This window comes from Mobula hypostoma, chromosome 18, assembly GCF_963921235.1.
Source record: "Mobula hypostoma chromosome 18, sMobHyp1.1, whole genome shotgun sequence".
Classification (NCBI taxonomy): Eukaryota; Metazoa; Chordata; class Chondrichthyes; order Myliobatiformes; family Myliobatidae; genus Mobula; species Mobula hypostoma.
Window position 1 is genome coordinate 33,328,235 of NC_086114.1, and position 288,358 is coordinate 33,616,592.

General features: G+C 40.8%; 5 protein-coding genes across 5 annotated transcripts; 4 read left to right on the forward strand and 1 right to left on the reverse strand.

The window, feature by feature from the left end:
- The first annotated feature begins 28,124 nt into the window (after positions 1 to 28,124).
- Positions 28,125 to 37,161, forward strand: LOC134358186 (growth/differentiation factor 10-like). The gene is made up of 3 exons (XM_063070180.1): positions 28,125 to 28,603; positions 30,196 to 31,094; positions 35,292 to 37,161. The coding sequence occupies exons 1-3, from the start codon at positions 28,333 to 28,335 to the stop codon at positions 35,481 to 35,483; spliced, it is 1,362 nt and encodes a 453-aa protein (XP_062926250.1). The 5' UTR covers positions 28,125 to 28,332; the 3' UTR covers positions 35,484 to 37,161.
- A 22,270-nt stretch (positions 37,162 to 59,431) lies between these two features.
- On the forward strand, positions 59,432 to 61,954 carry LOC134358459 (bone morphogenetic protein 10-like). Its single transcript, XM_063070698.1, has 2 exons — positions 59,432 to 59,774; positions 60,642 to 61,954. The coding sequence occupies exons 1-2, from the start codon at positions 59,432 to 59,434 to the stop codon at positions 61,556 to 61,558; spliced, it is 1,260 nt and encodes a 419-aa protein (XP_062926768.1). The 3' UTR covers positions 61,559 to 61,954.
- Positions 61,955 to 89,310: 27,356 nt separating this feature from the next.
- On the forward strand, positions 89,311 to 97,263 carry rbp3 (retinol binding protein 3). The gene is made up of 4 exons (XM_063070700.1): positions 89,311 to 92,310; positions 92,416 to 92,606; positions 96,712 to 96,854; positions 96,938 to 97,263. The coding sequence occupies exons 1-4, from the start codon at positions 89,311 to 89,313 to the stop codon at positions 97,261 to 97,263; spliced, it is 3,660 nt and encodes a 1,219-aa protein (XP_062926770.1).
- Positions 97,264 to 101,946: 4,683 nt separating this feature from the next.
- znf488 (zinc finger protein 488) lies at positions 101,947 to 108,967 on the reverse strand. Its single transcript, XM_063070181.1, has 4 exons — positions 108,852 to 108,967; positions 106,153 to 106,375; positions 105,532 to 105,763; positions 101,947 to 103,537 (listed from the first exon to the last, which is right to left on the reverse strand). The coding sequence occupies exons 2-4, from the start codon at positions 106,366 to 106,368 to the stop codon at positions 102,360 to 102,362; spliced, it is 1,626 nt and encodes a 541-aa protein (XP_062926251.1). The 5' UTR covers positions 106,369 to 106,375; positions 108,852 to 108,967; the 3' UTR covers positions 101,947 to 102,359.
- A 4,156-nt stretch (positions 108,968 to 113,123) lies between these two features.
- Positions 113,124 to 226,028, forward strand: antxr1c (ANTXR cell adhesion molecule 1c). The gene is made up of 18 exons (XM_063070671.1): positions 113,124 to 113,435; positions 144,188 to 144,259; positions 144,345 to 144,416; positions 145,677 to 145,758; positions 145,951 to 145,984; positions 147,871 to 147,950; positions 148,040 to 148,108; positions 148,795 to 148,875; positions 149,055 to 149,115; positions 157,765 to 157,863; positions 165,781 to 165,850; positions 170,312 to 170,390; positions 171,819 to 171,914; positions 177,256 to 177,294; positions 182,074 to 182,169; positions 188,596 to 188,763; positions 190,513 to 190,593; positions 222,364 to 226,028. Exons 1-18 carry the CDS (start codon positions 113,284 to 113,286, stop codon positions 222,598 to 222,600), a joined length of 1,668 nt encoding a protein of 555 aa, XP_062926741.1. The 5' UTR covers positions 113,124 to 113,283; the 3' UTR covers positions 222,601 to 226,028.
- The last annotated feature ends 62,330 nt before the right edge of the window (positions 226,029 to 288,358 follow it).

Sequence of the window (288,358 nt, forward strand, 5' to 3'; positions counted from 1 at the left end):
TGAAAGATCACCACATTGTCTTCAGCTGTCTCTTTTAGAAAGCTGGGGTAGAGTTCATTTGGTCCGGGTGGCTGTACCTTCAGACCCTGCAGCTTCCCAAATTCCTTCTCCTTAGTAACAGCAACTGCACTCACCTCTGCCCCCAACACAATCAAATTTCTAGCATACTGCTAGTATCTTCCAATGTGTAGACTGATAGAAAATACTTAATAAATTTGTCCCCCATTTCTTTGTTCTCTTTTACATTACTGACTAGCTTTCCTTCATATTTCTTCTATTCTTTCCTTATGGCTTTTTAGTTGCCTTCTGTTGGTTTTTAAACGGTTTCCAATCCTCTAACTTCCCACTAACTTTGCTCTATTATATGTCTCTCTTTTGCTTTTATGCTCTCTTTGACTTCCCTTGTTGCATCATCCTCCCTCTAGAATACTTCTTCATCTTTGGGATGTATCTATCCTGCGCCTTCCGAATTCCTCCCCAGAAACTCCAGCCATTGCTGTTCCCTGCTAGTGACCCTTTCCAATCAACTTTGGCCAGCTGCCCTCTCATGCTTCTGTAATGCTGATACATCTGACTTTAAGAACATAGAACAGTACAGTTCAATTCAGTCCACTATGTTGTGTCAACCTTTTAACCTACTCTAACCCTTCCCTCCTAAGTAGCCTAGCTAAGAGTTTTTTTTTAATTGTCCCTACTGTATCCGCCTCTACCATTACCCCCCCCACACAGTTTATTTCATGCACCCACTACTTTCTGTGTAAAAAACTTACTTCTGATATCCTTCCCCCCCCCGCCAATATGTTCACCCAATCACCTTAAAAGGATGGGGGAGGAGAAGATGGTGGCACGACGCAGCGCGCGGGGTCGCTCCGAAATGATATCGTATGTGTTAACTAGGGACCGTGCACAATCCTGATTTGATGGAGATAGATGTGAGAAGTACAGAGGAACATTTAGAGAAACTTCTGAAATGCCTGCTTCACTGCCGCTGCTACTGTGCGATCGAGAATCTCCGGTGGGGAAGGCCCCAAATCCTCGGCTTTGCCTATTACCTGTTGCTGGGGCCAGGGTCAAAGTACTTGGCAGAGATGTTGCTCGGTGCTCGGTGTTGGAGGGCTGGTCGGAGGCTGGAAGTTTTCGGACAGACTCAAGAGTCAACTGTGGTTGGGTGCTTCCAGGATGCTGCATCGGCAAGTTTGCAGCGCTGGAAGCTCATGGCAGGAAGAGCTTTTTTTTCTTCCTTTACCATCTGCGTGAGATGATGGGACTTTGAGACTTCTTTTTTACCTTGCCCATTGTCAGTTCTTCATCAAATCACGGTATTGCTTTGCACAGTTGAAACTATATGTTATAATTATGTGGTTTTTGTCAGTTTTTCAGTCGGTTTGTCTTGTGTTTCTATAATATCATTCTGGAGAAACATTGTATCATTTCTTAATGCATGCATTACTAAATGACAATAAAAGAGGACTGTGTGTCCTCATAATCTAATCTAAAATAATGCCCCCTCATATTAGCCATTTCTGCCCTGGGAGTTAGTACAGAAAATTGATCTTCACTAAAATCTTGGCACAGTGGTGGGATGGTGGGATGCAGGCAAAGGTGGCAGGCAACTAGGGCAAGAGAAAAGTTTACATGGCTGCCAATTCTGCAGAGGCTAAGGCCAGGATAAGTAAGGACTTTAATGGACAGAAGGCAAATGGGTTTACAAGAAAAAATGGCTGACAATCTGGCAGCCTCGCAGAAAGTCTGCCATCGGCAAGGAGCAGAGTAGCATCCTGTACTAATTGCTTCCATTTCATGGGTCCTCATGACCTGTTGGATCCTGATACTTTCCTGATCCAAGGGTTCTTTCAAATTCAAAAATGTAGCATAAAACTTATTGCTTATGATCATTTTATTGAGTGATAACAATTAACCTGTAAGATTACGAGATCCAAGTGGCATGATACCTGCTACTAAAAACTAAGAAGTTGTAGAAAAATAGAGAAACAGCTATACAGTAATTTCTGGAAAATTCACTGAAAAATCTAAAACTACAAGCAAGCATAGGAAAGTTAAACTTCAAGAAAAATAACAATTCTATACCCCAATCCAACAGATCCTGGCCAGCAAGGAAATGATGGTCAGTTTTGCCTGCATATTTGTGGGCTTAACCACGAGGCAGTGTCTGATATCACTGTTGTAATTTCCAGCACAAACCTCTTCCCTAACAGCCACGGTGGAAGCTAAGCCTACTGCTATCACGGATGTAGAATGAAGCATGATGCACAGAGATTGCTGAGGTGCTGCCCCCTAGGGTTCCTGGAGTGTATTCACTGCAGATGCCAAGCTGGTATCTTTGCCGGCCAAGAATGATGATGCTCTTGCTGAGATGGTGGAGAATTCAGATGGAAGCCTCCACGATCATCTTCCACGGCTGCCATTTAGCATCTGCCATCTTCAGCGCCCTTCACCACACGTGTAGCACCATTGCAGTAACACTGCCCAGGAGCTTCTGCATAAGCAAAAGACACACAGAGCAGACTTAGGACGTACACAAGAGCGGTTAATCTATTTTTGTATGCAACGTGGCATGATTTTATGTGTAAAGTTGTTTTCTGATGTTTATTAAGTTATGGCTTTCATAATTGATGTTATAATTAGTGACAGGGTGTAAACAAAGTGTGAGTCTGTTAATGATGAACTGGGGTTTCTGTTCAAATTGTTGCCCTTGAATGAGTCCTTCAAGGACACTTAGACAGACAGTGATTAGGTAGGTTGATTCCAGCATTCTTCATTCGCCACATCCTCATCTTCCTCATTTCCTACCCCACAGATGCGCTCTGTTTAGCTGTGGTAGGACCGTCCCAATCCAAACCTCACCCCGAATAATTCTAATTATTCTGAACTAGCACCCACCAGCACAATTAATTTTCTCTCCCTTACAAAATCCTTTTATCACCTTAGCACCGCAATTAGATTCAAGTTCCAGTTCAAGCTTACGTTTATTGTCATTCAACTGTACAAATGTGTACCACCAAATATAGCAAAGTTCCTCCTGAAGACCAAAGTGAACCACACGGTACAGTAACTCACACACAACACGTAAGGTAACGTTAACATAATTAAGTTAACAAATAATAAAATATATTCCAGAAAACTGATAGTTAGCTTAAGATGTATTTACAAAACAAGTTAAAAAGTGAACAGTATAACACTACTGGCACTTCATAAACAATGAGACCTGGATTTTGGCGCGGCCTTGGGGAAGAAGCTGTTTCCCATCCTAACAGTCTTTGTTCTAATGCTTTGGTATCCCCCGCCTAATGGTAAAAGAGAATGTGGGATGGATGTAAGGGATCTTGTCAATGCTGAGGGTCCTGTGTAGGCAGCCCTCCTAATAAATATCTCAGATGGGTGGAACAGAGACCCTGATTATCCTGTCAGCAGTCTTTATAATCCCTTATAGGGGTCTTGCAGTCAGATGCCTTGCAATTCCCGTACTAGACGGTGATGCGGTTGGTCAGGAGACCCAGTGGTACTCCTGTAAAAATTGGTTAGAAATGTGGGGTGGGGTGTCTCAGTTCAATCTCCTTAGGAAGTGGGTCACGGCCGTGCTTTCATGACAAAAGAGGTTGTGATGAGGGACCAGTGAGATTGTCCATTATGTGCACTCCAAGAAACTTGATGCTCCTAACTCTGTCCATGGAGGAGCCGTTTATGTGCTATGAGGAGTGGTCAGCCTGCACCTTCCTAAAGTCCACAATTATCTTTTGTCTTGTCCACGTTGAGAATCAATTGTTGTGCTCGCACCATTCTACAAGTTGGCAGTGTTAGTGATGGCATTAATTTTGTAACTTATATGGACACACATACTTGCGGTCAAGAACAATCATTGCAGTTTTTAGGCTGGAAGAGTTGTGGGCAACTCCTTTCCCAATTGCACTCCTTTCACTCTGTGGAAAATTGAGAATTTGAGGCAAACATTAAGTTGGAAGCTCCTCTCAGGGTCAAATAGTCTTGTTCCATCTTAGGCAGTGAACAAGAAGTGACTAAATTAGTGGCTACAGAATCCAGTTTGTAACGAGACTGAAGACAATGAGTATGGACTTCCAGCATAAAGTTGGAAGAAACTTCTACTTATCTATTAATGAATATTGGGCAAACCAGGTGCAATGTGTGTGAACCATCCTGACACTGTTCCACATTTGCTTCACTTACTTCATGATTTTACCCATGGGATTTGACTCAGAGTTAATTGTTAATTGGTTGATTGTTGGGAGAGTGAAAAATCTTGTCTTGCACAGCATAGATACAGATCATTTTGCTATATCAATATATCAAAGTAATAGAAGGGAAAAGCAATAACAGAATGCAATATAGACACAAAATATTCTGCAGATACTGGGGTCAAAGCAACACTCACAATACGCTGGAGGAACTCAGTAGGTCGAGCAGCATCCGTGGAAATGATGAGTCGACGTTTTGGGCCGAAACCCTTCATCAGGACTGTAGAGGGAAGGGGCAGAGGCCCTATATTTATTAAGAGGCCTCTGCCCCTTCCCTCTACATTCCTGACGAAGGGATCTGGCTCGAAACGTTGACTCATCATTTCCACGGATGCTGCCCGGCCTGCTGAGTTCCTCCAGTGTGTTGTGAGTGAATACAATATATAGTTTTATGGTTATGGAGAAGGTGCAGCACAGGCAGACAAAAGGTAGCTACTAATGCAACAAAAATTTAGATATCAGCTACTGGTGAAAATCAATTTATTTCTAGATAATTACAGGCAGTATTTGAGGATAGGAGATAGCCAAGATTATATTCTAGCAAGGTCTAGAGGTAATGATGCAGAGAGACAAGGAGGATCTCCGGCTATGATGTTAGGTGTGGAGACCATGATTGAGATCTCAGCACCCTTCAAAGACAGCAATGAGGCAAGAAGGGTCTCTGCCCAAAACGTCAACTCCCAACTGCTCCTTCCCCACCGAACTCATTTCTGCATACATTGACACGGTTTTATCCCCCCTTGTTCAATCCCTTCCTACCTATGTTCGTGACACTTCTCACACTCTTAAACTTTTCGATGATTTTAAGTTCCCTCGCATCCACTGCTTTATTTTCACCATGGATGTCCAGTCCCTATATACTTCCATCCCCCATCAGGAAGGTCTCGAAGCTCTCCGCTTCTTTTTGGATTCCAGACCTAATCAGTTCCCCTCTACCACCACTCTACTCCGTCCAGCGGAATTATTCCTTGCTCTTAATAATTTCTCCTTTGGCTCCTCCCACTTCCTCCAAACTAAAGGTGTAGCTATGGGCACCCGTATGGGTCCTAGCTATGCCTGCCTTTTTGTTGGCTTTGTGGAACAATCTATGTTCCGTACCTGTTCTGGTATCTGTCCCTCACTTTTCCTTCGCTACATTGACAACTGCATTGGCGCTGCTTCCTGCACGCATGCAGAACTCGTTGACTTTACTAACTTTGCCTCCAACTTTCACTCTGCCCTCAAGTTTACCTGGTCCATTTCCGACACCTCCCTCCCCTTTCTAGATCTTTCTGTCTCTATCTCTGGAGACAGCTTATACACTGATATCTACTTTAAGCCTACTGACTCTCACAGCTATCTGGACTATTCCTCTTCTCACCCTGTCTCTTGCAAAAATGCCATCCCCTTCTCGCAATTCCTCCGTCTCCGCCGCATCTGCTCTCAGGATGAGGCTTTTCATTCCAGGACGAGGGAGATGTCTTCCTTTTTTAAAGAAAGGGGCTTCCCTTCCTCCACAATCAACTCTGCTCTCAAATGCATCTCCCCCATTTCACGCACATCTGCTCTCACTCCATCCTCCCACCACCCCACTAGGAATAGGGTTCCCCTGGTCCTCACCTACCACCCCACCAGCCTCTGGGTCCAACATATTATTCTCCGTAACTTCCACCACCTCCAACTGGATCCCACCCCTAAGCACATCTTTCCCTCCCCCCTCACCCCGCTCTGCTTTCTGCAAGGATCACTCCCTACGCAACTCCCTTTCCATTCGTCCCCTCCCCATCCCTCCCCACTGATCTCCCTCCTGGCACTTATCCTTGTAAGCGGACAAGTGCTACACATGCCCTTACACTTCCTCCCTTACCACCATTCAGGGCCCCAGACAGTCCTTCCAGGTGAGGCAACACTTCACCTGTGAGTCGGCTGGGGTGATATACTGCGTCCGGTGCTCCCGATGTGGCCTTCTATATATTGGCAAGACCCGACACAGACTGAGAGATCATTTTGCTGAACACCTACGCTCTGTCCGCCAGAGAAAGCAGGATCTCCCAGTGGCCACACATTTTAATTCCACATCCCATTCCCATTCTGACGTGTCTATCCATGGCCTCCTCTATTGTAAAGATGAAGCCACACTCAGGTTGGAGGAACAACACCTTATATTCCGTCTGGGCAGCCTCCAACCTGATGGCATTAACATTGACTTCTCTAACTTCTGCTAATGCCCCACCTCCCCCTCGTACCCCATCCGTTATTTAAATACACACATTCTTTCTCTCACTCTCCTTTTTCTCCCTCTGTCCCTCTGACTATATCCCTTGCCCATCCTCTGGGCTTCCCCCCCCCCATTTTCTTTCTCCCTGGGCCTCCTGTTCCATGATCCTCTCATATCCCTTTTGCCAATCACCTGTCCAGCTCTTGGCTCTATCCCTCCCCCTCCTGTCTTCTCCTATCTTCTCCTATCATTTTGGATCTCCCCCTCCTCCTCGCACTTTAAAATCTCTTACTAGCTCTTCCTTTAGTTAGTCCTGACGAAGGGTCTTGGCCTGAAATGTCGACTGTACCTCTTCCTAGAGATGCTGCCTGGCCTGCTGCATTCACCAGCAACCTTGATGTGTGTTACGTCAACTGTTTACTCTTTTCCATAGATACTGCCTGATATGCTGAGGTCCTCCAGCATTTTGTGTGTGTAAAGCAATGGTAGAGACTGGTGTTGTCAGTGATATCAAAAGCTAAGAAAGGAGAGGACTGCAGTCACGTCATAAAGGATTTAATTTCAGCTTGAAATAAATGTGACATATAGAAACTTGATTCGAGGGATTCAAAGATGCAGTTGTCAGGAAGGTGGACATGATTTAAAAAGGGAATAATGACTTCAAGGTCTTTAGAATGGAATGTGACATTGGAGACATGGAGGTAGCGAGGACAGAGAAGGCAAAGTGGCATTTAGGGGAGTGGTGAAATTACAGATTTGAAGAGACAGGGTCTCGATAGAGTCTCAAATTAATAATTCCAGGAGGGATAAGAAAGTTGGTGAGGTTTCAAAAAAATAAAGCGAATAATGTCACTGACAGTGGGAGCATGAAAGAAGAATACTGGAACAAAGGCCTAATAATCCCTCTCTCCTTAATGGTGTATAGTCCTTTTTTTCCATCAAAACCTTTCATTACTACTATAGTTTTTTATCATTACTGTTCAAGTCCTCATCAGTTGGCTTCATTTTTATCTTCTGTTTTTACGTGCTATGGAGCATTTACTCAGTAATGTGACATCTCCTTTTGAAGGTAAAAGCTACATTCACCTGCATTTAGTGTATTGACTTATCTGACGCCACCTTGTCTATTGTTAGTCTATTGACATGTATAATGAGTTGATACATCGCAAGGAGTAATATAGATTAGATTATGAGGACACACAGTCCTCTTTTATAGTCATTTAGTAATGCATGCATTAAGAAATGATACAATGTTCCTCCAGAATGATATCACAGAAACACAAGACAAACCAAGACTAAAAAACTGACAAAACCCATATAATTATAACATATAGTTACAACAATGCAAAGCAATACTGTAATTTGATAAAGAACAAGACCATGGGCACGGTAAAAAAAAAGTCTCAAAATCTCTTGAAAGTCCCATCATCTCACGCAGACAGTAGAAGGAAGAAAAACTCTCCCTGCCATGGACCTCCAGCGCCGCAAACTTGCCGATGCAGCACCCTGGAAGCACCTGACCACAGCCGACTCTTGAGGCCGTCCGAAAACTTCGAGCCTCCAACCAGCCCTCTGACACCAAGCACTGAGCACCATCTCTGCCGAGCGCTTCGACCCCAGCCCTGGCAACAGGCAATAGGCAAAGCCGAGGATTTGGGGCCTTCCCCTCCGGAGATTCTCGATCGTACAGTAGCAGCAGCAGTGAAGCAGGCATTTCAGAAGTTTCTCCAGATGTTTCTCCGTGCTTCTCACGTCCGTCTCCATCAAATTAGGATTGTGCACGGTACCTAGTTACCTACTTAGCTACTTATATAGCTAAGAAAAATTGGTAAACTGGAAAAATTTGAAATCAGAGCTCTCTCTATACAGTGCCTCAGTGTCAAGTTTGATTTGTTTCCACTCCAGTTTTGCGCACTCTTGTGATGGCTAATAAAATCAATAAACTACAAGATATTGAAATAGGCCATTCAGCCCGATCACCTATTCATGAGTAACACAACTGAGATGGACAATCAACATGAGCCATTATCTCCTCAATGATTCAGATTCAAGGACAACCAAAGCCATTTCCACAAAGTCCTCCAACACCACTGAGTAGGCAAAACAATGTCAGGATAGACTGCATTACCCATCCCTTCTGTGACAGTGCCTGAGATGGAATGTTTTTTTAGGAGATGGATGATATAACCCCCTCAGATAGGCTCACTGTGATGATCAGAGTCTTTTATACTGATGACGTTGGTCTGGAAGAGAACACTGGCAGTGCTTTGTCAATGCATTCAATGCTTTTGGAGGACTTTATGGAGACTGCCTTGGTTGTCCAGGACTGGAGACAGGGAAACACAGCTGCTCAGTGGCCCATGATCTTGCAGTCAGAGTTGAATTTATGATTTTTTTCCTCAGTTGGTCAAAGGCTTGTGCTGATGCACTGACAGTGATGGTGACTTTCATAATCAGCCCAACTTTATTGAGAAATGGCATCAAAGATGTTGAATGTAGGTATGGTTGCTGAGGAATCTTGTTTGTGATTGGTGCAGGTTAATGGGAGTTCAGGAAATTCAGCCCAACTCACAACAGCATCAATAAAAGAATCAGTGAAGACTTGTAGTTAAGTCTCAGAGTATGTACCTAAGCAAGTCGGGTCTATATACTGAAGTGAGTACAATTTTAGCTCACGAGAAGAGGTGATGAACAGTCTCGGATTTGTAATTTGGTTTAGCTTGGCTCCGGTGGAGCCTTGTGATAAGAGAGATACCATCTTACAGAGCGAAAGATTGCAAAGAGCATTGGTGCAGTGATAACACCCTGTTGAACATAATCTGCACTGGGTATGAGTGTGTGGTGGACCTGTTAGAATAATCAAATACATATTGTCAAGAAGCTATTGCAGAATGGTAACAAGTTTATGGGGACAGACACATTTGAGAAATTTATACTTTAAGTTTACCTCAAAGCAGCTCTTTCAATCTGAACTAACTGAAAGGTGCTCAGTTTGCCATTTTCCTTCCTGCCCCCAGATCCTTGTGTCACAGAAGTTCATCTGGTAAATCTGACATCTCACAGCAACAATGACCAGGGCTTCAATCCTGACTTCCACTGCTGTTTGCATATTCCCCCTGTAATCACCTAAGTTATTTGCTGACTCATCACCACCTTTGATTCAGCCAACAACAGTGGTGCCATCAGCAAACATAAGTATGGCATTGGAACTGTACTTGGTAACACACACATTGGTATAAAGTGAGTGGAGCAGGGGGCTAAGCACACAGCCTTGCGGTGCACCTGTGCTGATGATGATTGTGGAGGAGATGTTGTTACCAATCCATACTGAATGGGGTCTAGAAGTGAGGAAATCGAGGATCCAGTTGCACAGGGAGTTATTGAGGCCTAGGGCTTCGAGCCTAGTAATTAGATTCGAGAGGACGTGGGGAGAATAAATTGAGAATGGTGTAGGATTAATGTAAAAACAGGGTTTTCACTGTCAGTGTGGGCTCAGTGAGCCAACGAGTCTGTTTCCATGGTCACTATGACTTGATGTCTTTAGTCACCACCATTTAATTGAATTTACTACACAGATCTCTGCCTGTCTGGATAGAACCTCCTGCATTTAGAAAGTTGCTGGTTGAAAAGCTGCTCTATGTGTTTGCAAAGCTCTTGCATAGTGGGGTGGCAGCCAATCCTGAAGCACATGTAAAAGAAACTCATCTACAAGAAACGCTGTTGTAGGAAAGCAGCATCCATCATCGAGGGACCCCACCATACAGGTCATGCTCTATTCTCACTACTGCCATCCAGAAAGAGGTGTTGGAGCCTTAGGTCCCACACCACCAGTTACAGGAGCAGTTCAACCATCAGGCTCCAGAAACAACACAGATAACTTCACTCACCTCAACATTAAAGTGGTTCTACGTTCAAGGAATGCACAATTCATGTTCTCAGTATTGTTTGTTTATTTATTTACTTATTTATTCATGCATTTATGTTGCATATGCATAATTCATCTTCTTTTGCATATTCATTGTTTGTCGGTTATTTGTGTGTAGCTTATCAATGATTCTATTGCATTTCTTTGATCTACTGTGAATGCCTGCAAGAAAATTAATCTCAGAGCAGTATATGGTGATATATATGTATTTTGATCATAAATTTACTTTGAACTTTTTACCTTTGAACTTTGGACATTTAGATCCTCTATGTCCACATTCCCTACTGTATTTCTTACATTACAAAAGAAATTTAATTTAAATGCTACCAGGTTGTTTTGTTTTGTGTCACAGGAGGTTCTATATAAGTATATTAGCATATTAGTATATTAGTGGATATATATGAGGACTGTAAGAAACAAAACCAGAACTACATTGAATGGTAATTGGTAATTGGTGTAACATGTACAAAGGTACAGTGAAAAGTCAACTGTCTATTCCCTTCCATAGATGCTGCAGAGTTCCTCCAGCATTTTGTACGTGTTACTACGGTGAAGAGCTCTTGTTTGCACACCATACAGATAGATAAAAGTTCAAAGTTCAAAATAAATTTATTATCAAAGTACATATATGTCACCATATACAACCCTGAGGGTCTCTTTCTTGTGGGCATGCTCAATAAATCCAGTAACCATTATAGAATCAATGACAGACTGTAACAACTTGGGCATTCAACCAGTGTGCAAAAGATACAAAGTGTGCAAATACAAAAAGAAAGAAATAATAATAATAATAAATAACTACACAATAAATATCGAGAACATGAGATGAAGAGGCCTTCAAAGTAATTCCATAAGTTGTGGCAACAGTTCAATGATGAGGCAAGTGAAGTTGAGTGAAGTTATCCCCTTTGGTTCAGGAGCCTGATGGTTGAGAGGTAATAACTATTCCTGAACCTGGTGGAGTGAGTCCTGAGACTCCTGTATCTTCTTCCCGATGGTAGCAGCAAGAAGAGAGCATTTTCTGGGTATTGGGGGTCCCTAACAATAGATGCTACTTTCCTGCAACAGTACTCCACGTAGGTGTGCTCAGTGGTGGGGAGGCTTTACCCATGATGGACTGGGCCATATCCACTACATTTTGCAGGATTTTCCATTCATGGACACTGGTGTTTCCATACCAGGCTGTGATGCAACCAGTCAATGTACTCTCCACTGCACATTTTTAGCAGTTTGTCGAAGTTTTAGATGTCATGCCGAATCTTCGCAAAATCCTAAGGAAGTAGAGGCATTGCGATGCTTTATTCGTAATTGCACTTTCATACTGAGGCTTGGACAGGTCCTCAGAAATAGTAACACTGAGGAATTTAAAGTTGCTGACTGTCTCCAACTCTAATCCTCCAATAAGGACAGGCTCATGGACCTCAGGTTGCCCCCCTCATGAAGACAATAATTAGTTTAGCTCCTTGATCTTGTAGGCATTGAGTAAGAGATTGTTATGGCACCACTCAGCCGGATTTTCAATCGTGCCCCCCCCCCATTTGCTGATTCATCACCACCTTTGATTCATCCTGCGACAGTGGTGTCATCAGCAAACGTGAGTATGGTATTGGAATTATGCTTAGCCACAGAGTCATAAGTGTAAAGCGAATAGAGCAGGGGCTAAGCACACAGCCTGGTGGTGCACCTGTGCTGTTAGAGACGATGGAAGAGATGTTGTTGCTAATCTGAACTGACTGGGGTCTACAAGTGAGAAATTTGAGGATCCAATTGCACAAGGAGGTATTGAAACTAAGGTCTTGAAGCTTATCGATTAGTTTTGAGGAGGTGATGGTATCAAATTCTGAGCTGTAGTCAATAAAGTGCCTCCTGACATATGTACCTTTGTGACCTAGATGTTTCAGGGTTGAGTAGGGAACCAGTGAATGGCACCTGCTGTAGACCTGTTCCTTTGCTAGGCAAATTGGAGTGGATCCAAGTCACCTCTCAGGCAGGAGTTGATATGTTTCATCGCTAACTTCTCAAAACACTTTGTCACTGTAGAAGTACTGTAAGTGCTACTGGACCATAGTTATTGAGGTAGGTTATCACATTCTTCTTATGCACTACTTGAAGCAGGTGGGTACCTCAGACAAACGAAGAGAGAGGTTGAAGATCTCAGTGAACACTCCAGCCAGCACTTATCATTCCATACGTAAGTATTTCAAAGTATTACAAAAAGAAAACAATAATAGAATGCAGAATATAGTGCTACAGTTACAGAGAAAGTGTGATGCAGGGAGACAAATAAAGAGCAAGGGCCATGATGAGGTAACGTGACAGATCAAGTTTATTTTTATCATATAAGAGGTCGCTCAAGAGTCTTACATTAGCAGAACAGAAGCTACCCCTGAGTTTAGTGTGCATGCCCTCAAGCTATTTATTTATTTATTTTGAGGTATAGCATGGAATAAGTGTGTGCAGTATACAAAAGAACTTGAAGCAGAGTTATAGATTGGCACGTATGACGTTACGAGCATCACTGAATGGTGGCTAAAAGAAGATTATAGCTGGAAGCTTAATGCCCAAGGATACACACTGTATCGCAAGCAGAGGCAGATAGGCAGATGGGGGTACTGTGTTGGTAAAAAATTAAATTAAATCATAAGAAATAAATGCCACAGGATCAGAAGGTGTAGAATCATTGTGGGTCAAGCTAAGAAACTGCAAGGAATAGAAGACCCTGCTGGGTGTTAAATATGGACCTTCAAACAATGGCAAAGATGTGGTTTACAAGTTACAATGGCAGATAGAAAATGAATTTCGGAAGGGCAATGTTATGATAGTCATGGGGGATTTCAATATGCTGGCAACTGGAAAAATTAGGTTGGCTTTGGATCCCAAGAGGGGGAATTTGTAGAATGTCTATGATATTCCTTTTTAGGGCAGTTCCTGGTAGAATCCACTAGGGGATCAGCTATTTTGTACTGGGTGTTGTGCAATGAACTGAAATAGAATGGAGAGCTTAAGGTAAAGGAACCCTCAGGAGATAGTGATCATAATATGATAGAATTCACCCTGCAGTTTGAGAAGGAGAAGCTAAAGGCAGATATATCAGTGTTACAGTGGAGTAAAATGAATTACAGAGGCATAAGAGAGGAGGTGGCCAAAGTTGATGGTAAAGGAACACTAGCAGGGATGACGGCAGAGCAGCAATGGCTGGAGTTTCTGGGTGTAATTCGGAAGGTGCAGGATTCTTCCCCAAATAGGAGGAAGTATTCCAAAGACAGGATGACACAACTGTGGCTGACAAGAGAAGTCAAAGCCAACGTAAGTACCAATGAGAGGGCATATAATACAGCAAACATTAGTAGGAAGTTAGCTGATTGAGAAGCTTTTAAAAACCAATAGAAGGCAACTAAAAAGGCATAAAGAAGGAAGAGACGGTATACAAAGGTAAGCTGGTGAATAATATTAAAGGGAATACCAAAAGTTTCTTCAGATACATAAAGCATAAAAGAGAGGTGAGAGTAGATATCAGACCACTGGAAAATGATGCTGGAGAGGTAGTAATGGGGAACAAGGAAATGGCAGATAGACTGAATAAGTATTTTGCATCAGTTTAGGTCTTCACTGTGGGAGATGCTAGCAGTATCAAGGGTGTCGGGGGGCAGAAGTGAGTGGTTGCCATTACTAGGGAAAGGGCTTTTGAGAAACTGAAAGGTCTGATGGTAGATAGATCACATGGATCAGATGGTCTGCACCCCAGGGTTCTGAAGGAGATGGTTGGTGAGATTGTGGAGGCATTAGTAAAGGCCTTTCAAGAATCAATGGACTCTGGCATGGTTTCAGAGGAAATAATAAGCCAGTTAGTCTAACCTCAGTGGTTGGGAAGGTGTTGGAGTCACTTGTTAAGGATGTGCTTTTGGAGTACTTGGAGGCACATGATAAAATAGGCCTGAGTCAGCATGGTTTCCTTAAGGGAAAATTTTGCAATACAAATCTCTTTGAAGAAATAACATGCAGGATAGACAAAGGCAAATCAGTTGATGATGTGTACTTGAATTTTCAAAAGGCCTTTGACAAGGAGCCACGCATGAGGCTGTTTAATAAGTTAAGAGGCCATGGCATTACAGGAAAGATACCAGCATGGATAGAACATTGGCTGATTGGCAGGAGACAATAACTGGAAATAAATTAAGCCTTCTTTTTGGTTGGCTGCCAGTGACTAGTGGTGTTCCACATGGGTCTGTGATGGGACCGCTTCTTTTTTTCACTATATGTCAATGATTTGGATGATGGAATTGATGGCTTTGTGGCCAAGTAAGCAGACTATGAAGATAAGTGGAGGAGCAGGTCGTGTTGAGGAAGAAGACAGGATACAGAAAGACTTGAACAGATTAGGATAATAGGCAAAGAAGTGACAGTGTCAGGCAGTCTATGGTCATGCACTTTGGAGAAGAAATAAAAGTATAGACTATTTTCTAAATGGAGATAAAATTCAAAACTCTCTGGTGCAAAGGGACTTAGGAGTCCTTTTGCAGGATTCCCTAAAGGTTACTTTGCAGGTTGAGCTGGTGGTAAGGAAAGCAAATTCAATGTTGGCATTCATTTCAAGAGGTCTAGAATATAAAAGCAAGATGTAATGTTGGGGCTTTGTAAGGCACTGGTGAGTCTTCATTTGGAATATTTTGAGCAGTTTTGGGCCCCTTTTATCCAAGAAAGGATGTGCTGACATTGGAGGAAGTTCAAAGGAGGTTCACGAAAAAGATTCCGGGAATGAAAGGCTTACCATATGAGGAGTATTTGATGGCTCTGGGCCTGTACTCACTGGAATTCAGAAGAATGAGAGGAAATCTCATTGAAACCTTTCAAAAGTTGAAAGGCATTGCTAGAGTAGATTTTGAGAGGATGTTTCCTATGGTGAGGGAGTCTAAGACCAGAGGACACAGCCTCAGAATAGCGGCACACTCATTTAGAATGCAGATGAGGAGGTATTTCTTTACCTAGAGAGTGATGAATCTGTAGAATTTGTTTCCACTAGTGGCTGTGGAGCCCAGGTGATTGGGTATATTTAAGGCAGAGACCAATAGATTAGTCAAGGCATGAAGGGATACGGGAAGAAGGCAGGAGATTGGGGCGGAGAGGGAAATGGATCAGCCATGATCAGCCAAATGGCCTAATTCTGCTCCTATATCTTATGGTAATGTTGCAGGTATATAGGACCCTGGTCAGACCCCACTTGGAGTACTGTGCTCAGTTCTGGTCACCTCACTACAGGAAGGATGTGCAAACCATAGAAAGGGTGCAGAGGAGATTTACAAGGATGTTGCCTATATTGAGGAGTATGCCTTATGAGAACAGGTTGAGTGAACTCGACCTTTTCCCCTTGGACAGAGGATGAGAGGTGACCTGATAGAGGTGTACAAGATAATAAGAGGCATTGAGAGGATAGTCAGAGGCTTTTTCCCAGGGCAGAAATGGCTAGCACGAGAGTGCTTGGAAGTAGATACAGAGGAGATGTCAGGGGTAAGTTTTTTACACAGAGAGCGGTGAGTGCGTGGAATGGGCTGCCGACGATGGTGGTGGAGGCGGAATGGATAGGGTCTTTTAAGAGACTCCTGGATGAATACATGGAGCTTAGAAAAATAGAGGACTATGGGTAAGCCTAGGTAGTTATAAGGTAAGGGCATGTTCGGCACAGCTTTGTGGCTAAAGGGCCTGTATTGTGCTGTAGGTTTTCTATGTTTCTATGTTTCTTATAGAACAGGACCTTCCGGCCCGTTGAGCCACAGTGCCCAGCAGTCCCCAACAATCATTCTTCCTACAATAAAAAAGTACCTAAATGAGAGTAGCAGCTTTAGAATTCTTGCAGAGGGGAAAATAAAATGTACACTTCCAATTTAGTGCAAGCTCTTGGCTTATATCACAGCACAATACGTTCTATGTAACTTACAATGACCAACTAACCTAGCTGGTACCTCTTTGAACAGTGGGAGGAAGCCTTGCATTCCACGGGGAGGACATACGGAGACTGGTGACAAAGCACACTGGGACTGAACTCAGAACTCTAAAGCACCAGGCTATAACAGTGTTGCGCTAACTGCTACACTGCCATGGCTCGCTCTCTTGTATCTTCTGCCCAGAGGAAGGGAGGAGAAGAGAGAATAATCAGAGTGGAAAAGGTCAGTGATTATCTCGGTGGTAGTCTCAAGGCTGGTGAAAGGACAGAGTCAATTGCTGGTTGGCTGGTTTGCGTGATGGACTAGGCTGCATCCGCAGTGAAAGAATAGGAACTATTTTCACAGCTCTTCCAAGGAGCTGGCACAGGTAGAGTGGACTGAATGGTCTTCTATTCTATGCAGCCTTATGGCTCCATTGAGCTCATTCTTCCTACAATACAAAAGTACCTAAGTGAGAGCAGCAGCTTTAGAATTCTTGCAGAGGGGAAAATAAAATATACTTTCCCAATTTAGCGCAAGCTCTTGGCTTATAAAACTCACAGCACGGAACTCCATAAAGATTGAAAAGGAGGAGCTAAGAAGACCACAGAAACCTTCACGACCAGTGGAATGTTTTTTGAATACCAATGATATTCTACATGAACAGCAATTGCATAGCTCTTTATTTAAGGTACAGAAGAAATGCTGTTGATTAACCATATACAGAATGGAGGAATTATGTGACCCAGAGCTAATTTGAATTCCTTCTCTACCCACTTATTATTTCATCATCTCAGTAGCATAAAAGAATCAAAGCAATACAGCTTAATGACTTTGCTTTCCTGCTGCTCAGCAATAAAATAGAGCAAGAAATATTAGCTATCCTTGATTTATTCCTCAATTCTCCGGTAACAATGTCAAAGTATCAAGGGCCGGGAGTTTACTGCACTGGTTTAAGGCTAAGACAAGTACATTATGTGAATGGTGGTTTCAACCGAATTGTAGGAGAGAAAGCAGTAAATGGATGGTGACCTAAGCAGCCCAGCTTGTTGCTATCTCCTGCTGTTAGCTGCCTTCTTATCACAGGAGCAGCATTGTGTCGAAGTACTGCAGACAAGAAAACAAAAATAGGCGAGGTCAACACACTGCTCTCGTGGAGGTCATGTATATAAAGCTGTGAATAAAATCAAAGCATCAAACAAAAGGCGCCCTGGATAATTCCCAAAGAGAAGTTTACCAAAACTTTAATTAAGAAGCACTTTTTTCATTGAAACCAAAGGCTGCAACAGCAGACAACAGGGTCGACTCTTCTTGTTTCTTGCCTGCTGTAAAACTGAGGGAAAAAGCAAATGATAAAAAGGCCTTGCGTGTATTAATATTGAATTTAATCCCCCTCGTGTTAATTGACAACCACTGCTGGTACTGTTAATGACTTAGCTAAACCTCTGCAGTAAGCTAAACCACAGTTATACGCAGTACTACGTAAAGCTGGCATGATTTGCCATCCATCTGGGTTACATCAGTTAGTACAACAATATTCCTAAATAGCCACAAAAGCTATTTTACTTTGCCAATGCCAAAATACTTCATAAGCCACATACAATTATGACACTTATCCAATTGTAAATACCACCAGTCATTATGTGTGCTAAAGGATAAGGTCTGTAATGCAACACATACTTAAGAACATTGTATACACTGGAAGTTTACAATACTTGCCTGTATGGAATTTTAGGCTATGCAGACCACATAAGCTTGGAATCATAGTGTGTTCCACTACAAAACGCACTTAAGTAAAAGTTTCTTTAATGTAAAATGATCATCTGAGGTTTACCCAGAGTTTAGGAAATGAAAATAATCTGTAACCCACCAATTTGTAGATTTGAATTTTCAGCTAGGAAATGTATGAACATATCTGTCGTTGTCTGATTACAACTAATTTTTTTAGTCTTCAATTAAATAAATCCTGCCTAGATTCACCAATATCAAAATGTGCTGAAAATCTCATTCTTGTACTCATATCTCCCCATCCTTGTCCAATCCTGCCTACCTCCTCCACTCCAGTAACTCTCCAGTACCTGCTCTGTCCTTGCACTCTGTATATTTGCATCTTACTTCCACCTCACTAGACCTTAAGCTTTTCCAAATCAGAGAATCGTACAGCACAGAAACAGCTGCTTCCAGGCCATCATACATCAATCCCGGTTGACTGCATCAGGCCCATATCCCGCAAAAGCTTTGCTTTCCAGGTACCTGACTGAGTGCCTTCAAATATTGCAATTGTATCTGCTTCTTCCACCTCCACTGTCAGCTCATTCCAGAATCCAGACCTAATCTCCCACGTTAAAAATCCATGCCTCTTCCAAGCTTTTGCTCATTTCTCCAAATACTCATGGGGCTCAGGGCTGACTTTTCCGTATTAACATACCTATGATGGTTTATAGCTAAAGTCTCTGTGTTGTGTAAGGAACTCTAAGTAGTGCTGCTGCCTCACAGTTCCAGTGTCCTGGCTCTAGACCTGACGTTGGGGGCTGTCAATGTGAAATGTGAACGTCCTCCCTGTGACCCTGTGGGTTTTCCCTGGGTGCTCTGATTTCTTCCCACATCCTGAAGACATGCTGGTTAGTTGCCTACCTGAACGTAATCCTTGGTGCTGGCAAGTCAGCAGTAGGAGATTCAGGCTGAAGTTGTTGGACATGTGAGAAATAATATGTAACAGGAATAGAAGGGACAGAATGGGAACAATTGGAATGCTCTGACAGCTAGCACCAATTCAATGGGCTGAATGGCTTCTTTGGGCATGGAAAGATAAATAATTTCAGAATTTCTCCTGCAAATCTGCTGGGGTTGTCTGTTGTGTCCAGTGTTCCCGATATGCCTCCTCTACTTTGCTGAGACCCATCATAAATTGGGGGACCGCTTCGTCGAGCACCTCCATTCCATCCGCCACGAGGAACTTCTCAGTGGCCGAGCACTTTAATTCCCGTTCTAACATGTCGGTCCACAGCCTCCTCTTGTGCCAAGATGAGGCCACCCTCAGGATGGAGGAGCAACACCTTATATTCTGTCTGGGTAGCCTCCAACCAGATGGCATGAATATCAATTTCTCCTTCCAATAAAAAATTCCCCCCACCCCCCCCACTCCATCTATTTCCCACTCTGACCTTTTACCTCTTCTCAACTGCCTACCACTTCCCTCTATGTCCCCTCCTCCTTCCCTTTCTCCTACGGTCCGCTCTTCTCTCCTATCAGGTTCCTTCTTCTCCAGCCGTGAGCTTTCCCACCCGCCTGTCCTCACCTATCACCTTCAAGCTAGCTTCCTTCCCTCCCCACCTAATTCTTCTGGCGACTTCCCCCTTCCTGCTCAGTCCTGAAGAAAGGACTCGGCCCAAAACATCAACTGTTTATTCATTTCCATAGATGCTGCCTGACCTGCTGAGTTCCTCCAGCATTTTGTATGTGTTGCTTTGGATTTCCAGCATCTGCAGAATTTCACCTGTTTATAAATAATAGCAAAATGTATTCTCATTGTTTGTGAAGGTCAACATTTAAACTCACTGTACATCATTTACATGTGTAGGACAGGAACACGCTTAAGTTATACTGAACTGCATTTGTTTTAATGTGCTCTTTTAGCAAAATATTGAACTGATCATAGAAACATAGAAACATGGAAAACCTACAGCACAATACAGGCCCTTCGGCCCACAGAGTTGGGCCGAACATGTCCCTACCTTAGAAATTACTAGGCTTACTTATAGCCCTCTAAGCTCCATGTACCTATCTAAAAGACTCTTAAAAGACCCTATCGTATCCGCCTCCACCACCATTGCCGGCAGCCCAGTCCACGCACTCACTACTCTCTGTGTAAAAAAACTTACCCCTGACATCTCCTCTGTACCTACTCCCCAGCACTTTAAACCTGTGTCCTCTTGTGGCAACCATTTCAGCCCTGGGAAAAAGCCTCTGACTATCCACACGATCAATGCCTCTCATCATCTTATACACCTCTATCAGGTCACCTCTCATCCTCCGTCGCTCCAAGGAGAAAAGGCCGAGTTCACTCAACCTATTCAGCATGCTCCCTAATCCAGGCAACATCCTTGTAAATCTCCTCTGCACCCTTTCTATGGTTTCCACATCCTTCCTGTAGTGAGGCGACCAGAACTGAGCACAGTACTGATCATCTGCACCTTTTTGTTATAAATAACATCGATGGTGTTTTACAGGTAAGGCAGAGCTGGCCGCAGGTATGGATAACATAAACCACAATAGTCACAGGACGTGTTCCCCACCTGTCCCAGTGAGACAGTGTTAGGTTCCTTATCATATTCTCAGGTGAGCGTAATGTCCAAAAGTTTCATGACCTCAGCACCTCCCAGTGCATATAGAAATGTATTCACTTTTGTATACGCAACATGATTCAATAAAATTTCAATGAAATTTCATATCAAGCGATATGAGTTATTGCAGACTGCTGAACGAGTAAGTATTAACACTGGTTTTATTAGGGTTTTATTACTATTTATTATTTATGGTGCAACTGTAATGAAAACCAGTTTCCCCCAGGATCAATAAAGTATGACTATGACTATGACTATGACTATTAGCTGCCTCTCCTTTTCATATCAGACCCAAGAGTCCTTTCACACCTATCTGAAAGGGCAACTGGGGGTTGGCTCAATATTTCAGCTGCAAAACTCCACCTACAAAAACGCATCACTCCATTATCATCGGTGTGTCAATGTGAGCGCTATGGTCAAATTTCGGAAGTGAGATGAGGACCTGTGATGACAGAATTCTCCTGAATGACTGACCCATGTTGACATCAGTTAAGTGAAACAAATTGCAAACTGAAGCAATCATCAAGGGGAAATCAGATCTATGTTCCACAAGCCACAACCACAAAATCACCAGCTGCCGAAGAAAACACAATTTTTATCAGTATTAAATCAACAGGGTTACATTCCAACACCTTGCCTAAGACATTCAAATGCAAAACTCAAAGACCTCCCCCTATTGGCCCATCAGTGTAAGATGTACAGAAGGGAAATCACTCTGAGAAGCAGGTAACTAAGGTAACGTAATAACAGAATTATAAAGTTATTACACTATTCTTCATAGGTAAAGATAACTTGAGGGACACTAGATAAAATGGAATGCTTCTCCATAAGCAAGGATGAACAATAAATGACGCAACAATGTGGTTAGCTGAACTAGAAATTAAGCACAAGGCTCGGGGTTCTGGTAAATCTTTAAAATCCTTGAGATATGAAGAAACTTGGGTTACCTTTCAGACGGTAAATGTTTCACCAGCAATCATGTTGTATCTCAGGATAGAGAACGTCTCAAAACAGATGAGCAGCTAAATAGAATAAAAATATAAATATGATATTCCGGACTGAAGCTCCTTATGTTAGCAAACTTTCCCCAAAAGTATTTGTGAAATCATAAACTTTATTGTTGCTCAGGAGTACTTGAACTAACCACGTGCTAGGCTAATGAGAAAATTTTGGTCGAATCCTTTTTGCAAAGAGTAGTAGTTAAAAATAAACCCACCAGAAGACACTGCACCTGTTATCCTTATGGTCCGGAATGAAGGAGATGGGGAGATTTCCATCTGAAGCATTTTGCAGGTGAGTTTTTGCATTCTCTATGTTCTTTACTGATCTATTTATACTAAACTGTTATGGGTATGCTCATGAACAAGTTAAAAAGATATTTTATTCAGTGTTTATCCAGGTCAAGGATGGAACATTATTTTCATCTCCGGTACCTAGAGTGAGTATAAAGCATTCCCTGTGACAGCTGGGAATGTGTAAACAGAGCATGCCGAATAACGGTAATTTTATATTGTCTCAGCAGCTCATCTCAGCACAGGGTTAATATTAATTCTGCCTTCCCCTCCTTGGTACCTTAACTCAATGCTGATGACCTTCTATTCACACAGACTGCAGAGTTTGCCAAAAAAAAGGAGCAAGGAAAAGCATTTTTAATCATTTAATTCTCTGTATTTATTTTATCTTTCTTAAGAGAACAGCAGTATTATGTGAGGAACTAATAGCGAATTGGTTCCTCTCTCATCTGCCTGTCACCTCCTTCACCTGGATCCAAATATCATCTGCCTGTTCTTTCTCCACCTTGCTGATCCTGGCATTCTCCCCTCTTTTTTTGAGTTCTGAGGAATCATCAGCTGTCCATTTCCCTCCATAGATGTTGCCTGGCCTGTTGAATCCCTCGAGAGCTTTTAGAATGGTAAATTGGATTCATCAAGTACAAACAGTTGGATGAAACATTTGCTGTACAGATGATCAGCATTTTTTAACACCAAGCATGAAAATAGATTAAAAGACATATGATAAGGAACTTGGCCAATGAGGTTGATTGTAAGGAGTTTCACACAGGAGGGAAAAGGGGGAGAATAGCTAAATGCTTTAGGGAGACAATTCTCATGTCTAATGCTTCAGCATTTGAAGGCCTAGTACTAATAATGGAATGTACAAAATCAGAGAGGGCAAGATCATGAAAGAATCAGGAACAAGAATATTATTTAAATAGCTACATTGCTTACCCTTAAGCAAGTGTAGATTAACAAGTACAGATACAGATTCAGATTCATTTATTTATCACATGTACCTTAAAAAATGCAGTGAAATGTTTCATTTGCATAAACAACCGACACAAGCTAATGATGTGCTGTGGGCAGCCCACAAATGTCACCACGTATTCTGGCATTAACACAGCATGCCCACAATTCTCAGCAGACCAACAAAAAACACAACTAGCAACAAAACAAAAACAGCCAAGCAAGTCCCAGTCCTCGCTCCCACCGACCTACACAGTCCTCCAACCCCAGGAAAGGCTGTCTTCAGCCCCCAAGGGCATGTGAATTCTCAGACATTGGGCTTTAACATCCGCAGATGACTCACAGAAACTTGCAGACCAAGGCTTCTGCAGACTTTTATATGACCTTGAATTTGGGATGGGTGGATGATAGGACAACAGCTAGCTGTGTTTTGGATTCAGGTCCAGAGATGTGGCTCCTCATCCGATGTGGAATGCAATCATAGATGAACAGACAGCAGGAAACCAGGGGATATATGTTTACACCCTGGAGTAAGAGGATACACTTTTCACCACCTAAACAGTTGTAAGCATCTTCAATACATGCCAGCAAGTGTACTGGATACTGACCCTTTGTCTTCAAGAAGAATCTGTGTCAGAGAATATTGATGATTTTACAGATAAGCAATTTTGAAAATATGAGCAATTGGAGAAGAATCCTCCATGGTATTTTCCCTTAACTGTCCTGGGCTTTTGTCTGAGCTTTTTTATTTATCCTGGGAAATCACATTGCTCCTGGAAGGATGGAAAATGTCCACACACAATATTCCACCCAGCAGGCCAGTGGGACAAGCTATTAAGGACAAACAGATCTTTTCACACCTGTCAGTTTTGTATGTTCATATGTTCACACACCTATACCAGAGACACAAGACATCCACTGCATTCATCCTATCTTACTGAAAGGGTAGGGAGAACAGCATGAATCCTAGCTAAAGGTGCCAGGATCAATCAACTTAGCTTCCTGAAGCCTTCCAGAGCTGGTGAATACGACTAAAGTTGAGGCACATTCATCTTGATTACACGGCATTCAAAGGAAATTGGGTTAGCACTTGAAATGTCATAACCTATAAACTACAAACTTAGAGATTGGAAATGGGATTAGGTTAGATATCTCTTTACTGTCCGGTGTAGATACTTTGGGGAAAATGTGCTCCTTTTGATTTGTATAGTTCCTTAAGACTGGGATGCTTTTGTGAGTCTTGATCGATCTCTCTCTCTCTCTCTCTCTCTCTCTGTCTCTCTCTCTTTCTGTCACTCTATCTATCCATCTATCTGACTCTGTCACACTCGTCAGCTTCTAGTAACTACTGTCTAACTAATGAAACCTCAAAATTATGCCTGTGTGTTACCTAATAGCCAACCAACAATTATTCTCTGAGGGGAGAGAGGCGAACACCATTAAGCTGTTTACAAGAGATCATTATGGTGGTGAATATTAGGTCAAATGTCTATGAAAAGATCAGCAACCCAATGCCCAAAAGGTTATTACCTCTAATGATACACCAGGGAGTTATTCTCTCTCAAAAATTCTTGAGGCAGGTCTGCCTTTGGACTTGTCATTTGTGGCACCCTGCTTCAGTCTCTATCAGTGAAATATTTTATCATTTTGTTGGATTCAGATATTTACCGCAATCACAGCACATTAAGATTCGGTGTTGTAAAAGCATGTGAGTGAACACAGAACATAGAAGAGTCAAGCACAACACAGGCCCTTTGATCCACGACGTTGTGTCAACCCTTTATCTTACTCCAAGATAAATATAACCTGTCCCTCCGACATTTCCATGTGCCCATCGTCAAAATGGTGAAAGAATCCAAACCCACACAAATACTTCCTGAAGTCTAAAATAAAGCAGAAAATGTTGAGAATACCCAAAAGGTCAGACAGCAATTGCGTTAGAGAAAAGCAGAGTTTATATTTCAGGTCTATGTCTTTTTAAGACATAAATTAAAGTAAACAGTAAAATGATTCACAGAATTCCAATAGAACAAATATTTTAAGAAATATTCTCATGCCTTTACCTCCACAGCATGCACAAATCTAAGCATAAAAAAGAGTTTAATTCTCTAATGTTTTGCTACCACATCACAACCTAGTACCAACTCAGGTGTAACAGGTAACTTAATGAAAGAACTCAACGGGTCAGGCGGAAAGGAATTGTCAATGTTTCAGGCTGAAACCCTGCATTCGGTCTGAGAGTGGAGAGGTGAGATGGTCGGTATAAAGGGGAGAAGGGGAGTGGTGAGGCAGGAGTTTGAGGTGGACTGAGGAAGGGTGTTTGATAACAGGCAGATAGTGCCAGGGAGGGGACGTGATTGTGTCTTGGGTTAAAAGATAATGACAGGTGAATGATAGATGGAGGCAGACAAAGAGAGAGGAATGAAATACAGAGGAAACAATGCTGAATGGGGAGAGAGGAAACTGTGAAGGCTGGAGAGAGATAAGTAGGAACACAAACTACTATCAGTGCTCAATTCTGATAAATAAAGAAGGTGAGAATGGGAGGAGAGGTTAACCGCAGTTAGAACTAGATGGTGAGTAAGAGGGGTGGACCTATATGTGAAGTAGGTGAATAGAACCAGAAGGGGCTGGTGGCTCCTCTTCTCTTTTTTGTACTGACCATCTCACTTCCCCACTCTCAGTCCTGATGAGGGATTTCAACCACAAACAAGAGAAAATCTACAGATGCTGAAATCCAAGCAACCCACACTAACTGCTGGAGGAACTCAGCAGGCCAGGCAGCATCTAGGAAAAGAGTACAGTCAACGTTTCTGGCCGAAATCCTTCAAAACCAGCATTTTGTGTGTGTTTAAAAACACAAACACAAGAAATCTGCAGATGCTGGAAATTCAAGCAACACACACAAAATGCTGGTGATCGCAGCAGGCCAGGCAGCATCTATAGGAAGAAGTGCAGTCGACGTGTCGGCCGAGGCCCTTCGTCAGGACTAAATACTTCTTCCTATAGATGCTGCCTGGCCTGCTGCGTTCCACCAGCATTTTGTGTGTGTTGTAAGGATTTTGACCTGAAAGGCCAGCAATTCCTTTCCTCACAGAGATGCTGCAGGACCCGTTAAGTTCCTCCAGCAGATATTTATTGCTGTAGACTCCAGCACCTACAGACTGTTGTGTCACCAGTTCAGGTGTGATTTGTTCTCTGAACTTCTGACCTAAGATCTGAGATAGAACCCCGGAGGAACCTCTGGTTGGATACCTGCAGCCAGTTGCCCACCAAGCAAGGACTCAGAAATCATAAGTTACCCACTAAATCTTCAAAGTTTAAAGTAAATTTATTATCAAAGTTCTATACTGCATGTCACTATATAGTACCCTGACATTTTTTGCAGGCATTCACAGTAGAACAAAGAAGTACAATACAATCACTGAAGAGCTACGCACAAAGAATGATAACCAATGTGCAAAAGAAGACATATTGTACAAACGCAAAAATAGTTAGTTAAAGAGATAGATAGAGAGAGAGAGAGAGAGAGAGAGAGGAGAGAGATCTACAGTTAGACAGATAAATAGATCTAAATCTGAGAATAAGAGTTGTAGAGTCCTTGAAAGTGAGTCTATAAGTTATGGAATTTGTTCAGTGTTGAGGCGAGTGACATTGGTTCAGGAGCCTGATGATTCAAAACTTCAGTACCCAAAACGAACACTATTTACATTCGCATTCGCCATCCTACTGAAGACCCAAATACATAAATGGTGGATTTTATCAATTTCATGTATTTCGATTAAATGTGGAAGCTGAAATCCTACTGGAAGATTAATTCAGGTAGACAGTACCTGAACTGAGGTGATTGGTCAGCTGATGCAAGTCTACATATCAGGTAGAAATGGGTGATGGTTTCAGGATTCCACGCTTTTTGCCAATTCTTTCCGCACATCGCAAAAGTTTTGGCTTCAAAACCTTATGCCTCCGGGGAAGTGAATCTTCAAGAGCTTGGATTAAAATAGCAATTAGCCAGGGAAGCACAGATATAGCCAAGGCAAACAAAACCGTGAGCAGGAGATGTTAGATAGGCGCCAGATGTAGGAGCTGTAGGCTGAGTCCGGGCACAAAATCTGACTCGGGGATTAAGTTCTGAAATTTAAAACTATTTGGATAGATCTTTGGGGCATCTTTAACACTATTACAAGTTTGAACAGCTCATTGTATTAACGCCACAAATCCAGGGATGATAATTTTGCCCAACATGGAAATCAAAGAAATTAAAGTTGTTTTATCAACGACGTTGCTAATTTTCCATCAATTTTGCTACCAAGCCGTTGGCTACTTTGTCGGATTAGCTGTTCGAAGCCTCTTAGACCATCCTACTGTCTAAAAAACACTAAAAAAAACAATTGGATGAAACGTTATTCATCCTTGTCACGCATTGTCACGTATCTCTGGCAAAATCTATGCTCAGTATCCTGATCACCCAGAGATTAAAATATTATGGCAAAATCAAGCTAGGGAAAATGCAAGGGCCGGTGTGGTGCCTTGGTATACAAGCTGGAAGTGCTACCGATGCGAAAAGCGGAGATGTTGCGCTATCGCCGCTGTCGTAGGTTTTGACAACCGAGCAACGTTCAAGCAATTTCAGATGGAAATTTTCCTTTGCTATCTTAAAGCGAAGTTGACACCTTGATAAGAATGTACTTGTTTACGGCAAGTTGTTTCCTATACCCCTGTGCCCTCCTTGATGCCACAAAATTAAACAGATGCATTTTCGAGGAAGCTCCCTGCTTAATAACTATGTATTTTTCATAAAGCCATATTCGGCCATGTAAGTTGCAGCGATGTAAGGAAGTTTTCGTCTCCTTGATCCTTTGGGACGGCAGACTTTCTCCCCTGGAGATTTAAAGGGACCGCTCGTCTCTAAAGGCTCCATCTCACTGCGCGAGTTAAGGGGGACATCCTCTCCGGGAACCTCGCGCACCTGCCTACCCATTGGCTGCCTTAAGGAAGTCCTTACCTCTGATTGGCTTGAGGATGAATTTCGTCACCGATATCTTAACCTAAAAAAGTTTTTTGGGGGGAGAAAAGTTTCACATTTTCAGACGGCATCAAGAAGTATTGGGAGTTACAACCCCAGTGACAACGGGCGTCAAGAAGGAGATAAGAGGCTTCACCGAGAACCAGCAGGAAATTCTCTCTCTCTCTCTCTTTCTCACTCACTCTCTCGCTCTCTCTTTAACACAAACATATTCTCTCTCTCTCTCTCTCTCTCTCTCTCTTTCTCTATCTGCGACTCCTCTCAACTGACATCACAGAGCACCAGCAGTAACGTTGCAGCTTCAGTGCCCGATCCTGACCCCTTCATTCTCTCAGATACGGGAGGCGGCGTGAAAAAAACAGCAGCAACATCGCCCGAGCCTGAGCTGGAAGGAGCTGTGATCAGCACCATGGCTTGTTTCTGGCCGGAGCACGGCTTCCTGTTCCAGGTGCTCGCCTCTCTCGCCTTTGCCAGTGTCCGGGCTAGAGGTGAGGGCGCAGGAGATACTTCGCTCGGCGCCTCCAAGTTGCACCCGTCTCACCCCAGTCACATCTCGGCGCTGGGACGAGCCAGCCAGGACATGGTGGCTGTGCATATGTTGAAACTGTATGACAAGTACAACCGTGAGGGCAACCGGCCGAGGGATGGTAACACTGTCCGCAGCTTTAAAGCGACAGAGGGTAAGGAGAAATTCATCAGTGACAGCCCGTGAACTCCAGCAGGGCTGAAACTGTCCCCTAATCATTGTGGTTGCTTTGGCTTATAGACGCGAGTATAGATTAAGAGTTTGGATTAACATGAGAGATGTCCACTGTACATAGTCAAGATAAAGGGCAATTCGAGCGTTAAGTGTTGTTGATGAAAGCGGTTGAAAGGATTCGGAGATCCCAGTGAACCAATAAAGTGCAGGTTAAGGTATCTCGATGTGAGTGCGTGTGTAGATGCGAGCGTTAAATGTAGCTACTGGCACCCAGTGTGCAGGACCCAGCACAGCGCCATCTGCACGGCTCTGCAATGTCTCTCCCCCTTCTCACTGTGTTCCCTGGTTTCTCTGCACCTTACTGTCCCCCCAGAATCAATTTCAGTTTAAAATACCCCTAAAATTTCGCCGTACTTTTATCACGCGCTGCCTACCTTTGCTCATTATTTCCTGGAGGGAAAATGGTCTCGCTGTGTTTTCCTTTAATAGTGGAAGAGTGAGAGTGGAGATGTGAGGAACTGTCACCCAATAGCCCAACGCCAGGGTCTGCCCATCTGGATCGAAATAAAACCATTTCCACTGTATGAAATCTTGCTCCATCTAATACTGGGGAAAATGCTCGGATCTGTTAGGTTTCTGCAATTAGATCACAAGAAACTATCACTGCCCAATCGTTCGCCTGAGCTAGAATACAAAAGTTAATGCCCAGAGGTCTGAAAGACTCGTCAGCTAAAGCCGTGCCCTCACTAAGCTCGGAAACAATACTCCTTTCATTTAACGTATTGCAGCTCGCTTTACGAGTTCGCAGTCATTTAAATAGATTGCCCATAAAGTATTTTTTATCTCAAATATTTTGTTAAGGACCCATAAAGCAGGAATGAAAGGTGCCAAGCAAGTAAAAACACAGGAGACATAGCAGATGAAATGTGAACAATTGTTTATTGAGTGACAATGTAAATGAATGTGTTCAGATACGTACAAATGCAGATAACAGCAAGATATTTGCACAGCGATTTCGATGCAATAAAAATCCCCAAAGCGAAAATAATGGACGTAGTGTTTGAAATTCTGACTTCAATTCATACGTGTTTTAGTGTATTTGGTTTAAATCATTCCATTCCTCTGGTGCTAATTCGGTAGTCTTGGAAACTACCGTACCGTGAAAAAAAATGTTCCTTGGAACCCACCCGATGTCAAAGTAAGGTCATATTCTAAAATGTATCTGAATTATACTCTCGCCTAGTTGAATATTGTCTGATACTCGCACGCTCATATTAATATTCACAAAATTGAACATCACGTTTAAATGCCTCGCCTTCTGTATGGTATATGAGATGGAAGGTTTACCCTGTAGAATCATTTTTTAGTTAAATGTCCTGCAGAATTACTTTCAGGTTCCTTTTCAGAGTGAATCACGCCCCGTTTTTCTTAAATTGTCATTTCTCCAAGTACATAGCGTTCGCGGTATTTTGTTTCCACAATTAGATGATCTTTAGTTATGAATTAAGAAAACGCATGCAGTGTCTCCAGATATTTTGTGTGCTAACGTGATTAACGGTTTTTTTTCCGCAGAGATCATCGATCATAAAATTCTCTACCATTTCAATCTGTCCTCCATCCAAGATTCCGAGTTGATTTTGGCGGCGACTTTTCACATTTTCACGCAGAAACGTTGGAGAAACAGGCCCGTATTTTGCAAACGCTCCAAAGACTCCCCGTGCCCCTTCCTCCATCCTTACAAGGCGCACCCGGTCCACTTGACCTTCAGAAGCCGATCCCCCACCTCACCTTTCGGGAAGTTACTTGGGAACCTGAGCGTCACGCCCCACCGCCGGGGTACTTGGTGCCTGAACGACATCACTCACATTGTAAAGGAAGCTAGAAGAGCAGACGGATTAATAGTCACCGCCCAAATGGACTCTGCAGACAAAATTCCCAACCCAACCCCATCCAGCAATCTACCCTACATCTTGGTTTACGCCAACGATTTGGCCATTTCCGAGCCCAACAGTGTGGGGCTCACTTTGCAACGGTACGGGCCCTTCCCGCCCAGCGAGGAAGAGTCGACACAGTCTCCTAACGCCTCCCGGGACTCCCGAGTAAGAAGAGAAACCTACTTCTCCTCCCCCTCCCTCGAGAACAACGAGCTCCCCGAGGTAGAGTACCACCATTATAATAAGCATCATCTCTGGGGCGAAACCTACCGGCCCCTCAAACCCAAGGTGCCTCGCAAGGAGAGGAGGAGGAAGGACCCCAATCACGGCAAGCAACTTGTCAGGTCGCAAGTCTTAAGCTTTGATGAGAAGACCATGCGGAAGGCGAGGAGACGGCAGTGGAACGAGCCGAGGACTTGTTCTCGGAGGTACCTGAAAGTAGATTTTGCTGATATTGGCTGGAGCGAATGGATTATATCCCCCAAGTCATTCGACGCCTTTTATTGCGCGGGGGCCTGTGTATTCCCCATGCCCAAGGTAAGATAACTAGATCCCGGTTGAGTTATGTGCGAAATTTTCGGGGGGTTGCAGGCAGTCTGGTTCTAATTAACTTCTGCTTAACCAGCCTGAGTTCTTCATAACCTCGAAAAGGTTAATTCAAGGGTCTCATCCACACAACCCTCACTGTTCTTTTCTTTAGGTCGTCATAATGACCCAGTGATTTTACTGTGCCAAGTAACACAGAACGAGTGGATAACCTCCGTACACACATTTCTGCACTTTTAAAGTTATTTTGACATGTATTTAAGGTGAAATGCTAAGGAAATTACGTACTTCTTTAAAAGATCGCGCCATGCCTAATGAGATGCGGACTCCGAACAGTCTAAGAAAAACACTTAAGTCTTTATATTATACTCTCAGCTCCCTTTTCTACCTTTGAGCTCCAATTTTAAGAAATATCTATGGAGACTTCCCACTGTAAATTATGGAGGAAAGTCCATGTATAATCTAAATTAACGTTTCATTACACGGAAACAGCTGAAAATACATTTTCCGCACTTTCATATTCGTTAGGGAATGCACTGAGGAGGAGTCGCTATTTGAGTGAATCATTTAAAGGAAAACTATAATTTTCATTTTCTTCCATATACAGCCATGACGATGCACATGTAGGTCTGTGTACCAGTAATTCTAGGACAATATAATTTAACAGCCTGTCTCTTGGTTAGTACAGGAATCTGCTGGGATTCTGTCACAAAGGTTAGGTAGATATGGTCCCTTTTTAGATGATTCAGTTTCCTGGATGGTTGATGTCAGAGTGTGCTCTCTCCAGGTAACAAAAGAGCTCATGCCAGCTCCATAAAGAGTATCCCTGAGATCAGAGGACTCTTTGGAGAATTAACTGGAAGACAACAAGGGAGGTTGTACCACTGTCTATGGAGAATAATGCCCAGTAAGGCCCACCTCTCCACAGGATGCGCAGTGGGCTCCCTGGATCACTAAAGGCTATTGAAGACATTGCGAAGAAAATCAGGAAGAATGTTTCCGATAAACTGTGTGTTTCAGAGTCCTCTTGAGGGTTGTTCGTTACTCAATATCGTGGGCAGAGTAGTACGATGGAACCAAGATGCCATTTGTAGTGAACTGTCACTATTTGGTCCCTGTACTGAAACAGAACAGCAAAGGAAGTCAAGGAAGTCCATGCCTGCTTTCCTCCTTTATCCACCACAGTACACATGTTGCATTAGAAGCCACCTTGTAATTATTACTTCTGCTACAACTTGATACAGGGATGTCCTGTGCTGTTCGGGTGTTCGAGAGAAGTCTGCCCCTAATTAATCCAAGTAAATGAATATTTCAGTGACTTCACACCATCGTAACATTTTGTTGGTGGGTCTTGGACGCTGCAAAGAAAAGGCAGCTGTAAATAATTAAGGAAAAGCAATTAGTAAATAATTGTACTCAGCATGGACAATGTGGCATGCTGATGAAAACTATAATTAACAACACTTGTGCCAGGTTGAGAATATAAAACCCACTGTAGCAGGGCTCATTCTGAACATCGTGTAGAACATACATAATTAAGAGTGGGCCATACTGCAGTAGGGGTAATGCTAGTAACCTCCCACCACCTCGCACTATCCATTAATGGTGCATATATATGTAAACAAGGATCAACTTTATTCACATACATTTGCATGTACTGTATTAGGAATTTGCTGTGGTGTGTTGGTGGACATGCAACAAAAACAACAACATTCAACAATTATGAAGAATAAACAATGATATAAAAATAATGTTAGAGCTAGGGATATGGAATAAAATGTGCATAAATACATAAATAGCAGCATGTAATGTACTTACAATGTAAACAGCATTATAAAAATTGTTTTAAAGGGTTTGCAGTGCAGTGATTGAGGTAATAGATAGAGGGGTGGGAGGGGAGCTGACGAGAATCAGATTAACTGACTGGGGTAAGGAACTTTTAAGATGATGTGAAGTTTTTGTTTTAATCGTCCGACTGCATTTTCTAGAAGGGAGCTTTTGGAAAAGGCAGTGAGAAGTGTAATTTGTGCATGCTTGACAGCCCCTCCAGAAGCAGTCAAATTTACATTTGTGTATGTGGTCCTTCTTACAAGAGTAGGTGAGACAAGAACCAAGCTTGAATTTGTCTTATACCATTTACAGTAGTATTTAAGCTACCCTGGGAGAAGGCAAGAGAATGGGGTTGAGAGGGAAAATAAATCGGGCATGATTAAATGGTGGAGCAGACGTAATTGGCTGAATAGCCTAATTCTGTTCATATGTCAATGTTATGGTTAAAGGCATATAATATTTATGAACTCTTATTTAGTGACAATTGGGAATATGGTACAAAAAACAGAGAACAGTAATAATGTCTGTCATTAGAAAGTACAATAACTTATTCAGTGTTTGCAGAAATACTCTTTACAAGAAACCTCCAGGTTCTTAAGGTGATTTAACACCTTACCTGTGATGAAGCTTTGGTGTTATACAAACTCCCAACACGAAGGCTGAAAAGCTCTTAGTGAGAAAGTTCTTTCTAAGGAGGAAACCTGCCATCCTTGCCCAAATTGGTCTAACAGTAACTATGGCCTCAGAACAATAAGGGTGGCTCGTAACAACCCTCTATTGTGACCAGGCAAGCAACTTCTCAAACCACTCCAAATAAACAGAGATTTAAGAAGGCAGTTGGTTCACTACCAACTTCTTAACACAACAGGGGATAAGCAATGAACACCTACATTACCAGTGGAGCTACGTCCAAAGGGACAATTTTCTACAAATATCAGAATCAGGTTTATTATCACCGGCATGTGACATGAAATTTGTTAACTTAGCAGCAGCAGTTCAATGCAATACATAATCTAGCAGAGAGAGAAAAAATAATAATGATAAATAAACAAGTAAATCAACTATGTATATTGAATAGATTAAAATAGGTCAAGAAGCTATTCCTGAATCGCTGAGAGTGTGACTTAAGTATTTGCAAGCAAAGTTTAGCAGCCAGCAAAATGCAGAGGAATAGCACCATAGGTATTATAAAAATAATAGACAAAGGATTTAATTTAAGGCCTGATGAAAGAGTCGAAGGATGTAGTCTTCTTGCTGCAGACAAAACTCTTTTATTTTGCGAAGCTGCAAATTAAATATTGAGGCCGCCCATTGCCTTGATTGGACACGGTTGTCTACATTGTTTCATGGGAATGAACACAGATGCATAACAAACACAGAATTACAAAGGAAGAATAAGGCTAGTCAATGTATATATCAATCAAATTATATAAAATAAAACTCACATAATAATGTAAAAGTATTTTCATCATCCATAATTGCTTCAGTGGAAATGTGAAAATGCATTGTCTTAAAAACTGCCCTCGTTAAAGAATGCAAGGATCTTAGTCATTTTGTGACAAACATATTCTTTCTTTTTTATTCAGATGTAAATATGCATAAGGCATATTTAGTTCCTGAGAACATTAAATGTTTTAGTACTTGAGGTTTCTTTTTTCTTTCAAAATGTTTTACAGGTATATCAGAAAACAAAATTAGCATTGTCCTTCCCTCAGCATGACTATAATAGGGTAAAATATAATTTCATACAAAATATTCCATAATTTCTGAAAGCAATAATTGCCCTCAATAAGAATATAATTTATTTTTACACCTGTCCATTGCTGGTTAGCTGTTGATGTACCTTCCTTCTGTCATCATTGTGATGTAATGATGTACATTAATTTATTAATGCCTTCTTTAACCAAAAGACCTAATCTAGTTTTAATAACTAAACAGTGCAGGGAACAAAGATTATGAGTTATAGGCTTTCATGAGTGAAATTTGTAAATTGAATACCTCAGTCACATTGCCCAGAACTGATTTCTGGAAAAATTCTAAAATAAACTTTAGTATTAGTCATTTTATTTTATGTCTGTACAATAACTCAGATTTAAATGGTTAAATGTGTGGTTTCAGTAACTCTTAGGAGGCACATCCCAGTTATAACTGTTTATTGAACATACTGGGATGCATAGAATTAGTCAAAATGCAATATTCTGAACATTTCTGTCTAGCACTGATTAATAAGATTAATTCTATCTGGGCAGTCTGTTGCAAAAGAGGATTATGAATGTGAATCCACAAACTTGAAACATAAATCAGTCTAGCTACTATGAACGGGGACTTTGAGTAATTGATGAATTTATTTTGTCACAGGTGGTTCGCCCGTCCAATCATGCAACGATCCAGAGCATTGTCAAGGCTGTTGGGATTATCCCTGGAATTCCGGAGCCCTGCTGTGTACCCGACAAAATGAACGCTTTGAGCGTTCTCTTCTTTGATGAGAACAAAAATGTGGTGTTAAAGGTGTACCCTAATATGTCAGTGGAGACCTGTGCCTGCAGATAGAAGCACAAAGATATAGAACATGAACTGCTAAATACAGCATGCTGTATTGCTACATCATGAATAAAAGCTGCATTGTGTCTCTTTCAAATTAAGAACTTGATACCAGTTCTGTCCCCTTTCCGCCTGCAAAGATCAACATGCTGTTTTATGGTGTTGAGTAGCGAAGTGTATTTGGGGTTAACACCAAATGTCAATATGTATAGAACACAGAAAACCCATGTATTCTGTTTACAGCACACAAATGCATCTATCATCAGATAAAGCAGTATTTGCTATTCCACAATATTCCTTTAATCTGAAAGTAACAGGACAGATTGAGGTACCTAAGATCTTTTGTGCTCTTATATGTAAATTAATAATAATACCAGCAATGGCAGTCTATTTAAGTGTAGATTATACTATATTCCTGATCTTGGTGTGTTGTGTGTCAGTTCAAATCTTTATTCGTCTTTTCACTTATTTAATATTTGTATTCCTGGTAGCAAAAAAATGTTTGTGCTTTTTTTTTAAAGAGAGAAAGCAGTTAAATAATTGTAGGGCAGCTGCCAGAAGCATGTTGCTTTTTAATCTTAAATCCCAGCAATTAAAGCATTGACATAATTTTTTGAAAAGAGAAAGGCTATTGATTTTATGATAATCAAAAAATGTGATTAGCTGCCAACTTTTTGTAAATTGTAAAGAGAACCTTAATTGCAAAATAGATCTTTTTAAATTAACCTATATCTGATATATTACAGGCAATGTAAAATTAATTAAGCCCTGAAATATGTTACTAATTTTAATATCCACAAAATAAAAACTAATGAAACATTTGAGGGAAAATGCTGAAAATTTATTTAGACAATCTTCTATGAAGGTATTAAATTTTATACATTTTGTCTGGATTTGTTAACATTCTAACTTCAATGACAAATACAAAAATGCTTTCTGGCCATATGTGATATTCAAAGGTAAAATATTCACAAATGTGTTTTCAGTAATGCATAAGTATGTGCCCAGTGCCCAGAGCTTGCATTTAATAATCTGCAGTGTATGTTCAAAGTACTTGAGAAATTAAAGGTGAAATTGATATGAAATTGCATTTTGTCAGGATGTTATTCAACAAAGCTATTCAGTATCCTGAAAATGTTGCTCCTATTAAAATCTATTTTTACTTCTAGGTATTACGTTTACCCTCAATTCTAAGATAATGTGCAGTTGGCTAGTTTTCAGGTTCTACAAATGTCTCTCTTCTGCTTAACTACAAGCATGGTTTAAGGTCAACCTGGACCATGCTTTCCTTTTAGCTACCCCTTTTATTTGGCTATGAGAGATGACTGATGGATACACCGTGGGAAGTGAGAGCTGCACAGTCTTATGCGATTTTGCTGCGTATCTTTAAAATGTATGTATTATGGTCATTGTAGCCTTGGTGGAAATACAGCATTTTTTTAGTGTTCATGATTTGCTTGCAGGCAGTCAAAATAGCTGTATTACTTCTGTCCCCTTTCCACCTGAAACCTTTAGTGCAGTTAAAGCTGCACAACAGTCCCTGAGAATGAGCAGATCTAACATTACTATTGGAAAGTCAGCAGCTATTATACAAGAGATTTTGGTGAGAATTTATTATTAAGTTTTTTATTTGGTGCTGTTACGCCATGGCAAGTGTAATGACTTCAGTACATTTGAAACATATCCCTCAAGGAGCTTCTCTGATTATTTGCCTTTGCTTGGCACATGATTTATTTTATGCATTGCTTAAGAAAACCAGAGCAATTCTGGCATTATGTTTCTTACTAATTCTGCAATAAATTTACTGAGAGTTCTATTTATATAAAGCCCTCTTGTTTTTTTATTATTTAAACTTGGACTTCATTTAATTGATCTTTTTTGGAATCTACACTCATGCTAATCTTAGAATCAAACGTACGCAGTTGAAGCCGGCACTTTCTAAGGCCGGTCATGCTGTAGTTCCTACAACTGCTACAAATTAGCTTCGGCTCTGGAATTTCATAGCTTAGAGTAGAAACTCCAATCCCTTTAACTCCTAATGTTGGAACTTTTGTCAGGAATCCAAGCTGTATCTTAAGCCACAGTGTGGCGCAGAATGGGTCAGTCTGACTCTCTACTGTCTACCTGTAGGCACCAATCACAACCTGTCCCAACTAAACAGCAACGCCGTTTCACTGTGTCAAGCCTGCAAACTTTCCTGTTTTACGTGTAGTTGGTAATTTCTAAAGGCTAAAAAGTTACACAAAATTAAATTTGAAAATTTTGCAAAGTGAGGAGGGAAGACCCGGGCAACCTACGGAAAAATGTTCTGATCACCCTAAACTTCATAACTGGATTTCAAACTATTTTGTTCAAAACTTGCAGGTTTATGACTAGCATTAGGATAGCTCAAATGTATTCTGTCTAAAGCCAGTCTTGCCTTTGGCATTAAATATATATTTTTTATTTTATTCCCTAATTCGGCTTCACTTCATCATGAGAGGCAGAGTCAGCAACCATATCAGCACCTACTGCCTGACACTAACTGCCCATTCAGGTTCTGTCCGGTGTTATGGAAACTGGATTTCAAGTGGAGCTTTCTAATCTACAGTGGCTGGAACACCAAGAACATTCTTTACCTTACAGTGAATCATTGCCAAACCCTCTTGCAACACCACCCCCCCCCACAGAGAAGGGGGAGGACACCAGAATAAAAAAGTGGGGAAGGGGAAGGAGGATAGCTAGAAAGTGATTGGTTAAACCAACTGGGTTGGAAAGATGAAGGGATTCTGATAGGAGAGTAGAGTGGATCATAGGAGAAAGGGAAAGAGGACGGGGATGCAGGAGGAGGTGATAAGCAGGTGAGAAGAGTTAAGAGGACAGAGTGGGGAATAGAAGAAGTGGAGAGCAGGAATAGAAGAAGAAGGGAGGGGAAGGAATTTTGCTTACCGGAAGGAAAAATCAATACTTATGTCATCAGGTTGGAGACTACCCAAACAGAATATGAGGCGTTGCTTCTCCACCCTGAGGGTGGCCTCATCTCCTTTTAACCCATTTCCTTACCCGCTCAAAGCCCCACACCTCCACCTTTCTTTGGCGCAATGACTCCCAAGAACGTTTGAATGCCCTCATTACTTGTTCCTCTGCTTTGGAGACTTCCATTGCCCCTACTTCATTGATTCATTCTTTTGCTCTATTTCCTCTTTGCTATTCCACTCCTTTTATTGCAGCCAGAGCCACCTTGCCCAATATTCAAATTTGAAACTAAATTTATTATCAAGATTCATTTATGTTAGCATATGCTAATTTGAGATTTATTGCTGGCATTTAAAGGAAAAAAAGAAACACAATAAAATTTTACGAAAAACTAAACATAAAAAAGACTGATAAAGCTAAAGAAGACAAACTGTGCAAATGAAAAACAACTCCAAGAACATGAGTTATAAAGAGTCCTTGAAAGTGAGTCTGTAGGTTGTAGAATCAGTTCAGAGTAGTGGGGAATGAAGTTATCCACCTTGGTAGAGCTTGACATTTGTAAGGTAATAACTGTCCCTGTATATGGTGGCGTGTGACATAAGGATATTTTACCGTCTGCCCAGTGGACGTAGCGAGAAGAAGACATGGCCTGGATGGTGGGGGTATTTGATGATGGATGCTGCTTTCTTGCAGCAGCGCTCCATGTAACTGTTGTCAACGGTGGGGAGTGCTTTGCCTGTGAGGCACTGAACCATATCCACCTCAGAATAAGGTAAGAATTTGGAAGGGATATTAGACCATAAGACATTTAAGCAGAATCAAGTCTGCTCCGCCATTCCATCATGACTGATTCATTATCCCTCTCAACCCCATTCTCTTGGCTCCTCCCTGTAACCTTTGACACCCCTACTAACCAAGAATCTATCAACCTCTGCTTTAAATATACACAATGACTTGACCTCAGCAGCCATCTGTGGCAATGAATTCCCTTTAAATTGTGGCAATATTCTCCCTTTAAAATCCTTACCTCCAATTCTCTGCTGTCTTGCAGTTGCAAAGGGTTTATTACTTAATTCCTTTATTTTTTTACGGTACTTCTTCAATCCTCGTGTTCCTCAATTTCCACAATGTTCAAGTTCAAGTTTAATTGTCATTCAACCATACATGAACTCCCATGAATACAGCCAAACAACAGCGTTCATCCAGGGTCAAGGGGCAAAACAGAGTACCAATAGTCATACACAGCACATGGCACATATAAGATAGCAAGTGCATAATTTACAACTTTGCCCCATGTTTCCATTGTCAACAGCGTAACTTAGTGGAACTTTCCATTTCCTCCACCCATACTATGTGATTTGGCTATGATAATTCCACAGTCTTTCACGGAATACTCTGGCAAGACAAGGTCAATAACAAATATGGAATAAAAAGACTCACCTTGGAGGAAAGATAGGAGAGTTGAAGAGGTTTCAAGAAGCAATTCCAGAATCTGGGTCTTGGTCACTGAAGGGTCAGCTGTAAAGTACGGGGTAGATGAAATAGGGAAGATCAAGAGGCCAAACAAGATCCAACATCATGAAGGGGTGCAGAGCCAGAGGAGATTTCAAAGTCAGTAAAGCTATTGAAGGATTTGAAAACATGAGCCACAAGCCGAGTGACAAGATGGCACAGCCACTAGAGATGCTGTCTCACAGCATCAGTGAACTGAGTTCATTCATGACCTTGGTTGTTATCTACATGGAGTTTGCATGTTCTCCCTGTGACCATGTAGGTATACCTCAGGTATCCTACTTTCTTCTCACATCCCAAAGACGTGTGTGTTGGTACATTAATTGGCCACTGCAAGTTGTGTCTGGTATATAGGTGAGTGGGAATCCTAGGGGGCAGTTAATGGAAATGTGGGGAGGATATAGAGAATATAATGGGTGAAATGAAGTTGTTCTGTGAGCCAGCATTGACTCATGGGCTAAAGTTATCTTCCTCTATTTTGTAAAGAAACAAAATATCATATCAAAGAAGGCACATCATAAAAGTGGTAATTTCAAGTTTTCTTCTTGTAACTAAAAGCTCATAACAAGTCAAAACATCAGAAGCCATTTACACAATTTCAAAAAGGAACAAGATATGCTCTGTTTTCATTTCTGAGATAGCTACAGTTTGGAAGCCAACACACTGTATTGAAATTGTTGGTTTCAAACAAGTTCTGTCTTCCCTTCGCAAGTGTTAGACCATACCGGCACTACCTGTTTACCTGTTCATTAAGCTTCAGCTTCAGAAAGCAGGGACTTACCAAAATGTTATGATGACCACCTCTGATTAGTTCAAATTAATCAAATCATATCAACTAGAATATGCAAAGTATCACTAAAATACCCAGGTAACACATCACGCACCTTCTCTCTGATTAATCAGCTCCCATTAGCCCTGCTTTTAACGTATGTTACATCAGTTTCTCCCAGTGAAGGCATTCCAGGTCCCAGCATGTGACAGATTACCTCAGTTCTTAAACACATGTTTAGCACAATTGCTCAGTTGTCACAGGGATAAATCTCTCCATCATTCCCTTGTCCATTCATTCCTCCCCACTAATCTCTCTCCTGGCACTTATCCCTGCATGTGGAAGAAGTGCTACACCTGCCCATTCATCTCCTCCATCACCCCCATACAAGGCCCCAAACAGTCCTTCCAGGTGAGGCAACACTTCACCTGCAAACCTGTTAGGTCACATATATTTTGTAGTATTGTATCCGGTGCTCCCAATGTGACCTCCTCCACATTGGTGAGACACATCATAGATTGTGGGATGGCTTTGTTGTGCTCTTTTGTTCCATCCACGAAAAAGCAGGATTGCCCAGTGCCCAAACATTTTAATTCCATTTCCCATTCCCATACCAACATGCTGTCCATGGCCTCCTTTACAGCCACTATGAGGCCTCTCCAAGGTTGGAGAAGCAAAGTCTCATCATATTCTGACACAGTAACCTCCAACCTAGTGGCACGAACATCAATTTCTCCATCTTCTGGTAATTTTCCCCCTCCCCATTCCCTCTTCTTCAATATCGAAATCTGGACCCCTCTTTTCTCCTCACCTGCCTTTCTCCTCCTGCTAGTGCCCCTCCTCCTTCCCTTTCTCCCACAGTTAACTCTCCTCATTGAGGGATCAGGGGTGGAAAGGGTGAGCAGTTGCAAATTCCTGAGTTTAAAAATCTCAGAAGGTCAAGAGCATTCTTTTCCCAACAAATTGATGCAATTACAAAGAAGGCATGACAGTGGTTATGTTTCATTAGGAGTCTGAGGAATCTTGGTATGATACCAAAGACTCACAAATTTCTACAGATGCACTGTGGCGAGTATTCTAACTGATTGTATCAACACCTGGAATGATGGGATGACTGGACAGGATTGGAAAAAGCTGCAGGAAGTTGTATACTCAACCAGCTCCATCATGGGCCTGGCCTTCCCAGCATCGAGGACATCTTTAAAAGGCAATACCTTAAAAAGACAGCATCCATCATTTAGTACCCCCATGCTGTGTTCTCATTGCTACCATCAAAGAGGAGGTACAGGAGCCTGAAGACACGTATCAACACTTTAGGGACAGCTTCTTCCCCTCCAACATCAGATTTATGAACGGACAATGAATCCACGTACACTACTTCAATATTTTTGCTCTCTTTTTGCACTACTTGTTTAATTTTAAAAATATATTTCTTATTGTTATTTATATGTTTTTTTATTATTATGTATTGCAATGTACTGCTGTCACAAAATAACAAATTTCACAACATATGACAGTGATACTAAACCTGATTCTCATTCTCCAGCCCTTTCCTTTTTCCACCTATCACCTTCTAGCTTTTGCTTATTGCCCTCCCCCCACTTTCTTATTATGGCTTCTTCCCCTTTTCCTTACGGTCCTGATAAAGAGTCTCAGCCTGAAATGTCGACTATTTATTCGTTTCCGTAGATGCTGCCTGTGTGGTGCGTGGCCAAGAGGTTAGGGCGTTGGACTAGCGATCTGCAGGTCGTGGGTTCGAGCCTCGGCCGAGGCAACATGTGTGTCCTTGAGCAAGGCACTTAATCACACAATGTTCCAGTCTACCCAGCTGAGAATGGGTACCGGCAAAAATGCTGGGGGTTAACCTTGCGATAGACTGGCGTCCTATCGAGGTGGAATCTCATACTCTCAGTCACTTCACGTCATGGAAACCGGCATAAGCACCGGCCTGATGGGCCACAAGGCTCGTGACAGACTTTAATCTTTAATAGATGCTGCCTGAGTTCCTCCAGCATTTTGGGTGAGTTGTGCCACCCATTCCCCATGATTAGTGCCTTCACAACTGTGTGTCTGCCCACATCTCTGAGTATATAAGAGCTGCAGTTCACTCTTTCCTGAGGCTTTACTGGTTTCAAATCCCTCGTCAATGAAGTCATTTCTTCACTGAGATAATTTCAGCTTTAATGGCAGTGTCAATATTGAATGAATTAATGCATAATTCTACATCCATGGAATAACAGAGAATTATTTTGCTATAGCTGAATCTGCTGAAATGCATATCATATGACAAGCAACGCAGAACCTTAAACATAGAGCTGTGAGATCCATATAAAATGCCTAATACAATGGAATAGTCATTGGGGCTAGAGGTAATAAAACGTTCTCATACCATTGACTCTCAATCAAGTAACACATTAGGATCAGAGCTGTAAATCTGTTAGGTCCGTCAGCTATGTCAGAAACATTAAACTCCACTGCTCAGTTTAGTACATTATGTGTGATGTGGAAATACTGGGAAATTTCAGCACTTTCTACAAACCTGTATTGCTTTTGCTCTGTTCCTCTGCTGTGAACAGCAGCACAAAGAAACGTCTTAGCCATGGTTTCTGATGGGAGGCTAATTTGGAAAATGTAGTCAAATATCAGATTACAAAATAAACGAGATCTCTCTAAAGACTTGCCTATCTCTCTTAACTACCTCCCAGGGATATATTACTTACTCGCTAATCACTTCCCCAAAGAGCGGCCTGAAATACTTGGCTAATTCAGCAGCATTTGGTTAATTGAGAAAGACAAAACTGATTTCCAATGGCCTCGCTCCTTATGCAGCACTGCAAATGTGTAAAGGGGCCTCCGATAAGCTTGTCACTGTTCAGGTGCCCCTCTGGCAGATAATTTCCTCTCCCAATCAATCAGATCTCAAGAACTTTCCTTTGGTAATGGATACTGAGGGAAACAATTTAATTTTCTTTAACATTCGGTTTTACATTTAGTTTGAGGATACAATGTTCATGAGAAGAAAAGTATGTTTTCCATTCAGTCCCTGAATCCACCCCTCAATCATAACAAGTCTGTGTCCTACCCCATCCTCAGAGTCCTCCATAAAATGAGTAATCTTCCTCATCCCAGATTCTGGTGATCCCTGGCAACCCAGTCAAAGTTCAAAGTTCAATGTAAATTTATTACCAAAATATGTATATTTCACTGTATACTACCTCGAGTTTTGTTTTACGCTGGTATTTGCAGTAGTAGAGGGAAATACTCGGTCAAAATTCAGGTTGCCCTTGTTATTTTTTTTACTGGTTCTGATGAAGGATCTTGGATCTGAAATATTAAATCTCTTCCTTATTCCAAAAATGCTGCCTGCTTCCAAGACTTCCTGTTCTTATTTCAGATTTCCAGCATCCGCAATTTTGATTTTTGTTGGCTAATTTTTTTCTCTGACCCATGTACCACAGGGAGGCGCTGTAGGCAGGGAGCACTTATGCTACAAGTGGGTTACCTCTCATATGCTGTAATCTTCTCCCTGCTAGCCTCAAACCTCATGTATCACAATGCATATTCTCACCTGTCTGAAGCTCCTCAGTGATAATACCAATTATAGCTTAGCTCAGTGCAAATGTACGACAGGCATATACCACAGAATGCAATGAGTTCAAACAATGGTTTTCAAAGAATTCTCTTTACATCTAGTCGCATCCATACCCATGTGGTTTAATGGAGTTGTCCAGTGCACATTAAGTGCTATAACTTGGAAGAGGGGACTGTTCTGGATCATATCAATGTCTGCCCTTGTGGATTTAGTGAAATAACCTGGTGGATGGATTAACGAATGCAGTTAAAGAAAGATATTGTGTTTCTTTGTTTGCATCACCCCTCCTCTAACACATCTCATTAATCCATCAACTATATCATTTCGCCAACTTCACTATAAACCTGACTCCAGAGGTTTTACTTTCATCCTTTTCCTTTCCCAGCTTCTCAGCAACATAAACCTACCTTTCTCTCTCTCTCTCTCTCTCTCTCTCTCTCTCTCTCTCTCTTCCCCAATTCTAGTGAAGGGTCTCCATCCTGAAATATTAACTCTGTTCCTCTCTCTACTGATCTCTCATCGATACAGATTCTGTACATAGTACCCTCTCTGGAAGGTGACGATGCTGAAGGCTCTGAGAGGGTGTTGGTGGAGGTGGAAAGGTCACCAGAGAATGTATATCTCAGAATAGACTTTGCAAAGACCATTACTGCCATTTAACATTAATGTTTACACATTGGCAGAGAAATGGGAAATATTATAACACTGCTTTCTGAGAGATAGCATCTAATTATGCATGGGGCATCTCCAGTTATGACCAAGCATGAATAATAGAATACTTTGTGAACTATTTCCTGAACTTACCACATTCCTTGTTAAACTGCTGTGGCATTTGTCTGCTGTCCATTGACACCATGCTATATTGTAACTGCTGTTAAGTTTGGTCTGTTCTAGGACAGATAGGAAATTACTACTCAGTTTTATTAGTTTGGAGATTAGCTGGGACAGATCATCCATCAACATTGTATGAGATGGATATCTTGTGAAACACTAACCTGTAGCTAGAAAGGGTTGGAGATTGATTATAGTTTTACCCAAATTCTGTTCATAACAATACAACAAAAGCAAATCAGCAACCGTTCATATTCCTAAACCAATGGAGAGCAGTTAAGATTTCATCACTGACTGAGCTTAGCAGGAGCACATGGTCAGAATCTGCATCACCCCTTTCAATTCACGTTAAACTCTCATTTGCTGCATGAAATGTAACCCATATGTGAAGCTGTCAGCTCATCATGAGGTGGATCTTATGATGAGATAAATGCTTCCAAGTGCTTCAGGGCTGCACTATGCACAAAGTAAAGCAATTTACAGACCTGTACACAACAGTTAAATTCAGGTAAGTGGAAGCTAACTCAAACCTTGAACTGAACATTGCAAACACTGTGAAACATTATTGGACGCCTTTGAACAAAATAGAGTACTGTGTCTACGGTGTCATCTAACTGAGAGATAAATCTTCCAATGATGTAAGTGTTTCCAAGTGGTTCAGAGCCCTTGGTTTACAAATATTTACAAACATTTCCTGATAAGTCTTCTTATCAGGAGAACAAACAAAAACTCCTGACACCGGAGATCTAAAATAAAAATAGAAGATGCTGGAAGCACTCAGTAGGTTAGACAATGTCTGTGCCTAGAGAGACAGATTTAATGTTTCAGCTCTCAGACCCTCCCTTGGAACTGATGAAAAGTCTCTGTTATGGAACGCTAACCTAATCCACTTAGCATGTTTATCACTGCAGTCATTTTGAGTTACTGAAACATAAGACAACCATCTGAGCCTTGGTACTTTTGAGGAAAGGTCAAAAAATGTCTGACAAAAGCAAACAATTGGAAAGGATCCTTTGGAAATCTGGGAGACGTCAGGAGTAATGGAAAGCATCTGAATTTTGAATCTATGACTGAGGAGCAAAGATAAGGCAGTGTATGTACAGGGATGATATCCAGCATCCCACTTCAGTTATCTCGTCAACTCTACCAGTGCCTTGTTGTGCTTACCTGCCACCTCGATTTCTTCTCACCAAAGGCTGGGATCATGAGAACAATTGCCATTCACCCCAAAACAAAATCCTGATCCATAGTCACTAAATCCATCCTCCTTCCTGGCAACTGCTTGAGGTGCAATCTGTCCTTCAACGCCTTAGTGTCATTGTTGACCCCAGCTTAAACCTCTAACCACAAGGAACAAATCTCTTTGTGGCCTTTCCCATTCCTCCCCATCTGTTAAATGCATTTCTGCATTTTTGCAATTCCTTCCTCTTAAGCAATCCCCTTTTTTTCAGCTGTCCACAAATAACAACCATACCCTCTGCGTCATTAGGACGGAGTCCTGGAATTTCACCCAATAAATACCCTTTTCCCCCTTTTCTTATGGCAGTCATTTAGAAGTTTCTTTAGCATGGCAGTTAGAATGATGATATTACAGCACCAGCGAGTACTTCTTTGGTTTCAGTTTCCGCCACTGCTGTCATTAAGGAGTTTGTACATTCTCCCTATGTCTGAGTGGGTTTTCTTTGGGTGCTCCAGTTTCCTCTCACATTCCAAAACTGTACAGTTAGGGTTAATGAGTTGTGGGCATTCTATGTTGGTGTCAAAAGTGTGCTGACACTTTTAGGCCGCCCAGCACAATCCTCACTGATTTGACTCAACACAAATAATGCAATTCATTGTATGTTTTGATGGTTCAAAGTACGTGTTATAAATTAATACCTCCTTATGTGTCTCAATATTCAATTTTGGATTGCTCTTTCCGGAGCATTTTACTTTATTCAATGTTCAAAGTATATGCATTATCAAAGTACATATATATCACCATTCACAAATAACTCGGAGATCCATTTTCTTGCGTGCATTCTCAGTATATCCAAGAAGCATAATAGAACCTCTGAAACAGCACACCCAACACAGCAGGCAAACAACCAATATGCAAACGACAATAAATTGTGCAAATACAAAAGGAAGAGGAAAAATTAATAATAATAAATAAATACTGAAGACATGAGAAAAATCCTTGAAAATGAGTCCATAGGTTGTAGGAACAACTCAGTAACGGGGCAAGTGAAGTTGAATGAAGTTATTCCCACTCGTTCAGGAGCCTAATGGTTGAAGGATAGTAACTGTTCCTGAACCAGTTAGTGTGAGTCCTGAGGCTCTTGTACCTTCCTCATGATGGCAGCAGCAAGACGAGAGCATGACCAGGATGGTGATAGTCCCTGATAATGGACACCGCTTTCCTGTGACACCACTCTGTGTAGGTGTGCTCAATGCAGGGGTGCGCTTTACCCGTGAACTAGGCCATATCCACTACTTTTTGTAGGATTTTGGTATTTCCATACCAGGCTGTGCTGCAACCACCTCAATATACTCTCCACCACACACCTATAGAAGTTTGTCAAAGTCTTAGATGACATGCCAAATTTTCACAAACTTCTAAGAAAACAGAGGTGTTGCTATGCTTTCTTCATTATTGCCCTTAAGTTTTAGGCCCAGGACACGTCCTCTGAAATGATAACACCAAGGAATTTGGAGTTGCTGACCCTCTCCGCCTTTGATCTCTTGATGAGAACTGGTTCATAGACCTCCGGTTTCCTCCTCCTGAACTCAATAATCAGCTCCTTGGTCTTGCTGACATTGAGCGAGAGGCTGTTGCTATGGCACCACTCAGCCAGATTTTCATTCTCCTTCCTATATGCTGATCATCAATACCTTTGATTTGATCAACAAACGTGGTGACATCAACAAACTTAAATATGGCATTGGAGCTGTGTTTAGCCACACAGTTATAAATGTAAAGTAAGTAGAGGACACAGCCTTGCAGTGCACCTGTGCTGATGGATACTGTGGAGGAGATGTTGTTGCAAATCCAAAAATACCGGGGTCTACGAGTGAGGAAGTCCAGGATCCAATTGCACGAGGAGGTATTGAGGTCAAGATCTTGAAGCTTATTGATTAGTTTTGAGGGGATAATAATATAGAATGCCAAGTTGTAGTCGATAAAGAGCACCCAGATATTCTAGGGTTGAGTGTAGAGCCAATGAAATGCCATTTGCTGTGGACCTGGTGTGCTGGTAGGCAAATTGGAGCAGATCCCAGTCACTTCTCAGGCAGGAGACAGGAAGGATGCTACAAAGGTGCATTTTTGTTTTGTAAATGGATGAGTGAGAGGAGGAACTTCATCAAAGAGTAATAATTTCTAGAAAAAAAATTCCTGTAAGATAGAGGAAATAAAGGAGGAAACATAAAGGTGATTAAGTTTTATTGATTTCACAATGAAATGAATAGGATGGACTGACTGGCTTCAATTCTTTGTGACTCAGAACATAAAACAGTATAGCACAGAACAGATCTTTCAGCCCACAATGTTATGCCGATTTATTGCAGTTCATTCACTATTTAGCTCATTCGCTCTGTTATGGAAGAACAGGTGTCCCATTTCCAGGCTGCAGAGCTCCTCTTGGATTCTGGCAACAGGAGACAGAAAGAAGAGGAAGAGACAGATCAAGCACTCTGGGAAAGTACGGTAAGAAAAAGGAGAAAAGGAAGAAAAAGCATTGACCTGCCGAGTGGCAGAAAAGGGACAAGTAGAAAGAGGAAGAGTGAATGAAAAGAAGGCAAGTGACAACCGATGAACAGACACTTAAGGGAGCAGCTGTCCATCTACAGCACTGCCATACCTAACATCTGCCGCCTACAGTCATACCTCAGCCACAGAAGGATACATCTTTGCTTAGATGACACACTTCATCCAGAGAAAGAGCACTACAGTAACATGGAAGGGAAAGTAGAAAGAAATCTAGTAGTGATTCAGATTTGGCAAATTCTATGCAGACTATGGTCTCAGATAAACCTCCCCACCTTTCAGTTTGAAACTATCCCATCAAAATGTAGAATTCTTGGCCAGAGGACATTGCAATGATCACATTTACTCTGACAGTTCTTTGTCCTTAAATATGGATGCCCATTAAATCTTTCCTGTTGCTGATTTCTGCAGAATATACTTGGGTTACTGGTTGAAACTGTATGCTACTAAAGGTGTTAATGTTGAATGGGGTTTGTCTAGAAAACCATTAATTACTCTGATAACAAAAGACCACAGATAAAATTTCATTTACATGGAGCAAAATTTGTTGGGTGTTCCTAAATCTACTAGAGTCTGGTAAACTATCCCTGACAGTGAATTCTTTGCACATATTCAGCTGTTACGTTCAAATAACAAATGGAAACATTCTTCCGTTACATGGGTTTCAGAGAGGCCAGCAGATCTGTTTCATTGGTTCACTGCGGTTGCAGATCTTGGGAGGGATTTCAGGAAACTCATTTAGGTTGGTAATTATTCTTAAGGAAAGAAAGAATCTCAGATATTTGGAAAGCCACACCAGTTCATTGCAGTCAAGATCCATTCACATTCTTACGCCAAATTGATGTGGAGCAGAAGGCCTCTCAGGTTGCAAGGTGCAAGGTGATAGTCATAAGAACAACACAGTGATGCAGCAGGCAGGACTGCTGCCTCATCACTTCAACAAGTCTTCTGCTTTTGATGCCAACCTCTGATCTGTGTGGGGTTTGCACGTTCTCCTTGTGATTACATGTGTTTCCTCAGATACTCTGGTTTCCTTCACATCTGAAAAATGTGCTGGTAGGTTACCCTCAGGGTTCGTGGGGTAGGGGTGCTCAAGAATCAGTGAGGGGTTCGTGGGAATGAGAGAAAGACAAAGTTAAAGGGAGAATGGGAAAGAGATTTATAAAAGTTGAACTTTTGTCTACAAGATAGTTTATTATCTATCTCCAAGGTCTACTGGACTCCCAGAAGCTGGGCAATTCATTCCAGATCCTGCTCATTCCCTTTTTTGCACTCTTTAAATAATCATCCAATCATTTCCTTTCTGAATTTGTTTTCATTAATCCTCCAGAACGTACAGAAAGAAATGCTTTTTTGTCACATCTGGTCCTTTTGCAATTTGACACTTGATTTACAATTATCAACCCTTAACTCTTTCACCCATGTAAATACCTTCTCCTTCTTTTACCTATTAACACTTTCCTTGATTTGTTAATGTTAAATCAGAATAAGAAAGTTGTGCTAAACTTTTGTAAATCACTAGTTATGCCCCAGTTGGAGTATTAGGACCAATTTTGGGTCTTGTGGAAGAATGTTGAGGCCCAAGGGTACACAGAAAATTCATAGAACAAATATATAAGACTTCAGGTCTTTGAAGAGAATAGAAAGTCTAGGATTCTCAAAAATGGAATCAGACTTGATCAATCTGGAAAGGGAGAAACATCGCGGGGCAACCATCTCAGATCCGTTGTGCGAATGATCAACTAGTTCAGCCTTGGGCCTTCTCAATCATTTTTTCAAACATTTCTTCTTTCCCCTTGTTAGCATAAGATGCCACAATAAGAATAAAAGTTCAGGGCTTTCTTTGGAACTGTAAGTTGAAAGCTTTTAGGTGAGGAGTCATAAAATTAGTAAATTAACTTCCGGAAATTTTAGCAGCGACCAACAGTAAGCTCAGCAACAAAAGACTTCTGGTTCATATTCAAACCAACAACAGACATCAATTAGTTTCATTTAAAACTGTAAGCTTATCTACAGCTTCCTTCAGCGTATGCCTGGAGGATCTATGTTCATTTTATGAGTATTTTATGTTCATTTTATACTGTCATACAATGAGTTCTTTCAGCATCTGATCCTGTATCATTTAAAAGTAAAGGCTCTCAGTTTGAAAGCTCTACAATAGGAAAAATCATTATGTCTATGAGTTGCTTTAATCTGATGCCATTCATACAGAGAATGTTCACATTTAAGATAAATTCCATGCTCAAATTTCAAAAAGATACTTTCTCCAGGGCCCACTGTACAACTGATTCGGTACTTTCTGACTTCAGTTAACGTTCTATCAGCTTCTCTTATCTCTTCCCCAGTGCATTAATCCACTCATCAACTATTATAGATTTTTTGATGTCACTCTACATCATTTACTGAGGGCTCAAAAGACTTCTTAGCTTCCAATTCTTCCACTCTTGAGAAAGATGAACATCAAAAGATTTTCTCCAAATAAACACACACTGTAGATTTTCGCAAATAAAACAATGCGAGGCGTTTTAAATTTAAGAAAACTTTTTCTTGAACACATTTATTGAACTCCAAAACCCGAACACAAAGCACGTTGAAAGTTCTTTCCAAAAGTACATCGTCATGTCAGACCTGTTTCTTAAAGTGAAGCCCAACTCAATGTCGCTGGTTGTGAATTATGTACATTTCCACCAATTACATTACCCTACTACACTACCCCAACAGATGTTGAAATACAGACATTTTACCACATCAAACTTATTGAAAAATGTAACACATATAATTATATATTATTTTCTGGTCTATTTTAATATTCCTGCACTAATTTAAACAAGATACTGTAGTAGTTTATAGCTAGCTCTTAAATTACATGATGAGAATTGGTGCTGAGCTTGGGACATGATCTTTGTCAGGAATCCAATATCACTCCACTGTAAGGAATAGTTACTGAAGAATGATCCAATACATTTGGAAGTAAGTGTGACCCTCAGGTTTAGCCAGCACGTGTTTGTCTAGGGGAAGACAGCCTCTGGCCCAGCCAAACTGAGAAATCTCGTTTGTGTGGATGCTGTGTGATGTGTTGCCTGGTTACAAACCTGCACCGCAAAATATCAGATAGTACACCACATGCAATTAAATGATTGAACTTCATAACTCTTAATCTGAATATAGTTAGTAAAGAAAATAAAAAGAAAACAGGCCCACTTTAAGGAAAAATTCAAAAGTGCACGTTGGAGCTCACCGATACGGCCATTCGTCCACCATCGACCTCCTCCGAGCGTCGCTGACCTTCGGACCCTCACTTCCAGTCCAATCTGTCCGGTGGTCTACCAGCTCTCTTCACACATGTTTTCCTTCTTCATCTCTCACTGACAAAAGACCACGAAAATCCCTCTTCCAGACCCACAAGAAAGAACAACACCCCTCTCATCGGCTAACATACATTCCAAAGTCCCCGTTATCTCTGGTCATAACCCAAACATTGCTGCCACAGAGAAACCATTACCTTAGCCTCAGCAGTGAAACATTACAACGTGTTACATAAGAAAGAAAAATGCAAACAAATAAGAAGACATTTTGTCAGGTAGCTGTAGAATGCAAGTATTACAAATGGGTATCAGTTTTTGTGGTAAAATTACTTCCCATTGTTACTTAATCTATTTCTTAATAATCAAAACTACACACTGATCCTTATAAATACACATGAAAACCTAACAGATAACTTTCAACTTGATTGCACAATGGAGTCAGGAGGACTGGGCTTAAATGTTCTGCCTTCTTCAGTATAGTAACTGCACCATCTATTTGTGAAATTATTTCCAGCTGCTCTCCTGTTCATCTCTGCTCCTCAGCAAGCTATTTCTTCCACACTCAAGGAGGATGTCACAGTGGAATTCTGCTACTGCTTGAAAGGAGTCAATCAAAAATCTGAGCAATGAGTTTGATGAACTTTTGGTCCAGAGGCTTAGTGGTTTGCATAACGTTGTTTCAGCACCAGCAATCATCGATTGAGATCAATTTAATCTCTGCCTGTAGGAAGTTTGGATGTTCTCCATGCGACCATGTGCTTCAGTTTCCCCAGAGGGGTAGTGAGTGGTGGTAAGGTATATTGCTGTTGAAATACTATGTTGGAGTTGGCTCTGCTTGCGGGGCTGCCTGAACAATCCTCGCTGATTTGATTTGAAGCAGATGACACATTGCACTATATGTTCTGATGTTTTGATGTACATGGGACAAATAAAGCTAATCTTAATCTTTGGTAAGGCTGTTAACGCTACTGAGTAAATGAATAAAGTTAAGGATCTCCGATTATAGAAGGACAAATAGAAGAGGCTTAGTGGTTTTTTCCTGTTGCAACGTATCTTCATTGATTTTCAGCTTTGGGTACAGTATATAGATTGAACTCAGCAATGTCTTTAAGATCCATATTAATAAAGGTTGCCACACTTTTCCTTAAATGATTTAGAATAGGAGTAAAATGGCTTCAAAATTCTTTGATGTTGTGGATCAAATTGCCATCCTGTAGAAGAAGCGGTAGATAGGATTTCTGTGTGATGTCAAGGTAGCAAAACATATTTCATTTGGTTGAAGCCTTTGTTGGCTGAAAAGAACTATAATCTACAAACCAGTGAACAGGGATGGAGGCAGCCATATTCTGAGACTGTCCTTGTAGCTGCCATTTTATGAACAGTTTGATGAATTGATTATTGCTCCGGGATAACTCAATCAGAGCAGTTGAACATGGACACAAGGAGGTTCTGCAAATGATCTGCTAAACCTGAGGCCTTAGATAGGAAACTATTTATTAAGTAAAATGACAGGTTTACAGAAGGAATAGCCTGTGATCTCATTAGCTGGGCCTGCTTGTTGGGTGACCTGGTTGGACTGATTTGAACCAGTCTGAGTTGGACAGAGCAAAAGAAATGACCTAAGGCACAAGGCTGAAGGGACAGCCATAATGCAATACTGCTTGTAGCCTTGGGCCACACAGGTGATTGTGACCTGAGCTGATAGAGGCACTTGTTAGGAAATACAGATTCTCTCTGTGCCTAACTGGTCATTATTATTGAGGAGTAATCCTTGGAACAGTTTCAATAAAGGATTATGTTTTATTTTATTTTATTTTGTTTATTCAGACATACTTCACAATAACAAGCTCTTATAGCCCAATGAGCAAGCACTGCCCAATTTATTTATTTTCATTACCTTTATTTGTCACGTGTACATCGAAACATCAAAATGTACAGTGACATGCACGACTTGGTTCAGCAGCCAACACAGTCCGAGGATGTCTTGGGGGAAGCCAGAAAGTGTCACCATACATCTGGCACCAACACAGCATGCCCAGAATTCACCAACCCTAACCCATACATCTTGGGAACGTGGGAGGAAACAGGAGTACCCAGCGGAAACTCATGCACTCACGGGGAGAATGTACAGACGGTGGCAGTAATTGAACTCAGATCGGTGCACTGTTACACTGACTGTTACATCCTTAAATAGGAACACATCTGGGATTCGAACCTGGAGCCTGTCACACCCTAATACCCCTAGAACAACAAGTTAATTCAGCCATGTGGCCAATTAGCCTACCAACCTGTATATCTTTGGAACTTAGGAGGAAATCAGAGCACAGAGGAGAAGCCCATGTGGTCACAGGGAGACCGTACAAGTTCCTTACTGGCAGTGGCAAAATTGAACCCAGGTCGCTGCCACAGTAAAAGTGTTATAGAAACATAGAAAAAAACAAAGAAAACTTACAGCACAATACAGGCCCTTCAGCCCACAATGCTGTGCTGAACATGTACTTACTTTAGAAATTACCTAAGGTTACCCATAGCCCTCTGTTTTTCTGAGCTCCATGTACCTATCCAGGAGTCTCTTAAAAGACCCTATCATATCTGCTTCCACCATTGTCGCCGGCAGCCCATTCCATGCACTCACCACTCTCTGCATAAAAAAATTATCCCTGACATTCCCTCTGTACCTGCTTCCAAGCACCTTAAAACTGTTCCCTCTCGCGTTTCATTGCAGCCCTGGGAAAAAGCCTCGGACTCTCCACATGATCAATACCTCTCATCATCTTACACACCTCTATCAGGTCACCTCTCATCCTCCGTCGCTCCAAGGAGAAAAGGCTGAGTTCACTCAACCTGTTTTCATAAGGCATGCTCCCCAATCCAGGCAACATCCTTGTAAATCTCCTCTGTACCCTTTCTATGGTTTCCGAATCCTTCCTGTAGTGAGGTGAGCAGAACAGGAGCATGCTACCATTATTAATAGTTTGCCAAGATACAAAAATAATTTAAGCAAGGCATGATGGGATGTTGGGAGAACATTGGCCCTAAACCATTATTTTCTCCACTACTGGAGCACCACGCCTACAATATGCGGCATCTACAACATACACTGCATTCATTCGTCTAGTGCACTGTTGCTCTGCAAAACTCACAAATGCATAACCCCTACTATCAAAAAGGACAAAGGCAGAAGGTGGCATGGAAGTATTGCTCCCTGAAGATTTCTCTTCAACCTGTACAGCATCCTGGCATGGAAAACTCTGGCTGTTCCTTCACAGCCTCTGCCTGTAAATCCTCAAATTCCTACCTAGCGGCACTTTAGGGGAAACTTTCTACAGAAGGACTGAAATGATTCAAGGAAGTGACTCTGGTGTTTTCTCAAAGTTATCTCAGAATGGACAGGTTGCTCCAAAAATATCCATATCAAGTCGAGTGAACTGATGTATGCACAAGTACAGTGAGGTGCGGGTTCAATGAAAAACTTACTTGCATCCATATCACAGGCATGTTGACTCAGAGTATAAATTATACAATTCTGATTGCCATGAAAACCCTATTTTGCTCAGTGATGTCATTTGTTTAAAAAATTGTTTCCCATTACAGAGTACAGACCCACCAATGTGACTGAGACTTCACAGCTCTCTGATAAAAAGGCTTGGTAAGCCATTCAGTTGAAGGTCAGTTAGGAAGAGGCAGTCATGCCAGCGATATCTTTGAACTCAGACAGAGAACATGCACCATCAGTACTGAATCGAACCATGTCCCTGTTTCTCTCTCTCTCTCACACACACACACACACACACACACACACACACACACGCACGCACACACACACACACACGCACACACACACACACACGCACACACACACTAGCATGTCTTCTATTTCCATTTGATATCTGTTGTCTCAACAGCTCGTTCTGAACTGCAGTTATAAGCAGCCCTTCATTGATTACAAGGTCTAAAACTCGGAGATTTTTATTCACTACAAGCTGACCATTTTGAACTTAAAAGAACTTAAATATTATGCTTAAGTGGTAGAACACTAGAGAGGAGAGATCTGCTGCAAAGTTTCACAATAGTGAATCAGAATCAGGTTTAATACTACCAGCGTATGTCATGAAATTTGTTAACGTAGCAGTAGTAGCACAGTGCAATACGTGATAATATAGAAAAGTAAGTAAATCAATAGGTATATTAAGTAGTTAAATTTAAAACAGTGCAAAAACAGAAATAATATTTTTTTTAAATCATGGGTTCAATGTCCATTTAGACATTCAGATGACAGAGGGGAAGAAGCTGTTCCGCAATTGTTGAGCATGGGTCTTCAGGCTTCTGCACCACCTTCCTGACTATAACATGTCCTGGGTGATCGGGTCCTTAATAATGGGTGCTGCCTTTCTGAGGCATCACTCCTTGAAGATGTCTTGGATGCTATGGAGGCTAGTACCCAAGACGGAGCTGACTAATTTTACGACTTTCTGTAGCTTCTTTTGATCTTGTGCCCCGAAGACCCTCCCCCTCGCCAGATCAGATAGTGATGCAGCCTGTCTGCAGATACAGACACAGCTGAAAACATATCATTATTCTCTCTCACTAGAAGTTTTCTGTTCTATACTTTTAGACTTTCTTTAAAACTTGGCTTCCTTGGAATTCTCTCTATATTCAGAATACAGTCCCTGGATTCAGGTAGCTAGTAAAGCAAAAAAAACCGGTTAGAATGGATTTTCAGGAACAATTTCAAAAACTTGATTTATTATAAGTATTTAAAAATTTATTGAAAAATAATAGTTTGAAGATGATACAATGAACATGCTAGATGATGTAGATCAAGGCAAGTTTTTCCATCTCTAAAAGGAAAACAAGTGAGAGGATGCAGATACAACATGTCACTCCTGGCATGTGATGTGAAATTTGTTAATTTAGCAAAAGCAGTTCAATGCAATACATAATCTAACAGAGAGAGAAAAAAACAATAATTAAATAAATAAATAATATATTTATGGACAAGACCGACAAGAGGTTAATGAGGAAACTGCAGGAACGATCAGCCATGATCTTATTGAACGCCAGAACTGACCCAAGGGGACTTATGGCCACCTCCTGTTCCTATTCCTCATCCCTTTATTGCTAGACATGTACAAAATTAGGGAGAAAGAAAAGATGTGGGTGTAGCTACAGCTCCCCTTATGAATTTCTGTACTGAATGATACGTTGCTAGTAATATCTTTACATACAGCTTCATCTGAAGCTTTTGCATGTAACTCTTTCCTGCTGCTTAAAATGTCATGGGAAAAAGAAATGCTTGCTAAGTGTTCAGAGGGACCTAAAAGTCGAATGGAGTGTACGGAGTTCGATAGTAGATTGAATTAACAATTCCAGTTGTTGTATGGTGACTGTCTGCATTCCTTTCACTAAAAAACTAATGCAGAAATGATTATGACATCTCAAGAATGTGCTTGCTTTATTCTAAATGCATTGCAAATATTGTCTTATCTGCTCTACTTAAGGGTTAAAACAAAAATTCCAGTCTGCTTTGTGATGGTAAAGAGGATTTTCAGCATATTTAAAGTAAAAGGCATGTCTGTCTATGTTCCAGGCCAAAACATTTGATATAACCATATAAAGGTTTCAGTTTTGGAAATTTCAAATTAAATTTCTACTTTCAATACCTTCTAACACAAATAACAAAGTTATTAATATAAAGCAATTTGTTTGTGGAAAGCACCATGCAAATTTTATGCTGTTATTTCTCAAATTGATATCCATAAGATACACTATTGTGTTATGAGTTAATTGCATTCTTGAGTACTTCACTTATTGCCATCAACACAAGTGTTGTTGTGCTGAAAGTTCAAGTTATTTTAGCTTTATTCAAAATTGTTTTTGTTTTGCATAAATAATTCACAGAGTACATTGATTACTAATACAATGCATATTCTGAGCCAGGGAGAGAAAGGGAGGTAATATCTTCTAGGAGTGAAATTAGGTGTGCAAAGTCTCAAAAAAGAGTTAAGAGTTGGTTCTGTCACATATAGCATGTCCTAGCTGATATGTAGTTCCGCTAAAGTCAAAGCAACTGAATAAGGCCAAACACACAATGCTGTGAAACCACCAGTTTTGCCATGCCACACACAATAAGCTGATACAACATCTTTCTACTGCTGTTTAAGTGTGCATGCTTTGGAGCAAATGGATTAATAGCTGTGCTGAATTAACACACAGAGGAATACTGTATTGAACAAGCATAACCACAAATGCCAGCAAAAATACCTAACGTTACTTTATAACAGGAGTTCCCAAACTGTGGTCTACAGACTCCTTGCTTAATGGTAATGATCCATGGCATAAAGAAAGGTTGGGAACCCCTGCTTTATAATCATCTCTACACCATTTAGTTTTTTAAAAACTAATTCAGTTTCATTACAGGTCAGTCATTTTTTAATTCTTCAGCGACAGCATATTGAAAGTAAATCCAGAATGATGCATTCTTTTCTTATTGTTACTCATTAGTACATCTGTGGAACTTTTTCTGCCCGCTACCCTTAGTGATAAAACTGTAAAGGGAAGGCAGGGCTGCCTACACTTTTCCTGTCGGTCTACTTAAGCCAGTGGTGGGAAAACACTTTTGACACAAAACAGGCGGGATGCTGAACAGGCTGTCAAAATTGTATCGGTTAACTGATAATTTGAATGAGGTTAAGACTATAATTAAATCCCTATTAGTTGGGGGCCTTTTGTTCAGCACCCAAAGCTTTGAAAACTGGTTGACTTGGCTCTTGTTTACTGAAGGACTGTTTCACAAATACTCTGCAAATGCAAGAGTAATCTGTAGTCCTGAAGGCTGCGATCTGTTGAAAGTTCTTGTGATGTTTGCAGAGAATTGGCAGCGATGTGGTGCAAGTAATTAGACACTGACCTCGAGAGCCCAGATTCTAACTGGCCGTGGTGTATATTGTACTTCCCATTAGTCCAATGTGTTGGTCAACTGTTTACAGAATCTTCATTAACTGAGATGGTTACGAAATACGGGAAACTCAAACAGGGTATCAATAACCAAGATAAGACGGTCCATCTGTGCAATGATATTGGTGGAAAGGGAGCCGCGGCAAGACAGAGCAGAACGCGCAAGCCAAGGGGAGTCAATGTATTGAAGAGCTTTCGCTTGTCTTCATTCCTCCTTCGGTGCACAGCCATATAATACCACTACAAGGATACCACAAGAACCAAAGGCCTCCGAGAAGGCGAGAAGCAATGACCTACGTTACCTGCCTCACTATCACGTTCTCCCTCACTTTCCTATTGCAAGTCACAACATGTAAGCCAATTCATGGTTGGGACCAGTCAGTCGATGAAGATGGATTAGACAATTATGGCAATGAAGTCTTTCTGGAGGACGATTCTGGGTTTGTTTTCAACGCATTTTTGGAAAGCGTAAAGGATGAGTTCTTCCGGAGTGTAAACTTGTCGGAAATCCCTTTGCAAGACCCGTTGCAAGAAGATCCACCACAGTACATGATCGATCTGTACAACAAGTTTGCCACCGACAGATCGTCCATGCCCTCTTCAAACATTGTAAGAAGCTTCCGAAATGAAGGTAAATGCATTTAACGGTCCACCCGTCAATCTTCTCCCGAGAGAGAAGCACTCGTCCTCTGACATTTCGTGCTCAGCTTTTAACAGATTTTGTTTCTGAATCGTCCTGATGAAGAAGGGTTTCGGCCCGATATATCAAGTGTTTATTCATTTCCATTGGTGGTGCCTAAACTGCAGAGCTCCTCCAGCATTTAGTATGTGTTACTCTCTGTGTCTGAAATGCGTAACCACAGCTTCACCAGGTAGTGAATAGGCAAGATAAAGGAATGGGGGCAAGTTTTTAAAATAATTACTTTGGACGAATGGTTTTGTTTCAAACTTTGCTTAAAATCCACCGCGAAATTACAAGAACGTTGCTCTTCGCCCGCTCCTTATTCCATAGAATGCCGGTACAAAGCGTGTACGTTCAATAACTTTGAATGTTTGGCTAATCTAATATTAGAACATAGAACAGTACAGCGCAGGAACAAGCCTTCGGCCCACAATATTCTGCCGAACTAATTAAGCTAATGACTCCTAATTCTCTTATGTTTGCACATAGTCCATATCCCTCCATTCTCTGCATATTCACGAAACGCTCCTATCTCCACCGCCACCACTGTCAGCACATTCCTGGAACTTATTACTGTACTCTCTATAAAATACTTGCCCTGCATATCTCCTTAGAACTTTCCCCATCTCTCTTTAAATGTGTGCCCTCTAGTATACACTTCAAACCTGGGGGAAAGACACCGGTTGTCTGCTCCGCGAATGCCTCTCACACTTTTATCTGATTTTGAGGAGCTCGGTGTTACTTTTAGATGGGGAATGTCCTTTGGATATTCCGGTGTTTCTAATTGTTCCTCTCTCTCTCTCTCTCTGTCCTCAGATACAACAACGGTGCTCGCAGTAGGGGAGCGGGGGACGAGGAGGCACATGCTAGTCTTTAACATAACTATCCCTCAGCATGAAGAGATCATCACGGCCGAGCTGAGACTGTATGCCTTCGTTGACAGAGACAGGAGGATGCATGAAGGAGTGAACAGGATAGTCCGTGTTTATGACATGGAAGAGCCAGGGGAAAACTCGAGTGTGATTTCTATGCAGCCTCCGATATCTCTACTAGTCTCCAAACAGATCGATGACAAAGCCAGCGGATGGGAAACGTTTGATGTGACAGATGCTGTCAAACGGTGGGTACAATCCAACAAAACGACCCATAAACTTGAAGTTCATATCGAGAGTGCCGAGGAGGTGGTTCCGGGGGCGGCAGTGCTACAGAACGAGCCGTTACTGGTGGTGTTCTCCGACGACCCGAGGCACGGGCAAGGGGACGAGATGAAGGAAATGCTGGTGCATGAACAGGAAGTCGCACTGGAAGAGCTGGCTGGGAAGTCGCCGGCCCGCGGCCGAAACCTAGACCTGTTCAAACCCCAGGCCAAGCTCTCGCGGGACTCCTCGTCACGAACCCGCAGGAGTTCCAAAGGGAACTACTGCAAGCGCTCTCCTCTGCATGTGGACTTCACCGAGATCGGCTGGAACTCCTGGATCATCGCCCCCAAGAGTTACGAGGCCTACGAGTGTAGAGGGATCTGCTATATTCCACTCAGCGACCACGTCACGCCCACAAACCACGCCAGGATCCAGACCTTGGTGAACCATTGGAACCCCGAGAAAGCTTCCAAGGCGTGTTGTGTCCCCACCAAGCTGGAACCCATCTCCATATTGTACAAGAACAATGCCGGCGTGACTACCTACAAGTATAAGTACGAGGGGATGGTGGTGGCGGAATGTGGCTGCAGATAGTGAGAAATGTGTGTGTACACACACACATACACAGACACCGACACATGTATACATAATGCACAGAACACATACACACCCCACATGTACGCACAATACATATACAAGCCTACTTGTATACACAGTACAACACACATAAATGCAACGCATACACACTCTACACTCCACGACGCACAGCACATACACACGCACACACACTTCATATACACTGTCCACACACGCCACACGCAAATATACGTACACCATAATACAGTACACGTACATACGCCACATCACACGCACCGCATACACACTGATTTTTGTAAATCTGTACATTTGGGATGCAAATTTATATATTTGTTTATTTAATGACGAGTTATGTACAGCTGGCCAGTATACATGGTTAAACCTTACATCTTGGGAAGCATTAGATTGTAAATACATTCACAGTACATGATTATGATCTAAATGTAATCGCTCCATGCATAATAAATGTCGCGTTTTCTCCGAAATCTACGTCCTCTTTTGAATTCGCGAATGTAAACATTAATTGTAGACGCGGCAGTTCAGACAGAACGGTCTGTCAGTCCCGCAGAGAGTGACACAGAGAAATTAAAGTTTATTCTGCCGTGGATTTTTGATGCTGCCGAGAACGTGTTAAATGACAGTAAATCGCATTGCCGGCACAGTCTTATCCGGCAACACCCCACTCTGGTGTCCACATCTGCATGGTAGACTTCACAGATAAACTCACATGCTTTCCACCAGCTAAACAGACCCGCGGGCGATCACATCCTGCGAGCGAACAAATAGTTTATCAAAAAACCCTAGAGATAAAATGGCCTTTTTGCAGTACGCGCTCACTGTTAGCAGAGAGAAGAGGTCAGAACACACCAGGACAACGAAATCTTGGGCAAGGACAGATTGCTCGTTATGTTGTGTCTTTACCCGCTGGAGGCCCCAGATTCCAAGATGTGTTTGTAAATGACACTCCGAAGAAAATACATCTCTGATTAGTTTAGCATCGGTAGATTGCCAATGCGTAAGATTTGGGTGAATACGGCAGGAGACACCATTAATCAATTTCATGTCATTTTATTAACGGGAATCAAATAGTTCCAAATGAATTGGATCAGTTAAATTCAATAAGGGGGTTAATTTTCATAGTGTCATAGAGGCATATAGCGCTGGCGCAGGTCCTTCGGCCCACCATGTCAGTGCCGACCTTGATATATATAGCAGTCCTATCTATCTGCATTTCTTTTGCGGGTAGTCTAGATTCCCCTGCCCAGTACCCGCTGACTAAACGTATAGTCCATGTTCAAAAGTCATTGCTCCAGTATGGGAAACAATGTGTATTTTCCAGCATACAGTATTATACTATTTGTATATTGTTGGTTGACGTAACTGCTTGTCAAAGCTTGGGCAGTTGTAAATCAGCCGCGCTGCAGGCACAGACTGGGGAGCCTCGGGCCACCTGCGGCGGGGTTGCACCTTGTTCTGCCACTAGTGGAAGCGCCCTTCAGGGTTCCGACTGCCCATTCTTTGCTCACGGTGGGAGTGAGGGGTTGGGGACGGTCGTGAGATTGCCCCCAAACAGCGGGAACAGGGGGGAATATTACTCCCGCACGGTGTAAGAAGGCAAAGCGCGTTTATAAAGAACCTCAAGACACTTCGACAGTCGGACAACCACTGCATGAAGTAGTCACGACGGTAAGAAACGCAGATGTTATTTGCGCGCACCACACTCCCGCATTCCTTTCCGAACATCTTCCACTCAAAGAGGGAAATTGTGCGCATCAGCGGAGATTCCCTGGCTGTCTTTCACGTGGCCTTTCAGATTTTACCTGTTCACCCGAAAGAACAGAATCATGAAGCCTCAAAATAAGGATAATATCTAACGTTTCCCAATTTCTAAGATTAATTGAAGCGGTCAGATATTAACGCCATTGATGCTGCCCTCAGCCACATCTCCTCCGCTTCCCGAACATCCGCGCTCACCCCATCTTCCCGCAGCCTTAGCAGTGATAGAGTTCCTCTTGTCCTTACCAATCCACCGCTTGAGCCGCCACATCCAACACATCATTCTCTACAACTTCCGCCGTCTCCAAAAGGGATCCTGCTTCCAAACATAACTTTACCTTCACCCCTCCGGGAATCGCTCATCCATTCGTCCCTCCTCACTAATCTCGCTCCCGGCACTTATCCCTGCAAGCGGACAAGTACTACACCTGCCCATTCACCTCTTCCATCGCCTAATTTCAGGGCCACAAACAGCCCTTCCAGGTGAGGCAACACCTCACCTGCGAATTTGCTGGGGCTGTCTATCGTGTCCGGTGCTCCTGATGCGGCCTTCTCTACATTGGTGAGACCTATCGTAAACTGGGGGACATCTTCGTCGATCACCTCCGCTCCATTCGCCACAAGCATGACTTCCCAATAGCCAAACATTTTAATTCCCATCCTGTTCCTGTTCCGACATGTAGGTCAACGGTCTCCTCTTGTGCCACGATGAGGCCACCCTTAGGGTGGAGAAGCAACGCCTTATATTCGGCTGGGTAGCTTCCAATCTGACGGCAGGAATATCGATTCCGGTAAAAAAAAATCCCTCCCCTCTCCTCTGCTATTTCCTTTTCTGGCCTCTTACCTCTCCCCACCTGCCTATCACCTCCCCCTGGATCTGCTCCGTCTTCCCTTTCTCCACGGTCCACTCTCCTCTCCTATCAGATTCTTTGCTTTACCTTTCCTAACCGCCTGACTTCACCCATCACCTTCTAGCTTTCCTCCTTCCCCTCCCCCGCTCCTTTTTATTCTGGCGTCCTCCCCTTTCCTCTCCAGTCCCTAAGAAGGGTCTCAGCCCTAAACATCGACTGGTTATTCATTTCCACAGATGATGCCTGACCTGCTGAGTTCCTGCAGCATTTTGTGTGTGTTGCTTTGGCATTAAACTGCGGTAACTTTGGCACAGTAATATGTATGGGACTTATCAATTAACAATCAACTGGCAGATTGTAAGCACCAATCAAGTCCTTGTCAAAACAATTAAGGAACTGTAAGTTTGCAAAAGTAATCAGAAGGGTAAGTTATGAACTCCAAGATTTAAAAAATGCTTCCTTAATAGTGTGCAGCAGCTCACCCTGCTATCTCCCAGATGTAATAGTGACCAAAGGACCTAGGGTAATGGATGAATTGAAGGAAATTTATATTAGGCAGGAAATGATGTTGGATAGGCTGTTGGGTCTTAAGGCTGGTGGTCTGCATCCCAGGGTACTTAAGGAGGTGGCTTTAGAAATTGTGGACGCGTTGGTAATCATTTTCCAATGTTCTATAGATTCAGGATCAGTTCCTGTGGATTGGAGGGTGGCTAATGTTGTCCCTCTCTTCAAGAAGGGAGGAAGATAGAAAACAGGGAATTATAGACCGGTTAGCCTGATGTCGGTGGTGGGAAAGATGCTGGAGTCAATTATAAAAGATGAAATTACGACACATCTGGATAGTAGTAACAAGATTGGTCTGAGTCAGCATGGATTTACGAAGGGGAAATCGTGCTTGACTAATCTTCTGGAATTTTTTGAGGATGTAACTATGAAAATGGACAAGGGAGGGCCAGTGGATATAGTGTACCTGGACTTTCAGAAAGCCTTTGATAGAGTCCCACATAGGAGATTAGTGGGCAAAATTAGGGCACATGGTATTGGGGGCAGAGTACTGACATGGATTGAAAATTGGCTGGCTGACAGAAAACAAACAGTAGCGATTAACGGGTCCCTTTCAGAATGGCAGGCGGTGACCAATGGGGTACCGCAGGGTTCAGTGCTGGGACCGCAGCTGTTTACAATATATATTAATGATTTAGATGAGGGAATTAAAAGTAACATTAGCAAATTTGCCGATGACACAAAGCTGGGTGGCAGTGTGAAATGTGAGGAGGATGTTATGAGAATGCAGGGTGACTTGGACAGGCTGGGTGAGTGGGCAAATGCATGGCAGATGCAGTTTAATGTGGATAAATGTGAGGTTATCCACTTTGGTGGTAAGAACGGGAAGGCAGATTATTATCTAAATGGAGTCAAGTTAGGAAAAGGGGAAGCACAACGAGATCTAGGTGTTCTTGTACATCAGTCATGGAAAGCAAGCATACAAGTACAGCAAGCAGTAAAGAAAGCTAATGGCATGCTGGCCTTCATAACAAGGGGAATTGAGTATAAGAGCAAAGAGGTCCTTCTGCAGCTGTACAGGGCCCTGGTGAGGCCACACCTGGAGTACTGTGTGCAGTTTTGGTCTCCAAATTTGAGGAAGGACATTCTTGCTATCGAGGGAGTGCAGCGTAGGTTCACAAGGTTAATTCCCGGGATGGTGGGACTGTCATATGTCGAAAGATTGGAGCGACTGGGCTTGTATACTCTGGAATTTAGAAGACTGAGAGGGGATCTTATTGAAACATATAAGATTATTAAGGGATTGGACATGCTGCAGGCAGGAAGCACGTTCCTGCAGATGGGTGAGTCCAGAACCAGAGGCCACAGTTTAAGAATTAGGGGTAGGCCGTTTAGAATGGAGTTGAGGAAAAACTTTTTCACCCAGAGAGTGGTGGGTATATGGAATGCTCTGCCCCAGAAGGCTGTGGAGGCCAAGTCTCTGGATGCTTTCAAAAAAGAGATGGATAGAGCTCTTAAAGATAGTGGAATCAAAGGTGATGGGGATAAGGCAGGAACTGGATTCTGACAGTGGATGATCAGCCATGACCACAGTGAATGGCAGTGCTGGCTTGAAGGGCGGAATGGCCTACTCCTGCACCTATTGTCTATTGTTTATTACAGGGGGAGAATATGCATCTGTGAGGGAGAAGGCATTGTCAATATTTCGGGTGGAAATCCTGTGTCTGGGATTCCCTTCCTCCCACAGCTGCTGCTCGACCTGCCAATTTCTTCCTACACTTTCATTGTTGCTTCAGATTCCAGCATCTGCAGCCTCACAACACTGATCATATTGCAGCATGAATGCTGGATGGTCCCAGCTGGGGATGAAAGCAGAGCCTCTAAATCCATACCCATTCCAAGAGATCTGGCCCAATGACAGTAAAACTGAGGCAGGAAAATAAAGAACTATATTCCCCACCCACTTGAGTTAAAGACAGGACAGTCACAGCAAGTAATTTAATTGTAATACTCAGCAATAAACACAAAACACTATGAAGTGTTCAACCTTGGCATTTTGAATAGATTTTATCAATGACGAAGTTCCACCCAGAAACATTTATGTCCTAATTTCTTGAATTATATTGAGTTGTTTCATTTTCTATATAGCAGGGTGAGCTGCTGCACACTATTAAGGAAGCTTTTTTAAAATCTTGGAGTTCATAACTTACCCTTCTGATTACTTCTGCAAACTTACAGTTCTTTAATTGTTTTGACAAGGACTTGATTGGTGCTTACAATCTGACTTTCAATCATTACTTACATGCAGAAAGCATAGGATTGTCAAAGTGCAAGTCCTCGTACACTCAATGATTGGTCGACCTCGTTTAAGGACTATGATTATATGTAGCCACAGGCCTCAGAGAAGGATTTTAATGGATTTTAAACAAAAGAAAATGCTTTTATGTGGATACCATCTGTGACTTCCTGGAATTATTTTTAACCCAGGTCACATATGTTAACTAGAGCACATATCAAAATTAATGGTGAACAATGGCGGATGGCTGAAAGGATTTGCACAATATATCTGCAGCATTCTTAGTAACTTACTTTACTCATTGGAGTATTAGATTTTTGCATACCATTATGCCTGAATGGTTTTGTTTTAAATAAGTTAAATGATGGTTAACTTTCTTTCAAGAAATAGAAATAAGATATTTTAAAAGTCAGTAATAGTATGCTTGTTGTATTTAACTTTCAAACATTTGAAAAGCCCAATTTTGAAACAACCAAGTGAGTGTTTAATGCATTTTAAAATAGTGGAAAAAGTGGACACCAGGCTGGATTTCATTTTCCAATCTAGTGAGGGTACCACCAGATCAAAGACTGCAGCATGATTTGTATCTACCTGGTCATGAGTGATGACCCTAATGAGCCCCCTGAAGTCCCACAGTTCACTTGAAGCTTCGTTCGTGCAGATTGGTGATCTTCCTATGGCAGCTGGGTTTCGCAGCTTGGTGGAGTTATCTGTACCAAGCTCATAGCTGGCTACAATAGAGTCATTTCAGCACCAAATGCAATCAATTCCATGAAGCTGGTATTGTGGGGGAGAGTTTATTTAATAACATTCACCCCAGCTTATGAAGTTCCTGAAATTGTGACACCAAGATGATAATTAAAGGAAATACATTAGTAGTTAGACTTCTGTGAGAAGATACCAACTCCCACCTTCAGCCAGGTGTTGAATATCCCAAGTGTGGATGAGCCAGTCAAACAGCATATGGAATCCCTCCCTGCTTTCTTATCCCGACCCACCCACACTACCTTCCTACGTTCAAAAGGTTCAAAGATTCAAAGTAGATTTATTATCAAAGTATACATATCTGAGATTTTCCTCCCACACACAGCCATGAAACAAAGAAACACCATGGAATCCATCCAAGAAAAGGTCAAACACCCAACGCGCAAAAAAAGAACAAATTGCACAAACAGCAAAAAGCAAGCGAACAACACATAGAGAATCAAACGTCAAACGAGGAGACCAGTAGTATACAGGTTCAGTTTAGTTCAGAGCCGCACCACTATCCACCACAGGCCACACAGGTGCATTATTCGCAGAAGCGCCCCAGTCCACATCGATCACCCTGATCAAACTGCCCAAAGACAGCAAAAATAGAATAACCAGAATCCAGAAATACATGTAACATGAAACTCAGAAGTCCCCCAAGTCGAGTCCACAGCCTTGCTGATCAATCCTTCCGACGTGGATCCCAAGACTACTGCACCTTACTCTTACAGCAGCTAGCAATAGGGAGAGGAATACTGGTCAAACGGCAGCAGACAGAACTGAATACCGGCCCATTTTCCACTCTCATCTCATAGACTTCAACCTTGCTCGACACCTCAATCAGAGAGAAGCAATGGAGTTGATCATGGAAGCCTCATGGGTCCAGGCCGTCTTCAGGCTTCCAGGCCTCTCGGCCGCAAACTCCTCTCAAAACCTCATTGAACTCCCTCGGAGACAGCAAAGCACCAGATCGCCCAAAAACATGTAAATCACAGGTTCCAATCAGAGCAGTAGAATCATATTTGAAAGAAGTCAGAGAAATAGAATCATGAGCTGTCTGCAGGACGTCACCATTGGTCATGCTGTTCGCTGGCGCCATCTTGCCATAGTGTTCATAGTGTATCTGGCAAAACAGTGACTCGCCTCCATTTAACCAACAAAGAAATAGAGAGAAGAGTCTCTTTGTGTTGAAGGCACTTACAGGATGACACACCCAGCATTGGTAGATATTAGTGAGCTGTAATCCCAGAGGTGTGAGTAATTATTTACTCCTTCTATGGTAGATATGGACTCTGTTGCAGAATTAGTGAGCTGTACTCTCGGACGTTTGAGTAATTATTCACTCCTTCCAGCTCATTGTGCAGAGACAAATACTGTATTTCACATCTTTCAGCAAAAGTGCAACATGCTGAGATTCAAAAAGGGCAAAGTGCTGAGTGGTGTTAGCTGGTTGGAACCTACTGGCATCTCTTCACACACCTGGAAATCTTTAGCTTCTGGCTCCTACTGAATTTTGACTATGTTCTCACATTTTAAGTATGAGACTGTGTTTGTTGCTACCAGGATGGGCTAAACACTACATTGAGTAAATATCAAGCTATTTGTGTATCTTTCATAGCAGTTTCATTTAATGCCTTCTAAAGAAATTTACACATGTCCAACAGACATCCACATTAGGGTTCCAAAGACTGAAAAACAATTATAGCACTCAATGCACACAACATTTGAATAAATAGGCCCAGTTTATTTTTGACTTACTATTTGACATTTTGAGATAGTTCTGAATTTCCTTGGAAAATGCATGGAATGTGAGTATGAAATGAAACTAATGCTTGTTCCAGCAGAATTTTAAATATCTGGAAAACTAAAAATAGCTAGATTAATGAACATAGTGCTGAAAATAAGTCCTGGATATATCCCAAAAGAGATAGCTTAAAAATCTTGGAAATTAGATCAAAGTAAAAGAAGGTTCAGAACATTTCCCTTTGATGATTTCCCCCCTTAATGAATTGGATGTTAAGTTTTGAATGTACAGTATGTACAAGCTAAAAAAAAAATCCAGTTCTGTACTCTAAATGACCTTTCCTCATGGGGAACTGCCACTATTTGACTTTGCACTCCTATGCTAATGATGGGGTAGCTACTAGATAAGGATCTGATTCATGGTTCCCATCCAATGGCAGTGCTGAAAAGTATATTTATGTGTGGATTTGGAGAAGCATAAAGCATAAAATAGTGAGGTGTTTAAACACCTTGTTGATAAGTATAGTGAAGACGAGTGCCTGAGGTACGACCTGCTGGGTAAAGTACATGGGCATCCAGTTCTGTACAATGATAGTCCAGTCTGTCAGTATCTTCGGGAGCCAGGAAAAGTAATGTGTCATTTTCAGACTGTTGAACTGTGATTTTAATCAACTTTCTGATTTTACTGAAATTGAAAGTCTTTAGAATTCCACAGAGACAAGGAGTATGGTGAGATAGTGGTGAACTTACAGGATTAGTGTTCGCAGCCCTGGGCTACCAATCTAAACATGATTTCACATCTCACTGAACTTCATTGTGTACAGTTCTGGTCACCACACCATAGGAAGGATATGTATGTGCTGGAGAAGGTTTAGACAGGATCACCAGAATGCCATTTGAAATAGAGGACTTTAGTTAGGGGCAGAGAATGGAGAAGCTCAGTTTGTTTATCCTAGAGTGAAGATGACCAGATAGATGTATATCCAAGGCATAGATATGGAACATAGACATATCTTTCTTTCTGTGGTAGAGGTATCAAAAACAGGACGGTATATGTTCAAGGTCAAAGAAAGATTTTTAAAGGGGATTTAGGAGGAAAGATATCTAAAACTCACCACCAGAAGAGGCGGTGGAGTCAGATACAATGACAATATTGAAGAGACTTCTGTGAAGGCAACCGAATAGGCAAGATGGAGAAGGAAAGGGACCTAATGTGAGCAAGTAAGATTAGTGTGGGTGGGCAAATTGGACAGCATGGATGTGATGGGCCAAAGGGTGAATTTCTGTGCAGTATGACATTACTTTCAGTAATGCTGACTGAACCCACTAGATCGAAACAAAGATTGAAACACGAAGGAAACCTTCCAGTCTGTAAGAAGCCTATGTGACTCCAGTGTGGATGACCATTAACTGGACAGTTCAGGAGGAAATTTGGGATGGCAATGTACGTTCTTCACAACTTATGTAACACTCAGTTCACACATATTGAATCTTATGTAAAAAAATGTCATTTGCCTAACTTTGGTAGAATCTCAGGTGATGACGAGAGGGCGTACAGGACTGAGATATGCCAACTAGTGGAATGGTGCCACAGCAACAATCTGGCACTCAACGTCAGTAAGATGAAAGAGTTGATTGTGAACTTCAGGAAGGGTAAGATGAAGGAACACATATCAATCCTCATAGAGGGATCAGAAATGGAGGGAGTGAGCAGTTTCAAGTTTCTGGGTGTCAAGATCTCTGAGGATCTAACCTGGTCCCAACATATTGATGTAGTCATAAAGAAGGCAAGTTGGTGATTATACTTTATTAGGAGTTTGAAGAGATTTGGCATGTCAACAAATACACTCAAAAACTTCTATAGTTGTACTGTGGAGAGCATTCTGACAGGCTGCATTACTGTCTGGTATGGAGAGGCTACTGCACAGGACCAAAAGAAGCTGCAGAAGGTTGTAAATTTAGTCAGCTCCATCTTGGGCACGAGTCTACAAAGTACCCAGGACATCTTTAGGAAGCGGTGTCTCAGAAAGGCAGCGTCCATTATTAAAGACCTTCAGCACCCAGGGCATGCCCTTTTCTCGCCATTACCATCAGGTAGGAGATACAGAAGCCTGAAGGCACACACTCAGCGATTCAGGAACAGCTTCTTCCCCTCTGCCATCTGATTCCTAAATGGGCTTTGCAGTTTTGGACACTACCTCACTTTTTTTAATATATAGTATTTCTGTTTTTGCACATTTTTTAATAATCTATTCAATATACATAATTGATTTACTTGTTTATTTATTATTATGTTTTATTTTATCATGATTATTTTTTCTCTCTCTGCTAGATTATGTATTACATTGTACAGCTGCTACTAAGTTAACAAATTTCACGTCACATGCTGGTGCTAATAAACCTGATTCTGATTCTGACTTTCATGGCTATAAGTATGTAAGCAAGAGCTACTTGTGACCACATAAGTACAGGCTGAAAGATCAAAAGGTTCATAGCAAATAAAACTTGGCTAAGCAATCGGAAGGTAGACATCCAAAGTAGAATCTGCTTCCTCGAGTGTTACACATGGTCAGTACTGTGTTATGGGTCAGAAACATGGACCCTGAAGAAGGATGACATGAAACGAATTAATGCTTTTGAAATGTGCTGCTATCGACGAATGTTGAAGATCAGCTGGGTAGAGAAAGTTTCAAAGAGAGGGTTTTGTCCGAAGTTGCTAGACCACAGATATTGCTGGAGAAGATCATGAAGTTAAAAGTTGCTTATTGTGGACACCTTACGAGGAGAGATAACATTTCGTTGGACTTCCTATATGGAATGGTGGAGGGAAAGAAAGGAAGAAAAAGGCAAAGAACAACGTGGCTGGAAAACATCAAGGATTGGGCCAAGCTGGACAAAACTAGGGATGTTGTGGACAAGTGTCGGGACAGAGCAGCATGGAGGGAAATCCTCCACTAACTGGAAATTCCAGATGTGGCCTAACGACGAAGCTATTAGGGTACTTCAATGCATATCTGCAAGGCCTTGAGAAGATGGATTCCAAAGCCACCAGTGTCATGAAAGTCAACAGATCATCTTACTACAAGTTCATCTATAAAGAGGTAAAAGGCCACTGTGCAATACTCTGGACAAGCTCAATGAAAGGTGAGCAGCCACCAGTTTCTTAAACTTAACTTCAGCAACATCGAGGCAATCAACAGTAGCTCAGCTTCCTCCTTTTCCACCTTATTTGATTAGCTAGCCAGCATTTACCACCAGTGCCATCCATTCACACAAAAAGGCAGCACTGGGAATTAAATTAGGCAGGAATTACTTATAAATTAATCCATAATTTATCATTATTATTTCTTAAAATTTAATTTAATCCATGAATTACCCTTTATTATTTTACTGTGGAACAGAGTGTACGCATGCACTGTATCAAACCTGATAGATAGGAACTTACCATAATCAAAGTATAAAATATTAACCACCGCATATGGATCCAATGAAATCTGAACTTAATGTAAAATTTGCCTGATGGAACAGTTATTGGAATGGAATTCTTATATAAGTCGGGGACTTCCTGTAAACACTGGCTCCAGCCAATAAGCAAATGAATTAAAAAAATAAAATACTGGAAGTAGCACTCATAAGAATATGAGGAAAATGCTAGACACTCTTGAAACCAGGACACACCTTTCATAATTTCATTATCAAATTTCTTGCCTGCACAGAATATATGACGGTATGATATTAAAACATAAAACAACTAAAAAAGGTCCTATTCCACCATTCCACTGGTTTAATATTGTCCAAAAGAAAAAAATGTCAAGAATGTTTTTTATTTTCGCCTTTCCAGCATGTAAGCACAATCTTTGGTTGCTATTGTTCAGTTTGGCCACCCAAGAGAAGAAGCTCTTCAAATATCCTAACTCTTCCTTGGACTTTACTAAGAGGAACATAGACCAGCAATGCTTTAAACTATCAGGCTGCCCAACTTTCTGTCAGCACATGCTTGGACATTGATAAGCCTTTCCAAGTATGAGTGGGTTTCTATTTCAAACAGCTCTTAAGGACATGGTGATGCCTTGCCATAATTTATTTTCATTAACATTTCTTTTATTGCATGTCTAGTATTATCGGGCACGACATTATAGTCTCTAGCAATTTTAATTCAAAGTTAAATCATAGTATGTACAGTATATGTCACCATATACTACTCTGAGATTCACCTTCTTGCGGGCATTCAGAGTAGTATAAAGAACAATCACTGAAAAACTACACACAAACAAAACTGACAAACAACCAATATACCAAAAAGACAAATTACTTCTGTGCAGATACAAGAAAAACAATTAATTATAATTAAAATAATAAATAAGTAAATAAATAATACTGAGAACATGAGTTGTAAAGTACTTGAAAGGGAGTCCAGAAGTTGTGGAATCACTTCAGTGTTGTTGTGAGTGAACCACGCTGGTTCACAAAACTAATTGGGAATTGGGTACACTATAAAAGTCTGGCAAGATTTTCATACATAAACTATACTTCTAAGTTTTATTACTCACTGTTAACAAGTTTCCATTAATCTCTTGCCTCCACAGCGAAATTCCTATTTTCCCTCTTTCCTCCATTGCCAAGGATGTCAGAATGAATATTCCAGGCACAGTACAAACTTAGTGTTCATGCTGAGAAACAGATCAATTGGAATTATTGCAAACCATGACATGGAACTCCAGCCCAGGAACAGTTCTACGTTCAGGCAACACTTCTTAAGGAAAGTCATCAATAGACTCTGTTACGTGCTACATCTTGGGTCATAGATATTGCAAAGAACAGTGTCAACCTGAACTTTTTTGTTACGGGGCAGTCTAAATTGATCTAAGGTTTCCCTCAGCTGCACAGAACCTATCAAACTTTACAGCCTCGTCAGAAGAATTGTTCAAGATATTTCCATTTTTCACTGAAGTACAAAACATTTTGTTTAGTTAACTCACAGGATGGGGGTATCACTAGAAAGGCCAACATTTATTGTTTGTGCCTAATTGTCCTTAACACGGTAGGTGGTGGGCTTCCGTTTTTTCCTTGGTTGTTCTTGATAAAGTACTTTCAGGCTGCTCTCAAGGAACATGTAAGTGGTAGCATTGTCATTCTTGTTGGTAAAGTTCTGGGAGTAGGAGATGCTATAAAGTGGCCTTGGTGAGGTGCCTCTGTCCATTTTGTGGAGGAGACACAGTGCAGCCCTAGTACAATGGTAGCCGTGGGAATGGATATGAAGGTGCCATTGAGATTAAATTGAGCAGTCTGTTTTGCTGTGGATAGTATTAAGTTTTTGTGGGTTATTGGAGGTGAACGCACCATAACATGGCTGTAGATGGTGGAACCATTTTGGGTACCAAAGAGGTGACTGAATCGCTGCCTGCTCGGATGTTGATAGGCCCCAGGAACAGCAATGAAGGGAGGAAACTGGGGTTGGCGATGATAATTATCTCATTGGGCACTGATGTCTTAGGGGTTTGATCAAAGAGATTTCCAGATCACCCAGAGATCTTAGATGATCTGGTTAGGGTGTGGCCAGTGAAGAGATTCCACTACCACAAAGAAGAGAAATTCTGCAGATGCTGGAAATCCAAGCAACACACAAGATGCTGCAGGAACTCAGCAGGCCAGGCAGCATTTATGGAAAAGAGTAGAGTCAATGTTTTGGGCCGAGACCCTTCAGCAGGATTTAAGCTTTCACTACCTGCACATTTCTCCATCCCTGCCTTCACTATTCTCAACCCCAACCTTCAAGGTTCTAATTAATCAGATTCACCAGGGTTCTTTGATGCCATATTCTATTAAGTCTTATCTTAATGACACCAAATGTAATTGAGCAGGTTATTGGTAAGTACCACCTGTTCACACTGTCAATGATGACATCTATCATTACACCTTTACCTGCAGGCAGACTGAAGAGTGATTATTCTTGGTTTACTGCTTTATTATTGTCAGAAGTACCAAGATACAGTGAAAACTTTGCCTTGCATACAGTTTATACAGATCAGATCATTACATAGTACATTGAGCTAGAACAAGGTAAAACAATAACAATGCTGAATAAAGTGTAAAAGCTACTGAAAGAGTGCATTGCCGGTAAGTGATAAAGTGCAAGATCACAATGAGGTAGACTGGGAGGCCAATAGTCCATCTTATTGTACAAGAGGTTCATTCAAGAGTCTGATAACAGTGGGATAGAAGCTGTCCTTGAGCATGGTGCTACGTGTTTTTAGGCTTTTGTTTCTTCTATTTTTGGGCAGGTGAGGCTCATCAGCCTTGGACAGCAGCCCGCCCAGGAGAAGGAAAATTCTGATTTTAAACCTCCACTGCTTCTCAGCCATACCCACCCATGGGAAAGGCTTTGAGAGTAAACTCCGAGGAAGAAGTCTGAAGCAGTTTGATGGTGTTTACAACTTCACTCTGGCAACCTCTGTGATGACACTGTATCAGTCCTTGCCTTTCCCTTGGACTACATCAGTGATCTGGAGAGGGGGAGCCTCCCAGGCTTCCCACCCAGGCTTGCGCCCTGGAGAGGACACAAATCCATGATCCCCTGGGATCAATAGCTGCCAATGATCTTCTATTTGATGGTGGGTGGGGGGGAGGTCTTTAATTAATTGGATTGAATTTATCCTGTCTTTTATGGACAGGCATGCCAGGGAACTTCCCACAGTGTCAAACAGAAGTTAGTGTTGTACTTGAGCAGCTTGATACCTATAGAGACAGCTCATTTTCAAGCTTAAAGATTCAGCATTGCGGTATCTTGCTGAAGCCTAAAGCCCAGGCTGTATTCAGAGGGCAGTGCTGTTGTGGTGGGAATCTAGGGGTGACGCAGGTTTAAGAGGAACACTAGGATGGGTTATCAACTGTGTATGCTTCTCCTCCATTAATCCCTGCATGTCTATTAACAAGCAAGGATAGTACTTATGAAGAAGGGAAAATTTGACCAGCAAGCTTGTAATTACAATAAGACTGTTTTAAATTGCAATCTACTGCATGAGTACCCTTTCAATGAGAAAGCCAAGTCTTGTGTGGTTTCAAGGCCCTTGCATAGTTATATCCATGGGCTTTCCTGAGATGCCAGGTGAACTGCTATTACAAGGTCTATTCTGTCATTAGAGTCAGTATAAAGCACACTATTTGAATTGGATTAAGAGTTTCCCATCTAAAATGCTGCATGTCTGATGCCTTCTTCCAGAGGAAGAACCCCAAAGAACGGTGGAATGATAATTAGAAGAACCAGAAAGTGGTGCAAAGAATGACTGACTGTAAACTAATAAATATGAAATATGTTTCAAGAGACATAACAATCAGTGAAGCGTGGTCTCTATGGAGAGGTTAGCCAACTGGGGCACTGAAAAGTCTGAAAGTTACTCAGAGACCAGATAGCCCTTCAGGTGAAACTCTCTTCCCACATACACTGCCTTTTGGCACAAGGATGGGATATGCAATGCAATGAATCTAGTTCTACCACAATCTTGAGACTACATGATGTCACCGCCTGATGGCTTCTTTCCAAAATCTCATGGGAACCATGGTAACAAACTGAGGCAGCGCTCTTGTAAATCTCTGTATCTGAGACAATTTGTGTTTGTCACTCCTCTGATCCAGTTCAATCCACAATGAAACCAGCTTCCACACATTATACTGCAAAGAGGTCCACTCCAGGCCATTTAGTCACTGAATACTTCCAGAGAAGCAAAAGGGATAGACCATGGGGGAATAAGGACTGTCAACCTGTTCGATCACTCACTGATTTGATCTATGACCCAACTCCATTCACCTACCTGATCACATCTTATTGGATTCTCCTCCAGTGCATAAACCTATTAGTTTCAGCTGTGAATATATTTTAATGACGCAACATCACAGGTGCCTGGAGTGGAGAATTCCAAAGGTCACAATTCTCTGAGAGAAGAAATTTTTCAGCGTTTCAGTCTTAAGTAGCCCCTGGTCTAAGCTCCCTCATCATGATCGGCATGAGTGTGGGTGTGCAGTGAGGAGAAGGGTGTATGCTGTGATGCCAATGGGTGTACCAGTTTCTTTCCCTGCATTGTATAAAGTTTAAAACAGTACGTGGGACCCTTAAATTACATACCTCGTTTAAGCCAAATATTTTCTTCAATGTTACAATTCCCCTTGGTTTATGAAACTTGATTGGTCAAATGTATCTTCAGATGGCTTAATGCTGCATTGAGGTAAATCTTTATCAATGAAGTTGCATACCAACTACATAATCTCCTGTCCAACTTCATCAGTGTTCACACTTCTGGTCATCATTGATACTACATATACAAATCCTATACGTAAATAGTTAACTGTAGCAATGTAGTAAAACATTTCAGTAACTATAGAGTGAGCTTCTTAAGTCTTCCAACTCTATTCCCATTTTGCCTATATAAAAAACATGACCTTAGGGAACGCCCTCAGATAAAGTGCATAAGAATGAAAGGAATCATTTAGCGGAAGGATGTTTTGCAATGCTGCTTAACAGTAATTCCATAACAAATTGTCAAGCCAACTCTTTACTAATCAATGAAAAGGAGATGGAATCACTAAGTATTGCGTCAAAAAGAATGTATTGTTTTTCATTAATGTAATATTTATTAATAAGCATGAAAGTATGTAGAAACTTTCCACGGTGGAAAATTAAACAACCTTTCAGGAATGAACTCGCGCTGACTGGTTAACTTAACAATAGAACAGTTGAATTCTGTGAAATTTTCCTTCATATAGTTATGGTAAAAATGGAGAGGTGCAGTCAAGACCCTATCCCACTGTGAATGTGCCCACAGTCAGCCTAGTGATGAACATATAGACATCTCTGGCAGGATATTAATGGTGGTGTAGCACTAAGGTCCAAGTACTGCCAAGGATTGAGTCAAAAAGGGAGAATTTCAATGTTTCTTTTAAGCTGTGCCCTTAATACTCCAGTGCCCTGAAATGATTCACCCCAATTCTGGGAAATTAATACTATTTTAACAATATACACTAATTGCCAAAGGGCAGTGGTTCCTGTTCACAGAAATGTTGAAATTTGAACAGTATGTTCGATCAAAGTTCAGTCCAGGATTATCTACTCTTGTATCCTGTTACCCATCATCTGGTTTTCATGCTGTCATTTCCTCGTCTTTCCAATCACCTGAATGCTGTGTTTGAATTCTCCCACTATCAATGCCTCTATTAGTCAAAAACCTGTAAGCTAATACTGTATTTATCAGCCATACGTTCTCCTGCTGAGGTACAGAATCAGGCCCTCAATCTACTGTATGTTCCTGAGATTGGCATTACATACTCTACTAATATAATTCTTTATTCATGACCATTTTTAATGTTGTTTTATTGCATGTTACACATCACACCACAGCAAACTCCTAATACATGTAAATGTATATGGCAAATAATGTTCACCCTTGATCCTTGAAGAAAAGTAAGTTTACGTACATGATGTTAGATACACTGAAAATGCAAGTGTACAGCATATTAAAATGTACTGTTACATGCTCAAGGAGATTTGTTTTTTTTTTGAGAATGCTGTAATGGTCTTTTGGAGGTCACCTGATGTGATTTTCCCGCTGTTGTGCGGTCACGTGAAGACATGTGCCCCCCCCCGTGACTATATAAGGGTCGACTCAAGTGACGCAGTAGAGATTTTGAGTTTGTACATTTCCAGGTAGAACGTGTTGTGCCTCCGTTTCTCTTGCGTGTTTGTTTTTGTGACGCAGTTTCATTTTTAAAACGGAAGGTGCGTTCTCTTAAAAGATTTGTATTATTGAACTGGAAATTTGTGGCTGGAAGTGCCAATTTACTCAGTTCCGACAGGTTTGAAGGGAGAGTGAAGAATTCATCGAAGTGAAGGATCGAGAGAAGTTGGCATCGGTTTGGCAGTTTAATAAATGATCGACCTTATTGAGTCTTCGTTGAAGAGAACCTGCATTGAGATAACTCTTGTAAAAGCGCAATGAGTTCATGCAAAAAGGCTCTCTCTCTAAAAGGAATTTAAGGTCAGTCGATTTAAACTGTTTATTTTCGGCATCAGGAATCCTGTGGACAGAACCGGCAGTAAAGGTGCGTCGGTGAAGAAATCGTTCTCCAGAGAAATCTCTCCCAATAGAATGTGTGAAACTGTTGGACTTTCGAAGTTATCGCTTTAAGAACTATATCTGACCGTATCGCTTTAAGGACTGTTTCCACATTTAACTCTTTAAGAGCCAGAGCCGAGTGGAGTTAATGAACGGCTGCGTACCTGTTTAACCTCCGGTTGAAGTTTTCCTTTGTTTTTTTTCCCTTATCGCTTATATGTGTTTAATAAATGTTCGGTTGTTTTTATAAATCCAGTCTCGATTGATATTCATTGTTGCCGGTTACGTAACAGTACTCAGAGCTAAACACTAAGAAAGTGGAACTAAATATATAAAGATAAACTAAGATATAATCATTTTGCTTATACCAACTAAGCAGAAGCTACTTTTCATTATAAAAACTGCTTCATCACAAGATTATGTATGACATAACCGGAAAAATTACATGGGTGTGATGTTTACTGCCTGATACCAGATCACACTGATAACACCCCTGTTATGAGATAGTTAGCAGAGAAAGGCTGCATTTAAAATAAAATACAAGAACTGAATGGTTTCTGTAATGAATAGGTACACTGAATACTTCTATTAGGTATGAACTTTATATCAGTATATTTGACCATAAGTGTTTGGAAATGTTTTTCTAATAAATGTTCCTGCAGGAATACTGGATCAAATCCAATCCCAGCAAACTCTTAGCAAACTTGGCTGATTTCTTTTCCAAAGTTTTTTTTCATCTTTCCTACTCTCTTTGTCAGTCAACATGGATGGGTCTCTTATTGCACAAGCTGAATTTTAATTTTTCCTTCAATACACAAGCTGCCAATCATTCTTTTTATTATTTTAGTTTGCTTTATTATATCCCTTAAAAAGGCAAATCCTGTCTGAGCAAAACAACAGCCTGAAACATATTAATTTAAAACTGAAGTTGGTGAATATCTTGAGTTCTCGGCCTTGGAGACTTGAGCAAGCTAGATAACTGGAGGTACTTAAGGAGGAGGTTGGTAAGTGTTTGGATGACCAAGAACAGGAGGGTTGTGAAAAACTGGCACAGAAGAAGAGTTGAGGCTTGGTGGTATCAGTGATGGTTGCATTGAATGCATTGAGTGGCTAATTCCTGTTCCTATTTACAGATCAAAGTATTCACTTTTGGTTCATTACCCAAGTAAAATGTCAACAAAACATCCAATGACAAGGTAAACCTCAGCACTCTGACATTTTTGTTCTTTCAAATGGTCCAGAAATCTGATACAGTGAAATTAGAAAATGCTAGTCAGGGACGTGGAGGGGAACAGAGACACCACTCAGGACTAGCTGGGAATGTGAAGGGGCGTCCCTCAGATCCCTGTGTATGTATGTATGTATATATGTGTGTGTGTGTGTGTGTGTGTATATATATATATATATATATATATATATAATATAGCATAAATTTTGTTTTGTTGGAGTAGGAAGAATATGCAGAATTCCCAAACCAAAGGACAATAAAGTACCCTACTGTTCCCCTCTGCCCACCCCACCTTCCTGTGCAGTTCCATGCTCCAGCTTCCCTTCCTATCAGATTCCATCATCTACAACCCTTTGTTGACTCACCTACCACCTCTCAGTGTCTGTCACCATATCCACTCTTCATCCCTCCATCTGGCCAACACCACTCCTCACCTGGAATCGCCTATCATTTGCCAGCTCTCACTCCACCTCTTTCCCCCCACACATTTATACTGGCTATCTCCCCCTCTATCATTCAGTCAAATATTTAAGGTTCTCCGTCCAAAGCAACAATTGCTCATTTGCTGCCTCACATGCTGCCTGACCCTTCGAATTCTTCAGCATTCTGTTTGTCACTTCAGATTCCAGCCTCTGCAATCCCTTGTGTAGTTATTCAGTCCAAACCACTATTATGTTCACGGAGTGTGTTGGCCATTGAATTGCTCCAAATGCCGGAGAAAAAAATGATTTATTTAGCACACGTACATTGAAAGATACAGTAAAATGTGTTGCTTATGTTAACAACCAACACATCTAAGGATGTATGAGGCCAGCCTGCAAGTGTTGCTGCACATTTTGGCACCAACATAGCATGCCCAGTTGGCTTGGCAGAGCAACGCTGTCACAATGTGCGCTAACAGATGACTGAACCCAGGTGCGGAGAAACAGCAAACTTCCACATTGAGCAAGAAGCGAGAGTGTACTCATCAAAAGTCCAACTGAACTTCAGTGGCTTGACTAAGCGACACCGCGAGACTAATCATTCTTGAAACACACACGCAAGGACACTGCAATCAGTGCTACTTAGGAGCTCGCTTTAAATACTCACAGAATGCAGAAAACCCATACCAGTTACAATTAACTTGACAAGATTAAACAGAAAGCACAAGGGCTTAATGACTCTAGATGAGACAACAATTAACAAATGCTGGTGCAAGGCCAGCAGGGCTCATGCAACACAGGACACAACAAGCAACAACAAAAATAACAGCAAAACATGCCCCTTTCCTCCCTCCTGCCCACCCACCTGCCCACAAGCATAGGTAGAATGGTATTTGTTCAAACTCTTTGCATTTGCTGTTTCATTCTCTACAATATGGAAATAGTTCAGAAATAGAAACTAAACTCAATAAGATAAATAGAGTTCAATGAACATTTGCTGGGATTATAATTATTTTTTTCCCTTCTGGATGTGCAAAATGCATTTATGGACCATTCCTGGTATAAAGCAGCCTTCCCACTTGCAGCACATTTCATTACTGGTGACCTACGCTGCCTTAGTGGAACATTAACTCAGTGCAGGGTGCAGTACCGAAAGCAGAAAATTCTGGAAACACTCAGTACTCTGATTGAGCCTGATGAAGGGCCCTAGTGCCTGAAAAGTTAATTCTGTTTATGCTTCCACAGATACTGCCCGACAAGGTGATGTTCCCAGCACATTGTGTTTTTACTTCAGACTTAAAGCAGCTGCAGTTTTTTTTTATCAGTGGTATAGAAATCCACGTTGCTTCTGAGGATAAACCTGGCAGCAGAGGCACTAGAAATATTTGAAAGAGCAAGATCAGTGTTGAACCACCCGAGCATTAGATACAAAATAGTGAATTGCTGTAATCGTTGCAGCTTATACATCATTATTTAGAGATGGCTTGCTTCGAGACTTTTTAGGTTTTGAGGCAACTGATGAGATCAATGTGGGACTTACAGATTTTATTACTGGGAAGGGAGGGGTGAACTGCAGGGTAGTTTGGGAGTTGGTCTGTTTCTTGCACCGTTTCAGAAGACCCTCCGCCCCAATGCATGAACTCCATCACCTCAACCAGTCATGGGCCAAGTCGCGGAAAGTAAGACCTGTGCACGAAGTTTTGTCGATGTCTGTTCTTCCCTTCTCTCCACCTAGTGGCCATTTCCCGAGACACAGCCTGGAACATGTTGATCGCTTCAGCCGCCTGCTGCCAGGCAGGCAACAACGTGCTCCAGACGGGAAACACCGAGAATGCCTCCAGTCGAAGTTGAAGTAGCAGTAGTTTCCAATCCTTTAACAAGAACTTTAGTGGAAAAAAAAATCAGCTACCTGAACCAGTTCTTTTTCAGCTGAATCTCGAAATGGGATCTAATCTCGCATTTTCTCGATTAACTGATCCAGTAACACGGTCTACTTTTTTAAACCAAATAAAATATAATTTTTACGTGATATAACATCCAAAGTGACTTTATGGTAGAAGGCTTTAAGCGAAGTTGCATTTGTAAAAGCATCGTTCTTTACCTCATACCTCAAATCTCCATTGTAACCGCGCAGCAGCCTAGCCGCGATACAGTTCTATCCACAATGTGGCTGCGGCTCCACCACAACATGGAGGGGGGAGGTCACGTGACTCTCCCTGCACACCAATGATCACCAAAGCGGCGCGGGCGGCAACTCAGAGGCTAGCAGCGGAGAGACGGGTTGAACGGAACAAGTTTGATCCGTTTGCCACCCACAACAGTGACTATCTGATCCGCCATGGCTGTATCTGTTGATCTCAGGTAGCACTTGCTAAGAAACTAGAAGGGGAAGAGCAAGTAGATGCATGGGAACACAGACACAACCAGGTTTCCTCCCTTATTCAGGCGATAATCTTGGTTCTTTTCAGGACCTCGAATCGATCATTTTCACCATGGACCAGTTTAGGAAAATGTCCAACCTCGACCTCCTTAAGGGCAATCGGGTGTTGGCTTTGAAGGCAAATGCTTCAGGCAAACTAAATCGGTCCACTTCAGATTAACATCACTTAACTGCTTGGTAGATTTAAATGTGCAATGCAACCCGTAGTTAACTTTAAATACCGACTTACTCTTGCCCGGGTATACCGGAGAACCGTTCTGTTTCTGGACACGGACGACCCGGCCACACCGAGAAGCTCACTCAGCAATACTTAGTGCGTTGCAGAAAGACCAATAAATATTAAAACCAAGCTCCTGTTGAAATTAAGGTGAAATTTCTTTGTGGGTGCAGGTTTGTACATGGAGCTTAGAAATATAGAGGGCTATGGGTAGCCCAGGTAATTTCTAAGGTAAGGACATGTTCGGCACAGCTTTGTGGGCCGAAGGGCCTGTATTGTGCTGTAGGTTTTCTCTGTTTCTGTGAAATTAGGAATGTGACAACAACCCCGGCTTCCTATTTAGTGCAGAAGTTGCCCATTAGTTTGGCTCAGATCAAAGAGCTGCATTCGCTAAGAGCCTCTGCAAGGAACAGCGCTTTAAAACTGTAAGATAACTGCAGGGAAGTAAAACAGCCTCGACATTGGTTATCCGTTTCCACTTTTTTCTTCCTGGGCCAAAACATTGTATTATAAAGTAAATAATGCAATTATTTTAATGGCATTGTATCTTGCGTTAATGTGGTGTTCTCTTTCTACATTAATTTAAAATGTAGATGCTGGAAGCTGCTCGCTGCTGGATGATGCAATTGATTTACGAGTACCGCTCTTCGGTTCTGTGCAAGGATAGTGCGGAGTTCCACTTGATACCGCCGCTTGAAGCCAGGCGAAGTGCCTGCCAAAGCGACGGGTCCAAGTGCTCCCGGAGTAACCCATGGAGGCTGTGTGACGGGAATGTGCAGACACAGAGATGGCAGCTGATGAAAACTGGAGCAACACACAAAGCGCTGGAGCATCTGTCTAGGGGAATGGAGAGCCTTGACTTCAAACGTCGACTCTCTATTTGCCTAAACCGCTGACGTTTCCTATAGTGGGGTTGTCTGAGACCAGAGGGTGCGTCCTCTTAGAGCCGAGTTTAGGATGAATTTCTTTAGCGAAAGGATGGTGAATCTATGGATTTCTTTACCATAAAGGGTTGTGGAGGCCAAAATAATTGGGTATATTAAAAGCGAAGATTGATAGGTTCTTGATTTGCTAGGGCGTCAAATGTTACGGAGAGAAGGCAGGAGAATGGCGTTGAGAGGGATGGAATGAAATAGCAGAGCATACTCGATGGGCCGAATAGCCTAATTCTGCTCCTATGCCCTATGATCGTATGGTGTTATGCCTTTGCGAGTTACTTCAGGACTGTGCGTGGTAATCTTGTTAATTCCAGAGATTGCGAGGGAAATGCATCGACCCTTCCTGATTAACTACCTAGAAAAATAGCGTGTATACAGGAACTGATATGTGGGCCCATTCTGCTTCTAGTCTTCTTGTGCATCTCTCGGGATGGAGGATACCTTATTTTTACTTTAACGGTCCCCAGCGTGTCTGATGGGAACAATATGAGAACGCTGGGCTCTTCCACAGACAGCAGGAGATGGCCGTCGAAGAAGTGAATAGTTAGTAAAGGGGTTAATTCCTTCCGCAGTTTATACAGAGCACTTACTCCCGATGTAAAGACCCAGTGCTCTCCAGTGCTCCTGTTCTGTATTCACCGGGGATTGTCAACGCTCAAGAGATTCTGCAGCTGTTGGGAATCTAGAGTAACACACGCACATTGCTGGAGAAACTCGGCAAGTTAGGCAGCATCTATAGAGAAGCATAAACAAATGACGTTTCGGGCCGAGACGCTTCATCGGGTCAGGGGTTAGTGAGGGTGGCGCATCGCAGGAGCGAGGGTTTGAGTTTATCCTTATCTTTTCAGTGCCCGGTGTCAAGCAAACAACCTGGCCTACCCAACTGAGCGTAGCAAAAGTCTCAATGCTGGGGGCATTAGACTGGGAAAGGTCACTAATGTCGCTTCACAGCTCAGTTCCAGTAAGTTATGTGGACATTTTGGAGACAGTATCTCCCCAGTGCCTTCAGATACCTGCTAGAGGTAGTCCAGGTCTTAGAAGCATATTGGAGGCCAGGAATTACTGTTGCCCGATAGATCACCGCAATGTTTAGCTTCGACATGTGACCTCTTCTACATCTACAGTAACCACGCCTCACATCTTTTGCCATCCAGAGTTTGTCATTTCGAGTCAAATGCCTCAATATGTCTTCCGTGTTGGCTGCTTATTACTTACATGGAAGTATCCCTTGAGTAAAAACTTTCTTCCGAATTCCTTAATGGAATTATTAGAAACATTCTTGACTTCTCTACCTTACGGAGATCTTTCATCATTTTACCTCAGCCCTCTCCAGAGATGAGTCGATTCAGATTTTCATGCCAATTATACTTTGCTTCGTGCCTCGGTCGTTCTTACTTTGTCACCAGAACTGAGCTCAGTCCGCCAAGTGTGGTCTAACCAAAGTTTATAACATGACCTTCATGAAAACATTTCCACACAAACGATTATGCCCTGTTAAGTTTGGCCGAAGTGGAGCACAGCTGTTTATATTCATTTCCATGTTACGGAAGTTGTGTTGCTTTTCTTACGGAAACAAGTTTCTGGCTGCAGCCACAATTGGGAAGTTCGAACAAAGGGAATTATATTCAAGAAGGTTCCCGCGATCATCGTTTTTGCCATCCATTCTTAAATAATACTTAGATGTTCTCTAGAAATCGCCAATAATTTTTCCCGCAAATGCAAATTTAGCTCTAGCTCGATCTTATAGACTTTAGCTAACTTAAATTTAATTCGGTAACTGCTGAATTAAAACTGCTTCCAAATATTCTCCCTGACAGAAATTCACACGAGCTGGCGGTGCCGAAATAACTCAGGTGTGTGCGCGCTGGAGAAGGGGTTGAAACGTGACGAACGGGGAGCTAAAAGGTTCCTGGCTTTGACTGACAGACAAATCATTTTGGAGAAACTTGTAAAGCAACAAGAACTGAAGTAGCTGTAGCCCAGGTGAAATCGATTAATTAAAGAACCAAAAAAAAAAGGAAAATACCAGGCGAAGCTATGTACAAATGACTAAAGTTTTTTTAGTAAGTAGTTTGTCAGGATCTAAAGCACAAAAGCGCTGCTATGGTTCTGTAACCAATTAAATTTGTAAATATGTTGTGGAATTTCTACATACGTAACCAATTCTATTCCTACATCTTATGGCCTTTAATGCACGCATAATATACAATCGTTGTATATTACATATGTTCAATTACGACTTACATTTAACTTTCTACCGGAAAAGTAGTAAGGGGATTTCTGAAGTCTCCTTGTTCCTGGTTTGAATTGAAAACTAAAGGCCCAGATCAGCAACTCCAAAATAGCGGCGCCAGCGCCATCTCGTGGTGATCCGGGAGGGATTCAGACCGGCCACAGTCAGATCACCGTTCTCAACGCAATCTCATGTCCAATAAATATATATTTATGTAACGACATATGTAACGGTGATACAATCTGAATTGATTAAATATACAAACGAAGACATGTTAACAACAGTTTTAATACAATGAGAAATGTCATGTCTTAAACCTAGTAAAGATACGGGTCGGTGTAAGATGTTTTCACTTTTGGAGTAGTTGGATTAACTAATCCGAAGAGGAATCAAATTAAAGTACTTCTACAGTGATTACCTAAGAATAATATAATATATTCATTAGACGTTCAATGAGCACGGAAAATATTGAAATTGAGATCTACTGTTGAAATCGAGTTTTTTATTTGAAAGGTTAAAACATCGTACGTTCCGTAGTACGAGACCAGTTTGATAATCTCCCTGGTATCATGTCAGCAAATTATACTTCCAATTTAACTGACTGAGGCGGCGGATTCTTTCTAGAGTGCTGATGTGACATAAATTTATGTTTTTTAATATCCTACACTGTCGATTTAAGTTGGAAGATACATATGGATTATGTAGAGGTAACATATTGGCTTTAAGTCTATTAACTTCATTTTCCAAATGTCATCCCAAAGAAAGGAGAGAGAAAATAGGGTTTCCATAAAAGATCATCTGAATCACCTATAATTCCCCTAGAGCATTTCCTTTACAGCTTGTGCTAACTTCGGATCATAGACACACATCAAAACAGCACGGGAGTTCAACCAAGATCGAGATGGTTTCCCATCTGCTCTGGAAGCTGAATACTTAGTAACGGGTACTGAGATTCGATCATCACTAGATCTAATGTTGATTGTGTTTTTTCTAAATAATTAAAAGGAATTTGAAGCTCATTGTTATCTAACAGCTATGCGGCATTTCAAATGCATTGTAGGTAGTAACACGCCATGAACAAAAGCATCTGGCCGTGTAACCGCCCACTCAGTCTTCGCCCGTTTTGGATTACGACTCAAACACGAGGAAATCTGCAGATGCTGGAAATTCAAGCTTGGATTACTCTCGCTCATTTCCTTCCAAAGCTCCGGGCGGATCTGATATTAGCAAAGAACTTACAGTGTATTCATTTATTTTTATTTCAATCCCACGCTATCTCTTTCCGTTCTGCTGCCCTTATTCACATGACTATTTTGAAATGATAAATACCATTAATGTTGATTTTGGTTACAATCATTCCATTAAAGCGAAAGTCTATTTTATTAAATCAGTTTTTTTCAAAAATTTCTATCACATTGGCTTACCAATCTTTCTCCCACTTAGAATATCAAAATATTCGGATAAATGCCCGAAAGCTAAGGTGGGAACACATTCAGTTGCCAAAGTGCAACCCGTCGCCTTCGTCATCGCACTGACCCCAAATGCAGGAAGCTAAGGTGATAAGTAGCCTCAAAATAAGCGCCTCCATTGGCTGAGACCGCTGATAAGACACGGCCATATGTTCCTCAGCGGTGTTAAAAAGTTAATCACATATTGCGTGGGGATTAGTGTCACAACAGATTCCATTTATGTGATGCAGTGGGAAACTTGGGTTTTAATGCTGTGCTTATAAAAGAAGATAGAAAACCGGAGGGGAGGAAGAAATCAATCTCTCCAAAAATAGAAAGTAGAATTGAAAGAAAATTATCGGGATAGTAGAGCATTTGATAGGCTATTTATTGATCACTAATTAGCAGCCAGATGTATTCTGATTTTTTTCTTTCCTATTCGTAAAGAAATTCTCCATGCAATATTAACTACAACCTTTGCTTAGCCGGCAATAAGCAAACTTCACTTTTGGCTATTCTGCCAGATCTACCATTCTGTGCAAATTTGAGATTCATAGCTGGAATTGGAACCACCTAACGCTGGGAAACTAAGTTTATTTATGCACGGCGCTTTTTTAATGTTATTTATAGGCAACGGTTCGGGAGTCTGCACTCTAATGAGATTATACGCTCAACAGAAATGAGTACTTTAATCTCTCTCATCCGGAGCACAGAGGTTTAAGAGACAGCTTTCATTTCAGTCCGAATTGAAGGGTGTTGCTCCAGGTCGGTTTCCCCGATGCACTGGAGCTTTGTGAAAAATGACGACAAGGACGATCATTTGCCTGGCGCTTTTGTTACTGCAGCATGTGCCCACCAGCGGGACGTTTCAATCCACGCTGATGCTGGACATGGCTAAGATCCTGCTGGATAACTATTGCTTCCCAGAGAATTTAGTTGGGATGAAAGAGGCCATCAGGCAAGTCAATCAGAGTGGCGACATATTGCGTGTGAATGATCCGCAAAGTCTTGCGGCAATGTTGACCTCTGGTGTCCAGGGGGCCTTGAGCGACCCCCGACTACTGGTCACGTACGAGCCCGGGACGTCTCTCCCTGAACCGGTCAACCTCCCTCCCCCGAGCCCTGAGATACTCATGGCCTTGGTCCAAAATTCAATCAAATTCGAAATCTTGGAAAATAGCATTGGCTACTTGAGAATTGATCATATTATCGAGGAGGACATCGTCAAAGTAGTTGGCCCGATTCTAGTGAACACGATTTGGAAATCCATGGTTAGCACCAGCGCGATGATCCTGGATCTCCGTTACAGCAGCAGCGGAAAGGTCTCCGGTATTCCTTTCATTATATCTTACTTCTGCGATGTAAACCCTGCGATACATATCGACTCTATCTATGACCGCCCGTCCAATACCACAAAGGATATATGGACCCTACCCGTTCTGTTGGGTGAAAGATACGACAAGCATAAAGACGTCCTGGTGCTTATTAGCAAGAACACCAATGGGGTAGCCGAGGACGTAGCGTACATCCTGAAGCAGTTAGACCGCGGCCTTTTGGTGGGGGAGCGGACAGCGGGAGGCTCGCTCAACGTTCAAAAGCTGCGCATTGGTTCGTCTGACTTCTTCATCACTGTTCCCCTCTCCAGGTCGGTCAGCCCCATCACCGGCCAGAGCTGGGAAGTGAACGGTGTGTTCCCCTGTGTACCGGTAAATGCAGACAGAGCCCTTGAGAAAGCCACCTCCATTCTGGCTGTAAGGAAAGAAATGCCCAATGTAATCCGGAAAGTCACCGAGCTGTTGAGAGCCCACTATTGCTTTGTAGATCAGGTACCGTCCCTGGCCCTGCAAATTGCTAAAGTTGCTCGCTCGGCTGTAACTTCAGAACAAGACCTGGCAGCAAAACTTAACTACGAGCTTCAGACCATCTCCGAAGATCCTCGTCTAATGATTAGCGTAAAGTCAGAACCTCCGGTCACCACAGAACAGAGCCCATCCGAGGTCTTACCAACAGATGCCAATTACCTCCGGCAAATTGTAGACGCTGTGTTTCAGGTGCAAATCTTACCTGGCAATACGGGGTACTTGAAATTTGATGTGTTTCCTACTGAGTCGGCATTGACGAAACTGAAGCCTTACATAGTTGAGAAAGTGTGGGGCCCAATTCAGGACACGGACAATTTAATAATAGATCTTAGGCACAACGTAGGTGGCACTTCGGCCGCTGTGCCCGTGTTGCTGTCATACTTCCAAGACCGGCACCCACCCGTTCGTCTGTACACCGTTTTCAACAGGCTGGACAACTCCACCAAAGAATACTTTACGCTTCCTGATTTGGGTGGGAACTTCTATGGATCAAAAAAGGGCGTCTACGTGCTGACCAGCCACCGCACTGCCACAGCGGCCGAGGAGCTCGCCTACCTGATGCAGTCTCTAAGCAGGGCCACCGTGATTGGGGAGATCACATCCGGTACTCTTCTTCATTCCCAATCTTTTCACATAGAAAACACCAATTTGTTTATTACTGTCCCTTTCATAAACTTTATAGATAATAATGGGGAGAGTTGGCTGGGCGGTGGAGTGGTACCCGATGCCATAGTGTTGGCAGAAGAGGCGATAGACAAGGCGAAGGATGTTCTAAAGTTCCATGCTAAAGTGTTCAAGCTAGTGGAAGACACTGGGCATCTCCTGAATGTCCACTATGCCATTCCAGAAGTGGCCGCCAAGGTCAGTTCGCTGCTCAGATCAAAATGGTTGGATGGTTTATACCGCTCTGTTGTAGACTACGAGTCATTGGCTGCCCAGTTGACCTCCGACCTGAAGGAGACCTCTGGTGACCACCACTTCCACGTCTTCTATAGCGAGAGCGCGCCTGAGGTCCTAGACGGCCACATTGGCAAAATCCCTTCCCCCGAGGAGCTCGACCACACAATTCAAGCCCTCTTCAAGGTTGAAGTGTTGCCAAAAAATATTGGGTATCTACGGTTTGATATGATGGCCGACGGAGAAATCATCGACGCTATTGTCCCACAGTTACTCGACCAAGTTTGGAACAAACTGGTCAATACAGACGTTCTGATTATTGACATGAGATACAACGTCGGTGGCTATTCAACTGCAATTCCGATTTTATGTTCTTACTTCTTTGACTCCGAACCTCTCCGTCACCTTTATACTGTGTTTACCCGCTCCTCCTCGTCCACTTTGGAAGTATGGACACTACCCGAGGTACTTGGCCAAAGATACGCCTCCAATAAGGACATTTACATCCTAACGAGTCATATCACAGGTTCTGCCGCAGAGGCGTTCACCAGAGTAATGAAAGACCAGAACAGGGCAACAGTGGTCGGGGAGCCAACCATTGGAGGCGTCCTGTCCGTATCTACCTACCAGATAGGAGACAGCAACCTTTATGTTTCGATTCCAAATCAGGTCGCTGTAAGTGCCGTGACGGGAAAGGCTTGGAGCCTCTCTGGCACTGAACCGCATATTTTGGTCCAAGCCAGCGAAGCTATGGGTGTGGCCCTTGGCATCATAGATCTTCGAGCCAAGGTCCCAGGGATTGTGCGCACGGCCGGGAAGTTGGTGGCAGATAATTATGCATTTGCTGAGACCGGTGCCAAGGTAGCGAGGCTGATCGCCGACTTGATTCAAGACGGGAAGTATGATGTCATTAATTCCGAGGTGGAGCTGGCTCAGAAGTTGTCGGAGGACCTGCAGAAACTCTCCGGAGATAAACATCTCAGGGTAGCTTATATCCCAGACGATCTGAAGGACCATATCCCCAGTGTGGTCCCCATGCCGGTAGGATAACAGAAATTTTCTAACCCGAAATCCCAGGACATTGAGAAACAATCTACTGTTTTCGGCATTTGTGTCCATTAATTCCTCCTATTCCCTTTCCCCCAGATTCCACCTCCTGAGATGTTTGAAGACTTGATTAAATTTTCCTTCCAGACGAAAGTGTTTGAGAATGGTGTCGGCTACCTCCGTTTCGACATGTTCGGCGACATTGACTTGATTACCCAAGTGTCCGATCTAATGGCAGTTCACGTATGGAATAAGATCGCGCACACGATTGCACTAATTGTGGATCTGAGGTAATGCAAAGTTTAAAGTAAATGTATTATCAGTCTACGTATATATCACCTTGAGATTCGTTTTCTTTGCACTTGGTAACATTAATTGGTCGTGTGCAGTGTTATCTTCAACTCAAACCTGAATGGTCTGGCAGTGGAAATTATGCGCAAGATGGTGCGCTCATAGAGTCAAACAATAGGGACAGTGTCCCACACATCAAAGTTGCTGGTGAACGCAGCAGGCCAGGCAGCATTTCTAGAAAGAGGTACAGTCGACGTTTCAGGCCGGGACCCTTCATCAGTAACTCTTCCTTCAGTTAGTCCTGACGAAGGGTCTCGGACTGAAACGTCGACTGTACCTCTTCCTAGAGATGCTGCCTGGCCTGCTGCGTTCACCAGCAACTTTGATGTGTGTTGCTTGAATTTCCAGCATCTGCAGAATTCCTGTTGTTTGGGACAGTGTCCCTTCCACCCACTGAAGTCGCGCTGGATATCAAACGCCCATTTGCACTATTCCTGCAAAATTCCAGTTTATTCTTCCCACATCCCCATTAACTCCCCTAACTTCTGACACTCACCTGCACACTCAGGGAAAGTTAACGTGGTCAATTAACCTACCAAACCTTATCATTGTTCACTGTCAACACTTGATGACGGTTCTATGTGGATCAGCGTTCAAATGGTTTTCAACTGTTGACTATGCAAGTTAATTCGACAACTCATGTTTCCTTCGTAGTGCAGTGTGTGTTTCAATCCCTGATCAATTTCCGGGTCTCAAAAGTATTTAAAACTAATCAAAATACTTTGCCAAACTTCAGTTTTCCGAGAGAATCTCATTAAGATGTGTAATGTAGTACGCATTAATTCAGTTAAAATTCAGTTTAACCAGTTAAAATGATCACTGAGACTAGTTAGTCTTTCAAAAGCTTCTATGCGGGAGACGAACTGAAAGTTTCCTCTGTCTTGTGTGCGTCTGTGGTGGAAGCATGTGTCTCAGGTAGACTGTCTCTTGACAGCTTTCTAAGCACTGAAAGGCCCTGTAAGTAACCAGAGTCATGTTAAGATCCAATAGCTGCAATGAGTTTTATTCCAATGCTTCCAAATGCAAGGTACACTGCTAAGCTTTCTTGGAGAGTTCCCGTACAAGAACTGATAGGGGACAAATAAGGAGAGGTCGCACCTCAACAATTGGATTTACATCCCAACCTGTGAAGATCTATATCCTGAATTGAATGGAAACCGTACCTGCTTAGTCACTTAAGCCTATCACCTCTACTGGGGCATACAGAAGCTCGCCAGAGTCCTCTATCCTGGGCCAGACTTTCAAGTTGTCCCCAGGAGTCTTCTAGGCGAAGATCCTTCCTCTCCCAGGAATAAGGACTTAGTCTTGGCGTTCTCTGTGATTTTTCACAGACTGACGTTTCTGACGCCATTCCCAACCCTTCTCCTTTCGCAGCCGGGCTTGGTACCGTCCATGGCGGAGTTGAACGGAAGCCATCTCGGGTCGTAAATGTCAGAACTGGAATTGGGACTGATTTGTTACTGTCACGTGTGCCTAGAGATCGTAGAAAGTTTGTTTTTGTTTGCCTATCGTTGAGGAAACAACTCCAACTGCGACTGACAAAAATCTATGCTCTGAATTAAAATAACAATTTTAATTCGTCTTGATATTCAGCTTCAATAATTACTGTATAAGGAAACTGAGATAATAAATATTTATTGCAATATCCGATCGAGGTGAATCAAAGTATTCCAGGGCTCCTGACTAGGTTTCGGTGTTTTTTTTTCTCAGAGTATCTTTTGTTTTCCAACTGGATGAAGGCATTCTCCGTTGGGTACCTGTGATTGAGCAGCATAAAATGGCTTTGAGACGGTCACCATCTTCCCCAAGAGATTAGGCACAATCCACCAACTACGCCTAGTTTGGCAGTTACTTGGCAATTTATCCACGTTCCCTTATGGTTGGCTAATGTAGGAAGTGGGAGATAGCAATGTCGATTTAAAAACAATGGAGGGCGCTGTTGAGGTTAGAACAGCAGCAGATCATTGAGGCAGAGGCAGATTTGCATCATTGCCATCACAGACTTAGACAAGACTGAGAAAACCCTCAGTCCGTCTCCCGCAAAGCTACAGTCGCCGAGTATGACTGCTGGCGTGCTTATACCCCACACGGCAAGTTGTTGCATTATTTATTAGCAACGTGTATCGCCCTGATTTTAGAAACTGCTGCGAGGGGTCTAAAACCTGATTCTGCGTGTAGAATCCGAACTATCAAATTCAGTTACTGAAGATAACGAATCAGGCTTGTTATAGATCTCCGGGATTTCATTTCATTTCCGATCAAGACTATGTTATCAAACGCTGGTATTTCACTTTTAATGCTTAGGAATTATCCTGATGTTGGAAAAAAGGGCAAATCCATGAATTTCCTAAAGTCATATATTACCGTTTTCCTATTACGACAATGAGTCCAAATTTTGACGAACGACATAAGCAAGCCAATTCTATACAATCAGGCCGAATCTTTGGGTTAGTGATTCACGTCATCTGCTCAAGTTTTGTTTTTTATTTAGAGATACAGACCGCAATAGGTCCTTCGAGCTGCACCGCCCAGCAACCCCCGACATGCCCCATTTTACCCTAACCTACTCACTGTACAATTTACAATGACCACTTAACCTGCCCGGTAGGTCTTTGCACTGTGGGAGGAAACCGGATGAGCCGGTGAAAACCCACGCATTCCACTGAGGCACGTACGGAGACGCTTTACAGAGGACGCCGGGATTGAACTCCCATTTCCGGTGCCCCGTACGCTACTGGGACGCTACATCTTATTTCCTTTGGGGGGGGGAGAGTATTTACTACTAATAGTGAACTGGAGCAAGTGTGCAGAATTCAACTAATTTTTCCCTAATTATCCAATAGAATAACGTAATAATTCTAATTCTTGATCCGTTAAAACATTGGGAAGGCGGGGTTGAGATAGTCGTAGCTCTTGAAAGATACCAAGTAAGTTCTGTTTTTGAACATCCACAAAATACTGGAGGAATTCTGGGTTCGGGCAGCATTTATGGAGAAGAATAAATATTCGACGTTTCGGGCCGAGATCTTCAACTGGACTAGAAAGGAAGAGAGCAGAAGCCAGTATGAGAAGATGCGGGGAGGGAGAAACGTATGAACTAGCAGGTGGTAGACGAGGGGAATGTGAGTGGGAGAAGGAAAATTGAAGTAAGAAGCGGGGCAAGATAGATGGAAGATTAAAGGGCTGAAGAAGAAGGTAGCTAACAGGAGATGTCAGTGGACCATGGAAGAAAGGGAAGATGGAGGGGAACCAGAGGAAGGTGGTGGTCAGGCGAGGAGAAGATGGGGGAGGGGGAAGAGGAACCACAATGATGAAAGAAAAGAGAGGGGAATGGGAAGAAATGGGCGGAAGTTAGAGAAATCGATGTTCATGCTATCAGGTTGTAATATGAGGTGTTGCTCCTCCAACCTGAGTTTCGCCTCGTCATTGTGGTTGAGTTAGGCCATGGACAGACATATCAGAATAGAACAGGAAGTCAAATTGAAATGGATAGCCACGGGGAGTTCCTGTCTTTCTACGGCGGATAGTGCAAAGATACTCGGCAAAACAATTTTGTTATTGAAAACCAGTTTTAAAAAAACCACCGTGAGGACAGAAGAGTGGTGGCTTGTTGATGGAGATGGAAGAGTGGGGAACTGATGTTCAGATGTACCGCCGGAACAATAAAATGCCGGAGGAACTCAACGGGTCAGACAACATCTGGATGGCTTCAGTCCAGATGAAAATTCTCGCCCCAGAACGACGACTGTCCATTTCTCTCCGTTGTTGCTGCCTGAGCCGCTAAACTCCTTCGGCGTCGTGTTCGTTGTAGTAGATTTTAATGCTCCATTGAGTGAATGGATGGGTCTTGACATTGGAGCAACACGAATGTCAAAGCCTCCTAGAACTATACTGCGGTGGTAAGTAACAGATTAGTTCTTCACACGTGTTTAAATTAATTATGGGTGTTGCCTAATTTACTCGTGTCCCCTCTGCCCCCCCCCCCACCTTAGTGTACAGTTGTTTACAAGCTTAACGAATGCAAACACGTTATGTTTGGCTTAGGAACAACATTGGAGGACCCACCTCTTCTATCCCAACCCTGTGCTCCTATTTCTTTGACGATGGGAACCCGGTGCTCCTGGATACTGTTTACAATAGACCTATTGACACAACCTACGAAATATGGACCGTTCCTTGGTCAGCAGGTAAGAATAGAAGACAGCATCTGCTTCATTGTTCATTCTCAGTCATAATCCCGCCTGATTACGGTGTTATTCATTTTGTCAAGGGGAGCGATATGGTTCTAACCGGGAGCTAATTGTCCTCACAAGCAACGTCACTTCGGGAGCAGCTGAACAATTCGCCTTCGTGATGAAAAGAGTGGGAAGAGCTCTCATCGTCGGCGAGTTGACGAGTGGCGGATGTCACCCTCCACAAACCTATCATGTAGACGACACCGACCTCTACCTGACTATGCCGACTATCAGGTCGTCCAGTCTAGGTGGAACCTCCTGGGAAGGAGCCGGAGTCGCACCTCACATCAATGTCCCCGCTGCCACAGCGCTGGAGACGGCTAAGGAGATCCTGAGAAGCCATTTGCACGGACGTACCTAATTTACTCCTCTGGAGATTCACAGTGTATAATTGTTGCTAATTGCTTCCTGAATAGAATGCCTAGAGTTGGGAGTAGAAGGAGTAAAGTCTCACCGTAGAGACTACAAGCGCGCTTTAAGTAGGAGTGTATTCTCAGGTCTCAGTTGATGTCGCTCGGAGTGAAATAACGGGTCTTCACTGCCTGTCTGGTTGTGTGACATTTTGGACATTTTTGGCACCGTTAGTTGCCCTCGTTTTGTTTGCCTTGTTTGCACTTGTCTAAGACACTTATTTTCTTGCATTTTATGTAATTGTTTTTAGATTGGTCTCTATTTACTTTTTCATAGTTTGCTCCAACGCCCATTATCTGAAATATAGGACAATGCTTCAGATAAACGGAGTAACCTTACTTCAAGGGCACTCTGCCAACCGGCTTCCAATTACGAAAAAAATAGCAGGACGTTTTCCGAAAGCAAGGCTGTGCTATGGGTGCCTCGGAAGTCACCGCTGTCTCTTTCAATACAACTTTGATCGATTTTAGACTACTGTCTGTGGTTGATTTTATTGGTTATATGGATATCAGTTATAGGTCTAAGCAACTTGCTATTTAACTCTGGAAATCTCCTTGTATACCGAGGCCTAAAGAAAATTATATTACCCATAATTTCAGGTAAGACATGAACGAGCCAAAAAAAATCGCTTTAATAACCTTAAGGGTTGAGAAAGCATTGGCACAATTGATCCCTTTGGTGGGATGTGATGGAGAACTCCCCCGGCCTGTTTAGGTATACTGTATATCACTATTTCATCTAAGGCAGGTGACCCTGAATTTGGTTTGAGAGTAAATTGAACTCTTTTGAAATGAATTCTGGCAGAAATGAACTGAAATTATATTACGTCAGGTACCAACTCAAACTCAATGTGTGTAGTCCCTGAGAAGGAAGACTGACGCTTCAAGACTTCCCTGTGGAATTAAATGAAGTGATTTGTAACTAAGGATTGCTACTTTCAGATCGTTGCACATGATTGTGCTAAAGTAAAGTGGTATTCTACAAAGAGGAGCCTAAAATAAAATCCTTAATACATATCCAAAACGATTTGTAAAAATCTCGAGTTTTATTTTGAAGGGGTGTGAGAGGAAACACTTCTAATTGTCTCGGTATATAAGTAATATCAAAACTGTTTATTTGTTTAAAAAATTGTAGAAAAAGAATAGTTTGACTAAAATGTAAGTGGCATTAATTGCACCTTCTGTATAATCACACCCTTCCTCCAATATGGTGACCGCAACTGTGCGCGGTAAAACAGAAGCCTGACCAGGGTTGGCACTGATTTACCGTAACCTCACTGCTCTTAGAATGTGGCCTGCTGGTATTTTTATCGTCCATTTGAGAAACAACTAGAAAAAAAAAGCATTATCATCTTTATATATTGTCCTACGGCAGAGAATGAAGCCTTTCTGTCTGTCAAGTCCTTGCCGGCTCTCAGTACGATATGAATCCCATTGCCCCTTTCTGACCCCACCCACACTAGCCGTAGTTAATCATCCCACCAATCAGCAGGTCTTTTGAGATGCGGGGGGGGGCGGTGGAGGGAGGGGACATGCAGTTACAGGGAAAACGTGCAAATTCCACACAAGCAACACTGGGTCAGTAAGTCCAACATTTTTGTGCCAGAACACTGCAAAGAGTACTCCGGGTAACAATCTATAGACAATAAATAACCTTACACATAAAACAATGCGGGAAACTACGTACAAGTGGACCAAAATGAATAAAATAATAATATGCATCTGAAGGTTGGCATAATTAATCCCCTCAGTAATAAATTATTAACCAAATAGTTAACACCTCCGGCCTGACTGACGGCTGACTTCTTATATGAGAAGGTGTGCATAGAACTATACAGCGCGTCTCTGACATTTGGAATTTAAGATGGGGCTTCGAGTATCCAAATAATCGTATGCTTGTGTAAATATTATTTAATTGCACTTGTCTTCTTATTTAGTGGCGAAAATTGCATTCGTTAAATCTATTTTCTCCCTTTCGAATTAAGTTTTTTTTTGTCGGAAAAATCTTTCCCGATAAACTTTTCAAACCAGTAACATTAAAGCATTCGTCAATCAGTTTGCAATATTCACAGCGGTCTTTTCTCAAGGTGGGTGTAAGTGACTTTTTAACAAATACTGTATAGAAGGAACAATACACGTTTCAAATCGGTGATCTTTGGTTTCAAGTTTTGACTGTTCAACAGTTCGGATTTCTATTTTCTATCATTTCGCAATATAGTTATAGGCTCGCTGAGACAAAAAGCAGAAGAACCGATCCCATGGCAATTGACCATATACATTAATCCTATTTACCATCATTGCGTTCGCAGCCTTCTGAGCCTTGTGACTCTCTCGCTCGTCCAGACACTTTTAAAATGTTATGAGATACTTGCCTCTGGCATCCATCCGGACGGGGTGCTCCCGAATCCAACCACCGCCCTGGTGATTTCTTCATATTCGCGTCTCCCTTATCCTCCTTCCACCTCGCATATTGATTTCCATTCTAAAAGGCGCCACTTTAAACACCGTGCGTTATTTCGTGTTAGGGGGAATAACTTCTAGCATTCGTAGGCGGGTAGCAGGATACTTTAGCTTGAAGAATCACCACTCTGCTTAAATTCTGTTCGGCCCAACTTCCACAGATCGGCGTTAGTCTCTGCTAAACCGATGGAGTTTGCTCCTCAGCCCCTAAAACGCTAACAATCTAAATCAGTTTTATTTGGGTTAGATGCCCTCAGAACACTCTCGGACACCATCTTCTCCCCAAACCACAGTAAACCTCCGTGAACTTAATACTGTAAAATATAGCGCAGAAATCGATTTGGAGCCGTACCGTTAGGTGTAGCTATTGTTGAATCCTATCGACTAAACCAATGTATGCTGTGCATCCGGAAACAGATCACTGTCCGCTCACCTTCTGCCGGCTAATAGTGACGTCCTGTACCATTTCGCATTTCACTGCTAAACAATATCGCAGTTCGCTCGCTACCAGACAGTGTCGCAATGAAGCGAATGGCTTCTTTCAACGAGGAAAGATTTCAAGCAGTTAGTACAATCTCAGAGTGAGCGTCAATTATTTGTGCGAAGTAGTTGAGCAGATAATTACGCTTACGTCGACTGTTTACCCTTTCCCATAGATGCTGCCTGACACGTTGAGTTCCACCATCATTTTGTGTATGTAACTAATTTTGGGGTGGGAAAAACTGGACATCGTCACCGTTTTGTCTTTTTGTCACTTACTAACTTTCCTAAATGCATTGACATGGGATGTGAAAAGCACCATATAAATGCAGTTTATTACCTTTTGATAGGTCCAGTTTGAATTCTGGTCTGGTTACCCAACGTTGAATTGACTCTTGGGTGTAACAATTGACATAACTTTTTTTTTCAGTCTTGACTTTTCGATTAATCTTTAATTCAAAGCTGCTGATTTGAAGCTGCGAACCCTCTGAGTCCGAAGCCACTCTCACCATTTCTAGCTAATCTATTCTGCCATTTCAGCGCTTCTAACGCTGTTTGATGGTTACCCCAGTAGACTGGAATGGAAACAAATCAGCAGTTCCTCACTAAATGGAGGAACAGGTCGGAAGGGACAAGTGGCCGTGTCCTGCCTCAAATTCGTATAGTCGTGTGTGATACAGGCTATCGACCGCTTCACATGTTCCGATGTTCAGCGGTGTGAGCTCTCGCCATTTATACTAGCTACGGGAATATAAAGCTATAATTTGATTTTTTTTCAAATAGAAATCTCTCAATACTTGTCCCTTGAACTGTGGTTCATGTAGCTACACAAAATATAGAACAGCAACATCTGTGAATGACTGAACAGCAGATCACAAGAAATCTCCTCAAACCTAGAAATAATTTCAAATTCTGGGAGAACATACTACTTCTAAAACGGTTACAGCCGTAACCTGTTAACAGAGTTAACATTCATACGGTGCTACGGGGTAAAAAAAAATCTCAGTTTAATATGGAGCTCCTTATTACTGAAATCTGGAAAATATAAAACGAGAACTAATGAATCACATTCAGACTGTCATTCTTTATCTGATACTTGAATACGTCAGATATGCAAATATCCTGGAAAAAAAACTTTAACTTAATCTGCAAAACAAAAAAGCTCACAACACCAAACGCCAATAGTTTTGCTGCTCCGCTCGCCTTTGGTATGATTGACAGATATAGAGTTGCCTTTAATTAATGCATGGACGGACTGTCTGATGGTCCTGTCACTCATGCTTATCTTAATTCAGACACATCGGTAGCGTAGCCTTTACTGTACAGAAGTACTTTGTCCTGACGCAGAGTTTCCACCCGAAACGTCAACAGTTCCTTCCCTCACAGATGCTGCTCGACCCTTGGAGTACCTTCGGCAGATTGTTTGCTGCTAGCACTTTTAACTAGCTACCCAAACATTTTGTTTTATTCACCCGTCGTGGAGTAGTGTATGAATTAGATTATTTTCAAGTCATGTATTTATGCTTTGAACGCAATCATGAATCTTTTCAAATAGATGCACATCAGTCTGGTGTAGCAATAGTTTTTTTTTAAATCTCTCCAACTTGCGCTTACATGATATGAAACTATAATTCGAGACAAAAAATGCATTGTGACAAGTTAATTGAAGTTCGGCACAGATTTTCCGCAAAATTAATTATCAAACAGAAATAATTATATAGGTTGAAGGTCGTTGTATCAACTGCAAGAATCCATGTTCGTTACTCTAAGTTTACAAAGATTCAAAAGCAGGAATTTGTTATCATGGATGGTCCATGGGGTGCACAGTTAATTCATTGCCAGATCAAACCGATTATCCTACAAGTACAACCTTTAATGTCAATGGTACCTTTACATAACTCTAATATATCTTATTGCCTAAATAGATTGCAAGTTTGTTTTTTTTATATTTAAGACTGCTTCTCCCTCCTGCTGTAATATTGCCCGTGAGACGAGCTCAATCTCTTCTGCAGTGAAAACAGTTTCTTGAGGAATTCCATCCCAGCTTCTTCTGGTCATACTGTCGGGAAACCTTTAAAATTCACTCCCTTCAGTTTTAATCCACAACTCAATTGTGAGATGTCATGTGTCGAGATAGATGATGGCGCTCTCTAAAAAACTCGTTACATATCGGGCATGTCAACTTTTCCTCTCGCCTTCTCTTGTTCAAGTAGTCGGTTGCGTACTCTTTTTTGTGGTGAGACCTCATGTGAAACACCAGGTCTGAAGTCATTCGAAAGGACGCGTTGCACTTGGCGCACCAGTTCTGAGCAGAAACCCCAAAGGACGTGTAGGACGGCGGGAGCAGCGTCAGCGAGGACGTGGATTGGAGTTGAACGCCAACCGGTTTTGGCCACATGTCAGAGGGGTATAAAAGCGGGCTGCCGGTTGCAACACTTGCGTGTAATATGTGAGAATTGCCAAGATCCGTGCTAACAGATTTTGAGTTTAGCAAATTAGTGGGACCCAGGAGATGACTGGTAGCGGTAGAATCAGATAAATCCCCGGTGACCTCAGCAGTAGCATGGCTCAGAAGCAAAGGGGTCCCTTCCCCGGTTCGTCTGCAGGGCTGACAGAATGCACTCTTCTGCTCATCTGCTCTAACACCAGACGGTAAAACTGAGGAGAAGGCGCTGCCATGGGAACTGATAACCACCTCTGTTCTTGCACCCACCTTCCTGGTCAGGTCAGGGGTTTCATCTTTAGCACTGCCCTCTAATTTTTCAGCTTTGGCTTTTTCACGCTGTCGACGAACCTCAGTAAATGCACTTGCTTTATGCTCCGATGAATCCTTCTTCAATAAATACTTATCAGAACTAAGCTTCCAAACAGAAACCGCAAGCGTCGGGAAAACACTTGGCTCATCTTTAGAAATTCCGTTCTGGACGCACACCAGGTTATTTGTTTTCTCCAATAAGACCGTTTTCCTGCTTTTGTTGTCCTCTACACCTTCTAGTTTCCGCTTGTTGGGGTGCTTTTCGGAGGACGGCCGTTCCTCGTCCTGTGCCATTGATTTCTTCCTAGAATGTTCCAAGTCATGGGCGATCCTATGAAAGTTGGTCACTTTGCTCTTATCTTTGAGCTCAGCATTCTTGGAAGGATCTTTAAAAAGGCCACTGTGACCAAAGCCAAGGGTCTGAAAATCTCGCCAGAGATAATCCTTCCTCTTCCCGCAAAAGAATCGAACGTGGGCCAGATATGGATTTTCATACTTCAGTTCCTGGCCACAGTCCGTGCATCTGAATGCTGCCAAAAATAATAAAAACAAATTAACATCTCATTTTGAATGTGCTACTGCAGTAATATTCATTTACCGAATGAAATAAAATCTGATTTGTCACATGTATATTAAAAGATACAACGAAATGATCATTTGCGCCAACGGCCAATACAGTCCGAGGATATGCTCGGGCAACCCACGAGTGTGGCCAAGGTTTCCTGCGATAACGTCACATGCCCACTAAGCCAAACCGGAGGTCTTTTGAATATGGGGGGGGGGGGTGGAAATGGAGCACCTGGTGGAAACCCACCCGGTCAGGGGGAAAACCCCTTACATATTGCAGCGGGAACTGAACCCGCATCTCCCGACAACTGGATCTGTAAAGCGTTTCTCTAACCGCGAGACCACCGTGCCCCATTCCTTGCATGAATATTCCGCTTTTCAGACCCCAAGAACAGCCTATAGGTTTTATGGCTAATATTGAAGTACAGCCACTGTTCTAGTATGGGAATTCCAGCAGCCAATTTGCACAATCCTGCAAACACGAATAACGAAAACAGCAGATACGAGTACATTTTAGTGGCATTGCTTAATGAGTAAACATCACTATTGTATCATTTCTTAATGCATGCAATACTAAATGACAATAAAAGAGGACTGCGTGTCCTCATAATCTAATCTAGTCTAATCTAATCACTAGCCCTTCAGGAAGATCGGCAAACTCCTACAAAATAATTCCATGACTTTTTAAAGGCGATCATAAATACAGCACTAAATTATCGGGGTCAAGTCATGTTTTCAAGTCTCTGGAGAGATGACACGAACCCCCTCCCTTCTGACTTAGAAAAGATCAACAAATTCAATGTTCTTGGTTACAGCTCAATAAAATATAAGATACTTTTTCTATTTTCTTCTATTTTGCAAAAATATGCGATCTTTTCTTCTATTTTTGTTCGATTTTTGCTGTTCTGTCAAAAACAGGGAATTCTGTCAAAACAGGTGGCGGCCACAATATGGGTTTAGTTGCTATATTTGAGATCCAAGTATTTATTATTCTGGGTCTTCATTTCTAGGCTGTTGACATGTAAATTAAACAACAATTAAAATACACAGTGGGGGTAGAAATAAAGTAATTAAAGAGCATTGTTAACTCTGAGGTATTCGGGATAAATATTTCCTGCTAATTCTCGCACGTGGACACGAACTGATAATAACGTTATGGTGCATTTTACGTAGGACTTTAATATGATTGTGGTTTAATGGATAGCTATCTAGGAGCGGCAAGTCCTCCGCGAAATGGGAGAAAATGGGGCAATTACAAGTACTCAAATCTAACACCAAGCCCACCTAAGATGATCTCATTTTTCTGGCAGCACCGTCACGTTAACAATGCTATCCTAACAGACAAATTCATAATCGAGAAGTTGCATTAAATAATATGATACGAAAGAAAGCTCCTTGAAATAGTGTGACGTATTGTCATGTTTAACTCAATGACGTAAGCAAGGTGGCATCTACTTATGAGGAAGACTTCTTTTAAACTCTCCAGCCATGCCCTTCAACCCAAATATCAGTGTATCTAATTCTATAAAATGTGGCTTATCCATTCTCGCGTGATTTGCAGAGACCAATCGGTGCTAAATTGTTCGATTTTGGTTTGTGTCAGTTCTCCTTGTAATCTGATGTGAGATTTGCCAGATCTCCTCCTGATTTATTGTAGCAATCGTATGTAGTTGGGATGTAGGATACTTAATTTCATTATGTTGCTCTAAAAATCCGTTTTGAGAGTATTTTCCAAAAAAAAATTTTAAAGTCTCATTTCAAGTTATATGCCTTTCTAACGATTATGGGTTATTTAATTTCGCTTTTCATTTTGGGGCCCTACTTATGGAAGTCAATCTGAACAAAGTCGCTTTTGGCTTTTATCTGAACTCAAACTGATGACGGTAAACTGCGTTATTCTTTCTTTCACTTTGGCTGCCGTTAACCTAAAGCTTTGCGTGGTGTCCGGGTTACTCACTGTTTGAGCCAGTATGAGTTTTGATATCAGTGAAGCCGAGGAGCGTGGAGAGTTCGTTGTCGTACCACACGAAGAGCTCCTCGTCCTTTCTAATCCTCCGCGTAGAGCGATAATATAGTTGTCCGCTCTTCAGGTAAGCCTCCAGGTTCTGCTCCTTGGTGTTGTTCGCCGCTTGTACCAGCCGCAACCAAGACAACCCATCCGTGGAGCTATTCAACGTAGTTACATCCACCTGCACGGAAGAAAGCTTTCAATCAATCACTGAAAAATTCAGGTCAGACTCTGTAAATACATTATCAATTTTCCATGATCCAAATTCATTAAGGTGTCAATTTAATACAAAATATCTTTCACTTTATTTTGACATTCTTCTGATATGCCATCCAATTTTCATTTGGAGACAACCACTATGATTTTGACTTTTACATAAATCTCTTCCAAATTTTGATCTTAACAATATTGTAATAATTATAAAAATAGATTTTTTAATCTTAAACTTTGGCAAAACAGTTAATTCGTATAGTTGGGCTGTGGTTTGACGTTCCTTCTAGTGTCATAGACAATTAGCTCCCAAAGTGAATTTTTTAAGATTCCAGTCGTGTTGGATTAGAGGGCACTTACCCGGAACACATAGGGAACACATCTCCGATCTGAAGACTTCAAGGCAATGAACGCGATTGTGTCGTAAAAGTTGTTCTGGAGGATGCAGGGACCGAAAACAGCATCTTCAGGGATCTCCCGGGTTATGTGCACACTTGTTAATATGTCAGTGAAGTGATGTTGCAGAAATTTATTGTCACCTGTCCATAGCCCCTTAGAGAAAGGGGTAAGTTCCATAATTTACCTGTGACATACAAGATAAAACGGGTTAATTCCTCTAATTTCATGGTGCATGTGGGATTATACTTGTCACTTAAGACGTTTAGGTGGGTAGAAGTAAGAAATATCTACTTCGCCCAAATAAGAACTTCAACTTATTCACATGAAACGATTAATTAGAAACAGCATCTTTTCGAAATATCGCATCCGTAAGTTTTATTATGCGGTATACTCCTATTTTACAACAGATGATTACCGAGCTTGTAACCTGCGAAAGAACAGGATGCTACATATTTCATTCTTGGTTCAAAAAAAACAAGTTTATACAACTATTCAAGCCATGACAGCTGAAATCCGAACTTCCCAAAATCCGTTTATAAAATGTTATTTTTTTTTATCAATAACGCTTATTGTGTTGGCCCATTTACTAATTCATCTTAATTTATTCCGTTCCTAATCTCCATCAATCATTACCGCAGAAATTTAACCATAAGTGAATCGTTGGTGCAAAACTACTTTTAAGAAATAAGTTCAAGTTGTGGGCTACAGAATAAAATAACTCATAGTCTAAATTGTTTAGTATAATTATGATATATCAAAGCATAAATGTAGTATTTTTAAAAGAAGATAAAAGTTACAAATGATATGTTCGCTACTGCATATGCATAATTGTGCGGATTAAGATTTTAAAATGAGTTAATTTCATGAATTGAGAGTAGTTATAAGAACCAGAGGTCAACATGTGATATATATATTGACATGATAAACATTAAATACAATTGAAACTAAATGTATTGACCGTTCAAGAATATTCATCATCTTGTAAATCCGTGAAACAAAACCATTGCATTTGTTGAGTATACTTTGTGCTTCTGACAATGTGCCTGGAAACACAGCTTACGAAAAGAGACACCCCGGCGCAGTGCAAGCATAATAAAGTTATCAATCATTTTTCATTCTTGTTACTGTAATTGAGACTATAAGATTTTACCTAACCTTCCTCGAAATTGATGCTATTATGCTTATCAGGCGAAGCGATATTGATAATTTGTGACAATTCCGAGCGACCTTTTATTATATCGAGCGTTTTTATCATCAGTATTGAATGGAGCCGAGACCTAAATTAAATGCGAAAACTAATGAAGTGAGAGATGGTGCTGGATGACTACTTCCATGGTATTCATTAAGGCTAGTGGCATAAATTAGTAAAGATATAATATATATTATATAAAATCAAACAAAGACTATTTCATCCCTTGCGGTTAATTGTATTTATCAGGATTTGCCGTGTTCTCGTGGCTGTCGCTTCGGTTAGAAGCTAACGGACTGTAGCATTAACGTGCTTTACTGATGACTCTCAACAGTACAAAGCAGGTCTATTCAACCCGGTTCGCACCTCTGCTCTCTCCGCACAGTGTGAAAAAAAACTTCTCGGGTCTTACTGAGTCAAGTGACACTTGGAAGCATGATACCGTATTTTACTGTTCATTCAATCCTCTCCTTTCCCCGCAGCTTGTCTTTTGTTCCACAATACCAAGTGACACGCGTGCAAAATCAATTTGACACAAAGATGCCAACATCAACATAATTATTTTTAGTATACTTCAGAGAATACTTCAGACTGTTGGAAGTAATCTCAATGTAAATATTTCCCACTGAATAGCGGCCGCCGTTTTTCACAGCCCACTGCAGAGATGGAGAACTTATTGCTAAGTTGCAACGTTATTAGATTGCTTTCAACATTTAAGCCGTGTTATAGATGCGTTGTTTGGTGCCTATTCATAGTGATCTAATTGAACCTGGCATACCGACTGGTCTAAACGCTCACAAAAGTATAAGAGATGTGGGTGAATGCGTTTCTCTCTCCCCTCTCTCTCTCCCTCCCTCTTTCCATCCCTCGCTCTCTCTCCCTTCCATTGTGCTTGAGAGGAAAGTCAGAGGATTGTTCATTTGATGCATATCAGCTCACTGAGTCTGATCCCCATTGTCTGTCCATCTGTCTGCCTGTTAGTTCCGGCCTTTCTTATCCACCATCACCAGTAATGATCACGTTTAAAATCGCCACTTTGCGCGTAATCAAAGATTGTTACTAGTTACCGCTCGGATTGTTTTAAGTAATTTAAAATATATATTTAAAAATATAGTCTTAGCAATAGCGTATTATGAATTTATATTCAAGATGAACGTAGTTCTTAATCCTGTCTGAATAATCGCGATTTAACCATATCAAGCTCTACATTATCATAACGGTATCTGATTTATTAAATGTATTTGATTAAACAAATAAGCTAGCATCTAAAAGGTTACAAATAAAAGCACCTTCTTGATTTGCGATAGTTAACATTATGTAGATTGCTCTCAGATTCCAGTCTCGGTATTTAAAACGTGACTGTTGGCCAGAACGGAAAGAAGATTTATCACAAGTCTACAAAATATACTCATATAAAATACCCACAGACAGTCGGCATCTACAGACAGACACAAACCCAACTTGCATTTACCAGTGCCAGTCGATGGCTCTTTGGAATCGATTTCTTCAATTTCTCCCTCAGGTAGAACCTTCTTTGGGCGCTGCGATGTCTATTGATTCCTGAAAGTGAGAGTGACGCTGGCGAGCGCTGCGTGGAAATGACAGTTTGTCCCGCTGTAAAAGACACTTTCCTTTGCAAGATCATTTGTTCAGTGAAGCGTGCCAAGCAATCCCTGGGCTCTTCCGCTTGCATGCACTCTCAATTGGCACTTTCATTGGTGGTTATATGGAGCAACCCTATTAATGAAAACATGGAAACCAACAATTGTAGTGCATTAAAGAAATATTTAATACCTTCTAAAATATTTTCTATAACATATGGAATCTGATGCATACTGTTTATAATGATTAAAAGTAATATTATCTATTTAGGTTATTTAATCCACCTAGTCTAAGGTCAAATACTAAATATTACATATTTATGTCGAACCGTTATCTTAGACAGAGTACATTGAATTTTATGAAGCTGTAAACAATGATAGTGATTACTCCTTAAGAACAATAGCAATAATATTTAACTCATTTGAAGATAATCGCGCACCAGCCTTTTTCCAGTATCAGCGCAAAAGCAGTGTGAAATGATCTTGTTTCTGTAAAGATTCACAAATTCCGAATTTCTTCGCTTACACATTATGCGATCTAAACATTAACTTCATGTCTTTATTTTTTTGTTCGACATCCTAGCCGATCCTAAATCTGCTAAGCAATGAAAGAGAAGAGTCGCAGATCTTTAAAAAAAACTTACTGAATACGAAAGTTCGCAAGATTATCATATAATTCTGCTGGAAGAAAACGTCGGTGTAACTAATTTGTACCACTGTTTTTTGGAAGATGTGAATTTTACAAAATGCATTTTAAGAAAGGATAACCACTTTCGAGTCTGTTGTGCATATTTAACAAGAGCGTGACAAGCGATGACGGCGAGTTGATTCACAAGGACGGTCTTCTGTACTAATATTTATAAACCAGCGGGTTACTGCATTATTTATGACTAATTCTGCCAGATAAAAACACTAGTCTAATTCAGTTAATGCTCATTATAAAATGGCGCAGCTACTTGACATTCAGAAGTCTTTTGGATTCAGGAGAATTTAAAAGGAACTTTCGTTGCACAAGTTACAATTCCACGCAGCGAGATAATTACATCCGAAATACGCCACTTGTTTGAGGGAAAACGTTGCATTTTAAAAACTATTTTATTCGTTGTTCTAATAATTGCTATAATTCTTGTTCAAGCAGTTCCTGATATGGGATTACATTTGTAACCATTTTATGTGTATAAGAATAAGAACATTTTGTCAAAAAGTACAGAGTCTTCCAGGAATCAGCCGTATCAATCTAAAAAAGACTTTTTCCTGTAAACATTTCATAAAATAAGACGAACAATTAATTTCCATCTTCATCCCTTCGGAATGATGTACAAAGTGCTATAGAATATTTACCAGCTCACCTGGAAATAAATTGCGACGGTGTGCCATTTATCGTTGGTTAAACGAAGCGCTGTGGGTAACTTCTAACTTTCGTTAAAATATTCCATAATATATTTCTAGAAAACGGTTTTTAATGCAGCTGGCCATTATGAACACTGTATTCTTATTTCTTCCTGTCCTAGAATTAGTTATATAATGTTGCTTGATAAACAAGTTGCATTTAATTGGTAAATGCGCGAAATCGCAATTGCGTGACAGACTGCTCCTGGTCAGTTGTCTAACTCGTTCCATGTAAAAGTCATCTGCGAATTGCTTATGTAAAAATGCTTCTATAATGGTCAAATATCTTGTCACAATCAAATATGCCTACAGTTCAAAGAGCAACATCACTTTTGAAAGATGTCGTTCCAAATAAAGGCGTGTCAACGCCTGACAGAAAATTCCTATGAACATCTTGACATCTGAAATAACCAGCCCTTTTGATTAATGTTTATAGGGTAGTTGTGTAGCCGTGAATGAAGATGCACCCCATCGCTGAAAAAATGCCTGCTTATATGACAAAAAGTCAAATTTTAAGAGCTGCTTTTACATTTAAGAGCGGTATTGTGGAGAAATGTTCACTATTAATAAAGCTAAAATGAATAATTTGACAATGAAGTAAATCAAGTCTTCTATAGAACGGAATTTCAATGCACTGATTATACGATGGGAGCTGTGAATTAGATTTAAAAGGGGGGTGCTTAGTAAAATACTACAATTTACCTTCAGTCTCTTAGTTCACTGTCCCATTTTCAATCTTTCAGTGTGATTTTAAGTAAGCATTTCACAGTTGTTCTTTAACAAAATCTCTGCTGAAATTTGTTTGTTTACCTCAGGATCTGTTTGCATCTGTACTATTTTTACATTTTCATACATGAACGCAAAGATACGCGACTGCATTTTCAACTATAATTATTTACATGTTTAAACTGGGAATCGAGGCAACAGACTGATTGGATATCGTGAACTGCGGTGTACTCTTTCAGCCTTTTCAATACAAATCTGTGGTGTTTCAACTTTGGTGACAACAATAACAAATGTTTCAAAAGTAACACTTCATTGATGACTTTGAGGACATAATTAAATAATATAAGTCCGTTTGCAGAATTTATCTTAAGATGCCCTAGAAATGGGCTGATCTGATAACATTTTGAAAGACGATCTACTTACTTGAGGACAAATATGAATTATTATTCAGCTTTAGGAGTCGCAGCAGGAGAAACATTTCTCAACAACAAGACGCGGAAACACAGCGCCTATATTGTTCAGACTGATGAAAGAATACTTATATTGGACGTAATTGAACATAACAATATTATTTCACGATAACATTTCCTATCGTTTGCACTTTATCTCTCAAGCGCCCTCTTACTAATAATTATATATTGCATGGTATTTTGGAAACCTCCAGCGTCTTTCAGGTCAGAAACCCAAACTCATGATTAACCATGGAATGTCGCAGTAACAACCCTGCAACTCCAGCTTTACGTGTACAAAAGAAAACTCAGCGCCTTACTCAATTAATGAACGTGAACATTAAATATGATAATTTCGTAAAATAAAATAATCATTTAAAATATTTGAGTTTTTTGAGTAATTTGTGTAATCGTTTTAAAGGATGCTGTTATTGATGTGAGAGTGAGAAGCTTTGGGGAAGCGGGGACATGATAAAATTAGAAAGAACAGTTACAAACCTTATTGTGATACATATTAAGGTTTGCTCATGCAGGCTAATTAAAAGCACTTTATGGATTGAATGTACAAAAACACATCGCAGCAAATGACGTAATTCGGCCCATCGTGGTCGTGCTTTCTTTATGACCAACAACACAATTCTGAAGCACTTCTTCACAATCCTGCCACATTTTCCGGCCCCAATGATATCTTTCAAAATTGCTATTGACAAGGATTCTAATTCCAGTTCAATTTATTGAACTGACAACCAGCATAGCACTCTCTGTGAGCTGGTTGGCAGTGCTAGGAGGGGTACAGACTGGTCTCAAGTTGCAATGAGCGGTGCACCGGCTGTCAGTTCAATAAACTGGACTGGAATTAGAAGCATTGTCAATAGCAATAGCAGGGGACGATACCGCAAGTTGCAGAGAGCGGAAGAGGGTGATCCCAGAATGAAATCCACTTGTCGCCAGTGTGTGGAGGGCGCCGGGGATAGATCCCAGACTGCAATGTTCTGATTGCCAGGGCTGGAAACTGAACGGGCATTGTTCGCAGACCATATTGCAACTAGTCATTGCAGGAAGGAGACAGGATGGGTACCAAGTGGGAGTGCATTAATTGTCAGGGCAAAGTTCAAAAGTTCGAAGTAAATTATCATAAATTTATTATGGTATATGCATTATTTGTATATGCCACCATATAGAACCCTGAAATTCATTTCTTGCGGGCATTCACAGTAAATAGAAAGAAACCAACAGAGTCAATGAAAAGGAACTGGCTGTACCCAGGCTACAGAAATCGGGATGGGGCCCATCCCAGATAAGAGTGCACTGGCTGCAGTTCAGGGATCAAGATGTGGGCTGATCCCAGGCAGAAGTGCAATATTGCCAGTGCCGGGAGCAGGACGTGAACTAGTCTCTGACCAGAGTGCACTGGCTGCAGTGCAGTGCAGGGACAGGGGACAGAGGATAATCCAATGCTGGACTGCACTGGCTGCCAGTGTTATGCGTGAGACGGGGTTGAACCCAAGCTGCAGTGAGCAGTTGGCGCCTCTACAGTGGGCTGAGCAAACGTCAGTCTGACCGCAGGGGAATCTCAGGCTGACGTGCTCCGCAAACGCCAATTTGCGGAGAAGCAAAATCATTCGTTGGAATTTTGTGCACAGCAATAGCAAAGCCCCAGGCTCCGGCTGCTGTCGTACATACGTCTGAGTGGGGCTATATTTGGGGGGTGGGGGGGTTAATAGTTCATGTGCTGAGAATGGCGAGGTGTACAAGCGGCGTCTGCAGAGCGGCGCTGAGCGCGCTGCTTCTTCTTAGCGCCCGCTGCTCCTCGACTCCTGGCCCGAAGAACAAAGCCGATGACAAAACGTCCTGTCACGGAGCTTTCGATCTGTACTTTGTCTTGGATAAGTAAGTGGAGCGGCGTTGGTTTGCTTTTATTTTTATATATATCTCTCTCTCCGCCCTCCCGAGGAGCGAGATGCAAACAAGGCTGATTGGCTTTGTGCTTGGTGTTTAGCGGCGGAGATGTGCAGGCGAGTGCAGCAGCGGGGTGGTGGGAGGCAGCGAGAGTTGGTATGGGTGTGCCCCCCCCACCTCCTTGCCAGGGCTCGGCTCCCGTACTCCCCGAGTGGGCGCAAAAGCCCCCAGTGCGCGCGCGCGCGCGCCAACCCCACCGCCACCCCCGGGCTGGGCTCGCGCAGCGGCTGTTGGTGGATGGTGGATGGTGGATGGTGGTGGTGGGGGGGGGGGGGGAGGCGGTGAGCAGTTCGCTCGTACAGGAGCCGTAGGGATCTGTCTGTGTGTGTGTGAGCGTGAGAGAGAGAGTGAGTGTGTGAGAGTGTGAGAGAGAGTGAGTGTGTGTGTGAGAGAGAGAGTGAGTGTGTGTGTGTGAGAGAGAGAGTGTGTGAGAGAGAGAGTGAGTGTGTGTGTGAGAGAGAGTGAGTGTGTGTGAGAGAGAGAGTGTGTGTGTGTGAGAGAGAGAGTGTGTGTGTGTGAGAGAGAGTGTGTGTGTGTGAGAGAGAGAGTGTGTGTGTGAGAGAGAGTGTGTGTGTGAGAGAGTGTGTGTGAGAGAGAGAGTGTGTGTGTGAGAGAGAGAGTGAGTGTGTGTGTGAGAGAGAGTGTGTGTGTGAGAGAGAGTGTGTGTGAGAGAGAGTGTGTGTGTGTGTGAGAGAGAGAGAGTGAGTGTGTGTGTGTGAGAGAGTGAGTGTGAGAGAGAGTGAGTGTGTGTGAGAGAGAGAGTGAGTGTGTGTGTGAGAGAGAGAGAGTGTGTGTGTGAGAGAGAGTGTGTGTGAGAGAGAGAGTATGTGTGAGAGAGAGAGTGTGTGTGTGTGAGAGAGAGAGAGTGAGTGTGTGTGTGTGAGAGAGTGAGTGTGAGAGAGAGTGAGTGTGTGTGTGAGAGAGAGTGAGTGTGTGTGTGAGAGAGAGTGAGCGTGTGAGAGAGAGAGCGAGTGTGTGAGAGAGAGTGAGTGTGTGTGTGAGAGAGAGTGTGTGTGTGTGAGAGAGAGTGAGTGTGTGTGTGAGAGAGAGTGAGTGTGTGTGTGAGAGAGAGAGCGAGTGTGTGTGAGAGAGAGTGAGTGTGTGTGTGTGTGAGAGAGTGAGTGTGAGAGAGAGACAGTGTGTGTGTGTGTGTGTGTGTGTGAGAGAGAGAGAGAGAGAGTGAGTGTGTGTTTGTTTGTGTTTGTGGGGGGGGGAGGGGAGAGGGCGACTGGCGCAGCCGCGACTCTAGTTTTGGGCAAAGTCCTTGTTCCCTGTAGGAGCTACTGCCGTTAGTTGAGATACTGGCACTGGGCAAGGAACACTGGCAGTGGGTAAGGAGCTCTGGCACTAGGTAAAGAAAACGGACACTGGTGGAGATGCTGGCAGTGGGTGAGATTCACTGGCACTAGACAGGGAACACTGTTGTGTTTTGTTGTGTCCTGTGTTGTTCTGCCCAGCATTGTGGGCTTGCTCTGTTGATGCCAGAATGTGTGGTGACACTTGTGGGGGTGTGCCCAGCACAACCCTAGGTGTGTCAGTTGTTAATACAGATGACACATTTCACTGTGTGTTTCAATGCACATATGGTACATGAATCTGAACACTGACTGGACATACTGGCACTGGGTACTAACAACCAGTGAGAAACATTGGTGCTGATGGGGTTGCTGGCAGGGGTATGCAACAATTTCACTGGATATGACACTATCATTTTTGGGTGAAAATCTCTGGCACCGTTGGAAATACTGTCATTTAGTGTAGGTGCTGGCACTGGGTGAGAGTCATTGCTAGCTTTTGAGATTCTAATATTGGGTGAGAAAATCTGCCTTTGTGGAGATACTGGTATTGGGTGATATACTGACATTGGTTGAGCTACTGATTGTGTGAGAAGAAACATTTATTGATGAGAGATCGTAGCACTAGGTGATAACAGTTGACATAGTGACACTAATGAGAAATGCAATCAGTGACAAAGTTTTTAACAGTAAAAAACAGAGATTCTCGTGGTGAATGAAGAATACATTCATTGCCTGAGCTGCTGGCGCTATATGAGAACCAATAACAAATGTAGAGTTCGTGCCTTCAATTGAGAGGCAACATCGGTTGCTGAGATAAATGGCTGAGTGCGAATATTTACAACTGATGAGTTACTAATTCTGGCTGAGAAACATCATCAAAAAATGAGATTGTGGTAATGTGAGAAAATATCACCGGTGACTGAGAGATACTAACAATGTGCGAGAGGTAGCTGGGACTTGCACTGGTGAGAGTTGAAAGATAAAGGTCGAGTGGTACTGCCATTGAATGAGAAATGTTGATAGATGCTGAGATCCTATCACTGCGTGAAAAATGATGACTGGATGAGATCTAACAGTAAATAAGAGATACTACTATTTACTATGAGATACTAGGTGAAAGAGATGGTCTGCTGATGACAATCTACTGATGGCATAGGGCCAGGAGCAGAGCAAGTCCATTACCATTACATTCAACTTTTACTGATATGCCGGTGCCTCTATCTCTCATTCACTTGCAGTCTTCCTCAGCACTCCTGTTGACTCGCAATACTAACGGTAGTATTCACTCACTGGGAATCCTTCTCTATTGATGGTATTTCTCATATAGTTTCTCTCAGCCATTGGAGTTTTTTCACACCTAGTATTAGCATCTTTCAGCCACTGAAATGTTTCACAGTCACTATCGGTACTTCTTGTCTGTTGATGGGATTCTCAACCATCTAGTACCAGCGCTTCTCACTCAATGCCAATATCTCTGCCACGATTAGTATTTCTCATTCACTGCCTGTATTTAGAACATCGAATGTAGTACACAGTACAGGGTCTTCAGCCCACGATGTTGTGCTGACTTTTAGATCACTCCATGATCAATCTAACTCTTCCTTCCCACATAGCCCTCTTATTTTCCTTTTATCAATGTGCCTCTCTAAGAGTCTCTTAAATATCTGTTATATATCTGCCTCTACCACCACCCCTGGCTGTGCATTCCATGCACTTACCATACTGTGTGAAAAGAATAGTTCCTCTGATATCCTCTCAACATTTTCTTCCAATCACCTTAAAAATACATCCTCTGCCAGTAGCCATTGCCGCCCTGGGTGTACGGTGCTGGCTATCCTCTTATAATGTTATACTCATCTATCAAATTACCTTTCTTCCTCCTTTGCTTCAAAGAGAAAAGCCCTAGCTTGCCCAAGGGAAGTATTTTTCACCCAAGCCTAAGTATCCTTCATTCATTCATTGTTTCTAACTTGCGGAAGGACTGAGTGAGAAACACCGGTATTGCATGAGAACTATTACACTGGGTGAGAAATGCTGCATTTGCATGAGAGATGTGTGAATGATACAGGATCCTGGAGGAGAGATTCTGGCACCGATGAGAGGTATTGGAAGTCTGTTGTTAGTGCCTGACACATAGGCGTAATGGGAACAGGGGCAGAATGGGAGAGATCACCCCGAGAGGACAGTTACTGAGCAGGACATGATGTCACAAGGTAAAAAATGTACTGGTACTTGAGTGAGAAATCCTGACTTGGAAAGTAGTGCTGAAGAAGAGAGGTGTGATCTTTAAGGAGAAAAGGAATAGCATTTGCTGCCAAAGGCATTGGAAAGGAATAAGAAATGGTTGTGGTATTGATTTGCAATAATTGTCGTTTATGGTGTTGGACAAGAAAAAAATCAAATGAGATTCACATTGAGTTTATGATACAATTACACCTGATAGAAAAACATAGGACTGAACAAGGAATGCTATTGACCGAGAAAGGACTGGATGAGTGACACTTACCTTTTAATGGATTCTGCCATTAGTTAAGCAAATCTTACCAAGAGTGAGATGCATTAGAGGTCACTGAAGTACAATGAAAGGTTGTCTTAGATGAGAGTCACACAAGGAAATATGCACTAATAATGAAATCCTGTTTTAGGGTGAGAAATTTTCTGTCCTGAGTGAGGACCATTGACAATGCAAAGAAAACATTGGCACTGGTACAAAGCATATTAGTACAAGAGTCAGAATTTTTGGAATTCAATACAAGTTGCAATAATCTAAGGCTGAGAAACTAGCAATAAATCACACTAGCACAGACTGCCTGGAGTTATACCACTAGTTACAGCATGACAAGGAACTTACTTGCTTTTCTCTTCAGAAAGTCTACAATTAAATTTTGGCATGCACCTGTGTTAGAGTAATAACCTTTGGTTAGTACAAGCACTTTGGTTAGTAAAGCAAACTGGTATAGTAAGGACTCTACAGAGAGTAGTATTCCAGCACTGACTCACTTCTTTTGTATTGTTCCAAGAACCCCCTTTCCCGATCCTATAACTCCAAGCAGAGTTGTCTTAAATCAGTACACCTGGAGTGCTGGAAGGTAGACACGTGCCTTATTCTACTGTAACATCTGTCAAATTTACACACAGATTTTTGATAGGGCTCAATTCTTCTCTTTAATCAGATTTTATCACTCATTTGATCAAGCCCAATCTTCTCCTAATCTCACATTTAAATAATGTAGGCTTCTGAAAACTGGCGCCTGGTCATGGGCACTCTTTTTTCTGCTTGCTTTTGCTCATTTCTGTTGGTGTTTTACTGAGGCAGTAATTGAGTAAGTTAATGACAATTGCTTTCATATTGTTTTTACATTTACCATCAGTCATCTGGTCTCCACTGCTCCTCATTCATTTGTCCTGCAGGATCATTTTTGCCTCAGTTGCTGGACACAAATCACAGGGATAAGTTCACTCACCGCAGGCTCAGTTTCTGAGGGTCATTGCACGGACAGTGGCAACCTTAACATAATCATTCTGCTAGAGGATGATGACACTACTCCTAACACCAACTCAAATACAGCCACAAAATTTGTAAGACTGTTGTAGCTTAGTTAACAGTTTTATTTAAGCAAGACAAAGGTTGTTAATGAAAACCACATATTTCACTGTATGATTCGATGTACAGGTGACAAATAAACTTGTATCTTGTATGTGCATTAAACAGACATCAATTTTTTTTAAAAATAGGAAAATGTCAATGCTGTTACATGTTGTTTCACCTGTAAAAATAAAAAGAAATATGCTTAAAGGACAAGCAAAAACAAGGAAGAAAGTAATGAAAATATAGCACTTTGATTTCACATACAGACCATAAATATAATACTGTTAAAATAACTACACAGCATTCTGTGATGCTGTTGGTCACTGGAAAGTTTTGACAGCTGATGAGGCTGAGAACAGACTATTACCGGCTGTATGAGCCATTTAAGGGCAAAGTTTGCCACATGGACAGAAAGTTCCTTTGCTGTGCAGGGCTTTGTCAATCAGCTGAGGTTTGACTTCCCAATATAAATCTGAGCCTGGAACGATGTTGTAAGAAACAATGTGGTACAAATATATGCAACCAGCAAACTCAGGTAGATCATGTGATATTGGAAGAAAGGAATTATATAAGAATAACTGTGAGAGACCTATATTTGATAAGTGAGGCAAACAATTAGTATTCTGTGAATGATTCGGATAGTCGTCATTCTTCATTATCTGTGAATTTGGTGAGAGCTGTTAGGCAGTATAAGTAGAAAGACAGTGACTTTGGGTAATAGCATAAGATAAGTTTCACTTTTACTGATTGAAAAATAATGGAACATGATTAGCACAGTCATTAGGTAAGAGCTCTAAATACCACAAGGACAAAATCATTAACCTGAGGAAAGACAACTGCATGAAAGACCTTAGATTTTGGTGATATTGAAAGTATAGTTACGGTATGTAAAATCAGAGTATGTTTCTCACTCAAACAAAGTCTTCTGAATGGAGCTGTGTGGGGAAAAATTCAGATGGTGCTATTGAATAAGCAACCTTACTAACAGCAATGGATGGGAAATATCGGTACTGGCATTGAATAAGAAAGGCAGTACTATTAAGGACCACTTGGCTGAGTAAGAAAGACAGCAAGTAAATTACCCAGCCAAGACTATGAATCTGTATCTGGTGTATCTTTTTATCTGAGCAGTAAAGTGTGGCCCTGATTCTTTGACAATCTCACAAACTCACAACCTTTATATCTGGGGGAAGGGACAAGGGCCACAGGTATATTGGAATGCCATCATATTCCTCTCCAAGACGGGCGTGATTCTGACTTAATCATATACTCTTATTCTTTATTGTTGCTGAGTCTAAATACTCAAACTTTCAATCCTACAACATTTTGGGAGACTATAATTAAACAGATTGCAGCAGTTAAAATGGTGCTTTACCATCGCTTTCTCAAAAGCAAATAAATGCTCTAAATTTGCCAGTGATCTCCACATACAGTATGTAAATAACAAAAGTAAACCTAGTGAATCTATAGCAAGGTTGAAATACTTTTGTCTCCGAAGGTGGAAATGACTGAGTGAAGAATGAAGGTAACACTAGATAGGAGAGAACTGGGACTTGTTGAAATACTGAGTGGAAGATGCTCTATATGAGTAGCCCTAATGGTGTGGGTGGAGCGGGACAGAGTGTTGTAATCTAACATTGAATAGAAGAATCCATGGCACTGAAAAGATAAAAGGTATGAATTTAAATAGCATATTATTACATCTGTCAGAAGCATCTCAAAGTGCTTTGCATTTAATTACTTTGCAAAATAGTAATTGTTCTCAACTAGCAAGTATGGAAAATAAAACAACATCCAATTCTTTTTAGGATTGTATCAAGGCAATTTGATGTGTTTCTGAACTATTTGATTGTGTTTTAGCTAACAGTCTGCTCCACAAGCTTAAATTGATGAAGTAGCAGTGTTGCCCTGGATTGTTGTGGAGATTATGCATTCTGGTTCTGGAGTGGAGTCTGACACCCACTGTAACTGTGAGATATTATTGGTATAGACAAAGCTACTATGACATTCAGTGAATATACTGTATGAAAGAGTTAGAAATGAGACTGACTATGGTATTGTAATGCATCAACAAGGAACAAACCCTGGCAATGGCACAGTGTGAGAGAAGGTGAAGCTGCAGTAAAATTAAGAAAGGGTTACTGATAATATATGAGTGGCACATTCTGCTACTGGAACTGACATTAAGGAAGATAGATGCTCCTGATAATAACGGTATAATATTGTACTGAGTGGGCCTGATACTGAGTGGTAGAGAAGGAGGCATTGAGCATGGACGGAGGCCAGAGAGATTCTGGAATAGCTTACTCTGTCATCACAAAATTTCAGATTTAATTCTTAAAGATTAAAACAAAAGCAAAAATGTTATCAGTTTTAAATTTCATAGAGGACAATTGATGAAGTATCAGATCAAGGTATAAGAAAGTACAGTAGTTTGTTAAATGAAACAATTAATGACTTTGTTAGCATCTTTTCTCTGAAATGTTAATCTATCCTTTTTTTCAGAATTGAACAACTTGCGACATTGTGTATTTCCAGCAGTTTTTGCTTGTGGAATTTTATACATGTCAAATTATTTAGTAGAATATAGCACATATAAACCTTTTATGTGGTTTATGGTGGAGGCAATGAAACCCCAGCGAGAAACTAGGCTGAGTTCAACAGCAGGGTATGAAAATCTGGTCACTTTGAACCTGTGTTCCTTGTAAACTGTCAAGAAAGAATTCATTGAACTGACATGCATATCCCATGCCTGGTCAATTTGTCTAGAAGCATCCTACTTAGTTACTGGATATTTTAGAAACATCAGTTTTAATTAAATACCAGAACCTAGCTGTTGCACTTTTAAATATACATGAAATTATACTCAGTGAAACAATTAATTGAGTTTTTAATCAGAATGTGATTTTACTACTAGTTTTACAGTGCTTTTGGCAACTATTAAGACACAGAGTCCCTGCCTGTCTTTTACAAGGCACACGTCACTGGAGAGTGGAAGGGAATTGCTTCACTAAAAACCACTTGTAACCAGGAAGATCTATCGAAGACTGTGTGCTCACGTTGGTGAGACAGCAGAATCTAGATGGCTGAAAGTGGGTCACAATACTGGGCTCCAGAGCTTAGAATGAAATGAGATCTCCAAAATGAGTTCTCAGGCCTGTCCTTTTGCACAGGTTTAGGAGGGGTTTTCTTGAGAATTTAAGTGGGCTGATGTGGGAGTCAGAGGTGAATTCACCTGCAGCAAAGATATTACTCAGCCACTGATAGCTGTGTATTGAATGACAGGGAAATAAGCAGCATTCAGTGGCAGATTGCTTAGATGTATCTTCCTCCAATCTTCAGGTTACACTTCTGTCCTTCAGCACCATGTTTTGAAATGGAAATAGGTCTTCTTGTATTTTGATGAACCTGTATGTGACTTAGTAAATTGATATTTCATAAAGAATACCTTCCTTTCAGGCCCTCCTCAAGACTAACTCAGACTAATCATCGAACGGTACCTTCTTTGTTTGTGTTCATTTTTTCCATGTAGTTCTGTGAAATGCCATGTGTTGTTTTTCTGCAGATATGCTATGTGAGTGCAACAAGATCAAAGTGATTAAATGGCCTAAGTGCTTATGGGAAACATCAGGTTAAATTTTTGATTGCTGGCTGGAAATCCCCAGTGAGATGAGATGAAATTTTTGCAATGTTACAGCAATAGGTAAAGACAGGTCCAGAGGAAATTTGCCCCCATATACTGTATCTAAATATTGGGTGAAATCAAGATTAGAACATTTTTTGTGTTCAAGAATGCGCCAGCGAACAACGCAACTAACGGCGATTTCCTCAGACAGTTCACAGAACTACTTCTTTTTCTTCTTTCAACTATGATTCCACTACTAACCTGCATGCAGTTGGAACCTGTGACTAACATCTTGATGGTGTGTTTTTGGGCCGATTGAGCAATCTGGCACTTGGCTGTCTCTGAAGGATTTTGGTGAGGCTGGGAATGTTGCGTGCGGCCTGGCAGCCTGGACGTGGGAGGTAAGCCCATCATTGACTCCATTGCTTCTTTCCAGTTGGGGCGCTAAGCAAGGCTGAAGTCAACAAAGGCTAGAGCGGAGGACAGGCAGAAGTTTGCCACTGTGTGCATGTGCTTGACTAGTCTTCTTGCATAGATGCTGTTTGAGGAAAGCGCAGGAGTCTTGTGTTCCACGTTGCAAGGATTAATTGGTGAGTCTCATGGCTCTGGACTCATTTCAGGGGACTTCTAGATTCATGTTGCATGTATTTCTGGATTTTGGTTTCGCTTTCTGCTGTTTTTGAGTGGTTTTGAACGGACTAGGGCGCCTCAGTGAAGACTTGGCTCTGCAGCCTGCAGTTGGCTAGTGGCACGAAGCTGAACTGAATTAATCTGGATATTACTGGACTCCTGGATTGATATTGATACTCTACATGGTGTTAGCTCACTTTTTGCCGTTTGTGCAATTTGTTCCCTTTTTACATGTTGGCTGCTTTATGCTTTCTTTGAATGGGTTCCATGGCGTTTCTTTGTTTCGTGGCTGCCTACAGGAGGACAAATCTCAGAAATGTATTCTGTATACATACTTTGATGATAAGTGTACTTTGAATCTTTGAATCGTTAGAATGCATTTGCAGTGTGCTTGAGCCCAAGTGAAATCAGTAGAAATATAATATTACTGTAGTTAGTGCAATTCATACTGATCCTGAAGCTGTTAAGTCTGTTACATCATTGATTATTCATCTAGTTGATATTTTATCACAAAAATTAACTTACAAAGTATGTATGCAAAATAACAAAATGGAAGCAATGAGATATGTGAAGTAAATAATCGATTATTCATCAATAATTGCCATGATGAGAGTCAAACCTTTTAAACATTTTATGGCTGAAAAATACTTATTGTCACAAAAAGGCATAATTTTACTGTCAATGTAAGCACAGTATATTTTGTGAATAAGTTACACAGGCAATAATAAATTAGTGGTTTAGTGCAAAAACAGGGAGAAATTTTTTAAGCATGCAGAACCTCCAGTTAAGGGACATTTTTCTCTCCGCTTGTATTTTGAAGTGCAAATACTTTTCTATTATTGATTTTTTAAAAATTCAGTTTTTCTTGGTTTCTTGGAAACCAGTTCTTAGACTTCAGTATTAAGCACGTATCATACTCAACAAAATCTTCTACCCAAAGATAAACTTTGTTAGATATTGTCAGGAAAGGAAGGTTTTATGTGTATTTGCTTAGACTAAGAGATATGGGAAGATATAAGCTTGCTAGAAACTGTACTTGTTGCTTTAGCCGCAGATGGTTCTGAAGATTGCATGAACTGCAACTGTAAATGTCTCAGAGAAATCTGGGTTCCATGATAAAGTAAGATCACAGGAACATTAATTTTAAGTTGCATAGCAGCTCAAGCCCAATTCCCCAGTCAGTTAGATCGAGGCTGCTTTTTGGCCTCTTCCACTTTCCTGTCAAATCTCCATAACCTCAACATGGACAAACATTCAATAATTTCAGCTTCAAATATAATCATTGCATCCACAGCTCCCTGAGTTAGAGAACTACAAAGATTAACAGTCCTCTGTAAAAAGTAAGTTCTCCGCTTCTTGGCCCTAAATGACTGATCCCTTATCTTGAGGCGTTGTACTTAGTTCTAGACTCTTCAGCAGGATAGCCTCACAACGTTCATTCTTTCCAAGAATCAGATGGAAACTCCTTCACAAATACATACCATGGAATTTTTTATGGCTATATTTAATAATTTTCTTGTCAATATGTCATGCTTTTTACAGTTGTTATTATTAAGTGATTAATTTGGTGGGCAGTTGTAATAGTAGTTCAAAAGATTTCTGTGAAAGGAACAGATATGTCTGCTGTTAGATGAGCTAAAGTATCATGGATATTGAAGGGGGCTTTTGTGGAACATAAGTAGTAACAAGGAGTCGGTGTGAACTATTAAGCACCTATTACTGTGGCACCTTTTGAGTTCTGGGCATCAGAGTTTGGAGTTCAGTTCCAGCATCCTCTAGGAAAATTTGTACATTCTTCCCATGTGCTCGTGGGTTTCCTCCAGTTTCTTCACACATTTCAAAGGTGTACAGTTTAGTAGGTTAATTGGTTATTGTAAATTGTCCTGTGATTAGGCTAGGGTTAAATCGGGGGTTGCTGGGCAGCATGGCTCACTGTACCTCTAAATAAATAAAAATAAAATTAACAAGCCACATTCTGCAGAAATAGATTCACACTGTGTGTCATATTCTTTCTTTTGATTTTTAAATTGTTACTATTGAAGTGAATTTATTACTGTATTATTCAAATGTTCTTTGTTAATTTTAGTAGAAATTGTGCAAACATGCTGCAGAATTTTCAAAGAAAAAATTGATATGATGTTGCAGATTGACAACTTTGGAAATATTTGCTATATCTATGCACTAGTGTTTTGTAGTTATGAATTAGATACCCATTTCCCTCTGTTTCTCATAAACTCTGTACTTTCCCATCAGATTAAGAATCAGGTTTAATATCACTGGCATATGTCATGAAATTTGTTGTAATATGGCAGCAGAACATTGTAATACATAACAATAAAAGCTGTAAATTACAGTAAGAAGTTTGCATGGTTTTATTGTTTTACAATATTGAATCGCCATGGGTTTATTTTGACTTTTTTGACACTGACCAACAGAAAAAAGTTTACTTCATGTCAAAGTGATAAACAGATCTCTACAAAGTGATCTAAATTAATTACAAATATAAAACACAAAATAATTGATTGCATAAGTATTCACCCCCTTTAATATGAAACACCAAAACATGACTGGTGCAGCCAACTGATCTTAGAAGTCACATACATCAAAGTTGCTGGTGAACGCAGCAGGCCAAGCAGCATCTATAGGAAGAGGCGCAGTCGACGTTTCAGGCCGAGACCCTTCGTGACGAAGGGTCTCGGCCTGAAACGTCGACTGCGCCTCTTCCTATAGATGCTGCTTGGCCTGCTGCGTTCACCAGCAACTTTGATGTATGTTGCTTGAATTTCCAGCATCTGCAGAATTCCTGTTGTTAGAAGTCACATAATTAGTTAAATGGAGATCTGTTTTTGGAGACCTGTGTGCAGTCAAGATGTTTCATTTGGTTGTAGTAAAAGTACACTAGAAATGGAAATAATATGGCACAGCTGTAAATCTGTCTAAAGCAGGCCGTCCTCAAATACTGAGTGACCGTACAAGAAGGGGACTAGTGAGGGAGGCCACCAAGAGACCTATGACAATTCTGGAGGAGTCACAAGCTTCAGTGGCTGAGATGGGAGAGACTGCACATACAACTGTTGCCTCGGTGTTTCATCAGTCGCAACTTTATGGGAGAGTGACAAAGAGAAAGCCACTGTTGGAAAAAGCTCACATGACATCTTGGCTAGAGTTTGCTAGAAGGCATGTGGAGGACTCTGCAGTCAGCTGGAAGAAGGTTCTGTGGTCTGATGAAACCAAAATTGAACTTTTTGGCCATCAGACTAAACACTACATCTGGCGTAAGCCAAACACCTCACATCATCAAAAACACACCATGTCTAACATGAAGCATGGTGGTGGCTGCATCATGCTGCGGGGATTCTTCACTGCAGCAGACCCTGGAAGGTTTGTCAAGGTAGGGCATAAAATGAATGCAGTAAAATACAGGGAAATCATTGAGGAAAACCTGAATCAGTCTGCAAGAGAATTGCGACTTGGGAGATTTGTTTTCCAGCAAGACAATGACCCCAAGCATAAAGCCAAAGCTGCACAGGAATGGCTTAAAAACAACAAAGTTAATGTTCTTAATTGGGCAAGTCAGAGTCCAGGCCTCAATCCAATTGAGAATTTGTGGCTGGACTTGAAAAGGGCTGTTCACTCGTGATCCCTATGCAATCTGACAGAACTTGATCAGTGTTGTAAAGAAGAATGGGGAAAAATTGCAATGTCCAGATGTTCAAAGCTGCTAGAGACCTATCCACACAGACTCAAAGCTGTAATTGCTGCCAAAGGTGCATCTACTAAATACTGACTTGTATGGGGTGAATACTTATGCAATCAATTACTTTATGTTATATATGTATATATACACACATACATAAATGTTAAACGTAGTTCAAAAAGAGAAAGAAATAGTGAGATTGTGTTCATGGATTCAATGTCCATTCAGAAATCTGATGGTAGAGGGGAAGAAGCTGTTCCTGAAATAATTGAGTGTGTGTCTTCGGGCTCCCGTACCTCCTCCCTGATGGTAGGAATGAGAAGAGGGTATGTCCTGGCAGATGGGTTTAATGATAGATGCTGCATTTTTGAGGCATCACTCCTTAAGTTGTTCAGGATGCTGGTGAGGCTGGTACTCATGATGGAGTTGTCTGAATTTACAACTTTCTGCAGCTTATTTTGATCCTGTGCAGTGCCCCCCTCTCCCCATAGCAGACAGTGATGCAGAATGCTCTCCATGGTACATCTGTAGAAATTTCTGAGTGCCTTTGGTAGCATACAATCTTCTCAAACCAAATAAAAAAATATAGCCACTGTCGAGCCTTCTTTGTAACTTCACCGATATGTTGGGCCCAGGATAGATCCTCAGGGATATTGACACCCAGGAACCTGAAATTGCTCACCCTTTCCACTTCTGATCCCTTGATGAGGACAAGTGTGTGTTCCCTTGCCTTACCCTTTCTGAAGTCCACAATCAATTCTTTAGCCTTACTAACATTGAGTGCAAGGTTGTGGCTGCAACACCACTCAACCAGCTGATCTATCCCATACACCTTCTTGTCGCCATCTGAAATTCTGCCAACAACAGTTGTGTCATCAGCAAATCTATAAATAGCATTTAGGCTCTGCATACACTGTCATCAGTGTAGAGAGAGTAGAGCAGTGGGCTAAGAACACATCTTTGAGGTGTGCCAGTGTTGATTATCAGTGAGGTGGAGATGTTATTTCCAATCCGCACAGACTGTGGTCTTCCGGTGAGGAAGTGGAGGATCCAGAGGCCCAGGTTCTGGTGCTTTTTGATCAGAACTGTAGGAATGATTGTGTTAAACACTGAGCTATGGCCAATAAACAGCAGCCTGACGTAAGTATTAGTAGTGTCCAGGTAATCCAAGGCCATGTGAAGAGCCAATGAGATCTCATGTACGGTAGACCTATTGTTGTGGTAGACAAATTGCAGTGGGTCCAGATCTTTGCTTAGGCTGGAGTTGATTCTAGCCATAACCAACCTCTCAAAGCACTTCATCACCATAGATGTGAGTGCTACTAGAAGATAGATGTTAAGGCAGTTTACTCCTGCTCCTCTTGGGCACTGGTATGAAAGTTGCTCTTTTGAAGCAGGTGGGAACTTCCAACTGTACCAAAGAGAAATTGAAATTGTATTTGAACACACCCACTAGTTGGTTGGTAGGTTTTCAGGGTCCTACCAGGTACATCATCGCCTGTCACCTTATGAGGGTTCACCCTCTTGAAAGACGTTCTGACATCAGCCTCTGAGACAGAGATCGCAGGGTCATTGGATACTGAATGTATCCTCATAGCTATAGTTTTATTCTCCCTTTTAAAGTGTGCATAAAAAGCATTGCGCTCATCTGGGAATGAAGCATCACTACCATTCATGATATTACACTTTGTTTTGTAGGAAGTAATGGCCTGCAAACCCTGCCAGAGTTGATGTGGTTCCGATTCTGCCTCTAATCTCCATCGGAATTGTCGTTTTGCTCTCGAGGTAGCCCCCTGTAAGTCGTACCTGGCCTACTTGTGTAGCCCTGAATCACAAGTCTTGAATGCCACAGATCTAGCCCTCAGCCAACTACAAATCTCCTGCATCATCCACAGCTTTTCATTTGGGTATCTACAGTATATTCTCTTAGGTACACAGTCATCCACACAGATTTTAATGAAGTCAGTGACATCTGTGCTGTATTCATTCAGATTCAAAAATGAATCCCTGAATATTGTCCAGTCCACCGACTCAAAGCTGTTCTGTAAGTGTTCCTCTGCCTCCCTTTTCCATACTATCTTGGTCCTCTCTACTGGTACTGTAACTTCAGTCTCTGCCTATAGTCAGGGAGTGTAGCCAGGTGATCAGACTTTCCAAAGTTTGGGTGTAGGATGGCATGGTAAGCATTTTTGATGGTAGTATAACAGTGGTCCAATGTGTTGGTTCCACTGGTGATAATTATTTAGGGACTTTTTCAAGGTGCCTGGTTAAAATACCCCAAAATGACAGGAAAAGCATCTTTCTTTCTTTTTAAATCTTTTTATTGAATAAGTATACCAAAAGGTAAGCCATATAAACATTAATACAATGTTAAAATATAATAAAATTACAGAAGGTATCAATACCGAAAAAAAATACTACAAACAATGTAATTTAAACATAAGAAACCAAGATAACATAATAGTATACTAAATTTTATATATATATCGATAGAAAAAAAGAAAAAAAAAACCCCAAAAAAACAACCCACCGTGCAACTAACTAAAAGCAAAGCAAAGCAATGGGCTAACTTGAAACCAAACAGAGTTAAACTTAAAATCACGTCCTCAATCCCGACCTCCATTAAAAACAGTGAAAAAAAAACAAGAAGGGTATATATTACATTAAATGAAAATATCGAATAAAAGATCCCCAAGTCTGTTCAAATTTAAATGAAGAATCATAAAGGTTACTTCTAATTTTCTCCAGATTCAAACATAATATCATCTGGGAGAACCAAAAAAAGGTAGTTGGAGCATTAAGCTCTTTCCAATGTTGTAAAATACATCTTTTCGCCATTAAAGTAAGAAATGCAATCATTCTACAGGCTGAAGGGGAAAGATTACTAGAAATTTTAGGTAGTCCAAAGATAGCAGTAATAGGGTGAGGAGAGATATCTATATTTAACACCTTAGAAATAATATTAAAAATGTCTCTCCAAAAATTTCCAAAGTAGGGCAAGACCAAAACATATGAGTTAAAGAGGCTATCTGCCCCGAACATCTATCACAAAAAGGATTAATATGCAAGTAAAAATGCGCTAACTTATCTTTGGACATATGTGCTCTATGAACAACTTTAAATTGAATTAGGGAATGTTTAGCGCAAATAGAGGAAGTATTAACTAATTGTAAAATCTGCCCCCAATCATCCACAGAAATGGTAAGCCCCAATTCCTGTTCCCAATCTACCCTAATCTTATCAAATGGAGCTTTCCTAAGTTTCATAATAATATTATAAATCATAGCCGATGCACCTTTCTGACATGGATTAAGGTTAATTATCGAATCTAAAATATATGTAGGAGGAAGCATTGGAAAGGAAGAAAGTATAGTACTTAGGAAATTTCTAACTTGCAAATATCTAAAAAAATGTATTCTTGATAAATTATATTTGTTAGATAGTTGTTCAAAAGACATAAGGGAACCATCTAAAAATAAATCCAAAAACCGTAAAATACCCTTAGTCTTCCAAGTTTGAAAAGCGCGATCCGTAAAAGAGGGAGGAAAAAATGTTACCTAAAATAGGAATCGCTAACCCGAATTGATTAAGATCAAAAAATTTTCTGAATTGAAACCAAATACGCAAAGCATATTTAACTATCGGGGTAGAGACCTGCTTAAGGCGTTTCGAATCAAAAGGGAGAGAGGAACCTAAAATAGAGCCAAGTGTACAGCCCTGAACAGATTGTAGTTCCAATGCTACCCATTTAGGAATAGATAGTATATCCTGATCAAGTAACCAAAATTTCATATGTTGAATATTAATTGCCCAATAATAGAATCTAAAGTTAGGTAATGCTAAACCTCCATCTCTCTTAGCTTTCTGTAAATGTATTTTACCCAGTCTCGGATTTTTATTCTGCCAAATAAATGAAGAAATTTTAGAGTCTACTTTATCAAAGAAAGATTTTGGAACAAAAATTGGTAATGCCTGAAACACATATAAAAATTTTGGCCAAAAAAACATCTTAACTGCATTAATACGACCAATCAAAGTTAAATATAAAGGAAACCATTTAGATGAAAGTTAGGAAAAGCATCAATGTGCCTGTTGATTATGTCGAGCCAATTTGACATGGGCCTGAGGTGGAATGTACACCGCCACCAAGATGATGGCTGAAAACTCCCGTGGCAGATAAAATGGATGACTCTTGATTACTAGATGTTCCAGTATGGGTGAGCAGGACTGGGACAGAACCACCACATTTGTACACCACAAGGAGTTAATCATAAAGCATACTCCACCTCCTCTGCCTCTGAAAGACACAGCAGTCCTATTTTGGTGGTGAATTGTGAAGCCTGCAAGCAGTATCACTGCATCTGGAATGGCAGGGGACAGAATGTTTACATTCTGAAACAAAGAATGTAACGGATTTTGATGTCCATTACAGCAATATTGCTCTGAGGTCTTCTGTTTTATTTTCCTGAAACTGTACCTTTGCCAGCAGAATAGATAGTAGTAGAAGCTGGAACCCTCTTCACCTTAACTGAACTTACCAGCCTGTGTGTGAAAGTTAAATTCCTTCTGGTATTTTCTGGCCTGCTGTCCCAGTTGATCTAGATTCTGTTGTAGTCTTTAACAAACCTCTTCACTATACTACCAATTTTAATATCATACTGTACGTAGACTTTTTAACTATGTTTACTACATTCTTATCCAGATTGTTAATATACTGTAGATGACAAATAACTGTGGCCCAGCATCAACAACCGTGGCACCCCAGTGGTCACAGACCACAAATCTGAATAAAAAGCCTCCACTACTGCCCTCTGACTCCTAATCTCAAGCCAATTTTTTGACTGATTAGCTAGCTCATCCTGAATCAAATGTGATCTCAACTTCCAGACCAGCCTACCACGCAAAACCTTGTCAAGAGTTTTTGTAGCACCTTTCTAAAGTCCATGGAGACAATCTCTACTGCCCTGCCCTTGCCAGTCCTCTTGGTTGGTCATCACTTCAAAAAACAAAATCAAATTCATAAGACATGATTTTTCACTCACAAAGTCATACTGAATATCTCTAATTAGTCCTAAATGCAGCTAGAACCTGCTGTTCACTCTACCATTTCTGATGTTAGATTCATCTGCCTGAAATTCCCTGGCTTATCCCGGCAGCCCTTCTTAAATTAAGGCATAAGATTAGCCTCCCTCAAGTTTTCTGGTACCTCACCAACTAACCATCTTCCAGCAGGGCACCAATGTGGAAAATTGTGAATGTACGATTAGAGAAGGGTGGTTAGCTTAACATCAGTCATTGGAAAGATTCTTGAGTCTAGAATCAAGAAAAAGTTTGCTGCTATTTAAATGGATTAATGCAATCAAACATTGCTTTATGAAAGGGAAACCATGCTTAACAAATTTGCTGCAATTGTTTACAGGTAATAAGGGAATCTGTAGCTGTAGTGTATTTAGATTTTCAGAAGGCATTTGATAAGATGCTGTATAAAAAGCTAATATAGAAGCATTCATGGTATTGGGAATTGAGAATCAAAATGAATGAATCTATTTCAGACTGGAAAAACATAACTCGTGGAATGTCCTAAAGATCAGTCCTCAGCCATCAATTATTTATTTTTTAAATTAAAGACTGGAATGAGAGGGTGGAATGTAGCTATCCAAGTTTGACTTAGATGACATGAAAATAGATGAGAGAGAGAATGCTGTGATAAAGATATTTGGATTCTGCAGGATAGGTGTAGGTTAAGCAACTGGGCAAAAGCCTGGAAACAGAGTTTAGATAAAGTAGGGTCAGGCAGTTTGGTAGCAGGAATCAGAAGACAGAGTATTATCTAAATGGAGGGAAACTGCAAACAGTGATGTATAGTAGGAGTTTAGAGATCTTCTGTGCCTGAAACATAAAATGTTAGCTTGCAGATGTGGATAGTAATTAAGAAGGCAAATTGCATTGTGGCCTTTATTGCTATAGTGCCTATAAAAAGTATTCAAACCCCTTGGAAATGTTTGTGTTTTATTGTTTTACAACATTGAATCACAGTGGATTTAATTTGGCTTTTTTGACATTGATCAACAGAATTAGACTCTTTCATGTCAAAGTGAAAACAGATCTCTACAAAGTCACCCAAATTAATTACAAATGTAACTCTCGCTTTGGCTAGCGGCTTAATATAGGGGGTGATAATCCCCGGCCTGGCCAAACTTAAGAAATCTCATTTGGGGTGATGCTGCGCGATGTGTCCCCTGTTACAACTCAGTACCCCGAAATAACAAACGTGACACAATATGCGATTAAACGATTAAGCTTTATAATTCTTCCTTTGACTATATAGGTAGTAGAGAAATGAAATAAAAGGAAAAAAAGGGCCTAATCTTATTAAACAGCCTGTTGCGCAAAGTTGGAGCTCACTGATAAGTCAATTGTTCACCATCGATCTCCTCCAATCGTTGCTGCCCTTCAGACCCTCACTCCGAGTCCACCCCATCCGGTGGTCTACCAAATCTCTCCATTATCATCTTCTCTCCTCATCTCTCCCCGGCAAAAGCCCGTGAAAAACCTCCTTCCAGATTCACAAGACAGAGCAACAAAATTCTGATTGGCTAACATGCATACCATAGTCCTGTTATCTCCAGCCATAACCCAAACATTGCTGCTACAGAGAAACCGTTACCTCAGCAGTGAACATTACAGAGAAACCATTACAGCACATTACACAAATATAAAACACAAAATAATTGAATGCATAAGTATTCACCCTCTTCAAGTCAGTATCTATTAGATGCACCTTTGACAGCAATTACAGCCTTGAGTCTGTGTGGATAGGTATCTACAAATCAGCTCAAGCTCTGTCAGGTTGCATGGGGATCGTGAGTGAACGGCCCTTTTCAAGTCCAGCCACACATTCTTTATCGGATTGAGGTCTGGACTCTGACTTGATGACTCAAGAACATTAACTTTGTTGTTTTTAAGCCATTCCTGTGTAGCTTTGGCTTTATGCTTGAGGTCATTGTCTTGCTGGAAAACATATCTTCTCCCAAGTTGCAGTTCTCTTTCAGACTGCATCAAGTTTTTTCCTCCAGGATTTCTCTGTATTTTGCTGCATTCGTTCTTCACTCTACCTTCACAAGCCTTCCAGAGCCTGCTGCAGTAAAGCAACCCACAGCATGATGCAACCACCACCTTGCTTGATAGTAGGGATGTTGTGTCTTTGATGATGTGCAGTGTTTGGCTTATGCCAAACGTAGCGTTTAGTCTGGTGGCCAAAAAGCTCAATTTTGGTTTCATCACACCATAGAAATTTCTTCCAGCTGACTTCAGAATTTCCCACATGCCTTCTGGTAAACTCCACCAAAATTTCATGAGTTTTTTTTAACAGTGGCTTTCTCTTTGCCACTCTCTCATAAAGCTGCGACTGGTGAAGCACCCGAGCAATAGTTGTTGTATGCGCGTCTCTCCCATCTCAGCCACTGAAGCTTGTGACTCCTCCAAAGTTTTCATAGGTCTCTTGACGCCTCCCTCAATAGTCCACTTCTTGTACGGTCTCTCAGTTTTTGAGGATGGCCTGCTAGGCAGATTTACAGCAGTGCCATATTCTTTCCATTTCTTGGTGACTGAATTAACTGTACTTCAAGGGGCTTGGAAATTTTCCTGTACCCATCTCCTGACTTGTGCTTTTCAGTAACCTTTTCGTGGATTTGTCTGGTATGGTCTTTTTCCTTCATGGTGAGTTTTTGGCCAGGATATTGACTTACCGGCATTTGGATCTTCTACATACAGATGTATTTTTACTACAATCAATTGAAACACCTTGACTGCACATGGTAATCTCCATTTAACTGATTATGTGACTTCTAAAACTAATTGGCTGCACCAGTGATGCTTTGGTGTGTCATATGAAAGGGGGTACTTACTTATGAAATCAAATATTTAGTGTTTTATATTTGTAATTAATTTAGATCACTCTGTAGAGATCTGTTTTCACTTTGACCAGAAAGAATCTTGTTCTGTTGATCAGTGTCAAAAAAGCCAAATTAAATCCACTATGATTCAATGTTGTAAAGCAATGAAACATGAAAACTTCCAAAGGGGTGAATACTTTTGATAGGTGCTCTATATATATATATTGTATAATCCTAAGGATACTTGACAAGCTAGATGATGAGATGTTTCCACTCAAATCTTGAATGAGAGGAAGTAAATACATTATGAGGGATGGTCCTTTTACTCTCCAGTGTACAGGAATTTTTTCTCACAGAGGGTGATGAATCTCTGGAACTTTTGAACTTAGAAAGTTGTGAAGGCTAGATCATTAGAGGCATTTCAAGAAAAGGCTTTTGTAAATTGAAGAATTAAGGACAATGTGGAATCAGCACAGAGAAGGAGTTGAGTCTTTGGGCAGATCAACAGTATTGCCCACAGAAAGCAGAGGATGGTAGCAGATGGAGAATACTCTACCTGAAGGTCTATGATTAGTGGTGTTCTGCAGGCATTGTTCTTTGGCCTGTTGCTCTTGGTAATTTTTACAATTGAGTTAGGTGAGGAAGTGGAAGGGTGAGTTAGTAATTTGTAGATGATACAAGATTGGTGGTGGTGTGGATAGTGTAAAAGGTTGTTATAGGTTATGAAAGGACATTGATAGAATGCAGAGCTGGGCTGAGACGTGGCAGATGGAGTTCAGTCTGTAGAAGTGTGAAGTGGTATACTTTGGAACGTTGAACTTGAAGGCACCGTAGGATTCTTAGCAGTGTGGAGGAACAGAGGGATCTCGGGGTCCACATCCATAGATCCCTCAAAGTTGCCATGTAGGTTGATAGGGTTGTTAAAAAGGTGTATGGTGTGTTGGCCTTCATTAGTCAGGGGATTGAGTTAAAGAGCCACAAGGTAATGTTGCAGCTCTATAAAACCCTGGATAGACCACACTTGAAACATTGTGTTCAGTTCTGGTTGCCTCTTTATAGGAAGGATGTAGAAGCTTTACAGAGGATGCAGAGGATATTTACCAGGATGCTGCCTGGATTAGAGAGCATGTCTTCTGAGGAAGCTAGGGCTTTTTTCTTTGGAATGAAGGATGATGAGAGGTGGTAGGTAATAGAGGTGTACTGTATAAGATGGTAAGTGGCTTAGATAGAGTGTACAGCCAGTGCCTTTTCGTCAAGGTTACAATGGCTAAAATGAGAGGGTATACTTTTAATGTTGTTGGATGAACGTATAGGGACAATGTCAGACGTAATTTTTTTTTACATAGAGAGTGGTAAGTGCATGGAACACACAGCAAGGATGGTGATAGAGACAGATATACTAGGGATATTTAAGAGATTCTTAGATGGGTACATGGATGAAAGAAACATGGAGGGAATTGTGGGAGGAAAGCATTAGATTGATCTTGAAGTAGGTTAAGATCTTGGCACAACATTGTGGGATGAAAAGCCTGTATTGTGCTGTATTCTTCAATGTCCTATGTATGGCAAGAGAGGTTTGAAAAGTTCAGAGGAGCACTTGTCCTCTATTTTCTTGTGTGCTCTTTTGTTTCTGATCATTATGTGAACAGAAATATAATAACATTGCCTGAGATGCTTTCATCAAAGTAATTTATAAAAATTGTAAAAAGTTGAAACATCAGCATCAATGCCTGTGGCACAGTGTCCTTCACATCTTGCCAACAAGAAAACACCCTGCTGTGCTTATGCTGTCTTCTTTTAGCTAGTCAAAATTCTATCCATGGTAAAATGTTCAGACTTAGAATTGTATTATCACCAATAACTTTTATACCTTTAGTACATCCATCAGTTCCCATTTATCTAAAACACATCTACAGACTGTAAAGAAGATAGCACCACAAACAACGCGACCAAAAGCATGAATCTTCGGACAGTTCACAAAACTACTTCTTTCACTTCCTCTTCTTCTTCCAAATATGAGTCTGCTACTGTTGGAGCCTGTGGTCTACATTTTGATTGTGTGTTTTTGAGCCGATTGACCGAGCTGGCACTTTGCTGTCTCCGAGGGAGTTCAGTGAGGTTTCCAGCGAAGTGCATGGCCTAGAGACAGGACACAAGCCCGTGACTGACTCCAGATCTCGCAGATTAAAACGTTGAGGAAGATTAAAATAAATGAGGTTGAGAGCAGAAGACGAGTGGGTGTTCAGTGCTGTCTGCCTGTGTTTGACTGGTCTTTCTCTCCCTCTCACTTGCTGGTGCCAGAGGAAGGTGCCTGCTTTTGATTGAGCTCTCTCTCTCTCTCTCGCTCGATGCTGCTGGAGGAGAGTGCAGGAGTCTTGGGTCTTTGGCAAGGTCTGATTGATGCGGTTTGTGGACTAGACTCTGTAGTCCACATTGTGATGTGTTCCTGGTTTCTAGTTGCTCTTCTTTTGTTGATATATTGTGTGATTTTGATTGGGCGGGCTGCCTCTGTGGCCTGCAGTCAACGATTAACAGGGTGCTAAATTGAACTGGACTGAACTAAACTGAACAGTTCTGGTCTGTTTCAATGACTTTTCGGTTTGATGTTTTATGTTCTGTACTTTACACTAAGTTTTTTGCTGTTTGCACAATTTGTTCTATTTTTGCACTTTGGGCATTTGATGTTTTACTTTGAAAAGGTTCCATGGTTTTTCTTTGTTTCCTGGCTGTCTGTGAAGAATTAGCTTTTGTTAGGCACAATGATTTCCTGTTTATATACCCATGATCACCTCTTTGTAAGGTGACATGTTAAAACTAAAAGAACTAAAAGTAAGTGAAAAATATTTGAGGGAAAAACCTCAAATAAAAATGACAAAAATGCTGACAAAATCAAAGTATACAGAGCCATGTACCATCACGAATACCTCAGAACAGACAAAAAAAAATTTAAAAGATCATTTAGGAAGGCTTTCTAAGCCAGATTTAGCCACCAGTTGTATATAATTCTGTGACTAAACAAAACAGTGGGTTTGAAAATATTCTAAAGCAGGTTTCATAAAATCATTATACTTCAAGCACTAGAAGACTCATCCATATTTTAAATCTATTTCAGCAGAATACAAATCTTCTCACAATCAAACTTTTAAGTTATAATCATGCAGATCCCTTGCAATGTAGAGAGAAATAAGTTAGAATATTTACTGTTTTGTGGTAAGTGAATTAGCATATGCCCACAAGGACAGGCATTTGAGGACAATCTCAATTAAATAATGTTCTGTTTGCTATTTATTTTGGGAGGGGTAGAAATACTTCTAGTTCAAAGTTTACAATTAGTCCGTATTTTCTTGGCGGTTGTAAATTACTATTTCCATTTCTTGTTATAGAGCCAGTTTTCCAAGGCTGCCCATGTATTCTGAAATTTGCTAGTAGTTTATGTGTTCATGATTACCAAGTCATGTTTCCTCTGCAACTTCTTTTCTGAAATTTTCTCTGAATAATTAAATGTACCTATAAGCCTTTGAACATCTATTAGCACATTAAAGTTTTATAGATTTGATGCCACATAGATTTACCATATTTGGATAAACCTGGTCCAAGGCATTCCTCTTGCCTGCTGACAAAATTGGGTTTTACCATCTGTAGAGAGTCACAATAGCTGATCACAATTTCAGTGCATTCACCAGCTTCATTATATATTGGTAGTTATTTGTAACAGGAGCTCTCTTTGAGGTTTAGCCTTTGATGTATGTGCAATGTATACAAAACATAGAAATCCTTTCGGTATTCATTTTTGCCGCATGAATTATTTCACATAAATCTTGTGGTTCACATATGAATCCCTGATGGCCACATAGGTGCAGTCAACATTCTAACAATTCTTGAAATCCAATTAGTCTGAAAAGGCTTTCAGACAAATATTGTTGACCATGACTCCTTCTTGAAAATAAAATGATTAATCTCATGGACACTTGAACTGTATAAGGATATGAACTGATTGAAATACCTGTTTAAAAAAAGGCTTGGAGCCATCTATAATCTTATGCATACATTAAAACATGTCCAAAGCTTTGTCAATGCCTGCCCTTCACCAGAATCACCAGTTTGCCGCCAAGGTTAAAAATATTTATTTCAATCTTCTCATTTTCATCACATAAAAGACTCACTTTCCAGTTGTACGTACCTTTGGGCTTTTGGGGAATGCGGGGAACTTCATTTCTCATTCTGTATTTCTGCATGTTACATGTTCACCTCTTCTAACATGCTTGGAGCAAATTATCTTATTCTTAATAGCAATTCATCCTTTTTGTAGCAGTGCTACAAATATCCCAAACTAGTACTCTCTGCCTCACTTCCTGATGGCCATACCACCTCCAGCTTTAAATTGACCACTTCCTCAAAAAAGAACTATGCTTCCTATCAGGATCCACTGCTACTGATGGATTAATTATGACATTTCACAAGTTCTCTCAATCCCTTGTTCTTACTTCTTCCTGAATCTCCAGATCACTGAAGATCTCATATCTGAAGAATGTTGCCTTAAAACTATATCCTTGATTTTTGAAAATTATATTGCTGCCTTATCTCCCAAGTGCTCCAAGAGCACAGATCTGTCAAAAGCTTTCACTATAGACTTCAAGCACAGAAGATGCTATCCAACCATTCGTGTTTTGTCAGCTATGTTTTAGCATTCATCTCCCAAATTCTCCCCTCTGTATTAGCTGCCAATATTTAACTCTCCAACGCTGGATATCTAATGCTGGAATGCACTACTAGCAATGGTGGCAGAGGCAAATACAATAGAGTCTTTTAAGAGACTCTTAGATAGGTACACGGAGTTTGAGAAAGTAGAGGGCTATGCATTAGGGAAATTCTAGGCAGCTTCTAGAGTAGGTTTCATAGTCGGCGCAACATTGTGGACCACAGGACCTGTAATGTGCTGTAGATTTCTGTTCTATATTGTCCAGAATCCAGTCTCAGAATTATCTCTTGATGATAAGCAATTCCCTTGCACATCACCTCTAAGCATGTTTAGACTTCAGTCTCACTGACACTTTGTGGTCCTGATTTCCTCCTAGTTCTCAATAACCTCAATCGCAGTCTCATTGACAACTTAATCTCAAAGCAACTTCTGTTTTGCGAAATCTGAAGTCCTCTCAGTCACCTACGTTCTCTCCAAGTATTTGTAAGATCCATACCTGGAAAAAAAACTCTGGTTTCAAAAGCAAAATCAAACTTCTAGATGAGCTCAGCAAGTCCAGCAGCGTCAATAGCAGCAAAGAGGTAGCTGACCCTGATGTAAGGGCATCCCTTTGCCTCCATTGATGCGGCTTGACCTAGTGAGTTCCTCCAGTAGTTTGCTTTTTGCTCCAGATTATAGCAAGCCAATCCCACCAAACATATCTATAACCCCCCACCACCCGCCCCCCCACTCTCTGTAGGGATCGCTCTCTCTGAGATTCACTTGTCCATTCATCTCTCCCCACTGATCTCACTCCTGGCATTTATCCCAGCAAGTGGAAAAAGTGCTACACCTGCCCATTCACCTCCTCTCTCACCTCCATTCCGGACCCCAAACAGTCCTTTCAAGTGACACAACATTTCACCTACTGTATCCGGTGCTCCCGGTGCAGTCTCCTCTGTATTGGAGAGACGTGACATAGATTTGTGGATGGCTTTGTTGAGCACCTTCACTCAGGATGTCCCAGTGGCCAACCATTTTAATTCCAATCCTCATTTCCATTCCAACATGTCGGTCCCTGTCTTCCTATAATGCCACGATTGGAGCAACACCTCATGTTCCACCTGGGTAACCTCCAACTTGATGGTTTGAACGTTGATTTCTCTAACTTCCGGTAATTTCTCCCCTCCCCCTTCTCTTTTTCCCCCTATTCTGGCTCCCCTCTTACCACTTTGTTTCTTCTCACCTGCTTAACACCTCCCTCTGGTGTCCCTCCTCTTTCCCTTTTATTCATGGTCCACTTTCATCTCTTTTCAGATTCCGTCTTCTTCAGCCCTTTATCTTTTCCACCTATCAACTCCCAGCTTTTCACTTCCTCCCCCCTCCCTCACCCACCTACCTTCCACCTCAGCTGGCTTCACCTGCCACCTTCTAGCTTGTACTCCTCCCCCTTCTTATTCTGTCTTCCTCCCCTTCCTTTCCAATCCTGATGAACAATCTCGGCCTGTAGCATCAACTCTTTATTCTTTTCCTTAGATACTGCCTGATCTGCTGACTTTCTCTAGCATTTTGTGTGTGTTGCCCACAATGTCATGTATTTCTAGATTCAAGATCTCTGAAAACATGCTATTCCAGAATTCAGCACTATTGTCTCTCAAGTGCTGCACCCCATGACAACTCTTCAGTTGAATCTTTCACTCATCATCCCATTACCCAATACTCTCTTCATTTGCAGTAAATATTTTTGAAAAAAATTATATTGCTGTACTTGGAAGCCTACTTCTCAAGTTGGTTCACATATATTACTCTTTCTTTTTCAGTCCTGATGAAGGGTCTCAACCCAAAACATCAATTGTTTATTCCTCTCCATAGATGCTGCCTGACCTGCTGAGTTCCATCATGTGTTGCTCACATACCTCATTACTGAAATGTTCCGACAGCCAATGATCTCACTTTAAGGACTATTCATCTCATTGTTTCATGTTCTCATTATTTATTCCTATTTGTTTAGATTTGCATTTGCACAGTTTGTTGACTTCTGTGCCCTGGTTAATCTTACATTGATCATATTACTCTTACTATTCTATAAATTTGCTGAGTATGCCCACAAGAAAATTAATCTCAGGGTTGTATATGGTGACATATACAGTACGTACTTAGATAATAAAAATTACTTTGAACTTTGAACAATCATGAACTATTTTGAAATGTGGTGATTTGTTATGTAGACAAATTTGATTGTCACATTGGATATTGCAAAATCTTAATGGAAGAGCAATCAATCAATCAATCTGTTTTTGTAGTGTTTACAGTAGTTATATCACCCATCACACTAGGAGAGATTCATTATCTTCTTCATATAGGTGATCTGTAATAAAATAATCATACGTGGTATTTGTATTTTTCAGATTCTCTTTTGGAATTAATTGTGTTTGCTGTTGTGAGGAGACATTCATTTGGATTGCAAATCTGTCTATATTTCTGGTTTCTTTTGCTTTCCCACTAATGGAAGAAAGATTTTAACAGTAAATGATAATCAAAAAACTGCAAGTTCTATAAGTTTGAAATAATAGTGGAATATTATGAAAATACTCAGCAGATCAAGCAGCAGCTATGGAAAGAAAAACAGTCAATGATTCATGTCCTTCTTCAAAAAGGTTTACACATACGTAGTGTCTACTATGATCTGTTGTGCTCATTCTTTCCATCACTGACCCCTCAGCGAGGAGCGGTGTGTGTTCTTCTGACTTCCGCTTCCTGAACTTCATAATCTTGGGACGTCGGAGTTTGGGGTTTGTATATCCTCCTCTTTAAAATGTGTGTTTCGTCCGTGTGCTCTGGTTTTCTCCCACATTCCAAAGATGTACCAGTCAGAGGTTAATTGGTTATTCTACATTGTCCTGTGATAAGGCTGAGGTTAAACAGGTGGGTTGCTGGGCTGGAAGGGCCTGTTCTGCTCTATATCTCTAAAATACAGTTTGAGGTATGATCTATTAAATAAATAAATAAATGGATAGATAAAGAAATAAATAAATAGATAGATAGATAAATAAGTAAGTAAATAAATAAATATGTTCCTTGGTCTTGCTCATGTTGAGTGCAAGATTATTGTTGCAATATGGCTCAACCAGCCAAGCTGGTTCTGTAGCTGGTTTTCATCATAACAGATGTGATTGTAGCCAATATCCTTTTTAGTTATCCTATGAAGTAAACCAAATTACATGAAAACTGTCTTCTTTGTTTCTGAGGACAACATAACGAGGGCTAGAGGGGTCATCCATTTAACCATTTTGACTAGATACAGTTCCAGCCTCTCCATTTGAACAGTCCTGATGACTCCACTGTCAGATGAATGTTCGGGGAGCCGCCTCCCCTGTTACCACCTTAGTTCTTTAATTATCCTTTATAATTCTTGACTGATCATTGCATTATTTAAGCAATTATTTCACAAAATTGCTGCTTCAGTTTTAAGTATGTCAGTTGCTATTCTTGGCATGCTCTTCTACATTCCTCATTTAACTTAGGATTGATATCTTGACTTGATAACAACAATTGTGAGAGTTATGCCAGGCCATGAGGATATGGACCAATGAAAAACAGTATAGTCGGCCCTCCGTATCCACTGGGGTTTGGTTCCGGGACCCCCCGCGGATACCAAATTCTGCAGATGCTCAAGTCCCGTATATAAAATGGCGTAGTATTTGCATATAACTTACACACATCCTCCCGTATACTTTAAAACATCTCTAGATTACTTATAATACCTAATACAATGTAAGTAGTTGTTATACTGTATTGTTTAGGGAATAATGACAAGAAAAAAATGTCCGTACATGTTCAGTACAGATGCAACCGTCATAGCTCTTTCTGGGAACGCTGATGCTGTCTCGGCATTAGCCGACACCGATTCTCCTGTGGTCTTTAGGTTCTTGAGGCTGTAGCACTTTACCTAGCTAGCCAGCCATCCCTGACTAGCCTTGAATTCCTTTCTCACGCTCACAACACAAGTAGCAAATGAACGAGATGCGAGGCGAACAATACTCATACTTTTAATCATCTCTAGATTACAGTACTTATAGTACTTATAATACAATGGAAATGCTATGTAAATAGTTGTTAGACTGTATTGTTTAGGGAATGAGGACACTTTGGAGGAGGCTCAATAATACTAACGCCAGGATCTGTGCTCAAACAACGAGTGCTGGAGAGAGAACTTTGTTTTTTTTCAATCCTGATCCGCGGTTGGTTGAATCCGCGGATGCAGAACCCACGGATACGGAAGGCCGACTGTATTTCATTTTGCTGATGGCCAACAGCATCGCATGAATGTCCAGTTTTGAGGAAATTTATTCTCAGTTTGAAGATGGCTTAATCGTCTCCCTTTGACTTTCAGTGACATTTCATCTTCAGATATCTGTATCGTCAACATCATTGGTGTCACCATTGTGTAGAAAGCTAAATGGAGAAGCATATAAATAACAGCTAGAAGAATATGAGAAGGCTTTGATATTTTGTGACAAGTTTCTCTCTGGTCTTCCTGAAGCCTTTCCACCAAATGCAAGTCATACATTGACTGTGATTGTTTATTCTCCAAGTGCAATTCCAAGAGCATTCAAGAAGCTAGACACCATTCAGAGCAAGTTAGCCTACCTGTCTGACAGTCTACTCACCACGCTGAATATTCACTTCCTCCACCATCGGCATATAGTACAATAATATGTACCATTTACAGAATGCACCCCAATAGCTTGTCTGTTCTGCTTCTATAGATCCCCCCAGCCTATGACTTCTGTCACCTGGAAGAAAAAGGACAAGCAAATAAATGGGGATCTCATCACTGAAAGTTCCTTTTCAAATTACACAGCATCCTGATTTCAAAATCTACCACCATATTTTGCCCAAATCAAAATCCGAGAATTAACCAACAATTATGAATATCTGTATCACTTACTATGCCCATATTCCAGGTGTGAATAAACGTCCTACAAATAGCATTGAGATAATGACCAGTTGCTGAGGGAGATAATGAGATGCCAACAATTATAATGTTATTTGCTGTTTGTTGTGTTCAGTTCTGCATATGTATCTCATTCCATTTCAGACAATAAAAATAATTTCAGTTGAAGTGAAGAGCAGTCACCATTCAACATTTATTTGTATCTTTGAAGGTACATCCAACTAAGAGATTTAAGGTCTCAAAGAATAGTTCCTCAAGCTGTGTAGGATTTTCTCAGTATTTGTGTAAGTAATAGTAAATCGTATCTTTTTCAGATCAGGAAGTGTTATGAACCACTGGAGTGAAATATATTCTTTTGTCGAAGCTCTTGCTGAAAAATTTTTGAGGTATCAAGTCATCTTAAAATTGTTATTGTCAAATATAGTCATTAATACATTTAAAATGCTTAAACTAACAATTAACTTCTTTCAGTCCCCAGCTGCGGATGTCTTTTATTGTTTTCTCTTCAGTAAGTAGAACCTTGATGAAGCTGACCGCAGATAGGTAAGTATTCAAACAGAACATATCACTAAATAGCGAGTGTTCCAAGTATTTAAAAATAATAAATTGTCAAACACTTACGCCATTAATAGTTATTTTACTAATGTCTTCCTTTCTGATCTTGTGAAATAGATACCATTGGAATATCCAGCCAAACCACTGCTTTGACTGAATAGCAATATAAAAAAACTGGTCAAAATTATTTTTAAAATTGCAGAAAATACTCAACAAGTCAGGTAGTACCTGTGGAAAGAGCAACAGATTTCAAATTTCAGATTGAAGACTCTTTAATCAGAGCTGGAGAGGAAACTGCAAAGAAAGTGAGAGAGAAATAGATAAGACTAAACAAATCTCTGGTAGAGGAAGTACTAGAATTGAATGGTGATAAGGATGTTTGTGAAGCTATCTGGTTAACAGGTTGAAGCATGCACATACTGAAGATAATATGACTGTCTTCTCTCCCCCACTCTGTTCTATCTTTCTGTTGCTTCCTTTTACTGTACAAACAAAACTGAATATCACTTTGAGGAAAAGAAACTCTTCAGAAGTCTGGGCAGTTTGCAGCCTTCATTACTTAGGACTCAATATCAACTTCAAAAAATCCAGACAACGTGTTTTCTCTATCTGTACTATACCTGATTAGTTCTATTGTCCATTATTAATTCAGTTCATTTCTACTTTCTAATACTGTCTGATCTGCTGGGAGTATCCTACACCCCTGATCCTCAATTCACATCTTTTGCATATTCCTTTGTTTATTTTCTTTCTCTCTATCTTCCATGTTTAACCTATCAATTGTTGCTTATTGCCATAGCAAACCTGGCCTTGCCCTAATAGAAGTATTCCTTTTGAAATATGCATTTCTCCCCCACCCTCTGTGCAACTTGACAAAAATATTGTCTCTCTTTCTCAATTCCAATGAATATATTTTGACATGAAGCATTAAATATTTATCTACACATGCTTCCTGAATTGCTGAATGTTTCCATCATTTTCCAATTTTATTTCAGAATTCAAACATCTGCAATTTTTAAGTGTTCATTCGGGATGAAATGACCAATATATTACTTGATTTTGCATTTCTGTTATTTGTTAATATAATTGCAGCAACAGTAATGGATATGCTTTCAGTTGCCTAAGTTTTAAACTTTGGAATTTTTTTAATGCTTCCTTGTAAATCTTGTTGGATAAGCCTTCTGTGAAAGGTCTAATGACATTTTGCTATATTAAAGTCATTGCTAAATAGTATTATTTTATTTTAAGGGAAACTATACGCAAAGGTCTTACTACCCTACGAAAGGAAGTACCTGGGGGGGATACATTCATGCATGAGGGTATCATAAAGGTAAAATTCATACATCAAGATCTGTTTTCTATCATTAAAAAATCCATCACTTCTATCATTAAAAAATCCATCACTTCTATCATTAAAAATCCATCACTTCTATCATTAAAATATGCATCACTTCTATCATTAAAATAGATTGCTATTAGTTTACTTTCATATTACAGTATATTATTCTTTTTCATTTTACAGGCTACTGAACAGATTTACCATGAAAACTACTCAGGTAAACATTAGCCTGGGGTTCCCAACTTGCTTAATGGTCCATGGCATAAAACAGGGTTGGGAACCCCTGCATTAGGTTTTTATGTTAGTGACCATAGTTGATCCATATAGTTGTGCTTAAATGCTTCCATGGTATCACTACTTCTATAACCTCCTCTGCTTCAATCTTGACCCTCACACCATCTCGAATATTCTAACTCAGGCATCCTGTTTATTCTCCCGCAGCCTATCTCTGTAAGATGCATGCAGCTTTGAAATGTCTTTCCTAAATCTCTTTCCCTCTCCACCTTCAAGGCCATTCTCAAAACACATCTATGGCCATGTTTTGATCACCATCTGTAGCTCACTGACTACTTTTATTTCATTATCAATCTGAAGTACAGTTTTGAAAGTGCAATACACAGTAAATGCAAATTGTTGCCGTTGTTTGTGTTGATGTTTTTGACCTACTTTATTATGCTTGTTAAGGCTTGTGAGGTATAATGTACATTCATCATTCTTAGAAAGATCTTATTCTGCACAGTTTTGATTTAAAAATGTAATATTTCTGATTATGAGTACACATACTCAAATATCCATGTTATTGTCTGTCTCTCTTCTCCCTGGTTTCAGTAGACCATGAGACATAGCCAATAAAGTAAACAATGCCAGATCTCGGATCTCTGCCAGTATTCTGTGCTTACCAGAAGGAATGAAAATAACTAAGTTACAGACCATTATTTATTTTTGCCCCCCCCCTCCCTTCCTCAACACAGTAATTGGCTTTAACTGGAACCTTACAAAGAATGCAGTTGAAATTGGCAAATTACTCAAGGAATGAAAGCCATTGGTTTAACAGCTTATTATATGTACTGTATACTCTGTGGAAAATACTTGACCTTATTTGAAGTATGATATCAGGACCCTTTACACACAATAAGGTGTTATCAGGACTTGCCCCTGTTTGTCTCTGGACACAGGACTTACAGGCAATAGTATGTTCCATTACCCAGCTTAAGCCGATGGAGCAAAAAATTGAGTATCTCCACTTCTAATACTGTGCTTAGGATACTCTTTAGCTATGCGATCAGTACTTTTTTAGTCAACTTACGACCCAATATTCAACCACACTATTAGAAATGACAGTTGTCACATGCAATTTACCCAAGCAGAGCCCATTGTCTAATACAGACAAGTGCAGCTAAAATGAAAATGTAATTTTTGATTCACTTGCACTTTTAACTGAATTTTCTCATAATTTAAACCGGCTCCCTTCCTTTTTCTTATACACAGATTTTTTAAAAACTGGGACCATTATCCTTACTTAGAATTTGCTTTGTTTCAAAAAAAATTCTGATTTTTATTGCAAAGCCTAATTAAAATAATTTAATTCTCAGTCTCCCGCTACATGATTACTGTAGTGTGCAGTGGTGGCAGCGCATGAAAAAGTCAGTACACATTACAATCATATTTTCTGCTTCTTGTAATATCACCCATAAGTCACTGCAGCTCCCCAGAGAGCGGGAAATTTGATTTTAATGCGCGTTGACTTTTGTACACGATACTGCCACCGCACATTAATACAACTGGAGACCAAAAAGCCAGTATCGGAAATTATTTTATTTTAATTTACAGAATTAAATCAGAAACTTTCCTTTAGAGTGCTTCATGAGTAAAGCAGATAGCATTTTAAATATCTTTGATAATTAGGGGAGCATCAGTGCCTGAGTATCATTCTTTGAGACATCAAGGATAACTCAGGAATTCTGAAAAGGAGGAAGAATCATACACAAAACTGGAGAGATAGGACCTTTGGGTACTAATGATAATGTTGACTCATATCTTATATATGGGTCGTTGAAAAGGTAAATATTAGGAAAAGTATTAACTTTGATTCCACAACCACAGGGGTTCGAGCTGCTAGTGTCATCATTGCATTGACAGATGGGGAATTGATTGACAAGTTGTATGACCGTGCACAAGCAGAAGTAAGTGTTCATTGCAATAGAACGAAAAGAAAGTCTCAATTTTACCTTTAACACCAACAAGGTTTGACAAATATCTTTTCATTGTATAGGCTGAAAGAGCTAGAAGCTTTGGAGCTACAATTTATTGTGTTGGTGTGAAAGATTTCAATCAAACACAGGTACAGTATACATTTAAAAATATTTTTATGCAAAATAAAACTTATACTATGTTTTTCCAAAGCTCACAAATGACACACTAATGGCAAAAACAGTAGCTGATGAACACAGAATTGTGATGGTAGTTAATCACGTTTTCTCTGCTCTTTCCTACTTTGGTGCTTTCACCACCATGTTCTTCAATTTGTATTCTTAAAGGCCCAATATGGAAGTTCCCTACGGGATGATTGTTCAGCATTTTGTGTGATATTATAAGGAAACCTTTTCCATTTTGTAAGGATAATGCTGCAAGATTGAGTACTTTTTCCAAGTTGACATTTATGAGGAAGATATAAATTATTTTTGTCTCACCTAAGTATCCTAGATGCCACAGGAAAACAAGTTAAAATTAAAAATATAACATTTGCAAATGTCTTGAATGGTATGATGCTATGCTAATAAACTATAGGAAGTCTTGACAGCAGTTTTTGCAATGCAGTTCCAATGTCTCAGGAAATACATTGCATGAAAACCTATTTACCCCATATTTTCCTTGGGATTTGGTGCTGAGACACAACTTAATAATATATGCATTTTATTACTATGGTTTGTTTGCTACTATCAATTGTAAACTCCACAGAATAAAGGGAAAATAACTGTCAGTGTGTCTCAACCTGATAACTTTATAATCAATGAATTTCTTTTCTAGTTAGCCAAAATTGCTGATAGCATCGATCACGTGTTTCCAGTAACGGGTGGATTTGAAGCATTAGGAAGCATTATTGATTCGGTAGGTCCAATTCAGCAATTCATACTAGCTTTTCTACCAGTGGAGTTTATTAAAAATATTCCTCTGCAGTTTAATTAGTTATTAAGGAAGTACACTTTCTGTAATAAACTGTTTTTTTTAAACTGTAGTTTAAAGTTTTGATAAGCACTGAAATGTTTTCATATTTTCTGTGTTAACAGATTCTTAAAAAATCTTGCATTGAAATTCTAGCAGTTGAACCATCAAGTGTCTGTGCAGGAGGTAGGTATTAATTTCTGATATAAGCAAAAGCATTGTTGAGATATATAAAAGATTAAAAGAGTAATGAGAAATGACAGAAGTGTGAAAATTACAGTTTCTTAACAACAGTACAGTTAAGATGAGGTGATTCAATAATACAGATATCTCTGTATAATTTGTCAACAAGCTTTGCATTATTCATATCATCATATTTCAATATTGAGTTCTTAACTGTAATAATATTAAGAATGAGTGTAATTTTCACACTTTTGTAGTTTCTCAGGATCACACCCAAGCTGTGCTTAACCATTAAACGCAAACAACAGGAATTCTGCAGATGCTGGAAATTCAAGCAACACACATCAAAGTTGCTGGTGAACGCAGCAGGCCAGGCAGCATCTCTAGGAAGAGGTGCAGTCGACGTTTCAGGCCGAGACCCTTCGTCAGGACTAACTGAAGGAAGTTAGTCCTGACGAAGGGTCTCGGCCTGAAACGTCGACTGCACCGCTTCCTACAGATGCTGCCTGGCCTGCTGCGTTCACCAGCAACTTTGATGTGTGTTGCTTAACCATTAAACATTAATTTTATGATCATTCTGATCATTTTGGCTTCAGCGATATATTTTAAAAAAAGATATACATTGGGTCATGTTTGAAGAGAGGAATAGATTGCATGAAGCAAACAGTTAAAGGAATCTGATATGTGCCTAACTAGGTAGCATATTTAATATCAAGTATATAATATTTTGTTTAAAGGAACAAATAAGGATTCAGATGAACAGAACTGATCTTCAGTTACATGCCTTGTTTGCATTAAGGCTTGTGTTCTTATCCACTGAATAAAGGTCATAATTTCCTAATTACCTATGAGTAGCAACCTGAGGGTTTTTTAACTTTTCAAAATATTATAGCATCACCTTTTTGATCCATCATACCATAAGCACAAATAAATATCATAAGCATAAAGAAATATAAGCATTAAGTATATAGGAAATATAGGCTTAAACATCAGGAATCCAAAACTATAAAATGGCATTCAGCTGATGAGGCCAAGCCAATATTGTTATTCGTGTATATGTCAACATGTCAACAGCTTATTTTTGAGATGATTCCTGGAAATATCATACTATGATTTACCTCACATGCTTACACATTTTATTTTGCAGTTGTGATTAAATTGACAGCAAGGTAATCATAAATTAATAAACTAAAGTGTGCTACATTTTATGTTAGGAACTTTTTCACGACAGCTTTTATTTAGTCACAATAAACAAAGTATGATGTCCAAAAGGTCAAAATGTAATGCCATGAATTACAATCTTCATGTTGATCTTATAGACAATCAAAGCTATTATGTAATTTCCCCAACTGCACAGAAAAAGTTGGTCTTTGGCATAAAATAGATAAGGAATCATATACAGTTGCCAAATTATAATCAATTGCTTTATGCAATTAAACAAGTCAAACTTTAAGATATATTCTATGTAAATCATTTGAGACAAACTCTTAGAGGATTTTACTTTCTTCCTCCAAAGAAAGTAACAGTAAATTCATTATATGTAATCCAAATCTTTCCTCGGCATGAAACCAGCAATTCCTTTTAATATCGCTGTGTTTCACTTCTATCTATCTCTGTTCCTGTGCAGATACTTATTCCCTTATGTAAATGGAAAAAACTTCATCAACATTTGCCAGAAATATTCCTATAATTTAGTCAATGAAAATGATAATTTAATTGCACAGTTAAGAATAAATGGATAAAAAAAACAATAATTGCTTCTAAGCATTTACACTAAAAAAATTAATATTGTTTTGGTAGGTTAGACCTTATAATAAATATTCATGTGAATGCAAATTATGTATAGGCAAAACGTGATTTATGTGCAGGCTCTAAATGATGTTATTGAATAAATAATGGTTATAAATATTTAGGGGAAAATATTAACCCAGGCCAACCATTGGGAAAGTGACATAACTGAGTATAATATTTGGTTTTTCATTCTACCTTTTTTTCTCCTCATTTATTTAATCAACATTCCAACTGCTCCCTTAGGCTAAAATTACCATATAAAATCAATAACGTTTGAAGTCTGTGATTAGTTATACATGATAAATCAAATATTTTCAAAGATCAGCAATTGTTTTCATGAAACATTTTGCAGTTTTGTTGCCTGTATACTTTTCACTGTTCAGGGGATATATGCTTAATCAAACATTTTCAAATCCATGAAACCAATATGAATCCAACAACTCAAATTAAACACTCATTGTTTTCTCTGCATTCAGTTATAGAATTGAATGGACATGGATATTGAAAGCGTTAGGAAAGATTCAGCAAAATTTGATGTATAAATGACTGCTTAATTAATATTATCCATTTATGTGAATCATATTTAAATATGTAAACACCTTGAGATGCACACTTTGCCGTGTCCTTAAAATTCTGCTACAAAGTAGTTGCTAAACATTAATGTAGACAATGTAGAGCATGAAGCGAGAGAGTTGAAAAATAACAAAAATTGTCATTTCTGAATTGTGACAGGCATGTGTGAAGATATCACTGGTTTTCTAACATGCCACTTCATGCTTCCTGCCTCCACACTGATGGATTCATGGTCAAAATTTGCATCCTGCAATTCCTGATATAGAGCAACACACTGATATCTCGGTAATAAGGCTGATTTAAAATGACTAGGACGTGCAGCCTGTAAACAGGCCATCAATTTGGAGTTGGAGGTGCATTGTATATAAGCTGACAGCATCATTGCTTTGATTATATTCATGGTACATAGACATGATTGAAAGGTTTTGCTGGATGTGGCATCTTACTGGCCACGTCAACTACCAGGTGTGGATGCAAACAGTCAGCTTCTCATCAGAGTCACAAAAGCAAAGCCGACAGCACAGCCAGCGCGCACCAGCTTCAACCCACCATCTCGCTGCCAGCGCTGCCTGATTATTTCAGAGCTGACCTTTTTCCCTTCGCTATCTTGTCAAAATCGACAAATGTACAATCTGACAGTAACTAAGGAAGAAAAGGACTCGGTCACAGTCAGAAACTGAAATTAAATAGAATTAGCCATTTCAGCATTCAGCTTTCATAATAATCATATATAGTGGACACGAGTAAGAATTTGATTTGTGAGCTTGTCTATAACTTTGATAAAGAGAAGGAATTCATGTAAAATTAAACTGGAATACTTTATTGCTATCATTTGTTATTGGAGATTTGAGGTGGTTGCTAGCTGACAGAATGGAGGATTTGTGTTATACCTCAGTTGACATGGCAAGTGAGACATCAGAAGAGCAGTAGATGTAAGCTATAATGACGTGATTAAACCCTGTGACATTAACAAGAGGGCAATTCACAGTTTTTATATTCATAGCTTTGTTCTTCTTGTGCCAAACATTTTTCATTTGTTTTCTTGATCCTCTCTATTTTACATCATAAACATCACCAACCTGATTTACCATTATTGCTTAAATTTTCTAAATAAAAACTGACTAATACTGCTAATTGCAATCATCTCAAGATATAACAACAGTTTTAATTATGGAATAATAGATTCATTTGGCTGAGAAGAATTAAGATTAATACTAAATAATATGCTACATTATGGCAAGCTTAATTAAAAATATTCTTTTTGTATTGAAATTAACCCATTGATAGACAGAAAGTAAAATATAATTTAAACATATACAATCAAGTGACCTATAAATGTTCCTTGCCAAAGAGTCACCAAAGAATGTATTCACTATATTATAGCACCTTGTGAGCAGATAATGGAAATTACCAGAAAATTGGGTATCTGTTTGCCAGTGTTACACATACATTTTCTAACATTATCCCAACTGTAAAATAAGGAAAAACATTACACGTATAAAATAAAATATAGCTATTTTAATTAATTGAGCAAGTGAGAAGAAACACAAATAAACGGTGTATAGTGAGTAAACATCTTCTACCTTCAAAACCTTTGGTTAAGTTATTGGGTTGGAAATTAAATACACTGGAAATAGAAGCAGGAGTAAGCTATGGTATATGGCCCTTGTGTCTGCTCCACCATTCACTAAGATCATGTCTGATCTCTTAACTCTATCACTTTCCTATGTTGACCCCTCTTCCCTTAATTCTCTCAATATCTAGAATCTATCAGTCAGTCTTGAATATTCTTAGTAATTGGGCTTACTACCTTGTGATTCCAAAGATTCACCACCCACTCAGTGAAAAAATCTCTCCTTATCGTCACCCTGAATGATTATCCTTTTTGTTTCAGACTGTGACCTCTGATTTTAAAAGAAAAATTTCAACTCCATATCAACTGTCAAATCTCATATGTGTTTTGTGATTTTCAACAAGATTACTGTCATTCTTACAAATACACAAGAGTGCAGGCCTGATCAGTAACCTCTCCTCCTACAATAAACTCTTTGTCCAGGAATCTGTGAATCAATCGGTAATCTTTTGCTCCACTACTTCCATCCCAGTTATATCTTAAAGAAGCATGACCTGACTTGTACTCAATATTTCAAATGCAGTACAGGGCTCTATACAATAGGCCTGCTCTTGTACTCTTTAAAGATAATTTAGGCCAACATGCAACTGTCCTTATTAATTGCATTCTGGACTTTCATGTTAACCTTCAAGGACATGTTCATGGACACCCTGGTCCTTCTTAACAACAATATGCTTTGATATTAAAAGTATTACCAGCTTTCTCATTTTTTCTGCCAAAGTGGATGACCTCATACTTTATTGCACTCCATCTCCTCTTTCCGTTACCCTTTCAGTCTGTCCACGTCCTCTGCACCCTCTCCGAATTCTCTTCACAGCACACACTACCACTTAAGTGGATCTGTGGTTCCGCATTTTGTCTCTCCCTCCTTTCTTAGATTCTGGGGTTACACTTGCCACCTTGGTGCAGTGATTGAACGTGGCAGTATGCTGAAAAGTAGTTTCTCCATGTCCTCATTAAAAGGCAAGGATAAACCACAGTGAATAAAGGGAATTGGCTGTGAATGTAGAAACTTTCTGAAATGTTTGGAATTTTGGAAGTTTACAAACATAGATAGCCATCTCTTCCAAAACCTTAGGAATGCAGTTCATCAGTCCCCAAGACTTATTATCTTTAAGTTCCATTAATTTCTCCAGTACTTGTTTTATTCCCTTCTGTTGATGTTTTAAAGTTTTATTCTCAATCTGTAGCCCCCCATTATATCCTCAGAGGTTCTTGAGAGCATCTTCCATAATGACAGACGTACAATATTTGTTGACTTTCTGTTGAATTTCTTTATTTTCCTGCATTGGTCTGTAAAGATCCATGTTCATAGAGTTGAGCATGGAGGAATACAGCAACAAAACAGGCCTTTCAGCCCACTGAATTGTGCCAACTATCAACCACGTACTTTATCTAATCCTACACTAATCTCATTTTATCTCCTCACATTCTCATCTACTGTCCCCAGTTTCTGCTACCCACCTACACACTGGAGGTGATTTACAGTGGACAATTAACCTGCCAATCTTAGGGATGGAGTCAAGAGTTGTAGAAAAGCACAGCACTCAAACAGACCCTTCAGCCCATCTAGTCCACAGCAAACCGTTTAAACTGCTTACTCCCATCGCCCTGCAATGGGACCTGTCCCCTACCATCCAAGTACCCATGCAAACTTCTTTTAAGCATTGAAATCAAGCTTCCATGCACCACTTGAGCTGGCATCTCGTTCCACACTCTCACCATCCTCTGAAAAAGAATGTTTCCCCTCATGTTCTCCTTAGACTTTTTGCCTTCACCCTTAACTCATGTCCTCTGGTTGTTGAACTATTCAACCTCAGTGGAGAAAGCCTGCTTGCATTCACCTTATCTATCCTCTGCATAATTTTGTATATCTCTATAAAATCTCCTCTCAATCTTCTACATTCCAAGGAATTAAGTCCTAACCTATTTAATCTTTCCTTATAACTCAGGTCCATCAGACCTGGCAGCATCCTTGTAAGTTTTCTCCGTACTCTTTCAATCTTATTTACTTCTTTACTGTAGGTAGGTGACCAAAACTGCATGCAATACTCCAAATTAGACCTCACCAATGTCTCATACAACTTCAACATAACATCCCATTTCCTGTATTCAGTACTTTGGTTTATGAAGGCTAATGTGCCAAAAGCTTTCTTTACAACCCTGTCTACATGTGACGACCCTTTCGACAAATTATGGACCTGTATTCCCAGATCCCTTTGCTGTACTGCACTCCTCAGTGCCCTACCATCCACTGTGTAAGACCGACCCTGGTAGGTCCTACCAAAGTGTAATAAATAACTCACACAGGTCTGCATTAAATTCGATCTGACATTTTTCAGCCAGTTTTTCTAGTCGGTCCAGGTCCTACTGCAAGCTATGAGAGCCTTCCTCACTGTCCACTACACCCCCAATCTTGGTGTCATCTGGAAATTTGCAGATGTGGGATAAAACTTCAGTTCCCAAAGGAAATGTGGTCACATGGAAAACATGTAAATGCCACACAGACAAACATCAGGACTGAACTTGGGTCTCAGTACTGCGAGGTAGAGTGCTACCAGCTGTACTACTGTGCTGAACTCCAGTGAGCAGTAACATCATAGACCGTTGACCAGTGAAACACCTCTTCCAGAGGGTGATCCTCCGCGAATGAGCACTAAGCTACAGGTAGGATGAACATGGAGCTCTAATGGAAGTGTAAAATCGATCAGCCTAATCAGACCAAGCAATCAATGCAATAGTGAATGTCAAATCCAGACACCCTCACAGCCAATTCACTTTAGGTAATCTTTGCCTTTTAATGAGGGTATGAATAAACCACCTTTCAGTATATTGTCATGTTCAATTACTGCATGAAGCTAGCTGCAGGATATGCTTTGTGCCTTTTTTTCTTAAAACATTAAAACATTTAGCTAATGAACTGAACTGACAGACTATGCTCAAACTGTTAGATTGGCTTCTGAAATCTTTAAACCTAGTATAATGATGAGTTGTTTGGTTGGATTTATTATGAATATATTTTTCCATTTATAAATATGATATATTTTTTCAAGGAAAGAAAGAGGTACCAGGCTTAGTTTGTTTAAAGTTAGCCATGGCTTTTGCTTTTAATGCATCCATATATACACAGAAAGGTGCCAGAAAAGGGCCCACAATACCATAAAGGATCCCATTCACCTTGCTTACAGAGTGTTTCTCCCACTCCCATCAGGGCTGAAGCTACACAGCATCCACATCAAGACCACCAGGCTCAAAAACAGTGCCATCTCCCAAGCCATCAGGCTGATCAACTCCTTCATCCATTAACCCACCCATCCACACACACCCCCACCACTGCTTTATCATTTCCTCCCAGTCACCTTTTGTACAGATCCTTCTGTACCTAGCATCATTTTATGTTCCTACAATCAGTCTATCTATATGTGTTTTTATTGTGTTCTTCATGCTTATTGTTTTTTTTTTATGTTGCATCAGATCTGGAGCAACAATCATTTCATTCTCAGCACTTGTGTACTGAAGAACAAAAATAAACTATCTTGAATCTGAATCTTTAAGTCAAAAGATTGTATGACTCTCGTGAAATACTGTGGGAGTCCTGATATACTGAATGGACAAATGTTAATAAAAACATCCCATGGCACCTTAAGTATTAGTATGATCTCTTGGCATAAGTTTGAAGTGAACTAGGTCCCCTTTCTTGGCCAATATTAATATGTTAAAATCATTAAAAAGTAATATGATCTTGCTGTTCGTGAGATTTGTAGAATTTGACTGCAATTTTAGAATTTTTGATAGTGATTACTATAGTGATTACTCATCATAGAGCTTAGTTGGATGTAAGGTGTTTAGGATGACCTAAATCAAGAAAGATGTTACTTAAATGCCAAACTTTGTACTGTATTTTCTCATGTAATTCTTTCCCTGATGCATTTATTGAGTTGATCCATGATGTTGAATAGCTTTGGTCATCCTATTTTCAAGCAACATGAAATGTTGAACCCTACAATAATGAGATTAAATCAAATCAATTAAAATGTGTACTTGATTTATCATTCAAATAAATAAAATAATTTTTGAAATTAATGCAGCACTGAAATTAAAGATCATTGAATAAGTGCCAGGCAATTTTATATTAAAAATAGATTTCCTTACATCAAGAAGAAATACAAAAATGCATCACATGTATGAAAAAATGGAATAATTCACATTACCTTACTTGCTTAAAACATTCAGGATTAGAGTATAAAGAAACACAGAGGAGCGCCGTCAAAGCATACAAAATGCTGGAGAAACTCAACAAGTCAGGCAGCATCTATGGAGGGGTATAAACAATCAACATTTCAGGCCGAGACCCTTCATCAGAACTCTGCTTATTCCCCTCCGTAGACGCTGCCTAACTTGCTAAGTTCTTCCAGCGTTTTGCATATGTGCTTAATACTGCCAGCATCTGCAGAATCCCTTGTGCTGATGGTGTGTTCAAGCTTGGGTATATGTACTTTTTAACTTCATTGTTCATCTTCAAATTTAATGCAATTTCCAGCATGCCTCAATACAAATGTTTGCATATTACAAACTTAAGGAACTAAAAAAGAATGTAGTTTTCTATCGTGTTGATGAATATTTGTAATGTTCATGCTACTTTACTGTTGTTACAGAATCTTATCAGGTTGTGATAAGAGGAAATGGATTCTCCCATGCACGAGATATTGATCAAGTTCTTTGTAGCTTTAAGATAAATAACACAAATGTGATAAGTAAGTACAGTTCTGAATTTATAAATTACCAGTTTGAGTCCTGTGATTTTTTTTTCCATCAAAACAATTTTTATAAGAATGTCTGCATTTTATCTCATTTTGTCTCAAACCTGATTATTGCTGAATTTAGGAACAAGTCATCTTGTTTGAATTTCTTCAGACAGGATAGTAAATACCTTTTGTTATCTGACAGCAAACAACATTTGGTATTCCAGATTTCACAAATTTACAGTACATTTGACCAAGTCTAATTTATAATTCAGATTACCAACATAATTAAACATATGGACTTAATATGAAACTGAAATCAATGGCTTTACATTCCTGCATAATAAAAGAAAATTCCTCCTGCATATAATGTATAAAATAACTATTAATGATTCCCAAATATATTTAGAATCTGGTTTGTAGGATTGTTGCTGCTTTATGCATAACCAGGTAGTTCATCAATAGCTGCCATATGGACAACTATTATTTATCTATTTGCATACTGGATTTGGTAACTACAGTAGATCCCATTTCATTTTGATGTCAGTCTGAATACCATTAAACTAAAAGAATAATCCCAGACTCTATCACCTAAGTACTGACTTTCATCTTGAAAGCCTGCATTCAAAGTCCAGTTTTGGCCTACATTTCCACTGAGAAACCCTCTAGAAGTCAAGTTTGCTCATCTTGGCAAGGTCACCTGAAGGTAGGAGAAAAATTTCTTGAGGGACTTCCTTTCCTCCACTCAAGCATACTTCTTGGCAAGTCTGCTGAAGAGCTATATTGATATAATCCATGGAAATACTGGTGAGATTAACCTTTCCTTGCTTTCCATTGAACAGAAAATGAATGAGTAAGGAAAATAAAGTCTTCATAAAGCCCATTTATTGGCAATCTATTTTCCCACATATTTTGTAATAGTCCCAGAGTTTATGTTATGAGTTACAAAGAATTCAACAACAAAGTTCATATATCCATAAGACCATAAGACCATAAGACAAAGGAGCAGAAGTAGGCCATTCGGCCCATCGAGTCTGCTCCGCCATTTTATCATGAGCTGATCCATTCTCCTATTTAGTCCCACTCCCCGCCTTCTCACCACAACCTTTGATGCCCTGGCTACTCAGATACCTATCAATCTCTGCCTTAAATACACCCAATGACTTGGCCTCCACTGCTGCCCGTGGCAACAAATTCCATAGATTCACCACCCTCTGACTAAAAAAATTTCTTCGTATTTCTGTTCTGAATGGGCGCCCTTCAATCCTTAAGTCATGCCCTCTTGTACTAGACTCCCCCATCATGGGAAACAACTTTGCCACATCCACTCTGTCCATGCCTTTCAACATTTGAAATGTTTCTATGAGGTCTCCCCTCATTCTTCTAAACTCCAAGGAATACAGTCCAAGAGCGGACAAACGTTCCTCATATGTTAACCTTCTCATTCCCGGAATCATTCTAGTGAATCTTCTCTGTACCCTCTCCAACGTCAGCACATCCTTTCTTAAATAAGGAGACCAAAACTGCCCCCAGTACTCCAGGTGAGGTTTCACCATCGCCTTATAGAGCCTCAACATCACATCCCTGCTCCTATACTCTATTCCTCTGGAAATGAATGCCAACATTGCATTCGCCTTCTTCACTACTGACTCAACCTGGAGATTAACTTTAAGGGTATCCTGTATGAGGACTCCCAAGTCCCGTTGCATCTCAGAACTTTGAATTCTCTTCCCATTTAAATAATAGTCTGCCCGTTTATTTTTTCTGCCAAAGTGCATAACCATACACTTTCCAACATTGTACTTCATTTGCCACTTCTCTGCCCATTCTTCCTATCTATCCAAGTCTCTCTGTAGACTCTCCGTTTCCTCAATACACTATAAAATTTTACTCTGAAACTTAAGCTTGTTTTCAGATAGAGGTTTGGGTTTTATAAACAATAGTCATAAATTACTTAAAGTCTGGCTTTGATTGAAGCTGCATAATAAGAAATAAATGTTATATCATGGGAAAGTACAGCACAGAAAAAGGGTATTCAGTCTCTTACAGCAGTGCTGACCCTTTGAAAGAGATATTGAATTGTCCTATGCCCTAATGATGGTGTGCATTTTTTTCTCCAAAAATTTAGGTAATTCCTTTCAAAAATTTATTTTTGAGCCTCCTTACACTATCATTTCCAGAACTGCAATGCACACCATCACAAAACACATAAAAACTTTTACCGCATGCCTCCTCCATATATTTTGTCACATACCTTTATTCATTATCCTTTGATTGCCACAATTCTGCCACTTCTAATCAATGATTATTTTAACACAATAATTTTGAACAGACTGTGCTGAAATGAATGGGAAGTGTTTTTTTCCAGAATTTAGCTGCTGGGATACATGTTCAGTGAGCATCTTAGCAGTGACATTGTTGGCAATGATGGATTACCTGGGGATATATTTTTTGGCCATGGCTGACCACTGCATATGGCTAAAGGATTTAAAGCAAGAGGTAAAGACATACCCATCAGTAAAGAATCTCCTACCAGAGAATCCTAAGAGACACCACATCCTAACTGGACCTCTTTAACAGAGAATATAGCCACAGTCTCTGTTTTATGACATTATGCAGGAGGACATCAATCATAGTCTTGTGACTGACAAGCTCTTTCCAGTTTACATTTATTGTCATCTTCCTCACTTCAGATTTCTTTTAAGATTTCTTTTAAGATTTCTCCCAATTATCTATTCTATTTGAAAGTCTCCCAAGCAATGTGTTCATCTACTTTGATTTTAGTGAAGTGATATCTTAGACACTGTGATTTGCCAGTATTTGCCATAAGTGCAGGTATTTCACAAGTATAGACATCCATTGACTGCACTCATGCACCATAAGCAAACCCACCCCCACCAAGAACTCAATAAAACTCTGAACAGAAAAGGTTTTCCTCAATCAATATCCACTCATTGTGGATTACCATAAAACCTTCCTCCGTGTTTCAGGAAGCATGCATGATTCCTCCATTGTAATTTGATACCACACTGTTGGTCAGAAAGAAGGAGGCAAGAGCTTTTTTTTCTTTTTCTTTTTCTCAATACACCAAAACACACTCCACTGCAGCAGCTAAGTGCAGATATCAGAGCGGTGCAAGTTTTGGAATCATGGTGAAAATTTTAAGTTGGTCACCCGAAGATGAGATATTGTTGCCTGCACAAGTCTGCCAATGAAAGTTACCAGCCAGTGCTGAAGGAAGAAGAGAAAATAGATCTGGAATGGACAAACTATGACACAGAACATGAAGAACAGGCAAAACAAGAGGAACAGGAGGAAGCAAAAAGCTTCCAGAGGGGCATTCATCATCTGTTGAACAGAGGAAGCAGGTCACAAAAGGAACTCCCTAAAAGAAAATTGATTTCAGTATGGAGCCAAAAAGTTCACCAGTGTAAATCTAATAACCCTCTCCACACTACAAACCTTATCACTAAAATTGTTGACCAGTGATCTAGAGAAGAAAATACAAAAAAATGTCCTGTAACTGAGAAGAAATATAACGGTTGAAATTCAGATATGTGCATTTCAGCAAAGATGAAATTATCTCCACTCACAGTCCTGATGCTAGATCATGACCTGAAATGTCAACGCTTCCTTACCGCAAAAGTTGCAGGTCAACCTGTAGTTTGCTTTTTGGTTTGCCCTACTTCCAGCACTTGCAATCTCTGTGTCTTCATTAACATTTGCATGATGGACTTCAGATTCATTAGCTTCAATATGAAGGATAAGTTGCTGCCCAAACTAGTTGAAACTAGCATTGTTACTTACAGCACTTATTTATTCTTCAGTATCTAGCATCACATGCAATATCAGTATTTATCGCCCATTCTCAGACGTCCATGACAAAATGCTAGTGCTGAGTCGTGTTCTTGAACTGCTGCAGGCCTTTTGGTGAACATATGCACTCAAAGGGGAAAAACTTCCAGGACTGAATTGAATTGACTTTATTATTTACATCCTTAATATACATGAGGAGTAAAAATCTTTACATTACATCTGTGTCTAAATGTGCAATGTGCAATTTATAGTAATTTATAATAAGTAGTATGTGCAACAGGACATTCAATATAACATAGAAATACAATTGTATCAGCATGAATTAATCAGTTTGATGGCCTGGTGGAAGAAGCTGTCCTGGAACCTATTGTTCCTGGCTTTTATGCTGTGGTACCATTTCCTGGATGGTAGCAGCTGGAACAGTTTGTGGTTGGGGTGACTTGGGTCCCCAATGACCCTCCGGGCATTTTTTACACACCTGTCTTTGTAAATGTGGGAAGTTCAAATCTTACAGATGCATTGGGCTGCCCATACCACTCTCTGCAGAGTTCTACAATTGAGGGAAGTACAGTTTCCATACCAGGCAGTGATGCAGCCAGTCAGGATGCTCTCAATTGTGCCCCTATAGAATGTTCTTAGGAATTCGGGGCTCGTACCAAACTTCTTGAACCGTCTGGGGTGAAAGAGGTGCCATTGTGCCTTTTTCACCGCACAACTGATATGTACAGACCATGTGAGATCCTCGGTGATGTGTATGCTGAGGAACTTAAAGCTGTTCACCCTCTCAACCCCAGATCCATTGATGTCAATAGGGGTTAGCCTGTCTCCATTCCCCCGTGTAGTCCACAACCAGCTCCTTTGTTTTTGCGACATTGAGGGAGAGGTTGTTTTCTTGACGGGATTCTGATGCAGTCACAATGAAAAAGTGGTGATACATTTCCAAAGCTGAACTGTGTATGAATTTTATTCATTTTTCAGGATCTGGGTGTTGCTGACATGGCCAGCATCTATTGCCCATTGCTAAATACACATAGTGGTGAATGACCTTTTTGGATTGCTGCAGTTCTTCTAAAAGTACATCAATATGCAGTTGAGTAGTGAATTCTGGGATTCACCCATAAAACTGGAGTAGAAGTTGGCTGCCCTTGATCTCAAGAAAATCCATAAGAATCATCATCATCCTCTAGGGAACTGAATGGCATTCAATCACACTCCTGAAATGTGTTTTCTAGATTGTGGAATGATTTCTGGGTATCAGAAGGTGAGCCATTCACTGCAGGACACCCAGCCTGTGACCTACTCTATAGCCACATTATTTTTGTGGCCAGTCCATTTCAGTACTGGTCATGGAGTCATGAAGTAATACAGCACAGATACAGGCCTTTTTTCCCAGCTGGTGCATACTGACCCATCCAGCTATCCAAATATTCTTGAATTCAGCCCATATCCATTTAAAACCCATCCCTCTATGTACCTATCCATGTACCTATCCAAGTACCTCATAAATAATACTATTAACTGTGCTTCAACCACTTCTTCTGTCAGCTCATTCCACAGTGCTCTGCATGAAAATGTTGCCCCACAGGTCCCTTTTAAATCTTTTCCCTCACACTCTACAATATGCCCTCTAGTTTTGGATTCCTCTAGCCTGGGGAAAAGAATGTTACCGTCCATCTTGTCTATGCCTCTCATAACTTCCAGCATTTCTAAAAGGTAGACCCTCATTCCCCTGCAGTCCGAGGCATAAAGACCTAGCATGGCCAAACTCTTCAATTAACTCAGGCTCTCTAGTCCTGGTAACATCCTGGTAAAATCTGTTTTGCTCTCTTTCCAGTTTAATCTTTTCTTTCTTATAAGACAGTACTCCAAGTATGGCCTCACCAATGATTTATACAACTCAGCATAATGTCCCAAGTCCTATACTCAATGTCCTGACTGGAACACCTTTTTCACTGGTCAATGGTGACTCCAGGATATTGACAGAGGGGGATTCTGCAGTGGTAGTGTCATTTTTAAGTCAAAATCAGGTAGTTAAATGCTCCCTCATTGAAGATATGGTCATCACCTAATTCTTGTGGCACAAAACTTACTTTCCAATTATCAGCCTATTGCCGAATGTGGGTTAGATCTCATTGATTGCAGGCATGGACTACTTCAGTTTCTGAGAAGTTATCAATGGAATTGAATATCATATATCTGGCAGCACAGTAGCTTAATGCTATTTAGCATTAGCAATGCAGGGTCAGTTCTGATGTTACCTCGTGCGACCATGCTCAGTTGTTTACACTCTTAGGAAGCATAACTGCTTCCATTTACTTTACCAACCATTATAAGATCATTATATTTTTCCTCATTTCTGTGGAATTATTGAGTAAGCTAAATGTCTTATCCACCTCCTCTTGATCCAGCTGCCATGATATCTTCCCTTTATTAACAAAATGTCTCTTTATCCAACTTAATTGACAATCACTTGTACATTCTCATGACTTAACAGACAGACACAGTAGGGGAGAGCTGTATAAAATTTATTATACAGGTTATTCAGTGCAGTTTGTCTTAGCATTTTGTTATAGAGTCATAATCATACAGAATGAAAACAGGCCATCAAGACCACCGTGGACATGCTAAATAGTGGGCACCCATCTGCATTAACATTTCTTCCAGCACAGGGCCCGTAGTCTTCTATGTCCAGGCAATTTACATATTTGTGTAGACTCCTCAAAAATGCTGTCAATGACTCTGCTTCTTTCTGGCAGTGCATTCCAGGCAGTCACCACTCTCTGGGTGAGAAAAGTCCTCCACAGAATCCAACATCCTCTACGTCGCTTAACCCTTACTCTAAATTTATACTCTCAAGTATTATGTACCTCTGATAAGGAGGAAAGTCCCCTGCAGTCTACGCAATCTAAACCCCTCATAACTTATGCACTGCAGTTATGTTCTTCTTAACCACCTCCAATTTCTCCCATAACTGATTGAATTTCCTCTGCATCCTTCAGCATTATCAATGTGTGCTGCTATTAAGTCTTGGCAGCAGCACTTAATGAAGGGCTGAGGTTTCCTTTAGTGGCAAGCCTTCTACTCAAGAACTAACCTTGCAAAGATCTGAATGAGAGTTGAATGATTGCTCTGAACAGTGGAAGAAGATAGACAAATATCTATTTGTTCACCTGTTTAGTCACCTGCATAGGACCATTGGAAATGAATGTTTGCAAACCCTGAATGAAAAAATAGCAACTGGCTTGCCAAGAAATTCAACAGGAGCGCAAAAATGTCAAGATCATCTGCATGAATATGTGAATAAGTGCAGGCCCAGGAGATACTTGTGTTAACAATTTAGTTTTTATAGCTTAAGTTGAAAACAAATGGGGACGTGTTATTTACAATATATATTAATGATAGACCAAAGGGCAACATATAATGTATCCAAGTTTGCTAATGAAGCAAAATTTTGTGAACCAGTTAGTTTTGAGAAGGCCAAAAAAGTTACAAGAAGTTATGGGTGAGCAAGAATGGTGATAGATGAAATATAACGTGAGAAAATATTAGTTATGCACTTTGGTAGAAAAATTAGAAAAACAAAATTTATTGAAGATACTGATAAACGTTGGTGCAACAGAGGACTTTTTGTATGTGGATTCATGAAATACAAGAAGTAAACATAAAAGATACACCAAATAATTAGGACAATAAATGGTATTTTCTGATTTATTGCAATGGGCTTGAAGTACAATGGCAAGGAAACTTTGCTAAGGTTGTAAAAGACTAATGTAGAGTACTGTGCACTTGTGGCCTCCTTGGCTAAAATCAGGAATGACCTAGATATACATTTCTGGTCAATAGCCTGAAAAACCCTAATAGCATTATCAACACATTCTGTACATCCAAAAATAATTATTTAATGAATAATGGAGCTAAGTTGTTTTTTGTACCGCACTAAATGTTTTATTAATATGACATTAATAACTGCTGTCCTTAACTCAGTAAAATATTTCAAGATATTAAACAAAGATTTATACTAAACATATTATACCATTCTGAATATATCTTCATTGTTTTGAAATATTCACAATTAACAAAGTTCCAGCATTCACAAATATTTACCTGTTTCAGCTGAGAAGCCTCATGCTGTGACCGATGATTATTTACTCTGCCCTGCTCCAGTAATAGATGAAGTTGGCATGTGAGTAATGCATTGTGATTTTTGTACATGCTAACTGGTTGAAATGTAATTCTTACTAGAACGAATGCCTGCTCTTTTCTGAAGTAATGGTGCATGCAGTTAAATCTTCTCCAGCAAATAAGAATAATAAAATGATTCCTGTTCAGCAATCCACGTCAGAGTTATCCTAAAAGGTCATGTTTATGTTCACTATTATTAACTTACTGAACACAATGATACTAGTGCAAAGCTGTGATGACAGCAGAAAAAAAACTTATATTGCTGCAGTTTGGTATTCAGCTGCAACATTCAGATATTGGATAGCTGCCCATTCTGAGGAGACGATATTGTGATTAGGTCCAAAATATGGCAATGGCTTTGGCTAAAGCTCCAGGCTTTGCACAAACCTCTATAGGACCTCTCCATGTTCTTTGTTCGTGAATGCAGGTTTTCTGCAGTCTGTCTAAGGCACTAACAATGTCAAAGTGCATGCAATTAAATCTCCTCCAGCAAATTATAATATTTTACGTTGAAGTCCTTACCTGGGTCCTCTACACTAGAACTCTATGTGTACTGTGTTCTGCAAGTAATGAGATTAGATCCTGTTAATCATTTCGAGAAGGAATGATGAAATGAACGGACAGCAAAACTTGCGAAGATCTTATAGAGTTCATTGAATAAATGGAATTATATAATAAACTAGACTTAACAAATATGAATGATCATTGTTAAAGAGTTAAGATGGGCTGAAATCATTTCAGAGGTAGTAAATATCAATGGCAAAGTTTTTTGTAAGCATACAAAAACATGCTTACAGGACAGCTTTGAGTCAGTGGACTGGACAGTATTCAGGGATTCATCTTTGAATCTGAATGAATATGCTACAGTTGTCACTGACTTCATGAAAACCTGTGTGGATGAGTGTGTGCCTACAAAAAAAATGCTGTACATGCCTGAATCGAAAGCCATCGCCTACGGCCAAGAGATTTGTAGTTTGCTGAGGACTAGATCTGTGGCATTTGAATCTGGTGATCCAGAACTGTACAAGAAAGCCAGGTACAACTTACTGAGGGCTATCTCAAGAGCAAAAGAATAGTTTTGATTGAGGTTAGAAATGGAATCGGAAGCACGTCAACCTTGGCTGGGTTTGCAGGCCGATTACTTCTTACAAAGCGAAACCTAACATGGATGGCAGTGATGCTTCACTCCCAGATTAGCTCAATCCCTTTTATGTAAACTTTGAAAGTGAGAATAAAACTGTATCTATGAGGATCCCTGCAGCATCTACAGCCCACCTGGACAAGCCAGCGAGCACTGTGAGGGTCATGTTTTTTGACTTCTCCAGTGCGTTCAACACCATCCGCCCTGCTCTGCTGGGGGAGAAGCTGACAGCAATGCAGGTGGATGCTTTCCTGGTGTCATGGATTCTTGATTACCTGTCTGGCAGACCACAGTATGTGTGCTTGCAACACTGTGTGTCCGACAGTGTGATCAACAGCACTGGGGCTCCACAAGGGACTGTCTTGTCTCCCTTTCTCTTCGCCATTTACACCTCGGGCTTCAATTACTGCACAGAGTCTTGTCATCTTCAGAAGTTTTCTGATGACTCTGCCATAGTTGGATGCATCAGCAAGGGAGATGAGGCTGAGTACAGGGCTACAGTAGGAAACTTTGTCAGATGGTGTGAGCAGAATTATCTGCAGCTTAATGTGAAAAAGACTAAGGAGCTGGTGGTAGACCTGAGGAGAGCCAAGGTACCGGTGATGCCTGTTTCCATCCAGGGGCTTAGTGTGGACATGGTGGAGGATTACAAATACCTGGGGATACGAATTGACAATAAACTGGACTGGTCAAAGAACACTGAGGCTGTCTGCAAGAAGGGTCAGAGCCGTCTCTATTTCCTGAGGAGACTGAGCTCCTTTAACATCTGCCAGATGATGCTGAGGATGTTCTACAAGTCTGTGGTGGTCAGTGCGATCATGTTTGCTGTTGTGCCCTGGGGCAGCAGGCTGAGGGTAGCAGACACCAACAGAATCAACAAACTCATTCGTAAGGTCAGTGATGTTGTGGGGATGGAACTGGACTCTCTGACGGTGGTGTCTGAAAAGAGGATGCTGTCCAAGTTGCATGCCATCTTGGACAATGTCTCCCATCCACTACATAATGTACTGGTTGGGCACAGGAGTACGTTCAGCCAGAGACTCATTCCACTGAGATGCAACACTGAGCGTCATAGGAAGTCATTCCTGCCTGTGGCCATCAAACTTTACAACTCCTCCCTTGGAGGGTCAGACACCCTGAGCCAATAGGCTGGTCCTGGACTTATTTCCTGGCATAATTTATATATTACTATTTAACTATTTATGGTTTTATTACTATTTAATTATTTATGGTGCAACTGTAACGAAAACCAATTTCCACCGGGATCAATAAAGTATGACTATCTGGTGAACCTGTGATCTCTGTCTCAGAGGCCAACGTCAGAAAGTCTTTCAAGAAGGTGAACCCTTGCAAGGTGACAGGCCCTGATGGTGTACCTGGTAGGGCTCTGAAAACCTGTGCCAACCGACTTTTCACTCTCTTTTCAAAGACATTGTCACTTTCTCATTGCTACAGTCAGAAGCACCTGTTTCAAAAGGGCAACAATCATACCAGTGCCCAGGAAGAGCAGGGTGAGCTGACTTAATGACTATTGTCCTGTTGCACTCATAGTTACGTTGAAATGCTTTGAGAGTTTGGCTATGGTTAGAATCAACTCCTGCCTAAGCAAGGACCTGAACCCACTGCAATTTGCCATTTGCCACAATAGGTCTACAGCGGTAGTATCTCAGTTATATAATAGTAGAAAACGTTTTAATGACTGGATATAAAATTACAATGAATTGACTTTTTAGGCATGCATTAGTTGCTGACTTGAGTTCAGACATACTGTATATTGATAATTTGGATATTCAAAGAAAGTCAGTAAAGAAAGGGCATTGAAACTGTAAAGAATAAAAAAGAGACTTAAAATTGCAGTTATTTCCACCAGTCCAAGGAATTCTAAACATAAAGTTAATAAGGTTTTTTTAAAGCCATGAAGGATTGTGACAGCATGAGTGGTGAAAGAACTTTCTCTCACATGTCCAAAAATGTCATTAAGGGGGTAACAAAAGAATTTTGGGGAAGTGCTTTTATATGGAGATTTACTGGAGCAAGGATTGTTTATCCAGGGAGCAGATAAGGCAAGCTTCATTGTATCTTTAATTGGAAAAGTACAAAATAGATTAGAAAAGAAATGCATGATAATGGTAAAAGAATAGTGCGGTCAGATTAGTGGCATGGACATAACCAGCTGAATGGCATCTGCAATGTAAATTTCAGTATTTTAGAGATTCATTCTTCAATAGTAGTTAAAGTTTTGCCGAATGTGCTTTCTGCTAAACTGAAAAAATCTTATGCAGTGAAAGCTTCGGCAGATCAAAACCACATGCATTTCCATGTGACAATGTTAATCCAAAACTGAATTATTGAAAAATATTTGTAGGGAAATAATATCACAGTGAAAGCAGCTAAAAATTAGATAGATTCAGCTTTACGTGCAGTCTCTGGTTAACCAGATATCTAAATAAAATAAAAGTACAATACAAGTTGAAGTTTTTGTTTGAGTTGATTGATTGACTGATTGTATGTTTGTAGAATAAGAGCATGTTGTCAGTTTAATTTGTAATTTAAGCCACTGAATCTTGTGTAAGTATGCCCTCAGAAGGGTATTGGAATGCTTCAATATTTTTATTACTTCTAAATACTATATATATATATAATGGTATTTTATTGAATATAATACCATTGAATAGGTACAAATTGAATATAATTTGCATCTATTGAAAGAGGGATATTCTACAAGTTAACATTTGTGGAGGTTGCGTGCCTCCACTCCATCCGTGGGCGGGGGGAGCTTCCTGGTGGCCAACTATTTTAGTTCCTATCCCTGTTCCCATTCTGACTGAAGAGACCACTCTCAGGGTGGAGGAGCAAGACCTCATATTTTGTCTTGGTAGCCTGCAACCTGATGGAATGAACATTGATTTATCCTTACGGTAAAAATTTCTTTCTTCCTTCCCTCTTCTTCTCTACCTCACTCTGGCCTCTTACTCTTCTCCTCACCTACCTATCATCTCCCCCAGGTACCCCTCCTTCTTCTCTTTCTCCTATACTCCACTCTCCTCTCATATCAGATTCCTTCTCCTGCCCTTTACCTTTCCCACCCACCTGGCTTCACCTGTCATCTTCTAACTAGTCCTCCTTCCCCTCTCCCCACCTTTTTATTCTGGTGTCCAGTCCTGAAGAAGGGCTTCGGCGTGAAATGTTGACTGTTTATTCATTTCCAAAGATGCTGCTTGATCTGCTAAATTACTCCAACATTTTGTGTGTTTTGTTCTGAATTTCCAGCATCAGCAGTATCTCTTGTGTTTAATATCAATATTGATACTTTCCTTTTAGGGTGGTTTACCTGCAAGTGAGCATGAACCAGGGGTTAACATTCATCTCCAGTTCTGTCAGTATCACCAGCACACATTGTGTAAGTATGCATTAGATCATGCAACTGAAAAAAGAGATTATTTACATTGTCATCAAAGTAATTTGGGAAGAAAATAATATACTCAGAGGGAAATGAAATGAAAATTATATTTCACTCATTATATAAGTATTCTTGCAATGAATAACAACATGCACTTGTTGCAAATCTTCTGAAAAAAGAATGATCTTGGATCTATGGGAAAAAGGCTTCACAAAATAAGGCTGTGTAACTTTAACGGCTCTACATTCCACAAGAGTAGTCTTGAGAACTTCTGAAGGTTCAGCTTGAGACTGAGGAAGTGAAACCAGGTGGAGCTGAGAGGAAGAATTGGTTTTAATATGGAAATGGAAAATGAAAGCAAAAAGAATTCAATGTTAAATGAACAGGAAGTGATGACTGGGATATAAGGTTGAAGGGCATGATGAAAATTCAGAAAAAACACACAATAAAAGGATTTGAAAGCTGAGGCAAAATTTTAAAGTTATTTCTGGAAGGCATAAAGCTTATTCTTGGCATGAATGGTGGTGCAGGCCATCTAGATGAAGGAGTGGCTGCATCATTTTAGATGAATTGTAATTTGTAGAAGATTTCACATATTTGGGGACATCATGCTTCGAGAAAATTAATATATGGTTAAATATTTCCTAGCAACACTGGAATTATTTTTTATAGGTTTTGACTTCCCATTAGAAGTATTGAGAGAAGGCAAATTAATATTTATAATTTGTAGAATAAAGTGTAATCAATGAATTGCATTGAAATATAATGGGTAATTTCTCTTTGTTTTCTGTAACTGTCCAATGAAAACAAATTTCAATGAAAAGCAGAAAATGTCAGGGGTACTTAGCAGGTCAATCAGCATCTGTGGAGATAAAAGCAATTAACATTTCAGAACTAATCAAGGGCAATTGGCCTGGAATGTTAACAATTTCCGTTTCCACACAGACTGCCTAACCTGATAAATATCCCTGGCAATTTCTGTTTTATTTTAAATTTCAGATTTCCAGCATCTGCCACACAGAGCACATTGTTTTTTTTTACTTAAAACTACATTACTTCTTTCTTCTATCATTTGTTTAAAGTGGGGTGTTTTTCTCTTTTGATCTTATTTCAGCCTGTTTTTCTTTTAATCTTTTTAGCTGGAAGAGATCCTTGTTCATCTTACAAAACTATTTGCACTTCTCTGAGGCATCTTCGACTATTTTCTCTCATTATCTTATTTTCATAGAGTAAGTTTCTTTACCTCTTCCCACTCTCGTGGACCTAATACCTATTACTATATTTTCACCATTTATTCTGACCAAGTATTTCTAAGTTCTGTGATTGATTTTGACTTGTGCAAGTTTTATTGCATTACAATTAATATTATATTCTACTTCACAACATTTTCTGCCAGATATTTGCTAATTATTATGTCTTTATTTATAGTCTGATGGAACAATCCTTCTAATTGCACTATTAGTTTTGTTCCTTCTGTTGGCTTTGGTCCTGCTGTGGTGGTTTTGGCCATTATGCTGCACTGTGGTAAGCTCCCAATCTGTTCTGAATTTATTAGCTATTCCTGTCATTGATATTTAGCAATGATTGCATATTCTGAAAACTGGAAATTTCAGCCATCCTTATTACATAATTATAAAATAATTTTATTTCCATAAATGTAGCATTACTTTTCACAGTAGATTTCAGCATACAACATAGGACAGTATAGGAGCAGGCCCTTTGGACCATGACTTGGAGTACCACAGTAGCATTGCGGTTAGCATAATGCTATTACATTGCCAATGAACCGGGTTCAATTTCCACTGCTGTCTGTAAGGAGTTCATACGTTCTCCACATGAGTACATAGGTTTCCTCCAGCTACTTTGGTTTCCTCCCACATTCCAAAGACATATGGGTTAGGGCTAGTAAGTTGTGAGCATGCTGACACATGTCGGCTGCCCACAGCACATCCTTGAATTGTGTTGGTCGCTGATGCAAACGAATTCAAACAACGCATTTCATTATGTTTCAACATATCTGTGACAAATAAAGCTAATCTTAAAGATATTCGTGCCAGTCATAATGCCAATCAAACAGCAACATATATGATGGAATATTTAATCTCTACCACAATAGTGTAAGAAATGCCACCAGAGACAGATGCCAGTTCAAGCTAAGTCTCTCCCCGTGGTAGGGTAAGAGAAATTAGCTCACCCTAGGGCACACTCACACACTTTCCTGGTGGTTCTCCGTAGAGCAGGGGTTCCCAACCTGGAGATCAAGTTGCCATGGAGCTTTACCATTAACCAAGGGGTCTGTGGACCCCAGGTTGCCTTAGAGTGATGAAAATGAAACAAGTCACCACATCTCATTGATAAACATCCTAAAACACAGGCAAGTAGGTAAATGCACAATGTATTAACAGTGTAGTGACAGGCATTGTATTTTGTCCCCTTATGCAACTGAATTTTGGAGGCTGGGTGCTGCGGCTGTATAACATGTATTAGCAGCTGTATTAGCAGCACATTTCTATCAGAACCGCCAAATATAGGTGCAATATACAAAGGCAGCTAACATGCAGCAACAGCTATAAAAATGTAAAATTGCACTGTACAAATGATCTTCACAGATGCCAGACAGCACTAATTAGTTCATAGAGGGTTGAAACTTTTTTGGATGTTAGTTAAAGAGCTCAGACTTTCTGGGCTGGGAGACTGAGGCACATTTTTTTCTCCATGTAAATTCTTTAAGTTTTTATAGTTGCTGATTTCCTTCATCTCACCCCTTGTTGTTTATGTATCCAGAGCTAATATTTTAATCAGCTTCCCACCTCTAACTCCAATTTCATCTCAGTCAATATTCAATAGGATCCCTTCAGAGGCAGAGGGTTTTTTTTGAAGAGCTAAAAAATATCTAATAATGCTTGCACCTATTGTACTATAGCAGCAAATAGTAGGCCAATGTCAGCTGTTTCCACTGAAGTTAGCAGCTTGACATTGCTCATTTTTCACATATGGAGTCCTGTCGCACTCATCTCAATAGTAAGCAAATGCTTTGAGAGGCTGGTCAAGGACTACATCTGCAGCATGCTACCACCCACACGGAACCCCCTACAATTCACCTACCGATACAACCAATCGACAGATGACGTAATAGCCTCAGGTCTACACACTGTCCTTAGACATCTGGAGAAGAAGGATGTTTATGTGAGAATGCTGTTCTTGGACTATAGTTCAGCATTCAGCACCATAATTCCCTCCAGGCTCGACAAGAAGCTCAGAGACTTCGGCCTTCAACCTGCCTTGTGTAGCTGGATCCTGGACTTCCTGTCAGATCACCGGCAGGTGGTAGGAATGGGCTCCTTCACCTCTGTCCCTCTGACCCTCAACGCAGGTGCCCCTCAGGGCTGTGTCCTAAGCCCCCTCCTTTACTGTCCTGTCCTTTACTGTCCTTCTTTACCCTCCAGTCCTGATGAAGGGCCTCGGCCTGAAACGTCGACTGCACCTCTTCCTAGAGATGCTGCCTGCCCTGCTGCGTTCACCAGCAACTTTGATGTGTGTCCCCCTCCTTTACTCTCTGTATACCTATGACTGTGTTGCCACCCACAGCTCCAATCTGCTAATTAAATTTGCTGACAACACTACACTAATTGGACTAATGTCAAATAATAATGAAGCAGTCTACAGAGCAGAAGTCATCACCCTGACACAGTGGTGTCAAGAAAATAACCTCTCCCTCAATGTCGCAAAAACAAAGGAGCTGGTTGCAGACTACAGGAGGAATGGAGCTAGGCTAACCCGTATCGACATCAATTTGATCTGGGGTTGAGAGGGTGAACAGCTTTAAGTTCCTAGGCACACACATCACCAAGGATCTCACATGGTCTGTACATACTGGCTGTGTGGTAAAAAAGGCACTACAGTGCCTCTTACACCTCAGACGGTTGAAGAAGTTTAGTATGGGCTCCCAAACCCGAAGAACTTTCTACAGAGGCACAACTGAGAGCATCCTGACTGGTTGCCTCACTGCCTGGTATGGGAACTGTACTTCCCTCAATCGCAGGACCCTGCAGAGAGTGGTGTGGACAGCCCAGCATATCTGTAGATGTGAGCTTCCCACTATTCAGGACATTTAGAAAGACAGGTATGTAAAAAAAAAAGGCCCAAAGGATCACTGGGGAGCTGAGTCACCCCAACCACAAACTGTTCCAGCTGCTATCATCTGGGAAACGGTACCGCAGCATAAAAGCCAGAGCCAGCAGGCTCCTGGACATCTTCTTCCAACAGGCCATCAGACTGATTAATTCATGCTGATACAATTGTATTTCTATGTTATATTGACAGTCCTGTTGTACATACTATTTACTATAAATTGCACATTGAACATTTAGACGGAGACATAACGTAAAGATTTTTACTCCTCATGTATATGAAGGATGTAAGTAATAAAGTCAATTCAATTCAATATGGAGAGGAAATAAATGTTCTGATTAGAAATTTCAAACATACAAGAAGGAAGGAACACTTGGACTGATATTACCAAGTCACCATCTTGAACGTATGCAAGACGTGGAGCTACCTTGCCTGTTCTTCATCATCGGTCTGGTTAAAATGGTATCCAAAACAGTCGTAAAAGAGCAAAAGGTGAATCAGTGGATGCCAGGCACATATTAGCTATGATCTAATAGAACGTGTAAAGTGAATTTCAAAACAGTCCAAGTTCACCTGATCAGAGAAAGGGCTGATTATCTTTAGGTATCATTGATAATGCTTTTACTTTATTGTTGAGAACCTTAAATTTTGCAAAACCATAGAAATACATTTGCACATGAAAATGTTTTGAAGTGGCATTGCTTGCATGATCCTCAATAACTTCCTGCTGCCAGCCAGCAGAAGTTTTGGATGAGCACATGTCATACAAGGTTTTGTACATGCAATTTTTGTGCTGTTACGTACATTATAGCGAAGTGTAAATTAGAGGTAGGGTACATCCTGGTCAATGTGCCATCATGATTGGACGTCAAAGTGACCGTGTTTGAGATGAACTGATCAAACATGAACAGGTCCCCATTTCTTCAACAGTGATAATGAGATTGTAGTAGCCAAGGTGGACACATGTCTAGAGGTTTGACATTCTCTGGATCGATATCGGTGAGGTGAGATGCTAGGAAGCCAAAAATGTCCACCTGAGTTACAAACAGAGATCTTCAGTTGACCCTATGGTTGATGCTACAATATATCTCCCTAAGCTATTAGTAATGGTATATATTTTAAGTGTGGCACAATATGGTCTTAGTGTTTGCATTTACTTATCATTGCAAAGTCCATATTAAGAGCTTAACACTTGCATTAAATATACACTTAGTGGCCACTTTATTAGGTACCTCCTGTACTTAATAAAGTGGCCACTGAGTGTACCGTTTGTGGCCTTTTGCTGCTGTAGCCCATCCACTTCAAGGTTCAATGTGTTGTGCGTTCAGAGATGCCCCTCTGTACACCTCTATTGTAGCACGTGGTTATTTGAGTTACTATCACCTTTCTGTCAGCTTGAACCAGTCTGGCCTCTTTCATTAACAAGGTGTTTTCGTCCACAGAACTGCCTCTCACTGGACATCTTTCGATTTCTCTATAAACTCTAGAGTCTGTTGTGCATGAAATTCCCAAGAGATCAGCAGCTTCTGAGATCCTCAAATCACCCTGTCTGGCACCAATAGTCACTTAAATCACATTTCTTCCCCATTCTGATGTTTAGTCTGATCTGCAAATGAACCTCTTGACCATGTCTGCAAGCTTTTATGCACTGAGTTGCTGCCACGTGATTAGTTGATTAGATATCTGCATTAACAAGCAGGTGTACAGGTGTACCTAATACAGTGGCCACTGAGTGTCATTGCTCAAAGGTTTAGATGTCACAAAGCTACATAATCAAAAGCATTGATTTAATATGCATCAAAGTGATCAATTACATGCTACAATTCAGTCCAGTAGAACTTAGAACATATTTTCTATGCATAAGTATTTCTAAGCCCTATTCTATACTGCTTGTAGATAGAGTTCAGTAAACAGCATTACATTTCTCCCATATCTCCCTTCTGCTTCTGTAATTAAGGTTTGGTGGTTGTTTGATTATTTGTTTCAAACTCATTTGATTATTTTGGATAATTGCAATCTTTGGTATATTAAGCCCTTATACCACAAAACTGGCTCTTTTGATACGTCCTTCAATTGATCTGTTGTTATTTTCTTCCCTAATTCTTAAAAGCAGAAAATGGAATGAGCTAAATTTTCTGAAAGAAGTGAGTTGCAGTACTATTGTAGTCACAGTTTCAGACCAATAACGTAGAATCCTAGAGTTGTCCCTAGCTTCAACACGTTTCCTCACAGGTGACTCAGGGGGTGTAGTCCCTTGCTGTAAATTTAAACAGTGGTCAAGTACAAAAATTCAGCATTCACCACCTCTGGTGAAATCTGGATTTCCAAAATTTTGCATCAACACTCCAAAAGGCATATTGTCTTCCTTCAGACGGTAAACGTGTGAGCATTCCTTTGAGCTAGATTAGTGGGTTCCATAGCTGAAAGGCATTTTGCTACTGATAGAACAATGCCACAGTGCTGTGTATGATTTATCTGAGCAGAAGATCCACATTAAAGTGCCCTTCTGTCTAGTAATGAAAATAATCTAAGCTAGCAGGATACTGTTTACTTCAATATTTTCATTATAATTTGAAAACATGTGTCTTTTAAAAAGAGGGGTAGCATGCCTCATTTGAAATGAAGTGACATGTTTCTTAATAAAAATATATTCAATTAAAACAATTGCTATTCAACTTTACAAGTGTACAAAAAATGATACTTTGTTTTGTAAATAATCTTTCTTTCCAAATAGGTAATTAAGGAACCACCACCTCCCCCAGTCTATCAAGATGTAAGTAAATGATCTTTATTTTGCTTCTTTCTTTTATTAAAATTTTTATTTTAGTGGCAACTGCTAGCATCTGAATCTGTTCCCAGGATGCGGCTTTCCATTCCAGAACATCAGGATGTTCTCCTTCTTCAAAGAACGGGGCTTCCCTTCCTCCACCATAGATGCTGCCCTCGCCCACATCTCCTCCATTTTCCAAATACAGTATCCGTACTCAGCCCATCATCCTGCCACCTTAACAGTGATAGAGTTCCTGTCGTCCTTACCTACCACTGCATGAGTCTCCACATCCAACACATCATCCTCTGCAATTTCTGCCATCTCCAAAGAGATCCTACCACTAACCATATCATTACCTTCCCCCCCGACCCCTATTTTTCCACAGGGGTTACCCCCTCCGTGATTCTCTTGTCCATTTATTTCTCCGCACTAATCTCCGTTCTGGCACTTCACTTAACGCTGCAACCTGCCCATTCACCTCCATTCCGGGCCCCCAAAAGTCCTTCAAGGTGAGGCATCACTTCACCTGCAAATGTGTTGGGGTTGTCTATTGTGTCCAGTGCTCCTGATACAGCCTCCTCTACATTGATGAGACCCGTTGTGAATTGGGGAACTGCTTCGTTGAACACCTCCACTCCAACCACCAATGCAGAACCTTCCAACCTTTTAACTTCCATTCCCATTCTTGTGCCAACATGAGGCCACCCTCAGGGTGGAGGAGCAGCACCTTATATTTCGTCTGCGTAGCTTCCAACCTGATGGCATGATTTCTCCTTTTGGTAAAAAAATCTCTCCTGTTCCACCCTCCCTCTATTCCCTACTCTGGTCTCTTACCTCCTCTCACCTGCCTATCATCTCCCCCTGAGTCCCCTCCTCCTTTCCTTTCTCCTGTGGTCCACTTTCCTCTCCTATCAGATACCTTCATCTCCAGCTCTTTATCTTTCCTACTCACCTGGCTTCACCTATCACCTTCTAACTATCCTCCTTCCCCTCCCCCACTTTTTTATATAGTGGTGGTGGTGGCATCCGTTAGTCTGTTAGTCTCACGAGACCATGGACCTGCACCTGGAAAGTCTGTGTCCTCTCCAGGGTGCAGGCCTGGGCAAGGTTGTATGGAAGACCGGCAGTTGCTCAAGCAGCAAGTCTCCCCTCTCCACGACACCGATGTTGTCCAAGGGAAGGGCAAGGGCCAATACAGCTTGGTACCAGTGTCGTCACAGGAGTTGCCAGAATGAGGTTGAAGGCAATGTCAGACTGCCTTAGGGACTCCAGCTCTGGAGATAGGGTGCCTAAGACTTTTGCACAGTACTGCATCTGTTAACGTGGAATGGAGGTTTGTAAATCTGGCAGGAGGAAAGGATATTCGGAATGGTGAGGGTGGAGTGCTGCAGGAGAGGTGTGCGACAGATGGTAGAGAAGCAGGTACATTATATACTCATCACTATCCAAGATACCCCAATGTGTTATTTCTCTTGACGCAGAAAAGGCATTTGATAGAGTTGAATGGACATGTCTGTTTAATGTATTAGAAAAATTTGGCTTTGGTAATAATTTTAATAAGTGGATTCGAATGATCTATAAGAATCCTATTGCTACTGTTATTACTAATATATTTCAGGACCCCTTTTTTTCACTCTCACGAGGTACTAGACAGGGATGTCCATTAAGTCCTTTATTATTTAATCTTGTACTGGAGCCTTTGGCTATAATACTCCGCGAAGCTAAAAACATTCATGGTCTCTCTATAAATGGGACCATAGATAAGATTTCTCTTTACACAGATGATTTTGGCTTATATTTCGAACCTTGAAGAATCTATTCCTAATCATTTGGGAATATTAAATGATCTTGGAAAATTTTCAGGTTATAAACTTAACCTAAATAAAAGCAAATCATTCCCATTAAGTGCTCTTGTTTTTATATATAACAATATTCCATTTAGAATTGTGAATTCTTTTAAATATTTAGGTACTATCATTACTAAAAATAAAGATCTTTATAGAGCTAATTTAGTTCCTTTAATGGACTCTATGAAACAATTATTTTCTAGATGGAACCCACTTACACTTTCTTTAATAGGTCGTATTCATGCCGTGAAAATGATGATTTTACCTAGATTTTTATATATTTTTCAAAATATATCTATCTTTTAAACTAAAAAAATTTTTGATCAAATTGATTCTATTATTTCGTCCTTTATTTGGAATAATAGAAAACCAAGAATTAATAAGTATCATTTACAAAAATCTAAAAAAGATGGTGGACTTGCACTACCTAATTTAAGATCGTATTATTGGGCTGTTAATATTCGACAACTATGTTTTTGGCTATATTGGCTCGACAAAAGCCAAAACCAGCTTGGATTGATTTGGAATTAAAAGCTATCAAACAATTTCATTTAACCTCATTATTAGGAGCTCCATTACCTTTACAACTTGCAAAAATTCCAAATTAAGTCTCTACCCTGTTATTAAACAGTCCTTACGGATTTGGTTTCAGCTTCGCAACTCTTAATTTTAAACAATTTAAATTGTCTAGCTCTTTATATCGAAATTTTCTATTTAAACCTTCAATAACCGATCCCATTTTTCCCTTATGGAGAAATAAGGGGATTGGTTTTTTTGCAGATTTATTTTGTGATGGTCGATTGATGACTTTTGAAGAGTTAATTAGCAAATATTCTCTCTCTCATACGCACTTCCTGCAATATCTTCACGTTAGACATTTTTTACAAAAATACTTATCTAAGTTTCCATATATGCAAGAATTTGATTTGTTGGATTCTATTTTGAATATGAATCCTTTAGTGAGAGGTTCCATTGGTAGAACTTATAATTTATTTTTACTACAAAAAGATAACCTCTCACTAAAGATTAAACAAGATTGGGAGAGAGAACTTAATATGACCTTTGTTAATGAAGATTGGTTGCGAGTTCTGAAAATAGTCAATTCTTCTTCGATATGTGCCAATCACTGTTTAATTCAATTTAAAATTGTTCACCATTATTATTTAACAAAGAAGCGACTATCCAAAATATTTCCTAACATAGATAACTATTGTGATCAGTGTAAAACTGAAGTAGCCACTTTGTCACACGTTCTGGTCATGTTCTTCATTAAAACCTTTTTGGAAATCTTTATTTTCTACAATTTCTAAAGCTCTGAAAATTAATTTACAACCTAATACATTGACTGTTCTATTTGGAATAGTTCCACATCATATTCAGGGTATTTCATTTTCAGACCAACATGTAATTGCATTTGTTACGTTGTTGGCAAGAAGGGCTATTTTATTGAAATGGAAAGATACCTCTGTCCCTACGTTAATTCAATGGTTTTCCCAAGTACTGTTATGTCTTAGTTTGGAAAAAATCAGAAATAGAACTTTTGATCCTCGATTCGATTTTGAGAGAAGATGGGGCTTTTTTGCCAAATATATGGTTTTCTTCCGATCTTATTTTATATAAATGTGAATTGGCGGTTGATGATTTTTCTTCTTTATATATATACCGTTTGTAGATGATTGTAAGACGTATTGCTCCGGGAGTTGGTCCCTAATGGTTTTTTTTTCTTTTTTCCTTTTTTTCTGTTTTTCTTTCTCTTGTAGTTAGTGGGTTTTTTCTTTTAGCTAGTTGGGGTTCTCTTTTTTCCTTTTCTTTATAATTTTTTTTCATTATCATATATTTATTAACTGTAGATATCAACTTGTTGAAGTCTTGTATCATTTTATAGCTATAGAAGATTATGTATCAATAAAAAGATTTTAGAAATGAAAAATGAGAAGCAGATATGAGGGGTGTGGTGCAGGTGCAGACAAATCCAGCCCTGAGACACCAGGCAAGGTCATTTCCTTCCAAACAATTGGTTTATTGATCATTACAGAATGTCTCTCTGGTACTCCTGTTCCCTCCCCTATCTCTGCCTCCTCCCCACTCTCAGTCCACAATAGAGATTCATATCAGAATCAGGTTTATCATTACTCATATATGTCATGAATTTATTTTTGCAGCAGCAGTACAGTGCAATACATAAAATTACTACAATTCTGTGAAAACATCTGAGGCTCCTTAGCTATATATATGTGGCTAAGGTTTTTGCACAGTGCTGTATGTGTGTCATTTTTAGTCATAATAGCACTGTTAGACCAGTTTAGTCAGTACAGTATAATTAAGTCCCTAAATTTCAATAAAATAATATGCCTTAGTTTCAGGAAAGCTAAAACAGTAAGAGTTCAAGTTAGATAAAAGAATCGCCTTCTTGTGCTAACTGGGTTATTTAAAGTCAAGGGTCAAGATTTTAACACTGAACTAGCAATAGATCTTTGTCACAGTTCTGCTGAAGTGTACCTCTGTGTAGTGTTGCAAATCTTTTGGACTGAAGAGCTGAACAGTTACAGGGAGGTCTGTGTTTCAGTGTTGATTACATTGAGATACAGTAGACAGAAGCATAATAAAGCATTTGTCCCCACATAATGACTCTCTTGGCATGAATTATCAGAATTTGTTGCTCTGTGAATAGAGCATGAATCAATGCTGATGTTAAATGCCAAGTATTAGCTTTTTCTAGCTTTTTCTTTAATTAGAAAGTTCCAAACAGGACACAGGATTCCTTTGTTTTACTTCAGTATGAACATGCTCTTAGATTTTAGTTAACGCTTATGGTAACTTGGATTCAAAATTGAGGAACACTTGCTATTTGATATTTGCTTGAACTAATTCAGTGTTTGGCAGAATATTCAATGAGATTTTACACCATCTGGCAACTGTCTTTTGTTCTTTGCAGGACTCTGATGATGAATCCATGGCAAAGAAAAAGTGGCCAACAGTCGATGCATCATACTATGGAGGAAGAGGAGTGGGTGGCATTAAAAGAATGGAGGTTATTTATCACGCTTCTTATTGTGATTAAGTTTGGAACGTACACAGGATATTACTTTTTGGAAAATTACAAACAGTCATGAAAATACTTCCTTACTTGCATCATATATATTGTATGTACATGACATGTCTGTAGTTCTTTTATGCTACTTCTATGTTTGATCTTGATACCTTCCTCACAGCTGAGTTTATTCCATACAATCTTGTATGTAAGCTAAGTTAAGCACAATGGAGGAATGATGATGGACAAGGTTCTTGTCTATGATATTTTATCATTTATAAGAATAGCAGTCTCCTTATGAGAGAAGAGGCCTTGGAATTTTTGACTTCCGCAGCTTCAGAGGACAGGAACATTGGTGATTAGAAAGATTTTGCAAATGACCAGCCAGTGGGGTTGGTCTGTGAGCAGTGGGTATGGGTGAGTTGGCGGTACAATGACACTGGATAGAACATGGCAAATATTGCAAGAGATACCAACTGACCTGACAGATCAAGAGACCTAAAAATACCATTGGCACACACTATTGCCTCATTTAGTGTCAGGTTCCCTGAACAAGGCCTGTCAAAGTAAGTCCCAGCTCCTCAGTTAACTCCTTCCTTGATGTCTTTAAGTGCAAGTAAGAATTTTGTATGTGATGTCAGAAAGTGCACTGCACATCATTTGACTGAATGTTTTTACTGTAGAGGTTCAACGCAACTGAATATCAGTGAAACAGAGCTCTCAAGTGAATTAGTGGAAGTGGGTATGTGCACATGAAGAGTTTAATTGCATTTAGCAATTAGGTTTTAACTTTCCTTTTGTTATCTCAGCTTGGAGATGGTTTGTCTGACAGACCCCACCTCACCCCCCCACACCCCCCCCCACCGAAATTGTAGGAATCTGGACGCTATTAAATTCGCTTATTTGTGGAGTCAGCTGTCTGGTCATGGGTGGTGTCAACTTAATGGGATATCAAGCTGCTCCCTAGTGGCACATCACTCTTCCTGAGCACCTTCAAACTACTTCGATACAGCAAACCTCTAAATGATCAGTCTGACTGCTGAGAAACTGGAGGATGTCATGTAGCTTGCATTAGTGTTTCTGCAATTGTCACCTGAACCAGTAGGCACTGTTAATGGGATTGTAAACAAGTCTTTCAAGTCCTTGCAAAGATATACACAGAACCTCCAGAGTGGAGTCTCTGGTACCCTGGCCTATGCAATGTTTTACGGACTTCAGTAATTTCTTTGTCATCTCCTGCATTCATTCAGGCTGTCCTATTTTGCTAGCCACCTCATTATGCATCCACATCTGCCTGCTCATGAAAACCTCCCAATCATGGTCTTTTCCAGGGTCCTCAAATGCAGTACAGATGTCTCACCTCCAATGACCCCCATATTACGTTGGAAACCATTCAAGTTAATGGACTCATTCTGCTTGTGTCAGCCATGGTGGATGAGAAGATAAGGATCCCTCTGCTCAACACGTCAATGCTCTGGCCCTGGAGTTTATACAGTCTAGCACTGGAGCAAGAGGTCAGATGTCCTAGGATCTGACTAACTTATCTCTGACTTGTTCTTTACAATGCACAGTTGTGGAAGTTGAGAACTAGCCGACTCCTGCAGTGAAGTAAGCTGTCATTGCTCCTCAGACCTACTGTACAGACTGACAGTTAGGATGTTACAACTATCTGAGCAAAATATAAAGCAGTGCAGCACTGGAAAATATCATCAGCAAAATCAGATCTTGAGAGCATTCTCACAACTTAGCAACACCTTGTTTGATCTAATATGATCAGAACAAATTTTCATCTTGCTACTTCTACTGCTACCATTGCCTCTGCAGAATTGGAATCGGGTTTATTATCACTATCTTATATGACATGATATTTGTTGTCTTGCGGCAGCAGTATAGTGCAAACACAGAAAATTACTATAAATTACAGAAGAAATAACACTGCAGAGAAAAAGTAATAATGAGTTAGTGTTCATGAGTTCAAGGACCATTCAGAGATCTAATAGTGGAGGGGAAGGTGCTGTTTCTGAATTATTGAGTATGGTTCTGTACCTCCTGTCTGATAGCAGATAAGAAAAGAGGACATGTCTCGAAATGTGAGGGCCCTTCGTGATGGATGCTGCCTTCTTGATGACCCCTCTTGAAGTCCTGGATGGTGGAATGGATTGAGCCATGATGAAGATGACTGAGTCTGCAACCCTTTGCAACCTCCTGTGATTTTGTGCACTGGAGCCTCCATACCAGGCTGTGATTCAACCAGTCAGATTGCTTTCCACTCTACATTTATAAGCATTTGCAAAAGTCTATGGTAACATACCCATCTCTTCAAACTCCTACTGACATTGCCTCCTTCATGATTGTATCCATGTTCTCGGCCCATGATAGAATCTCTGAGGTATTGACACCCACTGGCTCCTCAATGAGGACATGTTCATGCTCTCCCAACCTTCCCTTCCTGAAGTCCACAATCAATTCTTTGGTCTTGCTGTGAGGTTGTTGTGGCAATACAATTCAACTAGTCAATGTATGTCATTCCTTTATGCCTCCTCGTTGCCACCTGGTATTTTACCAACAACAGAGATACCATCTGCAAATTTATAGGATGCATTTGAGCTGTGCTTAACCATACAGTCATGGTGTAGGAAGAATGGATAGTGAGCTAAGCCTACATCCTTGAGTTGCAGTACATTAACAGAGTCGTATGTTAAAACTGATCTTGGGATTCATAAACTTCAAAGTTGCTGTTATAGATGCTGACCCATGTACATTGTTGACTGTACAAGAGTCCAAAGCTAACAGTTAATCCAGCATTTATTTGAATGTAACATCTCTGAATGCCATTGAAATTTCATGTTTTGGGTGAAGTGCTCTCATGGCTGAATAGCTTCCATTCTGTATATGTTGTGAGATGTTGGCGTGAGGCTTGTAATAGTGATAATGCGTATAAGGATGTGTACAGTATAAGGCCATATACAGTATTGTGGACAGTTGCTGATTGATAGGGATTATTAATAAGTGAATCATCCAATTTAATGCATTGCCTGCCGCAAGTGATCTGGTTGATGGTAGTTGAAAATATATTCATGAACTTGACCATGTCATTGTGGCCTGATGCCTAATCTTGAGCATTGTTACTTCCTTGTACTTCCTTCTGAGTGTGGCATTTTGGAAACATGTCATCTCTTCACATCTTCTCATGCACCAAAGCCTTCAGCAAAGCATCTGAGATCCTTAGATCCCACTTTTTCCTGTGTGGTAAATACATTCTGTTCGGATGACCCACCAACAGATTCTGGAGCCACTGTGTACCATGAAATCATTAGAGTCTGAAGCCAGAATTAATTGGTGTGGTGCCTGCATTGGATTAAATGGATGCGGGCTAATTGTGCATTGCTAATTTGTATTTGCTTTTTTAAAGAACTCTAAATTAACAAATGAGCTTAACCGTAGATATTATTTAGAGCATCTTAGTTATTCTTCTAATACATATACAAGAAAAAGAAGTTATTCTTCTAATACATATACAGTGGATTCCAGTTATTTGGGTCATCTGTTAATCAGGGCAATCAGTTATTTTGGACAAGAACAAAAACTAATCAGGAAATTAGCCGGATTCCCTTCATTTATTTAGGACACTGCTGCTTAGTTGGGTCAGGAGACTGTTGCTAAGCAGTTTCTAACTAGTGTCAGTCGCATGCACTTGTATGGCCATTAGACTGAACAACATGCTTCGAGCACACTGTTTTTAAGAAGTTGTAATTTCGTGTGTTTATGCTAAAAAAAAAATCAGCGATTTTTGTCACTGATAGCTGGCTAGAATTAAGCAGTAAGATGACTCAGAATTGTTTTGATCACTGCAGTTTCAAGCATTTAGGCGAGAAACGGCCAGTAGTGAAAATGAAACGATTTCACTACTTCAATAAGTTAGAAAGTACAAAGAACTTAAAGGCATCGGCAATCATCTTGAATGTTACAAAGAAAATGAAGGTTTGGAGGTTGCAATGTTCAACAGCATCTTATGAATGCAGTTCATTATCTGCACTGATTTTGTTCATTTACAGTCAAAAGAATGCAACTCAGATGAATTCCTCCATTAATAAGTATTAGGAACAAAAACACAGTTTTATGGTACTGCAGTTGTTCTGCATTCTGTAATTTGTTCTGTATTTTATTTAAATACATAATTTGTTACTCAGTTTGTCTTTTTTTATATACCTTTTTAACTATTTCCATGAAACTTCAGCTAATTGCAGCAGCCACTTAATTGGGCCAAAATGTGTTTGGACCTGATGTGTCTCAATTAACCGGAATCCACAGTATATTATTTGAATGCAGTATTCTACATCCAAAAACTTTTCACTTCTATGAATAAAAAACACATGTTTTAAGGTTGGTCTTCAGAAGTTGCAGCACTTTCCTAACTGCAGAGATTCATTCCATTGTTTTCAAAAATACTTTATATTTCCAAAAAAGATTTGCAGATACTGTACAACTAAAGAAATCAGCACTCTCATATTCCTTATGACTTAGGAAGGATCTATTTAGCCCTTTGAATCTACACCAGCTCTAAGAGCACACCAATCAGTCCCATTCTCCCTGTAATCTATTCTTGATCATTAGCCCATTGACTCACCTGATTATCTTGCACACAGTTTACCAAGGGACAATTTAAAGTAGGCATTTAACCTACTGGCTTGTCTGAGTTAAGGCAGGAAACCAGTATATCCAGTAAAATCCCAGGCAAGTTGTTGGAGATCAATCATCCCTGTTCCTGGGCATCACCACAGGAAGTCCTCAGTGCTATCTTGTTATCTCAACCATCTTCAGCTGCTTCATCAATGACCTTTCTTCCACGAAGATGCCAGAAGTGCGGATGTTTGCTGATGGTTGCACAATATTTAATTCCATTCCCCAAATCCTCAGCAATTCCTTTGTGCTACCAAAGCTAGATGATAATCAATTTAGTGTGAAGGGGTAATGACCATCTCCAGAGAAGAGAATCTGTCTGTCATTAATATGCAACTGCATTGCCATTGCTAGGGATTCTGCCATCATTCTCCTGTGTCCGCCACATAAACGCAATGGTTACAATTTAATGTCTACCTTAATCAAAGCACAAACTTGCCTGCAACATCACTTTCAGTCAGCTTCTAATTTGACAAGATTCCTCTCTATGTTATTACAACTACTGTCAATAACAGGAAATTATAAACACAGGAGATTCTGCAGATGCTGGAAATCTTGAGCAAACACACACACAACATGCTGGAAGAACTCAGCAAATCAGGCAACGTCACTGTTTTGGGCTGAAGTCCTTCATCATATTTGGAAAAGAAAGAGACAGAAGCCAGAATAAGAAGATGGGGGGGAGGGGAGGAGTAAAGCTGGCAGGTGAGCTCAGGTGAGGGGGAGGATGAAGAAACTTGGAGATGATAGGTGGAAGAGGTAAAGGGCTGAAGAAGAAGGACTCTAGTAAGAGAGGAAAGTAGACTATGGAAGGAAGGGGGGGAAGGAGAGGGAGCTGGTGGGCAGACGAGTAGAGAGGGAAGGAATGATGACCAGAAGGGCAGAGAGAGGGGAGTGATTATTGAAAGTTAGAGAAATCAATGTTCATGTCATTAGGTTGGAGACTACCCAGATGGAATATGAAGTGTTGCGCCTCTATCCTGCATTTGGCCTCATCAAAGCAGTAGAAGAGGCCATGGACAAACATATCAGAATGAGAATAGGAGATCAAATTGAAATAGGTAGCCACCAGCAGATCTTGTCTTTCAAGACAGAGCGAAGGTGCTAAACAAAGCAGTCTCCCCGATGTAGAGGAAGCCACAGCTGGAGCACTGGATACAATAGATGACCCCAGCAGACTTGCAGGTGAAGTGTTCCTTCACCTGGAAGGACTGTTTGGGGCCTGGGATGATGGTGAGGGAGGAGGTAGCACTTGTCACCTCTGCAAGGATAAGTGCCAGAAGGGAGATAAGTGGGAAGGAACGACTGGACAAGGGAGTCACATAGAGAGTGATCCCTACAGAAAGTGGAGAGGTGGGGTGGGAAAAATGTAATTAGTGGTAGAATCCTGTTGGCGATGCCCTTTATGCCATATATTGAAGGTACAATACTATCCTTAGATGCTGTGGCTATGTGTAACCTCAAACCTATTATTGTAGTTGGCTCTTACCTGCTGTCAGAAATAATCCTGCAATTCCTTTTTGTCATAGAGGCAGGATACCAAATCCTAATCTGAAATAAATAATATTATGGCAATTTAACAATAGTGCATTTTCAGAAATAATCTATTTCTAGGCTGCTGGTTCTTGAGAGAGAAACAGTTATTCTGACATTTTTCTTTAAAGGAATTAATTATTTCTCTTTTTCAAGATTTTATAGTTTCATTACTTCTTTATTACACCAAATTTGTTCATTTCTTTTGTTCAGGTGCGATGGGGTGATAAGGGTTCAACAGAAGAAGGTGCAAAATTAGAAAAACCAAAAAATGCAGTCATCAAGATGCCAGATCAAGAGTTTGAACTGTTGGATCCAAAGCCTTACAAACCTCGGCCTTACAGACCACCACAGCAGAGAAAATGGTATACACCAGTTAAGGTAATTATTAACGTGATATTATAACTGATGGTATGGAAATGAACACCAGGTAACTTTTGCCATATATGCTCTCAAATGGCCAGTAGTGTTGGTCTTAACAGCAAAGCAGACTCAGAATGGATGGAAGACAGCCTAGGGGTAGCTGTGGTGGAGATCATTCGAACCAATAATCACTTTCTGTGTGATTCAGCATCCAAAATGGCCCAGCTGTCAAAATGACATTATGATTGAGCTTGACTGTAACTTTTGAACCACCCAAATAGTGCAGACACATGAATTTTGCTGGTCATAGCACAAATTGTTCCTGATATTTGACACAAAATACATGAGATAATTTTGCACTAACCTGCAATGATTTAGATTCATCTTAATTGTTGTTCCATGGGGAATGCATTGTGGCAACAGGGGACATCAGTAATGTCTGGCCATTGACCTGAAAATATGTTACCACTGAAGGGTAGCTGTGTCAAAGAGGATCTTATAGTGTAAAAAGCTGGTAAACCATCACAGATTCTGCATATATACAAGGATTCAATAATTTAGATTATGAGGACACTCAGTCCTCATTTATTGTCATGTAGAAATGCATGCATTAAAAAATGATACAATGTTCCTCCAGTATGATATCACAGAAACACAGGACAGACCAAGACTAAAACTGACAAAAACCACATAATTATAACATATAGTTACAACAGTGCAAAGCAATACTATAATTTGATAAGAGCAGACCATGGGCACAGTAAAAAAATGTCTCAAAGTCCCAATAGCCCCAACGTCTCATGCAGACGGTAGAAGGGAGAAACTCTCCCTGCCATGAACCCCCAGCGCTGCAAACTTGCCGATGCAGCATCCTGAAATCACCCGACCACAGCCGACTCTGAGTCCGTCCGAAAACTTCGAGCCTCCGACCAGCCCTCCGACACCGAGCATCGAGCACCATCTCTGCTGAGTGCTTCAACCCTGCCCCAGCCGCTGAGCAACAGGCAAAGCCGAGGAATCGGGGCCTTCCCCTCCGGAGATTTTGGATCGCACAGTAGTAGCAGCAGCGAAACAGGCATTTCAGTAGTTTCACCAGATGTTCCTCCGTGCTCTACGTCTGCCTCCATCAAATCAGAATTGTACAAGGCACCCTAATTGACAAATAACAGATATTCATCACCGGAGTGGCCGCGTGCGCTGCGTTGCGCCGCTGTCTTCTCCTCTCCTCTTAAGTCATTTAGAATATTTTAATATCAGAATTTTCATCCCTGGTGAGGTTCTCTCCAACCTGCAAACCTTTCAACATATAACACATGTAAAATAAAATTGATATATGTATGCATTTTGAAATATATATTTTAGATAACTTTCAAAATGTGCTTACTACATTTTTTTCTTAGCTACCATTTAATTTGCTTTTGACACAATATGGCACTTAGTACTACATTGACCATGAGACACATGAATACCATTTTAAAAGGCACTAACAGAATAATACATTGTCAAGTGTATCATTGATCAGTACCACATAAGATTTTTATGGGCAACTTTTAAATTAATGGCAATAATTTTAAGTTTTGTCTCCAATCTTAATGGGCAATTTGCTACAATTAGTTTTTTTGTTATCTTTGGAAATGGAATTCCCTTGCCCTCTTCCCCCTATTGTCCCTAAATTGATATAAATGCTGCTTGTTGATAACCAACAGCAAGTATTTTCAGCATATATCTTGGGAAATAATTAATAATAGTTAATAATAATTTATCCAGGGGAAATTGGATGCCTTGTGGGCTCTTTTTCGCAGAGGATATGATCAAGTATCGTTGATGAGGCCACAGCCTGGAGACAAGGTAAGATCAGCTGTGACAATATCTAATCCCATTACTGCTAGAATTCAATTTTTTTTTCATTAGGATAATTGTGTGTATGAACCTTTGTATTTTCCATCACATTCAAATAATTTGATATTATATATTTGAACTTTGGTTTCTGAAGGTAGTCAGACTAAATATGCACTTCTTCATCCTGTTTAAAATGACTTGTTGATATTGGCACATGGCCAATGGTAAACAATCTGAATAAGTATTAAATAATACCCAGTAGCAGACTCTAGAGCAAAGTAGTCTGTTATTGAATATCGAAAGAAATCTCTAATTAACTTCCTTTTAATATCTGACTATAAGCAACTTTTGAAACATGCATTGTTAATACGTACACTAGGCAGATGTATGGACAGAGGGCAAACTCAAATTCTTAATAGTGCAGTATCTGTATCTGGGCCACAATGCTAATTATATTCAAATTAGATTAGGTTTCAGTGTAATCTGACTTCACCCATTTTGTTCAAAAAAAAATCCTTATTTTCATTTTAATTTTATCTGACTTATCAAAATCAAATCAATCTTTCATAGGATTAAAAATGCATAAAATTTAATGATTTTTAATTATTTCATGGTAACAAATCTTTGTTGTTCTACCTTTGGATTAACCATTTTCTTAATATCCTAATTTGAGAACAGATCACCTTGGGCAACTTTTCTATTATACATGGGATCATTTGGACAGTTTAGAGAAGGAAATCTGCTTTATGTACCCAGTCTCACTGATATGTGGTTGCTATCTTAAATAGCCAAGTACAACACAGTGTGATAAAAACAAAGCAGCCTAATCTATTTAGTCTCAACCTAACGCACACTCAGTCCGACGGACACTACATTTTCTTCCTCATATCATTCAGAGCTATCCTCCACAAAGTCAAGCAACAATATTCCATAGCTGTATTCACATAAATGCATATTTCAACTAATAGTCCAGGCTCTTTCATTAAAATTGCTGAGTGTACTATTGCACCAGAAATTTAGACCAGTGAGGTGACAGCACAGTATTCCTAAGAAAACTCAAATTGACTACAGACCTCTTGCAGTCTCATGACATTGATAATAGGCATTGAAACCTCCTGTGATTACCACCCATTACTTTCCCTTAGCATATGAATCAGCATTTTGCCACGATGATATCTCTTGGTGGAAGCATTGGGAGAAGCACGGACACAAATTGTAATCCATCAGTGTTCAAACCAAGAGTAAACTTATTAGTACCATTGCATTCTGGTCACATCCTAGCTCTGAAAGACATGGCAAGTGATGGGAATTTCAACATGAGGGAGCAATCTACTTGACCTGTTACCAATTTACATTTATGAAGGAAGTGATATCGGCAGTTGATATAAAAAGAGAGCTTAACTTTCATAGAGAATCCCACTATGTTAAATAACCAAACACTGGTAAGTCATAAAAAAGTAGAATTATATAATCTGTATCCTTTTGCTTGGACATATCTCTCTTTCTAACATTACCGTTAAGCCTGATAACCAAGCCTGATTAAGTGGAGTTCACAGTAGGCAAGACCGTCAGTGGGAACCCAGAGGAAACATTCCATTTACGGGAGTCATACATCATATAGAGGAAAGTGATTGCATAAGTCATTTGCATTGATAACTCTTCAGATATTGAAGCAGTCCATACCTACTTGCAGCAAGGCTTGGACAACATTCAGGCATGGACTGATATGTATTATGTAACTTAATACCATACAAGCAATGTTCCCTCCAATGCGTGCACACACATCCTTTGCTACTAGTGCACAAAGGAATTTAAACTGCGCACAAAAGGTTGTCACCTTCTACCTCATTTGCATGTTAAGTATATTTCACAACCGTACACAAGCACACTTCTTTCTCCAGTTTCTGATCCGGACAGTGTTGCCAACGTGAAATTTGCAATGATTTGTCTGCAGGTTTTAGAGCTGGTTTATACTGTTTTTATTGAAGAAATGATTGATTCACCATGTCAAGTTCCAAAGAAGCAAAGGGCACGAAGCGCAAATTTAGTTCATTTAAAGTGGAATTCTTAATGAAACAGTAGAAACTGCTACACCAAAAGCTCATGAGGTCAGGAACATGCAGCTACAAGAAATGTTTATGTACAATACAGAAACTGGTGTTATCTGTGTGTATTGCGATGCAAAAGTTGCTGGAAAATTTGTACGTGGAAAAGTGGAGTGATATCTGGAAACTTTACTTTTTAAAGCGTTACTTAGCAAGCAAATCACATATGGACAGTGTGCAAAAGCTCTGGCGAGAAAATATTTCATTACCTACTACAAGCTGCTATGCATGTTCTGTGAGGGTGCAGATGAATGAGAGTGAAAACAATCAAACCCAGAAGAGATCAAAGTTCTTATTGACAGTGTTTTGCCAGCTGAAAAAATGAATACCTCTATATATAAAATTCAGTGTGCACATGTTGTTGCCTCTGGGCAACATATTTCACACCACAAGATTTTTGTACACACTAGTCATTGCAAATTAGAGGGAGCATTGCATACAAATAGCAAGCAGTGGAGATTTCCAAGAATAGAATGATTAACTACATATGTTTAAGTCATTGAATTATCATCTTAATTTCCTAGGTTACATCACTAATCAAAAAAGTAAATGGACCAGATAAATAAATAGAGTGACTGCAAAAGCAAGTTAGATTCTGTGGTGAGTAATTCACCAAATGACTTACAAAGCTTTACACCATCTACAAAACTCAAGATATGATGATATATATAAAATCTGAATTTCCCTGCGTGAATGTAGCTAGCAACCTTCAAGAAGGTCAACACCATTCCATAAAAGCAGCTGCTTGTTGCCTCTCCCTCTACAACATGAAAAATTCAGTGGCTCCACAAGTGGCACACACTGGCTCTCTCCTTAATCCTTTTCCACATGCTGTTAGTTATCCCCATGCTGTTAGTCAATCACTTGCCTCTCCAAATGTGTGTGACCAAATGGAAAATTGTCTAGCTATGCCCTATTCATAGTTGGCCCAGGCCCAGACATCAATGTAGGAGTTCCTAGAGGGAATATCCTCCTTCCAACCATGTATATTTACTTTATCAATGAGCTTCCTATGTGGTGGGGATGTTTGCTGATGCAAAATGTCTACACAGAGTTTACTTTCGTTCACAACTCCTGATCAAATGAATCAGTCCTTGGCTCTACACAACAAGAACTACAAGAGAATGGACTGATAAGTAGCAATTAACATTCTGACCAGAGAAATGTTCTACAGTGCCAATTTCCAACCACCTATACTGACAGTAAAAAAAAATCCCAAGTCAATCAGTCAGCATCTATGGAGTGAGAAACATAGTTAACAGTTCACATCAAAACCCTCTCAACAAAACTGGAGAAGAAAAATATGTGTTTGAGGTTACAGAGAGGGGGAAGGGATGGAGAGAACGAAGGGAAAGTCAGTGATAGGGTGGAGACCAAGGATGTCCAGGTGACTAATGCTTTTGGAGACATCTGGTTACTAGATGGGCAATAGAATGCCAATTAGCTGATATCCTTTTTCTTTTTTCCATTCCTCCCCCCTCCTGCAACTTAAAATGTGTTTGCTGACTTTTTCAGTTGTGATGAAGGGTCATTGACCTGAGATATTATCACTTGATTCTCTTTCCATGCTGTCTGATCAACTGAGTATTTTTAGCACACTTTTATTTCAGATTTCCAATTCCTGCAAATTTCTTTATTTCTCAACCTCTCTTGACAAATTGCTTTACTATTATCAAGTTACCTACATCCTCCAAGTAACAGCTGATCGCAATCTAAATTGGACTAAACCCATACAGTGTCTGTAAGAGCAGTTCAGAGGCTGGGCCTGTTGCAGTGAGTAACTCTGACTTTATACCATAAAGTCTTAGCATCATCTGTAATAAAGCTCTGATAATCCAGCACCCTGGAGATTTTAGTAGTGCCAGACTCGGAGATTTTCCAGACCATTGGAAGTTGTTCCTTTTCATGCCTTAATACACTTTCAAATCATTGTTGTTAGATATTATACAGAGGATAATAATTTTTACATTAAACTGGGTGAGTGCAAAGGGAGTACAAGAAAAAGGATTCTAGTGAGTTTGAAGATAGCTGGAGTAACAGGGTCCTGCTGAGCTTAAAGGGGCTGTGGGAAGAAAAATTCCAGTGGGTTTAAAGGTGCATGGGAAATAGGACCCTTGTGAGTGTGGAAAACAGAACTCCAGTGAATTTAAAGGAAATGCTGGAAACACAGGTCCAGTGTGTTTAAAGAGAGCATGGGAAGATCCCAAGTGGGTTCAATGGAAACAAGGTCCTGTGAGTTTAAAGGGACTGCTGAAAACAGGACCCTGATGCATTTAAAGGAGTATGAAAACACAGGACTCTGGGGGTCAACACCACCTTTTCAGCAACAGTTGGCGAATAAATATAAATAATGACCTTCCAGAAATATTCAGACCATGAACAATAAGTAAACCATAATAAAACCTCTCTCTCCACAATGAGAAGGGAGACTGAAGAAAAAGTATTGTGCACATCTGCACATGTAGACCCTAGAGCATTGGGCTTATGCATTGCAGAATACTGGGTGCTCACCCAAACCACATAAATGAACCTTGCTTCCTCACTGCCTATTGCTAAATGCACAATTGCTATCCTTCTTTCAGACTGTGTTCATACCTTTGCACCAACAGAAACTGAAAATGCTGGAAACAATCAGCAGGTCAGGCAGTTATCTATGGAAAAAGAAACAGAATTAATGTCTCAGATATCCAGCATTGGTATATTTACTGATTTTTGCTCTTTCTACCAGCTGATCTCATTATTATGATTTGTTTCAGGAATACAATACCCACATTAATTTGGCTTAACAAAATCATAAATACAATTATAAATTTATGTACAAACTAAACTGTTTTGGGACATGTATGGTATTTAAAGCAATTGGCATATGCTTTAACAATGAAGTGAATACTGCAGTGTGCCATTTTGCTGTAGTGGTTTACTTCCCAAAGCTTGGCACTACTGAATTGTGGAAGCATTGTTCACTGAACTAAGAGTTTTATTTCAGTGTTTTATTTTTGCACATATCTAACATAAATATATTTATGTGGGAACAAAAATATGTATGTAATATGGTGCCAAGTATTTTTAGTGGTAATTTATTGGCATCTTTTTCTGTTCTGTTAATCATTTGTAAGTGTTTATAGAAGTGCTTCTAATGTTATGCTAATTAAATAGACAGTGTTGAATAGTTTGGTGCTTCTCAAGGAAACAAAGGGTAAATTCTGCATCATATTCACAAGCAGAATGATGCCAATAATGGAATGAACTTCCATATTCTGTGTAATTTGAACTTGTTTTTTTTAAGCAAATCCACCTAAATAAGTTATCCACACTAAATTTACCAGTTAAAAAATGTGGAATGAATCTGTTAGTTGGAAATCAGATAGGAGAGATTAAAAATTCTTTTATCAGTTTGGTGAATATCAGAGCAACCATTTTACAGAAACTTGAAAACAATCCTAGGCATGATATGCATTCCTAATATTTAGATTATAAAGGATAATTATTTAGATGATTACAACATCAGTACTCATGGATAAAGTAGACTTCCATTTGGAAATACTTTGATAAAAATTTTGTCTTTAACTAACTCAATTAAATATGTTTAAATGGCCCAGAAAGTTAATCAAATTAATGCAGTAAAAGTAGTCTGCAGTTTAGAGCTGAAGAAGCTGGGGTCCGGCTATTCTGGGGGCAAGTGAAGTTTGCAGTACTGGTTCAACAAAACAACAACAATTCTATACTCCATCCATCCCCCTCCTGCCCCCACCCACTGCTGTGTCATTCTGATTGGTGTACTAGACATTCTGGAGAACATTTTATGTAATTGCACGTTTTGGCTCTTCTGAGTTTGAGTTGAATTAAAGCTCAATGCATATGACAGGTGACAAAAATTCTAAATGACAATCAGAACTATATATTAATGCTAATGTTATATTTACATAAAATGAAATTCTATTTAGGTGCCACTTTGTTTTCAGTAAATTGGAAGGCAGAGTATCTTCTGATATTTTACTGCCAATGATAACTCGACACATTTTAAATAGATTTTCACATAAACAAGGTATTTTTGCCTTTGTGTATTCTGACTGGAATTCAATTTACGAACTCAGGGTGAGAAAATAAGTTTCATAAAGTCATTCTCTGGTTGCCAAATAGGCTTCAGATCAAATGCTGATTTATATTGTTTCAGAAATAGGGTAAATACAGTAGTTGTCAGCACTTGCCTGTGTCTTTATAAAGGACAGAGCACCACATTCTTGTCAACAGACATTTTTGGGTGATTGATCAATGGTGTACTGATGTGCAGACCTATGAAAGTATTCAGTTTCTTAACATAACATATATCTAAGTTAAAAAGGTTTATATAATACTTGTCTTTTGGTTTAAATGAAGATGAATATTGAAACTAATGTCTTGAAGCAGTGATAAACATCAGGAAAAATATGATCCCTGCTTTTCTTAAACTACAGAGTTAAGTAAGCGTCAGGCAGAACCGAGAGAGAGAGAGCAGGGTCAAAGTGTAAGATAGATGACTTTTCACTGGAACACCTGATAATAGAAAACATAGAAAACATAGAAAATAGGTGCAGGAGTAGGCCATTCGGCCCTTCGAGCCTGCACCGCCATTTATTATGATCATGGCTGATCATCCAACTCAGAACCCTGCACCAGCCTTCCCTTCATACCCTCTGATCCCCCTAGCCACAAGGGCCATATCTAACTCCCTCTTAAATGTAGCCAATGAACTGGCCTCAACTGTTTCCTGTGGCAAAGAATTCCACAGATTCACCACTCTCTGTGTGAAGAAGTTTTTCCTAATCTCAGTCCTAAAAGGCTTCGCCTTTATCCTCAAACCGTGACCCCTCGTTCTGGACTTCCCCAACATCGGGAACAATCTTCCTGCATCTAGCCTGTCCAATCCCTTTAGGATTTTATACGTTTCAATCAGATCCCCCTTCAATCTTCTAAATTCCAACGAGTACAAGCCTAGTTCATCCAGTCTTTCTTCATATGAAAGTCCTGCCATCCCAGGAATCAATCTGGTGAACCTTCTTTGTACTCCCTCTATGGCAAGGATGTCTTTCCTCAGATTAGGGGACCAAAACTGCACACAATACTCCAGGTGTGGTCTCACCAAGGCCTTGTACAACTGCAGTAGTACCTCCCTGCTCCTGTACTCAAATCCTCTTGCTATAAATGCCAGCATACCATTCGCCTTTTTCACCGCCTGCTGTACCTGCATGCCCACTTTCAATGACTGGTGTATAATGACACCCAGGTCTCGTTGCACCTCCCCTTTTCCTAATCGGCCACCATTCAGATAATAATCTGTTTTCCTATTTTTGCCACCAAAGTGGATAACTTCACATTTATCCACATTAAATTGCATCTGCCATGAATTTGCCCACTCACCCAACCTATCCAAGTCACCCTGCATCCTCTTAGCATCCTCCTCACTGCTAACACTGCCGCCCAGCTTCGTGTCATCTGCAAACTTGGAGATGCTGCATTTAATTCCCTCATCCAAGTCATTAATATATATTGTAAACAACTGGGGTCCCAGCACTGAGCCTTGCGGTACCCCACTAGTCACTGCCTGCCATTCTGAAAAGGTTCCGTTTATTCCCACTCTTTGCTTCCTGTCTGCTAACCAATTCTCTACCCACATCAATACCTTACCCCCAATACCGTGTGCTTTAAGTTTGCACACTAATCTCCTGTGTGGGACCTTGTCAAAAGCCTTTTGAAAATCCAAATATACCACATCTACTGATTCTCCCCTATCCACTCTACTAGTTACATCCTCAAAAAATTCTATGAGATTCGTCAGACATGATTTTCCTTGCACAAATCCATGCTGACTTTGTCCGATGATTTCACCGCTTTCCAAATGTGCTGTTATCACATCTTTGATAACTGACTCCAGCAGTTTCCCCACCACCGACGTTAGGCTAACCGGTCTATAATTCCCCGGTTTCTCTCTCCCTCCTTTTTTAAAAAGTGGGGTTACATTAGCCACCCTCCAATCCTCAGGAACTAGTCCAGAATCTAACGAGTTTTGAAAAATTATCACTAATGCATCCACTGTTTCTTGGGCTACTTCCTTAAGCACTCTGGGATGCAGACCATCTGGCCCTGGGGATTTATCTGCCCTTAATCCCTTCAATTTACCTAACACCACTTCCCTACTAACATGTATTTCGCTCAGTTCCTCCATCTCACTGGACCCTCTGTCCCCTACTATTTCTGGAAGATTATTTATGTCCTCCTTAGTGAAGACAGAACCAAAGTAATTATTCAATTGGTCTGCCATGTCCTTGCTCCCCATAATCAATACACCTGTTTCTGTCTGTAGGGCACCTACATTTGTCTTTACCAGTCTTTTCCTTTTTACATATCTATAAAAGCTTTTACAGTCAGTTTTTATGTTCCCTGCCAGTTTTCTCTCATAATCTTTTTTCCCCTTCCTAATTAAGCCCTTTGTCCTCCTCTGCTGAACTCTGAATTTCTCCCAGCCCTCAGGTGAGCCACTTTTTCTGGCTAATTTGTATGCTTCTTCTTTGGAATTGATACTATCCCTAATTTCTCTTGTCAGCCACGGGTGCACTACCTTCCTTGATTTATTCTTTTGCCAAACTGGGATGAACAATTGTTGTAGTTCATCCATGCAGTCTTTAAATGCTTGCCATTGCATATCCACCGTCAATCCTTTAAGTGTCATTTGCCAGTCTATCTTAGCTAATTCATGTCTCATACCTTCAAAGTTACCCCTCTTTAAGTTCAGAACCTTTGTTTCTGAATTAGCTATGTCACTCTCCATCTTAATGAAGAATTCCACCATATTATGGTCACTCTTACCCAAGGGGCCTCTCACGACAAGATTGCTAATTAACCCTTCCTCATTGCTCAAAACCCAGCCCAGAATAGCCTGCTCTCTAGTTGGTTCCTCAACATGTTGGTTCAAAAAACCATCCTGCGTACATTCCAGGAAATCCTCTTCCTCAGCACCTTTACCAATTTGGTTCACCCAATCTACATGTAGATTGAAGTCACCCATTATAACTGCTGTTCCTTTATTGCACACATTTCTAATTTCCTGTTTAATACTATCCCCGACCTCACTACTACTGTTAGGTGGCCTGTACACAACTCCCACCAGCGTTTTCTGCCCCTTAGTGTTATGCAGCTCTACCCATATCGATTCCACATCTTCCCGGCTTATGTCCTTCCTTTCTATTGCGTTAATCTCCTCTTTAACCAGCAACGCCACCCCACCTCCTTTTCTTTCATGTCTATCCCTCCTGAATATTGAATATCCCTGAATCCCTAATATTTTTGATGAAAGGTAATTGATCTGAAATATTAACCATGTTGCTGTTTCCACATATGCTGTCTGGTCTACTGAGTACTTCTAGCATTTTAGACAACTTGACAAAATAGTATCATTATGTTAACATCCCCACCGCTACACCCCTTCCTGTCTTTATAAATTCAACTGGACCATCATATTTATGACTACAAGCAGATAATTTCATAGTGAACAATTCATCCCCTCACAACCCAAAGCCTTTCTGTCACCTACCGATAACACTCCGATAACCTGGCACCCTTGGCATTTCAGTAGTGGATGCTACACTTCTTAACTCCCAAGCACATTTTCAACTTATGTTATTTTTAGAGGTTAAGCAGTAGAATAATAAACTTTATAGTTAACTGGATTAGTATAAGGGGAGTGCAGGAAACAGGGTCCCAGTAAGTTTAAAAACATCAGCCACTAGGTACCTGGACATTTATAATACATAGGGAATTGTAAGGTACTGTAGAAAACTAAAGAAACGTGTTTCTGTTGAAGTCAGTATAATGAATAACTTGGGAGCAACTTAGAAAGATAGACTTACATAATGTTGTTTTTCTCCTCTTGGTGCTGGTGGTTGTCAGAAAAGGAACCTGGTAACAGACTAACTTGGCTGAGTTTTCCTGGTAGGCAGCGTCGATCCCAGGGGATCATGGGTTTACACCTCTGTGTCCTCTCCAGGGTGCAGGCCTGGGCGGGAAAATTTGAAGAACCGGCTGTTGCCTATGCAGCGGGTTCTCCCTCTCCACGTCACCAATGTAGTCCAAGGGAAGGGCAAGCACTGACACAGCTTGGCACCAGTGTCATCGCAGAGGTTGCCAGAGTGAAGTTGTAAACAACATCAAACTGCCTTATGAACCCCAGCTCCGGATTTCTTCCCCAGGGTTTACTCCCGAAGCCTTTCCCATGGGTGGGTATGGCCACAAGGCAGCAGAGGTTTAAAATCAGAGTTTTCCTTCTCCTGGGCAGGTTGGCATCCAAGGCTGACGAGTCCACCTGCCCCACTTGCTGAGTTTATGCATGGATAATTCACGCCCAAGTTAGGTGTATAGGTGATAAAATGGGTAAATAAAGCAGAGTGGTAGATGCTAATAAAGTGAATTGCTCTATCCTTCATATCATCAAGCTTCCTACATCTCGTTGTGGCTACATAAATCCAGTTAAATGTTGCGCAGTCCAACATTATTACCTTGAACCTCGTAGATAGAATAGTAGAACTGAGAGGTCAGAAAAAGAGCCACTTTTGCAAGCTATCTAGCTTCTGCCCTGATTTTCTAGTTACATTGTTGAAATTTCGGATCTCTTTCTGTTTCTGGTCATTGGTGACACCCAGATTATTAATCCTGTCTTTTAAGTTCAGGGATGGGTATTCTGTTTAAGAAGAGCCCATATCTGGCACTTGAGTGACATAATATTACTTGTAACCTGTATGTGAAATCTATTTTTATTGATATTTTAAGGTCTTCTTTACTGGAAGAATTCTGAATAGATCTGAAGAAACTGGAATTGTTAATGCAGGTAGTAGGATGGTCTGAAATAGTGCGGAATATAGATAGCTCAGCTTGGCTATTTGGAAGTTTGGTTGATCACCGAGCTTGGCAAAATGTTTGCAGCTGTTTTGGCTCCAATCGAGAAGCCATCATCAGTGCACAGTTGAGGGTGTTGTCTCTTCCGAATGCCGACTTATATACTCCTCCGGGGTCCAAATGGATATTGGTTAGATGTTGTGATCTGATTGGCTGGTTCAACACACTGTGAACAATTTAGCAGTAGAAGATTCTGATTGGCTGGTTTCGAGGGAGGTTCATTGGAAGTGTTGGCTTTGCTGTCCAGATCCCAAGATTACTGGCAATTTGTTGATTGTTGACGTTGTTGTTTCCTTTTTTCTGTAAGGGATCATATGCCACATCTATGTTGATGTGTTTGTAGATGGATCCTTCTGTAGAGAACCATGCTTCAAGAAATTCCCATTCTTCTCTCGTTCTTGCTTAAGTCAAGACCATGCTGTTGTCCAGATCAAATGATGTTCTTCTTCATCTTCATGAGCTGATACTAGCAAGAGTGAGTCATGGCTTCTGCTCGCTAGCTGACGCTCGCATAGCCTGGTTGATAGTTTTCTTCCTGTTCTACTGCTAAACTGTTCACAGGTCAAAGGGTAGAGGACAGACTAAGAGTAGTCAACTGGACCTTCATGTTCGGGGGTTCAGTTCAGGGCTAACAATCCTGATTGGTAAAACAAAATTGTTACGGACACAACAATGAAGAATCCTTCTACATCTGAGTGCGACAGTATTCCTGTGTGTCAGGTTAAATATCAGTTTCAAAATTTAGTGTCAGGTTTTAATTTGCTTATGGACCAGATTCAGTGAATATTACGTAAATCTTCAATAATGTTAAGTGTTGCTGTGTTTTTTAAGCCTCATACTACATCACCTAATCTATTGCTAGTGACTCCTGCACCGGTATATCATTGTTGGTCTGTGTATCTCCATAAAGATTCTAACCGTCTGTGCACTCAGCAAGTCAGGTAAGGATGAAGCAGTCAAAAACAATTAAATCAACTACCACTGATTGAAGTGTAATCTCAGATTCAGCAGGATCTGACAGCCATCTCAGCATAATATTCCCTTCTTCCTTTGGATTACATAGTAGCTAAATAGTCAATGTCAAAGAAGTTGCACAAAAATTAGAGACGGGGTATGTTTTAATGGAAAAAATTCTGGCAGATTGTTACGGAGACATGCAATCCTCTCCATTCAGTCTTCACTTTTTGGATTCTTCCTTAGGTGGTAATGATAAAATGTTTATCCAACTAATTGCAAAAAAATTTACTCACTTCTGGAAAAGTAAAATACTTAATATATCTTGAAAATTTAAATAGAATGCCAGAGAATTATTTAATGTATTCAGTGGGCTTGCGGAAGAAGGATAATTAGCGGGCAAACATATTATAATGATCTTCCAACCATTCACAGGGATTTACTAGAATATTCACTACACTGCCGTCCTCCGGGTATGTCCTCTTCTTCCCAAACAAACCCTGAAACTCTACTCTGCTAATTTTTATGATATCTGAATATTTCAATTTGCAGTCCAATGATCCTGTCAAGCATATCTGCCTCACTACATTGTTGTGCAGCTCTTGGTTGTGGTTACCTCAAAAGGACATGAACCTGAAACGTGAATCTTGAAAGGATAAGATCATTATGTCTATTTTATGAGAAATATTGATTTTCAAATTTAAATATCATTCCCTATCAATTGAATTACATTTTAAGTCAATAGTGCCTTTACATCTTTTCAGATGGCACTGTGTTATAAGAAGCCCTAACATTCTTTGATTTTATTTTATTCTTAATATTGTAATTTTATTTCAAGAATCACAACAAGTATGAAGTCAGTTGAAATCTACAACATCCAAACAATAGATATCATGGAAACGAATGTAGCTATAGTTTCTGCTGGCTGTTTGAAAATTATTACAGTTCCTAAATTTAACAATACATCATGTATACAACAAATAGGCCCAAATCAATGAGCTCTGTTGGAATCCAAATTATTTAATTTCATGTCAAAAAATGCCTAAGTTGGGATAACAAATTTGACAGTTAAATCAAAAAAAATTGTAATGACTTTAAATATTTTTGCACAATAAAGAGCTGCTAAAAGTTAATGGCTAATTGATTCGAGCAAGTGTTGCTAATGAAAGTTGAAATGAGATAATCAGTGCCCCAGGTTAATGAAATATAAAAAAAATAGAGTAAATACTCAACTACTCAGGCAACATCTGTACAGACTCAGAGATAATGTTTCAAACCTGTCATCAGAATGAATGAAAACTCTGAATAAAAGTAATCCATTTGAAATCTTAGCTCTTTTACTTTCTCCATACATGCTGACTGATCTGCTATATGTTTCTCATTTCTGTGCTTTTTTAAAGCTTCCAGCATATGCAAATTATTTGGTTGTGTATGATGGCATTCAAATGCATCACAGAACTGACCTCCATAACTCTGCCAAGGCAGCTTTCTAAAAGTTCTCTAAAGACAGCATTCAAGCTTAAATTCCTTTAAATAAATGTAAACTAAGAGTAACTAATTGTAATTAAAGATAGTTAATTTCAACTTATTTATTATTAAAAGAATTAGAGATTTTTTTTTGAATAAAGTATAACTATAATAAAAAGCTCTCTTTATGACCCTATCTACCTGTAACACCACTTTCAAGGAATTATTGATCCGTATTCTCTGATCCTACTGATCTGGCACACTCCACAATGCCCCACCATTCACTGTATAAGTCATATACTGGTCTGTCCTCCCAAAGTGTAACACCTCACAATTGTCAGCATTAAATCCCATCTGTCATTTTTAAGCCCATTTTCCCATCTAGTCTAGATCCTGCTGCAAGCTTTGGTAGCCTTCCTCGCTGTCCACTATGCCAATAACCTTTGTGTCATCTGTAAATTTGTTGATCCAAAGATCTCAGAGAAAGAAATGAACCTAGTTTGTGGAGTGGGCCAACTGTAAAAGTTGCCTTATGATGGGAGACCTCCAAAAGTCACAGTTTGACTAAAATCTTCCTGATTGAATCTATAGGCACTTTTATCACTCTGATGTTTTCTCAGACCTGTGGGAGCTATAGTAGTGATATGGCATTCCCAAACAATATTGTTGGAAACTTTCTTAAAGCCTGCCGTAAATACCTAATGATCTCAACCCAGGAATTGATTTAAAACAGTAATCTTTTAGCATTTCAATTCTGATAATTCAACATCATATTAAACAACCAGATTGTAAAGTGTTCTCATTTCTCATGTTGTATCCTCATATACCCAAAATTGCAGTATAGAAATTGTACCTTCCTCATTATTTTCACCATAATAATAAAAAAATCTATAGCATCTCTAATTTTCTAATCTAATCAGAGGTCTTCACCCAGAACCATTTATAGTAATGCTCTTTCCACTGATGCTGCTTGATTGCAGAGTGCCTTCTATATTTTCTGTTCATACTCTGAATTCCTGTTTCAATAGAGTATAAGGACATTGGTATTTTGTATTGGTATTTGAAAAAATGATTAATTGAATTCTGTTTCAAAAATCTAATACTGAAATAAGCTTCATTTCTGTTGACTAAAATCAACATGTTCTATGACAACATCAGTGTGGCTTATATATATATCTCGCATGTTTGTCATAGATTATCACTCCCTCATAATTATTAAATCAAACAAAATTTATATTCCTTATGGAACATTTGGAAATATTGGAGTAAATAAACAAATGCAATATTGAAGAACTAGGTTTTAAGAAGCATCAACATAAAAGGTAGTTAAAAGATGGGTATATTTAGAGGTGGAAGTCTGAAGCTTAAGACCTTGGTTTCCAAAGTTTCTGCCTCCTTGCTATGGTAGATCAACTTCTATTGGCAATGCTCTAAATATGAGGAGCAGCAACGTACCAGAGAATTGCAGAGCCAAACATGGAGAAGTGTGATTAAAAACCAGGTTGAGAATTTCAAAGTGCAGGTATTGTTTATCTAGGAAGCAATATAGTATGGTAAAAAGATAGGCGATGACTGTATGTAGCTTGATACAATTTGGGAAAACAAGCAGCATAGTTAGCCAACCGTTCAAATAGTTGACAAATGTGTTCAGATTAAGCATGAAGTGTGACTTGAGGGATTGGATAGCTGTAATTATTTGCAGCAGAAATCCCTTTTCCTGGAATTTTAGAATGAAATGTGATGAAGAAACCAAAAAACATGTTAATTTTTGTGAAGGAACTTAGTGCCTGGTTTTATTCAACTGTTGCATAATGTATGGATATGCTTCTTCCTCCTGAAAATATAGCTGCATTGAGCTTGCTGAATAGGCAGTACAGGACAGCTGTATCCTGCAATGTACATCCTGTCTGACATACAAATTCTTGTTAATAAGCCCACTTCTTTTTCATGCCAGCTTCTTACAATGAATATATTAGGGCTTCAGTTTGGACATAACCTGTTTAAAGATACAAAAAAAACAGCATTGTAGAAAAACAGCTTCAATTAAAGTAGAAAGCCCTTCAATGGTAACAAATTGTGTTTATCCAGAAAGAAAATAAAACATCAAAATAGCCAGAGTAACTGGTTGGAAACTGCAGATTATGTGCAGTCTTTTCAGGAATACTGTATGACTGTGAAGCAATATTTACAAAATGGTAACCAAGTAATCAATGCGGCTGTGTGTGTCTAAAATCAGCGATTCAAAAAATATCTGTAAAGATAATCATAGACAGTTTCTTTTCATGAAATAAGAGATTCAGCTGTCATGACACAGTCAGCTTATGATGTGGTTGTGCTTGTAGCTAGGCATGCCACTCAGTGCAAATGAAATTCAGTTTTCCAACTTTTCTCACAGAGCCGTTTTGAGCCTCTCAAGGGGGAGGAGTATAAAAATAGAACATTCTTGTTTCTTTTAATGACAGACTTAAAAGTATCTTTCACTGGAAAAGAAATACCGAAAATAATGTTAAGCTAGCAGGATGTGTAATTGTGCCATCAGGAGCCGGCATGTTTTCAGTCATGAAGAAGTACTAACATTGTGTAAAATAAAACTCTGTAGAATTCTAACACCAGATTATCATGACAGAAAATCAGTTTTTATAAAACAGGAATTATGAATTTATTTCATTTCTAATTAATCCAGTGGGTAAAACCTGTTGATTCATTTTAATAAACTTACATGCACTATCAGTTTTATTACTTCAGTAATTAATTTTCTAATCACTTGCCAGATGTCAACATCTTTTTAAGAATTTTTAAAGCACTGCTTACAGAAACTCTTCAGATAGAATTAAGTAATTGAAATGAAATACAAATAATTTAAACATTCAACAAAATGAAAATTTAATTGAAAGCATATAAATGTATAAAGAACCAAATAAGAATATTAAAATAAAGTAAAATATGGAAATTTAGCCCAAATAAGTAGGTATGCCATTTCTCTCTGATATAAAGCAGGGGGCTAGATGCAAAATGCTTCCAAGTCCACAGTGGGCCAACAGGTAACGAGTCAAGTGGTGGAGCATCACTAGTCACTGAACTCCAGGAAAAATACACTCCATCTACTGCCACCCACAACCTTCTGTGGGTAAGCTAATTCAGAAGTTATGTAGCCAAGTTTCACTGGAGCCTACACCTAACTTACTGAATGATCCTACCAAGAGGAAACTTGTTGAATGTCTTTCTAAAATCCACATACACCACATCCACCACTCTAACTTCAATCCCTTACTCACTCTTCCTTCAGTTAGTCCTGACGAAGGGTCTCGGCCTGAAACGTCGACTGCGCCTCTTCCTATAGATGCTGCTTGGCCTGCTGCGTTCACCAGCAACTTTGATGTGTGTTACTCTAACTTCATTATTTGTTTTGTCACTTCATCAAGTCAATCAGGCTTGTGAGGCACGACCTACACCTCACAAAGCTATGCTGACTATTCCTAATCGGACTAAGCTTTTCCAAATGCTTATAAATCCTGTCTCTTAGAATCTTCTCCAATATTTTACCACCACAGATGTGAGACTCACAAGTGTATGATTCCCAGGATTATCCAGGTTACCTTTCTTGAACAAAGGAATAATATTTGCTGTGAAGACACAAAGATGGTTGCCAATACCACAGTGACCTCTTCCCTCATTTCCTGTGGTAAACTGGGTATATCCCGTCCAGCACCGGAGACTTACCTATCCCAATGTTTTTCAACACTGCTTCTTTTTTAACCTCTATATGTTTACTCTTCTATCACTCTAGTCTTCCTCCTGTTCTTCACATACATGTAAAAAGTTTGGGGATCTTCATAAATCCTACTCACCACGACCTTCTCATGCAACCTTCTTGCTCTCCTAAGTCCATTCCTCAATACCTTGTAACACATTAGGGCCCTATCCGATCATTGCTTCCTAAATCTTAAGCAAACTTGTTTCTTCCTCTTGACTAGATTTTCCACATCCCTTGTCAACCATTTTTCCTTCACCCTACTATCCTTTCAATGGGACAAACCCGTCCAGAACCCAATGCAATTGCTCCCAATACAAAGCCCACATTTTTGTTGTGCATTTCTCTAAGCACATCTGTTCCCAATTTATTTTCCCAAGTTCGTGCCTAATGGCATCATAGTTCTCCCTCCTCAATTAAATTCTTCCCATAACATCCGCTTCCAGGCTATGGTAGAGATTGGGCAATTGCGGTCACTGTCACCCACAGATTGATCTGACAGCTGACCAAGTTCATTGCCATAGTACTATATGCACTATGGCCTCTCCTCTAGTCATCTTGTCCACATATTGTGTCAGCAATCCTTTCTGTACACTCCTAACAAATTCTGCCCCATCTAAACCTCTTGCACTAAGGAGATACCAATCCATAAGAGGTAAGTTGATATCACCCATGACAACATCCTCTTATGGAGGTGCTTCAAGAAAGTGGCACCCAGCATTAAGGAACCTCACTATTCCCTACTACCATCAGCAGTGATGAAGTACAGGTGCCTGAGAACACACACTTAATATTTTAGCACCAGCTTCTTCCCCTCCATCATCAGATTTCTGAACAGTCCATGAGCACTACCTCACTATTTTGCTCTCTGTTTGCACTTTTTATTTATTTTGTTACATATTTCTTATTGTAACTCACGATAATTTTTAAAAATTTAATGCACTGTACTGCTGCAAAGCAATACATTTCACAACATGCAGTATGTAAGTGATAATAAACCTGATTCTGATTCTTCTCCCTCCCCCCCCCCCACCCCCACCACCCCTCACAACCATCTGAGCCAGAGAGGCCAGACTCAATGTCAGAGACCTGGTCACTGCCACTTTCCACTGGTAGGTTGTTCCACCACCCGCCACCCCCAGGAATATCTAAAGTGGTGTACTTGTTGTTAAGGGGAGTGGGCACAAGGGTATTCTGCACTGTATGTAATTCCTTTTTTTTCTCTTGACAGTCTCCCAGCTATCTGCCTCCTGCAACCTGGGTGTGACTGCCTTCCTGTAGCTCCTATCTATCAACCCTACATTCTCCGTAAACATCCATATGTCATCCAGCTCCATCTCCAGTTCGGTGATGCGGTTTGCAAAGGACTGTAGCCAAATACACCTCTACAGGTGTAGTCATCAAGGACACTGAAGGTCATCCTGACTTCCCACATCACGCAAGAGAAGCACACCACAGCCCTTGGTTCCATTCTTGCTACTCTACCTGTGCAATAAGAAAGAACAAAAGAGAAAATTACCAGAAACTCTCCTTAGCCTCCGCCACTTCTCACTGAAGTTCCATGAACCAAAGCCTCGGCTCTCCACTCTAACCCTACCCACTCACACAATGGCCACTCCACTTAAACCTAACTTCCTTTTTATTGGCCCCGGTAAAACTCACAAGCAAGAGACTTGCTCTTTTCAAAAACAAGAGAAAATCTGCAGATGCTAGAGATCCAAGCAATCCATGGCCCAAAACATTGACTGTACTTTTTTCCATAGCTGCTCCCTGGCCTGCTGAGTTCCTCCAGCATTTTGTGCGTGTTGCTCTTTTCAATTCCTCCTGCTCTCACAGAGATTGTGCTCTCAATTTTGCTCACTATTCTCCAAAGTGAAATGCACACTCAACAAGACTTATTCTACTCACTGCCTCTTGCTCCCTCTCATAATCTTCTAAGTAGAAACAGAAATTTTGTTTAGGTTCCATTTAATTTCTCAGCTTTTCTACTTAAAATATCTAATCATAAATCCCAGGATCCCATACACTTTACAAACAACTTTCTAAAGATCTTAAATTTCTAAGGATTTCTTCATATGTAACCCAGGCCCAATTATTGCACGGCTTTTAAAACTGTTATTTTGTCTATATTTTCTCATATTTTTAGTAGCATTAAATTTCACCTGCCACCGTCTGTGCACTCAGCCATTCTTTCTGTGGTTTTTTACAGTCTGTTACTATCGTCCTTACTGATTACCACACATTCAAACTTTGTCATTCACATATTTGAAATCTGCAATCACCATTGTAAGAGCACAAGATCCGGGAAAGCCATACACACAAGATTAGCTGCATGAAATTACAAAGCTGTGGTTGATTAAGGTATGAATGTATTTAGTTTGCTCACTTGAAGCTTTTTTTTAGTGGCTTTTATTTATATATTGTAGCCAGGCAGAGGTTATGACCCCGAGTGGGAGTAGGCTATTTGGTTCCTTGAACTTGTTCCATCATTCAACAAAATCAATAATACTACCATTCTTCTCTGCCCCTTATCTGATTCCTTTAATATTCATAAATCTGTCAATCTCTGTTTTGAATGTAATTGATGACTGAGCTTTCACAGAGAACTCCTAAGACTCAGTACTCTCAGGAAAGTAATGTCTGTACAATGTCTCTTGCAATTAAATCTTCTTGGATTAAGTCAGCAATAAGGGGAATGTTGAGAGCAATTTTTCAATCATTGGTAATGTGATCAGGTTTGCTACTCATGTACAATCATTCTAAAAAGATGTCTATCTAGCCTCCTCTAAACATTCTCCTCCTTCAGTCTCTACCTCCTCCTCCTCTTCTTTCATCCTTCATTTGTTACTCTGCAAATACTAGCAATTAAGCTGTGTCAACATCTGAGCCAAATTGTGCAGCATACAAAAGGGTGCAATGGACATTGTTATCCATCTTGGCAAGCCCTTGATTCTCCAGGGCAATGAAGGTGGTGGATGCTTTGTTTTCACTGGTGGTCTGCTCTATCACATTGCAAGTTTTAGAATGTCTTTGTGGCACACAGTTTACTTCCTTGACAACTTCTGTGTGTTCATCAATGCTGTCATTTTGCCTGGCTGTTGCTGAACATTCCACTGCAGATATACTGCAAAATTCAGAGTTGTATCTATGCAAAAATGTTTAAAAATGATTTACTCTGAAATATGCATTTTACAGCTCATTTACAACTTACAAATGTAAGTTTTGCCCACTCCTGTGGTTAAGTGATCGTTTATGAAACTCTGTAGTCACACTTTGGCTATTCATGGAGTGTCAAGTGTCTCAAGTCAAGCAGACTACTGCAATATGCAAACTTTACAATCTCTACAGAAGCACGAAACACGACTTAAGTATCCGCAGGAATCAGTCACCCTACAGTAAATTAATGATCCCTTTTACTACGTGTGGGATCCTTCCCAGTTTTCTGTGGACAGTGGATGTTGTATAATCATTGTCCCAGTTGGGTAATGTTTCCTTTAAATCAATATTACATAGTGACTCACAGTACATCATGATCTACCAATAATATGCCAATTTACATGTAAGTGCCACATCACCGTTGTGCCCCCCCAATAAGATGATCACCATAACCACTTAAGCATGCATTTGTACCACATATTTGTGACAGATCACACCCATATACTGCTGACTTACAGTTGTAGACTTCCCATGCCGAAAGAGGATGTTTGAGATAATCTTACACAGCTATAAAAGAGAGTAGTAATTTGTATGAAATAAATTCAAATTGAATAAATCACAAGAACTAAGCCTTTCCAAATTAATAAGAGACAAAGTCAATACTCTATTCAGAAAGTTACAAGTATGTAACACAAAAAGTGATTAAAACTTTGAACAAACTCTTGAACAGAGTGGTGGAAGATAGATCATTAAATGTTGCAATGTGAACATTTATAATGAATACAATAAGATACAACAAATGATCACCTTCATTGGCAACTATCTTAATATTTTTTGATTAATAATGTTTTCTTTGAAAGCCTCATGTAATTATTCTGCTTTTCCATGCTACATTCATAGTGCAGAATTATTTGTTGAGATGTTTACACTTAAGTTTAAGGAAAATACCAAAATAAATCCTGCAGTATTGAGATAAAAATGTGACATCAGTAATGAACAAAAAGAGATGTAATGTGCAGATCTCAGAGCAAATCACTTTTAAACATTTTTATATACACATAATTCATTGACATTTCATAGTATATTCTGTAGTGGAATGTTCAGTAGCAGCCAGACAAAATGATAGCATCAATGAACACACAGTAGTCAGCGAAGTAAACACTGGGCATACATTACCATTTTTTTAGCACTGCTGAATGAGATGGCTTCATATATTGTTACCAGAAGTCGCTTTGAGATGGAGCTAGAGGTAATTTACAATACAAGTCAGCATCTAGGTGGTCTAATGAATTGAATACTTCAATAGATAGACCTAAAGGGACATGAGGCCATTCACAAGATGATAATTAGGGGCTGGCATTCAAGCGTGATGTCCTTAGGAAAGGACTAAACAAATTGCTGTGATTGATTGGGTTTAAGTCAGGGTGATGGTAACGCCTGCTGCCTCAGCACTTGGGCAGAGAAAAGGCAATTTGCTGTGCAGTACGGCCAACAGCCAAACACAAGGATGAACATATGGGAAAGAACAGAATGGTGCAGCATGAATACTGCACAGATGTGAGTGGAGGTAAGGGAGTCATTCCATATGGTGCCTTACTGGTCTTCAGTTGGTCATGAATTGCAACAAGCTTCAGTTCAAGACAGCAGAGAGATTTACTGTCAGAACTAATGATGGAAGCACGAAGAGCAGAATGTTAGCAGACTGATAATCTGCTTCATAGGGGCGACAGGCTGAGCTACTAACTGCAAACTGGGAAATGGACAGCTGTCACGGTTAGGATCATTAGTCCAGGCTTCAACAATGCATCTCTGACACCTTGGTTTAAGGATTCAATGCATACCAGACTGCAAAAGAACAATATGCCAGGGGTATTGCATTATAGTAATTATTATCCATCATACCTAATTAATCTATTTACAAAATCATAGTGGGGGAGGGGTAATTGTTTAGTTGATTCAATTATCAGTGAAGTTATATATAATTAAACTAACCACAAAACAAAAAAAAATCCATCTGAAAACTCAAAGGAACACTTTAAACAAACAGTTGTAATTCATAAAATATTGTCTTATAGAGCAAGCAATAAGCATGTTATTTGGATTTAATAGGATGCCATGACTTCTCATTACCATGATCCTGAGCAATAAGAGATAATTATTTGTAATCTATTCCTACATAATGAATTGTATTATTTTGTCCTTCATGCAGTTTCGTGTAGATTTAAATAGAAGCTGGTACAGAAAACATAGGAAGAGGCTATTAAGTTTTGTTTTATTGTCTTTTAATAAATTGAACCAAATACTCAAAATTAAAATTGTTCTAGAAATAATTTTCATTTGAATTTTGATATTTGTTAAGCTAAGATTTCTATTGATGCACTCAAAGTCCATTGAAAAATATAACATTTGGACTTAAATGGAATTTTTGCAGTTGTTTATATTTTTTGTTTAACTTATCATGCACAAGTTGAATTTTGCATTATTATGTGGTATCTGGAAAGATCTGCATTCTTTAAAAGGAATTGTAGTCAGCATGTCTTACTGAGTATAGATTAGCCTGATATATCCCTTCTTAAGTCTAATGTGGCTGTCTTATTTGTGTTTCACAATACATTATTGAACCACATTACAATACATTCAGACATTGTTGAGCAACATAAGGCAGATCTCATGCTGACAAAGAATTTACTTACATGCATGCCATTCAGCCTCTCACATTTGAAACTCACAAAGAAACTGCAATCTTGCAATTCATAGTTTGTTGTTTGTCACCCAATTAGGTGCCTTTCGGGCAAGTTAAGAATTAACTATTTGACCAAGATTTTTTTTGATATAGAAACTGCCTTTTGCTTAAATAAACATACATTTTTATATATTAGAGAATCGTCTAAAGGGGATTTTAAATTTGTGAAACTGGCATTTTTTTAACAGAGAGAAATATTTAGGCATAAATCAGTTGGAAGAATTTATTGTACTTCTGTGAAAGCATGACACATCTGATGATGGAATGATCTGATTGAGTTCATAGATAGAAAATATATTCTCAGGGAAATGATATAATTTTGGAAAAGGATAATAATTAACGTTAGCCAGGTTTAACCATTAATCTTATTTAGTCGTATGGTAGTTTGAAGAAATATTTTGCATTGTATAAGCATGATATAACTTGTTCTAGTACAGAAGCTGTAAAACTGTTGATTGCAGTTAAAGAAGAAAGGCATTCTTCTTTCTCATTTGCAAAGACCTAAGAGTGTGCCAAACAAAGAAGGGAATCTTTTCTGTCACAATATGGCTCTCCATCTGTTTGACAAGTAATCAAAGCATGTGGCAGGAACTGGCAGCACTTTGACGGCCCTTCTCACTTTAACTGAAGTGAGAGTAATTTGAACAGATTCATGGTTTCTTACTTGATTGTATACTAGTGATGGGTTAGCTATGATTTTTTTTATTACTGAGTATTTTTGTGTTTGATTAACGTGGCATGAAATGAACAGAGACACTTTAGAATGTGGCTATATTTTTTCATCAGCATATTGCCCAAAGGAACATTTAACCTGCTGCAGTTATTTTTAACTGTGTTTTAATTAATATATAAACAATGTGAGGTGTAATTATTGAAATTAAACTCTTGCTGCTTGACTATCAGTTGCACATGTAGCCAACACAAGCATTTATATGGTTGCCTTTCTATTCAGATTGGATGTGGCCAAGCGTACCAACATTATAGTCAGCTTCATTTGGCAGTGTGTGCTTCCTGTGTGTTTTGTTTTTGTAATAATAATATAATGAAATTGTGTTTACAGTTAATGCTGTTGACACACATAATGCCATACTTCCATATCAGAAACAAATATGCATAATAGTAACCTGTTCAATTACAAGCAAACCAATTTACTTTACAGACATATTGTAAAAGCATTTCATTGATTATAGTTCCTATGATTAAACTTGTGCACATCAAACTAATATAAGATGGGAAATATGTGATTGTTACAAGTCTGAAATATGGAAATGTACAGCAGATCATTCAACCTCTACATATGCACAAGAGAGTATTAGTTCTTATGTAGAAGCTGATGAATGAGAAACACCTGAAACATCAGAATGTTTTTCTTTATGCAAATACTTACTAATCTGTTACTCGCATTTTTTAAAACTTCACACCATCTTAATAAAAGGAATAATTAATATCACCAAGTTCAAAGTAAATTTATTATCAAAGTACCATATACAACCCTTCATTTTCTGGTGGGCACACTCAATAAATTAAAAGAAATGAATATGACTAATTAATATCATATAACATACTCAAATTCTTACACGTGTGCACTGTTTAAATTGGCAGCACATTACATCCTTACTTCTGTAAGTTGCAATGTAATAATGTCTTGGCAGATGAAGACCAAAGGGAAATAAATCACCATAAGGATAGCAATGTGTTAACTGAGAACCAAGCCATTGAACAGACTGAATAAGTTCTAAGTTCTAGATATTATCAGGTGGAATGTGTTTAAGTTTGAAAAATGTTGATTGCTGCCAAAAGCTTTATTTATTCATGCAATGAATAAACAAGGACTCTGAAGAGTAGAAGCTGATCTTCAAAATAGATTGGCCTGACTTTTCGTTGCTAGATTTCTATGTATGGGAATAAGTACTTGCAATGAATTATGTAGATTAATCAGCCCCCTTTTCTCCAACTATCTAGGGAATTGTTGATTTTGGACAACAATTAATTAAAAGTAGTGATTTATTGTTGTGCAAAATTCAATGTTAACTGGTCGTTAACATTGTGCTACCATCTCAACATACCATTTCCAGATACAGCATTCCATGTTAATAGACCAGAGATTTTCTGAATACCTATCCATGTCAAACGTTCAATTTATTAACTAATCTGCTGAGCAAGTTGTAGATTAAAACTACTTTTTTCTTTTTTTGTAAAACTCAACAAGCCCCGTATCATAAAAGAAAATCAAAAAAGTGGAGATGCCAAAATGTGAACAATTTACATTCCCAGTTCCAAGAAAGCATCACATATCTGATGCATTAATTTTTTTTCATACCACAGATAGTGGCTAACCTGCTGAAGGTTTCCACTGTTTTCTGTATTTATTGTGGTTTTGCTCTGCCAACCAAAGTGTTTTCCTTTATGCAGTTTAATTCAAATGAACACCTTACTGGACTATTCAAATAAACTATTCCAGCACTGAAAATGCTCTTGATCATTTTGTAAAAACAACTTATTTCTGCTCAGCAGAGTCAATTATTGGGAACCAGCTACTTTGCTATCTAGTCTTAGGTCAGAGGTGTTGAGCTTTTTCTGAACTTTCTACTCAATACCAAATGCATTTACCCATTGAAGTATTAGGAAGAAATAATGGTCAGATTCTGCCCTCATCACAAGTAATCATTCATGCAGTGCCACTGCAAGTGTAATACCTGGTGACTGGTAACATTTCTGAGAAAGAATATAATTGGAAAATGGCACCACGATAGATACTGCACAATTCTCTCCTCATAGCCATCCTTATTATTAGTCCCATAACTCAAAGATGCCTTCAGATCCACTGTTCCAGTTCCCTTGGGAAGAGGGAGCCCTAACAAGGCAATACTGCATCTCTCCTCAGATGTAAATGTGATTGTTAGAGGAAAGGTTATTTGATTCTCAGCTCACTTCTCAGAGCATCATTTCCTTAATCCTGCCATAGGTAATTAAGAGAATAAGACTGTAAGATATGGGAGCAGAATTAAGTCATTTGGCCCATTGAATCTGCTTCACAATTCAATAACGGCTAATTGCTTTCTCAGTTCCATTTTCCTGTCTTCACCCCAAATTTCTCCTGCCTTCTCCCTGTAACCATTAACCCATTAACCAAACAAGAGCCTTTAAATAAACATCATGACTTGGCCTCCGCAGCACACTGTGACAACAAATTTTACAAATTCACCACCCTCTAGCTGAATAAAGTTCTTTTCAATTCAGATTTAAAGGGATGTCCCTCCAGTCTGAGGCTGTGTCTTGGCTCCTAAACTCTAATACTAATAGAAACATCCTCTCCACATCTCTGACCAGGACTTCCCTCATCCTTCAAAAATCCATTGAGTACAGATCCAGGCCTATCAAACACTCCTCATATGTCAAGTTTTTCAATGCTGTGATAAACCCCCTCCAGATACTCTTCATTGCCAGCACATCCCTCATTAGATACTAGGCTCAAAATTACTCACAATCTTCCATATACAAACTGACCATAAGACATAGTACAATAGTAGAGTTAGGCCATTCTGCTAATCAAGTCAGCTCCGCTGTTCCACCATGGCTGATTTATTATCACTCTCAACCCCATTTTCCTGCCTTCTCCCTGTAGCCTTTGATGCATTCACTAATCAAGAACCTATCAACTTACCTCTGTTTTAAATATTCCCAATGACTTGGCCTCCACAGTCATATGTGGCAATGAATTCCACAGATTAACTATCTTCTGGCAATAGAAATTCCTCCTATTCTCTGTTTTAAATGGATATCCCTCTATTTTGAGACTGTACCCTCAGGTCCTACCGTCCTACCTCACCACCCCACCCCCGTAGGAAGCATCCTCTCAACATCCACTCTATCTAGGTCTTTCAATATTCAATACATTTCAATGAGTTCTCCCCGCTTTCTTCCATACTCCAGTGAGTACAGCCCCAGAGCCATCAAATGCTCCACATAGATTAACCCTTTTGTTCCCAGAGTCATTCTCAAGAACTCCTCTAGACCCTCTCCAATGCTGGCTCATCTTTTCTTAGGTAATGCCATGGTAGCATAGAGGTTAATGCAATGCTAATACAGCGTGGGATATTCTGGAGTTTGCAGTTCAGTTCTGGCGCTGTTCTGTAAGGAGCCTTTGTGTGTCCTCCCTGTGGAATGCGTGGGTTTTCACTGGGTTCTTCAGTTACCTGAATGCAGTCCAAAAACATACCTTAACTGGTCATTGTAAATTGTTCCGTGATTCGTTTAGGGTGAATCAGGTCTCTGGGGTTGCTAGGGTGGCATGGCTCAAAGGGATGGTGGAAGGTCCTACTCCAAGGTATATTGCTAAATACATAAATCAATAAATAAATGGCCCCAAACTGCTTCAAATACTTCAAATGCAGTCTGAACAATGCCTCATAAAGCCTTGCTCTTATATTGTAGTCCTCTTGAAATGAATGCTAATATCACATTTGCCTTCCTTAGCACCAACTCGAACTGCAAGTTAACTTTTAGGGAATCCTACATGAGGACTCCCAAATCCCTTTGCACCTCTAATTTTTGAATTTTTTTCATTTTAGGAAATAGTCTATGCCTTTATTCCTTCTACCAAAGCGCATGACAACTTCCCTACACTACATTCCGTCTGCTATTTCTTTACCTATTATTTCAACCAGCCTAAGTCTTCCTGCATACTCCTTGCTTTCTCAAAACTACCTGCCGCTCCACCTATCTTTGTATCTTCCACAAACGTGACCACAAAGCCTTCAATTCCATCATCCATATCATTGACATACAACATAAAAGGAAAGGGTCCAAAACTCTAAAATCTGGAACTCGACTAGTCACGGGCAGCTAACCAGTAAAAGTCCCCTTTATTCCCACTATTTGCTTTCTGCCAGTCAGCCATTCTTCTATCCATGCTAGTATCTTTCCTGTAATACCATGGGCTTTCATCTTGTTAAACAGCCTCGTGTGTGGCACCTTGTCAAAGGCCTTCTAAAAATCCAAGTATACAACTTCTACTGACTCTTCTTTATCTATTCTGCTTGTTATTTCCTCAACAAATTCCAACACATATGTCAGGCAAGATTTCTCCTTAAGAAAACCATGTTTGCTTTGGCCTATTTTATCATGTGCCCCCAAGTACCCTGAAATCTCATCTTTTTATAATCAATTCCAACATCTTATCAAACACTGAAGTCAAGCTAACTGGCCTATAACTCGCTTTCTTCTGCTTCCCTCCCTTCTTAAAGAGTGGAGTCACATCTGCAAATATCCAGTCCCCTGGAACCATTCCAGAATCATTGATTCTTGAAAGATCATTATGAATGACTCCATAATCCCTTCAGCTACCTCTTTCAGAATCCTGGGGTTTAGTCCGTCTGGACCTTCCAGCTTCCCAAGCACCTTTTTGCTAATAATAGCAACATCACTAATTTCTGCTCCTGACACTCTCAAATTCTGGCGTCTTCAACTGTGAAGACTGATGCAAAAAACATATTATGTTTATCCACCACTCCTTTATCCCCCATTACTCCCACAGCAATATATTCCAGCAGTCTAATATCCCCTCTCACCTCTTTTACTCTTTATATATCTAAAGAAAACTTTCAGTATCCTCTTTTATATTATTGGCTAGCTTTCCTTCGGATTTCATTTTTTCACTACTTATGGCATTTTAGTTCTCTTCTGTTGTTTTTTTAAAAGCTTTCCAAGCCTCTAACTTCCCACTAATTTTTGCTATATTTTATGCCTTTTCATTTATTTTTATGCTGTCTTTGTCTTCCTTTGTCATCCACCATTGGGCTATCCTCTCTTTAGAATACTTCTTCATCTTTGGCATACCTCTATCCTGCATCTTCCAAATTGTTCCCAGAAACTCTGGCCATTGCTGATCTCCCATCATCCTTGCTAGTGCCCCCTTCCAATCAACTTTGGCCAGCTTCTCTGTCATGCCTCTGTAATTGTGTTTACTCCACTCTGATACTTCCCACATCTTGCAAGAGGAACATTTGCAAGATAGACAAAGTACAATCAGTTGATGTTGTGTACTTAGGTTTTCTGAAAGCCTTTGACAAGGTGCCACACATGAGGCTGCTTAACAAGCTATGAGCCTATGGTATTACAGAAATGATTATAGAATGGATAAAGCAGTGGCTGATTGGCAAGAGGCAAAGACTGGGGATAAAGGGAGCCTTTTCTGGTTGGTTTTCGGTGACTAGTAGTGTTCCACGTGGGTCTGTTTTGAGTCGATTCTTTTTACGTCATATGGCAGTGATTTAGATGAGGGAATTAATGGCTTTGTTGCAAGGTTTGCAGACGATATGAAGACAGTTGGAGAGGCAAGTAGTTTTGAGGAAGTAGAGAAGCTACAGAAGAACTTAGATTAGAAGAATGGGCAAAGGAGTGGAAGATGGAATACAGTGTGGGGAAGTATATGGTCATGCATTTTGGTAGAAGAAATGAAAGGGTTGACTATTTTCTAAATGTAGAGAAAATACAAAAAAATGAAGTGCAAAGGGGCTTGGGAGTCCTTGTGCAAGATTCCCTAAAGGTTAATTTACAGGTTGAGTCTGTGGTGAGGAAGGCAAATGCAATGTTGAAATGCATTCATTTCATGAGGATTAGAATATAAAAGCAAGGATGTAATTTTAAGACTTTATAAAGCACTGGTGAGGCCTCATTTGGAGTACTGCAAGCAGTTTTGGGTCCCTTATCTTAGAAAGGACGTGCTGAAACTGGAGAATGTTCAAAGGAAGTTCACGAAAATGATTCCAGGATTGAATGGTTTGTCGTTTGAAAAGCTGTGGGCATGTATTGACTAGAATTCAGAAGAATGAGGGGTGACCTCACTAAAGCCTATTGAATGATGAAAAGCCTTGATAGAGTGAATGTGGAGAGGATGTTTCCTGTGGTGGGAGAGTCTTAAGACTAGAGGACACAGCCTCAGAATAGAGGGGCGTCCTTTTAGAATGGAGATGTGGAGCAATTTCTTTAGCCAGAGGGAGGTGAATCTTTGCCACAAGCAGCTGTGGAAGCCAAGTCTTTATGTATATTTAAGGCAGAGGTTGATAGATTCATAATTGGTTAGGGGGGAGAGGAAAATTGAATCAGCCATGATGAAATGGCAGAACGTACTTGATAGGCCAAATGGCATAATTGTGCTCCTATATTTTGTGTGGGCATGTGGCCAAGTGGTTAAGGCATTGGACTAGCGACCTGAAGGTCGTGAGTTCGAGACCCAGCTGAGGCAACATGTTGTGTCCTTGAGCAAGGCACTTAATCACACATTGCTCTGTGACGACACTGGTGCCAAGCTGTATGGGTCCTAATGCCCTTCCCTTGGACAACATTGGTGTCGTGGAGAGGGGGGACGTGCGGCATGGGCAACTGCTGGTCTTCCATACAACCTTGCCCAGGCCTGCGCCCTGGAGAGTGAAGACTTTCCAGGCGCAGATCCATGGTCTTGCAAGACTAACGGATGCTCCTATACTTTATGGTCTTATTCCACTCTCCTGTTTGGCATCCACAATGCTCTAACTGCAATAAGAAAGAAAGAAAGAAAAGTTAAACAAAATAAATCTACCAATAGCCTCCACCTCTCCTCACCGAAGCCTCTGAGAGCCAAAGGCTGAATTCCCCACTCTAACACTGGCCAGCTCACACTATGACCACTCACACAATGGCCACTCTTCATATATCTATAACTTCTTTCATCGTCCCTTGCGCAGTGCCTATCCTATGTGCCTATGTGCCTATGCACTATCCAACATCTCCTTGAGAACTGTGGTACTGTACTTCTTTTTTATTATAAAATATTAGTACTTTTGGCAGCAAAAGGCAAAAAAAGCTTACATAGGCATCCTTTAGAGTCATAAGATCGGCTTCCAAAACAAGGAAGGTGACACACAGAAAATCCCTGACCTTGGATATTTAAAGAAACCATTAAGTGCTTCATCCATGCACTAAAATAAAAGCTTTGTGGTGCAAAGTGAAGGAGGGGGAGATGTGGGAGGGTAAATGGATCTTTTAAGCAGCTTCAAGGAGCAATAATCAGTGGAAAATGCAAGCAAGTAAATCTGAAGGAGATATTACAGAACCTTTCCTAGCTATCATAAATTTTTAGTCCCATTGTGCAGGCATAATTAAGGTCATGGAGCACCTCGTCAAATTGTGATTGCATTGAAGGGAAAAATATTCTCACACAATATTGCAGTCATCTATTTATTAGAAGTAGTGAACTGAGTGCATCCTCAACATGTTAACCTCTGTTAAGACCAGTTAGAAATAATTCCAGATTTGACTTTGTCACATTATTCAAACTTTTGAATTGAACTAATGCTTATCCTTCTTGTATGTTGGTAGCATCCAAGCATGGTATGTTGGTATGCATTCCTACAAAAATAACAAACAAATACAAGGTAATTTGCTTTAATAATGAGCTAATAAATGATGACAATGGTCATGCATAGGGTTCAGTAAGAATAACTGCAACATTAATTTCACTGGTTCAAATGCGCATTCAAACTGTGTATTCTATACTGCATTTCTTTGCAAGTAGTTGTCTTGTAAAAGAAGATGCAGGTTCCTCTGCTGTGTAATGTACTTTGCAAATGTATCTTTATCTGAATTGCAGGAGTGAGTTTAAGTGGATTGTAATTATGTTGTTACTCTTTTCCAATTAGGGTCGCTGCATTAACTTTACCAGAGTAAAAGAAAATGCAACCCCTTCTCCTTCGCACAATGTTGCAGCTGCTCACGTGCCACCTCCGTACAATGAATGTGTTCCTTTAACCCGTGAACCTCCTAGCCCTCCTGCTACATCAGCCAGGTCATCTGTGAGGAGCCCACCTCCTGGACCACCACCATCTCGTGCACCTCCTCCTTCGCGACCTCCCCCTCGCCCTGCAGTAAGAGCCTGACCTCACAAGATTTCTGCTGGTACAAAAAGAATATCATTGAGATTGAAAGGCATGGCTAAATGGATAAGTACTACTGAACTTCAAGCCAAATATTTATTAAATTTATAGGCTTCTTACAAAATGTTAAATCTGTTGCTGTGCAGCAAGTTTCCATCTGGAGAACCCTAATGAGTAAAACATCACTCTGGAGATAACGATAACATTGTGTTCATTAATGTGCTTTTTATTTGAATGAGTTAGTGAGTTCCTGTTCTGTTATAAAATTCATTTTATTTTATAAGTCTTGCATTTTTACCTTCTGCAAATGTTTATAACCAAGCAGAATTTTCATTATTTTTGAAAGTTAACATTGATTAAAGATCAATGGTTTAAAAAAATCATTAACAAATACCTTATTAATTTGATATTCAAGTAGACACTTTTCTTGAACTCTCTTAGTGACCATATGTATCATCTGCTATAAAATTATAAAGACCTTCAAATTTCTGCATAGACCGAATCCAGAACATTGGTCATGGAAAAATATTGGAAAATGTGGAAGAATTATGCCCCTTTCTGCACTGTTATGCCAATGTTCATATAGCATTCAAATTTCCAGTCAATATTAATAGCGAATGATGAAACAAAAAATGGCTCTAAATTAACACCAACAATTTGCGCACAAGCAGCACATTTAACAACAGCATTGTTAAGAGCTTTTGCTCAAGGGATTGTTTAAGTTCTTAACACTTAGTTTAAAATTTAGAATTTTAATTTAGAATTTAAAATTTAAAATTTAAAATTTACTTCCATAAAAGTGTGTCCAAAGAAATAATATGATTTTTGAAAAGCTTAAGAAACTACATGAGAGCTGTGCCCTACTTATAATTGGAAGTTACCATCTGAATATAGAAACTCAGTTGTGAGGTTTTGTAACTATTATTATGTAATAATATAAATTTGGTGTGTATTAATGCTTGCATGCATGTTTCAGCGTTGCTCACATACCCACAATCCTTACGGTTGTGTATTGGCTTCACACACTCATTACTGAATTGCTGGGTGAAAACAAGAAATTCCAAGCCTTGACAAAGTTATTTAATTGGTTAATATGATTACATTGACCTAAGTGTGTGATTTCATGGTCAATGAGCATTGGGTAACTAGGCCCTTGTTTATTATTTACATTTAAAGATAAATGTTCTGAGAAAGTGAAGCCATGGTGAGTGTGAAGGTTCTCAAGCATAATTAATGTAATGAAAGCGATAGGTTGGTTGACCAGTAGAAAGGTTCTAAAGTTGCTGGTTGATGCAATATAACAAAGATTGACCTCTTAACTGATTAATTCACTGAACTCTCAACTGCAATTTCGCTTATACTTGACTTCATTTGTACATAGGAAGTAACCCTAAACATTGCTCTGTCTGAACAATAGTCCTAATCTAGGGAGTATTCTTGCTGTCCTTGAATTTAAAATGTTGCAGATGGACGATGAAGAAATGTGTGCAGGTTGTGACCTAAGATTTTCTTTTCTTCTGATAAATAATTTTGAACATGCTCTTCTCATGGAATTTATTAGCCAATTACTAAATAGCAGGATTGTCCTATGACAAGATATACATAACAATTTTAACCATGGGTAATAGCTCATAGAAAACATTTAAAAATTAATTAGAATTTTGGAAATGCTTATCTGCTGGTTGGTAAACACTTTATAGTTATTTCAATGTTAATTCTAAGAGGCCAGACCCTTTTTCTGACCACATTCAATTGTATAATTCTGATTACTTATTTCCTTCCTTACAAATACCATTATTTTATTTCTTTCAGGGTACAGTTACATTTTGGCAACATGTAACAATATCTATTGTAGTGTTTTATAAACAGATGAAATAGTGAAACCCATCCTGGTAAAGAAAATATTGTAAGCTTTTGTGCTAATAGAGAAAAAAAAATCAAGTTTTACTGCAGGGCAGTTAAATGTATTAATTTACCAAACTGTGGTCTAGATGTAGGTACTCGAATCTAAGTTGGCCACTAAATCGTCAAGATGCTAGATGCATATAGTAGTTAGTAGAGCAAGCTTCATTGAGCTTGACTAGGACATGAATATTTTACTTTTCCATTTAGTATATAGACTTCGTTAGTTCTTAATTGTTAGCTGAAACTTGTGATTTTGTTTGACATTGGTTATTTCATGGAACAATTTAGTGAGCAGGTGAATAGGTCGGGTGGTCATAAATTGAACAACACCTCTAGAAAGGATTGCATTCACATTTCAGTAGTATGATTGCTCAGTTTAATAGAATCATCACAAAGAAAATAGGATTCACTATGAAGCGGACAAATCACTACGCTGATGCCCAGGTTCGGGCAGTTTGTGGAACATAGAGCAAAGGGATTAAATATCCTCAGCACTGGTAGTGTGCCATTTGGGCTATTACTTGGTTACATGGAAAATGCTGCCTGGAGTGGTGGTAAATACAGATACATTAGGAACATTTCAGAGACTCTAAGACAGGCACAAGGGTGATAGAGAAATGGAGGGCTATGTGGGAGAGAGAGGTTAGATTGATCCCAGAGTAAGTTAAAAGATCAGCGCAGCATCGTGGGCCAAAAGGCCTCTACTGCACTGTAATCTTTTATGTTCTAATAGACCAGTTTTATGTGATTCTTTATGTTTTTAATGTCTGTGATTGCCTGATTAATGTCAGAATTGCAAATTCAAATCCATATTCAAAAGAGCTCGCTTGATCGCCATTGTATTTTATAATTTTTACCAAAGCAAACAAAATGATAAAAAGAATTGAGAAACAGAACTGTAGCTGGAGAAGGTTAGAAACACATGGCAGACCAGGACTGATGTGTAAATATTTTGAGTGGATCTTTCAATTTCTGATCTGTTACGTATTTCAAACATTTTCTGATTTTTGTCTTACTGCTTGAAAATGCGGCAACTGATCAAAATAGCATGTATCAATTGTTTCATTTAATCTCCAGGACAAAGCTGGGTTTAAGTGAAACAACATCTAATTGCAAACATATCAAAAATACATAATTTTGTACTTCCAACCTGTGGGATCCTCACCAATAATAAGAATGTCTATTACATAAACAGATAGTTTGACATCATACAGAAGTATTCTGTTAATAGTGAAGTAGCAAAATAATGTTTCATACTTGCATTGACATCAAATAGTTGTAATTGTGTATCAATGATGATAAGTTTGTACTTTTTTTCCTTTTGTCTGTAATGTCTGTAATCACTAATAAACTACAAATCTTTTATGTAAAATTACACACTGCTTTTTGTTTGGATAAAAAGATTATAATTAACTTATAAACACAAGAGATTCTGCAGATGCTGGAACTCCAGAGTAACACACACAAAATGCTTGAGGAACTCAGCAGTTCACGCAGTATTAATGGAAAGGAATAAACAGTCGATGTTTCAGGCCAAGACTCTTCATAAGGACTGATGAGAATTAACGTATAAATCTGATTACAGACAAGCATAGTCTTGGAAGTTCATAAACCTATAAGCGTACAAATTAGGAGCAGGAGTAAACCACCCAGTCCTTCAAGTCTGCTTCACCATTTATTAACTACAACTGCAACTCTGCATTTCGATTGATCTGTTGTAAATTCTCACCTCCTTGCCTCTCTAGTCTCTAACTGTCTTACAAAATATTTAAAGATTTTTCTTCTACTGCCGTTTGAGGAAGAGAGCCCGCTGAGCAAAACCAAAATTCACCTCTTCTCTTCGTTAAACATGCAGACCTTTGTGTTGTACCAGAGAAGTCTAACTCCAGATTTTTTTACATGAGGAAGCATCCTCTCCGCATCCGCCCTGTAAAGACCGAATGAGAATATATTTGTTTAAATCAGCTCTGTTCTACAAGCTTAACTTGCCTAACCTTTCCTTACAGGTCATGAATTATAACTGTAGAGAACTAAAGCGCAGAAACAGGCCCTTTGGCCCATCTAGTCGTGCTGAAATATTATTCTGCCTAATACCATCAACCTCCACAGCTCTCCATGCAGCTCCCTTCCATGTACTTCCCCAAATTTCTCCTGAATGCTGAAATCAAATCCACATACACCACTTATACTCATTCCACACTCTCACCATCTTTTGAGTAAAGAAGTTACCCTTGATATTCCCCTTAAATATTTCATCTTCCACCCTTAACCTATGGACTAGTTCCAGTCTCACCCAGCCTCAGTGGAAAAAGCCTGCTTGCTTTAACCCTATCTGTACCCTTCATAATTTTGTATATAACAATCAAATCTCCCTCAATCTCCTCTGCTCCTAACATATTCAACCTTTCCCTATAACTTAGGTCTTCAAGTCCTGGCAACATCTTTGTAAACTTTCTCTGTACACTTTCAATCTTCAATCTGGTAGGTGATCAGAACTACATTCAACACTCCAAATTAGCCCTCACCAACGTCTTGTACAACTTCAACATTACATCCCATCCTGTATTCAGTACTTTGATTTATGAAGAACAATGTGCCAAAAGCTCTCTTTATGACACTATCTACTGTGCCTATAAAAAGTATTCACCCCACCCCACCCCCTTTGGAAATTTCCATGTTTTACAACAGTGAATCACAGTAGATTAATTTGGCTTTTTTTTGACACTGATCAACAGAAAAAGACTCTTTTGTGTCAAAATGAAAACAGATATCTCCAAAGTGATCTAAATTAATTACAAACATAAAACACAAAATAATTGATTTTGTAAGTATTCATCCCCCTTAATATGATGCACCAACTTATTACTATTGCAGCCAATTGGTTTTAAAAGTCACATAATTAGTTAAATGGAGATCACCTGTGCACAGTCATGGTGTTTCAATTGATTGTAGTAAAAATACACCCATATGTGGAAGGTCTGAATGCTGGTGAGTCAGTATCCTGCCAAAATCTATACCATGAAGATAAATGAACACTCCAAGCAAATCTGCAAAAAGATTATTGGAAAGCACAAGTCAGGAGATGAAAGCAAGAAAATTTCCAAGTCACTAAATATCTCTTGGATCTGTTAAGTCAATCATCAAGAAATGGAAATAATATGGTACAGCTGTAAACGTGCCTAGAGCAGGCTGTCCTCAAAAACTGAGTGGCTGTGTAAGAAGTGGACTAGTGACAGAGGCAATGAAGAGACCTATGACAACTCTGGAGGAGTTACAAGCTTCAGTGGCTGAGATGGGAGAGATTGTGCATGCATCAGTTGTTGCCTGGGTGTTTTACCAGTTGCAGCTTTATGGGAGAGCGGCAAAGAGAAAGCCAATGTTGGGGGGGAAACTCACATGAAATCTCGGCTAGAATTTGCCAGATGGGATGTGGGAGACTCTGAAGTCAGCTTAAAGAAGGTTCTGTGGTCTGTTGAAACCAAAATTGAGCTTTTTGACCATCAGACTAAATGCAAGAACACACCATCTCTACCATGAAGTATGGTGATGGCTGTATTATGCTGGGGGATACTTCATTGCAGCAGGCCCTGGAAGGCTTGTGAAGGTAGAGGGTAAAATGAATGCAGCAAAATACAGGGAAATCCTGGAGGAAAACCTGATGCAGTCTGCAACAGAACTGCAATTTGGGAGAAGTTTTGTTTTCTAGCAAGACAATGACCCCCAAGCATAAAGCCAAAGCCACACAGGAATGGCTTAAAAATAACAAAGTTAATGTTCTTGAGTAGTCAAGTCAGAGTCTAGATCTCAATCCAATTAAGAATTTGTGGCTGGGCTTGAAAAGGTGTATCCACTCAGTCTCCATGAAATCTGACAGAGCTTGGGCAGTTTTGTAAAGAAGAATGGGGGAAAATTGCAGTGTCCAGATGTGCTAAGCTGATAGAGACTTATCCACACAGACTCAAGGCTGTAATTGCTGCCAAAGGTTATCGACTAAATACTGACTTGAAGGGTATGCAATCTGTTATTTTGTGTTTAATAATTAATAAATTTAGACCAATTTATAGAAATTTGTTTTCACTTTGACACGAAAGAGTCTTTTTTTTGTTGATCAGTGTTTTTAAAAAATAAGCCAAATTAAATCCACTGATTCAATGTTATAAAACGTGAAATCTTCTGGGGATGGGGTGTGAATACTTTTTGTAGGCACTGTATCTGTGACAATATTTTCAAGGATTTATAGATCTGTATTCCTCTGTTCTACTGAACTCAGTGCCCTACTGCTCACCATAAAAGTCCTATCCTGATTTATCCTCTGAAAGTGCAAGACCTTACAGTTGTCTGCATTAAATTACATACATCATTTTCAGCTCATTTTTCCAGCTGGTCCAGATTCAACTACAGATTTTGATGGCCTTCCTCGCTGTCTACTATGCCCCCAACCTGGCTGTCATCTGCTACTTTGCAGATCCTGTTTTCCACACTGTCATTCAGATCATTGATATAGATTACAAACAACAACAGACCCAGCACTGATCCCTGTGGCACACCACTAGTCACAGGCCAATAAACAGAGAGGCAACCGTATACTACCACTCAATGCCTTCTCTCAGAAAGCTAATGTTGAATCCACTTTACTACCTCATTCTGTATACCAAGCCACTGAACCTTTGATCAAGCTCCCATGTAGGAAATTGTCAAAGGGCTTGCTAAAGTTCATGTAGACAACATTCCCTGCCTTTCCTTCATAAATGTTCCTGGTAACCTCTTTAAAAAGCTCTATAAGATTGCTTAGGCATGACCTATCTTGCACAAAGCCATATTGACTATCCTTAATCAGGTTTGTTCAAATACTTTTATATAAGACCACAAGATATAGGAGCAGAATTAGGCCCTCACCCATCTCATTTTGCTCCATGCGTAGATGACCATGCTGATCTTCAAGTGGATCAGTTTTGCCCTTTGCTATTCTTTTGATATATCCCCTTGGGATTCTCCTTCAACTTGTCTGATAGAACAACGTCATGCTTTCTTTTAGCCCTCCTGATTTTCCTCTTAAGTGTTTCCTTGCATTTCTTAAACCCCTCAGGTACCTCATTTGTTCCTTGCTACATATACCTGCTATGCATTTCTTTCTTCTTACCTTTCGAAAACCAAGGTTCCCTGAACCTGTGAGACTCGCCTTGTATTGTGACAGGAACATACAAACTCTATACTCTCAAAATTTTAGTCTAATAAACCTTTCTGAATTGCTTCCAGTGCACTAACATCCTTAAATAAGAGGGCCAATATTGCAGATACTTTTTCACTGAAGCGTTGTCTATTTTCATGTTTGTTATTGTTGTTCCTTTTCACCCTTGTGGCACATCGGGTGGCATTTTTGCCATTTCCATAGTAGTTGACTTTTTTTTTACCAGGCTGAGTTGCTACTCGACGCTCAACCCGGCACAGATGGAAAGTATGCAAGGAGCCGGCTGGATTCGAACTTGGGACCATTCGCCTTGAAGTCTGATGCTGGTGCCACAACACCACTGGCTGGCTTATTTTTTATGTTTGTCTCAATAATATTCCGTTAGCTTTTACACTGACTTGGTGCACGGCACACTAACCAGTTGTGAATGATCCTAATTCCTCTGCATCTGAAAGCTCCAAAAACTCTCACAATTAAGATATTGTACTCAGTTTAAACTTTTCCTGCCAAAATGAGTGTTTTACACTTCCCCCACCTTATACTCCATTTGCCAGATCTTTGACTATTCACTAAACCAACTATATCCCTAGTTCTCCACAATCTTTCTACCTATGTTTGTTTCATCAGCAAAGTTAGATACCTTCATTAAAGTCATTTACATTGTAAAATATAGAGGCCGCAGCATTAATCAATATGGCATACCACTCTACAAGTATTGCCAAGTAGAAAAAGTGACGTCTATGCTGCATTTCTGTCTCCTGTTAGCCAACTAAACTTGTATTCTTGTCAAAAGGCTACCTACATGATCAGCTTTTACTTTCTGCATTTGCCATTGATGAGATACCTTAGCCCATACAAAATAGGAGCACAATTGGACCACTTGACCCATCGAATCTCTCTGCCATTTCACCATGGCTAATTTATTTTCCCTCTCAGCCTCATTCTCCTGCTTTCCTCCCGTAACCTGACTAATCAAGAACCCATCAACCTCTGCTCTAAATATACCTTATCGAATGCCTACTGGCAATCGTAGTGCTTCTGCCTGTTCCCTTTCTCCACAGTACATGTACTTCTTCAAAGACATATCCAAATAATAATTTAAATTCAAAACTGCAATAATTTGAGGCTGAAACATAAATACATGAAAAATAATAGATGTTTGAATTCTGCTTTTTTACCCTATCCACATTTACTTCTCCATTTTAAAATATGTTAATTAAAAGTTGTTTAAAACACTATCTATGTGTTATTTTCATTCGAAAAGAGCAAACAACATCTGAAATTGTTGTTTACACTGTAGAGCATGTTTTTAACCGCATTGATGGCTAAATTGATCCTGGTTTCCTGCTTCTAAAAGCAGGAAGTAACTGATAAAGTCCAGAGTGGTGGGCAGATGGGAGTAGCTTAGATGAGAATTTTGTTCAACATGTACGATTTGGGGAGAAGGATTGTTTCCGTGCTGTGTGAATCTATGATTCTATGATTATTTTATTTAATTGTAATTTGCTAACATTATTTAAAATCGAGTCTCTGCTTTATGTGAAGCAGTGGAATTGTATGGCGTGAAGTTTGACTTTTAAAGTACAACATAGAATATAACATATTGAACATAGAACAGTGCAGCTCTGAAGATTTAAAGGAAGTTGTAAGGTTTTTTTTTCATTGAGAGCTTGAACCAGCTGGGCTAACAGGAGAAGTAGAGGAGGTGTGTAGCACTGCTCACATTTTCATGTTAAGGTTGTATAAGTCAATTCATCATCCTGCTAAGGCAACCTGCAAGACAGACTAACTAAAGAACTCAGCTTTATTTGGTTTTGTGAACTGTTGTGGATGCACTTAATGAGCTGTTGGGCTCTGTCCCAATCAACCAAGTGGTGCTAATGATGGCTCTGTGCACTAGTTCTGCAATGCAGGCTTTGCTAGAAACTTTCAGCAGAGGCCACTCGCAGGATATTTATGAGGCCATTTGGCCCATTGTATTCATGCTGATAGAGGATGAGTTACCCAACCTATTGCCCTGTGGGTCCCAGCTCTTGATAAACACACCCTTAGAGACAGTGATCTCTAGTCCCTAGCATCCTCTGAAGGAAGAAAATGTTAACTCAACCTCCCTCGAACCCTTCAAATAATTACTCTGAATCTGAAATCTGGATTTTGATTCCTCTGATAAGAGAAATAGCCCTTCCAATTTGCTCTATTTCACACCCTCAATTATGTATGAAGTTAGGAAAACTCAATTAAGTATCCTGTGAGCCTACTGTGTTCCAAAGAAAGCAACCCTGGGTTATCCAGTCTTTCCCCAGAACTGCAATTTCCCAGTCCCAACAACCATTTTTATAAATTGTTATTGTGAATAGTGAATGAATTCTATATTCATTCCATCTACTTTAGCTGGCAGCCATTCTCCCTTTCCTTCTTAATTCCAAATCCATGACCTCAGGGCTGAAACTTGGGTGGACACTCACATGAAATTCCAAGTGAGTGATGCATTGTCGCAGAAAGAGGTTTTCGATGAAACATTAAACTGAGATTCCATCTACTTTCTGAGGTGGATTTAAAAGTTCAAGGAGCCTGAGGAGGTCTCTATAGTGTCTTGGCCAATCTTCATCAGTTCGAAAAATAGCTGCTAACTATAAGCTTGTTGGATATGAGGGCTTCCTGATGAAATAAGACCATGAGACCATAAGACATACAAGCATATTTTAGGCCATTCAGTTCAGCGAATCTCTCTGCCATTCCATTTTGGCTGATATATTTGCTTTTCATTTCTAAATGAAAGGATTGACCTCATTTCAAAAAAGCTGTAATGATTAAAGCATCAGGACTTCCTGGAAAGGATGTGAATGTGTCATGTCCAAATACAGATGGCCCTGAAATAAAATCATCCTTTCTATTCATGAAATGGAAACTCTGAATATTTGCACAAGAATGATTTTGCACACAAGGACTCTGGCAATAAATGCAAATGAACAGGCTTCACTCAATGGTCTTTCCTCCATTTATCCCAGAGTGATGGAATGAGTAAGAGAATTCAAGTAGGATTAAGGTCACTCTGAGCGGGATTGTAGAAGAGAGCAGCTGCATGCAGCATAGGATTGGACCTGTGTATCGAATACACAAAGGCTGTGATTCTGTTTTGGGGACTGGGGTTGGAGTAGCTGGTAGGAGGTGTAGTATGTCAGAATCTTGAGATATACGTGGCCAGAGTCTAGTGGATGGGACCCAAAGTGTGTGGTAACTGGCATATATCATGAAATTTGCTGTTTTGTGACAGAATACATTACGATGCACAATAATAAAAACTATAAATTACAATAAGAGGTATATATTCAGTATAAAAATAAATTAATTAAGTAGTGCAGAAAGAGAGGAAAATATACTGAGGTCGTATTTGTGGGCTCGTTGTCCACTCATAAATTTGATGGCGCAGGGGAAGAAGCTGTTCCTAAAACGTTGAGTGTGTGTCTTCAGACTTCTGTCGCTCCTCCTCGATGGTAGCAGTGAGAAGAGGGCATGTCCTGGGTGATGGGGGTCTTTTCTGGATGCCACCTGTTTAAGTCATGTCGGCCACGGAGCCTGTTCCTGTGCTGTACTGTTCTATGTTGGATGATTTAATGAGGCCAGTTAGGAGGGGATCACAGAGATGAGCAGGAGGTACCTTGCTATGTGGACAGATGATCTGTCCATTCCCGAGAGAAGCCCCTGCCACTGTCCCCCTCTTCCCTCAACACACACAAACACCCTACATAGAAATAGGTACACAGAGACACTCAGACACACACACACACACACACACACACACACACACACACACACACACACACAAGAACCCACACAGCTGGAATCTGGAACATGGTGCCTGAAGAGTTAGTAGAGGCAGATACTCTGACAATATCTAAAATACTTCACAAGTGTTGAATCACCTGACAAAGAAGGTGATGACTCAGACTCAAGCTTTACATCTTGCTGAGACGTGGTCTACCTTCATTGAGCAGGTAGAAAATGTGTGGCCCACACTATTTACAACGCAGTGAATTTGGCTGAAATGGCCCCCCAGACCTGTCGCTTTGGAACAATTCTACATTTTGGAACCATTCCAGGAAGATGAATGACAATTGAGTGACCCCTGCAAAACATTCAGTAAATACCTGGTGATGTTTCAGATGAAGTTCTATCACAGCACACCCATCAACAGTGGAACTCCAAAGCTGTTGGTAGTAAGGGAACTTACAATACATATTATACAGCCAAAACTTTTCAATTGCTGAGGATTCTTCAGCAGACAAGAAATAGCATGTGGCCACCTGAACGGTGTCTCTTAGACAAGTCGGCTGCATTTGTAAATGGAAATATTTGTCATGCAGCCACACGTCTGCACGCCAGCTGCATCAACAGAGTTAACATTAACCAGCAGCAGGAGATTGATAGCTCACTACACATCAGGTGACAACTAAGTTTTAAGAGATAAAATTACACATGGATTGAGGGAGAGATGGAAGAAGAAGAAGAAGAAGAATATCTTTATCTTTATTGTCATCGTTGTGGAGCAATGAAACACAGTTTAGCAGCTCAACGTTTTGCAGCATGACAAAGAATACGTACATAAAATAAACTCTAAAACCTCAGGAGTGCAGTCCAAAATTAATAATATATGGATGGAGGGGGTAGGACTATTGCACACCTGCCATTCCTGGAAGTGTGATGCATTTAGCTGCCACCATCTTAGGAGGGGGGCAGGAGAAGGGAAGGGGGTGTTATACATTTCGCTGCTTGTGGGTAGAAGCCGTTAAGGAGTCTCTTTGTTTTCGTCCTTAATGCTCTGTATCTCTTCCCAGAAGGTAGAGGGGAAAACAGGTGATGTCCGGGATGAGTGGGATCCTTTGAAATACAAATAGCTTTCTTTTGAAATCTGTCAGTATAAATGTCTCTGAGGGAGGGAGGGTAATGTTGTGCCAATAACCCCCTCTGCTACCCTCATCACCCACTGCAAGTCCTTCCTGTTCTGTTCTGTGCAGCTGGCAAACCACACTGCACAGCAATACGTCAGGAAGCTCTCTATAGTTGTCCGATAGAAGTTGATCAGCAGGTGATGAGGGAGGAGAGCGTGCTTTAGCTTCCTTAGGAAGTAGAGCCTCTGTTGGGCCTTCCTCACCTGATAAGAGATATGGGCAGTCCAGGTGAGGTCAGCCGAGATGTGGACGCCGAGGAACTTGAAACTCTCTACTCTCTCCACCTCTTTCCCGTATGTGTGCAGAGCAGAGTGCTCAACGTGCTTTTGATTTCCTGAAGTCTACTATCAGCTCCTTGGTTTTTGTGATGTTCAAGTCCAGGTTATTATGACAACACCATTCTGTCAAACGCTGTACCTCCTCCCTATAGGCTGTCTCATCACAGTCTGATATGCCTATTAGGGTGGTATCGTCAGCAAATTTGACAATGGTGTTGGTGGAGTGAATGGTAGAGCAGTCATGGATGAAAAGAGAATAGAGGATGGGGCTGAGAACACACCCCTGTGGTGTACCGGTGTTCAGGATGAGAGTAGATGACGTGTGTTCTCCCATCCTGACACTTTGGGGTCTGTTACTCAGAAAATCCAGTATCCATGAGCGCAGTGAGCTGCCAAGGCCCAGGGTGCTCAACTTCTGCACCAGTTTGTAGGGGATGACTGTATTGAAAGCTGAGCTGTAGAACAGATTGATACAAAAGCTCCTGATTCATGGAAAAATATTTTTATTCTTATAATTTACATTCTGTTTAATAACTTATTTCTGAAATAGAAAACCAGTAAAAGCCTCTGTGAGCTCACATCACTCCAGAAATTCATTAAACGCTTATGGAAGTGTGAAAAGTGCCGCACAATTTAACTGTGACAGGAACACTTTGGAGTATTGGGCTACAGACTTGGATCAGGGGGTTGGTGAATTGCCACCAAGCATGACTTCCTCACACGTGAAGCAGCACCCTGATGATACTTCGTCACTAAGCTTCACCATCCTCCAGCGTGTAGTCACACATCGGGAATCCACCCTTCACAGCTCACACCGTGGTCTCCCCATCACTGCAGAAACTAGACCTCAGAGTACAGAGAGGTGAAGGAGGGGGGAGATCTTGTCCCCTACGTTACAGATCTGGAGATATTAGTTGATCAATCCCAGGTCAAAGCAAGATGTTGTTCAATGGGGACCAGGCCTGACAGAACCACACCCTGACAGGTAACGAGAGGTGGTAGCAGAACTCCAGCCTGAGGAACATGAACTGGTGCAGCAAGAGGTCCCAGCAGCCGACAAAGTACAAAATACCCATAACAGCCATATTACAACCCACACCAATCGACATCCGTGCACACATACACACACCACACCCTCCTCAACGTATACACACACACACACACACACACACATATGTAAGTCTACAGATGACACAAAAAATGGCAGTTGTGGATAGTGAGGAAGTCAAAGGATAGAGGAGGATGTAGATCAGCTGGAAATTTGGGTGGAGAAATGATACATGAAGCGTGATCTGGACAAGTGTAAGATGGTGGATTTTGGGAGTGTATGCAAGGGAAATGTATACAGTAAACATCAGGACCTTTAGAAGCTTTGGTGTACAGAAGGATCTTGGGGTGCAAGTCCATAGCTTTCTAAATGGTGGTTGTCCGTCATATCCGATGATGACAGGAAGCCTGTGTGGGAGAATAGCCCTTGCACTGGGGTAGTTCCATTCTCTCGGTCTCTGAAGTCTGGGTCCAGTGATACAAGTAGAATTCATAAATGGGGTTTTCTTTGGTTGCAGTGGATGACCATGACTTCTTCTGCACCTCGTCATGCTCTTCACTCTACATACAGCATTGCAGAACTGCCTTCCTGGCCATAGGATCTTACTCTTGATATCTTCCACCCAGTCCACTAGAGCTGACTTCACATGCTAGGACAGGCATGTGCCTATCTCACTGGGGCAGGATTTCCTCCGGTTACCCTCTCCTGGCTTAATCTGCTTGTTGAAGCGGTGTATCGGGGTGTAGCCACTACAACATGCAAACAGCTATTTTGGAGCAACAGGTGAGACCAAAGAAGAGTGTGCTGGTGGGGACTGAAGATGAGTGAGCTGCCCCAGAACGGGCATGATAAGCCCCTTCATCAGAGGTGCAAACCCTCCCTAGTCACCCCATATACCCCACTCTCCAAAAGTGGCAACACTAATGGATAGTGTGTGAAAGAGGGCGTATACAGTATACTTACCTGCATTGCTTGGGGTTTCGGGTATAAAAATTGGCAAGTCATGTTGCATCTGCATTATGCTTCTGATTGTCACATTATAGGAAGGATGTGGAAGCTGTGGAGAGGGTTCAGAGGATGTTCACCAAGATGTGATAGAGCATTGACCAGCAACCAATCCAGACATTGGAAGATTGAGAGGAGGGGACTTCAAACAGGTCCACTGCCTGTAGTAGAAACGGCAGCAGCAAGCAGCTCACAGCAGCGTAATAGAGCATTGACCACCAATCAATATGTGTTTGTGATTGAGCAAATTAAGGGAAGGCAGGGGCAAGTGCAGCGGCCATCATCTGAGTGGACAGAGTCAGAGTGGTAATATTGAGGCTTTAGCTCTTCGAAGCTTCCGTCAGAGAAGTCAAAAGCTCCAGGTTAAGTTCTTTTCCTTCCCTACTTCGGATCTGTGCAGTTAGGATAGTGGAAATGCCAGGCAGGAGAGTGGAATGCTCCTCCTGCGGGATGTGGGAAAGCAGGGAGAACTCCAGTGAACCTGACGACTACAACTGTGAGGTGCATCCGGCTGCTGATTCTAACACTTCACGTTAAGGAGTTGGAGCTGGAATTGGATGAACACTGGATAATTTAGGAGGCTGAAGGAATGATAGAAAGATATATCGAGAGGTAGTTACACCCAAGGTATGGGACACAGGAGAATGGGTGACAATCAGGAGGGGGAAAGGGGTTAAGGAGCCAGTGCAGAGTACCCCTGTGTCCATCCCCCTCAACACCAGGTGTATCACTTTGAATACTGTCGGGGGGGCGGGGGGGCTGGGGGGTGCGGAATGACCTAACAGAGGGAAGCCTTAGTGGTCGGGTCTCTGGCATTCTGAATATAAAAGCAAGGATGTAATGTTGAGGCTTTATAAAACACTGGTGAGGCCTCACTTGAAGTATTGTGAGCAGTTTTAGGCCCTTAGAAAGGATTTGCTGAAACTGGAGAAGATTCAAAGGAGGTTCACAAAAATAATTCCAGGATTGAATAGCTATTCATATGAAGAACGTTTGATGGACCTGATATCACTTGAATTTAGAAGAATAAGGGGTGACCTCATTGAAACCTATCAAATGATGAAAGGCCTTGATAGACTGGATGTGGGGGGGATGCTTTCTGTGGTGAGAAAGTCTAAGAGCCGAGGACACAGCCTCAGAATTGAGGGGCATCCTTTTAAAAAGGAGATGAGGAGGAATCTCTTTAGCCAGAGAGTGATAAACCTGTGGAATTCTTTGCCTCTGATAGCTGTGGAGACAAAGTATTTATGTATATTTTAAGCAGAGGTTGATAGATTTTTGATTGGTCAGGGCATGAAGGGATACAGGGCGAAGGCAGGAGTTCAGAGCTGAGAGGTCAATTAGATCAGCCATGATAAAATGGCAGAGCAGACCTGATGAGCCAAATGTGCCTAATTCTACTCCTATGTCTATGGTCCTGTATTGCCTATCGGAATGTATTAGCTATCAGGAGAGGTTGGATAAATTTGGATTCTTTGGAGCATTGGAGACTGAGGGGCAATCTGATGCGAATTTATAAAATTATGAGAGGCATTGATAAAACATATAGTCAGAATCTAAATGTAAAGTATAAAAAAATTAATGAAATAAGTAGTGCAGAAAGAGAGGAAGATATACTGAGGTCGTATTTGTGGGCTCGTTGTCCACTCATAAATCTGATGGCGGAGGGGAAGAAGCTGTTCCTAAAATGTTGAGTGTGTGTCCTGGATTGAATCCTGTCGCTCCTCCTCGATGGTAGCAGTGAGAAGAGGGCATGTCCTGGGTGATGGGGGTCTTTTCTGGATGCCACCTGTTTAAGTCATGTCGGCCACGGAGCCTGTTCCTGTGCTGTACTGTTCTATGTTGGATGATTTAATGAGGCCAGTTAGGAGGGGATCACAGAGATGGGCAGGAGGTACCTTGCTATGTGGACAGATGATCTGTCCATTCCCGAGAGAAGCCCCTGCCACTGTCCCCCTCTTCCCTCAACACACACAAACACCCTACATACAAATAGGTACACAGAGACACTCAGAGACACACATATATATACACACACAGCTGGAATGTGCAACATCGTGCCTGAAGAGGTAGTAGAGGCAGATACTCGGACAATATCTAAAATACTTCACAAATGCTTGAATCACCCGACGTAGAAGGTGGTGGAGCTAAAGTGGGTAATTGGATACAATGAACAGTATAGACAAGGTGGGCTGAAGGGCCTGTTTCTGTGCTATAGGACTCAATGAATCTATGGTTCGACCTGTTATACAGAAAACTAAGAGGACTAAAGGCAGAAAAGCTACCAGCTCCTGATAACTTGAATACAATGGTTTTGAAGCAGATAGCTGCAGAGCTAGCAGAGCTATTGGTAATGTTCAAAAGCTCACTGAGTACTGGGGAACGGCAGACAATGGGGAAAATGCAGAGCTGACTCCCTTGTTCAAGATGGGAAGAGGCAAATAGCATATAACTCCACAGGCCAGTCCACTTTGCATTTGCTGTCCAACAACAAGTTTGTGTTAGCATTAATTTCTAGAGGACTGGAAAATAAAAGAAAGAATTTTACGGTGAGGCTTTATAAGACTTTGGTCAAGATATTCTTAGAGTATAGTAAGCAGTTTTGGGCCCTTTATCTAAGAAAGATATTCTGGCATTGGAGAGGGACCAGAGGAGATTCACGACAATGATCCCGGGAATGGAAGGATTAACGTATGAAGAACGTTTGATGACTCTGAGCCTGTACTCACTGGAGTGTAGAGAAATGAGAGTGGACTTTATTGAAACCTCCTCAATATTGAAAGTCCTCGATAGAGTGGATATGGAGAAGATGTTTCCAATAATGGGGGAATCTAGGACCAGAGGGCACAGCCTCAAAACAAAACGATGTTACTTTAGAACCGAGGTGAGGAGGAATATCTTTAGTCAGAGAGTGATGAATCTGTGGAATTCATTGCCACAGATAGCTATGGAGGCCATGTCATTGGGTATATTTAAAGTGGAGGTTGATAGGTTCTCGATTAGTAAGGGCATCAAAGGTTACGGGGAGAAGGCAAGAGAATGGGGTTGAGAGGGAACATAAATCAGCCATGATTGATGGGAGGAGCAATCTCAAAAGGCTGAATGGCTTAATTCTGCTCCTACGTCTTAGAGAAAATGCTGCAGTTTATTTTCAAAGAAGAAATAGCAGATAATTTAGAAGGAACCTATGATTCAACCAAATCAATGTGGTTTTATGAAAGGTAAATCACATTTGACAAATTTACTAGACTTCTTGGAGGACGTAACAGCAGAGCTGATGTCGGGGGGACTGTAGATATATAGTTGTAGTGTCATTAGGTTATACAGCTTAGAAACAGGCCCTTCAGGCCATCACGTCCATGCTGATCATCAACTATCCACCTATACTCTTTCCAACATTCAGTCATCTCCTTTGCATTAACCATCAACACAAGAACCCCTCAGACTTGTGTGCTTAGCCCTCTGATCTTTTCCCTCTATACAACTGTGTGGCTAAGCATAGCTCCAGCTCTATCTACATATTCAATAAAACACCACTCTTATTAGAAGAATCATAGATGGTGACGAGGTAGTTTACAGGAGTCAGATAACTTAGCTGGTTAAGCGATGGTGTAACGATGACCTTGCGCTGAATGAAAACCCGTTGTGGACTTTAGGAAATGGAAGCCAGGCAAAGAGGCGCCAGTCCACATTGAAGGATCAGCAGTGGAATAGGTGAGCAGCTTTAGGTTTCTGGGTGTCAACATTTCAATGCATGGAAATGCCAGAGGCTACAGAGAGCACTGGACTCAGTCAGTTCCATTCCAGGTACAGTTCTCACCACCGGCAAGGACAAATACAAGAGGTAATACTTCAGAAAGTGATACCCATCGTCAGGCATCTCCACCGTCCACACCATGCCCTTCTCCCATCTTCTTCAATCATCTATCAAGCAGGAGGTACAGGAGTAGGTAGGAAAAGGGAAGAGGTCCTGAAAGGAGAACATAGGGAGTTAGGAAGGAAGTTGAGAAGCAGGACTGCAAAGGTAGTAATCTCGGGATTACTGCCTGTGCCACGTGACAGTGAGTATAGGAATAGAATGAGGTGGAGGATAGATGCATGGCTGAGGGATTGGAGCAGGGGGCAGGGATTCAGATTTCTGGATCATTGGGACCTCTTTCGGGGCAGGAGTAACCTGTACAAAAAGGACGGGTTACACGTGAATCCCAGGGGGACCGATATCCTGGCGGGGAGGTTTGCAAAGGCTACTGGGGAGAGTTTAAACTAGAATTGTTGGGGGGTGGGAACCGAACTGAAGAGACTGGGGAAGAGGTGGTTGGCTCACAAATAGGGAAAGCTTGTAGACAGTGTGTGAGGGAGGATAGGCAGGTGATGGAGAAGGGACGCGCTCAGACCGACGGGTTGAGATGTGTCTATTTTAACGCAAGGAGTATTGTGAACAAAGCGGATGAGCTTAGAGCGTGGATCAGTACTTGGAGCTATGATGTGGTGGCCAATACAGAGACTTGGATGGCCCAGGGACAGGAATGGTTACTTCAAGTGCCGGGTTTTAGACGTTTCAGAAAGGACAGGGAGGAGGCAAAACAGGTGGGGGCGTGGCACTGTTGATCAGAGATAGTGTCACGGCTGCAGAAAAGGTGGACGCCATGGAGGGATTGTCTACGGAGTCTCTGTGAGTGGAGGTTAGGAACAGGAAGGGGTCAGTAACTTTACTGGCTGTTTTTTATAGGCCGCCCAATAGTAACAGGGATATTGAGGAGCAGATAGGGAAACAGATTCTGGAAAGGTGAAATATCAATTGACATCTCCCTAGAGCAAGAGGTTTAGATGGGGTGGAATTTGTTAGGTGTGTTCAGGAAGGTTTCTTGACACAATATGTAGATAAGCCTACAAGAGGAGAGATTATATTTGATTTGGCATTGGAAAATGAGCCTGGTCAGGTGTCAGATCTTTCATTGGGAGAGCATTTTGGAGATAGCGATCATAATTCTATCTCCTTTACAATAGCATTGGAGAGAGGTAGGAACACACAAGTTAGAAAAGCGTTGAAATGGAGTAAGGGGAATTATGGGGCTATCAGGCAGAAGCTTAAATTGGAAACAGATGTTCTCATTGAAAAGTACAGAAGAAATGTGGCAAATGCTCAGGGGATATTTGTGTGGAGTTCTGCATAGGTACTTTCCAATGAGACAAGGAATTTATGGTAGGACAGGAACCATGGTATACAAAGGCTGTAATAAATCTAGTCAAGAGGAAAAGAAAAGGTTACAAAAGGTTCAGAGAGCTAGGTAATGTTAGAGATCTTGGAAGATTATAAGACTAATAAGAAGGATCTTAAGAAGGAAATTAGGAGAGCCAGAAGGGGCCATGAGAAGGCCTTGTCGGGCAGGATTAAGGAAAACTCCAGGGCATCCTACACGTACGTGAAGAGCTAGAGGATAAGACATGAAAGAATAGGACCTATCAACTGTGACAATGGTAAAGTATGTATGGAACCAGAGGAAATAGCAGAAGTAATTAATGAATACTTTACTTCAGTATTCACTATGGAAAAGGATCTTGGTGATTGTAGTGATGACTTGTAGCAGACTGAAAAGCTTGAGCATGTAGATATTAAGAAAGAGGATGTGCTGGAGCTTTTGGAAAGCATCAAGTTGGATAAGTCGCTGGGACAGGATGAGATGTACCCCAGGCTACTGTGGGAGGTGAGGGAGGAGATTGCTGAGCCTCTGACAATGACCCTTGCATCATCAATGGGGACAGGAGAGGTTCTGGAGGATTGGAGGGTTGCGGATGTTGTTCTTTTATTCAAGAAAGGGAGTAGAGATAGCCCAGGAAATTATAGACCAGTGAGTCTTCCCTCAGTGGTTGGTAAGCTGATGGAGAAGATCCTGAGAGGCAGGATTTATGAATGTTTGGAGAGGTATAATATGATTAAGAACAGTCAGCATGGCTTTGTCAAGGGCAGGTCGTGCCTTATGAGCCTGATTGAATTTTTTGAGGATGTGACTAAACACATTGATGAAGGAAGAGCAGTAGATGTAGTGTAACACACATCAAAGTTGCTGATGAACGCAGCAGGCCAGGCAGCATCTCTAGGAAGAGGTACAGTCGACGTTTCAGGCCGAGACCCTTCGTCAGGACTAACACTAACTGTTAGTCCTGACAAAGGGTCTCGGCCCGAAACTTCGACTGTACCTCTTCCTAGAGATGCTGCCTGGCCTGCTGCGTTCACCAGCAACTTTGATGTGTGTTGCTTGAATTTCCAGCATCTGCAGAATTCCTCATGTTATATGTAGTGTATATGGATTTCAGCAAGGCATTTGATAAGGTACCCCATGCAAGGCTTATTGAGAAAGTAAGGAGGCATGGGATCCAAGGGGACATTGCTTTGTGGATCCAGAACTGGCTTAACCACAGAAGGCAAACAGTGGTTGTAGACAGGTCATATTCTGAATGGAGGTCCGTCACCAGCCTCAGGGATCTGTTCCAGGACCCTTACTCTTCGTGATGTTTATAAATGACCTGGATGAGGAAGTGGAGGGATGGGTTAGCAAGTTTGCTGATGACACAAAGGTTGGAGGTGTTGTGGATAGTGTGGAGGGCTGTCAGAGGTTACAGCAGGACATTGATAGGGTGCAAAACTGGGCTGAGAAGTGGCAGATGGAGTTCAACCCAGATAAGTGTGAAGTGGTTCATTTTGGTAGGTCAAATATGATGGCAGAATATAGTATTAATGGTAAGACTCTTGGCAGTGTGGAGGATCAGAGGAATCTTGGGGTCCGAGTCCATAGGACGCTCAATGCAGCTGCGCAGGTTGACTCTGTGGTTAAGAAGTCGTACGGTGTATTGGCCTTCATCAATCCTGGAATTGAATTTAGGAGCTGAGAGGTAACATTGCAGCTATATAGGACCCTGGTCAGACCCCATTTGGGGTACTGTGCTCAGTTCTCGTCACCTCACTACAGGAAGGATGTGGAAGACATAGAAAGGGTGCAGAGGAGATTTACAAGAATGTTGCTTGGATTGGGGAGCATGCCTTATGAGAATAGGTTAAGTGAACTCGGCCTTTTCTCCTTGGAGCGACGGATGATGAGAGGTGACCTGATAGAGGTGTATAAGATGATGAGAGGCATTGATCATGTGGATAGTCAGAGGCTTTTTCCCAGGGCTGAAATGGTTGCTACAAGAGGACACAGGTTAGGGTGCTTGGGAGTAGATACAGAGGAGATGTCAGGGGTAAGTTTTTTACACGGAGAGTGGTGAGTACGTGGAATGGACTGCCAGCAACAATGGTGGAGGCAGATATGATAGGGTCTTTTAAGAGACTTTTGGATAGGTACATGGAGCTTAGAAAAATAGAGGACTATAGGTAAGCCTAGTAATTTCTAAGGTAGGGACATGTTCGGCACAACTTTGTGGACCTAAGGGCCTGTATTGTGGATTAGGTTTTCCATGTTTCCATGAGTCTGACACCCACACCTCAAGGCTCAACAACAGCTTCTTCTCCACTGCCTTCAGATTCTTGAACCAATCTTAACATTATTCTTTTAACTCTATCAATCTTGCAATTCTGTTGTTTATTTTGCACTTGTATTATAGGCATCCGTTAGTCTCATGAGACCATGGATTTGCGCCTTGGAAGGTTTCCAGGGCACAGGCCTGGGCAAGGTTGTATGGAAGACCAGCAGTTGCCTATGCTGCAAGTCTTCCCTCTCCACGCCACCGATGTTGTCCAAGGGAAGGGCATTAGGACCCATATAGCTTGGCACCGGTGTCGTCGCAGAGCAATGTGTGGTTAAATGCCTTGCTCAAGTGCCTTGCCCCAGCCAAGGCTCGAACTAGCGACCTTCAAATCACTAGACGAACATCTTAACCACTTGGCCATGTGCCAACACTCACTTGTATACTTTATGTATAATTTGACTTCCTGATCAACTGACCACAATTAGTAAAGATAGGCAGCTATCCTACATACTTCTATTATCCTCAACACTGGAGCCCTGCAAGACTGTGTCATCAGCCCCTACTCTACACCCTGCATATGTGTGACTATGTGGTCTGATTCTGCTCTGACTTCAGAAGGTGCCACCGTAGTGGGACAAAGCTCAAATAATGATGGCTTGGAGTACAGAAAGAAGACAGAGACCCTATTGATATGGTGTCATGGCAACAACCTTTCCCTCAGTGTCAGTAAAACAAAAGGCTAGTCATTGACTTCAGGAAGGGAGGCAATGCACCTCCTCCTGTTTATATCAATAGCGTTGAGGTTGAAAGCTTCACATTACCAGTAGCCAGTCCTGGTTCAACTATTTAGGCATGATGGTGAAGAAAAAATACCAGGTCCTCTACTTCCTCAGTAGGCTAAAGAAAAATTGGCATCTCCCTATTTTGATCCTCACCAATTTTTATCCATACACCATAGAAAGAGTCCAATCTGGATGCATCATAGCTTGGTATGGCAACTGCTCTGCCATGACCTCAGGGAAATGCAGAAAGTTGTGATAGAGCCCAACACATCATTGGAAACCAGCAATAGGCTCTGTGTACACTTCTCGCTACCTCAGTAAAGCAAGCAACTTAATCAAAGACCACACCCGTCCTGAACACTCTCCCTTCTTCCCACTTCTCATCAGACAGAAGATATAAAAGCTTGAAAGCACGTGCCATTGTTACATTAATACGAACACTGGACCTCACAATCTACCTTACTGTCTGCCAGCTCTACATTTCCTCTGCAACTTCAGTCTGCACTCTGTTACTATTTCCTTGTACTCCCTCAATGCACTCCTGTGATGAAATAATCTGTATGGATGGCATAAAAAATAAATCTTTTCACTGTACCCCAATACACATGTATTAAACATAAGAGATATTATATTAAATATTAAACACAAGAGATTCTGCAGATGCTGGAAATCCACAGCAACACACACAAAATTTTGGAGGAACTCTGCAGGTCTGGCAAATCTGTGGAAATCATTTCCATAGATGCTGCCTGACCTGCTGAGTTCTAGCATTTTTTGTGTGTGTGAAAATAATAAGCCAATTTACTCATTTACAATTTACGTTAATTAAAGCTTATGTTAATTACTTTTCTCCTCATCTTGCTATGTACTGAACTGCTGCTAGCAAAATTCCATCATGGAATTAATACTGTGTTTATGACTATGACAATAATAAACTAACTCAAATAGACTCAACAAACATGGAAATGAATAAACAGTCGACATTTCGTACCGAGACCCTTCATCAAACTAGACTCCAGTTCTCATTTAAATTCTTCTTCAATGTCTCCAGCTCCACCTCCCTCTCAGCCAGTAAATTCCAGACTCTGACCACCCTTTGGGTGAAAAGAAATCTTCCTTGTGTCGCCTGTGAAGATTTTACCGTAGGCACCTCTTCAATGGGAAATAGTTTACTGCTGTCTGTACCCTTCATTTCGTATGCTTCAACCATGTCCTCCTTCAGCTTCCTCCACTTCTGGGAAAACAGACTTATCTTGTCCAGGCTCTTGTCATAACTGAGTCACTCCGTCTTGGTGAATTTCCTCTACTCCTCTCCACTGGAATTGTATCTTGTCTATACTGAGGTCAGGTCACTCGTCTGAGTGCTACTGGTACCATGTAACCCAGTACTACCTGTCACATGGTCGGGTGGTTGGTGACTAAACCGGCTCCCCCACCAGGCTTGCCTGGTGAGGAGGGTGGCTAGACACCCTGCAGGATGAGAAACAAGACCTGTCAAAGGGCGGAGAAACCCTGTCGTAGGGTCAACGGCCATCTAGCAAACACGTGCCGTGAAGCGCGGAAAGGGCATCCCTTGCATCGAAGCTTGGTCTGGCCATTCACTGCAACAGAACTTCCCCCAGCTGTCTTGGACCCCACCATGCCGCTGGATCCGGGAGGAGATGTCGAGAGGGTGGGTCTGGACCTGTGCAAACCCCTACTCACCTAAAATCCACTCACGCACGCACTGTTCCTTTCTGAGGGGTGGGGTCAACCCCACTAACTGACTGAAAGGAACCATCATCATCCTATGGGATGGATAGCCAGAGAGAGAGAGAGAGAGACCGAGATGATCAAAAGTGCATTCAATGATTCAGAAGTGCCCAATGTTCTATAAAATGGTTCTATACCATCCCACTCTTAAACTCTCTGGCCTAGATAATGAAAGCTAGTTTCCTATGTGCCTTCTTTACCACTCTACCTGCCTGTATCATCATGTTCAGAGATCTTTGGATATATAATAAAGGGTTCCCTCTGTTTCTCAATACTCCCTTGCGGCATACCATTCATTGTGTATTTCTGATCCTATTCACCCTTCTAAAATGCAATGCATTTGGATTTTCAGAAAACATTGACAAAGTACTACATAAAAGAATAAGGGGATATGGCACTAAGGAAGTGTGTTAGCATCGACCGAAAATTATCGCACTGAGGACAGAGAATCAGAATGAAGGTGTCTTTTAGGCTAGAAGGATATGTCAGAGGAATACCCCGCCATTTGGATCTTTCCCCCGAGTACTTAAAATTCATATTAACGACCTGGAGGAAGGGCCAAAATAGTAGTTGGAAAGTCACGTTGAAATGAGGATGCCGTGATTATAAATGGATTTAGATAGGTTGAGAGAGTGGGCAAATACTTGGCAAAAGCAATTTAGTGTGGGGAAGTCATGCAGTTCAGTAAGAGGAATCTAAAGGCAGATTATTATCTGAATGAATAAAGCTTGCAGGTGAGCAAAGGTCAGAGATATCTGGATGTTCTCCGAAAAGTTAGCAGGCAAGTGCAAGCAAATCATTTGGAAGATAGATACATATTGGCCTTTGTCGTAAGAGGGTTGGAGTTCAGAAATAAATAAGCATGACACAATTGTACTATCTGCCCTTTTCCCTGTCTTTGGCCACAAAGCCATCAAATCTGCCAAAATCAATCAAAATTCCATAGATATATTTTTTGAAAGACCAGGGAATTGGGGGTGAGGGGGTAGAGTAAACTGGCCCAGAAAGGGAGATGAGGCCAGGGAAGATGAGCCATAATCAGACTGAATGGCAGGGAAGTGTTCAGGGGCTGAGAGGTCTAGTAATTCTTAAGGTTCTCATTATCTCATGCTCCCATAACAAAATCAATTCTCTAGGTATCAATGAATACACAGTCCACTTTCCAACACAGGAATTTTTTTGCAGTGAAACCATGCTCTATTTTCCTTTTATCAGATCAGAAGAGAACCTTCCTCTGCCCAAAAAGAAAGAATAAAAGAGGTTAAGTTAGGTGTAGAGAGAGAAGGAAGCTGTGGTTTCAATCAACTCCAGCTCAGCTGCTAACACTCTGAGCGCAGAGAGTTCAAGGGGGAACTTGCCACGAGTGGGCTGTAGTCAGTTGTGAGGAAAAGAAACCCAGTGTACTGGCACACTGGGCAACACATGAGCACAGCCCAGCATGGCCCAGGTGAGGACCGTGATATGAACTGTAAAGAGAAAGGTGAAGGTGGCTCATTATCAGAGAGAAAGCATGAAGTGGCTAGGAATATGGGAGATCCCCCATCCTCACTGAACAATCCTCCAAAGCCGGGAGATTATTGTATCCACCTCGGATGTGATGTTTCTATGTCAACGCTTCCATATTGTAATGGCTGATGGACCAGATTTTAGCTTCTGTGAAGATACAGTTTGAGGGCATTCAAAGTTGTTGTGCCCGTACAGATACCAGGAAGATCCCATCAGGGCTCTGATAACTTCCACCCAGGAGCAGATCATGCCATGAGACAACAGAGAGATGCCCCCAGAAACAGATTGTTGTTCACCAGGAACAGAACCATCCATGTTGGGATAATGTTGTCACCAAAGCAGAATGAAAGCTAACAGAACAAAATGGTCCTTGAGGACCAAGCAGTTTTATAGATCATTGGTGTAAGCATTGATCCTGAACCTTTGATAGTGATAATGCAATCTGGGTCACAGCAGATCCATATCAAAAGTCTGTTGAGTCCCATTAGAGCTCAATTCAGAAAAGTTGACTGTCCATTTCCTTCCACAGCTTCCTTTCCTTCCCTCATATGTGAAGATTTCACCTCTGATGATCCTGGGCATTGCCTTCGAGTGAGTTGCACCAGACCATTGCCCCCCAGTGGAGCCACAACATTGCTGAAAGCCAATGCCTCCCAGGGAGTGAGCAATCTCTGGAATTGAGTTGTACACCTCCTGTTTCACCAGGAAGAGGACAGGCAGCCTCCAGAGAGAGAGAGAGAGAGAGAGATATCATCGTAAGACAACCCAAGTAGGACAGCACTCACGAAGAGACCACTCTGGAGTAACATTAACTATTGGTTCCAGTGCAACACACATAAGGATGGAATAACTCAATGAATGGGTCAGAAGGCACTTATGGAGGAAAATGGACAGTCATCATTTCGGGCCAAGGCCCTTCATCTGGATTGGAACGAAAAGGGAAGAGAGCCAATATTTAGAGGTGGAGGGAAGGGGCACAGCAAGAGCTGGCAATTGATAGGTGGAACCGGGTGAGGAGGGGTGATAGGTAGGTGAATAAAGGGGAGCTGGGTGGTGATGGGTGGAAATGCAACGGGCTGAAGTGATGGAATCTTCATAAGAGAGGATGCTGAGCATGGAATAAAATGAGGGAGCTGGTGAGGGGAACCAGTGGGAGGAGTGTGTGGCTGATGAGCAGATGGAGAGGTGAGGGAGGGGACAAAATAATGGGGCTACTAGGAAAGAGACTGATTTCAGAATAGTGTTTCATTTTGACTCATTGTTGAAGTCTACGCTGTAATTAAACCCCTTTGATTCAAACATTAGGAAGTTACCTGTAGATGGTTGGAAGCACCATCCTCGCTTCACTTGATGTCCATAATCAGCTTTGACAACTTGGAGGAATCCCATGGTGCAGGCAGCAGAATCACATCTTGGGGAGGACTGTAACACCTCCAGAGGTCCTACGCATTTAATTGCAGTAGAGGAACAAAGTTCAAAATTCAGCCCTTACCCCTGCGATATCCCTAAAGAGTGTTGGCGGCCCAAGAATGAACAAGGCCTGCAGGCATCAGGCCCAGTATTACTGCGGTGATGAGAGAGTGGTATCTCTTTGACCGGAGAGCTCAGACTTCTGACCTGCCACGTGTACAGAGCCTGCCGAGCCTCCAGGAGCTCAGGGCACCACAGTCCCTGCCGAGCCGCATGTTTCAGCAGAGGCACTTCCCTAACTCGGGAACCAAGCACCAACAATCACCCTAATGCTGCCGTCAGCGGCAAACCTGTTCAGGTGTCGTGGGCAGGGAAGCTGAGAGTAATGGTGACTTGGTCCTCAAAAAGCAGAGCAGTCGGGACACAGGGGCTCAGCGGGCAACACACCAGCATAGCAGTTAGTGTAACACTTTACCGTGCCAGTGACCAGGGTTCAATTGCAGACAGTCGCTGTAAGGTGTTTGTATATTCGCCGTGACCACATGGGTTTCCTCCCGATGCTCTGGTTTTCTCTCACATTCCAAAGACATACGGGTTAGTAAACTGTGGTCATGCAACCTTGGTGCTGGAAGCATGGCGGCACTTGCAGACTGCCCCCAGCATGTCCTCCAGCTGTGCTGGTCACTGACGTAAGTGATGCATTTCACTGTATCGATGTTTCAGTGCACATGTGACAAATAAAACGAATCTTTCCAAAGGAATGGAACTCAGGGTCAACCCACAGATCAAAATCCTCAGCATGTTGATGCACTGGCTTTTGAAGATGAACAATTTGTTGTTCCTTCTCCAAATCAGGTTTATTGTCAAAATACAATGTTCCACAATTCTCATTAATTACAGTAAACTGTTTAAAATTATAGCACAGCCATCTCTATCCAGAACACACTTGAGATGCTGTGGTGCCCTTTTGTCCCAGAAAACCCTCCCATGTTCCCATGGATACTGCCTGCTCCTTCTTCAGGGACATATGGGCATGGATGTAACCCTGGCAGAGGGGCAGGCAAACAGCTTGGGCAGAATCCTCGACTGCCCACCGCCTACACCCATGAGTGGACACCTTAGTTAATGAGCACAGCACTAGAGTGGAGATCGAGGTCCCTTTTCGGAACCCTGAGCGCTCCAGTTAAAACAGCTAACACTCCCTCAGCCCTCAAGTCATGCCGGGCTGAAGATGGTACGTGGGATGAGCATGAGCCTCCGTGACAGCTTCCCTCGGTGAACGTGCATCACCAAGTCATCCAGCTCACCCAGACAGCACCGAGATTTTCAGTATTGAAATGGCAGTGTCCCACAGCCAATGCCTTTGTGGTTACTAATAGGGGCTTTCAGGATCGAAGTTGGCCCTCCTCAGTGACCTACCGCAGACTGCGGGGACTCTGAGATGTCCTTTATGTGGCACGGCAGGAAAGTAAGTGAGGCTCTGCTTGGTAGGGCTGAGAGGATCCAATGGTAGATGAATCAACATGGAGCCTTGGGCAGCAGGATAACCCAGCAGTTCGCAGATACTTTACAGTACCAGAGTTCAATCCTGCCAATGCTGCCTCTGACGAGTTTGTGCATTCCCCTGGGTCTGCGTGGATTTCCTCTGGGTGCTCATTTTCCTTCCACATTCCAAAGGGGTACAGGTTGGGGTTAGTAAATTACGGGCATGCTATGTTGGCGCCGGAAGAGCAGCGACACTTGACGGCTGCCCCCAGAACGTCATCGGACTGTGATGGTCGATGACGCAAACAATGCATTCACTGCATGTTTCCTGGTTTCGGTGAACGTGAGACAAGTGAAGCTATTCTTTAATCTTTAAAATCCTTGTGTTCCAGCAACACTTTAAGACAGGGAGGCACCAGAAACAGCCTCATATCAGCACTGAACACAGAAATCTCCTCAGTTGTGCAGTATAGAACACAGTGGAAACAGGCAATATGTGGTTGAAGTTCTAGACCAGTCTTTTTGCATTTTAATGTCTTGTAATGTATAAACTGCAGATAAAAGGTTGCTGTGGACTTATCACTACATTCAAAAAGTGAATAGTCACTATGGACGTGACTACATGGCTACAAATGGTCATCACTAACGGAGCTTCCCTAAATCACACACGCACCTCACCTGCTTTAATAACTATGATTTGAAAATCAAATGTGAACCAATCACTTAGAATATCGCATCACTAGGGAAAATAATGATAAGCAGATTTCTATTGGAATAAGTTTCAATTAATTGAATGTCCAGTAGTTAGTGATGCCCAGTGATTTTGTCCTGAGTAAGCATAAGTCACATGTGTCAGTATCACAATGGAATAAAAGGAGTTACAGAGGCAAGAGAGTGGAGCTTGCCCAAGTGGATTGGAGAAGGATTCTGGTGGGGATGATGGCAGAGCAGAGATGGCTGAAGTTTCTGGGAATAGTTCACAAGGCACAGGATAGATATGTCCCACAGAAGAAGTTGTTCTCAAATGGCAGGTGTAGGTGACCGTGGCTTACAAAGGAACTTGCCATAAAAGCCAAGGAAAGGGCATATAAGGTAGCAAAAGTGAGTGGGATGTTGGATGATTGGGAAGCTTTTAAAATCCTACAAAAGGCAAATAAAACAAGCTATAAGAAGGGAAAAGATGAAATATGAGGGTAAACTTGCCAGTAATATAAAGGAAGATACCAAAAGTTTTTCAGTTATATAAAGAGTAAAAGGGAGGTGAAGGTTGATATTGGACCACTGGAAAATGATGCTGATGAGGTAGTAATGGGGGACAAAGAAATGGCAGATGAACTTAATGGGCACTTTGCATCAGTTTTTTACTGTGGAAAACACTAGCAGTATGCCAGAGGTCCATGTGTGTCAGAAAGCAGGAGAGAGTACCATTGCTATTACAAAGAAAAAAGTCCTAGACGAGCACAAAGGTCTTAAGGTAGATAAGTCACCTGGACCAGATGGACTACATCCCAGAGTCCTGAGAGAGGTTGCTGAAGAGATAATGGATGCATTAGTCTCGATCTTTCAAGAATCACTTGATTCTGGCATGGTTCCAGAGGACTTGAAGATTAAAAATGTTACTCCACTCTTTAAGAAGGGAAGAAGGCAAAAGAAGGGACGTTATAGGCCAGTTAGCCTAACTTCAGTGATTGGGAAAATGCTGGAGTCGATTTTTAAGGATAAGGTTTCTGAGTATTGGAGACTAACGATAAAATAAGTCAACGTCAGCATGGTTTGACAAATCTGTTGGAGTTCTTTGAGAAAGTAACAAGCAGGGTGGACAAAGGAGAGGCAGTGGATGTCACTTACTGGGATTTTCAGAAGGCATTTGATAGGGAGGCATACATGAGGCTGCTTAACAAGATAAAATCCTATGGCGTTACAGGAAAGATACTGGCATGGATAGAGGAATGGCGGACAAGCATAAGGTAGTGAATGGGAATAAAGGAGGTCTTTTCTGGTTGGCTGCCAGTGACTAGTAGTGTTCCTCAGGGGTCAGTATTGGGACTGCTACTTTTCACATTGTGTGTCAATAATTTGGTTAATGGAATTAATGGCTTTGTAGCAAAGTTTGTAGATGATACGAAGATAGGTGAAGGGGTAGATATTACTGAGGAAGCAATGCAATTGCAGCAGGACTTAGCCAAATTGGAAGAATGGGTAAAAAAAATAGCAAATAGAATATAGTGTTGGAAAATGTATGATAATGCATTTTGGTAAAAGGAACAATAGTGTGGACTATAATCTAAATGGGGAGGCAGTTCAAACATCAGAGGTGCAAAGGGACTTAGGAGTCCTCATGCATGACTCCCGGAAGGTTAATTTACCGGTTGAGTCTGTGGTAAAGAAGGCAAATGCAATGTTGGCATTTATTTCAAGCGGAATAGAACATAACAGCAAGGAGATAATGCTGAACCCTTATAAGGCACAAGTTAGGCCACACTTGGAGTATTGTCAATAGTTTTGGGTCCCATATCTCAGAAGGGATGCGTTCTCATTGGAGAGAGTCCAAAGGAGGTTCACGGGGATGACTCTGGGAATGAACGGGTTAAAATATCAGGAGCCTTTGGCATCTTTGGGCCTGTACTTCCTGGAATTTAGAAGACCGCAGGAGGATCTGATTGAAACTAATTAAATGTTGAAAGGACTAGATAGGTTGCATGTGGAGAGGATATTTCCTATGGTGGGAGTATCCAGAACTAAAGGGAACAGCCTCAAAATTGAGGGGTGATCTTTTAGAACAGAGGTAAGCAGAAATTTTTTTTGACCAAGGAGTGGCAAATCTGTGGAATGCTCCACCACAGACTGTGGAGGAGGCCAAGTCCATGGGTATATTTAAGGTAGATGTTGATCCTTCCCTGATTGTTCAGAGCATCAAAGGACATGGTGAGAAGGCACATGTCTGGGGTTGAGTGGGATCCGGGATTAGCCATGAAGGAATGTCGGAGCAGACTCGATGGGCTGAGTGGCCTAATTCTGCTCCTATGTCTTATGGTCTTATGGAGTATGCACCAGTTTTCTTTGTCAGGTAAATAGTCTGTCCCTCGTCGCTGTCTCCATTAACTCTCCCAGTGTCCTCTTCCCTGCTTGAAGTGAGGGGGTGGGGCTTAGTCAAGCCTTGCACTCCTCTATATGCTTTGTTAAAGGCGTTCAGCAGCAGTGCAAACAACTGCTTATTCACCAGTCTTTCATCAGGACAAGAAACCCTCAGAGATGGTTTGCTCTCTGACTGTAGCTGAGCCAGGAACTCAAACCACAAACAAGAGAGAGTCTGCAGATGCTGGAAATCCAGGTTTTGGGCTGAAACTTCAACTGTACTTTTTTCCATAGATGCTGCCTGGTCTGCTGAGTTCCTCCAGCATCTTGTGTGTGTTGCCAGGAACTCAGACTCCTAGTTAGGAGTCGAATGGTATGCTTCTGCAGAGATCAGACTGAAGTGAAGTTTAAAACCAATTGAAGTCTGCAGATAAATTCCCACAATCTGGAACCCCCTGGATTTTGGAGGTGCCGGAAAAGCAAGTTTTCTGGACTATAGGACACTACTCCAATTAATACCCCGGATTCTTATTTTTGATGAAACACAATGGCACAACAAACTTTTCAGTAAAGCAGTTGAGTTTAAAGAGTGTGAGAACGGGGTCCCAGTGAGTTTAAAGGGCGTGTGGAAAATGGAAATCTGGTGAATTCAAAAGGATTGCAGGAAACAAGGCCCCTGCGACTTTCAAGGAACTGTAGCTTGAATGTAAGCTTGAAGGGAGAGTAGGGAACAGGTTCTCACTGAGGTCCCAGTGGCAGAGCCAGCGTAGCCACTGCCTCTCAACCCCAGTGGGCCAAGTTCAGTCCTAACCGCCATTGCTGTCTGAGTGGGGTTTGCATGCTCTCCCTGTGACAATGCCGGTTTCCTCTGGGTACTCCAGCTTCCCCCCATAGCCTAAAGATGCACAGATTTGGTATGTAAATTTCCCCACATGTGTAGGTGAGTCTTAAAATCTGTAAGGGAGAGGCAGGAGGTTAATGGAAAGAGTTAAATGTAATGAGCATAGATAGATGCCTGAAGGTTAGTCTTGACTTAACAGGATGAAAGGCGTGTTTCTGTGCTGTATGAATCTGACTCTTAAATGAGAACAAGTTCTGCATTCACTGTGAATAAATTTCTCCTCTATCAGGCCTTTGTGCTCTGGAGAAATACTAAAATTAGGGCTTGGAATTTCATTTCAGTTGCAGTGTCCGTTTTTGTACAATTACCAGGATCTTAACCATCAGAAAGGGTCATGGTGTTTTGTTCTGTGCATCTGGAGTTTGCACACAGGTAAGTCCCATTCAGAACTGGACACATTCAGAATGGGTTTGTCACAGTTAGCTATGGATAGAGATTGAATAGGCTGTTTTCTATTCCCTCTGCAGCATTGGAGACTGAGGGTGACTGGTTAAAATTATAAGGGACGTAGATAAGGTGAATTGTCACAGTCATTTTCCCAAAATAGGAGGGCCTAAAACGAGAGGGCACACCTTTAAACTGAGAGGGGGAATGATTTAGGGAGGGAGGGGGGCATGAAGGGCAAGTTCTTCCACACAGAGGTGGTGATTACAGGAAGTGGCAGAGACCAGTTTAATTCAACATTTGGACAGTTCTGTGGACAGGAAAGGTTTAGAAGGTTATGGGCCAAACACGGCAAATAGCAGGAGCTCAGACAGACAATTTGGTTAGCTTGGATGAGTTGGGCTGAAGGGCCTTTTTCTGTGCTGTTCCTATATGACAGCATGAATCTAGGCCCAATGACTAAATCCATTTGCTTCCAGGTCTTTGAGGAGACGCCAAAGCTTGAGCTTCTTTGGGGGCAGAGCCACAAATAGAAACGTTTGTGTTAGGAGGGAATTAAATGCAGCATCTCCAAGTTTGCGGATGACACGAAGCTGGGTGGCAGTGTTAGCAGTGAGGAGGATGCTAAGAGGATGCAGGGTGACTTGGATAGGTTGGGTGAGTGGGCAAATTCATGGCAGATGCAATTTAATGTGGATAAATGTGAAGTTATCCACTTTGGTGGCAAAAATAGGAAAACAGATTATTATCTGAATGGTAACATACATCAAAGTTGCTGGTGAACGCAGCAGGCCAGGCAGCATCTATAGGAAGAGGCGCAGTCGACGTTTCAGGCCGAGACCCTTCGTCAGGACTAACTGAAGGAAGAGTGAGTAAGGGATTTGAAAGCTGGAGGGGGAGGGGGAGATGCAAAATGATAGGAGAAGACAGGAGGGGGAGGGATGGAGCCAAGAGCTGGACAGGTGATTGGCAAAAGGGGATATGAGAGGATCATGGGACAGGAGGTCCGGGAAGAAAGACGGGGGGGGGGGGACCCAGAGGATGGGCAAGAGGTATATTCAGAGGGACAGAGGGAGAAAAAGGAGAGTGAGAGAAAGAATGTGTGCATAAAAATGAGTAACAGCTGGGGTACGAGGGGGAGGTGGGGCCTAGCGGAAGTTAGAGAAGTCAATGTTCATGCCATCAGGTTGGAGGCTACCCAGACGGAATATAAGGTGTTGTTCCTCCAACCTGAGTGTGGCTTCATCTTTACAGTAGAGGAGGCCGTGGATAGACATGACAGAATGGGAATGGGATGTGGAATTAAAATGTGTGGCCACTGGGAGATCCTGCTTTCTCTGGCGGACAGAGCGTAGATGTTCAGCAAAGCGGTCTCCCAGTCTGCGTCGGGTCTCACCAATATATAAAAGGCCACATCGGGAGCACCGGACGCAGTATATCACCCCAGTCGACTCACAGGTGAAGTGATGCCTCACCTGGAAGGACTGTTTGGGGCCCTGAATGGTGGTAAGGGAGGAAGTGTAAGGGCATGTGTAGCACTTGTTCTGCTTACACGGATAAGTGCCAGGAGGGAGATCAGTGGGGAGGGATGGGGGGGACGAATGGACAAGGGAGTTGTGTAGGGAGCGATCCCTGCGGAATGCAGAGAGAGGGGGGGAGGGAAAGATGTGCTTAGTGGTGGGATCCCGTTGGAGGTGGCGGAAGTTACGGAGAATAATATGTTGGACCCGGAGGCTGGTGGGGTGGTAGGTGAGGACCAGGGGAACCCTATTCCTAGTGGGGTGGTGGGAGGATGGAGTGAGAGCAGATGTACGTGAAATGGAGGAGATGCGTTTAAGAGCAGAGTTGATAGTGGAGGAAGGGACAACGCAGTTGTACAAGGCCTTGGTGACACCACACCTGGAGTATTGTGTGCAGTTTTGGTCCCCTAATCTGAGGAAAGACATCTTTGCCATAGAGGGAGTACAAAGAAGGTTCACCAGATTGATTCCTGGGATGGCAGGACTTTCATATGAAGAAAGACTGGATGAACTGGGCTTGTACTCGTTGGAATTTAGAAGATTGAGGGGGGATCTGATTGAAACGTATAAGATCCTAAAGGGATTGGACAGGCTAGATGCAGGAAGATTGTTCCCGATGTTGGGGAAGTCCAGAACGAGGGGCCACAGTTTGAGGATAGAGGGGAAGCCTTTTAGGACCGAGATTAGGAAAAACTTCTTCACACAGAGAGTGGTGAATCTGTGGAATTCTCTGCCACAGGAAACAGTTGAGGCCAGTTCATTGGCTATATTTAAGAGGGAGTTAGATATGGCCCTTGTGGCAAGGGGGTCAGGGGGTATGGAGGGAAGGCTGGGGCAGGGTTCTGAGTTGGATGATCAGCCATGATCATAATAAATGGCGGTGCAGGCTCGAAGGGCCGAATGGCCTACTCCTGCACCTATTTTCTATGTTTCTATGTTTCTATGTTTAAATTTTTTTTTGAATACAGTTGTTCCACTTAAAAGTTGGCTACTGTAACTCACTGGAAATGTGACAAGATTATTTCATGAGAAGTTCTCATGTTTCTGGTGGGCTGGTGGGTGATGAAATTCGAAGTTCAAAATAAAATTTGTAAAATTTGTTATCAGAGTACATACATATCACCACATATAACCCAGAGGTTCTTTTTCCATGGGAATAATTAGCAGATCTATAGAACAGTAACGGTAATTAGGATCTATAAACTGTAAACATCATGAACCATAAACTGTAAACAAACTGTGCAAATGCAGCTATAAATAAATAACAATAAATAACGAGCATGAAATAACAAGATAACATAGTCCTTAAATGGGTGTAGTTATCCCCTTTTGTTCAAGAGCCTGATGGTTGAGGGGTAGTAACTGTTCTCGAACCTGGTGGTGTGAGTCCTGAAGCACTTATACCTTCTAGCTGATGGCAGCCCAAGAAAGGAGCATGGCCTGGATGCTGAGGATCTTTGATGATGGATGGTGCCTTGCTACAGCAACATTTCATGTAGATGTGCTCAGTGATTGGAAGGGTTTTACTTGTGATGTTCTGGGCTGAATCCACTACCTCATGCAGGATTTCCCACTTAAAGGCATTGGTGTTCCCATACCAGGCCGTAATGCAGCCAGTCAGCACACTTTCCACCACACATCTATAGAAGTTTGCCAACGTTTTTGATGACTTGCCGAACCTCTGCAGACTCCTGAGGAATTGGAGGCACTGTCATGCTTTCTTCACAACTATATTTATATGATGGGTCCAGGACAAGTCCTTTGAGGTAGTGACACCCAGGAATTTAAAATTACTGCCCCTCTCCACCTCTGAATCTCCAATGATTACTGGCTCATGGACCTCTGGTTTCCCTCTCCTGAAGTCTATTAGTTCCTTGGTCTTATTGACATTGAATGAGAGGCTGTTGTTATTACATCACTCATCCAAGTTTTCAAATTCTCACTGTGATCTAAAATGTTTTTATTTATTAAAAACTTTCAATGGATTAGTAAATGGATGAATTAATTTTGAATGGAACGGGATCAATTTAAGGCACTTAAACTAAAATACATAAAAAGAATGCTGAAGTTAATATTTCAAGTCAACCTTCATGAACGTATGGTCAAGTTGCTGCAAATGAGTCTGCAATGAAAATGATTATCTAAGTGGTGCTACTCTAAATTAAATCTTGAGTGTAATTTTCAGCCAAGGTCTCCATGCTGATCAATATAAACTCAACACTTCATGCTGCTAAGAGTCAGCTTTGCAGAATGTCTCTGATTCTGATTGTTAGTGTGTGATATTCCCAGTAAAGGAAACCAATCCAGTTCTCCAGTCTGCATGTTCCCTGAGTTTAGGTACATTGCTTAACGAAGTATAAACTCCTGCAGAAGCAAGGAGAACTGGATGGCTCATTTTTGGGACAGACCTTCAATGCAAACCTACAAAGATAGAAGTAAAGAGAGAAGCAGAGTATTCTTTAAGTTGTAAAGGATTGAGATGAGTGGGTATGTGTGTCTGCTCAGAGGGAGCTGCATCTCCTTGTACACAAATAACGTGTGGGTACAGTAAGCAATGATGAAGGTACCAGTAAATGGTATGTTGGTCTTTAATGTAAGAAGATTTGAGTACATGATATCTTGCTACAGTAACATATGGGTCTGATCATATGTGACATACGGATCATATATGACATATGTAACATATGTGACTGCATCTGAAATATTGTATATTGGTTTCCTACCTACTTGCAATAGAAGGATAGTTGGAAAGGTTCACTAGATTGATTCCTGGGATGGTGCATTTGGAGAGATTATACAGGCTGGGTCTATATACCTTGAAGTGTAAGAGATCGAAATTAATGAAACTCCTTCAAAACTTGACAAGATAAATGCAAGGGTAAACACGAGGAATTCCGCAGATGCTGGAAATTCAAGCAACACACACCAAAGTTGCTGGTGAACGCAGCAGGCCAGGCAGCATATTTAGGAAAAGGAACAGTCAACATTTCGGACCGAGACCCTTCGTCGGGACTAACTGAAGGAAGAGCTATTAAGAGATTTGAAAGTGGGGGGGGGGCGGGGGAGATGTCGAAAAGTTGAAGAGCCGAAGAAATTACTGATGGTGAGCAGTGAGAGATGGTTTCACTGAACTCCCGTTGAAGAGAAGATTTAAACTTCTTCAGTGTAGGCATCACCGGAAGAGGCTTGGCAGAGTCGAAAAGTTGAAGAGCCGAAGAAGTTACCCCTCCCCCTCCCACTTTCAAATCTCTTACTAGCTCTTCCTTCAGTTAGTCCTGACGAAGGGTCTCGGCCTGAAACGTCGACTGCACCTCTTCCTAGAGATGCTGCCTGGCCTGCTGCGTTCACCAGCAACTTTGATGTGTGTTGCTTAAATGCAAGGGTGATGATTCCCTCGATTGGAGTGTCTAAAACCAGGATTAGTGTCTCAGAATAAAGGGTTGGCTAATCCATACTGAAATGAGAAGCAAATTCTTCATCCAGAGAGCATTGGTTCACTGGTTGATTGTTGTCACTGGTACCAAGAGGTCGTGAAAAGGTTTTGTTTTGCATGTTGTGCCAATGGATCATGCCATGCATAATTACATGGAGGTTCTCAAAAGAGAGCACGATGCAGGATGCAGGGTTGCATTTACAGTGCAGGGACATAAGTAAAGTGCAAGGGCCACGAAAAGGTAGATTGGAAGATCCAGAGTTCAAGAGTTCATCATTCAGCATATGAGAGGTCTATTCAAATGTCTGATAATGGTGGTATTGAAGCTGTCATTGAGTTTGGTGGTAGGTGCTTTCAAGCTTTTTTTTAACCTTCTGTTCAACAGGATGTGAGGAGGAGAGAGAGTAACCAGTCCTTGATAATGTTGGTTGCATTTCTGAGGCAGTATGAAGTTTAGACAAAGTCAATGAAGGGGAGATTGGTTTATGTAATGGACGGGGCTGTGTTCATAACTCTCTGCAATTTCTTGTGGTCTGAACTTTCTGCTCAGGAAGAGTGTAGAGTATAGCTGACTTTAAAAGTACATTTTAGTGCATTGAAGGAATCAAGGAATAAGAGGCTACAAAGGAAAATGGCACTGTAGTAAAAGATCTTATTGAACAATTTTGGCATTTCGGTAAGAAACTTCCATTTTTTATGTTCTTACGTAATGAATGTTGACAGAAGTGCAATTCAAAGATGTCAGGGCACAATGACATTGACCACGAGAAGCGTGCACCAACAAGGTGGCCTCACACATAATGCAAAATAATTATTTCCCAATGTTGATTTCACTGTGCACTCTCCCAATGCTTAATGGATGTGTTGAAGAACCTAGACTTATGAATTTGACCAGAAAGGTTTCCGCTGTCTGTTGTTGTAATGATGGTGAAACTCTTACGAAGAACCATCATTAAGTGTGAACTTCTCTGCACGTGTTACTGAAAGCAGATATCCATTCGGTGATTCAATATTCCTCCACAGCTTGCATTTAATGGGTTCTCCATCGTAATCAGTGATTTGATCCGTGCTTTAGGTGTGTCTGAATTAGCCCCTCTGTAACATTACCTGAAAATTATACATTGCATTGGAGGTGCAAGTAGATTTAATGACTGTTAAACAACTGTTACTTGGCAAATTCTCAGCCACTTAAAATGAATTTATGTGGCTTTAATTCTCTTAATAAATATATTACTATCTATAAACTTTTAAAACAAATCTTTCAAATATTTTAGATTTTACATCTTGGCATATAATACCAAGATGATCTGTAAAATGATTAAAATATTTGCTAACAATGTGATTTATCCTTCCAATTTGCAGTCTGTGAGAATTATTCAATAAAATTGGTTCCTCAGCCAGCCTGACGACATCACTGACAGTGGACACTGAAGGTTCCATGAGATGGTGTCCAAGAGCATCCAGCGTGGGCGACAGAAGGCCTTCATATAGAAATCGTGAGAGTTACAGGTGAGGTTAACGCAGGCAATGTTGCTTCACCACTCTCACCAAATCTCAGGCCAAATAATACAAGATATATTGAATTTAAATGTGTGGCTCAACTGGTAGAGCCGTTGCCTCACCTTGCCAGACACTTGGGTTCAATCCTGACCTCAGGGTGGAACTTGTGCTTTCTCCGTGTTACCACATGGGTTTCCTCTGGGTGCTCTGGATTCCACCCCCCCCCCCCCCATCCCAACGACATGTGAGTTGGTAAGCAAAATGTAAGTTGTTACTGAGATAAATGCGAGTTGTAGAATCTGGTGGTGGGGTGAAGATGATGGGAACAAAAGGACGAATGTAGGATGAATATAAATGGGTGGTGATTGTCAGCACAGACTCGATGAGTCGAAGGGCCTTTTGCACATCTTTATAACTCTATTTAAATTAATTTTATTGTTAGTTTTGAGGTCTTTAATCTGTCTTCAGAACGAAGTAATGTATCTGGGCTAAGATCCAAAAAATTTCAGTGAAGGGTTAAGTCAGGTATTTTTGGTTGGAAATAACTTCCACGGTAGCATTTGAGACAATGAAGCAAAGAAGAGGATGAAATTGGAATTGGAATTTGAATTGGTTTATTATTGTTACCTGTATGAGGTAAAATGAAATGCCCGTTCATAGAGGTCAATTCATTACATCGTGTAACAAGGAAGCACGAGTATCTCAATACACTGAGTATTGATCTGTATGAAGAGCGTGCAGGGGAAGCTCTTCACTGTACCTCAGTACATGTGACAACAATAAACTAATTCCACTTGGAAGTGGAATTGGAATATTATTGTCATATGTCCTGAGGTACAGTGAAAAGATGTATAGTAAAACAATAACAGAATGCAGAAAAAAAGTGCATAGCTACCGAGCAAGTGGAGTGCAGGTAGGTAACAAGGTTTAAGGCATAATGAGATAGATTGTATGAGATCCAGGCTCTACCTTATCGTACAAGAGAACCATTCAATAGTACTGTAACAATGACGGTGGAAGACGGGGTTTAATTGTGCATTTATATAGTCTGTTTCCATTCTATATAAATATTTAAAGTGTTTAACATCCAGTGAATTCTTTTCATTTTATTGCCTCTGTAACATAGAGATAGCAAGATGGATTTCAAAGTTCAAAGTAAATGTAACTGTTCCTGAACCTGGTGGTGTGGGACCTAAGGTTCCTGTACCTCCTTCCCAAAGGCAGCAGTGAGGTGAGAACTTGCCCCAAATAGCGGAGGTCCTTGAGGATGGGGGCTGCTTCCTTGTGGCAGCGATCCAGTAGATGGTGGGGAGGGCACTGCTGTGATGGACGGGACTGTTACTCAACACTTCATCCATCCAGCAGCAACTTGTATTTAAATGTAAACCTGTTCAAAATTGTGCGACCACTCATAAAAAGATAAGGGATTTAAACAATTAAATATGCAACTATAAAAACTTTATTTTGAAATAATTTCTGATTGCATTTACAATATCAGCTGTAAATTTTGTTTTCAAGGGCAATTATATGCATTTAATCATTTAAGTGTAGTCGCAGTAGCACTGCTGTACCCTAATTTATCTAAATAACTTACCATTCTACATAAACCATGAGGCAACATGAGTCCCTGGAACTAAATCATGTTCCCCAACATATTCCAATGTTACTTCCAGTTGAGTAGTCAGGTTTCACTAGCTTAAAGGAATGCTTATCATTCTGCAGTCACTGACTTTGCCATTATCCCTCGGATAGTCTCCCCACAGGGTGAAGGGTCAAAGCACAAATTTAACTCAGGGCATTTAGAGAACTCTCAGCTATGGAGATAAGAAACAAAATATTGCTTTTTGCCATCTAAGACTGCTAGCAACTTTGCTTTGTAAAAAAAATACATTCTTGGACTGTGAACATAATGATGTCCCTGTGACGTTTACAGCGTTTCCTTTGAGAAAGCTAGGCAACTTTTAGATTGAAATCAAAACTATGCAACTAATTAAATATTCATGCAAAAATACAGCTGTGTGTAATTGACAAAGGAGCATGCAAATTAAAATCCTGTTTGGAAACCTGACTTTCTCTTAATTGCCGTCTCACACTGGCAGTTATCTTTAGTTCAAGGTCAGTTTTACGAGAGTGAGCAACTTGTGTGAATTCCGTTGTGGCTCAAATGTCGACCAGCTGTTCAAGTCCATTTGTTTCATGGTAAGTGGCAAGAGATGACGATGTGGCAGAAACAATATTCTATTACTGTAAATAAACAGAGAGGAGGGGGGAGGTCATGTGCCTGTGCCAAGGGGATTGCAGTCCAAGTTCGCTGGTCACAGTCTCCACCAAGTTTTGTGTTCCAGGCTTATCTTGTCATTCTATCTTTTCCCCCACTGGTTATGAGTTCTTTATCATTTTCATGTTTTCGTATTTAATCTGTGCAGTTTGGATGTCTTATGTACACAACATTTAATGTAAGCTAAAGGAAGGTGCTGTTTAATTTAATAGCTTGGCTGTTCCAGCACGGGGTGGGGGGGGGTTGTTTTGATGTGGTTGTAATAAAACTTTGAGCAAATTGGCTTCTATGTAGTTCAAACAGAGGAAGGAGTGCAAACCTCAAATTAGTTGTTTGGAAAATGGGTATAAGTATAGTGAAAATATGATTATGTTTTACAGTAGAAGACAAGTTAAACTATATTAACCCTCAATGTCAGGCATGGAAAATGCATGAACACACCTGTGCAATAGAACTACTCTTGCTTTTCATGCCATGCTACGTCTTTGAAACTGCTGCCAGTGCCTATTAAAATCTCAGAGAGTGTGAGGCAATTTTCACCAATGGGCATCATCCACACCCTGGGACGTTTAGTTTACTTTGGACAAAGGATTTGAGATTGAAAGCTACCCAAGTCTTGTTCTAAAAGTTAAAAGCAGAGGAGCCCTTGGGGATAAAATCATCAAAGACTAAAGTGAACTCCAGACATTCTTTTCTACAAATACAAAGCAACATTAGAGGGAAAAAAATAGTTTGGTTTTGGATTTGCTGATTAATTTGCATTTCTTCCACAAAGGTCAGTAGATTTCTGCCAGAGCCACGGCAGATTTTTTAAAAATCATGGGAGTCAGAGGGTTATAGAGTCACACAGCATAGAAGTAGGCCTTTCCAATCTTTTTGTACCTCTACACTAATCCCACTTGGCTGCATTCAGTCCATATCCTTTTATCACTTGCCTGTTTTAGAGTTTGCCAAATATCTGTGTGAAAATCTTTCTCCTCAGATCCCCTTTAAAGCTCCCTTCTCTCAATCAATTCCCTTTTGTTTTTAATAACCCTACAATTGGAAAGAGGATTTGGACCCTCTATCTTATCTGACACTCTGAAAATGTTACGTACCTCTGCGTCACCCCTCAGTCGCCTGCACTCTAGGTAAAGCAAACCCAGCCAGTCCAACCTGTCCCCATCACTGAAGCCCTCCAATCCAGGCAGCATGCTGGTGAACATCCTCAGTACTGTCTCCAGTGCAACCACATCCTTCCTGCAGTGTTGTGACCAAACTTACACAAAATACTCTATGAGGAATAACCGGTGTTTTGTAATGCTGTAACAGAACATCCCAGCTTTTAATTCTGTGCCCAGCCAATGAAAGCAGACATGCTATATGCTGCCTTCCCCACCATATCTACCTGTATTGTTACTTTCAGAGAATTATGACGTTAAACCCCAGGGTATCTCTGTCCATCAACATAGGCACCCTGCACCCCTATCTGACTCCCTATAAGTAAAGCGTTATGATTTCTTATTGACATGAAATAATCCAATGTTTAAACAAGATTATACACCATTATACACCAGTCATTGAAAGTGGGCATGCAGGTACAGCAGGCGGTGAAAAAGGCAAATGGTATGCTGGCATTTATAGTGAGAGGATTCGAGTACAGGAGCAGGGAGGTACTACTGCAGTTGTACAAGGCCTTGGTGAGACCACACCTGGAGTATTGTGTGCCGTTTTGGTCCCCTAATCTGAGGAAAGACATTCTTGCCATAGAGGGAGTACAAAGAAGGTTCACCAGATTGATTCCTGGGATGGCAGGACTTTCATATGAAGAAAGACTGGATGAACTGGGCTTGTACTCGTTGGAATTTAGAAGATTGAGGGGGGATCTGATTGAAACGTATAAGATCCTAAAGGGATTGGACAGGCTAGATGCAGGAAGATTGTTCCCGATGTTGGGGAAGTCCAGAACGAGGGGTCACAGTTTGAGGATAGAGGGGAAACCTTTTAGGACCGAGATTAGGAAAAACTTCTTCACACAGAGAGTGGTTAATCTGTGGAATTCTCTGCCACAGGAAACTGTTGAGGCCAGTTCATTGGCTATATTTAAGAGGGAGTTAGATATGGCCCTTGTGGCTACGGGGGTCAGGGGGTATGGAGGGAAGGCTGGGGCGGGGTTCTGAGTTGGATGATCAGCCATGATCATAATAAATGGCGGTGCAGGCTCGAAGGGCCGAATGGCCTACTCCTGCACCTATTTTCTATGTTTCTATGTTTCTGAGATGAGACACTTCAGCCCTGTGATATAAATAAACTAGTTCGAGAAATGATGCTTCAAAGCGGATATGACTTTTGAGACTTTTAAACAAAATATAAACTAGAACAAAAAAAGTTAGATGATTAATCACTTTTAAAACTATTTAAACTGTAACACTATACCGTATTCTGTATGCTGTTTTGTCTCTCTACTGTACTACCCCAGTGTACTAATGTACAGAATGTTTTGTCTGGATGGCACACTAACTGGGGAGGGGGAGTGGTGAGGGGGGAGGGAAGAATGGGGAAAGTGAACTAAGAAGGTGAGACCCTGGCCCACCGGTAGGAGTGGGAAAGGAACACTGGGTGTAATTGATTTGTAACTTCAAAATATTAAACTAATTCAAAGGACGATACAGGAATCCGAAATGTGAGTCTAACTTCATGTTTACTTTAAGCAAGGCGCGCACTCATCATGTGGTAGCGTGATGATGTATGGAATTCATGTTTTCAAGCATACAACTCATAATGAATTATTTAAATGAACAAAAGAATTCTTCATCAACGTAGAATTGTACAGCACAGGAACAGGGCCTTTGACCCACCATGTTGTGCCAAACCAGCTAAAAAATAAGTCAAAACTATCCCTTCCTGCCTACACAATGTCCATATCCACCCACCTTCCTCATATTCATATGCCTATCTAAACGTCTCTTAAAAGGCTCTAATGTATTTGCCTCTACAACCATACCAGGCAGCACATTCCGGGCATCCACGACTCTTGCACCTCGGACTTCAACTACTGCACAGAGTCTTGTCATCTTCAGAAGTTTTTGGATGACCCTGCCATAGTTGGATGCATCAGCAAGGGAGATGAGGTTGAGTACAGGGCTATGGTAGGAAACTTTGTCAGATGGTGTGAGCAGAATTATCTGCAGCTTAATGTGAAAAAGACTAAGGAGCTGGTGGTAGACCTGAGGAGAGCTAAGGTACCGGTGACCCCTGTTTCCATCCAGGGGGTCAGTGTGGACATGGGTGGAGGATTACAAATACCTGGGGATACGAATTGACAATAAACTGGACTGGTCAAAGAACACTGAGGCTGTCGACAAGAAGGGTCAGAGCCGTCTCTATTTCCTGAGGAGACTGAGGTCTTTTAACATCTGCCGTACGATGCTGAGGATGTTCTACAAGTCTGTGGTGGCCAGTGCGATCATGTTTGCTGTTGTGTGCTGGGGCAGCAGGCTGAGGGTAGCAGACACCAACAGAATCAAAAACTTATTCGTAATGCCAGTGATGTTGTGGGGACAGAACTGGACTCTCTGACGGTGGTGTCTGAAAAGAGGATGCTGTCCAAGTTGCATGCTATCTTGGACAATGTCTCCCATCCACTACGTAATGTACTGGTTGGGCACAGAAGTACATTCAGCCAGAGACTCATTCCACCGAGATGCAACACAGAGCGTCATAGGAAGTCATTCCTGCCTGTGGCCATCAAACTTTACAACTCCTCCCTTGGAGGGTCAGACACCCTGAGCCAATAGGCTGGTCCTGGACTTAGTTCATAATTTACTGGCATAATTTACATATTACTGTTTAACTATTTATGGTTTTATTACTATTTAATTATTTATGGTGCAACTGTAACAAAAACCAATTTCCCCCAGGATCAATAAAGTATGACTATGACTACTACGAGTAAAAATTCAGAATGTAATTAATCAATATATACATTGTGCCTATCAAAAGTATTCATCCCCCTTGGAAGTTTTCATGATTTATTGTTTTACAACATTGAATCACAGTGGATTTAATTTGGCACATCTGGACACTGCAATTTTTCCCCATTCTTCTTTACAAAACTGCTCAAGCTCTGTCAGATGGTATGGGGATCGTGAGTGAACAGCCCTTTTCAAGTCCAGCCACAAATTCTCAGTTGGATTGAGGTCTGGACTCTGACTTGGCCACTTCAGGACATTAACTTTGTTGTTTTAAAGCCATTCCTTTGTAGCATTCGCTTTATGCTTGGGGTCAGTATCTTACCGGTAAACAAATCTTCTCCCAAGTCACAGTTCTCTTTCAGACTTCATGAGGTTTTTCTCCAGGATTTGCCTGTATTTTACTGCATTCATTTTACCCTCCACCTTCACAAGCCTTCCAGGGCCTGCTGCAGTGAAACATACCCACAGCATGATGCAGCCACCACCATGCTTCAAGGTAGGGATGGTGTGTTTTTGCATTTAGTCTGATGGCCAAAAAGCTCAATTTTGGTTTCATCACACCATAGAACCTTCTTCCAGCTGACTTCAGAGTCTCCCACATGCCTTCTGGCAAACTCTAGCTGAGATTTCACGTGAGTTTTTTTCAACAGTGATCTTCTCTTTGCCATTCTCCCATAAAGCTGTGACTGGTGAAGCACCTAGGCAACAGTTGTTTCCACAGTCTCTCCCATCTCAGCCACTGAAGCTTGTAACTCCTTCAGAGTTGTCGTAGGTCTCTTGGTGCCATCCCTCACAAGTCCACTTCTTGCATGGTCACATAGTTTTGGAGAACGACCAGCTCTAGGCAGATTTATAGCTGTGCCATATTCTTTCCGTTTCTTGAGGATTGACTTAACTGTACTCCAAGGGATCCTCAGTGACTTGGAAATTTTCTCGTATCCATCTCCTGACTTGTGCTTTTCAATAACCTTTTCATGGAGTCGCTTGGAGTGTTCTTTTGTTTCGTGATGTAGTTTTTGCCAGGATACTGACTCACCAGCAGTTGGACCTTCCAGATACGGGTATATTTTTACTACAGTCAATTGAGACACCTTGATTGCACATGGTAATCTCCATTTAACTAATTATGTGACCTCTAAAACCATTTGGCTGCACCAAATGATGGTTTCGTGTGTCATATTTAAAGAGGGGTGAATAGAATACATATGCAATCAATAATTTTGTGTTTTATATCTGTAATTAATGTAGATCACTGTGGAGAACTGTTTTCACTTTGGCACAGAAGAGTGTTTTTCAGATGATCAGTGTCAAAAGAGCCAAATTAAATCCTCTGTGATGCAATGTTGTAAAACAATAAAATATGAAAACTTCCGGGAGGAGGGGGGTGAATATTTTTTGTAGGCAAGATCACTCAAATATTACTTAAATATTAAATACACAACAGTATGGGTTACATAAAACTGGAAAAATAATGTTCATATCAGCCTACTTCTTCGGCAAGGAATCTTCCACCCCCATCGATGACCCCTTCTCCCATCTTCAACCCTCCTCTTCTTCATGGACACCCCGCTCTGGTCTTCTGCCTGCTCTGGATCGCTTTATCGCTAACTGCTGATGGGACATCAACCGTCTCGACTTTACCGCACCTTGTCCCCATTCCAACCTCACTCCTTCGGAACACTCTGTTCTCCACTCCCTCCGCACTAATCCTAACCTTATTATTAAACCCGCCGATAAGGGGGGTGCTGTTGTAGTCTGGCGTACTGACCTCTACCTTGCCAAGGCACAGCGACAACTCGCGGATACCTCCTTATTTACCCCTCAATCGTGACCCCACTAAGGAGCACCAGGCCATTGTCTCCCACACCATCACCAACTTTATCCGCTCAGGGGATCTCCCATCCACTGCTACCAACCTTATAGTTCCCACACCCCGCACTTCCCATTTCTACCTCCTACCCAAGATCCACAAACCTGCCTGTCCTGGCCGACCTATTGTCTCAGCTTGCTCCTGCCCCACCAAACTCATTTCTGCATACCTCGACACTGTTTTATCACCCCTTGTTCAATCCCTTCCAACCTATGTTCGTGAAACTTCTCACGCTCTTAAACTTTTCGATGATTTTAAGTTCCCTGGCCCCCACCGCTTTATTTTCACCGTGGATGTCCAGTCCTTATATACTTCCATCCCCCATCAGGAAGGTCTCAAAGCTCTACACTTCTTTTTGGATTCCAGACCTAATCAGTTCTCCTCTACCACCACTCTGCTCCGTCTAGCGGAATTAGTCCTTACTCTTAATAATTTCTCCTTTGGCTCCTCCCACTTCCTCCAAACTAAAGGTGTAGCTATGGGCACCCGTATGGTTCCTAGCTATGCCTGCCTTTTTGTTGGGTTTGTGGAACAATCTATGTTCCGTGCCTATTCTGGTATCTGTCCCCCACTTTTCCTTCGCTACATCGACGACTGCATTGGCGCTGCTTCCTGCACGCATGCAGAACTCGTTGACTTTATTAACTTTGCCTCCAACTTTCACCCTGCCCTCAAGTTTACCTGGTCCATTTCCGACACCTCCCTCCCCTTTCTAGATCTTTCTGTCTCTGTCTCTGGAGACAGCTTATCCACTGATGTCTACTATAAGCCTACTGACTCTCACAGCTATCTGGACTATTCCTCTTCTCACCCTGTCTCTTGCAAAAACGCCATCCCCTTCTCGCAATTCCTCCGTCTCCGCCGCATCTGCTCTCAGGATGAGGCTTTTCATTCTAGGACGAGGGAGATGTCTTCCTTTTTTAAAGAAAGGGGCTTCCCTTCCTCCGCTATCAACTCTGCTCTTAAACGCATCTCCCCCATTTCACGCACGTCTGCTCTCACTCCATCCTCCCGCCACCCCACTAGGAATAGGGTTCCCCTGGTTCTCACCTGCCACTCCACCAGCCTTCGGGTCCAACATATTATTCTCCGTAACTTCCGCACCTCCAACGGGATCCCACCACTAAGCACATCTTTCCTTCCCCCCCTCTCTCTGCATTCCGCAGGGATCGCTCCCTTCACAACTCCCTTGTCCATTCGTCCCCCCCATCCCTCCCCACTGATCTCCCTCCTGGCACTTATCCGTGTAAGTGGAACAAGTGCTACACATGCCCTTACACTTCCTCCCTTACCACCATTCAGGGCCCCAAACAGTCCTTCCAGGTGAGGCAACACTTCACCTGTGAGTCGACTGGGGTGATATACTGCATCCGGTGCTCCCGATGTTGCCTTTTATATATTGGCGAGACCCGACGCAGACTGGGAGACCGCTTTGCTGAACATCTACGCTCTGTCCGCCAGAGAAAGCAGGATCTCCCAGTGGCCACACATTTTAATTCCACATCCCATTCCCATTCTGACATGTCTATCCACGGCCTCCTCTACTGTAAAGATGAAGCCACACTCAGGTTGGAGGAACAACACCTTATATTCCGTCTGGGTAGCCTCCAACCTGATGGCATGAACATCGACTTCTCTAACTTCCGCTAAGGCCCCACCTCTCCCTCGTACCCCATCTGTTACTTATTTTTATGCACACATTCTTTCTCTCACTCTCCTTTTTCTCCCTCTGTCCCTCTGAATATACCTCTTGCCCATCCTCTGGGTCCCCCCCCCCCCCCCACCGCCTTGTCTTTCTTCCCGGACCTCCTGTCCCATGATCCTCTCGTATCCCCTTTTGCCTATCACCTGTCCAGCTCTTGGCTCTATCCCTCCCCCTCCTGTCTTCTCCTATCATTTTGGATCTCCCCCTCCCCCTCCAACTTTCAAATCCTTTACTCACTCTTCCTTCAGTTAGTCCTGACGAAGGGTCTCGGCCTGAAACGTCGACTGCACCTCTTCCTACAGATGCTGCTTGGCCTGCTGCGTTCACCAGCAACTTTGATGTGTGTTGCTTCATATCAGTGTGTTGGAGTCTTTCCATGCGTTCTAGTTTGCTCTTGGCCACGCTGTGGTAGAGGAGAAAGCCGAGGACAGGGAGTTTGGTGTGGGAATATGGACAGCCGTTGACATGACGTGCATCCACAGGATCCAAGTAAGTGTTGTAGACAGAGCACAGCTGGCTAGTCTACACTTTATCTTTCCAATACAGAGAAAGCCACACCATGAGAACCAATATGGAAGAGGAGGTGAATCTCTGCCTGATATTGGAAGGGCTATTTAGGTCCCTGGATGGTGTGAGGGAGGAGATACAGGGGTAAGTATTGTGTGTGTTGTGGTTGCAGGGAGAAATCAGAGGTGATTTGCAGGGAGAAATCAGAGGGAAGGTGAGTGGACCAAGGAGTTATGGAGAGAGTGATCCCTATGGAAAACAGAAAGGGCGGAGAGATGGAATATGTTGGGATCCTGTTGGAGCTGATGGAAATATCACAGGATGAAATGCTGGATATTTAGGATGTGGTGGTTGGTGGGGTGAAAAATAAAAAAGATATAGGTGACTAATTGCCAGGGTGAACCAAAGAGCCTATAAATGTCCCGTATGACAATTTTAACACCTTATTTATCCAGGTTTATAGTTGAGCACAATACAGAGGGAACATGATTCTATGGGAGCTACAGTCTTTAGGTGGGAGTTGAATATCCCACTGCACTTAAGAGCAAAGCCATTCTTCCAGTGTCTGGTTGATACCAAGCCAAGAGAGTAGGCCTTGGTATCTGGCCAAATTCTGTTTGTGAAACAAGCTGCAACAGTCCCTTACATTATAACTGAGCAAGGCTTCAAAGGAAATCATTCAATGACTGTGAAAAGAGTTGAAGTATTTTCAAAAGGCTGCAACCAAATGCAGACTTGCTTCCTGTTTCCATCCTCTCCCCAGGTTCAGCTGGAAACACGATGCGACAGGAAATATCAAACTGCGCAGCCCAGTCCTTGAGGAGGTTAAAGCTACGGGATCACTGTGCAAAATTTCCACCTGCTGCCTGGTGTGGATGTGTCACGGATCACTCCTTTAGCTGGAACTATGTACCTGCAGAGAATGCTTGATTAAGTGATCCCCAGACGAGGACGAGAGGGGAATTCTGCCTACATTTCCCAGCTCTGTTCTTTTTCATCTGTGTGACCTTGTACAGCTAAATGATCTGATCTACTGAATGAGGAAGAACAAAGCATCTGAAATCTAATCCACAGAAGTAACAATCATTTCATTCTCATTTGCACTTGTGTATTGATGAATGATAACAAACAGTGGAAAAATCTCTTTGCACCAGAGGCAAATATTTTGTTTGTATGTTTTACAATAATACTGGAGTCTGATTGTACCACATGATATTGATCCTCCTTCTAAGTACTAAATATTTTTTTCACAAGGACTGTGGTACTGTGGTCCTGGGGTTCATTGTTTGTACCTTGATAACCTGAGGATAAATGGTATACTCATAAAGTTGACCAGCATTACTGGGGTTGAAGGAGAAAATCATCATCTTATTGTTACTTGTTAATGGATTTCCTTTAGGCTTCAAGGGTGTCAAGTTAACTTATATCAATCAATTCCTTCCTGTGTCAAAGCCCTTCCAACCATTGAGCACATCCACAGGAAATATTGTCATAGAAAAGCAGTATCCATCATGAAAGATTTTCACCACCCAAGCCATGATCTTTTCTCATTATTACCATCAGGTAGAAGGTAAAAGAGCCTCAGGACTCACACCACCAGGTTCAAGGACAGTTACTACTCCTCAACCATCAGGCTCGTGAACAAAAGGGTTAACTACACTCATTCCATTTCTGCTTTCCCACAACCAATGACCTCACTTTAAGGACTCTTTATTGTGTTATTTCATGCTCTTGTTATTTATTTATATTTGCATTGGCACGGTTTGTTTTTCATTGATCCTGTTTACAGTTACTGTTCCATAGATTTGCTAAGTATGCCCGCGGGAGAAAGAATCTCAGGGTCGTGTAGGGTCACATGTCTGTACTCTGATAATACATTTTACTAGTGGTGATTGGTAAGTTCATGGCCTAAGGTAGAAGGAGATGAGTTATTAACTTCAAACTTTCTGCATAATCACTCAAAGAGTTGAACTGCACGTGCATGCAACGAGGGCTGTATAACCCATCTCCTTCTGCCATAGGCCACAAACTTATCAATCACCCCCTTCTGAGAACCACTTTCTGGAGGTCCAAGATGCCGACTTCGACAAAGAAGGGATCCATATGCTCCACGACCGCTGGACTAAGTGTGTAAATGTAGGAGGGGACTATGATGAAAAATAAATGTGCTAGGTTTTCTAAAATTGACTCCTTGTACCTTAGGCCATGAACTTATCAATCACCCCCGTAATTTGAACTTTGAACTTTGAATAAGCTCAGAGTCGGGGACACTACAGAGGACTCAGTTAGTCCTGGAGGACAGTAGGAGCATTTCTAGACCAAGTGAAAAAAGAGCAGCTAGAACCATATCCTATTTGTACGGTGGGTGGTGCCCCATAAGGCAGATTGCTGCATGTGGCAGATAAATGAACAGGCATGGCCTCTTCCTTTGGTCACGTCATATAACATCCAAAATTACCTTCGTTCCTGTTGCAAGCAGCTGCTCGCTAAATAAAACTGCTTACAGAGTTAGCAATTGTTGAATGGGCAATTTCTCATCCTATTCAGTTTCCCGAAATTTTAATAAACACAATGGTTGATGAAAAATGACTAAAAACAACTAACCACTTCTGGTGGAAATGTGTCACTAATACAGAAAGAGCACTTCCTTCAGTAAATAATCCCTCTGCCAGATCACAGCTCAGGGATTGAAGGCTTTCAGTGACCTTGGCAGCAGTGCTGAACAGCTCTGAGTTTTCAGCTGTCAGTCACTCCTACTGTCATAAAGCCAGAAGATATTGGAGCAGAATCAAGCCATTCAGCCCATTGACTCTGCTCCACTATTCCATCATGACTGATTAACTCTCTCAACCACATCCTACTGCCTTCAACCCTAACCATTGATGACCTTACCAATCAAGAACCTATCAACCACCATTTTAAGTATAGTCTGTAGGGTAACATATTTGGGAGAAATTTACATAATTCTTCACTACAGTTGCAAAACATGGGAATGACACCACATTCCCCCAACTGGCTAGTCCGTGCCTGCATGCATAGACTGGACCCAGAAAAGCTAGCAACTGTGAAGGCTGAGTTTCCCAACAGAAAAGACTCAGAATTGTACGCTGGTCAAATAGGCCCTGGGCTTCACCGATCCATATGGTCCATAAGTCTGATGGTGGTTGCTGCCCATGTGATGATTACCAATGCTTTAACAAGGCCATCACCCGCCGATTGTTACCCGGTCCCCCACATTCAAGGCCTTTCAATATGCTTGGCCAGAAAATTAATCTTTTCCAAGTTGATCTAGTTAGTGGTTATGATCAGGTGCCTGTGTGCTCAGCAGACATTCCTAAAACTGCTGTGATAACCCCGTTTGGCATTTTTTGAGTTTCTGCACATGCTGTTTGAAGAATGCAGCACGGTCTGTCCAATGGCTGATGGACTCTGTGTTAAAAGACTTAGATTCTCTTTGACATACTTGTCACCAGTGCATCCAAATCTGAACACATTGAATTGAATTGAATTGAGTTTATTTCTTACATCCTTCAAATACATGAGGAGTAAAAATTTTACATTACGTTTCTGTCTAAAGGTGCAATGAGCAGTCATAGTAATTTATAATAATTTATAATAAATAGAACAGTCAATGTAACACAGAAATACACTCAAACCAGCGTGAGTTAATCAGTCTGATGGCCTGGAGGAAGAAGCTGTTCCGGAGCCTGTTGGTCCTGGCTTTTATTCTGCAGTACCATTGCCCGGATAGTAGCAACTGGAATAGATTGTGGTTTGGGTGACTCGGATTCCCGATGATCCTTCTTTTTTCATACTGTCTTTGTAAATGTCCTGAATCATGGGAAGTTCACAACTACAGATGCGCTGGGCTGTCCGCACCACTCCCTGTAGAGTCCTGCGATTGAGGGAAGTACAGTTCCCATACCAGGCAGTGATGCAGCCGGTCAGGATGCTCTCAATCGTGCCCCTGTAGAAAATTCTTGGGAACTGGGGGCCCATACCAAACTTCCTCAACCGTCTGAGTTGAAAGAGGCACTGTTGTGCCTTTTTCACCACACAGCTGGTGTGTACAGACCACGTGAGGTCCTCGGTGATGTGGACGCCGAGGAACTTAAAGCTGTTTACCCTCTCAACCCCAGATCCATTATGTCAATAGGGGTTAGCCCATCTCCATTCCTCCCGTAATCCACAACCAGCTCCTTTGTTTTTGTGACATTGAGGGAGAGGTTGCTTTCTTGACACCACTGTGTCAGAGAGATGACTTCTCTGCACACATCATCTCCGCACATTTTTCGAGCGATTAAACCAAAATGGGTTGATTAATAACCCTGCTAAATGCCAGTTGGGTGGTCAACCATTGACTTTCTTGGCCATCACATCTCTGCAGAGGGTGTGAAACCCTTCCCATCAAAAGTAGCCGCTATTATGGATTTCCCACCTTTACAAAGTGACAGGAGTTTTTAGGCATGGTGAATTTCTACCATCGTTTCATTCTGTGAGCTGCTGAACTTATGCTCCCCTGTATAGTGTGCTTAAAGGCATCACCCCTAATCACTGACCAGCGGACGTGACCAGGGCATTTGATGATACAAAACGAGCTCTTTCTGACATGACCCTACTAGTGCACCCACTCCCCAGTGCACCCATAGCCACTACAGCTGATGCCTCAGACTATGCTGTGGGTACCGTGCTGGTTGGAGGTGTGTGGCAGCCACTTGCCTTCTTCAGCTGGCAGCTCCGTTCCCCTGAATGGAAGTATAGCACGTTTGACTGTGAGCTTCTCAGTCTCTATTTGGCTGTCCACCATTTTCGTTTTCTTCCAGAGGGTCACTATTTCACACCATTCATTAAGCACAAGCCCCTCGTGCACGTGATGGCCAAAATATCAGTCCTTTGGTCTGTATGGCAACAATGCCACCTGTCCTACATATGCAAGTTCACGATGGATAAATGCCATATCAAGGGGAAAAATTGCCTGATTGCCTGTCATGGCCAGCCATTGAGGCTGTACACATAGGAGTTGATTATGCCAGCATGGCAGCCAACAAAGTACTGACCCAGAGGTCCAGGCTTACTGAGCAGTGGTCACGGCCCTGTGGTTGGCTGCCATTAAGCTTTGGGAAGTTGGGGTTTCTCTCCTATGCGATGCTTAACCAGTCGCCCTCGCCCCATCATGCCTGCAAACTGGAGATGGACTGTTTTCAACTCCACACATGGCCTCCCGCATCCAGGCCAGAAGGCCTCACGGAAACTGCTTGCGCTAAAGTTTGCCTGGCACGGCCTCAGAAGGGACTGGCTTGATTGGGCTGCAGCTTGTGTGGAGTGCTAGCAGGCGAAAATTAACTGTCATGTTCAGGTGTCATTGGTACCTTTTGATGTCCCTGACCGACAGTTTGACCATATAATTGTGGGTCTTGTTGGCCCTCTTCTCCCCTTACATGGTTTTACATACCACCTTATCATGGTGGACCATACCACTAGGAGACCAGAGGACATCCTTTAGCATTGATGACAGCCACAGGTGGGGGATTGGGTGATTATCAGAACCTAGGTTGCTCATTTTGGCACCTCATCTGATATTTTCTCTGACTGTGGTCCCCAATTCATTTCAGACCTCTGGGCTACAGTGTTAGGATACATCGCATCATGGTGTCCAAGGGCCTATGGGAGCAGCTTCACCGCTCCTTAAAGGCTGCTCCGAGGGCTTCCCTGACCAATGAGAGCTGGCATAACTGGCCCCCATGGGTCCTGCTGAGGCTCAGAACAGCTTCAAAAGAAGACCTGCAGTCGTCCGTGGCAGAGTTGGTATACGGGCAACCATTACAAGTGCCAGGTGGTATCATTCCTGATGCCACAACACCTGGTCGGCCTCTCAACAGCCTTCCACCCTTCCCAGTAAATCCAATTTTCACCTACTCCTACCTCCCATCATGGTGTACAGCAGTCTTGAGTTCTGCCATTCCACCTCGCTTGATTTCTTCTGCCATGGTGCACACAAACGTCCACTTAGACCCCCTTATGATGGCCCATTCTGCAGTTTGGAATGAGGAGAAAAGATTTTTATCATACATAAGAGGGGTAAACCTGAATGTATTTCAGTAGATCGCCTTAAACCAGCCCACCAAGATTTGGAGTATTCTGCGACCATGGCTCTGGTGTCACAACATGACCATGAGTGTGTCAACACACCTCTGGACGAGCCAGAGGCACTGCTGTTCCTCCACCCATGAAACACAGGACCCGAGCCGGGCGGCTTGTCCCAGCTCCGGACAGGCTCACAGTGCCGGTCTTAGTGAATTCTGGGGTCGGGGGCCCGTGTAGGGTAACGCAGTTGGGAGAAATGTACATAATTCACAACTACCAACATTGAGTTGGGGTTTCGCTATAAGGAGCTGTTCTGACATGATGACATGATTACGTAAAAGGATTTCAGCGTGCTTGTGTTGTGTACATTTTGTGTTACGGGTTTCGTTAAAAATATAATGCCTCACTTTGTTTTATTTGTGGAAAGCAACCTCTCCACGACTTGGCCTCCACAGCTGTCTGAGCAATGAATTCCACATATTCACCACCCTCTGGATAAAGAAATTCCTTCTCATCTCCATTCCAAAGGGGGGTATCTTTGTATTCTGAAACTGTGCGCTCTGGTCCTAGACACCCCCCCCCCCACATTGGAAAAGTCCTCTCATATCCAATCTATCAATATTCAATAGGTTTCAATGAGATCCCCCTCATTCTTTTGAACTCTAGCGAGTACAGTCCCAGAGCCATCAAGTGCTCCTCATATGTTAACCCTTCCATTCCCAGGATCTAATGACTTCTGGCAAATTGTTCCTTTAAGGAGTGTGTAAGCTGAGCTCGGTTCAAGAATCATCGAACAGTCAACACTACAAGGGAATAATTGGGTTTGTAGGATATTAAGAGCCGGGAAATTAAAAGGACCATCTAATTATTCACTGAAAGTCCACTCACAGCCTTTTGTTACTATTGGAATGGGCTGTACTCTTGTTATTTTTCCCATTCCAACATGTCGGTCTATGGTTTCCTTGTGCCATGATGAGGCATGGTGGAGGAGCAACAGATTATATTCTGTCCGGGTAGCCTCCAACCTCTTGGCAGGAATATCGATTATGCTTCAGATAAAAAAAAATTCCCTTCCCCTCCCCTCTCGTCCCCACTCTGGCCTTTACCTCTTCTCACCTGTCTATCACTTCTCCCTGGGTCCCTTCCTCCTTCTCTTTCTCCTATGGTCCACTCTCCTCTCCTATCAGATTCCTTCATCTCCAGCCCTTTACCCTTCCCACCCACCTGACTTCACCAGTCACCTTCCAGCTGCCCTCTTTTCTGTCCCCCTACCTTTTCATTCTAGTATCTTCCCCCTTCGCTCTCAGACCTGAAGAAGAGTCTCGACCCGAAACATCGATGGTTTATTCATTTCCCTAGATGCTGCCCAACCTGCTGAGTTTCCTCTGCATTTTGTTATTTTTCATGTAGTTAACTTTCTTATGCTTACTTGTATTTTTATACAATCACCTATATACACGTGATTGTTCAGTGAGATTTCCAGTGGTTACAGTTGCCTCTGTATTTTTCTGGAAACTTCTTGTTTTCAGTGGTGGGTGTTGTATTGCTTGAATCCGGCTACTTAATTGCTTAACTGTTATCTGTTGGAACTTCAGTGGAATTAGTGGTCTGGTATATGAAAACATGAGCACCTCTGATGGCACCTTTTCTTTTTCTCTCTTTTCCTTATACTCTCTTCCTCTGCCCTTTCCCTGCTTTTCCTCTCTCTTTTCATTTCTCACTTCTCCCCTCATTTCCTTTGTTCCTGCAATGTTTAAAAAAAGCAAGCGTAAGCAACTAGTTTTATGCCTCATACTTAACTTCTGAACAACCTTTGGACTGCAAAAGAATCAGCATCCAATGTTACACCAGCTGCACAAAGCTTTGATTTATTTAGCAAAGTAAACTTTCAGTAAATTCATTCCATTTGATGATGTAAACCGGAAGTGCTTTGAAAATTCCCTTGAACACAAATTCCAAATCTCATTCAAGACCTCCCATCTAAGCTGTATTGTAACAACAAATCAGTGTAGGAGTATTGAGTTTAGTTAATAAATAGGAAGTAAGGTTTAAAGCTCGGCTCTGGGGATCAAATGCCGATTCTGTAACGAGCAGACATCAAGGAGGCGATTTACCTGCCTACAGTCTGCAATGCAAGTTCTGCTGATCTAACCAAACGAGACATTAGAGTAACCATTGGCTACACAGGACTTCAGACGTGGAGCTTTGAAGCAGCATGGTGTGGTCTATGTCTCGCCTTGTCTGTGGTACGGTAACATTTCAGAGTCAGCCACTTGTTTTCCTTGTATCTGAGTCATGGCAGATTTTTAGCTGCTGCGCTCACAAGAAAAATATTTTCAGGCCATTAAAGCAGTACAAACCACATGCAGGCTAATCAGTTTTTGTCACACCACTGTTTCTTTGCACTGTTTTTTTTCTTTCCAGTAGATCTTTTTACAACTTTTTTTTCATTCCAGTAGATCTTTATTTGGACAAAATTTACTCTTCAAGTATTTGGATATGTCATAATACCCCTCTGAACATTTGGTGTAATGGTCTTCCCAGTCAGCCACCCATCCAATTAGAAAGTGGTTGTGATATTTTGCATAAGCATAATTGCTACTTGGGAGGATTAGTCAGGTTAGTTGAGCATTGCTAAATAAAGCGCAGAAATCCATACTGAATGGCACCCATTAAATGCATTGACTGAAAGAATTGCACATCTCCAGAGAAAATAGTGGAAATCCTTAGCAGGTCAAGTCACATCTATGGGAAGAGAAACATTGGCCTGATCTGCTAAGTGTTTCCAGTATGTCAAGATAATTCAGCCCTTAGGGTTTAGGATAAAAGAGATAGATAGGTCACAGTGCCAAGTTCAACACCATCTTAGACCCATCCTTGCTCACATAGCAGTACGATCAGTGAAGTTGAGGGAGGAATGACTGGGTCAAGTCTTGACGTGAGTTAGTGGCATCAGTTACTGATTTTGGTAAAGAAAAGGACGTTCCTTTAGTGATCCTCCTGTATTGCAAATTACTGTCATCCACAAAATGAGAAAAATATTTCCCAATCTAAAATTTTAAACCTTGTATGAAACTTTAAACCTGTTATGTTAACTCTGGATAGTTCGGAGATCTTTAAAACATTCTGAAGTTTTAGATGTTATTCTTAAGCTCCAAACTTGACATGCTCCACCCTCACACAACCCAATTCTACCTTCACCCCGAGGTCCACAGGTAGGGCTGTAGCAAGGGCAAACACACTGCTTTTGCCCCACCAAACTTACTTCTTCCCACTTTGACTTCATCTTGGTTCAATTGTTCCATGACACGTTGTTTGTACAGTCTGTCCTGCAAATGGTTCCACAGTCACACTATCACCAAAATATTCCACCCATTTCCCTTCCCCTAATTTTTCTGCTACCTAATGTAATTTATAGAGTCTTATGGTACATAAATAGGCCCTACAGCCCAACTGGCCCATGCCGACAATGATTCACATCTAAACTAGACCCATATGCCAGCATTAGGCCCATATACTCCTAAACCTTTCCTATCCATGTATTAGTCCAGTCAGCTTTGAAATGTTGATAATGTACCTGCCTCCACCACTTCCCCAGGTTCAAAGTTCAAAGTGTTGGTGAATCATCAACTGATCTAGGTTAGGCAATTCACTACGCAACTCAATTAATTAAAACTTGCATTTTATTGTCTCTACACAAACACCAATGTAACTATGTTGACACCAGGCCAAGAACTTAAAACATGAATTCTATGTTCCCTCCTTACCAATACTCACTCAGACCACTTCTCCAGTTTATAATAATGATGTAGACGATCTCCTGTTGGCCAGACGATTAATCCTTTTTCTCTCAGCTCCTGGCATAGGGTTCTTTTTGCAATAGTTAGTCTCCAGTGTTCTCGCCATTTTACCTTTGAAGCCTTTCATTCTTGTACTCTTTCTTTATCAGGTCAAATGTCGCATTTCAATCTCATTGCCTCGAAGTAATCTGACTGATTTGTGTCAGACTTCCATAGGTTATAGCCAAGGGCTACACAACTTCATGCTTTAGGTGACTTCTGTTGGTCGATTTGTCTCTGTTCAAACCAGTCAAGCTGGGTCACCCAGACTTTAAGCCAACATAATGAAATTACTTCTGCAAACTTGCCATTGTACACAATAAACAGTTCATCTGAGAATGGTCTCAAGTTTAAGAGATCATCAGCAGAAAATCCTTTGTTCGCATTCAATTGCTCTGATTAGGTTGTCCCAGAGTAAAAATCAGTTCGTCAAATAGTTCACAAAATGGAGGTTGCAGAGCAGCTTTACAAAATGGGTGCCTCCATTTCTTTAAGCACATGGCAAGAACAAAGACATCTGATTTGTCTACTTTCACTGACCTTGACCCATTTGAGTTCAATGTTTTCTTCCAAATTTTAATTACTTCATGGCCAACGAAAGTACTTTTACTATCAAAATATGTGTATACAACCTTGAAATTTGTCTCCTTACAGGCAGCCACAAAACAATAGAATCCATTAAAAAAAAGAACATCAAACACCCAATGTGCAAAAAAAAAATCCGAATCGTGTAAACAATAACAAGTAATCAAATAACATTCAGAACTTACATTCACTAAAGTATATTCACAGCCATGAAGCCAGTCATCACTGCAGCCGGTCCAGGAGCCTGTTAGTTGCAGGCCACAGCCTAAGTTCAGTGTAGGGATGAGTAAACCTCACTAACCAGCGAGCTGAACACCAACCCATCCCTCGTCTCTGGCCTTGACACGCTAATCTCTTCAATATGGCCTGGTGTTTAAATTGTTAGCTCATTCTCCGAGTGAAAATGTTGCCTCTTAGGTTTCTATTAAATTTCACCTTAACCCTACACCCTCTAATTCTTGATTTCCCATCCTTGGGAAAAAGACTGTAATCATTCACCCTAAGACTGTATAATTTTATACACCTCTAGAAGACCTTTTTGTTCTAATTGTGTTCTTTCTTGTAAAAATATGTGTAATTTATGATTGTTTTTCATTGCACCTGTGCTTACATGTACTAGTGCATATGACAATAAACTCAACTTTGACGTTGACCTTTCAGTCTCCTGTGGTCCAAGAAAAACAATTTCTAGCCTGTCTAACCTCTCCCTATAACTCAGTCCCTTAAGTTCTGGCAACATATTTGTAAATCTTTTCTGAACCCTTTCTAATTTACTAACATCTTTCCTTTAGCTGGGTGATCAAAACTTAACACATTATTCCAAATGCAGCCTCAGCAAAGTCTTGGATAACTGCAACATAACATCCCAACTTCTATATTTAATAGGGGCCAGTGTTCCAAAATCCTTCTTCACCATCCTGCCTACCTGCAACACCACTTTCAGGAAACCATGTACTTGTAATCCAAGGTCTCTTATTTCTTTCTTTTCAAATTCTGATGAAGGGCCCATTAACTGTTCCTCTTTCCACAGATGCTATTAAATCCTGTTGAGTATTTCCAGCATTTTCTGTTTGTATTCCTACACGGTCTATGATAACTAAAGTCACTCATGCAATGTACAGTATATCTTTCAAGGAACTGCTAACTCAATTTAGCAGGTTCACTCCTGTTGCAGCCTCTGCCAGCCCAAGCTCAGGAATCTTGCCCACACACTTTCTTCATCTAAGTTAATAATCACAACCTGTAAACTACCAACCCCCTCACCAACCATCAGCAGCACCCAAATATCCACTGTCCGCTCCGAGCAATCCCATTCCCAATCATTTACACTTATCGACCACAAATCTTACCCCACCTTCACCAAATGCAGCCCAAAACAAATTATACTAGCCCTTAACTATCAGTTTTAACCACTAATTACTAGTCTCATCTCCTGACAATGAACCCCTCCCCCCTACCAATTCCACTCCCCTGACTACAAATCCTAAACCCTGACCACTGATCCAACACTCAAATATCAACCCCGCCAACCAACTATAAGTCCGATACCCCCCCCCCGAACTAATAATTCTACCCCCTAGTTTCCAATCCTCTTTGCATTCATCAATGACACCCAACATGTGCCCAACCCCTCCAAGGTGTGATCAGTGACAGAGTCTCTTCTGGTCCAGCATGTTCAGGAGATCAACAGGTTGGACCTCCATTAACTATCACACCTTTGGAGCTACAGACCATTTCCTCAGCAGCTTTAGCTCAAACCCTCCCAGTTTTTAGGGACTGTATGAACCTGAAATATTAACCTTGTTTCACCCCATGGATGAGTGTTTTCCAGAATATTTGTTTTTCATATTAAAGATATTGTCCAGTTCCATGTGAGACAGACTCACCAACTCACCATCCATGTCCAGCGGCCATCTGGCCACTAAACCTGATCTTAACCACAGTAGGTGCCCTGTCATACATTGCCTCTGAACAGAAGCGATTCTGGACTTTGTCGTCTTGCCCCAAGCTGATAGACTGTCAAGGATGTCAGAAAGATTGACATCTGACATTCATAGTCACTCAAAAATACTCAGAAACTCTTACAACTTGAATATACAATTACAAATGTTGAAACTCTAGCAAACTACTGTATAATAAAAACAAAGCATAACCATCCAAATACATGAAAAGTAACTGAATTAAAACAAAATTCAGAGAAGTTTCCACTTCACATTCCCTTTCCCAGGTTATTGTCTCTATACAAATGAACAGATTCAACATATGTCCAGCCTGGGACAAGGATTGTGGGTAGATTTTCCCGGGAAACACTAAGCCATGTGTCAGAGAGACTTGGGCAACCTCATACTTGGAATTAAATGCATGAACTACAGGCACATTTGTGGAAGATTCAGGTTACTAATGCAATGCAATCATTCCTGTTATCCACAGCTTCCCAATAATAGAGGAATGAATTATTAATTGACTGCAACCTCAATAGCTTACGAAACAAGATTCATATGACCTTAGATTTTTGTGTTTGAAACAATGGTACAATGATTTAACATTCTGGTGTCAGTACTAAGTGCAGGAAACAGCAGAACAGACATATCAATATTTTCTATCTGCTCAATCTTGATCCCTGGGGTCACAATGACTCTCAAGTCCCTCGTGTAATTTTGTTGTATTATCGAATTTATATCAGAGACAAGCTTCTGCGACAGATTCGAGTCTTCTGCAAATCATCTACATTCAGAAGCCACTTTATTAGGTACACCTGCTTGTTAATGTAAATTTCTAATCAGCCAATCATGTGGCAGAAACACAATGCATAAAAGCATGCAGACATGGTCAGAAGGTCAGTGTTGGTCAGACCAGAAATCATAATGGGGAAGAAATATGATCTAAGTGACTTTGACTGTGGAATGATTATTGGTGCCAGACAGTGTAGTTTGAGAATCTCAGAAACTGCTGATCTCCTGCGATTTTTAAGCACAACAGTCTCTAGAGTTTACAGAGAACGGTGCGAGAAACAAAAAGCAGTTCTGAGCAGCAGTTCTGTGGGCAAAAATATCTTGTTAATGAGAGAGGTGAGAAGAGAATAATGAGACTGGTTCAAGCTGACAGGAAGGTGAAAGTGACTCAGATAACCACTCATCACAACAGTGGTGTGCAGAAGAGTATCTCTGACTGCCCAACTCATCGAACTTTGAAGTGGATGGGCTACTGCTGCAGAAGACCATGAATATACACTCAGTAGCCATGTTATTAGGTACAGGAGGTTCCTAATAAAGTGGCCACTGAGGGCATGTGTACAGATTGAGGCTGACCTTACTTGTGTACAAAGATGACTGAACTGGCCAATGCAGGTATTAAGAGGAGAGGCTACTTTGGTAGCTTATACAAGGATAATTCCACAAGTGGGTTGGGCGGGGATGCAGAGGAAAAGGTAGAACGTTAATTTCAGACCTGTGTTGTTAAGTGGGAGAATTTTTTCTGACAAAGAAAAGAAACACGGATGGTAGTTTGCCTCCCTGGTGCCAGGGTCCAAGGTGTTTCTGAATGCGTCCACAATATCCTGAAAAGGGAGGGTGAGCAGCCAGAAGTCGTGGTACATATTGGTACCAACAACATAGGGAGTGAAAAGGGAGGAGGTCCTGAAAACAGAACATAAGAAGTTAAGAAGGAAGCTGAGAGCAGAACCTCAAGGGTAATAATCTCAGGATTGCTGCCTTTGCCACATGACAGTGCAGATAAGAATAGGATGAGGTGGCAGATAAATGTGTGGCTGAAGAATTGGAGCAGGGGTTAGGGATTCAGATTTCTGCAGAATTGGGACCTCTCCTAGGGCAGGTGAGACCTGTACAAAAGAGACAGGTTGCACTTGAATCCAACAGGGACCAATATTCTTGTGGTAGGTTTACTAGAGCTGTTGGGAGTGGTTTAAACTAATATGGCAGGGAGATGGAAAACAGTATGATAGAGCTGAGGATGAACCAGCAGACTTACAAGTAGATGATGGGTGGAACATGAACTTAAGGAAGGACAAACCAATGATTGGGTACAAATGCAGACAGAGCAAAGAGTTAAGTTGTACCACAGAGGCAAATACAAAAGGGCAAAGAATGCAGGACTGAAGGTGCTGCATTTAAATGCATGTAGCATTCAGAATAGGTGCAGTTAGAGATTTGACAGCAAGACGTTGTGGGCGTCACTGAGTCGTGGCTGAAAGAAGGTCATATTTGGGAGCTTAACATCAAAGGACATATTTTGTATTGAAAGGACAGGCAGGAAGGCATAAGCTGTGGTGTGGCTTTGTTGGTAAAAGATGGAATTACATCTTTAGAAAGAGGTGACATAGGGTCAGAGGTGTTTGTGGGTGGAGTTAAGAAACTGCACGGGTTAAAAAAAACATTATGGGAATCACATATAGGCCAAATAGTAGCCAAGATGTGGGGTTGAGATTGTAAAGGGAGCTGGAAAAGGCATGTAATAAGGATAATGTCACAATTGTAATGGGGACTTCAATAGGCAAGGGAATTGGGAAAATCAGGTTGGTGTCCGATTGCAAGAAAGAAAATTTGTTGAATGCCTACAAGATGGCTTCCTAGAGCAGCTTGTGCTGGACCCTACGAGAGGAAAGGCTATCTTAGATTGGGTGTTGTGTAATAACCCAGATCTTATTAAGGAGCTTTACATAAAGGAACCTTTAGGAGGCAGTGATTATAATATGACTGAATTCATACTGCAATTTGAGAGGGAGAAGCAAAGGTCATGTGTATCAGTATTGCAAGGGAATTAAGGGAATTACAGAGCCATGAGAGAGGATCTTGCCCAAGTGGATTGGAGGAGGATACTGGCAGGGATGATGGCAGAGCAGAGGTAGCTGAAGGTTTAGTGAATAGTTCACAAAGCACAAGATAGATATGTCGCACAGAACAAGTTATTCTCAAATGGCAGGAGGAGGCAACCCCTGTCAAGGGAAGCTAAGAACTGCATAAAAGCCAAGGAAAGGGCATATAATGTAGCAAAATTGAGTGGAAGTTGAATGATTGGGAAGCTTTTAAAATCTAACAAAAGGCAACTAAAAAAAACTATAACGCAAACATGAGGAATTCTGCAGATGCTGGAAATTCAAGCAACACACATCAAAGTTGCTGGTGAATGCAGCAGGCCAGGCAGCATCTCTAGGAAGAGGTACAGTCAACGTTTCAGGCCGAGATCCTTCGTCAGGACTAACTGAAGGAAGAGCTAGTAAGAGATTTGAAAGTATAAGAAGGGAAAAGATGAAATATGAGGGCAATCTTGCCAATAATATAAAGCAGAATACTAAAAGTTTTTTCAGTTATTTATTATATTTTTCCAGTTTACTTG

Coding starts and splice junctions, on each gene's coding strand:
- znf488 (XM_063070181.1), bottom strand. CDS start 106,368: ATGGAACTTACCCCTTTCTCTAAGGGGCTATGGACAGGTGACAATAAA. Junction 105,764..106,152: donor GTGTTCCCTATGTGTTCCGG/GTAAGTGCCCTC, acceptor TCTTCCGTGCAG/GTGGATGTAACTACGTTGAA. Junction 103,538..105,531: donor AACTCATACTGGCTCAAACA/GTGAGTAACCCG, acceptor TATTTTTGGCAG/CATTCAGATGCACGGACTGT.
- LOC134358186 (XM_063070180.1), top strand. CDS start 28,333: ATGGCTTGTTTCTGGCCGGAGCACGGCTTCCTGTTCCAGGTGCTCGCC. Junction 28,604..30,195: donor CAGCTTTAAAGCGACAGAGG/GTAAGGAGAAAT, acceptor TTTTTTCCGCAG/AGATCATCGATCATAAAATT. Junction 31,095..35,291: donor GTGTATTCCCCATGCCCAAG/GTAAGATAACTA, acceptor ATTTTGTCACAG/GTGGTTCGCCCGTCCAATCA.
- antxr1c (XM_063070671.1), top strand. CDS start 113,284: ATGGCGAGGTGTACAAGCGGCGTCTGCAGAGCGGCGCTGAGCGCGCTG. Junction 157,864..165,780: donor AAATAACACAAATGTGATAA/GTAAGTACAGTT, acceptor TACCTGTTTCAG/CTGAGAAGCCTCATGCTGTG. Junction 170,391..171,818: donor GTATCACCAGCACACATTGT/GTAAGTATGCAT, acceptor CTTTATTTATAG/TCTGATGGAACAATCCTTCT.
- LOC134358459 (XM_063070698.1), top strand. CDS start 59,432: ATGACCTACGTTACCTGCCTCACTATCACGTTCTCCCTCACTTTCCTA. Junction 59,775..60,641: donor AAGAAGCTTCCGAAATGAAG/GTAAATGCATTT, acceptor CTCTGTCCTCAG/ATACAACAACGGTGCTCGCA.
- rbp3 (XM_063070700.1), top strand. CDS start 89,311: ATGACGACAAGGACGATCATTTGCCTGGCGCTTTTGTTACTGCAGCAT. Junction 92,311..92,415: donor CCAGTGTGGTCCCCATGCCG/GTAGGATAACAG, acceptor CCTTTCCCCCAG/ATTCCACCTCCTGAGATGTT. Junction 96,855..96,937: donor GACCGTTCCTTGGTCAGCAG/GTAAGAATAGAA, acceptor CATTTTGTCAAG/GGGAGCGATATGGTTCTAAC.